General features: G+C 41.9%; 6 protein-coding genes and 2 long non-coding RNA genes across 19 annotated transcripts; 6 read left to right on the top strand and 2 right to left on the bottom strand.

Annotated features, from left to right (window-relative positions):
• Positions 1-30892: 30892 nt before the first annotated feature.
• Positions 30893-43287, top strand: LOC119858656. Its single transcript, XR_005293971.1, has 4 exons — positions 30893-30996; positions 37949-38247; positions 39048-39151; positions 42081-43287. It is a non-coding gene; the product is annotated as an uncharacterized LOC119858656 (long non-coding RNA).
• Positions 43288-88817: 45530 nt separating this feature from the next.
• LOC119859026 (deleted in malignant brain tumors 1 protein-like) lies at positions 88818-111373 on the top strand. Its single transcript, XM_043519374.1, is given in 10 exon segments — positions 88818-88917; positions 102121-102156; positions 103346-103451; positions 103453-103494; positions 103804-104015; positions 105386-105558; positions 106274-106490; positions 106493-106607; positions 109266-109537; positions 111178-111373. Coding segments are annotated over 10 exon segments (1455 nt in total). The 3' UTR covers positions 111360-111373.
• Positions 111374-132921: 21548 nt separating this feature from the next.
• Positions 132922-137037, top strand: LOC119859025 (deleted in malignant brain tumors 1 protein-like). Its single transcript, XM_038410626.2, has 3 exons — positions 132922-132930; positions 136168-136556; positions 136725-137037. The coding sequence occupies exons 1-3, from the start codon at positions 132922-132924 to the stop codon at positions 137035-137037; spliced, it is 711 nt and encodes a 236-aa protein (XP_038266554.2).
• An 11824-nt stretch (positions 137038-148861) lies between these two features.
• LOC119859024 (deleted in malignant brain tumors 1 protein-like) lies at positions 148862-201222 on the top strand. Its single transcript, XM_043519373.1, is given in 24 exon segments — positions 148862-148947; positions 151626-151988; positions 154004-154306; positions 155044-155079; positions 156026-156337; positions 157365-157400; positions 158346-158657; positions 159709-159744; positions 160691-161002; positions 162031-162066; positions 163013-163324; positions 164354-164389; positions 165333-165644; positions 166117-166152; positions 172244-172354; positions 173490-173600; positions 176287-176637; positions 190135-190328; positions 191857-191983; positions 191986-192138; positions 192371-192431; positions 192697-192883; positions 199644-200035; positions 200752-201222. Coding segments are annotated over 24 exon segments (4434 nt in total). The 5' UTR covers positions 148862-148883; the 3' UTR covers positions 200993-201222.
• LOC122460923 lies at positions 172583-175039 on the bottom strand. Of its 2 annotated transcripts, XR_006282545.1 has the most exons (3): positions 174197-175039; positions 172780-173974; positions 172583-172609 (listed from the first exon to the last, which is right to left on the bottom strand). It is a non-coding gene; the product is annotated as an uncharacterized LOC122460923 (long non-coding RNA). The 2 variants fall into 2 exon arrangements; XR_006282544.1 differs by lacking the exon at positions 174197-175039 and having other exon boundaries at positions 172780-173982.
• Positions 201223-201387: 165 nt separating the features above from the next.
• Positions 201388-219128, bottom strand: C7H10orf88 (chromosome 7 C10orf88 homolog). Of its 4 annotated transcripts, XM_043518215.1 has the most exons (7): positions 218744-219030; positions 211767-211970; positions 210785-210854; positions 209967-210173; positions 208239-208714; positions 204721-204993; positions 201623-201680 (listed from the first exon to the last, which is right to left on the bottom strand). In XM_043518215.1, the coding sequence occupies exons 1-6, from the start codon at positions 218944-218946 to the stop codon at positions 204765-204767; spliced, it is 1389 nt and encodes a 462-aa protein (XP_043374150.1). In that variant the 5' UTR covers positions 218947-219030; the 3' UTR covers positions 201623-201680; positions 204721-204764. The 4 variants fall into 4 exon arrangements, with proteins under 4 accessions (XP_043374151.1, XP_043374150.1, XP_038265725.1 ...); XM_043518216.1 differs by lacking the exon at positions 204721-204993 and having other exon boundaries at positions 201388-201680; positions 218744-219035; XM_038409797.2 differs by lacking the exon at positions 201623-201680 and having other exon boundaries at positions 204412-204993; positions 218744-219128.
• Positions 217992-257655, top strand: LOC119859215 (disintegrin and metalloproteinase domain-containing protein 9-like). 8 transcript variants are annotated; one of them, XM_043518208.1, is made up of 22 exons: positions 217992-218041; positions 227997-228094; positions 231620-231693; positions 232613-232691; positions 233762-233838; positions 235324-235540; positions 236110-236175; positions 236259-236330; positions 237929-238101; positions 238538-238622; positions 239426-239547; positions 243406-243577; positions 244207-244296; positions 245021-245216; positions 245373-245478; positions 247223-247397; positions 248762-248842; positions 250117-250222; positions 251515-251647; positions 253415-253481; positions 255419-255471; positions 257532-257655. In XM_043518208.1, exons 1-22 carry the CDS (start codon positions 218005-218007, stop codon positions 257611-257613), a joined length of 2361 nt encoding a protein of 786 aa, XP_043374143.1. In that variant the 5' UTR covers positions 217992-218004; the 3' UTR covers positions 257614-257655. The 8 variants fall into 8 exon arrangements, with proteins under 8 accessions (XP_043374143.1, XP_043374144.1, XP_043374147.1 ...); XM_043518212.1 differs by lacking the exons at positions 217992-218041; positions 232613-232691 and adding exons at positions 219216-219581; positions 219963-220064; XM_043518211.1 differs by lacking the exons at positions 217992-218041; positions 232613-232691 and adding exons at positions 219216-219581; positions 219912-220064.
• Positions 257656-262381: 4726 nt separating this feature from the next.
• PSTK (phosphoseryl-tRNA kinase) lies at positions 262382-272675 on the top strand. Its single transcript, XM_038411721.2, has 6 exons — positions 262382-262800; positions 267457-267748; positions 268059-268257; positions 270709-270784; positions 271352-271445; positions 271704-272675. Exons 1-6 carry the CDS (start codon positions 262585-262587, stop codon positions 271901-271903), a joined length of 1077 nt encoding a protein of 358 aa, XP_038267649.1. The 5' UTR covers positions 262382-262584; the 3' UTR covers positions 271904-272675.
• Positions 272676-278904: the final 6229 nt, after the last annotated feature.

Here is a 278904-nt window from a genome sequence, read left to right as displayed (position 1 = left end):
CACACTGCTCTACACAGCTTTTGTTGGCAGTCCATGTAGATCTGGCTAGTCATATGGTATTGGCTATTTTCCTTGTTTCTAGCTAATAACCTGCATTAAAAGAAGCTACAAATACATGACAGTCCTGATATTACTTTTTCATGTGAGCAATGGCTTTAGTTGCCCGAGGAAGTTATGTATTAATAGATGGGGCAGGAAGGTGGTTCTGCATCATAGCAAATGGGAAAGGAAGTGATTCAGTAGATAAAATCTTCATGATGAAAAGGTTTGAGAACCCAGAGCTAAAGAGAGGAGGATAACAGTACTTCACAGGGTGAGTATTGTACACTGAAGATTGTAACCTGCTCAGGTATTGCACTAATGGGATTCATCTAAGTACCTGTAGCAGGGCAGAATCCATACAGTCTTGTGTGCCTCTTGCTTGTTAACATCTCTGTGTGATTTATTAATATTACCACCACTGTCACAATCCTCTGCAGCAGCTCTGTCTACAATGTTCTTCAGATGTCAGCCCTTTCTCAAAGAAGAGATATCACCTTCCTGAGATCCCTTTCCCCCTCTTCACTATCTTCCTGTGTGATTTTAACTATCCCTCCAGGTGATGGGACAATTAGCTCCTTAGTGTCCCCAGCCCCATTAGGTAAGTAAATATTCCATTCCTCAAGTTTTCTCTGGGGGAAACTAATCAGAACTCAAGTGATCAGAGTGCTGGGACAGATCTTGGCTCTTAGCACTCCGTCACGGTACCTAAAACAGATACATTTAAAATATGGGTTTCAGAGTAGCAGCCGTGTTAGTTTGTATTCGCAAAAAGAAAAGGAGTACTTGTGGCACCTTAGAAACTAACAAATTTATTTCATGAGCTACAGCATAAGCTTTCATGAGCTACAGCATCCGATGAAGTGAGCTGTAGCTCACGAAAGCTTATGCTCAAATAAATTTGTTAGTCTCTAAGGTGCCACAAGTACTCCTTTTCTTTTTATTTAAAATATGCACATACTTACTAGTGGTGCTTCTGTATCTGCTGCCACTTCCCTCCAGGAGAAGGTTGAAGCCTGATTATTGAATTGGAACAATGGAACTCCACCAAACACCTGTGCTGGCACAATCATGCTCTTAATTTTTCTATTTCCTTTTATAGAAAATGTTGGTAATTATTTCATATTTTTTTTGAGATTTGCTTCAAGTCAGGTTCACTTCTTTTCTTTGCATTTTAAATTACTCGTGACTGTCTCCTTGAAAAGGGTTCCCTTTATCTCAGTCTGTTCTTTCTCTGTTCATGCTTTGCTTTCAGATTATCTATAATGTTTCCAGTTCTTCTCCATTCCTAGCCTCAGCAATGCTTGCTTTCCTCATTTGGATTAATTCTTCCACAGCATTGTTCATCCATCTATGTATTTTTGTTTGTGCGATTGATTTGAAGGGGGCACGTGGAAACCTTAGTCATGAACTGAGTTGATTGGAGAACATTTGTCAAATAATTCATTGAACAAATTTCTTGATATTTTAATAGTGAATTTTAGACATACTTTCCCCTATTATTTGTTCTGCTGTAGACTTGAGTGCTTTAAGGGATGTGGGGCACTCTCTCCTGGGTGTTTGCTAATATAAGGTTTTCTAGTGAGATACATCCATAAGTCTGCATTGCTGATTATAATGATTTGTACCAATCAATAGTAGCTGATGTGACCTAATGATCAGGAGCTCTTACTTTAACTACTTAAATTTATTTCAGTTCTGGGTTATATTTTCAGAAATACCTAAGTCCCATTTTTAAAAGTAACTGAGGTCCAGATTTTTAAATGTATTTAGGTGCTTTAGCATGCATATAGATGCCTATGGGGATTTTCAAAAGCACCTTGGTGCTTAACTGCCATTGATTTCAATGTCGTTTTCAGAGGTGTAGCCATGTTGGTCCCAGGATATGAGAGAGAAAAGGTGGAAGAGGTAATATCTATTTATGGACCAATTTCTGTTGATGGAAGGGACACCCACCTTGTCTCATCAATTTCAATAGGAGTTAGTAGTTTTAGAGTAGGTAGTTTTGAAGGTTCCACTAGGTTAGGTGCCTTTATGTATCTTTAGTCTCCTAATTATTTTTGAAAGCATGGACTGTAGGCACTTAGGGTCTCATTGAAAGTCAATTCAATTTATTACTAAATTATTTTTGAAAAATAGGTCTTAGACTCCTTAAGTTACTTAGGCACTTTAAAAAAATTTACCCTAGATGCTTTCAAAATATTTAAGAATATATACATTGACTCAGAGATGTGAAAGACAGTTAAAAGGATCTCCCTCAATAGATTTTCACACCCTAAATAGTACCATCACCCAATGGCCCGAGATGAGGTCAGGACATGACAATGTGTTATACTGAGATGTACTGATAGGTAGCCAGACCTCATATACATTCCTGAAGAGAGAAGAATTACAGCTCAGGAGAGTGTGTGTTGGACAATGAACACAGCTCTGAGATAAGGGCAATGAACTGACCTAGATGTGGCTGATTATTTCCCCCCAAGCTGGTGATTGAATCCTCCAGACTATACTTCTACTCCAGAATCCGTAAAAAAAAATTTGAAAAGAAAGTAGCATAAGAAATTCAGCATCATTTTTAAGTTAGCTGTTTCTGGAGGAACTAACTCAAATAAATTATAAGAAATCAAAGACGCACTGAGGGCACCTATATTGTTATCAGGGTTTACTGGAACAGGCTGTCAACAAAAGCCATTTTAAAGGTGAGCATGGAAATGCTTCCTTTTAACCCAATTTGTTGATAAAGGAAAGCTTAGATTTCAAGGGCTTCCCTCAGGGTATTTTCAAGCAAAGTATATCTTGAAGTTCATTGCTTTTCTTACCCCTTTAAACCCAGACAAAATGGATAAATCTTTGATCTTCATTTGGATGCTGCTTTTATATGTAGGTATTGTATCTAAAATGATTTTCCCCCATTCCTCCACTTACCTACAAAAGTTTTCAGACAGCTATTCAGATAGAAAAGCTGGCAGCTTATATGGCTAACAGAAGTTATTGCCTAAAGTGCTTAAACCTTTTAGGTGAATAGAACTGTTCATTCTACTAATTGTAAGCAGGGGAATGGTCCCGCTATTGTGGGGAACTTCCTTGGCTTCTATATGGATAGCGAAAGGAGCCGAATCCTCGCTCCAATTCTCTTTACCTGCCTGAGCTTGAGGACTCCTATTCTACTCTGTGGCAGAGTCCTCGTAACCCTGAAAAGGCTGGGCCCAGGATTCCTGGGCAGCTTAACCTCCAGTCTTATCATGGTCACTTACAACAGGGGCTAGGGGGTCCCCTGTCCTGAGCACTCTCTCCTCACTGACCCACTGCTCACTATAATAAGTTTAAACCAAATACAACTTATGAAACAGCAACTGTAAGAAAAATAAGGGGAAAATGGAAAAGGTTAAAGGAATAAGGAACCCTGCACTTTGGGATCCTTCTCCCCAGCATCGGCCCTCCTGTCGGGTTCATGTCCCCCCTCCAAGTGCAGCCTTCAAAGCCTCTTGTCTAGTGATGTCTCCCTCCAATGGGCCCTTGCTGCCCAAGGTCCCCACCTTGCTCCCCCCAGCCCCTTGCTGCTCTTGGCTGCTGGGTTACGTGAGTCTCAGTCAGCATTTGCTATTCCAGCTCTGGCTCTGCAGCTCCCCACTGTAACTCAGTTCTGGCTCACCATCTGCATGGCTGGTCTGTGCTGCTCCAGCTCCCCTATGCTGCCTCCAGCCCAACTCGGCCTCCTCTGGCTCGGTGCTGCGGCTGCTCCTCTGCCACCAGCCCAGCTCTGTCTTCTCCATCTCTGGGCAGTTCTCCTCTTAACTCTGCTCTACTCTGCCCCGACAGCCCGAGCTCACATGGAAGATGGACCCCAGGCTTTTGCTTCCCTTACTGGCCTGCCTGCCCTGTCAGTTGGGCTGACTGGGAGAATTGCCTCACCCCTTTGGGGACTGTCAATCACAGGATCCCAATTTTTCTTTGGTCCTTCCCCTTTCTGCTGGTACTGGTGGGTGCTTTTGACTTCAGTGTCTCACTTCCACATCTGTAATACCTTTGATATCACAGTGGCGTTCCAAAGATAAATTAATTGATATTAGTCAAGCACTTAGAGACTACACTGATGAGTGCCCTAGAAAAGCCCACAAGGAAATTAATCTATTCAGAGCAGGATTTGAACAGTGGGCAATAAATAAGGATAAAACAAAATATTTAATACCAACTCATAATGCATATGACCAAGGGGGCCAAAATTCTGGCATTTCCTAACTTTTGAGTGAGTGACTTTGCAACTTTAATATTCTCTAACTGTAGTTTTTTGTTTGCAATATCTATGGATAGTACATCATCCTCTCTCAAATTGTGCCTCAGTTCCCCATCTGTAAAATGGGGGATAAGAACTGGGGTTACTATCAACCCTGCTAAAATTAACAACTCGTCCCTCTGCTTAGTGGCCTGAAGCCAGGAAATCCTTTTCTGGTAGCCTTTGCATTGCCAGAGAAGACATGGAATCCTGAGCTAAATCAGGCTCCTGGATTACATAAATAAATCAAACCCTTTTAGATTAATTAATTATATTTTTGCTCTTAATAATTAATAAAACCTTGTGGCTTGACACTAAGGAAAATAGTGGCTTTCAGCTGCAAAAATCAATCATAAATTGATATAGAAGAGAACAATTTTATTTGACTATTAATCTTAAGCTTTTGTATGAACAGGTTCAACAAAAATTCCAACAGGAGCAGAACACATATTGTAAGCAGGGCTGGATTACCCAATAGGCAGATTAAGCACATGTTTAGGGCACCAGCAAAGCAGGGGGCACACAAAAAATGAGATTTTTTTTTTGAAAAAATGTGATATTTCAAAAAAAGCATCGAAGTAGTCACTATGAGAAAAATCAGAACTTTGTTAGACTTCCTTACACTCCACTATACACTCTTCCCCTGTTTTTCTGTTCTCTTTTTATTACTTATCCCCACCTAAACCAGGGGGGCGTCCTACTAACGTAGATTGAAATAATGCAAGGAAATAAGATCCTCTTATGTATTGCAATAAATTTGTTTTATTATTGATATATTCTTCTGAGTATAGCTGAAGACCAATCACAAAAGGGACAAACTATACATGAGGCAGAAAACATTGCAAACAAGATGCAAGAACTAGTGTTTGTATTCATGTTGACCATGCGGAATGAAATTTTACAACACTTTTACCACACAAGTCAAGCTCTCCAAGAAAAAGAATTGGATTTGAAAACATGTGCAGACCTCTGTCAATCATTAGCCGACCACTTACACACTTTAAGGAATGATTTCGAAAGAGTTGAAGACATATCAAAAGATATCTTGCCTGATACTAACTACAAAGAACCTCAGTCCCGCAAGCGAATCAGGAAAAAACAAGCAAATGATAGCAGTGCAACAGAAACAGCATTGAATCCTAGAGAAAAATTTCATGTATCTACTTACTATGCTATAATTGATATACTTGAAGCTCATATGAAGAGAGGTGAAATGTACAAAAGTATCAAGTAGATTTTCTTTTCTAAACAATATGGACTTATCTGACGAACAATATTCACAAGGTTCCCAAAAGCTAGCTGACTCATACCCTATTGACTTGAACATGAATCTCTGTGGAGAAGGTACGGCAGTTCCACTGTTATATGCGCACAAAGTTTAATGAAACAGGAAAAATGAAATTCAGTCACATTGATCTTCATGACACAATATTGAAAGATGGAATACAATGTGTATTTCCAAATGTAGAGATCGGACTACATATTTTTCTAACATTGATGATTACTAATTGCTCTGCAGAATGCTTTTTTTCTCTCAGCTGAAAAGAATAAAAACCCTCAGAGAACAACTATGGGTCAGGACAGACTTGATTCACTTTCCCTATTGTGTATGGAAGTGGACATGCTTCATCTAGTCAGCTTTGATGAACTTATCCAGAATTTTGCAATCAGAAAATCTAGAAAGAAGCTATTTTAATTTCAGCATACATGTAAGTTTTGTGTCATTTAGAAAAATAAAATTTTATTTTATGCTATAGTATTGTTTTTATTTTGAATTACATGGGGGGGACACCATAATCTTTTCAGTGCTTAGGGCCTCTAAAGGTCTTCATCCAGCCCTGATGGTAAGTCACATGTGGTACATATGGTACGTCACATTATCCTTGGCTTATTATAGAGGGACAAATTTTGAGTGGTCCTGGATGACTGCTGAGTTTCTGCAGTGCCTTTTATCAACTCTGAAAGGGAACTGGCAATACTCAACAATCCTCAGGAAAAGGGTACTAGCTATCTTTTTTCACTCAAACTTCAAATGGTATTCTCTGAGGTGCAAAAAATTTCAATTAACCTATTTGTGTTCCAGTTTTTACATTATGTCTCTGTACTTTTTTGGGTTTGGCTGAGAGTAAAAGATGAAATGTCAAGGTACCAAAAGAGACAGATTTTATTTATTTATTTGCAATGTTTCCAGTTCAGACAAACCAGGAAGAACTAGAACTCTCACAAGAGGAGGGGTCGGCAACCTATGGCACATGTGCCAAACATGGCATGGGAGCCAATTTTTAATGGCAAGCTGCTGTCTGCGGGACCCTGACAGACAGCAGCGTGCCACTAAAAATCCTGCCTGGCCCGGCCTGCTCTTCTCCGCCCCCCACCCACCACTCTCTCCTTGCAGGGCAGGCAAGCTTCCCCCTCCCCCCACCTCTTCCCCCAGAGTGCTGGGTTCCTGCCCCTCCTCTGCTCCCTCCCTCCCTGTGGCTGATCAGCTGCTGGCCCTTGCTATGGAGGGGGAGAAGGAAAAGCGGAGCTACAGTGCACTCTCTGCTCCGAGGACCTTGGGGAAGGGAGTGGATCAGGGCATATCCCTTCCGCCCCCTGCCGTGAGCCACTCAGGGCAGGGGGCTGGGAGCACCCCCATGACCCCAGCCCACATTCCCAGCCCTCTGCCTTGACCCCTGCACCCCCACACGTACCCAGCCCCCCCAGCCCTCTGCCCTGACTCTTGCATCCCCCACATCCCCAATCCCACCCTGAGCACCAAACGGGAGCTCTAGCACACACACCCCCATTCCCACCTGCACCCCTTGCACCAAATGGGAGCTGCTCAGGTAAGTGCTCCACTCCCAAACCTCCTGCCCCAACCCTGAGCCCCCTCCTTCATTCTAGCTCCTGGCCAGACCCTGCATCCCGACCCCCAGCCCTGTTCTCAGCACACTCCCACCCTCATCTCAGTGCAGAGAGAGGAAGAGAATGGCTAGGTAAGTACCCACTCTATGTGGACAGGGCCGAGACTCCAGACTGGCAGCGGGCAGAGCGGGGCCGGCAGCCGGGACCCTGGCTGGCAGGAGCTGGCGGCTGGAACCCCAGACGGACAGTGGGCTGAGAGGCAGCAGGCTGAGCCGCTCTGCCCACTGCCAGTCTGGGGTCCTGGCCACCGGCCCCACTCAGCCTGTTGCCAGTCTGGGGTTCTGGCTGCATGCCCCTTGCCAGCCAACATCCCAGCCGCAGGCCCCGCTCAGCCTGCTGCCGGCCTAGGTGAATAGAACCCCAGACTGGCAATAGGCTGAGTGGGCTGGTGACGTAAGATCAGCATTTTAATTTAATTTTAAATGAAGCTTCTTAAACATTTTGAAAACCTTGTTTACATACGACAATAGTTTAGTCATATAATATATAGATTTATAGCGAGGGACCTTCTAAAAAAGGTTAAAATGTATTATTGGCACCTGAAAACTTAAATTAAAGTGAATAAATGAAGACTCTGCACACCACTTCTAAAAGGTTGCCAACCCCTGCACAAGAGCATGTGACTTGTAGGATTTCTATTTAAATTTTTAGAGGTACATAGATCCAAATTATAATCTGGGCAAACTGTTAAATAAAATTGACTAAATTCAACAGATGGTAAAGTGTTCAGATCTAGAATTTTATTTTGGGCCCACCTGTGGAAAATGCATTAAGAATTTAAAAACAATATTGAAATCAGCTTCGTTTTGCAACCTCTTGTTGTATGATCTCTAGGAAATAATTAGTGTTGTGTTTCCCCCTCAAATCCATCTGGGTTTTTAGTCCATATTACCCTGGAAACAGTCTCATCATATACTAAGAACATAAGACCAGCCATACTGGGTCAGACCAAAGGTTCATCTAGCCCAGTATCCTGTCTTCTGACAGTGGCCAATGCCAGGTGTCCCAGAGGGAATGAACAGAACAGGAAATCAAGTGATCCATTCCCAGCTTCTGGCAAACAGAGGCTAGGGACACCATCCCTGCCCATCCTGGCTAATAGCCATTGATGGACCTATCCTCCATGAACTTATCTAGTTTTGTTTTGAACCCTGTTATAGACTTGGCCTTCACAACATCCTCTGGCAAGGAGTTCCACAGGTTGACTGTGCGTTGTATGAAAAAATACTTCCTTTTGTTTGTTTTAAACCTGCTGCCTATTAATTTCATTTGGTGTCCCCTAGTTCTTGTGTTATTAGAGGAGTAAATAACACTTCCTTATTTACTTTCTCCACATCAGTCATGATTCTATAGACCTCTATCATATCCCCCTTTAGTTGACTCTTTTCCCAGCTGAAAAGTCCCAGTTTTACTAATCTCTCCTGATATGGCAGCCGTTCCATATCCCTAATAATTTTTGTTGCCCTTTTTTACCTTTTCCAATTCCAATATATCTTTTTTGAGATGGGGCAACCACATCTGAACAAAGTATTCAAGATGTGGGCATATCATGGATTTATATAGAGGCAATATGATATTTTCTGTCTTAATGATTCCCAAATTCCGATTGCATTTTTGGCTGCCACTGCACATTGACTGGATATTTTCAGAGAACTATTCACAACGACTCCAAGATCTCTTTCTTGGGTGGAAACAGCCAGTTTAGACCCCATCATTTTGTATGTATAGTTGGGATTATGTTTTCCAATGTGCATTACTTTGCATTGATCAACATTGAATTTTATCTGCCATTTTGTTGTCCAATCACCCAATTTTGAGAAATCCTTTTGTAGCTCTTCACACTCTTCTTGGGACTTCACTATCTTGAGCAATTTTGTATTATCTGCAAATTTTTCCACCTCACTGTTTACCCCCTTTTCCAGATCACTTATGAATATGTTGAATAGGACTGGTCCCAGTACAGATCCCTGGAGGACACCACTATTTACCTCTCTCCATTCTGAAAACTGATCATTTGTTCCTACCCTTTGTTTCCTATCTTTTAACCAGTTACCAATCCATGAGAGGACCTTCTCCCTTATCCCATGGCAGCTTACTTTGCTTAAGAGCCTTTGGTGAGGGACTTTGCCAAAGGCTTTCTGAAAATCTAAGTACTCTATATCCCCTAAATCCCCTTTGTCCACATGCTTGTTGACCCCTCAAAGAATTCTAGTAGATTGGTGAGGCATGATTTTCCTTTACAAAAATCATGTTGACTCTTCCCCAACAAATTATGTTCGTCCATGTGTCTGACAATTTTGTTCTTTACTATAATTTCAACCAGTTTTCCTGGTACTGAAGTTAGGGTCACTGGCCTGTCATTGTCGGGATCACCTCTGTGTCTAGGAAATACAAATAGAATATTATGATCACATAGTGCTAGAGTTCTCTTCTGTTAGCTAAGTATGAGGAATTACCAGCATCCTAGCCTTCTGAGAACACTTATTTTATTCATGTATCTAGAGTCCTGGAGTTGCTAGAAAATTCCAAGACAGCAACTGCCTTGAGTCCATCTTTGTAGCACTCAGAGGAGATTATGGGAGCTGGTAGGTTTGAGTGGGGTGCTATGCCAGGGAGTGGTGCAGAGAGGAATATTCTCTTAGATCTAAAGGAAGAGAATTGTGGGTTCTGGAAGTCTTAGCTAAAAAGTCTTCTCACAATGAGATGGGCAGTCATGGATACCAACACTGAGTATGGCCCTCTGCCCTTTTTTAGGACTTGCTCTCTTATTGTATTCTTCCCCAGGAGCTTGGATTCAACTGGCAGGCTGTGCATACAGCTGGATGAAATATTTGGGACAAATAGCTTATTTGCTGAAAAATGCAGCTTTGTTTGATCCAAAACTATTCATGAATTTGTGTCAAATTCATGAAATAGTTTCAGGAAAAAATAAACTTTTGGGGAACTGGATTCACAAGTGGATTTAGGTGCCAATCACAAAAAAATTGGAGGATTTGAGACATTCTGATCCAAATTCAATTCCAAATTCATTTTTTTCTTCTTTTGTATCCCCAAGAAACTTCCCATCCTCAAGTAAACTGGGTGTGGACTAGTCACACAGCATGAGCTTTTGTATTGGACAGAATTGGAGTCTGCACAACACAGTGCTAATAAAGGAGAAGAAGTTTAACAATGCGCTACATGCCCCTTTCTTATCTGATTCTGGAGCACTTAGCCCATCAGCCTAAAACTTCTGTATTTTAAAGAACATATTTGCAGGTTATGGTTACCTTTAATGGAAGGTAGCATGGCCTAGTGGATAAGATACTAAACTGAGACTTGGGAATTCTGTTTCCAGTCTGCCACTGGGTGACCTTGGGCAAGTCACTTCACCTCCCTGTGCCTCAGTTCCCCTGTCTGTAAAATGGAGTTAATGACGTTTACCTCTTTTTAAAGAGTTTTGAGATCTATGGAAGAAAAGCGCTATATAAGAGCTAGGTATTATAATATAAGCAATAGTTTACAGATCTAATTACATCATCTTTTGGTTAGTACTGTGATTTAGTCTCCATCTAAGAACTAGCTGTGGGGCCCATCCTGCCAGTGGCTGTGTCTCCTCTGTTTCCAAAGTCCAGTGGGAGTTAGGTGAGCTCAACAGCCCTCTGCATTGGCCATATGTCTGCACTACTGTATCGAGCATAGCTATTTATAATGAACTCCTACTGGCCACTAGGGGGTGAACTGAGATCATCCAATGCCATAGCCTAAAATATTCACTCCCAATGTGTAGAAGAGAGGAATGATATTTATTCATCCAGACAGTCTAACAGCTGTATTGTACAGTAGTGTTGGTATAGGGACATATGGATTGTTGACAAAAGAGCTAAAAGGCAACTGTGAGGGTAAACTTGAAAATTAATATAGTAAAGTCAGGGGTTGTTGAGTGGCAAAGTGTCCATATTGTTTCTAATGGCATGGAAACGTAGTTGAGCCTTGGCTTTCTGAGCCAGCATCTATCATGGTCAGAACAGTGTGTGGCTCCTATAGGGTGGGCAAGTGAGAATGGGATTCAGAGATCCACACTCACCACCATCCTTGTATGAGGGAAAACCACTGGCAAACAGCTGGTCAGGAATAAAATCATGTCTACTTGTTTTCCAGTATTTATGCTATTTCCTGCAACTGTATTGTTACACATGTTTATTCTGTCTGGAGGCTATGGGGAAAAGCATTTAAAGCCCAGGATTTATTTTGCTGCTTCCTCAGCAGTTTGTTGTGAATGTATAATGCTTGATATGGCAGTGTGTGTACTTTATACTTGTTTCCTAGCTGTGATTGTTCAGCTAACTCATGTGTTAGTGTATCTGTTCCCTGAGTGAATGACGGTGCAAGCCTGCTCATGAGAATATTCTGAGGTGAGAATTAAAAAATCTGACCCCTGTAAAGTTGTCAGGGCATCTTTGGAATTCACTTTTCATGAATGTTTATACCAGTGAAACTTGCTTACTCAAATGTTCAAGGAAAGCAAACACAAGAGGAGAACAAGGACTTTTTTTTAAAAAAAAATCCAAACAAAGATTCATGCAGGATCCAAGCAGCACTAAGCAATGGTGAAAGATGTTTGTTGAGCACAGGTTGGTCTGGGTTTTAGTTGAGAGGATGTAAGTAAAGGACAGTTGTTGGTTAAACTGGCATGAGCACGGACCCAGTAGGGCTGTGTGACAGTTTTTAAAATCTGCAGAACTGTGCTCTTGAGAAATGAGCCAGAAGTGCTGTGTGACATTATTAAAAAGTCCCAGCTCTGTGGTGCCCCTTTGCAAAACACATCTATAATAAAGAGATGAAGAAAGTGGGTCAGTTCCCTTCATCTGAAACAAATATATTCATATAGACTGAGAGAGAAACAGGGATTAAAGGGTAAAGTACCTGCTGAGAAATATGGGGAAAAAGAACAACCTCCTGGTCTCAGCTGCCATTTGAATTGACAAAGAAGACAATAGGCTTCATGAGTGGATCACAGAGTCTATCTTCATACTGATGAGATGTGGCTAGGGAAAGCAAGCAAAGGAATCTGCTGTAATCTGTGGTTTCAGGGTTTTCTTATGATATTTGTACTGAGAACTAGCATCTTGAAAATTAGCCTCAGAAAAGCTGTATCCTCACTATCTGAAAGCGAAGGGATCTCTTGTCCAGGCAGCAATTTGTGAAAGAATGATAGATTGTAAGAGAAAATGTATCAAATGTGTCAATAAAAATGTCAAAACATTGCTATAAACCTGTAAATATATATGTTGTATAACTGTCTGTTATGTACAATTATATAGTGGGATGGTTAATGAATGACTTACCTGGGCCTATGCCAGTATTATTGCCACCTTTGCGGGAAGTGAATTGTTTTGTTTGGCTTCTTTTTAAGATCGTTTGTTTTACTAATGCAATTATATAGCCCCAGTAGCATTTTGTCTTGGTTTTAAAATACTTTGCAAAAAGTGGAAACAAAGTTGTAGTTGGGGTATAATTGAATCATAGTGATCATTCTGCTACTTCCTCTCCAGCATGGACTATGGCTCATTTATCCTGGCTTCTATCCAGGTGTTTCAGGAAGGGGACTTCAGTTGACATCAGGTGCTCAGTGGCCTGGGCCCTGGCTATCTAGATGTAAGCAGAGTCAGGATGAGCTCTACCCTGACATCTGGTGGCGAGTCATGGTAGGTTGTGGAAAAGAACTTCGGGGGCTGATCTCATTTGCATAGGCACACCCACCCTGCCTAGATGGTCACTTTGGCTGCTGTAGGAGCCCCAGTTTCTCTGTTATTGGGGCAGGAATAAACTGTTATTATCCTGATTATGTGAATCAAGGACAATGGAACTATACTCGGCCTTTTGTTATGATGGAGGGACTCACCGTCAACTTAGCAGCAAGGGTCAGGGGTTCCAAAACCCAGTGAGGAGAGAGAGGCTGGGGACAGGTATTAATACTTGGTGGCATGGGCCCCTTGGTGAGGGCCTTACATGCTAATTGCACTTCCTCCTCTCTCCACTGTGGAATATCAGAGCTAATTTTGATTCCATTAGGAGTCTAGTTACAGGCTGCTGAGCTGAATTCACTTTGGGCTAATGGTGCACCAGCACTGAGGCTCCCTTACTACAAGCTGAAATCACAAAAGATCTAAACTTACTAAGAGCTGAAATCACTGAGTGTTGTGTAGTGGGGGAGCCTGAAGATATATGGTGGAGCAGTTTGCGGGATGGCGAGCAGAGCGGCTGGTGGAGCAGAGCAGTTTGTGGGACCGCTGGCAGAGCAGAGCATTGCAGGTTGCAGGACGGCGAGTAGAGCAGAGTGGCTGGTGGAGCAGAGCAGTTTGTCGGATGCCTGGAGCAGCTCATGTGGGCGGCTGGCAGAGTGGAGCCCCATGGAGAGGTGGGGCAATCAGCTTTGGACCACGTAAGGTGCCTCTTAACCCCTTCCCTCCCATCTCCACCCTGGTTGGGAGGTAAAACTCTGCAGATAAACTTTTGAACTCTGGGGCTGCCCTGATTAGAGACAGAGACCTTTGGGTCATTGGACTTTTGGGACTTTGGGTGATTTTGGGTTGCTGGACTCAAGAACCAAAGGGAAATGGGGCACCCCAATTTGCTTGGGGTGGGTTTTTTGCTCATGGGTTGTGTTATGAATCCTGTTGGTGGCATTTCCCCAACATAATGACATATTGTTTCTCTCTGTTATTAAAAGGCTTTCTGCTACACTCAGACTATGTGCTTGTGAGAGGGGAAGTATTGCCTCTTGGAGGTGCCCAGCAGGGGTGGTGTATATTTGTCCCAGGTCACTGGGTGGGGGCTCAAGCCGGTTTTGCATTGTGTTATTGGAATGGAATCCCTAGATACTGAACCCAGCCCTTGTTGCTGCCAACTCTGACGGGCAGAAAGGTTACATAAAAGATGCTCCAGGTTGGAGTCCGTGGTCACCTGCTCAGTTCCTCAGGCACAATATAAATCTGTGCAGGAGATGGAGCTTTCTCAGACATCAGTCCTAGACCATGGAAAGAACTCCCCCAGAAACTAAAGATCACTTCAAACCTCACCACCTTCTGCTCTAAGTGCAAAATGTGCTGCTTCGACCTGCCTTCTTGAATGCAAATACAGAACATTTTCCACCGAATGCATCCGATGAATTGAGCTGTAGCTCACAAAAGCTTGAAAGCAAAATGTACATACAGTGGCGAATTAGCCACTGGGCCAACCGGGCCGGTCCCCAGGGGCCCCGGCCAATTGGGGGACCCTGAGAAAAATGGGCACTCCTGTGCCCTGACCCGCTCCACCCGCCTGGCACTCCTGCAGGGAAGCGGGTATGCCCCCAGGCTCCGATCCCGATCTCCAACAAGAAGCATGGGGTGGGCAGAATAGGGCAAGCCTATGTGCCCCAACCCCGCTCCCTGGCAGGAGTGCTGGGCAGGCAGGGGAGGTCCCTGCACTCTGACCCAGCTTCCTGGCAGGAGTGTTGGGCTGGGGGGTGGGGTGGGGCAGGGTGGGGCAAGACCCCCTGTTCTGACCCCATTTCCCTAGCAGGAGCGCTGGGGGCAGGAGTGTGGGGGACAGACTGCAGGCACAAGGGGTGGGGAGAGGCCCCCACCTGCTCTGGCCCAGGGGCCCACAAACCCCTATACCACCCCTGGGTACATAGGTTTGTTTTTAACCCTATCAAAACCCTCCACTGCAGATCCATTCCTCCCTGAGGGGAGAATGAACCACAGGCAGCAGATGTTAGTCATGTCACTTAAGGCACAGAGAGGTGCTCAGCTACTGCAGAGATGAGACCAATACAAGAATCTATCTAGAATAGAATCAAATTAGTGGAAGAACCCAGATGGCACATGGAATGGAAATGTACAGAACTGAACCCAGGGCTCCTGAGTCACAGTCTAGTGCCCTGGTCACTGGACTATCAGAGTTTGGGCTGCAATATATTGTTTATGTTACACCAATTGTCATGGGAATGTACGAGCCAAGGCATGAAATCAACTTGCCCACCCATTACAATTATGATGAAAATAGATTTCACTTGCTCACCAAACAAACACTGAAAATTACTCTTCCCACATGAGTTGTATTTTGCGGCACTGCCATATACCTTCCAATACCTATGCATTACTTGAAACTTTGCTACAGTTAAGCTTAACAGTGGTGCAGTTCTTAATTTTTATTATTTGACTAGAAGTGCAATGATAACTTGATAAATTAATCTAGCATTAAAGCACATTCACCCTTCAAGTTAGTGTTATCTGCCTTCTAAGATATTTCTAATCTTTTCTAAGGCCATATCTACAGTACCAAGTTTGGTCAACGTAAATTATGTTGGCATACAGTTACCAACTTCTGTGTATTGCTCAGGCACATGCACACTTGGCTGTTTGCATCGGCACTGTACGTACTCACCACAAGTGGTTGTGTTGATGAAAAATGCAGTGCACCACAGAAAGATGTCCCAGGCATAAAGCCTTATGGGATATTTTTGTAGTGATTTGTCCATGGATTTCTGGGAAGTAGGAGTTGAGGTCCCATAATGCCACTTTCTCCATCCTTCAATGTTTTTTCCATCCCATAATTTCCACACCATTTAAAAAACTCTTCCAGTTCCGTGTGTTGATTTGCAGTCCTCCACCATCTCCCAGGCAGAAGCATGAACCATACAGAGTTCAGTTCAATTTTAATTACCATTGCTAATACAGCATGCATGATTCTCTTGTGTTATTGGTACACCTCAGTCACTCCTATTCTCTGCCCGAGGCAGATAATAGTTCAGTCTCCTGTGGACTGTAATACTTTGTTCTAATTTTGGTTGTTTGGTTTAGTGGGCAGGTGCTGGGTGATGGTATGGCCTGTGATATACAGAAGCTAAGATTAGATGATAGGGTGGTTCCTTCTGGCCTTAATTTCTAGGACTGTGATTTTCATATCTACAACCAGGTGTGCAAGGAGGAAGAAGAGGAGATGTTCAACTATGATGACTGGAAGCTGATGGAGGTAGCAAAAAAAAAATGCCATGTTACTGCTGGCATTCATGGAGCAGATCCACCTAGTAGTTTGCTGCTTCTGGGCCTGAGAAACAAGCACTGATTGCTGGGATCACATTGCAGTGCAGGTTTGGGATGATAAGCAGTTGCTGCAGAACTTTCAGATGTGGAAGGCCACGTTCCTGGAATCGTGTACTGAGCTCCAGCCAGGGACTCCAGCATGAGAGCTGCTTAGACAGAGGAGAAGCCAGCAGTGATCACACTCTGGAAGCTTGCAGTGCCAGATTGCTTTCTTTCACTGGCCAATCTATTTGGAGTTGGAAATTCCACAGTGAGGGCCATCGTCATCCAAGTGTGAAATGCCATTAAATGTATCGTCCTGCACAGGACTGTAACTCTCGGCAATTGGGGTGAGGTGATAGATGGGACACACATCTCTATTCTGACACCAACTCACGTAGCCACTGAGTACATAAAAAGAAAGGAATACTTTTTCATGGTCATATAAGCAAAGGTGGATCACCGGGGATGCATCGCTGATATCAGTAAAAAGAAAAGGAGTACTTGTGGCACCTTAGAGACTAACAAATTTATTTGAGCATAAGCTTTCGTGAGCTATAGCTATAGCTCACGAAAGCTTATGCTCAAATAAATTTGTTAGTCTCTAAGGTGCCACAAGTACTCCCTTTTCTTTTTGCAAATACAGACTAACACGGCTGCTACTCTGAAAACTGATATCAGTGTGGACTGGCCAGGAAAGGTGCATGATGCTCGCATCTTTAAGAACATAGGACTTTTCTAAAAGCTGCAAGCAGGAACATTCTTTCCTGACTGGTGCATTCCCTTTGGTGATGTTGAATGCCTATAGTGATTCTGGGGAACCCAGCCTACCCCTTGCTTTCCTGGCTCATAAAGCCGTACACTGGCCACTTCGACAGCATCAAAGAAAAATTGAACTACCAGCTCAGCAGGAGCAGGATGACAATTGAATGTAATTTTGGTAGATGAAATGGTCACTGATGATGATTACTAACTAGTTTGGATCTCAGGAAGGCAAACATCCCCATTGTTATATTTGTGAGGTGAAGGGGGAAAGGCAGGGTGAGGGGGTGAGGTGGACCAAATATCTGCTGAACTTGTGAACAGCCAGGCTTAAGGGCGATTAGAATAGCCAACTGTGGAACTATACAGCTGAGGGAGACCTTAAAAGCATGTTAACAGTCAGCCAGAATAGTATTGTGTGTTGCTTTTATGGACTGCTAGTGTGCCTTAGTGTATGGACCTTAAATATGGGTAGGTTATTGACCCCCCTGACCATTGTGAATTTTGTATCTCTGCAAGTATGTTTGGCATAAACTAATACTCTGAGTTTCCGAAAACAGAACTTTAGTGTTTGCAAAGAAAAAAGAAACAAACTAAAAGTGCTATAACAAAGGGTAGAAACATTGAAGCAGCAGTGTAAGAGGGTAACATACTTTTATAAACATTTATGATCTGTGTTAAAAACATACACATTACAGTGTTTCATTCTTGTTTCAAACAGGTAGTGCATTGTGCTGATTCTGTTGGTGTCGTTATGGTATTCCTTATTTTCCCCTGACATGGGGTGGTAATGGTAAGGGTTCATACTGTGCTGCCATCTGTTATGTTGGGGAGGTATAGGGAGCAGCAACCATGGATTGGAAAGGCTGCTGTGTCCAAAATCTTTAGCTCAGTAATGCTCTGCAGTATCTAAGTTTGTTGCCTGAGCAAATCCATGAGATCCTGGTGCAGTTCTCAATGTATTTCTTGGTCCCTCTGCCTCTCCTGCAGAAACCACTCTCTCCATTCTTGGTCCTTCTTCTTGGTCTCAGACATTTGGCCCCTTCGTTCCCTGTGTTCAAGATCAGCAGCTGTAAACGGCTCTGGAGGATCTTGTAGGATGTATCCTCCCTGGTCTGCTTCTTTCTTTCCCTGATCAGGGTCAGATGTTCAACAGGAATGGAGGGGGCACCTCTCAAAGCCGGCCCTCCAGAGGCTGTTGATTAAAACAGATGGATATAGCGTTATATTTACAGTCACAATGGAAAGGAAAAGATAGGTTTCCAAACTCCCTTATATTATTCCCATAAATTTCTTTAATAAAAAATGCTAATGGTTACTTCAGCTTTAGAGCACCTCCTTACAGCACCATTCTGCACCTCAAGCTATGGTGAGTATGTGGGATGGTCTGTAGCCTGGAAGCTATAGATATTGGGTGTCGCTGGGCATGAGTACACAGAAATTGTGGTGAGTAGTGCTAATATTTTCCCAGGCAGTGGTGCTTTTGGCTGATATCTCACTCCTGAGGGTGACAAAAGCACAGAGAACCCAGCTGCTACTGCCATCCCAGAGCTGCCTGGGACCACATGCTACAAGCCTATTTACTGCAATGGTACCACAGAACTCATCGCAAAGTGGCATGGGAATGTCTTCTATTGCGGGGAAAGAAACAAGGCTGCCATCCCTAGAAATGTTCAGGAGAGGTCTGTGTAGTCTGTCTGGGAAAGTTTTATTGAGATTGTTCAAGAGGATATAAGGGACATTTCTGCTCAGATAAACAAAGCACGTCTCATGGGGAGAATTGTGATCCCACATGCCAAACTGAATAAGCAACAGAATGGAAAAGCAGATGCCGTCTCTGCCTCTTTCTTCTGCCTGTAATTGAACACAAGGCACTGTTCTGATGTGGGCTGTGTAATTCAAGGTGTTTGTTATCAAGGTGTTGTTATCAAGGAAATGCCAAGAGATAGGAGAAGGGCTACTGGCAAAACATTTCCTGTTTGTAGTTCTAAAATCAAGATGACCTTTCCCTGTTTGCTTTTAGACCCCTTTGCTTCATTCAATCAGATGTCAGGATTTCCTGAGTGTCAGCTTCAGTGCAGCATCTTTAATCAAACACTAAAGTTGTCTTTAAAATCAAGATGGTGGCTCCTATGCCAATGTGAATGTTCACATTGTTGGCTGTGGAAAACACTGTCCAAATGGCACCTGAATATTTCTTGAACAATGTGTTTGCCCCAGTGCAGGTAGGTTTCCTGAAAGAGAGCAGAAACACTTAGGAGTCAGTGTCAAATCAAAGCTGGCTTCAGACCCTTTTTCCAGACCTTGACTACTGCTTTATTTAGCTCTTTCCTCTTCTTGATATTTTCGATTAGAACTCAAAGTATTCAGTAAAAATAATCATGGGAGCATATTGAAGTCACACAAACTATAGAACCTCTCACTGGAGAAAACAGAAAGAGTTTTACATACTCCTATACTGACAACCATGTCTAGTACATGTGCAGGTGAAGGAAATAAAATTGGATTGGGATGGGAGGAGGTGACATAATGGTTTTTGATGCTGATCTTACATTGATATAATGCCTTTCATCCAGAAACATTCTCTAAATTCTTTATAAATGCCTACTTCAAACTAGATATAAAGTTCACCTGTTACTGAAATGCAGCCACCTCTGATGGGAAATGCAGGAGCTGTCAGCATACAGAAACACTATTCAACAGATTAGGACAAGAAGTGGAAACTTCAGGGGGACTCTCGGCAGGAAAAAAAATATTGAGATAAATTAGAATTTGGCCAACATGCAGAGTTCTGTTGCCTTATTCTCTAGGTGGCATGTAGGGTGTGATGGGTGGTGTTCCATGGGTTATTTAGTGGTCACAGATGCACATCACCACCAGTAACCCAGCATGGTAACACTATGCTGGATGAATAGTATGATTCTATTTCAGAAGGAAGAGTGCTAGCTACTGAATCACCAGTATCACTTTCTGTAGCCTTCTGTGGGTTTTCCTTGTAGGTCTCTATCCAAGAACTGATCCAATCTGACATTGCATAGCTTGTGGTGGATCATAGCTCCACAGGTTCTTAGCTTAAGGCAGTATGGCAGTGCAGCTCTTGCACATTGGTGTTTGATTTAGGAACTTCTACGCAGATGAGCTGCTCTAGTTTGTACAGGAAAGGCCATAGATTGGTGCTGTTAACCTCCATGAGTAGGGAGTGTCAGGAATCGGGGCCTGCAGCAGAGCTAGTCTTTGACCAACCTAGGAGCACAGCTGGCCTGTACCTGATTGGTTATACTGCCTAATTAGCTGGAAGGGTCAGCAGACTGCTCTTAAACCCAGCAACAGCAGCACTTCAGCAGCTATTCAAAGCCTTCACCCTCAGCTGTGATGGATCCTGCTTGTTCCCAGCCTTGCTCCTGACTTGCCTCACTCCAGGTTGAGCTTATTTGTACACTACATTCAACAGTTGTCCTTGGCATTCCCTGATATGTCATTCATGACCCGCTCATCTGCTGGTGGCCAGGCCTGGTATACTTTCACTCCCTGTCTTGCCAGAAACCCTGTTTCCAAGAGTGGTCCAGAAACCAACAACCCTTTGCAGTTTATTCTGTCCTCTAAAGAATTCAGAGAGGTAAAGAGAGGATCCAAAGGCAACCCTGGCTACAACCACTACAACTGCCCCAACAGCTCCAGATTTTCCTGTTAAATATCAACACTATGTCAACATGTTTGGCAAAAAGAATCCTGATACTCTTAATCAAGGCTATAACTGCTCCATCGACTTTCCAGAAGCAGAAGTTCCCTTTCAATGCATTTACTCCCTCTACAAAACTAAACTACGGGCACTCTGGAGCTAGCTCAAGGAAAATATGCAGAAGGGGTTCTCTCTGCCCTCCATGTTTCCAGTGGGGTCCTCTTTTCTTAAAGACAGCTCCTTCTAGCCTTGTGTGGACTATCAAGCTCTGAACAAGATTACAATTCAAAAGGCATTGGCACCCTGACAGTAGGATTGTCTGGCTGTGTGGACTCTCTCCTTCAGGCCCTACACTACCAGCATTCCCAGCTATCTTCAAGACACCACTGACTTCCTGAGGAAACTACAATCCATCAGTGATCTTTCAGAAAACACCCTCCTGGCCACTATGGATGTAGAAGCCCTCTACACCAACATTCCACACACAGATGGACTACAAGCTATCGGGAACAGTATCCCCGATAATGTCACGGCAAACCTGGTGGCTGACCTTTGTGACTTTGTCCTCACCCACAACTATTTCACATTTGGGGACACTATATACCTTCAAATCAGCGGCACTGCTATGGGTACCCACATGGCCGCACAGTACGCTAACATTTTTATGGCTGACTTAGAACAATGCTTCCTTATGTCTCGTCCCTAACACCCCTACTCTACTTGCACTACATTGACGACATCTTCATCATCTGGACCCATGGAAAAGAAGCTCTTGAAGAATTCCATCATGATTTCAACAATTTCCATCCCACTATCAACCTCAGCTTAGACCAATCCACACAAGCGGTCCATTTCCTGGACACTACTGTGCTAATAAGCAATTGTCACATAAACGCCACCCTATACCAGAAACCTACTGACCACTATACTTACCTACATTCCTCAGCTTCCATCCAGGACACACCACACAATCCATTGTCTACAGCCAAGCTCTAAGATACAACCACATTTGCTCCAATCCCTCAAACAGAGACAAACACCTACAAGATCTCTATCAAGCATTCTTAAAACTACAATACCCACCTGCTGAAGTGAAGAAACAGATTGACAGAGCCAGAAGAGTACCCAGGAGTCACCTACTACAGGACAGGCCCAACAAAGAAAATAACAGAAAGCCACTAGCTGTCACCTTCAGACCCCAACTAAAACCTCTCCAGCGCATCATCAAAGATTTACAGCTTATCCTGAAAAATGATCCCTCACTCTCACAGATCTTGGGAGACAGACCAGTCCTCGCTTACAGACAGCCCCCCAACCTGAAGCAAACATTCACCAGCAACCACACACCACACAACAAAATCACTAACCCAGGAACCTATCCTTGCAACAAAGCCCGATGCCAACTCTGTCCACACATTTATTCAAGTGACACCATCATAGGACCTAATCATATTAGCCATGCCATTAGGGGCTCGTTCACCTGCACATCTACCAATGTGATATGTGCCAGCAATGCCCCTCTGCCATGTACATTGGCCAAACCAGACAGTCTCTATGCAAAAGAATAAATGGACACAAATCTGACATTAGGAATCATAACATTCAAAACCAGTAGGAGAACACTTCAACCTCTCTGGCCACTCAGTAACAGACTTAAAGGTGGCAATTTTGCAACAGAAAAGCTTCAAAAACAGACTCCAATGAGAAACTGCTGAGCTTGAATTAATATGCAAACTAGATACCATTATCTTGGGTTTGAATAGAGACTGAGAGTGGTTGGGTCATTATACATATTGAATCTATTTCCTTAAGTTAAGTATCCTCACACCTTCTTGTCAACTCTCTAAATGGGACATCTTGATTATCACTACAAAAGTTTTTTTTTCCTCCTGCTGATAAGAGCTCATCTTAACAAATTAGCTTCTCACAGTTTGTATGGTAACTTCCAACTTATCTTACTATATGTTCCATTCTATGCATCCAATGAAATGAGCTGTAGCTCATGAAAGCTTATGCTCTAATAAATTTGTTAGTCTCTAAGGTGCCACAAGAACTCCTGTTCTTAATCCTAAACTTGTACCCAATACCATTTACTAATGAATGGTTCGAAAGATTCCACTTTACCAAGGTTTTCACAACAGGAAGGAGACAAATGAGGACTGTCTTTTGTACCAGGTAAGACCATTTCAAGTATTTAATCATGCCATTTGGATTGTGCAATGCCCTGGCAACTTCCAGCATTTAATAAATGACATCTTTAATGACATTCTGGACCAATTTTTCATCATTTTACATGGGCAATATCCTCATTTTCTTTGAAAGTCAGGAATCCACAGTCTTCATGTGTGCGCTGTCTTGGAGGGCCTCTGTCAAACCCATCTCTATGTGAAGCTTGAGAAATGTGAGTTCAATAAGGACACAGTGGAATTCTTGGGATGTATCATCTTACCTGAGGGGCTCACCATGGACTTGCATAAGGTGGCAGCAATATCTGACTGGGCTGTACCCACAAACATATGCAGGGGTTAGCTAAGGGACAACCTAGGTATTGAAACTATGTCACAAATTGTTACTCTTGGGCCTTTTTGGCCTATTCAAAACCTGGAATTTGGTCTTGAGAATCTTCTGGTGGACAGGCCTATGATCTTACAACAAGGATTATATAAGGTCCTGTGACCTCTGCTCCCAAACCAAGAATCCACAATCAAGATCCTCAAGTCTGACCTCTGCCCAAGGCTCTGCAGCCTTGGTCTGCTGTATCATTGTAGATCTGCTATGTTCCCAGGGACATTAGTTGCTCTAGACCTCCTAACAAAGATGGCAAACTTTGTCCCTTGCCATTCCTACAGCACAGGGGACACTCAGCTGATCCAAGAAAATGTCTTCCATTATCACGAGTTACTAATGGGCATTTTATCGGAATGGGGGCCCCAGTTCATCTCCCAGTTCTGATGGGAATTTCTCAGACTCCTTCGCATTGAGTCTCTCACCTTGTCCACCTATCACCTGCAGACTAGTTGACTCTCACTGTTTGCCTGTCAAATTTTGGAGCAATATCTTTGCTGCTTTCAGAGTTACACCTAGGACAAATGGCTTCCTCTGCTATGCTACACTAAATTCACATATAATAGTGCAATGCAACATAACTGATTCTTTACAAACTGTGGCTTCCACTCCTGCTTCCACTCACACTTGCCCAAGAGTTCCCCAGTAGTGTCCACCATGGATTTAGCCTCCCATCTACACTGGGTGGGCACCAGAACAAGGATCACTTGAAGTCCTCCAAAGAAGCCTATAAACACCAAGCAGACAAGACCATCAGGTTGCCCCCAATCTGGCTGTAGGGGGCAAGTTGTGGCTTTCTGCCCAGAACCTTAAAATGAGCTGACCATCCACCAAACTAGCCAACCAATATCTGAGCCCCTTCAAGATTGGGTTAACCCAGTGGCCTTCAGGTTACATCTCCTTGAGTCCTTCAAGATCCACCCTGTCTTTCACATCTCACTTCTAACGTCCTACACCAAGAACCCATACCCAAACCGCTCCAACACACCACCATCACCCATAACAGTTCATGGACAGGAAGACAATGTTTCCTACTATATTTTAATGGTTTTGAGTTGCATAGTTTCAGTTCCATAATTTTAATATAATTATATTATTTTAAGAATGGTTCAGGAGTCTTGATTTATTAATTACTTAAATGCCGACAGCATGCTTGGTGCTGTATAAGACACATGATGAGTGTTAATTATTTCCCTCTGAAGTTTTTCAAGCTGGGCAATCATGGCTTGATGGGATCCCCAGTTACCTCTTACTAATCTGGTTGTGGGCAGTCAGTTGCCAGGCAGGTATAATTCAGAATGTATAATTAATTAAGGGAAGGCAATCTCAGCCAAATAGTTCCCCACATCTAGCTAGTGAAGCTATGTGTTGGAAACCTTTCTGTGCACTCTTCTGACTGGATAAAGCTGTTTACTGTAAACATTGTCATTGACTAATATATTAGTAGAACTCTCACAAAATAATTTTGATACATAAGGTAAAGATGTAAATCTAAACTCTGGATCCAATCTCTCCCAAACTATGAGGTGGTTGAAATCTAGAACTGAACTTTGCATCTGGATCCTCTCTCTAGGAATTGCCATACTGTATCCAGATCCATGGTCCATCTATGGTTCACCATCCTGTTTCCAGCAATGCCCAGTACCAGTTGCTTCAGAGGAAGGTACAAGAAACCCTGCACATGGGAGTTATGGATGTATAGGATTTTGGAAACTTCCTTGCCCTTAATTGTTGGAGGTTGGCTTATGTTCCACTAGATTGGGCAAGTTGAATTTTTCATTGTTGGCATATGGGAATAATAATTTAGTGTAATAAATGGACCCTTTAAATGACAACACTGTGTATATTAAATGACAAATTGACTGCATTGTTGCTATAGAGCACAGGACTAGTAGAAATTAGTAGGTTAACGTGCAATAAAAAATATCCATGAAGTACGTGCTGCTTTTGTTTGCTGTGTTACAGATAATGTCTAACCTGATTTTGAAATTAGTAAATTGTTAACCCAGTTTCAGAGATGTATTGTATAATGACAACTTCTACAGTGCTACCATGAGAACAACAAGCTCATAGTTTTCATATTCAATTTCTTATGTCAAGTCATCTATGAAAGATTAACTAAAGAAGCTCATGTTTATTTAGTAATGTGACCCTCACTGCCATATGGGAGGTCCATTGTACATGCTGTACATATACGGGTCCTGCAGTTGCCATTGGATTGCTATTTTAAGGGCTTCGCCCAAGGGTGAAGGTGACAGGTAGTGAAGAGATTGGCAGCATCAGAACAAAACTGAAGGGATGTTTTTAATTTTGAGAGTTTAAAAGGGTGTGAAGAATCTTTCTGAACAGTAAGTTTAGGAGGTGTCATTATACTTTAGTCATTACAGGTATAGTTTTATTGAGTGACACCAGGAATGAATTTGGCCTCATCAGCATATATTAAAACATCTCTGTATAAAATTTCTTTTACCACTTATGCATGGTTGCTCTATAGCCACAACAGTTGTCCTTTGCCGCTGAGTTTTTTAGCAGGCAATTTCCTTCAGATGTCCCTTACTGGCCAGAACTATACAAGACTGACTCCCTCCCTCCTGTGAAGTGTCCCTGCTGCAGGATGTTCTACAGGCCCTTCATTAAGACTCTGTTGCTTTATTTTACTCCCTGGCTCCCTCTTCCTCAGAAGTCTCTTAAAGGTGAGGATACCCCTGTCCTTCCTTCTCCCTCATTTGCCACACCTCACTAGGATGTCCAGGTTGTGTATTCTGTTTAAAAAAAAATGGGCCTTTTTCTCAAGCTTGAGAACTGATGGTTCCCTCCCTCTCCTAATTTGTGATCTGAGTTTCCTATGGCATTGATTCTACCAGTACTACCTCCACTCCACCACCTTTTTCCCTTAAGGAGAACTGCATTTTTGTTCACTATATCTATAAATAAAGGCAGCCACCCTGACACTGTATGTGGGACATGAGCTAACCTTTTTACATGGAGTCTATATGCCCGTATCAGGATTAAGTAAAGCTTACAGAGATTCTACCACAGGGTCTTATGCAAAACCCACTAAAGGAAACTGGACGTATAGTCTGTGATATGCTTTAGAGAGCCCACTACAGCCTCATAGATAAATGTAGTGCTACAAAATATTAGGTCAGGTTTGTAATGCTTCAGACTATACTTAAATTAAAATTATATACTATATAATATATTATATAATACTCAAAAAATAATTTTGCACAGGAGTTATCTGAACATTTAATAAGGCTGCAGGCATCCTCTGAAGTGACGATACTATCCTGGGATGATCATGAGTTCAAAGTATTTAATCAACTTATTTCATGCTTTTTCTCCATTTCTGTACTTTTGCAATAAAATCTGCTCTTAAGAGAACTGCAACTATATCTTGTAGCTGGTTAATTTCAGCTGACCACTGAAGGGCTACTTGGATAGAGAGGAACTGATCTCTGACAAATGCTGGTAACAGCCAGTGTGAGTGCAAAGAGCCAAAAGAAATAGATAACCCAGGGACAGTGTCTTGAAGAAATCTTCCAAAATAAGGATCAAGGCTTGAGGAATATGCTGCCACTGGGAGAGGCAAATGACAGCTGGATACTGACATGTTAAGAAGTGTGCTGTATTGATTTGAAGGAAAGCTGGAATGTTTTGGACTATCAAAACAAAAAGATGGTTGGTTATAGCTATTCTTCTGGAGTGAAGGATTTTGTCAGTGAAAAGGTGAGAAAATGTGCCAGTACAAGAGCAAAGATCAATATTAAAGTTGGGCAACACATTATAAGTGTGACAAGAGTGATGCTGGCAGGAAATCCCCATAAAAACTGGTAGATCAGGTAGTTCTTAAATACACAATATCTTGTACCTCTCCCACACTGTTGAAAATGTGTGTTACTTCTCTATGTGAATATTTTCTTCCTACGGATGATACCGCAGGGATGAGAGTTTACTTAAATCTACTGTCAGTAAAATCCTAACCCTATTTTATAAACCTCAGGATGTCATTTTAGCGCTTGCCTATTCTACAAAGCTGTACAGAGATAGTTAAAGCCATACAAACCCCCATGGTGTAAATGCAGTTATAGACCAATAAAGATGCTTTTTATCAATACAATTATTCCCATATGGGAAGGGTAATTACTATCCCTGTATTAAGTCACTTTATAGGTGTAACTGTGTCCACACCAGGGCTCTTACCAGTATAACTATTCTGGTAAAAATCACCCCTGCCACTGAAATAATTGCATCAATAAAACTTATATATGTAGACCAGATCATAGAATGTATAAATGTATTTCTGAGGGGATCTAGGGCCTCCCATGAGGTGCTGAATCATTGAAATTGGTGGGAATCAAAGGCACACAGCTAGGAGATGTTGGCATCTTCCAGAATTATGATTCATATCCTTAAATTTTTGTTTTGTTCTTCCATCTCTGAACACCCAGTTATCTATCTAGATAGGTTGGTGCACATCTTAATTCTGGCATATCCTATCTTTTGAATGCTTGACTATGCAATCTTAACGTTCCTTTTAAGGTAATGTTTTATTGTGATGTAGTAAATACTAGTGCATTTATTATTTAGTAACATTATGCACTAGTTTATTTTACATTTTATTTCACAATATCATGTTTTAGTAGCTAGTGTCTTACACTAGAATGGTTTTAGTAACACTCCTGAAGGGTTCAGAAAGATAATAGAGTTTAAGGTCAGAAGGGACCATCAGATCTAGTCTGACCTCGTGTAGATCACAGGCCACCAATGGCCCCCAGCACCCGCACATTAAACTCAACAGGTCAGGCTGTAGCCTCCTGGATTTCAGAATTAATATCCACAGGTTGCAAAGATGGTTTAGTTCATCCAGACAATACCACTGAGTGTCTAATATATGATGCTGAAAGATCCTCAATACCAGACACTCCCCCACACACAGCTCCTGTGATCAGTATGTACTAACTTTTATTCTCTATTCAGCCTCAAATAATAAATATAATATTACTTAGCTTTTATACAGCACTCTTTATCCATGGATCTCCAAGCTCTATACAAAGGAGAGTTTGATGCTCCCCATTTTACAAAAGGGGAATCTGAGCCACTGAGCAGTGACTGTCCTAAGTTCTTTCACAGCAGGCTAGCTGCAGAGCCAGGAACAGAACCCCAGGATGCTATTTTCAGAGCTGCCTAAGAAATTTAGCCACACTGAAATTTATGGGAGTTGTGTAGCTAAATCTGCTAGTTAACTTTGAAAAGCTCAGCTCAGATCTTTTAACCTCAGACAGTCCCAAATTCTACTCAGTAGACAATGAGGCTATAGTATAAAATGTACCTAATGTGACTTTCAGGTACATATGCAAAGAGAGAAAAAATTAGGCCCTGGGCAAACTCCAGAGCACTAGGCACAATCCCCTGCAATGTTCATAGCCCAAAGTCACAGCATCTTCAATAGGAATGGAACTGGACCCAGTCTCCTGGTTTTAAAATGCAAACTGTAATCATTCTCAAATCTCTCTTAAAATCTCTATACCTCAGTCTTGTGACAGATGTGAATAAGATACAAAATGATGTCTCCCTTACTACTTTATATCCATTGCATTCTTAATATCAGCAACTGTTTTTCCAGAGTACTATTCAATACCCTTTGTCATTTAGGAAGTGTATTGTGCAGGTCAGAACTCACTTCATCATTTCAGTTCCTTTGGTGAGAGGTTTCTGCTAACGTTGGCTGAAAGTCCCAGAGTCTCCATCCTTGAGGTTGGTATGTCTGCAGCATGTGAATTTATCATATTACCTCCCAAGAGGATTATAAAGTTTCCTATTTGCAAAGCACTTTGAGATCCTGGCCTAGCATTTGTGGAATAGGGAGAGAATGGCACTGTCATGGTGGACGAGATTTTATTTCAGTACCGAGAAAAATTTTGTGTCTCAAACAGGATGAAGATCCCAGAAGCCCTGATACATGTGCCAAATAAAACAGAGAATCCTAAATACTAGTGATAGAAGATATCTATTCAACCACTTCCCCTTGATAGTTCAGGATTTTTCTGTATAGTACTTTCCCCCATCTTTTGTCCAAACTAGCGTAAAATGTCTCAAGTGATGAGACTTTCACTTCTTCCTTGGGGAAACTATTCTGAGGCTATTACCCTGGAATTGAGGGGAATGTTCCCCCATAATTTGATCATGCTAACTGCAGCCATATTGTGTGCATTTAGCCACCATGAATTAATAATATAGAACATCACATAGTTAAGAGTTAATTTGGACAAGCAAGGCTTTTGGAGGCAAGGTCAAATACTAGCTGCAGACTTGCAGTTTCTGCTAATCAGAATGAGAGGAGGGGAGAAATGAGTCAAGAAATTATGAGACAAAGAAAATAAGTAGTTGGAGACCTTGAGTTTTGCACCTTTGATATAGACGCTTATTATGGTTAATGTTGTTAGGAATTTTTTTTGATAAGTAGTTAATTGAAGTTGGAAGAAGTGATGACCCTGTAGGGGTCACTATGAGCTATGTGTTTTGTAAAAAAAAAATAGTTATAAAATGACTAGATAATAGTGTGTGAGTACTTTGGAGAAGTTCTCTGAAGCTACCCTGAGAGACCTTTTCCTGACACCATACTCCCTAGCAGGGAAGCAATTGACCATCACTGACCTGCTGCTAATTACTCAATACCATCTCAGATTTTAGGTAATTATTTGGGATGTTCTAAACATATTGCTTATGTCTGTGTGTGCTTAAATCTAGTAAATAGTAGTTTTATATAAGAGCACACTTACTTGTATCAATCTTTCATCAGTTGGAAGCACTGTGTTCCCTTTGATTTATTCCTGACATTGCCTGGAGTGAAAGTTAAATTACCACTGCTTTGGGTTCTGAAAAACCTGGGTAACTGGACTATATGCATCTAATTTTTCCCTTCCTTAATTGCATCTCATTACTGCTAGTGATGTGCTCTGCGGAATAGCGTACTTGATTGGGCAAGCACTGGAATCAGTCCCCCCATTTCTCAGCTAATGAAACAAATCTCTTTCCTTTTCTTCCCTCTCCTACTAATTATACTAAATTGGCCAAGTAATTCTGCCAGTTTGTTGAAAATATGAAAATAAGTCACTTTATCAAAATATAGTAATTTAATTATTTCTTGTCCCATATAAGCACCTGTCTTTAAGGTCCTCACTTAGCAAAACCAGATGGTTTTCCCCAGCAATTGGGTGAGGGTAGGATTTGTGAAGGTCAAAAGTAGATTAACTTCAAATTCAGCTTGCTTATGCCAGTGTGAATTTGATCTACAATATTAGAATCAAATTCTCACTGACACTGTAGAATCTCATCCATTATGTCAGGTTAAGAATCTCCCATTGTCATTCCTCTCAGTGAGGAAACTGTTCATTTGAGAGAGAGTCTACTTGCTTTAGAAATCTATATCTATATCTATCTATCTATCTATTATGTGACAGACTCAGACCAGAAGGATATAAGAGAGTAGAAGCTTCAGAATGAGCAGGTCCCTGGTCCATGGATAGCCAAACAAAGGCTACTCCAGGCTATTCAAGACACCTGATGCCAATTAACCAGTTAAGGCAGTTAGGCTAATGGAGACAGCTGGAACCAATCAAGGTCTCACTCATACTGCTTAAAAGCTCTCCTTTTCAGCCCCCCTGGGGGAAGTCCAGGTGAAAGGAGCTGGAGGAGAGGAAGCATTGCTGAATCCTGAGGTAAGGGTGAAGCTAGGAAAAGGGGACTATGGGGAAGTGGTCCAGGGAATCATCAGTGGTGAAGGGAAAACTGCTAACAGTTGCTACCGTTAGGGTTCCTGCCACTGGGCTAAGAGTTTACTCTCTGCCATGGGTACTAACACTATTACTCTGGGTTGGAGCTGCCGAACCTTTGCTTGGCAGTTGTAGTGAGCTTGTTGGGCATTTTGGGCCTTTTCCTGGTGCTCCCGCACTATGGGGATGACTCGGGTTATACAGTCTCATTTGCAATACTTACTTAACTATATTCTTCCCTGTATTAGGCTCTTCTTCCCAAATCTCCCTCGCTATAGCTAGTATGCCCCGGGGGTGGCGGCCATATAATAGCTCAAAGGGAGAGAATCTAATGGAGGCTTGGGGAACTTCATGGATGGTGAACGTAAGGTAGGGCAACAGTCTTTACCACCTTTTTTATGCTGGCCTTGAGGGTCTGGTTGAATCTCTCTACCAGGCTGTCGGTCTGCGGGTGGTAAACCAAGGTTCGCAGAGTCAGGACATGGAGCATAAAGCAGAGGTCCTTCATCAGCTTAGACATGAAAGGTGTTCCTTGGTCTGTTAGAATCTCTTTTTGTAGCAAAAATTTCCACCAGTGCCTTTGCTATGGACTTGAAGGCCGTATTTCATAGGGGAATGGCCTCTGGATACCTGGTTGCATAGTCCAAGATGACAAGCACATATTGATGACCTCGAGTTGTCTTCTCTAGAGGCCCCACCAGGTTCATGACTATTCACTCAAAAGGGATCTCAATATTGGTAGGGGTATCAAAGGAGCTCTTAGATGTGGACGAGGGCTGTGCAATTGTCACTCGGGGCAGGAGGCACAGTACTGCCAGACGTCCTCATGTACCCCTGGCCAAAAGAATCTATGCAAGATCTGTTCCTTAGTCTTCTCTACCCCCAAGTGTCCCCCAAAGAGGTGACTATGGGCGAGACTTGTATTGCCCTCTGATGGTTTTGGGGTACCAGGAGCTGGTTTATGACTTGTTCCTGCATTTGAACCACCCGGTACAGGAGGCCTTTTTAAATCATGAAATAGGGTGCTGGTCCTTGTGCCTTTCCCTCCACAGGTACTCCATCTATCTTGGCCACCTCTTTTCTGACATTAGCATACCTGGGGTGGTCTTCCTGGTCTCGCCTGAAAGTCTCTTTTGGGACCTATTGACCGGACTCTGAGGGATTGGCCTCCACCTCCTTGGTCAGTTCAGTGACATTGAGGTTGGGACTAGCCTCTGCTTCCTCCTCCCCTTCAGGGGGTCTCTCCCTCAGTTTCACAGGCTCGTCGGCCTACCAGGGCCATGTTCTGGCCCTGAAGCAGAATCTGGGGGCCCAAAGCCTTTGCCTCCCTCCTTTCCCTCTTGGTTTTTCTGCCTTTTTTGGGGACAGGGAACAACTCTTGTGATATTTCAGCAAAGAATGGGGGGTGCCTTTCTGTTAGGGATGACTCCTTAACTTCAGGGTCCTCTCCACTCTCCTGCCCCTCTGGCGGGACCAAATTTCCAAATCCCGGGAAATCCCTTCTAATGAGCACTGGGTATGGGAGATTAGGGACCACCCCCGCTTGTACCTCAGTGATATTACCCTGGATTTTGATCCTCACAGGGATGACAGGATAATAGCTAATGGTCCCATATACACATGTTACTCCTGTACACTTAGCCTGTATTAACTGGCTATGTTTCACTAGTTTCCCCAAAATCAGGGTGACAACACTACCAGAGTCCACAAGTGCCATGGTCTCTACCCCATTTAGTTTCACCAGTTTTGTATATTGATGTGGAGTGACTGTGACCCCCACAAGGTTGATTAGGGTGCATGGGTCTGCCCAGTCCCCCAGGTTACACTGCATGGGCTCCTCAAGATTGGGACATTGTGCCACTAGGTGTCCCAGTTCCCCACATGGTAACACCTGTAAGGGGCTCTAGGCACTCCTTTGTCTCTTGCTTTAGGGGTCTTTGCCCCATGGTTCCCCCTGCTCAGGCTATTCCCCCACTTCTGGGTTCCCGGCTTCTCTGTGGCTACTGCCCTCTTCCACCGGGAGCTCCTCGGGTGCTTGGTTATCTGACCTGCTGGGGTCAGGGCTGGGTACTTGTTTTGGAAGGGGGCTTCTCTGGGTCATGGGACAGCTCTCAGGCTGCTATCCATGTCCCCACGAATGTGATCACACCATCGTAAGTGGAGGGGTCGTTCTGGCCCACCCATGCATGAAGACCCGGTGGCAATCCCCTCCTGTAATGGTCTATGACCAAAGTTTCCAACATTTCCTCTGAGTTGCATGCCTTGGGTCATAACCACTTCTGTGTGAAGTGGATGAGGCTACTCCAGGCTAATCAAGACACCTGATGCCAATTAACCAGTTAAGGCATTTAGGCTAATGGAGACAGCTGGAACCAATCAAGGTCTCACTCATACTACTTAAAAGCTCTCCTTCCCAGCCCCCCCCTCCCCCCCGGGGGAAGGCCAGGTAAAAGGAGCTGGAGGAGAGGAAGCATTGCTGAATCCTGAGGTAAGGGTGAAGCTAGGAAAAGGGGATCATGGGGAAGTGGCCCAGGGAATAAAAGCAGGGTGAGTGGTGAAGGAAAACCCCCAACAGTTGCTACCCTTAGGGTCCCTGACCTGGAGTATAGAGTGGGCCTGGGTTCCCCCCTTCACCCCATGCTTTACAGAGATCCCCTTGAGAGGTGAAGCAGACTTTAGTCCAGGCAGGAGGCCAAACTTCACCTACCGAGCTCTAAGGAGCAACAGAAACTGTGGGTATTCCACCTTCCCACACTGGCCTGTGATGAAAGTAGCTCAATAAGCTGTGACTTTTGCTGCTATACTGAGAAAGGGAGGTCATACTGAGGGCCTTAAGCTATTCCTCCCGACCAGGGTTCTAACATGGATACACCTCTCGCTCAGATGAGAGTAACCTAAGCTCTCTTTCAACATAGATTAGTCAATTTTGGTCTTTATCATAATTTTATTTTTCATGGCATCCCATGTCCAGCTTTAACTGCTATTGATGTCTTTGTGTGTAGCATGTTCTGTGACCAAAGTAACTTTGGGAGCCAAATCTTCAACTGGTGGAAATCTGCAAAGCTCCATTCAGATGAATGGAGCTATGGTAATTAACACCAGCTGGAGGGTTTGGGCCTGGAAATTTTCAGGTGGTAGTGACCAACTTCTTCCAGATTTCTATCTCCCCTGCCCCCCCACGATGCTCCTATCACAGTTCCAGGGGTAGGTTTCCCCTTTGGAGACTTTTTTCCAGACTCCAAAATGCATCCCTCTCAAGTGGCAGGCCTGTGTCCCCACTTCTCTTCTCTTCCCCGGAGAAAAGGGAAAAGCAAGAACACTCACCCTGTTCTAGGAAAGTCTAGGCTCTTCCTGCCTTAAATGGAGTATCTATTATCACCTCCTTGGATTTCAAATGTTAGACCATCACACTGTAAGCCTGCCCCATAATCACATACCACACAATTGTCATAAAACCGAGCCAAGCATTACCAAATACGTAGCTACAGATATAGGATCTTCCCCTCTTGATCACACTAGCAGGACACACATAGGGAGCTTTCATGTGTCCCCACAATCTCATCACCCCAAAATCTCTAAGCTTGTGCCTGGGATTGGGTCCTGTTCTTCCCATTTGTCTTTTGTGAGTGGTGAACCCATGTTTCTCCAGTTGTCTCAACTCAGCCCGGGGTGTCCTTCGCGCTAGGTTGGTGTGGGAAGCAACCCCTTGAACAGCTGGGGAAAGCAAGACAGGACTGGTTCTTTGCAAAGCTGGACTTAACCAGCAGTAAGTCTTGGGATCTGGTTTCCTAGGCTTAGGTGAGGAAGGGAATAAGGGCCATTCCCAGCATTGGCACGAGCTCTGTGGAGCTTTGTCTCTATCCCGGGACTGTCTGGCTTCACAGAATTTATCGGAGCCAGAACGACTCACACCTCATGGGTGAAGGGACTTCGCCTGCCCAACTCACATTCATGTGTCTGCTGACAGACACTTGGAAGGTGTCCTGAGTTTCACAACTTTCCCCTTGTGTTGTAGGGAAGAGGGAAATGACTCCCCTTTCTCACACTCAGCCACTCCATTTGCATTTCACTGATACCATGAGCTGAATTCTTACAGCCAGTTGTCAGCACCTGATCCAACTCCTCTGCTTTTACAGGGAGGATTGGATTTTACCTTAAACTTGGAGTAATTTCCAGAGACGCATCCTCCAGTATCCCATCCCGATCCCTCCTGTGTCAGTACAGAAATGTATGCAGCAGGCAGCACAAATGGTTTCACACTTGGAACTTTCACACAGATGTTGCATACTCTCAGCAACTGATGGGGTTTCACCACAAGAGGTCTGAGAGGAGTTGGGGCAGTCAAGGTGTCCTGCTACCCCATTAATGTATCCCCATTAATATTCTACCTCCTGTTCCCACTGAGCATGCAGGGAGTGCAACACAGTTGTATGGGGGGTAAATTCATCTATCAGCACATTCTGTGCCCCCAGAGGATTTGACTGCATAACTCCTTTCTTCTGGACTCAGTGACTCCATCTACTCCATAAGCTTGAGATACAAGCTGCCTTTCTGGCTGAGCAGACAGTGGGTGAACCCATTAGACCTCACTGCAAGCTTCTTGTATCTAAGCCAAGTCTGACCATGTGTTCCATCATCTGACAGTGATAGCACTGCAGTGAAGATCTCTGGAATCTCTTTTAGAGGGTCAGTTTGAGGCTGTTGCTCCCTCTGTCTTGAGGTTACCCACTTCTGGGGTGCTTCCACTTGTTACCTCCTGGGAACCAAGTTTAGAGCAGTTAACGCTGGTGTTCCCCCTGCCTCCCTCAGAACCAGATAAATTATTTACAAACTCGTCAGTCAGTCTGCCTGCAAGGTGCAGACCTGTGGGCTTCTGATCCTTTAGCCACATGCGGACACGTGTCATAAAACTGTTCCAGCCCAAATATTTCATACAACTGGTCCATGGTAGTGGTTCCAGATCCCTTTCCCATTTGGGGAAGTAATCCCTCATCTGGTTAGCCACTTCTAGGTAAATGACACCATTACACTTCAGCCCCCCTCAAAACCTTTTCCTGTTAACTTCAGGGATCAGTTCAAATCACTAGCTTTCTCAAAGGCAGTGAAATAGGCGTCAGTAGCTCCCCCCTCTTTGAACTGGGCTGATGACCCTTGTGGAACTGGCTTCTAGTGTTCTAACCCTGCTTATCAGATCAGTGTGTTCCTGGTTCCCTAGTCTCACGAGTTCCAGTTCATGTTGGCTCTATCAGTCCCAGTCAGCAAGCTGTTTTTCTTCCAGTGCCACCAGCCATTTCTCCTCAGGAGTAGTTTCCTCCACTCTAGGTCCCTCTGAGTAAACCTTGTCTAGATGTGACCCGGCTGTTGCTCTGACACTACACTAACCCCTTTTGGTCTAGCTGTATTATTCAGGCAGGATAATATCACACAGATACACTGAAGGAGGGCACATGATGTTTAAAAAGACTAATATCAATATTTCCCTGTTCTCCACATTTCCTGCTTTGTCATTTCCCATTTTGTGAAGGTCTCTTTCAATTTCTTCCACTCAGCAATTTGCCAAATAAGACCGTTGGGTCACATAATTTATTTGACAGAAAACAAAGATCATTAGAAGTTATTTTCATTTTGAATATACTATACTGACAGACTCAGACCAGAAGGATATAAAAGAGTAGTAGAAGCTTCAGAATGAGCAGGTCCCTGGGACAAATCTGGGAAAAGTTTGTCACTACCACCTGAAAACTTCCAGGATCAAACCCTCCAACTGTAGCTTCATTCAGCTGTGCAGATTTCCACCAGACTTGGCTCCCAAGGTTATTTCTGTAATGGAACACATTACATACAATATCATCCATAGCAGTTAAAGCTGGACATGGGATGCCATGAAAAGAATACGATAAAGACCAAAATTGACTAATCCGTGGTAAAACAGATCTTATGTTACTGAGAGAGAGGTATATCCATGTTAGAATCCTGTTTGGGGAAGGAGTAGCTTGGTGAAACAGTAGTGGAAACATGCCTTCAGGTGGTGGTGTTCATCAGATGAATTTCGTGATGTGGTTTCGATTCTTTTTAAATACCACCACTCTGTGAGCTGGGGATGGTATTGACTAGCAGTATTTGTATGCATTTCCTAGCCTTTCAGCACTAGGTTCAGTTTCAATTCTGGGTACAGGACTGTGTGCATGGGTGTGTATTCAGTAACTTGCAACCCTTGGCTGACTGCCATGCGGTCTCTTGGAAGCTGTATTGTAATAAGGAAGTATGAAAAAGAACAGTAGGCAAAGAACAGTTTGTACAACTCACTGATTTATTGTAATAGTGATGTGAACATCTGTGGCTTCCTTTTATCTTTTTAATCTTCTCTCATTCAGGAATGGATAGGCTCTCCCTTGCTTTTCTATGGCAGTACATTTGGCTGCTCATCTTGGTATATGCATGTCATTTTTATTTGCCCTCACCATTTTGTTAATAACGAGCCCTATTTGCCTTTGATGGTACTTCTGTGGGGAAAAAAAAACATATCCACTTCCTGTAGTTACCTTTGTGCAGAGGTGTTTATTATAGTCACTAAAACCCTCTGTCAGATGTAAAGAAACGGAGGGGTTTAAAAATAGGGGTGAACAGATGAACTGACCAGAACCATTGCTCAGAACTATGTTAATTGAACCGTTATGAAGTTCAACCCCCCCCAGTTAATTAAAATATATACACTTTTTTCTTTCTAGATGCCACATCTCATCCTGATTCTAGCCAGGAGTGGAACAGGAAATGTCAGAATTCTATGAGAATTCGATGATCAGATGTTTTATTTTGCAGGGATTGAGTTGGGTTTGCAAGACAGTCTCAATATCTCCGACAGTTCTATTGAAAGGGGGGTTTCTTTCAATTTCAACAGAACTCCAGAACATCTGGATCCCCAAAGCATTGTAATGTTGTGAGTGCAGCACTTCAGTGCCTCATATAGCCTCCCTGGCATTGGCACCTTCTTCCAATTGGCTACTTCTCAGCTGGTCAGATAAGAACAGAAGTCATATCCATCCACCAGCAGAGGGCATGAGGCTTGAAGACATGGACAAGGGCATGAGCATGGAGAAAGACATGGAGGACTGCTTCCACTCCTTCTCTTTGGGCAAGGCAGACCCTGACCCTCCTGAGAGAGTGACACTTGTGGCCAACGAGAAGATGTTTGAGGAGGTAAGAGGGAGAGAGATTTTAAAACTGTCTGGTAGGAGGTAAAAGTGAGATGGACAAAATATTGATGCAATGGGGAAAAATGTGAGCAGGGAGGGTTTGTTGGGTGAATGGGTAGGGGTGGATCTGGGGAGAGCTGCGCTTAAATAGATTGCTTTAAAAGTTCAAGCTTAGAAACGCTTAGCTTTCCAAGAATGAATGTAGGTTATATGGATTGAGAATATGTGCATTAATAATATGTAGGTCTATTATTTCCTTCACAGGTGTAAATAATATGAAATATCAGTATTTGTGCAGAAACCATCTAAAATTATGAATGGAGACTGCTAGGAGTGAAGCATGTCAGGATAAGGTGTGTTTTAAAAAGCATTGTAAGCAATATCTCTTTCAGAGACTGATTGCCAAAAAGTTAGGAATGTTTTGAAAGAGTGAGTAGGTAGGGAATTTTCATGCTATCAAATCTATAAAATCCCTTTGCTGGTTTCCCCCAGATTTATGGTAAAAATTGTACTGCTGGATTAGATGTTGTTGTATTTGAAACTTTTTGAAAATTTGGTTTGATGAAGTAAAAACGTGTACTGAAAATAAGGATCTTAATTGTCAATAGCACCCCATATTAGATGCTGTGTGTATGTATCTCATGCATAATATCTTTGAGGATTTCTCAGAAGATGTTCTCCAAGTTGCTTGGTCTGCCAGTCTGGTCCTGCTGATGGGAAGCAGGAAATTACTGCCTTGTCCATTCCTGCTGATCCTTTATCTCTTTCTGTTGAAACTCAGGGGTTCATTTTATTGTTTTACAGCATGTGGAGTATTTGCAGTGTAATGGGAGGTGCAGTGAATCATCTCAGGACTAGATCAAAGCCATTCTAATTTGGAAGCCAGGCCTTGCTTAAATAAACTTCAGGTATCTGATTTTTGTTATCTTTGTGTATTTATTGGTAAAAAGAAAAAGAGTACTTGTGGCACCTTAGAGACTAACAAATTTATTAGAGCACAAGCTTTTGTGAGCTACAGCTCACTTCATCGGATGCAGTGAGCTGTAGCTCACGAAAGCTTATGCTCTAATAAATTTGTTAGTCTCTAAGGTGCCACAAGTACTCCTTTTCTTTTTGCGAATACAGACTAACACGGCTGCTACTCTGAAACCTATTTATTGGTAGTAAACCACGTTAAACACAGATGAGCTTGGATTTCCACACCTAGCAAGAGCCACACAGCTCACATGTGACTGGTCTGCAGACCAGGTGAGTTCTCATGCAGGCATATGGGCTGCTGGCCCATAGCAACTATTAAATTTGTTAGTCTCTAAGGTGCCACAAGTACTCCTTTTCTTTTTATTTCTCTAAAGTGATTCTTCTTACCCACCAGGAGCTGGCATGGCATCAGATCTCCTCTTGTTGCTCTCCCTGTAGGATACAAGCCAGGAAGGCAAGATACCTGATAGGGAAACAAAATAAAGAATCCAATGCTGGGTCAAGGTTTCCCCCTCTTATCTCCTCTTTCCACAGCCTCAGCCCCTTCACCCCATAACTCAGCTACTTGTCCTAAGCTTTCCCTCTCTTTCTCCATCTTCCAACCACTCCCCTGTTCCAGGAGTTCTCTACATCTCTCTCTGTGTCAATAATTAGATACAGTGCTAATAGATGCATTCAGGGATGTGTAGCATAGTTCATGAGTTTTATAGGACCAATAAAACTTCGTCTTGCACTTGTTCCTCTGTGCAGCGCTTTACATTGCTCTTATTACTCACCTGTCCCATCCCCAACCTCCTCAGCTGCCCAGGCAGAAACCTACTGCTGCACATCCAGCAGCCTCTCCACACCCTCATCTGAGCAGGCACTGGCATCGTTCTGCATTTCCCTTTCCTTTGAAAATGGCTATAAAATCTTTTACAATTCAGAATATTGAACCTGACATTTTATCTTCTGTGGGCAACCTGCTACTGCCACCCTCAAGTCTCCCTCAATCTCAGCCCTTTTTCTTGGAGAAAAGGAGCATGGGAGAGAATATCAGACATAGAGAACAGCTCATGGGGACAGTAGGCACATGAGCTAGCAAGGGAGGAAGCAGAGTTGTTTAACAAGGAACGCGTGGGAGTTAAATGACGAGGGAAATTTGTAGTGGTGGATTTCCTCCCTCTGGTCCTGCCCTTAACCATTCAACACCCTTTGAAGTGGATGTCTGGGCCAGGCTTGAGAATGGGTGGATGGACAAAGCAGAGAGAGAGAAGATAAAGGTAAAGACTAGAGTGGTGTAAACAATTCTCCCAAAAAAGAAAAAAATAGTGTGTAAGAGGGTGGTCTGCCCCTTTAAGAGCCCAGGGAAGCAGGAAGTAGATGATTCTGTTATTGAGAAGAGCCCAACAAGCAGGTGCTGGGAATCATTTGACCCGACTGGACACATTTCATGATTAGGTCTGAGGATTCCGAGCTAGGACACACAAAGCAACACTGCAGCTCTGTGAGGCTGCCTGGTGCTTGGGGAGGGCTGAGAGTCCACTCTCTTGTGGCTGCAGAAGAAGGCTATGAGAAGATAGGCAAGCCCTGCAGACATCCATAGGCTGGAATGTCTGAGGGATGGTCCAGCCCATTAGTTATCAGAGGCCAAAGGGTTGCTTTTTGTTGTTGTTACATTTCCCCTTTTTTTGTGATGAAGGATAACCAGACCCTTGAACAAAGGGCTACAAACTGAAGTGGGTGTGGTCAATTGTTTGTCCTAGGCTGGTGAGCAGGTCCACCAGCCTACACAGTGAAATTAGCCCTTTTCTTTTTGTTCATGAATTGTCTACAAACACACTGACTTTTACAGATTACTTTGATAATTGTTGGTTAAGTTTATGAATGGGTTTATGAGATGGAGTTGTCTGTTGAATAAATTAGTTGAGTACAAAAGTCAGATCAATGGCCTGGGGCACTTTTGACATGAGAACTTTTCTTGAATGACTATTGTAATAGAACAATATAATAAATAAATAACTGGTGCTACACATCAGGTGTCAATTTGCTTGATCAACAGATAAATCATCATTATCTTCATTATTTAATAAATCAACGGTTCTATATTAACTAACTGAAATCCAGTATAGACAGACTGAATTAACTGGCACCAGGCTTCTTGGAGCAACTGGTTGTAATTCCAAATGCTGGGAAATGTTGGTATTATGACATCAGATACTGTACAATCTGAGTTTAGGATGGTCCATAAGCAGATGCAGCCCTGGCCCCTTCTGAGCTGTCACTGGTGACTTGCAATCAGGTAGTGAGTCTGAAAACGGGTTTTGATATGCTGTCAGCAATGGTCTCTGATATGTCCACAATCTGTTCACATAGGCTGTTTTCTGTTCTTCTGGTGGCTTTAGCTTCCTGATGTGCTAATCACGATTTCACACACATATAATATAAAAAGATGAGGAAATAAAAGGGGAAATTCCATACTGTGTATGTCTTTGTAACCGCTGTAGGTCAGAGGTTCAGAGTCAGCCTGCTCCTAAAAATATGACATTCTAACTTTGATCCCTCCCCATTGAAGTCCCTGGAAATTTTTTCATCGACTTGATTGGGAGCAACATTGCACTCTCAGTGACATGCACAAGGTCACACAGCAAACTCGGGCAGAACCAGGAAGTAGAACCCAAGAGTGCTGACTTCTAAGACCATACTATATCTGGTGAACCACACTGCCTCATTACTATTTCATAAAGCTGTGCCTCAATCAGCATTGAGGGCCATTCCCTCATTGACAAGGTTTTGAATTACCTCTTCAAACAGGGATATTCTTAAAGCTGTAGCAGTTAATATCTGGTTAATCTTATCTGCCCTTTAAATGGTTTCCAGATGAACTTCACTGAAGACACCATGACTAGAAAAAAGCTACTAACAATAAATTGACCTTAATGTCAGGGAATGCTGACAGAACAGAGATTTCAGCAGAATGGAGTTTGTTTTGCAGTACAGTGAATTGGAAAACACCTCAAGATGAGAAAAAGCCAAAGAGAACAAAGTGCCCATAAAAATCTATCCAGATATGATAAGAGACACTATGGCTAGGAAGGGGAAAGTGTGTTTAGTACAATAAATGTACAAATTAATCTGCCAATATATATATTTTTTATTCATGCTAACTGTGCAGGTCTTGTCTGACAATGTAATTTTTCTAAAACTAACCCATGAGAAAGCAAATGCAAACACTTTGAAGTCTGTACTGAAGAACAGAGTTGGCAGAATTATGGACTGAATAAATTACCTGACCAATTTAGCCCTTTTTTCTGCTTGAACCATTTGTGAATAGATTTTGTATTAATTTATTTGCTATTCATAATAGTTTGAAGAGTTTAAGAGAAGAAATATTGTCCTCTGGGTTGTTTTTGCTTCACTAATCAGTGTGCAATTGGTCAGCCGAGCCACTCAGTATTGGTTCTTTTTCCTGCCTAGGTGTCTGAAACAGGGGAATTGTGAGTAGTGAATAACAAATGATTTTGTTCATGCATGGATTTCTTTATTCACATGCAAATATGGTTATTTGAACACAGGAAAAACAGCATTCTATTTACTTGATGTTTTAAGCATAGCCTTAGCCGCTCCCTATTACAAAGCTTATCAGTTAAGCTTCTTGTGCTTTGTTTTCAAGGCTTCAAACTGTATCTCTGACCTTTTTCTTTTTGCATTTCCCCATTCCATTGCAACATTTATGCTTTTTATGTTCCTTTAAATGACGTTATTCTTTACTGTTCCCCTGCTATGGAACATCTGCCCAAGCTTGTTTGTCAAGCCACCTCCCTTGCCACATTCAAATCCCTCTAAAATATTGACTTATGCCATCTAACCTGCATGAAGTGTGGTAAAGAAGAAAATAGTGTAAGTGTAGAGAACCCACAAGCTGTGTACACGTCTGACTGTGTGCACGTGGTCTTTTCACTGTAACATTTGTACCCCCTTCTCTTCTTTTGCTCCTTTTTATGACTCTTCCTTCTGTACTTTGCTGTATTCTGACTGTGTACGAGTGAGGAGAGCAGTATCTTAGCGTGTTCCAGGAGGCAACTAGTATTTTTCTGAGTGCTTAAGAAGTAATATATTTATTAAACATTAGTGAAACACAAATCCATTTAGGAGCAGCAAATAATATGTGACAGAATCCAAGAGCAATGATTTCACGAGTGTTCACCAATAATTTTTGCCACCTTCACATAGTTAATATAGAATACAGCATTACAAAAAAGAAGTCAAGCACATACTGTAGGTAGTAGTAAAAGGAGTAGAATGTCTGTCTGTCAAACATTGACTCCACCCCTTGCTACATAATGCCCTTCCCACCCATCACCGTATTACTTGAAAATGGGGTTGAGAAGAAAGGGGTGGCGTGTGACTTCTCTAAGAACTCTTCCCTCCACTATCTACCATGGGCTACCCCAAAAACAGATTTGATCCAGGGCAAGTGCTGGGGCAGGATGACATGCCTGGAAGAGTGTCATCCTTCTAAGAATTCTCCCCACCACTCTCTACCAATCGGCGAGGGTTTCATCAATTTAGGCTGTCCCTGAAGGGAAATGTGTACCAATCAGAATAGTTATAGCACAAGGGTCTAATCCAGAACCCCTCATCTCTGGACCTGAGCAGTTGGCTGACTGGCAGCACCACCCTGGAAGTTTCAATGCTGCATCGAAGAGACCATCTCATTTCAAGAACATGTTTTTCAGAAATCGTGGAAATGCTAAGAGGAAACTTGGGCATTCGATCACCTGCTACATCAGCAACAGTTCAGAGGAGGAGAGAGTGACTGAGGGGAGCCCTTTGGCTTAGCCTAGCAGTTGATACACTAGTACCCGAGACCTGAGCTGCCAGAGTTCCCTCCCCACTCTGAACTCTGGGGTACAGATGTGGGGAACCACATGAAAGACCCCCTAAGCTTATTTCTACCAGCTTAGGTTAAAAACTTCCCCAAGGCACAAATCCCTTGTCCTTGGATGGACAGTATGCTGCTACCACCAAGTGATTTAGACAAGATTCAGGGAAAGGACCACTTGGAGTTCCTATTCCCCCAAAATATCCCCCTAAGCTCCTTCACCCCATGTCCTGGGGAGGCTTGAGAATAATATCCTAACCAATTGGTTACAAAGTGAGCACAGACCCCAAACGCCTGGATCCTTAGGACACTGAAAATCACTCAGGTTCTTAAAAAAGAATTTTATTTAAAGAAAAGGTAAAAGAATCGCCTCTTTAAAATCAGGATGGAAGATAACTTTAAGGTTAACAAAAGATTCAAAAACACAGAGGAACCCCCTCTAGACTTAGTTTCAAAGTTACAAAAACAGGAATTAACCTCCCTCTAGCAGAGGGAAAATTCACAAGCTAAAACAAAAGATAATCTAACATGCCATGCCTGGCTTTTACTTACTATTTTTGTAATATTAGAGACTTGTTCAGGATTGTTTGGAGGAGATGGATTTCTGACTGACTCCCTTCAGTCCAGAGAAAAACACACGAAACAAAGAGCACAAACAAAGGCCCCCCCACCCTCATATTTGAAAGTATCTTCTTTCCCCATTGGTCCTTTTGGTCAGGTGCCAACCAGGTTATTTTAGCTTCTTAACCCCTTACAGGTAAGGGGGAATTCTAGGCTACTCTTGGCTGTATGGTTATGACACGAGAGCTCATAAGGCAGATTGACTAATGTGATGGCCTCCCACTGTCTGCCCCCATTGTCCAGTTGCCTTAGCCTTTGGTACCTCAAGATGCTCTTTCTAGGGGGGAGGACTAACGCTATCTGCCTGTATTACAAACCTAACTCCAGTGAAGAAATCCACTATTATGATTTGACCAGCCATAAACAAAGCCAAAAATACCCAATCGGACACCCTGATATCATTCATGACAAATCTGGACCCTTCACGAATTATTTTGGAATTGCAAAAGTTAAGTGTACACCTCATGAGGCCTATTTTCCCCATTGTCACCTATGCCAAACCTGTGCAGAAACTGAGCAGCAGCAGACATGCACCCATACTGACAAGGAGCGGGTGATGCTGGGGACTTGGTGCATGTTGGAATTGAACGTGGCCATAGCGAAAGAGTGTGTGGTGGCAAAAACCTATGAAATCCTGCATTTTGAAGAAAAATCTGACAAACTCTTTTCACAATATATAAAATTACACCTATGTAAGAAACAAGAGGCTTCTGGGTATCCCAGCTGGAGGACAGATAAAGAAAAACAAAATAAGTATGCTAATGATTTCTACCAGAAAGAAGGTATTTGTTTATGCCAACATGAGATCATGTTTAACCCTGCAAAGTGCCAAATTGCTAAACTGTTTTTAAATTCTCTGTGGGGGTATTTAGAACCAAAGAACAAACCCACTCAATATCAGCATTGTGAGAGACCCTGATGAACTCTCTCAATACCTATTTTCCTCCTGCTACGAAGTTTCATCCTGAGAGTTTATTGATGGTGAAACAGCTTGTGTGTCTTGGAAACATGCCCACAGTCTCTGACAATACCAACATCTTTCTAGCTTGTTCCACCACTGCTTACACATGCTTAGAACTATACAATTTGCTAGAAAGGTTGCAAGAGTGGTGCCTGTGGCATGACACAGACTCAGTGATATTTGTGAAAATGGAGGGTGACTGGCGCATGTGTCTCCTTGAATCTTTTCACTGGCACACGGTGACTAGCTTCCATAGCTGTTATGTCAGGTCACATATGTGACATTACGTGACTGCTCACGGCGAGCACATTACTCAGTTTGGACTCAGAAATGGAAGTATAAACACTGTTTGTGCTACTGTGGAAATGTTTATCAAAATTTTTTTACAGCATCTAACAATGGAAGGCAAATGCAAATGGAAAAGAAAATACACAGATGAAGATCGAGGCTCCCAACAGGAATGGGAGAATAAGTGCTCTTTTGTTGAACGTAATGGTAAGACCATCTGTCTTCTTTGCCAGACATGTCTATCTCAGTTCAAATCTTCAAACTTGCAGCGTCATTTCACTTCGAGCCATGCACAGATGGGTCAAAAATTCCCACAAGGTTCTGAACTCCGCACTTTAAAACGGAAAACTTTGAAAAAACAAACAGATGTACAAGCCCAGTTCTTCACCAGATTTGCCAAACGATCGCAGACTGTAACATTAGTCTCCTATTATGTGGCCTGGCACATAGCCCGTGCGAAAAAGCCCTACTCTGAAGGTGAGTTTATAAAAACATGCCTCACTGATGTGATTTCAATACTGTCACCAGAGAATGAGAATGTACAGAAGAAAATTTATGGCCTGCAGCTTTCATGCCACACAATAGAATACAGAATCTCGGACCTGAACAGTGACATTGAATCACAACTGCAATTGCAACTTCAGTAGTGTGAGTATTTGAGCATCACTTTGGATGAGTCATGCCTTGCACAGGATAAACCTCAATTATCAGTATTTGTCCACACTGTGTCTAATGACTATGTTGTTAGGGAAAAACTCCTTGATCTCATATCACTAAAGGATAGAACTTGTGGACAAGATCTAAAAGAGGTGTTGATGTTGGTAGTTGTGAAAAACAATGTGCCTTTACAGAAGCTCAATATCATTGCTATGGACGGGGCTCTGTCCATGTGGGAAACTGCGAATGGATTAGTAGGGCTTTGTAAGTCTGATAAGAGCTTTCCTGAATTTTGGACATTTTATGGTATTCTTCATCGAAAACAACTGGTATCTAAAAATCTCAAATTTGATCACATCGTGAAACCTGTCTTGCACATTGTGAATTTCATCCTCTCAAATGCACTCAGTCACAGACAATTTCAAAATCTAATTGAAGAACTGGATAAAGATGACTCCCCTGCTGATTTGCCATTTCACTGCACAGTTCAATGGCTCTTGAGAGGTAAAGTTATTTTCCCCCCTTTTTTTTTGAGCTCCTGGAACCAGTAAAATTGTTTATGGAGGAGAAGCACAGAATACACCCCGAGCTTACAGATCCTGAATGGGTTCTAGATTTGGCATTTCTTGCAGATATGCTGCTGCATTTGGATAAACTAAATGTGGACTTACAAGGAAAATTCCGATTGCTGTTTGATCTAGTGCAAAGCGTATTTGCATTCATGAACAAACTGCAATTGTTTCACAGACAAAAGCTTGAGGGAGCGGTGACACACCTTCCATCAATGTCACAACTTCAAGCCAGATCAAAAGATGATGCAGCAGAACCCCCAAAATGGAGCACAACTAGGTATGTGAGCATGATTAAAGATCTTAAGGACAATTTTGAGGAAAGAGTCCAAGATTTGCAGCGGAAAAGACCTCAAATCAAATTTCTGATTGACCCTTTTAGTCTGAAGCCCATTTAGTCACTGATGAAGCAACATCCCAGATGGAAATAACAGAACTTTTGGAAGATGACAAATTGAAATCTGTACCAAAGAATAAATACCCAAACATCAGCAGTGCAGTTCTAAAATTAATCTCTGTTTGCCTTGATCTTTGTGAATCTGTTTTCTTGACACTCAAACATGTGAAATCCAAGCACTGATCCGTTTTGACAGACAGCCACTTAAAAGAACTGCTGCGTGTGAGCACAACTGAACATAAACCAAACTTCAAGGGAATTGTTGAAAGCAAGGATTGCCAGAAGTCCCACAAAGTAAAAGGGTAAGTTTTTATTATTATCGTTTACTATACATTATAAACGTATAAAGTATACATGATCAAATTATATACGGTAAATCCTCGCTTAACGTTGTAGTTATGTTCCTGAAAAATGCGACTTTAAGCTAAACGATGTTAAGAGAATCCAGTTTCCCCATAAGAATTAATATAAATAGGGAGGGTTAGGTTCCAGGGAAAATTTTTCACCAGACAAAAGACACACACACACACACACACACACACACACACACACACACACACAGAGTATAAGTTTTACATAAACAAATTAATACTTTACGTAGCGATGATGATTGTGAAGCTTGGTTGAGGTGGTGGAGTCAGAGGGTGGGATATTTCCCAGGGAATGCCTTAATGCTAAATGATGAACTAGCATCATCATTGGCTGAGTCCTCAAGGGTTAACTCATTGCTGTTAATGTAGCCTACACTCTACAAGGCAGCATGAATGAAGAGAGGAGAGACAGCATGGCAGACAGAGACAGACCCTGCGTGTGTGTGTGTGTGTGTGTGTGTGTGTGTGTGTGTGAGAGAGAGAGAGAGAGAGAGAGAGAGAGAGAGAGATGCGCATTGCTCCTTTAAGTACGCTGACCCCACTCTTAAGTACATTGCCTTTTTAAGTTAATCAGCAAGCTGAGATGGCAGCTGCTGCCAGGAAGCTCCCTCCGTCCTGAGCCCTGTCTTGTGTCCCACCCTGCTCTATGGAAGATGGGGTAAGTGAGGTGCAGGAGCAGGGGGGAAGGGGACACCCTGACATTAGCCTCCCTCTTGCACTCTGCACAGCAAGCAGGAGGCTCTGAGAGCAGCTCCAAGGCAGAGGGCAGGAGCAGCCCATGGCAGTGTGGGGAGGGACAGCTGAACTGCTGGCAACTGATAGCCTGCAGCTGCCACCCAAGGAACTTAAGGGAGTGGGGAGCTGATGGGGGGCTGCCGGTCCACCCTGGTTCCAAGCCCCCACCAGGTAGCTGCAACGGACTGCTCTTCCTGCAAGCAGTGGCCAAAGCAGGTGGCTGCCAAACAACATTATAAGGGAGCATTGTGCAACTTTAAACGAGCATGTTCCCTAATTGATCAGCAACGTAACAACAAAACAATGTTAATCAGGACGACTTTAAGTGAGGAATTATTGTAATTATGTGTGTGCATATATATACAACTACATATACATATATAACAATTACATATTACTGTGGCTCTTTGGCAGTGTACATTGGTAAATTCTGGCTCCTTCTCAGGATCAGGTTGCCCCCATCCCCCGGACCATATCAACGCATCACAGAGTTTGTGTCAGCTGGTCCAAAAACTTATGAGTACCAAGCTGTCAGGAAGAAAGGCCTGGTATGAAAGTCAAAGGGATTACCCTGAATGTAGCTAACTGTGAAATGATCAGCTCTGACAGACTGAAAGATCCTCTCCTGGGCTGTAGCATAAACCCAGGAGAGAACACCCCAAAAAAGTTAGAGGTGCAGCAGCCATCTGTTGTAAGGGTCAAAAATCAATTGCAAACAGAGAAAAAGACCCTTAAGAAACCATAGAAAGTTGTTTACAACAAGATGGTCATCAGAGAAGGGTTTAAAACCCTGCCCTATGGTTTTTGAAAATGGATACATGGTGGAAACCCCCCTTTTCTGTAATTCTTGCAGGGCCTAGTAACAACAGGAAAAGCTACTTTATTAAAAATGTGTTGGATAATGTTGAGCGAATATTGTCTGTTGTGCCTGAGAATATTGTGTGGTGTTACAATTGCTAGTAACCTCTGTATGAAGAACTGCTTGGTAAATACCCTTTTATCAATTTTGTGGAGGGGGTTGCCTGATGCTTTTAACCATCACTGGTAAATATGATTATCATAGAAGATTTGATGTATTCTGCTTGTGAAAGAGATGAAATTGAGAGAGTCTTTACCAAGTGTGTGCATCATAGGAACCTGAGCATTAGGTGTATAGTTCAGAACATATTTTGTCAGAGAAACAAATGTTGCACAATTAACCTAAACACAAAGTACATGGTTCTGTTCAAAAACCCTGAGATAAATTGCAATTAACTATGCTTGCTCGGCACATGTACCCCAGCAAGGCACAATTTTTTCTAGAGGCTTTTGAGGATGCTACCTGTGACGCATGGCCAGAAAGGGTTAAACTTCCTGCCAAATAAATGACTCAGATCCAACCCTTAAAGACATGTGGGGAGATAATGTTTGTGTTTTTGTGTATGTACATATGTATGGGTAGTGGTCAATAATATAATCAACAGTCCCTGTCTATGCTGTATTCTGATAATTCAGAGATCAAAAGAACATCCTAGCATTTAAATGAATTGTAAACACGGGATATCTCTATATTAATTTCTCTTTGAAATGTATAGCAAATCATTGGTCAATGGTGGAGGAACAGGCAATTGTCTTATGTTAATTCGTATAGCTAAGTACCGGTGATGGACCCACTTCAAAGGCGCCCTAATTACCTGTTGCTCCCCGAGGGACTCCAACTTGTCAAAGAAGGCCTGAAATAAAAAATCCTTTGATCACAATCCTTCTTATCTCAGATCTGCTTAAGCTTCATCAGAGGAAGTTTGAGTCACCAGATTGAGATCCCAGTTATGCTGGTACTCCCTGAAGGTGATATTGAACATTGGACTATAACCTGTGGACTAAATTCTAAAGGAACTCTTCGCACCATATCTGCTATGTATCTGAACCTCAAGAATTGAACACGTCTGAATGTTTATTGATCTTTTAACCTCACTCTCTTTTTTGTTTTTTTATAAATTTTAGTTTTAATAAGAATTGGCTGTATGCATGTATTTGGGTAAGATCTGGAATATTCATTAACCTGGGAGGTAATATGTCTGATCCTTTGGGATTGGTAGAACCTTTTCTTTTATATGACAAAATAAGATTTTCATAAATTTTCGTCATATTTGACCTGGGTAAATGGATGGAGGCCTGAAGCTGGGTTACTTCAAGGGAACTTTGTTGTTGGCTTCTGGGCAGCCAATGAGGTAATAAAGAAGCTGTTTTATGCTGATTTGGTAAATTTAAGTATTGAAACTGTCCACCAGCTTTGGGGATTATCTGCCCCATTCTTTACAGTTCACCCTAATTGAGTGACCTCTGCTGGCCCACACTGGGACCTCAGTCACACTATCTAAAAACCTTATGGCTACCTGGTGGTGGATTTAAATGCTTCTATACCAGATGCTTATAGATTAAGAACCAGCCTTTTCCCTCCAGACTGGCTGGTGGTTTATACTTTGAAAAGAACAAAAGCCAAGCATAAAAAGAGATGAATTATCAGCATGGCTTTTTTAACTGCTGAAGCTGCAGACCGAAAACGTGTCTAACTGTGGGAAGAGAATCCTGATTCTTTTAAAATTACTTAGCAAATTGTCCCCACAGCAAAAGAAGGCTATAAGGCATTTGGCCTTTGATGATTTAGTAATGGCAGTCTCAGAAATAGCACTCAATACCTTAAAAGGCAACATACCTCTGACACAGAATCAAGAGTGTGCGCTGAAAAAAGATGCAAATTTATAAAAACTCTGTAATAAATGGGCCTCATTCGAAAGAAAAAAGTGTCTAGTGAAGCAGTCCAGTGGGGTTTATCCGACCTCTGATAATGTGGCTTTTGACCAATCAATAACTGAGTGTGCAGAAAAATTGTACCTGGTGCTTAGCCACCAGGTGGAGCAATTAAGGGGTTGTTTAGCATTCATAGAATATTAGGGTTGGAAGAGACCTCAGGGGGTCATCTAGTCCAATCCCCTGCTCAAAGCAGGACCAACACCAACTAAATCATCCCAGACAAGGCTTTGTCAAGCCGGGCCTTAAAAACCTCTAAGGATGGAGATTCCACCATCTCCCTAGGTAACCCATTCCAGTGCTTCACCACCCTCCTAGTGAAATAGTGTTTTCTAATATCCAACCTAGACCTCTCCCACTGCAACTTGAGACCATTGCTCCTTGTTCTGTCATCTGCCACCACTGAGAACAACCTAGCTCCATCCTCTTTGGAACTCCCCCTTCAGGTAATTGAAGGCTGCATCAAATCCCCCCTCACTCTTCTCTTCTGCAGACTAAATAACTCCATTTCCCTCAGCCTCTCCTCGTAAGTCATGTGCCCCATCCTCCTAATCATTTTCGTTGCCCTCTGCTGGACTGTCTCCAATTTGTCCACATCCCTTCTGTAGTGGGGGGACCAAAACTGGATGCTATACTCCAGGTGTGTCCTCAACTGAATAGAGGGGAATAATCACTTCCCTCAATCTGCTGGCAATGCTCCTCCTAATACAGCCTAATATGCCACTGGCCTTCTTGGCAACAAGGACACACTACTGACTCATATCCACCTTCTCATCCATTGTAATCCCCAAGTCCTTTACTGCAGAACTGCTGCTTAGCCTGTCGGTCCCCAGCCTGTAGCAATTCATGGGATTCTTTCTTCCTAAGTGCAGGACTCTGCACTTGTCCTTGTTGAACTTCATCAGACTTCTTTTGGCCCAATCCTTTTGGCTCCAATTTGTCTAGGTCTCTCTGGACCCTATCCCTACCCTCCAGCATATCTACCTCTTCCCCCCAGCTTAGTGTCATCTGCAAACTTGCTGAAGGTGCAATTAATCCCATCATCCAGATCATTAATAAAGATGTTGAACAAAACTGGCCCCAGGGCCTATCCCTGGGGCACTCCACTTGATACCAGCTGCCAACTAGACATCGAGCCATTGATCACTAGCCATTAAGCCTGACAATCTAGCCATCTTTCTATCCACCTTATAGTCCATTCATCCAATCCATACTTTTTAAACTTTCTGGCAAGAATACTGTGGGAGACCATAGCAAAAGCTTTGCTAAAGTCAAGATATATCACATCCACTGCTTTCCCCATATCCACAGTGCCAGTTATCTCAGCAAAGAAGGCAATCAGGTTGGTGAGGCATGGCTTGCCCTTGGTGAATCCATTTTGATTGTTCCTGATCACCTTCCTCTCCTCCAAGTGCTTCAAAATGTATTCCTTGAGGACCTGCTCCATGATTTTGCTGGGGACTGAAGTGAGGCTGACTTGTCTGTAGTTCCCCAGGGTCTCTTTCTTCCCTTTTTAAAATATGGACACTATATTTGCCTTTTTCCAATCATCCATAACCTTCCCTGATTGCCACAAATTTTCAAAGATAATGGCCAATGGCTCTGCAATCACATCAGCCAACTCCCTCAGCACTCTTGGATGCATTAGATTTGGGCCCTTGGACTTGTGCATGTCCAGCTTTTCTAAATAGTCCTTAACCTGTTCTTTCACCACTGAGGGATGCTCACATACTCCCCATGCTGTGTTGTCCAGTGCAGCAGTCTGGGAGCTGACCTTGTTTGTGAAGACCAAGGCAAAAAAATCATTGAGTATTTCAGCTTTTTCCACATCATCTGTCACTATGTTGCCTCCCCCATTCAGTAAGGGTCATTCATTAACTGTAAGCAGGGCCTCCGCATGCCCCAGATGGATGCACAGAGCCACCCATACTTATGTCCACAGTTTAAAGCCTTTGGTGGCATTGCCGATTATGTAGTAGATATCTTTACTGTGTGTCAGTTTAATTTTCACATCCACGCCATTCAACAAAAGTTTTTCTTGAAAAAACAGGTTGCTGTGTAGACAACCCAACAGTCCTGCTCTAGGTCATCAGCTTTGCCCACCTCACAAATCCTAGATTCTCACCATCCAGCTCTGTTGCTTCACGTTCTCTGGGAGTGCCTTTGTAAAACAGGACAATGAAAAATTGTGTGTCAAGGGTGTTGTTGCTGTAACTGAGCACTGATTCTGTAAAGGCCCTGTAAGGGTAACAGTTGTTGCTTTGGTTTATGAGTTGGTCTCCCAATGTGACATCCAACTGACTGAATAGAGATGCCATGGGATAATTCACCAGACCCACCTCGGCTACTCTGGTGAGGGTACTTCCATCTTCTTTTACAATCTTGCAACAGTGATACAGCAGTCTGTTGTTTCAATCCATATAATGTATGCCATTCCCTGCTATAAAAAAAGTTGATGGGGGCAGCCTCCATGAACAAAAGCCATGCTGATTAAAATATATTTCTTTTATCAGGTGCAGAGCATCTCCTCTTTCTCCCAGGCTTCCTCCTGGACTTTCACTTGTGGCTGGCCCTTCTTTAAAGGGGGACCCATGCATCATAGGTATGACACATTTCTCTTTCTTGTCCTCCTTTTAATGTGCATCAGTCCCAATCCCTCCTGTGCAGATGGACTACCCACCTTCTCCAGAACAGCTCAGAAGACGTGGCCTACCACCTCTCTGCTGTTTTTAGATGGGATTTAACAATCCCTAGCCACCTCCTCCAAACCTGTATGGCTTTTCAAAAGAGGCTATGGAATATTCCACCCATGCCACCCCAAACATCACAGGGGCCCCATGATATCGGGGAAGGGCATATCCAGTCTGGGCTTGTAATAGTTTCTGTAAATGGTGGGGTCCCCGTAATTTTTTAGGGTCACCATAATGTTTTGCTTTTTAAAAACTTTGCTCTCTCTGAGAATGCAGGTGCAGCTTGATGACCACTTTGAAAAGTAAAATGAGATGTTTCCGTTCTGGTCTATCTTTATTTCAGTGGTGATGGTGTCGATCTGATGTTTACTGGCAGTGATGAAATGTGGTTTATCATTGATGATGGTCACAAATTTGTTGTTCCTTCCTTAGATGTGGACGCAGCGTAACAGAGGAATGAAAAAGTCCCCCACAAGCTGGTGCTCAACAATGTCCATGTATAGATACAAGGAGCTGAACTCCTCCTGTAATGTCTGCTGAGAAGGGGATTTTTTGGACACTGTGATTGGAGCCCAAACCCAGAATATTAGCTAGCTCCATGCTGGTAGAAAATGTATAAGCACCATCGGGGGATTTAAGTTTAACTTTTCTACCCACAGGGTCATAGTTCATGACCACCGTAAGTGGTCCTGGATGACTAGCCACAGTACTGTTCATGTAGTCCGGTAATTCAGGTATGGACAAGTAACAGCCTTCTTGTAGGGTGAAACTCCGTTTCTTAGCTCCAAAAGTGATTTTGAAAGGGATGTCTTCATTGATACTGTTCCAGGTATGTGGGTATTTTATTTCTGCTAACCCCACCTCTCAGGCCCCCAGGAGATCCAAGGATTTAATTAGCTGTATTGTAAAGTTCAAGTTGGTGTTTTGGGGAAATCCCAGAGCTGGCATTAAAAGGCAAAGAGATGTAAAAGCTGCCATGACTCATTTCTGCCCCTCCCCCCACACCTCTTTGCAGGAGTAATTGTTTTCTTTCATGACTAAATGTCAGAGTTGAGAAGCTTCTACCCACCTGTTAAACATATTGAGCCATCCAAACATTTCACCACAAGCTGTTTTTTTCTCTCTTTTGCTTTCTCTGCTAGAACTTTTTTCAATCCTGTAAATCCTGTCCTCTTTGGGGTTAACTTTTTGTAATTCTTCAGGGTAAAAAGATCCAGTAACTCTCAATTCCATAATCTTTGAATTGGTATACATTGATTAAGGCTTCATCCACTATAAATTACTCATTGCTAAATGTTTGTTCGTAACCTTTTCCAAAGCTCCTTGATTTTAGATTGTCTCACATGGTTGCCTTTACTAAAAGGGGCAACAACTGGCTTTATTTTAAAACTGTCTCTGTAAGCCATTTTCCATACCTTCAGAGAATCTGAGGAATTAACATCAGTGGGTCTGATGCATGTAGTTCTGTGAAAGCTCTGGTTGTAACTCTTTATAAACTCAGGTAACACATCAATGTGGCAAAAGGTATGGTGAGATGTAAAATATCTCCACATCCTAGATTTTAAAGTTCTGTTAAATCACTCCACAACCCCCCCTTTGACTTATTAGTAACAAAATGGTGAACATCATACTGCTTTAACAATCTGCTTAAAGGTTTGTTTAAAAATTCTTTTCACTGATTGGTTTGTAATTTTGAGTCATGCGACCTTTGCTGAAAATAGCTGTAAAGGTGTTGGATGTTTCACTATCTCTGTTGTCTTTTAGGCCTAAGGCCCAGGCATATTTAGATAGAACGTCTATTGCTGTTAAGTTGTACTTAAAACCACTGTTGGTTTTGGAGAACTGGTGCATATCCACCAAATCTGCCTGCCATTGTGCCTCCACATCTGAAACAATGATCTTGTTTCTTACAAAATGTATTCAAGACAGTTTACGTAAAGTGTAAGCATCCTGGTCTGAAAGCCAAGCTGTTACCTGTCATATTCAATGTTTTACTAGGCTTTTTGGCAGCTTGAATTAGACGGTTCACCTTTCCGAAGCTCCCAAATTCCCCAGCAGTATGATGTATTCTCTTTAACGGAGCCTTCTGCATAGACAAGACTGTTAGTTGCAACATCTTTTACTAACACAAGTATGGAAGGGATACATTCACATAGATATTTAAACAAGTTTTATTAATCGCCTGGTTTAACACATCCTTTCACAGCTGCCTTTGGAAAATGGATGCTATGACCCCTACCAATAGAGGGTCTGGGCTGCTTCATTCTTCCATTTTGTTCTTATCCAGATTTTCCTCTCAGGCATGAGCAAAAAGAGCTGATGCATGGATAGATTTACCCCCACCAATGTGGGCTACCAATGTGCAGGTTCTCAAGGGCCTCTAAAAAGGCATTGTCAAGCTGCCAAGAGATTTTCAGAAAAGAAACAGCTGCAAGCCCCCTTGTTTTTAGATTTATGCAATCCTGGGTCAGTTGCTACCCCATTATACCCCATCCTCAACTGTCACTTCTTATAATTCATTTACCTGTGCAACATCTTCTCCATTCATCTTGTCCACCAGCGACTCTCATAAGCCATGGTTGCCTTCCTCCACAGGAGCGGGCAATGGGAGGCCATCATTCTCACGAGTCTGCTGTATGAGTATTCAGGTCTCAGGGTCAAATTTGGGCTTATCCATCAATAGCTAGGCCAAAGGGATCACCTCAGTCACTCCCTCCTCCTCAGAACTTTGGCTGATGTAGTGCTTTCTGCGCAGACAATCAAACCCCTGGAGCTAAAACAAATTCTGTAGTTCTCACTGTGATGGTGAATGCATTCGTGTTTTCTCTAAGCATTTCCATAATTTCTGAAAAACATGTTCTTCAAATGAGCTGGCCTCTTCCACACTGTGTTGGGACTTTCAGAGTGGTGCTGTGGGGGTTTCATCCTAGACCTTCATGCTATACCTATTCTGATTGGTACATGTTTCTCTTCTGGGATGACCTAAGGCGGTGAAACCCTCGCAGATTGGTAGACCGTGGTGGGGGAGTTCTTAGAGGGATCACATGATCCTCTTCCAGACAGATCACCCCACCCCAGCACTTGCCCCAGTTCGTCAAATCTGTTCTCATGGCAGTCCTATGGGGCTGAAACTCATTCCAATTGGTAGATGGCAATGGGAGGAGTTATTAGAGAGGTCATATGCTGTCAAGGTTCCTTCCCCTCTCTGAACTCTGGGGTACAGATGTGGGGACCTGCATGAAAGACCCCCTAAGCTTATTTCTACCAGCTTATGTTAAAAATTTCCCCAAGACACAAAATCTTTGCCCTTGGACTAGGGTATGCTGCCACCACCAAGTGCTTTAACAAAGAACCAGGGAAAAGGACCACTTGGAGTTCCTCTTCCCTCAGCTATGCCCCCCAAGCCCTTACACAACCTTTCCTGGGGAGGCTTGAGAATAAACAAGTTGAGCACAGACCAGCTTGGGTTTCTTAGGACCCTAAAAACCCAATCAGATTCTTAAAAAAACAGAACTTTATTAGAAGAACAAAACAAAGATAAAAGAAACACTCTGTAAGATTAGAATGGAAGCTAATATCACAGACAGTCAGATTCAAAACATAGAGAATCCCTCTAGGCAAAACCTTAAGTTACAAAAAGACACAAAAACAGGAATACACAGTCCTTCCAGTACAGCAAATTTACAAGCCAAAACAAAGAAAACCTAATGCATTTTCTAGCTAGATTACTTAATAACTTTACAGGAGTTGGAGGGCTTGCATCCTTGATTTGTTCTAGCAAAGGTATACACGCACAGACAGACAAAAGCCTTCCCCTCCCCAGATTTGAAAGTATCTTGACCCCTCATTGGTCGTTTTGGGTCAAGTACCAGCGAGGTTACCTTAGCTTCTTAACCCTTTACAGGTAAAAGGATTTTGGCTCTGGCGAGGAGGGATTTTATAGCACTGTTTACAGAAAGGTGGTTACCCTTCCCTTTATATTTATGACACATGCCCACCCTTGCTTCCGGTCATGTGTCAATCTTGACTCTGGAAGTAATACCCCTGGGTGGGTTTTATGGTGACAGGTGGGAGGGGCATTAGGGGACAATGGGTGAGGTCATTTGATTGATGTTGTACCCCATCTACTACTACTGAATAATCAGAGCCAGATCTTCAGATAGTGTACATGCATCTCTATTGACTTAAGTCAAACTGTATTTATTTTACACTCAGATGAGGATCTGGTCCATAATCCCACATGAACTAAAACAGTGCTTCTCAACTTGTGGTCCATGGACCACTACTGATCCTCAAAACCCTCCTGGTGATCTGCACAGTCAATTCTCAGTTTAGATAAACTGTGGGGATTGAGTTGATGAAAGGCAAAAGGTGTGCTATAAACGCCTATTTTAGGAAGAGTTTCAAAAATAAAGTTGGGTAATGATATAAATATCACTTTGGGGAAATGGCTGGGAGAATTTCTTATTTTCTTGGCCCCCAGATTTAAACTCCTTCCCTGTGAAGACCTGCATGTTCCAAAGACCTTGAAAGCTACAGTGACCATATTTCCCTATGCTAAATAAGAGACACTTGGTAAAATTACTTATATTCAAGCAAGTACAACAGCAATGAATCAGAACTATAAAGTACAAACATTCAAATTAACACCGTTAAAAAGAAATCACAGACAGGCATGAGAGAGAGCTCCGGGCAGGGAGGATCAGGTCAGTCCAGACAGTACACAGACAGCTGCAGCGGCACAGGAGCTAGCAAACAGAGCTGTAAATAGGGGAGTTTGAGTGGGAGTTCTGTTGGAGGAGAAGGTAGTTGTACTTGGTTTTGTGTTTTTAGTATGTGTGTGTATGTAGGGGCTTTGTGCTGGGAGAGCAGCTGAGCCCTGCTTAGGGGGTGGGGCTTCTGACTAGAGGTCCTATAAAGGTAGCCAGCCAGTCAGGCAGCGGCACAGGAGCTAGCAAACAGAGCTGTAAACAGGGGAGTTTGAGTGGGAGTTTGAAAGGGGAGTTTGTATTGTGGTGCTTGTTTGGGGTTTGCTTTTGCTGGGGGGAGTGGTCTTTTTGGTGTGACTTCTGTTTCCCAGATGAACAGGATTTAGGTGGGAAGGCGATGACAGATACGTAGGCAGCGGTGGGAGTGACTTCTGTAGTGAAAGACACATTGAGGATGACTGGATGTGGAAGCTGTGGTATGTACATGATCCTGGAGGGGGGACCTGGTAAGAGTTTTTTCTGCATGAAGTGCCGTCTGATAGAGCTGATGGAGGAAAAGATCCGAGGTTTGGAGATGCAGGTGGAAAGTCTCGTTGAGTTTAGGAAGGGGTTTGAGCAGATGATGGAGCAAAGATATGAGGTATCTGAAGGGAAAAGCTCAGACTCACAGATGGAAGCAGGGCTGGGGAATTCTGAGGGGAGACTGGGTGAGGAAAGTGGTCAGTGGAAGCATGTGACTAAAAGGACCAGGAAAAGGAAAAGGAAAAGACGGGCTAGTGAGGGAGAAATAGAGCTTAGGAACAGGTTTGCAGAGTTGGAAAATGAAGAAGGGGCTCAGCAGGTACTTGTTGAAGGTGGAAGGGTAAGGAAGAAGAGAAGAGAGGCTAGTCCTATAGAAAAAGGGGAAGAGTCAAGGGAGACTACACCAAATATGAGCCCCAGGAGGATACAGGATGGGTTGAAGAGGATTATAAGGGAAAATAGGAATGGAAAGAACTTGCAGCCAGAGGGAACAGGGGAGAGACTGGAGAATAGCACCGTCACCAGGAAAAGGCAGTTCTATGTGATAGGGGACTCTTTATTGAGAAGAATAGACAGGCCTGTAACTAGAGCTGATCCAGAGAATAGAAGGGTGTGCTGTCTTCCGGGTGCTAAGATACGGGATGTAGACATAAGGTTGAAAAGGATCCTAAAGGGAGCGGGAAAGAATCCCCTAGTTATCCTTCATGTGGGAACAAATGATATGGCTAGATTCTCGCTGGAAAGTATTAAGGGAGACTATGCTAGGCTGGGGAAGACGCTTAAGGAAATTGAGGCTCAGGTGATCTTTAGCGGGATCCTTCCTGTTCCTAGAGAAGGGCAACAAAGATGTGACAAGACTATGATTGTCAACAGATGGCTTAGGCAGTGGTGCTATAAGGAGGGCTTTGGGATGTATGGCCACTGGGAGGCATTCACGTACAGAGGACAGTTCTCTCGGGATGGACTTCATCTGAGTAGGGAAGGAAATAGACTTCTAGGATCGAGGCTGGCACAACTGATAAAGAGAGCTTTAAACTAGGAATTAGGAGGAGATGGTTGGGAGATGTCCAGGTAATCTCCACACCAGATTTTAGCATTGAGAGGGAAGAAGACGAAGTAAAAAAGGATACAGCCGTGGGTAGGAGAATGTATATAAGGAGTGAGGGTGGTGTGGATACTAGTCTAATAGGTTATACTGGCTGTAGAATGACTGTGCCTAATAGGGTACAAAATGTGAGCGAGGCCAAACAGCAAAAATTAAGATGTTTGTACACCAATGCGAGGAGCCTAGGTAGCAAAATGGAGGAACTAGAGCTACTGGTGCAGGAAGTGAAACCAGATATTATAGGGATAACAGAAACATGGTGGAATAGTAGTCATGACTGGACTACAGGTATTGAAGGGTATGTGCTGTTTAGGAAAGACAGAAACAAAGGTAAAGGTGGTGGAGTAGCATTGTATATCAATGATGAGGTAGAATGTAAAGAAATAAGAAGCGATGCAATGGATAAAACAGAGTCCGTCTGGGCAAAAATTACATTGGGGAAGATAAGTAATAAAGCCTCTCCTACGATAGTGCTTGGGGTGTGCTATAGACCTCCGGGATCTAATTTGGATATGGATAGAGCCCTTTTAAATGTTTTTAATAAAGTAAATACTAATGGAAACTGCGTGATCATGGGAGACTTTAACTTCCGAGATATAGACTGGAGGACCAGTGCTAGTAATAATAATAATAGGGCTCAGATTTTCCTAGATGCGATAGCTGATGGATTCCTTCATCAAGTAGTTGCTGAACCGACTAGAGGGGATGCCATTTTAGATTTAATTTTGGTGAGTAGCAAGGACCTCATAGAAGAAATGGTTGTAGGGGACAATCTTGGCTCAAGTGATCATGAGCTAATTCAGTTCAAACTAAATGGAAGGATTAACAAAAATAAATCTGCAACTAGAGTTTTTGATTTCAAAAGGGCTGACTTTCAAAAATTAAGGAAATTAGTTAGGGAAGTGGATTGGACTGAAGAACTTATGGATCTAAAGGTAGAGGAGGCCTGGGATTACTTTAAATCAAAGCTGCAGAAGCTATCGGAAGCCTGTATCCCAAGAAAGGGGAAAAAATTCATAGGAAGGAGTTGTAGACCAAGCTGGATGAGCAAGCATCTTAGAGAGGTGATTAAGAAGAAGCAGAAAGCATACAGGGAGTGGAAGATGGGAGAGATCAGCAAGGAAAGCTACCTAATTGAGGTCAGAACATGGGATAAAGGGAGACAGGCTAAAAGTCGAGTCGAGTTGGACCTTGCAAAGGGAATTAAAACCAATAGTAAAAGGTTCTATAGCCATATAAATAAGAAGAAAACTAAGAAAGAATTAGTGGGGCCGCTAAACACTGAGGATGGAGTGGAGGTTAAAGATAATCTAGGCATGGCCTAATATCTAAACAAATACTTTGCTTCAGTCTTTAATAAGGCTAAAGAGGATCTTAGGGATAATGGTAGCATGACAAATGGGAATGAGGATATGGAGGTAGATATTACCATATCTGAGGTAGAAGCGAAACTGAAACAGCTTAATGGGACTAAATCGGGGGGCCCAGATAATCTTCATCCAAGAATATTAAAGGAATTGGCACCTGAAATTGCAAACCCATTAGCAAGAATTTTTAATGAATCTGTAAACTCAGGAGTAGTACCGAATGATTGGAGAATTGCTAATATAGTTCCTATTTTTAAGAAAGGAAAAAAAAGTGATCCGGGTAACTACAGGCCAGTTAGTTTGACATCTGTAGTATGCAAGGTCCTGGAAAAATTTTTGAAGGAGAAATTAGTTAAGGACATTGAACTCAATGGTAAATGGGACAAAATACAACATGGTTTTACAAAAGGTAGATCGTGCCAAACCAACCTAATCTCCTTTTTTGAAAAAGTAACAGATTTTTTAGATAAAGGAAATGCAGTGGATTTAATTTACCTAGATTTCAGTAAGGCATTTGATACCATGCCACATGGGGAATTATTAGTTAAATTGGAGAAGATGGGGATCAATATGAACATCAAAAGGTGGATAAGGAATTGGTTAAAGGGGAGACTGCAACGGGTCCTACTGAAAGGCGAACTGTCAGGTTGGAGGGAGGTTACCAGTGGAGTTCCTCAGGGATCGGTTTTGGGACCAATCTTATTTAATCTTTTTATTACTGACCTTGGCACAAAAAGTGGGAGTGTGCTAATAAAGTTTGCAGATGATACAAAGCTGGGAGGTATTGCCAATTCAGAGAAGGATCGGGATATTATACAGGAGGATCTGGATGACCTTGTAAACTGGAGTAATAGTAATAGGATGAAATTTAATAGTGAGAAGTGTAAGGTTATGCATTTAGGGATTAATAACAAGAATTTTAGTTATAAGTTGGGGACGCATCAATTAGAAGTAACGGAAGAGGAGAAGGACCTTGGAGTATTGGTTGATCATAGGATGACTATGAGCTGCCAATGTGATATGGCTGTGAAAAAAGCTAATGCGGTTTTGGGATGCATCAGGAGAGGCATTTCCAGTAGGGATAAGGAGCTTTTAGTACCATTATACAAGGCACTGGTGAGACCTCACCTAGAATACTGTGTGCAGTTCTGGTCTCCCATGTTTAAAAAGGATGAATTCAAACTGGAGCAGGTACAGAGAAGGGCTACTAGGATGATCGGAGGAATGGAAAACTTGTCTTATGAAAGGAGACTTAAGGAGCTTGGCTTGTTTAGCCTAACTAAAAGAAGGTTGAGGGGAGATATGATTGCTCTCTATAAATATATCAGAGGGATAAATACAGGAGAGGGAGAGGAATTATTACAGCTCAGCACCAACGTGGACACAAGAACAAATGGGTATAAACTGGCCACCAGGAAGTTTAGACTTGAAATTAGACAAAGGTTTCTAACCATCAGAGGAATGAAGTTTTGGAATAGCCTTCCAAGGGAAGCAGTGGGGGCAAAAGATCTATCTGGTTTTAAGATTCTACTCGATAAGTTTATGGAGGAGATGGTATGATGGAATAATGGGATTTTGGTAAGTAATTGATCTTTAAATATTCAGGGTAAATAGGACTAATCCCCTGAGATGGGATATTAGATGGATGGGATCTGAGTTACCCAGGAAAGAATTTTCTGTAGTATCTGGCTGGTGAATCTTGCCCATATGCTCAGGGTATAGCTGATTGCCATATTTGGGGTCGGGAAGGAATTTTCCTCCAGGGCAGATTGGAAAAGGCCCTGAAGGTTTTTCGCCTTCCTCTGTAGCATGGGGCATGGGTGACTTGAGGGAGGCTTCTCTGCTTCTTGAAGTCTTTAAACCACAATTTGAGGACTTCATTAGCTCAGACATAGGTGAGAGGTTTTTTGCAGGAGTGGGTGGGTGACATTCTGTGGCCTGCGCTGTGCAGGGGTCGGACTAGATGATCAGAATGGTCCCTTCTGACCTTAGTATTTATGAATCTATAAATCCTGCGTAGTTGGATTTGCCTTCTGATCTTTAAGGTTTTAGGTTTCACATGGGGAGGAGTCTCTCTCACACACGGAGGGAGGGAGGGAGGGTGACTGACCTGATCCTCCCTGCCCGGAGCGCGCTCTCATGCCTGTCTGGGATGGACCCACCTCTCCAGGTACGTGGTGCCATGTCTTTCCAAGGCGACATGTGCAGGGGCACATGTCCGCCTCCCCAGGTTTCTGCAAGGGTTCACACTAGAATGTGGTCAGCAGCAGCCTTTTGGCACTGTTGAGGAGAGGGGGAAGCGATGACCTGGCCTGTGTCTTTGCAGAGCTCATCTCTCCCTCCCCCTGCTCCAAGGCTGGAAGCAGCTTGTCCCTTCCTGCTTGAACAGTGTTGAAAGGCAACTAACACCTCTAGGATGCTGCTGGTCACTGACATAACCCAGCTGCCTCAGCATTGGCAGGAAGGGATTAAGCTCTAAGGATGCATTGTGCACCAGGGCCCAGGGATCCTGATTGCAGAGGCTTCAGTGAACCTGGTCAAAGAAGTGGCTCAGCAGGGGGATGGAGCAGCCTCGCGCTCCTTGAGGGCAGGTCCTGGGGCGGGGGCGGTGAAGAGGGTGCTAAGCCCCTGCCCAGGGGACTGCTGTGGAGCCTGCAGGGCCAGGTGTGAACAGGCTGGAAATTGCTTTCCCCTGCCACTCCAGAGATTAGCTGAGGGGTGTAGAGGCTTCCCTGTGCCAGCATTGTGTGGGGCTTTTTTTTTTTGGGGGGGGGGGAAATGCAGAGCTTGGCTTCTCCTGGCCAGCATCCAGGGCTGGAGGGTTTTGGGCTTTCCCAGGGTGCTGGCCCAGCCAGAGGCAGGGGCAGGGTGGGAGCAAAGAAAGGAGCCTACTGGCCAGGCTGTTGGTGAGCTGAGTGCACCAACCAGGGACTGGTTCTCTGCACAGCCCTGAGAGTAGGATATGCCCTGCTGGGGGGATATGAAGGAGCTGAGAGGAGTGAAGGGGCAAAACAGGGAGAGGACAGCGAGAGGGGAGCATGTAAGGGGTGGATGGATGGGAAGCAGAGGCAATACATAACTGGCTGCCTCCTGGCACCTCCCACACTCACCAGCTGCCGCAGCTCACTGAGTGCAGCCAGCACCGGTCGGAAATGGAATAGGGGGCAGAGCCCTACTGGCATGCAGTGGGGACTGTGCTGACAGACCAGCACGGGGGAGTAGCCAGCCCTGCACATTGAATCTTCGCCCCAACACCAGCCTTGCACACCCTTCCCCATTGTTTGTCACTGGACCTCCCCACTTACCGCTGGTAGGCAGGTGGCTGGTGAACAGGCATCCGACCAGCAGCAGGACCCGCCAGTACTGATGAGGGGAAGACAGAAAATACAGAACAATTTGCCTGTTTTTAAGAAAAAGTCAGGACACCTGCAGGGGGGCTTAAATACAGGAATGGCCCCTTAAAAATGGGGCATCTGGTCACCATGGTGTTGGGGGTTGAGCAATAGGCCAACAACCTATCTTCATAAATAAGGTAAGAAACACAAAACAGACATTCTGGCAAATGATATAATATACAGCGGTGGTCCCCAAACTTTTGAGGGTCATGCTGTCCCCTTACCTCTGTCCATGCTTCCCCAACCACCAGAGCTGGGGCCAGGAGCGGGGCCACGGCTTGGGGGGTGGGGTGGTGCAGACGGGGGTAAGGGAACCAATGCTGGGGATACACTAGGGGTATGGGTTTGGCTCCAGAAATGGGACTGCAGCTAGGGGCCAAGACTGGGGGTGGGTGTGGAGCCACGCCAAGGATGGGGACAGGGCCAGGCTCCGGGCCAGGAGACAAGGATATGGCTGGAGGTGGGACCAGAGCAGAGCTTGTGGGTGGAGAAGGACTGGGTGGCGCTGCCTTCCCACCCCCCATCGGTGCTGTCCTGGGCTTTGCCACACCCCTCCAGATATTCCTCCAAGCCCGCTAGGGGTGAGTGCCCCACAGTTTGATATACAGGGATGTTGTAACATTGTTCATGGCAAAGCAATGTCTGATGGCACAATACATCAGGTTTAAACTGGAAATATAATTGTGATTATAGCTATGCAGAACTCAGTGAGGAATTCATATACAAGTATTTTTTTAATTTCAGTTCAACCTCTACTTTTCCATACTGCATTTCAGGTTCCAATGAACATGGAGTCTTATTGTGAAATTAACTGAAAACCACTGAGTTTCACTTGATTTTGTGTAAAATCTACAGATTTGTTCATGACTTCATACAAAGAAAACAGTCAGCCCTGGTTCTCTGGAAAGGTTCATGTAGTTTAGCAAATCTTTCAGTAAACATGGTCTGAGTTTTTGACTTGCATTTGTGATAAAAAAAACAAAAAAACAAAGAGAGATTGTTCTGGGCCACGGTGCTCGAAGCACCACAGGTCCGGCAGGAGTACTCTGAGAAAAACGAGGCTTACACACGCTGTGAGTTATTGGCTTTATTGAAGGTTAGTGACCCACCCGCAACGGGGACTCCAAGCGTTGCAGTCATGGAGGCGGGGAACCCAGCACACCGGAGCGTTGCCTGGGACGGAGTCCGACGGAGGGGCAGACAGTCAGCATTAATAAGCATTACACAAAAACAGCTCATGAATATAAAATTAGGTGCTTCTTAAAGGGGAGCTTTCTACTATCTGGAGAAGGGCCATGCAAAGCAGCTGTGTCCTTCAAGAACTATCTCCTACAATAACAAAGCAGCTGTGTCCTTCAAAAACTATCTCTATCCCATAATAACGAAGCAGCTATCTATGTCCCACAGTAACCTCTCGGCTCGAGAAAGCGGAAGTTCCCTGGTTAGGCCATAACAAAGTCTTCTGCAGTCCCTTATACTCCTCCCCTCGCTTTCTCGAGCGACGCTAAGGACCATGAGGATGCAGTGCGGAGAAAAAACCGCACACAGCACTGGGAGACTAGGCCACGACCGCAAAGGCAGTAAAAATATAAGCCAATAAGGCAAATAAGACCAATAAGTAGGCCTTGAACAAGATGGGCGGCCCAACCCTGTAACGTGAAGAGCCAGGACCAAAGCCATGTGTCCCCTTGCTGTTGGCGGATCCCTACCGCCAACTGATGGAGTCATTGTAAATTGGCCTCAGTGGAGGGCCTGGAATCCGTCACATTAAAGCAGCACATACCAGCAAACTCCTGGAACGGATGGCCGTGTCGGAGTAACAAATAATCAATAGCTAGCCTATTTTGCAGCATTCCCTGGAGTACCTCGCCCAACTCATGTGAAAGGAGTGCGAGGACTGCAGAGGTCAGGTTGATGGCTTTTGCGAGCACACGCAAGGTGTTCCACTGCATGATAATTATGCACCACCAACCCAGGAATGCCGATCAACGAAAAAGCAAGGGCCGCAGCTTTGGCCTCGGAAAATAATGTCACGTCGGCTTTACAGGTGGAGTCAAGAGGGATGGTGTCTCTCCGGTGGCAGGCAGAGACTTGTGAAGGATGAGGAAAAATAAGGGGAGGGCCACACGGCCATGGGCATGGGGCCCCCTGTAGTATTGGCTGGAATGAAAGAATAAGCGGTCCTGCCACATAAGAGAAACCATCCTGTGGGCATTTCATATGCCCATATGCTAATGAAACCTCAGTGCTTTCATTACAGGTTAACTCCACATTGGTGTGATTTGCCTCAACATACGTGGCATTTACAAAGAACATACAAAAGGAGGCAACAGTTACATTGGCCAGACGAAATGAATACATAGATGCATCTAGATTATATTGGGCGGGACCCAAAGCATACAAATCCATATATGTAATAGTCTTATCAATTGTCTTCAGTAAGGAATAGTGCTGGATGAGGATCGGGTCGGTGCAGACACCGATGAAACAGGTTTCCATCACAGCACCCACGGCATATGTATGCAGTAAGCAAAACAATGTTGCATTAACAGCACTTTGGGCTAACACCAACCAGGCATTCACGGAGGAGGTGGCAGCTCCTTCAGCGGTGAGGCTCATAAGGAGCGCCGCGACAAGCAGGAGAGTGAGACCATGCGAGAATAGTCTTCCCTCTCCGGCAGTATGTATGCCCATCCTTCCCCAATGGTAAGGACTACGGCGGCTTGCAATTCCCGCTGCGGTACCATCCACCACACGTTAGCCAATATGTACCACTCGGTCTCGCTCAGGGCACTGGTTTCTAGGCCTGTGGGAGGTAAAGGAAACAGGTTACGCAGGGCCTCCCCTCGTTCCCATTGCAGTGGCTCTGTTGCAGCGCTGGTGCAAGAGAGGGCGCCCAACGAGCGGTCCGAACTTAACCAATACGGGGGATAAAATTGTAAGCCTGAAATCAATGGTGTGATGAAAAATAAGCATGGTGGCTCACATTGGAGCTGCGACTGGGCGGACCAGCGGTTCACCTCCTGTCCGGGCTGCAGGGCATAAGAGTGTGTGTGTAAAAGGTAATTATGCCTTGCGCGGGGTCGATCACACCCGGCGCCTGTATGAGACTCACCCGTAGGTGGGCATGTACGGCAGGGGGAAAGACCAGATGCTGGAAGGGCATCTGGCCACCCAACGAACGATTGTTGAGTAGCCAGACTGCCTGCTCCAGCACCCCAGACCACCCGCGGAGCGTATGGGTGGGGGTGAGGTGACGGATCTGATCCTTCAAGAGCCCGTTCAGGCGCTCAATAAGGCCGCTCGCTGTAGGCATATATGGAAGATGGTAGTGCCAGTCCACTACCACGTCTGTGGCCCAGGTCCATACGGCCTGGGCCGTAAAGTGGGTTCCCTGGTCGCTCTGTAGAGTGCGTGGAGTTCCATGCACTCCGTGCGTGGAGTGGGAGCACAGTTGCTGTAGCACAGCCAACGTAGTAGCTGCGGCTGCGGTGGCGCTGGGATATACATACAGCAGGCCAGTATATGTATCCACAGCCGTAAAGGCATACCGCCAGCGCCGCTCTTGAGGCAAGGGGCCAATATAGTCCACTTGCCAATCCTGACAGGGACCTGCAGCCCGAGCAATTCTGCCAGTTGGTCCCGGGAGGGCAATGGGCACCAAGCGGGAGCAAACAGGACAACTGGCACGAACAGTCCGACAAGCCACCAAGGGCACGGAGGTACCTTGGTAGAGGGCCGTGATTTGCATTGCTCGGGCTCCTCAGTGGCCTCCTTCCACATGGTACCGTTCTGCCAGCTGCAGGACCTCCCTCTGCACCATGGCATCGGCCGCCGCATTCCAGTGGGCCTCGGAGGTTTTAGCCTTTGTGTGGGCGTCTACATGTCACATGTCCAGAGGGGCACGTCGGGCAGAGTGCAGGAGCTGCTGCCAGAGCACCGCTTCCCACAGGGGTCGGCCTGCAAGTTCCCAACCCTTCACCTCCCACGCAGTTATCCAGGTCCGGAGGCCTTTGTATAATACCCAGCTGTCCGTATAAAGGTAAACCTGTGGTGGGGCGCTCTCAATTGCTAGGGTGGCGGCCCGCAATTCAGCCCACTGGCTGGAGCCGGCCGTCCCCCAAGCCATTGCCATGACATCTGCATAGGGGGCATAGGCTATGGCCCGCCATTGCCTGGCTCCCTGTGCTGTATAGGAAGCTGACCCATCCGTGAACCATGCATGTTTTTGCTCCTCGGTGGACAGTTGGTCCACCAAGGGGACCTCCTCTATTGGAGAGGCGGGCATGGGGTCTTCCACCAGGGGCAGCTCCTCTATGAGGGAGGGCACATGCTCAAACGTGATGGCCCCCAGTAACACGACATGTGGGTAGAAAGGGAGGGCCGGCCCAGCAGCATGCGCTGTTGCAGATAATGCTTCCACTTAAAGTGGGTTGCGCTCTGTGCAACCCCTGTCTGCATTTGGGCCGATTCTGCCTGTACCCAGTGCCCCAGGGGAATGGGTGTGCGCACGATGACCGGGGTGGGGCCCATTACGCGCTCAGTATCCTGAAACGCCCAGACCACCACCAGGATCTGCTTTTCCAGGGGGGGTGTATCCGGGTTCAGCCCCCTTCAACACACGGGACCAGAACCCGATCGGTTCTTTTTGCTGGGCCCCTACCTACTGCCATAGCCCCCAAGAGGCCACGTCTGCCACCATGGTGACCTCGAGCTCGAAGGGGGCCCCAGGCTGTGGAGCGTGGAGCTGAGCATGAGTGAACAGGGCCTCTTTACACAGGTCAAAGGCAGTTTGATGGCTCTGCTGCCATTACCAGGGTGTCACCTTTCATACTAAGGCCTGCAAAGGCCGCATAAGGAAGGCTAGATGAGGAATGAAGGCACACCAGAACCCAAGTAGACCGAGGAAAGCATGCAACTCTTTCTTTGTCTGGGGTGGGGGATAACCCTGCACTGTTTGTTGCACCTTCCGAGGAATTTGCCGATCTGGTCCCATCCACATAATACCTAGATAGACTACCGTCTGAGCAGGGCCTCCAAGCCAGTAACGACTGTGTCTAATGCATCCGCCACCAGTTCATGGAAGGGGCCGGATACCATCACATTGTCAATGTAATGGTAACAACGGGTCATGTCCGGCAGCCGTATTCGGGCAAGGTCAGCACTCACCAACTGGTGGCAAATAGTTGGGGAGTGCTTCCAGCCCTGTGGTAGAACACAGAAAGTATATTGGCGGGCCTTCCACAAAAAGGCAAACTGCTCCTGACTCTCAGGGGCGATGGCAATAGAAAAGAAGGCAAGCGTGAGGTCAATTATGGCGTGCCAGGGCAAGGCAGCTGCCGTGATGTGCTCGATCAGGGTCACCATATCCGGCACGACCGCCGTCAGCGGAGGGGTGACCCTATTCAACTCGCGATAGTCTACCGTCATACACCAAGTCCCATCTGGTTTCTGCACTGGCCAAAGGGGGTTGTACGGGCTTAAGGTGGGCTGAATAATCTTGGCCTCTAACAGCGTGCTGATTGTCTGGGTGATCTCCTCCTCCCCTCCAGGGAGGCGATACTGTCATTTAGATACTACAACGGTTGGGAGAGCCAACACCACGGGCTCCCAACGAGGGGAGCCCCGTAGGATTGTCAATGCCCATACCTCCCGTACCTGAGGCGCACTTACATACCGGGGATGTCCAAACGCGAAGAGGCCATACTGGGTATCCACAGAGCGACCCCGCAGGATATCGATGCCCAGTATGTATTCTTCAGTAGTGGCCACCAAAACAGTGGCCCGGAACGGGGGAGCCTTCCCCAGGGTCAGAGTGACAGTAACCTCATACGCTGGGGTCTCCGCTCCTCCGAGGCCTTTAACGACAGTGGCTCGGCCCTGGGTCTGTGCGGAGTGCAAGATGGTGACCTCAGTGCCCGTATCTATCAACGCCAACACGTGTTGGACTCCTCCCCTTGGCCAGCGAATCGCTAGGGGTACATAGGGGCGTCGGTTCCCCGCCTCCCTCCCGTATGTGGTCTCTGCGACACACGGAACGGAGGACCTGCCACGCCCTCAATATGGGCGTGGTATTTTCCACTCGGCTGGTGGAGCAGAGGGCTTCGCAGGCTTGGTTCGCTCCACACTCTTCTTCCCTTTTCCTCCGGCACTACATTTGGTAGGGGGCAGCTGCATCCACCGCTTGTATAAGTCCGCTGTCGGCTTTCCATTGATTTCCTTGCGAGGGACACCAGCCTGCAAGAGATCTAGCCACAAGGTCTTCCAGGGCACCCGCAATTCCCTTTATCCTGTCCCCCACCTTGCTGTCCCTTTGCAGCCCGTATGGCTCTTGGCCTGGCACCCACCAAGGCGGCTTCCAATTGCATAAGGGTGGCTGCCAAGTCTCCCTCGAACCCATTCTCTGCCATGACGATGGCAAGGAGGGAAGGTTTTAACTCATCAGGGGCCAGGCGTAACACTGTGGTTTGAATCGATTTTGTCAACGGTACATCGTCCGGCCCCATCTCCCCGCCTGTGGAGGCAGCCCAGGCCATTCCCAATTGGCAGAGGGTTTGCACCCCTTCTGGAAAGGTCTTCCAGGGGCGCGCCTGTGCCTCCAACTCCCCCACTAAGGGGTAGGCTCCCTCCACTGCAACCGCCAGCCAGCGGTACAAAGAGGGGCTTTCGATGTCTTGCCCCCCCGGCCTACGGCCATGGCAGGTTTGCCAATTGTGCACATACCTGAGCATCTTGCGATAGGACCCCCAACTGTTGAAATTCATAAGAAAGCAACAAAACCGTGTTACCTGCATTATCCCAGACCCTCATGAGCCACTGCAGGATGCTCTCCCTGGGCTCCTGTTGGAACGTCTTCACAATTTCCTGCAACTCACTCGTTTTAAACGTGCGGACAACTTCTGGTTGTAGGGCGCCTCCTTGCACCCGCAACTCCTGGACCGGGTGCACCAGAGCCACAGCAGGGGACTCCTCCCCGCCCCTCGTCCTAGGATGAGGAGTCCCAAATATTCCCATCCCAAGTCTCGGGGTCCCAGGAGGGGGCAGCGGTCACCGCATGCACCTGGGCGATGGTGACCGGCTGCTGCCCATGCCTGAGGCGCCTTTTATTCGCTACCCGGGCAACCAACACTTCGCAGCGTCGTGTCAGCTCCTGGGCGCGCTCCACCTGGGAGGTGACAACTTCTTGAGCCACGGCCCGGGCCTCCGCCTGCGCCATGCATTCCTGAGTCTTCCCTTCCAGGGCCTGCTGTAAGCGGAGCACCTCCTCGTCCTGGGCCCAGACGGCGGTCAGCAGGAGCCACCCTAGCTCCCCCATCGCCCGCCTCTCCGCCCCAGAGCACCAGTTTGCTCGCAACTGGTGTAATCCCTCAACCAGCTGCAGGGGCTTGACCCCTTCAGCCTGTTGGAACTCTGGCCAATCCGCCGGGGCAGCCCACCCGGCCATAACCCACGCTCCGTCAAGGGCCATCCTGGTATGTGCTGTAGGGACAGCGACGGCTTCCCCACTTCCCCTACCTTTGGCCAAAGCGGCATTGCTTCTCAGAGTACTCTGCTCGCTGCACCAAATGTTCTGGGCCACGGTGCTTGAAGCACCACAGGTCCGGCAGGAATACTCTGAGAAAAACGAGGCTTACACACGCTGTGAGTTATTGGCTTTATTGAAGGTTAGTGACCCACCCGCAACGAGGACTCCAAGCGTTGCAGTCATGGAGGCGGGGAACCCAGCACACCGGAGCGTTGCCTGGGACGGAGTCCGACGGAGGGGCAGACAGTCAGCATTAATAAGCATTACACAAAAACAGCTCATGAATATAAAGTTAGGTGCTTCTTAAAGGGGGGCTTTCTACTATCTGGCGAAGGGCCATGCAAAGCTGCTGTGTCCTTCAAGAACTATCTCCTAAAATAACAAAGCAGCTGTGTCCTTCAAAAACTATCTCTATCCCACAATAACGAAGCAGCTATCTATGTCCCACAGTAACCTCTCAGCTTGAGAAAGCGGAAGTTCCCTGGCTAGGCCATAACAAAGTCTTCCTCAGTCCCTTACAGAGATGAATTTGTGTTGCCTACAGGTTTCACTGCTAACTTTTGCATAGTTCTAACTGTGATAATTTCCACAATCTCACTGGCAGTGCCAATGGAGATTATACTCGGTGGTGAGTAAAACTGCAAGTTTATCACACCACACCCACCTCCCCCAGCAGCAGTAGACATTTGGGTGTGGGAGGGGACTCAGGGCTGGAGCTGGGGCACGGTTGGGGGTGAGGGCTCTGGGCAGCGCTTACCTCAGGGGGCTCTCCAGAAGCTGTGACATGTCCCTCTCTCAGCTGCTAGGTGGAGCCATGGCCAGATGGCTCCATGAGCTGCCTCCATTCACAGGCACGAACCCTGGAGCTCCCATTGGCCACAGTTCTTGGCCAATGGGAACTATGGAGCCGGTGCTCAGGGTGGAGGCAGTGTACAGTACCTCCTGGCCGTGCTTCCACCTAGGAGCTGAGGTAGGGACATGTCACTGCTTCCGGCGAGTCGTGAGGAGCCAGGTAGGGAGCCTGCAAACCCCGTCAACACCCCACACGTTCCTTCCTGGGTTGCCCACCGAGCACCCACGGTGCCCCCCGGGCCGCTCCCCTGAGCATCTGTGGTGCCCCTGGGCTGCCCCCTCAAGCATCCACGATGCCCCTGGGATGTTCCCCCTCCCCAGAGAACCCACGGTGCCCCTGGGCCACTCCCCCAAGCACCCGCAGCACCTCTGAGCCACCACTCCCAGAACACCTAAGATTTAGTCAGGGATATATAGTACAAGTCATGGACAGGTCATGGACTGTGAATTTTTATTTACTGCCTGTGACCTGTCCATGACTTTTACTAAAAATACCTGTGACTAAAACGTAGCCTTACTGATGAGCCATTGTCTTTTGAGGGATGAATAGTGAAGACTGAATTTGTTGTCTACTTTGTACTGAATTTGTGTGTGACATTGATCGGGGCAAAAATGTTCTCAGGAGCAGTTGTGGAAATGCGGGGGGAACCCAGCATCCAAGTTCCGAAGTCTGTTTTCCTCCTAAAATCTCATCAGTAATATGCTCCTAAGAGCCCTTGATGCTCACTGGCATAGGATACTCTGTCTCTCGTCAGACCCATCCAACTCACTACACCCAACATTCTGTTGTCATGATATTTATCTAAAAAGCATTATGTAGGGTATCATATAAAAGCTAATAGCATGCTGGGTATTAATATCATTGCCTAGGTAAAGGTGCTAAACAGGTCTGTCTAGGCAAAGGAATGTGGGTTTACCTAAATTTACATATTTGCAGTATACAAAGCCAGGGAGCTAAACTAGCAGTGGTTATCCTGATCCTGAACTCAAGAGACAGAAAATTAACATGGCTCCTGCACTCCAGAGAGACACAGGAGACTGAATCCTCAGGAGGCCTTCCTGACTTGTAAGACACAAACCTGGTCTACACTACACAGTTATGTTGATGTAAGGCAAGTAACTTTGACCTAGCTGTGCACGTGTCTACGCTTATGTTAGTCTCCCACTGATGTAAGTGCCCCGTTATGCTGACATAGTAACATCATCTGCCAGAGTGGCCTAGCGCCATGGTCGATGTACTTAGGTTAACTCAGCATGACTGTAATTCTGTGTTTCCTATGTTGACCCTAGCAGTCCTCCATCAGCTGTCCCACAATACCTGACACTGACTGCTCTGGTCTACTGTCCAATGGTCACATGAACTGAATGCCTCCCCCAACTTTAAAGCCTCATGAATTTTTGAATGGTCTTTTCCTGATTGCCCAGTTTGGTGAGAGTACTTAGCAAGTCTTCACTGTTGTGTGCAACTGCCCAGATGACCATGCTGGCTACATGCTCCAGACACACTGCAGTTTGAAGTAGCACGGCTACAGACCAGCTGTAGAAAGGTGGACTTCTACAAGCAGATTGCATGGAGGATGCAGGAGGAGGTGTATGACAGGGACCATCAACTGTGCCACATGACAGTGAATGATCTGCGATAGGTATACCAGAAGGCAAGGGAGGTCAACATTCAATCCAGTGCTGAGCTGCAGACCTGCCGCTTTTACAACGAGCTGTATGCCATAGTTGGTGGAGACCCCATCACCACTGATACCTCCTTGGGAGCCAAGTCACAAGCCCCTGGAGTGAACAGCGAGAACAAGGAGGAGGTGGAGGAGGAAGAAGGGGGACATGCAACCAGGGGGTCCAGCTATGCTGCAAGCCAGGACCTGTTTCAGACTCCACCACAATCCAGTCAGTCCTGGCAGTTGAGCACAGACGAGCCTGATGATGGGGAAGGATCCTCGGTTAAGTGTGTAAATGTATTTCCCATTAGAGTGATGGCACCCCCAACTTAACAGGCCACAGCTGTCAACTTTTCATTTACTTACTTGTACTAGAAGAGGTTCAGGTACAACAAAGAGAGGTAGTGTTGTTATCTGCTTTCCATTGCCTTGTAGAGTTAGGAAAGGAGAGGGGCATGCAGAGTAGTTTATCTACACAGGGATGCCCCTTAAATTCTCCTATGAGATCTTGATGACACTTAAGAATATAAGAACGGCCATACTGGGTCAGACCAATAGTCCATCTAGCCCAGTACCTGTCGTCCAACAAAGAGTCCTGTGGCATCTTATAGACTAACAGACTTATTGGAGCATAAGCTTTCGTGGGTGAATACCCACTTTGTCGGATGTATGTAGTGGAAATTTCCAGAGGCAGGTATAAATATGCAAGCAAGAGCCTGGCCAATGCCAGGTGCTTCAGAGGGAATTAACACAACAGGTAATCATCAAGTGATTCATCGCTCCTTGTATGGAGATACTCTGCAATCCTCTCCTGAAGGTTTCTAGGAATAGCAACCTTATTTCTTCCTAGGCAGTTGCCCACTTTTCCATGCCAGTTACTGATAACTTTGGCAGGCACCATTGCAGTAAACACGCTAGCAGCATATGGGCCTGGGTGGCTTAGGGACACCAGCAGCTGCTGTGCTCTTTGCCTTTGTTACCCTTGGGCATGAGATTTCAACTAAAATCACCATCATCTGTGAAAAATGGTCAGTATTCAGTGCCATTGCCCTATATTCATAGTTTCATGCAACTGAACAATTCCCTCTGCATTTCCCTCACCCCAGCAAGTCATACTCACTATTGCTCGAGCTGAGAGTGGAACTAGGGATCAAGAACTCCAAAGCAGAAATGTCAGTACGCTTGTCTTGTTTAACTCTTTAGGGGAGCAAGGGGGAAGGCAGGAGTTCTGAATCTTAAATTTCACTTTCCATTCTTAATATCCTGGCAATGGAACTCTTTGTATATTTTGTCTGCAGCTTCAGCCATTGTGACCTTGAGCATCAGCAGAATGACTGAGTCAGTTAAGGCAGAGAAAGTAGAGGAATCAGAATGACTTGTTCAATGAGATCCTGCAAGCCAAAGCTGCATTAGACCATGAGCCCAGGGCCTGGAGGGTCAACACTGCACATAGTAGGGAGGAGGAAAGAGTGGAGAGGAGAAAGGCCCAGAAGTCCCAGCAGGAAAAGGAGAGGGAGATGCACCAGGACATAATAGGGCTTCTCCAGCAGCAAACACAGGTGCGGCAGGCTCTGGTGGACCTAGAAGTTCAAAAATCCCGAGCTTGCCTCCTTCTGCAGCTCATTGAGAACTCCATTGCAAGACCTCCCTATACTCCCCTAACATTTCACATGGCATCAAGGACCACCTCACTACCCCTACCATTCCACCTCAGGAGACATTAAGGACAATCATAGCTTCACATACACTGACCTGTGAAAAGCCATGGTTGGTGTTTCTATAGCTGAAATGGACATTCGTGTTCTTTCACCTTCATAAGTTCTGTTCTATTAATTTATTAAGTTTTTAATGTATTTGTTTTATAAATGCATGAGTTTTTTGCACTATTTTTGTTATGGAATACAATTCTATTATTTAGAACATAATTCACCCCATATGTTGCTGAGTGCTCAGCACTTCTGAAGGCAACTAATTACCTGTTACTGGAGTGCACTGACAGTGTTAAATTCATACAAGTAAACCAACCACCACACAATACCTAACAGGCCTCAAAACAGGATAACCATGTAGAGCACAGTACATAGAAACAAATTACTGTGGCTCACTATTAAAGTGCTCTTTCAAAGTATCCCTCAGCCACAGATCTCCACACTGAGCTCTTCTAATAGTCCTTGTATCTGGCTGTTCAAACTCAGCAGACAGGTGCTCCACCTCGGTGGAAACTTTGCTTCGCAGATATTACACAGGACACAGCAGGCAGCTCTAACCATTGGAATATTTTTCTCACTGAGATCCAATCTTGTAAGTAAACAATGCCAGCATCCCTTCAATTTACCAAAAGAACATTCAGCTGTCTTTCTGTACCTGCTGAGTCAGTAGTTGAATTTTTCCTTTGTGCTGTAGAGGGGGTTGATATAGGGCTTCATCAGTCCAGGGTGCAAGGGATAGGCTGGGTCCCGCAGGATCACTATTGGCATTTCAACATTCACAATGGTAATCTGCCACTCCCTGCTTGTAGCTTTCTGAACAGTCCTGTGGTCTTAAAGATGTGAGCATCATGCACCTTCCATGACCAGCCCACATTGATGTTGGTGAAGCATCCCTGGTGATCCACCACTGCTTGCATAATGATAGAAAAGTAGCCCTTTCTGTTGATATACTCTGTGGAAAGGTTGTTTGGTGCCAAAATAGGGATATATGTGCCATCTGTTGCTCCACCACAGTTCAGGAACCCCTTTGCTGCAAATCCGTCTACTATGTCCCGCACGTTGCTGAGAGTCACAATCCTACATAGCAGGATGCAATTAATGGCCCTGCACACTTGCCTGACAATGGCCTCACAGTGTATTTTCCAATGCCAAATTGATTTCCCACTGACCAGTAACAATCTGACATTGCAAGTTTCTACAGTGCAATCAAAACTTGCTTTTCCATTGCCAGTGCAGCTCTCATTTTGGTTTCTCTGCACTGGAGGGCTGGCACAAGCTCGGCACACAGTCCCAGGAATGTGGCCTTGAGCAGCTAAACATCCTTAAACCATGTCTTGGCATCCCCAGCCTGCATTACAATGCATACCACCAGTCAGTGGTCGTTTCTCAGGCCCATCTGCAGCTGCTTCATGAATGCCACCAACAACCTTGAAATGGTTCTCGCTGTGTCCCACAGCAATCTGTCCTCCAAGAAATCATATTCTCTGGAGACTCGGTTCTTCTTATGGCTCTGCAGATACCATAGGCTCTTGAGTTCTGTGCTTGCCATACACCTGACAATAGTGCAGAGCTATGTAGGATCCATGCTTCTGTCAGAGTTGGTGGACAGGAGGGTTGTGTGGGTTTGTCTGATTTTGAAGAAAAGGTGTGACAATTATGGGATACAGATGACATTATGGGATGGAGTTAATTGACTCCTTGCTTCCTGGTGCTCCTGCGTGAATTAACACTTTAAAATGTTACCCCACTATGTACCCCACCATGATTTGCCAAAACTTCCCAAAAGTCAGTGTGCTGAATGGTGGCAGGTTGCAGTGTTGAATACCTATCCATGGAGCACTCCATTGAGCATCTGTACAAGCACTCCTGCTGAGTACATGCACTGCTGACACAGCAGTCAGTATACATGTGCACAAGTGATATACCAACTGTGGTGTCTGTACACTGATGTAACTTGCACTGGCAAAACTTTGTAGTGTAGGCATGACCACAGACAATCCCTTTGGGGATATAAGGAACAGAAAGGGAGACTCTGTCTTTATTCTTTACCTTAGGAGACAAAAAACCAAGTGATTTGATCTCTGTGATGGGTCCTGGTAACGCTGGCCAGAAAAAGCCCTGGAAAGGAGACTGTGGGTGAGAGAACCCACCTTGAATAAAGACTGTATCTTGCTGGGTTAATTTTTAGTCTTTTAGAAACATATTTTCACTCTTATTTCCTTGTAACCATTTCCAATTTTATCCCTTTAACTTGGTACCATGTTCATCTGTTAATAAGCTTGTTTTGTTTTTATTATAAACCATCAGTGCTGTGTAAGATCAGTAAAGTGTATGCTTCTAGAAATGTAACAGGTTGGAGTGTTTTATTGTCTGTGTAGGCACAGTGAACTTAATACTTTCTCTGTGAGGCTTCAGTGAGAAAGACTGGCCCCTGAAGTAGGATGATTTGGGGGCAAATTCGGGACTAGAAGGCTACAAGGAGTAGCCTGCAAAGAGTAACCAAGTTGAGCAAAGCCAGCTTGTGGGCTGCTGGCAGGTTGTAGGGTCAGAGCTATAAACCAAAACAGCACAGCCACAAGACACCCAGCATTACAAGGTGGATGGTGACCGAATCCGTTACTGGTCTGAGTGAACCCCAAAATATAAAAAAGACATTAATAAATATTCTACAACTACTTGGCAGTAGTTTATTTGTGATGCTGTGACTCAGTCTCATTTCTTAATTATGTACTGCAGACAAGTGACTGACCTTTCAAACACCATTCCTTCTTGAAGGAAGGTAAGTCGGATGGCCCTGTAGAAGCACCTCACTGCCATCTACAGCCTCAACCCTTTCATGCCATTAGCAGTAGCCAGGAAGAATAAAGCCCCTGGATCCACCCTAGAGATGTGAAAGTTAACTTTTGATTCATACATGGGTAAAAGGCACATGGGGTAATTTATGCCAAAGATGTTCTCCAGGAAATGAGAAGCACTACTGTTCAAATATCTTCCAGCAGAGACCAGGAAGTTATAAAATAAAACCAGGAACACCTTCATCGGAGACTGAAATGAAATCACTTTGTATTGATTTACTGTAAATGCAGAACAGAATATTGAGCCTCGCCCCTCCACAGTCAGAGCCTATAAATTCTGATGCTGCTTTTGTCAGGCACCCTGACAAGATGGGTACCACAATGTTCTTCACGTGGATGCTACTGTTAATTTCCAAAACCCTGCAGACTGCTACAGGTAAAATGCCTACAATTCTTGCAAAGTCATTCTTTCAAAAACGTAAAGAGAAAATTTGCTCATTTTCACTGGGTCCACATTTAGAACTTACAATCATGGCAATGGGAGTTTTGTGCAAAAATTAAAGGTGGTGTAGGGCCACATTGGGTAGCACAGCTTTGTTCTAGTGAAAAATGTGAGCCAAGGAAGCTAGTTAATTATTACTATTATTTGAACCATGTAGTAAATTGCTCAGTATGATGAAATTAACCTTGCTCCCACTACCTAAGATTTTGTGTTAGGGGCTTGTACCACAATTAAAACCGAGTCAATCAATATACTGTAAGTTACTGATTTAATGTGTCCAAATCTTTGTGTTCAGGGTGAGAATTAAGGAGGGATGTGGTTTCCCTTGCTAAAAAGCATATTTATTTTAAAGTGCGTCAAATGTAATTCTTCCAAGTCCACAATGAATCACCTAGTTTATATTTCATTAAATATATTTTAATGACATGTAATCAGATATGCTTGTAAAATTATCATAGTGTACTTGGGGCAAATGAAATATTATACATACTCCAGTATGCAGGCATCTTCCCTTTGTCAGTGATTTTTTTTTCTTGCTATCTTATAAGATTAGTTTGGGTAACCGGTTCAAAATGTTAAAACAAGCTATTCTAAACAATCCTGTAAAGCTCATAATATATAGCTTTGACTTTGTACCTGAAAACACTGTGGATGATTTTCATAACTAGTATTTAAGTAGCATTATAGTTATTTTTATTCACATCAGGCCCTTGATTAAATGAAAGTGTTAAAAGGCAAATGTGCTATAGAGTGTGTCTATCCTTTCAGTGTATTGATGAATGGTTATGTTATAACAGGGGTATAAGGATATATGTATGAACCCTACCTGTAACTTTGCAGCTGGGGAACTTCTTCAAAACAACTTAAAAATCTGACTCCTTCCCTACTCTAAAATATCCTTCCTAACCTACCAATCATGGGATCTGAGTTACCCGTGTGCTCCCTGCTGAACAGATGGCTGGACTCCTAACTATCTGACCTTGTCATCTTTCTTCCTCTAATCTCTTTGTGTGTCTGTTTCTTTCTCCCCATCCCCTATTTCCTCCTCAGACTCTCTACATCTTTCCTCCCTCAGGATGGTCCTTACTCCTGCTTCCTCCAGCTTCTCCCACATTTTTCTACTAACTCTCACCATTACTGCCCAGTCCCTTGAGCACTGCTTCCCAGTGGGAGAGATTATTTCCAGTGTTCTCTATGCATTATGCCATTGGCTGTTTCAGGCACCTCTGTATTTTTGGCACCTTTCACCTGTGTTGCAGTGAGCAGACCTATAGACTTACTTCCCTAATGGACAGCTTAAGCAAATAGAAAGATGAGAAAGAGGTAGGCAACAGTGGCTGCCTTATAACCTTTAGCACAAGGCCCTCAGCTGGGATGTGGTTGACCTAGGTTCAATTTCTCTCTCTACCTGATGCAGAGCAGAGAATTGTAATTGGGTCTCCCATGTCACAGCAGAGAGCCCTAGCCAGTGGACTATGGGATATTTGGTGTGGGCTTTCTGAAGCTTTTCTTTTGAAGGTGGTCTCCTTTATATAAATAATTAAATAGTCAATGGAGAAGGGACTTGCATTTGTGTCTCCCACATCCTAGGCAAATGCCCCAACCGCTGAGTTAAAGAGTTTAAGGAAGCTTCCTCCTACTGTTTTTTTAATCTAACCCTTTATTTCCTGTGCTTCTATTTTAAAATGCTCCAAAATAATTTCATTTGACCTAAAATAATGTTTTTGTCATTCTGATGAATTTTTTTTTGGCACTTTCAGTTTCAGATCAAACCAAATGGATTTTTTTAAAATTTTTTTTGAAACTGCCAGAGAACTGAAAAATCCTTTATTCACCCAGTCCCAGTGTTCCGTCCTGCTATTGATGATAGATATAGACCAACTTCAAGAAAAAATAACTACAGGTTACCTGTAACTGACCAATGTGCATTGCTTCCAAATTTACAGTTTCAATTCTATGCAAATTGCAAAATGTTTTGGTATTGCCGAATGTACCTTTTTTTTCTGGAAAAAGTTTTGGCCTAAAAATTTTGCCCAGTTCTAGTTATAAGACACTGTTAACTGATGCTAAAATTTCTCATGTTTCACCCTAACAGTTTCTGGATATATATCATCTTCAGAAACAGGTAACTTATCACTTACATATTATCCATCTTGACATAAATTTTAATATGCTGAAATGCACATGTACAGGATCACTACTGAAATTTATTACAGGCAGAGCTGCTAGTGCCACTTTTACTTAAGGTTGCCTAACACTGTCCACGATAAGGTCCAATTTTCAGTTGCTTATAACTTTGCCAAACTTCAACCATTTAGTCTCAAATCCATGATGAATGTTTGCCACACACTGTTGTATTTTGGGAAGTTTCAGCTACAAAATTTCTTCTGTTTTCCAAAATAAGATTAGGGGAAACATGTTGTTTTGCCCAGGTTAAAAACATTCTTTAAACTGTTTCATTAAGGAGGTCTTGAGCCTCCATGATTGGGTGTAGGGAGCTGGAATTTGGCAAAGGGGCTATACCGGTACTTTTGGCTAACCTGTGAAAATTCAGTATAGGTCTCTAGTTTTGCCTGTTATCTTCCTGCAGGAACACCGGGATACACTCCACCATGGCCCTGGTACACAACTGGTAAGTGCTAACTCATGCTGGTTGCTCTGGGAGATTTCTCTTTTATGGAATTCTGTGCTTGAAATGTTTTGCAACTGCAATGTATGATTTCAGGGTGCAGTTGCCACGTGACTGCCATGAGAGGAAGGACAGGTTGAATAGCAATACAAAGGGCCAACGTTCAAACCTAGTTCAGGCAATAAAAGTTTCTCACTACATTTATTGAACTGTACAGGTGCATGTCACAGCCATAGTCTAACATATTGAACCCTCAGAGAATTGAGGTGTGGAGAATAAATATAGTTCTCCTCAGCCCATCCCACACACTCTCACTTCTGTTCCCTGTCCTTCCCCAGGAGATAAGGCACATTTTCAACTGTTACAATTTTCCTCTGAGGACCAGATTTTCAAAAGCGTTCCTCCTCCCTGCACATATGATTCTTTTAGGATCCTTTGAGCTTGTTAGTTGAAGAGCAACTTTGTGGAAGGAGGCAAATCTTCCTGTATCAAAAACAAAGAAACATTCACATGAAATTCTGAGAAGTTAACCACTGATTTCTAAACAGTTTTTAAAATGTTTGGGATGAATTCTGTCCTTACTCACATCAATATAACTCCATTGACTTCAGTGGAAGAGGCTGGAATAACAGATCTATGGAGATTTGTACACAAAACCTTGCTATTCTGTGCTTGAAGAATGCAAATATCGTAGTCATGTCGTTATTTCCCAATAGCTGGGGATTGTCACAATCCAATATGACCCCTTAGACTCCCAAATAAATCTTTCTGCAACTATAATTGTTCTTATAGAAATAGTGACCTTTGCTTTTATCTATGTTTTTAGGCTATTATCACTGTGGTGGCCACCTTTCAGGTTCTTTTGGGGAATTCTCTAATCCAAACTATCCTGGTTACTATCCAAACAATGCACGATGCATCTGGAAATACAAGTGGAATATAATCATTATGTAAACCTCCAGTTTGACCAGGTTGAGTAAGTAAAGCTTTTATAAGTAATTTAGCCTATTGTGATCTTTAGTTAATGTGCTATCCAGTTGGTCATTTATTTTAACTGATCTTTATTAGAAGGCCCTTTAAAATTTGAATACATTATGGATGTATGAGTAGCACCATTAAGCGCGTATGTTCATCCCATTTAATGAATTTTCCTGACTCATGTGTGTACTAATTACATTTCTATGTGCACACTTGACTTCAAAATCAGCAGACTGGGTGCATAACACGGGTTGGTTACATTGCAAAAACTCTGGGCTGGCTCCCACTCACCACCCACACAGTGCACGCTGTCTGGGTGCCCCTGCATGCAAAGCCCAGGGAGGGCAGAAGGGGTCAGAAAGCACAGTGAGGACCAAGCGGCTGCCCTCCAGGGAGGGGGAACAGCCAGAGTGTTGTGGGGTCACCCCTTCCCTGGCCATGCTGAGCCAGGAGCTATACTACTCCCCCTCCCTGTAGCCACTTGATCCCCACTTTGCTCTCTGCCCTCCCTGCCCCCGTTGGGCTGTGTGTGCAGGGACACCCACACACTGTGCACCAACATCTGGCTGCGCTCTTGTGACCAGGAAGCAGCTCTCTGCAAAAAGCTTCTTCTGATTGGTGTCCATTGAAATCCCTGCAGGCTCTCTGATAGTTAGGGCCCTACCAATTACACGGCCATGAAAAACATGTCACCGACCATGAAGTAAGCTCTTTCCCATGAGACCCGACTGGGCTGGGGAGGGACAGGACTTGTCTTTCCCCTGCACAGCCACTGGCGGTAGTGGGGGAGATCAGACCCACTTCCGTTTATCTCTTGGATTGGGACCCCCATGGTTACAACACTGTGAAATTTCAGATGCAAACATCTGAAAACGTCAAATTGACTAATTAAAAACCCTCTGGCTGTGAAATTGATCAAAATGGACCATGAATTTGGTAGGACCCTACTGATAGTTTACTTGCAGACCCATGTTCAGCACACAATCGGTTAATGTTGATCTGAGCTGCTGCAGTATGCAAAGGGAGATGTGGCTTTTGTTTGCAATAGAGTGCAATAGACTGTACCACAGATTGTTGCATTGAAGGACTAAGAAAGTTGCCCCAAGGAACTCTGGGATACATCTGGAAGATTTCTGGGACCTGAGTCAAACAAGGGCTGAAGGCAGACAGAAAAGTAATAGAGCCCAGACTCTAGGTTCCAGCTTAACATTGGCTCGGACCCCCCAGCCCTGCAGGATCATGGGTCTCTATATTAGAGCCCTCGGTTAATACAATTAATGTGTGGACACAAAAAGAATTAGGTTGAGTCTGGGCTTGAGCCCAGGCTTATATTGTTGTGTAGATGTAGCACTGACAGACCCCAGTCATCGGCGGGCAGGGTCAAACCTGAGGCCTCTGGAGCTTAGTGCATGAGTCTCTACTGCATGAGCAAAAAGCCATTTGCCTGTTATCTAAGGCTGTAGAGCAGACTCATTAATCTCTCTGTCTGTCTCTCTAAATGGTCTTGATGCCACTAGATGGGACAGAACACCACACCCAGGAGGTATGTGGGTTACAAAGACATACCCATAATTTCCAATAAAGGCCACATTTTTGAAACATGGGCTCTAATTGTGTGTGTGTGTGTGTGTGTGACCTGTCACTTCTAGATGAACGAACCTTCCAGTGTGCCAAAAATGTAGTATCTGTGGTAGGCAAGCATTTACCTGCATGCCTGCAAAAATGCTAGCAATTGTCACATGTGTAATGAGAGGTCAGGCTACTATAGACTGCAGGCCAACAGTGTCTGAGGCACTTTTAACAAAGTGTTTTGACTGACAGCCAAAAGGATACTTTACGAGTACAGTCTAACTTTCCCTCCACAGACTGGAGCCGCACAGTAACTGTGCTTACGATTTTATTGAAATCTACGCAAAACAGCCATATACATCAACTTTGCTGGGAAGAATATGTACTGGTGGCTATCAAGCATTTACATCCTCTTCAAACAGAATGACCGTTGTGTTTTCGAGTGATGGCAGTTACCAAAATAAAGGATTTCATGCTACTTATTATTCTGTCTTTGGAGGTAAGAACAATTACTTTGTCTTAGATATGCTGCTTAGCATGGAGCATATATTTTTGTGAACCTGGCCGAATGCACTTATTATTTAGCATTCTCATTCTTTCTGTTATATTATCCATTTTTATTTCTTCTTTGACAGTAGATAGTTTTAGCAATTTCAGCGGAAGGGGAGAGTTTTACAACAATACATGTAAGTTTAAGAATGTAAACAGAGAAAGTTCCAACTGTAAAGAGAGTATGAAGATTTCCAGAAAAATATGCATTCTCCACAAAAATGGCCCTCCTCCACAATCAAAGGGGGAGGAACATTGAGTGGCCACAGGGGAAGGACGCAGTGCCCACATGGCGGGCGGGAGTTGGCTGATATGAGAGAGCATGTGTGACTAGGAAAGGGGGGACTATCCTTCATGGTCCACCACCTTCCCATTGGCAGTAGGGGAGGGAATGAGCTAGCCAGTTGGCACTTGTGCTCCCCCCACCTAGCCTATTTAAGCTTATCCAGTCGTTTCAAAAAGTGTCTTGCTACAGCCAGTTACCCAGCCTTCTCTCCCCTTAGTATAGCATCCATGCTGTGTTATTTATGATGCTGAGGTTCTGACTGATCATGTGGTATGGGGCCTCTGGAAAGAATGTTTGGACCAAATGGGCAAGAATTCTGGGGGGAGGATAGTCAGCTTCTTCTCAGGATCATGGAGGCATAGTTAGCTTATAGCATTAAGACATACAAAAGGTTAACATTAGGAAAAGTTATACTGTTTTAGCACTGCAAATGGAGCTACGATGATACACAGTTGAGCATCTGGCCCAAGATGTATTAAGCAATACTTATCTGACAGGTCAGTCTTTATTAATCATGTATAATATTGTGGGTCTAAAAAGGACTAGACTGCCTTGTAAATGTTGTTTTTGTTAATTTGTTGTTACCTTTTCTAGGTTAGTGAACTCACTTAGAGCCTAATACAATTCAACTATATTTAGAGTTGAGGAAACTTCAGTTGTTTAATATTGTCTTATAGCCAAATCCATGTCCCATTGGTGAAAAAAAAAAAAGCCTAATTGCATTGGAACCACAGCACAAGTGAGCGGCCACAGAAAGGTCATGCAGGGAAACTCTAAGACCTCTAATTTCTGCATATCAGCACTGTGAAAGTTTGAAGAGGCCTGGGGTTTGCTCACAACTAGCTGACCTGATGTTCAATATGACCCATTCCTGTCTACACTGACTGCAGAGCTATGGCCAACATCATATTAGTTCACATGAGTCAAGGTTATTTCTAACTTGAGGTAATGGTCTAATGAACACAAGTCCCCCTCTCCTCCGACTTAGCAAAGACAGCCATAGAACCTGAGTTGCCAAAAGCTTTCAGTGCCACAATCTGCTAGATAAATTGCAATACAATGTCAAGAAGGTTTCAGAGTAGCAGCCGTGTTAGTCTGTATTCGCAAAAAGAAAAGCAGTACTTGTGGCACCTTAGAGACTAACAAATTTATTAGAGCATAAGCTTTCGTGAGCTACAAATTTATTAGATTTATTACTCTGATCCTTGGAGCTGCCTTAGTTTCAGTTGCGGCAAATGTTTACAATACGTCAACAGTTTGAGACACTATTTGTGTTTTAAGCTGAAAATAGTTTGTATATTTTCAAGTTGAAAATCCAAGACATTTGTTCCAGGGAAGGGATGGTGCTAATGGGTGTCGCGGGTGCACAGGAGGGTTTGGTAGCTGGGAAGCTGCCAAAAAGGAAAAGGCTTGCCTATGCCACCCTGATATATTTTCTATGATATTTATCTTCCTTTTTTTCCCTTATCCTAGTGTTTACTTTCTCCTTTTTCTTTACAATCCTGTCTCCTCCCTGGTTCTCATATTTGTCTTCCGCACTTATTCATTCCTTCTGTCACATCTCCTCTGTCTGTCCTTGTTCCCTTTTGTTCTGCCACCCTCTTACCCAATATCCTGCCACAATCCAGTGCTCACCCCATGGTTCGGGGAGGAGAGGAAGAGTGACAATATCAGCCAACTGTCAGCATGTGCTGGGATTATATTGCCGATTTATACTAATGCAGAGAGGGGTGTGAGCAGAGTACGCCAGGGACTCTTTTTTTTTGAGGGATGGGAAAAGAGTTAGTGATTTAGGGGTACACAGACGAGGAGGAGCTGAGGATGTTGGTGACAGAACATTTTATCGGCCTTGAAAAAATAAATGCTGAGGTAATCCATTGTCAAGTCCTGTTCAGTGCGTACTGAAAATACAAATGTACTGGCTGTTCCTTTTCCATCCACCAACTCTCACTGACACATGTCAAGAGTGCAGTGGGAATAGCTTTGCTGGAGGTCCACAACCTACAAGGAAGATTCAGTTTTTCTCAGCAGAGAATTTGACGCTTAACAATTAATACAAATCTTAATTAATAATAAACCTTAAAATGTCAGAGTATGGGTTTTGTTCAATAACCATTCAAACATTTGGAACCAAATACTATTGTTCTATTTTGCTTCTCTGGCAGATCGCGTTCATAAGCCTGACTATGCAGTCTTCATTAGCTGGCAGGATGACAGAAGATTAAAAAATCTTGGCATTTTAGGAAATTGGCAAAAATGGGAAGAAGCTCTGACCCTGATGTGTAGGAATCCCCGGGAAAAGTGGAAAAGAAAAAACATTATTTATTATGAAGAGAATTTGCAAAATATAAAATTAACTCAAATTTATTATAATAATAACACTTTGCATTTATACACAGGAGTTAATTTATGGATCTCAAAACAGCTTATCTAGAAGTTTTTGCTCTTAATGAAAAAGCACAAGAGTTTTAGCACAAGCCCTCCCCACAATAGCATGGTAGTTAAGGCATTCATTATGATGCAGAAAACCCAAATTCAATGCTCTGCTCTACCTATTTGGGAGCAGATACTTGAACCTGGGCCTCTCACAGCAGGTGAGTGTCCCCCCAAAAAACCAATTTCCCTCCTGGACCTGAGACATCTTCCCAATGAAAGGCTGTTGAAACAGATGTTTCCATAAAAAGTTTTGGTTTTGATGAATCAGAATATTCCAATGAAAGAAATCTTTGTCAAAAAATTCCCAACCAGCTCTAGTATAGCATCCAGCGCATTCACATAAGCATAGGCTATAACCAGATGCGTGATTTAAACTCCTTAGTATTTTTCACGATTTCTAAGGGGGGGAAATTATACAAAAAATAAAATGGAAAAATAAATGCTGAGTTAAGCCATTGTTGGAAAAAGATTACTGCCCATTTTTCCACAAATCATTTCCCATGTCTTTTAAAGACTGGTGAATGGATGGAACAGACGTGAGGGTCACGTTGAACTTTATTACAAAGGAAATTGAGCCAGGGTGTGTGATGATTGCTGGAACACACAAAGTAGAGGTTGTTTGCAGGCAGGTTGGATGTGCATGGGCCATTTCAGCGACAAGAAATGCCTATTTTGGTCAAGGGTCAAAAATTTTTCTCCTTGATTATCTGCATTGTGGAGGTAATGAATCCTACCTTTGGGACTGCCTTAGTCTAAGATGGGAATCATGTGACTGCGGTCCCAATGAAGATGCTGGTGTGATCTCTACAGGCATTTTCTGATTTTCTTTTTGGAATACTTAAGCCATATACCACACGAGAGTGTTTAAGATATGTACATGCTTCATCTGATATGGCATGGGACAGGGTATCAGGATACCTGTGTTCTGTTCACTTGTACACTATTGTGGACTCGATTGAGTTACTTCATTTCTTTGAACCTTGACATAAAACACTTTGATATTTAAAAAAGGAAAAGCACTAAACAAATGTGAAGACTAGTCACTAAAACGTATTTCATTTGCTTCCTGTTTACAAAGTGTAAAATTCTTCAGACATATTTGTTTAGTAAGGTTTTAATTAGAACTAATGCAAATAGTGAAGATTCAAATGGATTTTTCTCTCCCATTCCTCTCCCTTGTTTTCCCATTGCTCATAATTGCCTCAAAGAAATTCCTTTTTCAGCTGAAATAATTCATGCTTGTTCTGAAGCCTTAAGGTGATAAGGTGTGTTGTGTGGAAAGTTTTGAGTAAAGTCTGTGCAGCCATTTTTGAGTTATAGGAGGAGGGAGGGTTAAAAATTGTCTGTGTTCCTATTGACGTCTTGCTGGGGGTAGAAATTTCAATCATGGTTTGGTTTGCAGGTCTTATTTCCTGTGTCTTCACAACTTTTTTCTTGTGTTCTTAACTTGTGTTAGCTATCCCAAGGTAAAATCCTGCTTTGATGTTTTCACAGGAGTTAGCAGGTTGAGATAAGTCCTATGCTGTCCATGGTCTATAACTCAACCTGCTAACTCATGTGAAAACTACCAACGCCTTGTCTTCATTTGTATTGTATCTCAAATTAATTAACGTGAATTAAGAACATACATACCTTTTTTTGTAATGTGCTTCGAGATCTATTCTTTAAAAGTGCTATATAACACCTAGGTGCAATTCATGGAAGTTATGGAACTGATAGTAAATATCCTTAGGCATTTCTGATTATTAGGGATCTCTCACAAGACTAACAGCACCTAAGCATGTGCTTCACTTTAATCTTATTTAATCCATTGGTTTCAAGTCAATGGAATCACTTCCTAGCTTGTGTTTATGCATATGTGTTGATAAGATTGAGGCCTAAAACTGCATTCCTCTCAATTACCTAGATGTTAGTGATTTCAGGGTTCTGTGTAGTTTTGAGATATCCCCTGTGTCTTTGTTGCCCTATTTGTTCCTCTTTGGCACTAAGTTAATTACAGCTACAACGTTTTCTATTTATTTTTGGAAAAAACATTGCCATGCCCTCCCCCCCCCCCCATGCCAAAATCAAAATCACTAACCTCTGTCCTTCTCTTTTATCATTCAGACTTGACGACACCTGGTAATTATCTCTTTTTAACATTTTTGTTTTGCTTTATTTCTCTTTCCCAATGCTTCCCAATCCAATAAACAACAGCATTACTGCTCCCAAACAGGGATACCAGATGCAGGAGTTATTTGCAGAAAAAAGCTGGTGAAAGGCAGAGAGAAGGCGGAGCCTGTTGTGCTATGCAACAGAGGAGGGCCAGAGGAGAGTGGCTGTCATAGATATCAGCTAAAGAGCCAGGGACAAAATAAATTGGCACAGCAAGCTCCATAAGAAACATAACATGAGACTTCAAAACAGAATAGTTCTTGCAGCTGTTAGTGTCTCTGATCCTTCAGAGTGCAGGGTCAAATGACTATGATTGTTTAGTAGTATATTACCGCAGCGCTTATAGCACTGGGCCCCATTGTGCGGTACTGTACAAACACACATAAAGAAGCATTTTACCCCCTGTAAACATTTTTCTTAGTGTAGGTTTTTGACTATTACAAATAGAACTGGGCCCAGATTCAATTTTCCTTCTGTCTGATACGGAAAAGGGATTTGAACTTGGGTCTTCAATATTTCAGGAGTATTCCTGGGTTACCGAGCTATGGGATGTCCTAATACGGAATTTTCTCAGTCTCTCCTGCTCCAGCTCATCTACTTTGAATAAATAATTAAATAGTCATTGGAGTAGGGATGTTGAATTTGGGTCTGTGGTTCTAAACCAGGAGTAGAAGTACCCCTCGGGGTATGCAGAGGTCTTCTGGGAGTACATCAACTCATCTAGATATTCGCCTAGTTTTACAACAGACAACATAAAAAGCACTAGCAAAGTTAGTGCAAACTAAACTTTTATATAGACAATGACTGTTTATACTGCTTTATAGTACTATACACTGAAATGTAAGTGCAATATTTATATTCCAATTGATTTATTTTATAATTACATGAGAAAGTAAGCAGTTTTTCAGTACTAGCATGCTGTGACACTTTTCTGTTTTGATGTCTCATTATTTGTAGGAAAGTAGTTTTTAAGGGAGGTGTAACTTGGCGGTATGCAAGACAAATCAGACTCCGGAAAGGGCTACAGTCATCTGGAAAGGTTGAGAGCCACTGCTGTTGGTGATGGCTTATCTTAAGTGATCACTCTCCTTACAGTGTGTATGATAAACCCATTGTTTCATGTTCTCTGTGTGTGTGTATATAAATCTCTCCTCTGTTTTTTCCACCAAATGCATCCGATGAAGTGAGCTGTAGCTCACGAAAGCTTATGCTCTAATAAATTTGTTAGTCTCTAAGGTGCCACAAGTACTCCTTTTCTTTTTGCCCTAAGTGAACGTCCTAACTGCCATCCTATAGAGTCATTCTTACACTTTGCCCCTCTCCCAATGAAATCATTGTCATTCATAGTGGCAATTCAGAGAGTCATTCATAATGATAATAATCTATTTGCCAAAAATCTTTTGGCCAGCTCTAATTGTAAATATTCCTCTTCCTAACAAAATTCCTATGATGAATTTCTTTCCAGAGCAACATGACACATGCAAGAAAATCAAACATTTTAGCAAATATGTTCTCGTGATACTGAGAGATGGAATCTGGTCTATGACTGGGGCTCCTAGGTGCTACAGCAATACAAATAAGAACAATAATAATTAATCCAAATGAATATTCATTTGAATAGTGATATTGACTTTTATAGGACTAGTTAGCAGAGGAGACTTATTCTTGGAAATGTAGAGCTGAAAGGAACCTCGAGATTCCATCTCATTTTCCCCCTCAGTGCTAAGGCCAGAATTATATCAAGAACATCCCTGATAGATGTTCATGTAATCTGTTCATAAAAACCTCCAGTGGTGGTGATTCACATGCATGCATGTTTACAGGACTGGATCCCAAATGGTTAATATTCGTCTTTCTTAATTCTGTTTTCGCCTTCCTCTTCTTTTAAGTAAGTGTCTTCATTACAGTACAGTAATCAGAGGAAATGCAGACAGCTAGCTTTTTATCAGCTTTGTGAATTATACAATTGGCTAGAAATATAGTTGTGTTTTTTGCAAGATGGGTGCCTGCTTTGTATTCTCTAGTGTCATGATTATCTAGCCAGCCATCTCTCTCCATACACCCATCTACCTACCACATTCTATTTTTCATCCTTTCTCTCTCTCTCTCCATCCATCTTCTCCCCCCATTCAGTTATGCTGTTAATTTGGTTATGATTTTCTTGGCGTTATCTTGCATTTGGCACATTACTCTAAAAGTCTCTCTCTCTCACTATTAAAGATGTTGCTGATTTATGTATTGTTCTCCTTTTGTATTAATAGCTCCTCCTGCTACTCCAACATGGTGGCCTTCAGGTAATTCATAATTCTTTTACTTCTTTATTTCTATGTTGTAGTCTTCTCAATTATCTCATTATAATACACAAATAATTCCCATATAAATCACAACAGATTCCTTGGATAGGAAAATAAGTACGGCACAGTGATAAACCTTTATATTTTTTGCACGCTGTCTTCAGGCTGACGGCCAGACATTTTTTTTGAATATCAACTTTTTCTTTCTTTTGGCAGCTAGCAATTATAAATAGGGATACAGTAGTACTGCAATACTTTTTTTAGGTATTTATACTTTAAAGTAAGCACTTGGGCCCCAATCCTGCAAACACATATGTATGTGCTTTACTTGGCAGACGTGACTAATCCCAATGGCCTCAGTGAAACTATTCCTGTCAGCAGAATTAAACATGTGTATATATGTTTGCAGAAACAGGGCTCTACAGCCTGGAGGTACTGGAGTACATTTGATATGGGAATTGATGAGACAATAAACATGGAACAGGGTGGAATCACTTTTCAGAGCAGAACTTCTTAGAAAAGAAATAAGCTGTGAGGCCAGTGAGCTTACTAACTGAACTCCATCCAGCCTTTTCTCTTGAACACCAATTTTTTTTTAAAACAAAATACTACTTTTCCTCTCTGTCGCTCATTTTCCCCATCTATACACTGAGGATAATAATACTTACCTTTTTGGTAACTTGCTTTGAACGCTATTGATGAAAAAGGCTATAGAAGAGCTTTGTGATGTTATTATTATAATTTTCATGACAGATGTAACTTGATCTGCACCTTCAAATGCTTGTGATCAAAAGATGCATCAATTGCAGTGAAAACTTTCTGTGAATCATATTGGTCAAAATGTGCATGGATAGGAGTGAGGTCAAAGGTTCCACCACTCTTCTTCACCCAGAAGCTATTGATTTGAGGGGGCTGTGCTGCTTTCAGGAACCCACTGTGTCTGTAGCTACCCTACTCATTACCCTTGGCACCAAGTTAACTACAATTACACTGGTTTCCATGTATTTTTTGGTAAAATGTTACAATGCCAAAAACAAATAACTGGCACAGAACATGCTTTTGACCATGTCTAAGATGATTGTGAAAGTCACATTGCAGAGGTTTCAAAATATGAAACACAGTTTTTGGAACTGGATCCAACACTAAAAGGGCAACATTCCTACTTCCTCAAACATTAGTTCCATGCTTCAGCCAGCCAGTTAGTTCCCTGGTGAATGTGATTGTGCTAGCATAGAATAAAGAGATTTAAAAACATGAAACAAACAAACAAAAAAACAAAAACAAAATCAAACGAATGAAAGATGGTCAAGTAGTTAAGTTAGCTGTCTGAAGTTCCAAAGGGCACTTGCTATCTTCATGGGTTAGTTTTCAGTTTTGTTAACTTCACTTCCTTTGAGTGTAGAATTGTTCCGTTGGGATAGGGCAGGGAAATTGGGGGTAGGAGATGTAGAGTTTATTCCTGATTCTGCCATACCACTTAGCTTCTCAATGCCTCAGTCATCCAACAAGAAAAGTAGGGATAATGAGACTTAACTTCATGAAGCACTTAGAGACCCAGAGATGAAAAGACCTATTTAAGTTTAAGTACTAATCTTTTTGTCATTATGAAAGTTAAATTCATTTGGAATTTCTTCATTGATATCAGTGAGGGTCAAGCACATTTTACTATATTTTATGATGACCCTTAAGATTTTACAAACATGGTGTTTTCAAAGTTTTGCTCCTCTTGTTTTGAAACATAACATCTTCCAGGAAAGTCATGCAGCTTCTGATGTCATTTGAATTTGAAATTTTATAAGTACATCCAGGCAAATAACAGATATTTTGATTCATTAGCTATTTCAGAAAGTTGGGAAAAAATCATGTAGGGTCAGACCAAAAGCCAAAATATTTGAAACTTTCAATGAGCCCCAACGTGGTATGGCACAGGGAGTTAAAATATCTGATTTTTGTTTGCAGCTTTTTGACTTTCTTGCTGTGTGTCCCAAGTCACACTATGCCTTGGTTTTCCCATCTGTAAAAATGGGCATAAAGATACTTTCCTTCGATGTAAACTAGTTTGAGATCCGTACATGAACAGCACTATATAAATGTAAAGTATTATTGTTATAAATCTGAGTTAATTTTATATTTTGCAGATTCACTGAATAAAAATAATTATTTTTATTTTCCATTCTTCCCTGGGGATTCTTATACATCAGGGTCAGAGCTTCTTCCCATTTTTGCCAGTTTCCTAAAATTCCAATTTTTTAAAAATTTTCTATCATCCTGCCAGCTAATGAAGACTGCACAGTTAGGCTCACGAAAGCGAAGCTCCGTCTGACAGAAATATCCTTGAGGAGTCATGTGAAGTAACATGAAGTTGACCACAGCTTTGCAGTCAGTGTGATCAGTAGGGTTGCCAACTTTCTAATCACACAAAATTGAACACCCTTGGTCTGCACCCTGTTCCACCCCTTCCATGAGGCTCCGCGCCTTCTCAGAGGCCCCGCCCTGGCTCACTCCATCCCCCCCTCCCTCCATTGCTTGCTCACCCTCACTCACTCATTTTCACTGGGCTGGGGCAGGGGGTTGGGGTGTGGGAAGGGGTGAGGGCTCTGGCTGGAGGTTTAGGCTCTGGGATGGAGCCAGAAATGAGAGGTTCAGGGTGTGGGAGGGGGCTCTGGGCTGGGAGATTGTGCTGAGAGATTCAGAATGTGGGAGGCGGTTGGGGTGCAGGGGGTGAGGGTTCCAGCTGGAGGTGCAGGCTCTGGGGTGGGGGCGGGGATGAGGGATTTGGGTGCAAGAGGGAGTTCCAGGCTGGGGGGTGTGGCTGAGGTGTTTGGAGTGTGTGAGGGGGCTCCTGGCTGACCCGGGGGGTTGGTGTGTGGGAGGGAGTACAGGCTCTGGGCTGGGGGTGTGGGCTCTGGGGTAGGGCCAGAAATGAGGGTTTCAGGGTGCGGAAGGGGACTTCGGGCTGGGGCAAGGGGTTGGGTGCAGGGGGGGTGAGGGCTCCCACTGGTGGTGCAGACTCTGGGGTGGGGCTGGGGGTGAGGGGTTTGGAGTGTAGAGAGGGGGTCCAGGCTGGGGCAGTGGGTTGGGGCATGGGAGCGTGTTTGGGGTAGCCCTTACCTCAGGCAGCTCCCGAGAAGCAGTCGGCATGTTCCTCCAGTTCCTAGGCATAGGGAAGGCCACAGGGGTTTGGCATGCTGCCACCCCCTGCAGTTGCTGCCCCCACAGCTTCCATTGCCCACAGTTCCCGGCCAATGGGAGCTGCAGAGCCAGCACTTGGGGTGGAGGCAGCACACGGAGCCCCCATGGCTTCCCCTATGCCTAGGAACTGGACGGACATGCCGGCCACTTCTCGGGAGCCTCATGGAGCTGGGTAGGGAGCCTGCCAGCCCACTCCAACCAGATTTTTAATGAGCCGCCAGGGTCCTTTTTTGACTGGGTGTTCTGGTGGAAAACCGGACACCTGGCAACCCACTGATCAGGAAAGGGTCATGTTGAACATCAGGACAGCTCGTTGTGAGCAAGGGATATGCTTAGGCTTCTCCACACTTCCACAGCATTGCTCTGTAGAAAGTAGAGATCTTACAGTTCCCCTGCATGGTCTTTCCCCCCTTGTGCTGTGGTTCCACTGCACTTAGGGCTTTTTGCATTCATGAGTCATGGATTTGATACGAGACAATATTAGACACATGAAGTTTCCTTATCCCTAAATGTGGTTGACTTGAACATGGTTCTAAGTGAGTTCAATAACTTAGAAAAGGAAACAAATAATTAACAAAAACAATATTTAACAGGCAGTCTAGTCCTTTTTAGATGCACAGTTTCATACATGTTTAACAAATAAAGATCTGTCAGATAAGAATTACTTAATACATCATAGACCTGATGCTCTGAGCTAAATCAGCATAGTTCCACCTGCTGTGCTAAAACAATATTGCTTTTCCTAATAGTAAGCATTTTTAAGTCTTAATGCGATAAGGAGACTGTGCATGGAAGGTGCAAGGAAGGCAAAAAAATCCCGCTGGACCTTTTGCCAGATTGGTCCAACAAACAAAAATTCTTTCCTGATCCCATAATGGGTGATCAGTCAGACCCACAGCATCATAAATAACACAACACATACTAAGGAGAGGCTAGGCTGGAGCAAGAGGCTTTTGGAAAAGACTGGGTAAGCTTAATAGGTAATGAGGGGAGGAGGAGAACACGAGAGCCAACCAGCTAGCCCATTCCCTCACCTCCCTCCAATGGGGATGGTGGCAGACCTCAGGGGATAGCCCCCTTTCCCAGCTGTCTCAAGCCATCCTTCTACCCCCACCTCGTGGGTGCTGCCTCCTTCCCCTCTGGTCACTCAGTGTTATTTTCCCCATTGATTGAGGAGAGTGGGCATTCATATTATCGTAGAATCATAGAATATCAGGGTTGGAAGGGACCTCAAGAGGTCATCTAGTCCAACCCCCTGCTCAAAGCAGGACCAATCCCCAATTTTTGCCTCAGATCCCTGAATGGCCCCCTCAAGGAATGAACTCACAACCCTGGGTTTAGCAGGCCAATACTCTAACCACTGAGCTATTCCTCCCCCCATTATCTGAGGGTCTGGCCCCATATTTTTATGTGTAATTTCATACTCTGTTTACATTTGGAACATACAAATCCCCTCATTATTCGTTAACCATTTATGCATTACTATAAAACTTGCCCATTTAATTGAAATTCCTTATGCTGTCTACTGGCAAAGAAGAAATAAAAATGGACAACAGAAAGAATGACAACCCTAAATAATTGGTTCATCCCACCAACTTCATAAAATATATATTCTCTATGTTAACCAGAGTATCTTAGACAAATTTACCAGTAATTGTTCTTACCGCATTGGAAAGAGTAACAAGAAGCATGGCATCCTGTATTTTGGTTATTGCCATTGCTTGAAAACAGAACAGTCATTCTGTTCGAACAGGTTATAAATATGTGATAGCCACCAGCACAAATTCTTCCCAGTAAAGTAGATACATATGGCTGTTGTGCATAGATTTTAATAAAAACGTAAAGGCAGCTGCTGTGCTCCGCCAGTCTGTAGAGGGAAAGTTAGACTGTATTAGTAATATATCCTTTTGGCTATCAGTCAAAACACTGTGTTGGAAGTGCCTTGGACACTGTTGGCCTTCAGACTACACTAGCCTGACCTCTTATTGCATACTTGCCAGTTGCTAGTATTTTTGCATGCATGTAGGTAAATGCTTGCTTATCACATTTGCTACATTCTTGGCACACTGGACTGTTTGTGCAGGCAGAAGTGACAGCTTACACACGGATAAGTAGAACCTATGTTTTGGAAATGGGGCCCTTAGTGATGACTATGCTACCTTGCAGAGAAGGGCAACAATAATGATTAGGGGCATCGATCAGCAGGAGTATACAATTTTTATAGTGGGGTCTAAGAGCCATTGAACCAAACTATAAACCCCGTATATCATGGAAATCATTTCAAGCCAGGGAGTGCGGCAGCCCTCCTCGTTCCAGCACCTATGTCAATCAGCTTCCATATGAGGAGAGATTAAAAAGACTGGGACAGTTCAGCTTAGAAAGGAGGTGACCAAGGGAGGATAAGATCGGTGTCTATGCAGTCATGAACGATATGGAGGAAGTGAATAGGGAAGTGTTAGTTACCCCTTCACATAATACAAGAACCAGGGGTCACCCAATGAAATTAATAGGCAGCAGGTTTAAAACTAAGAGAAGGAAGTACTTCTTCATACAATGCACGGTCAACCTATGGAACTCATTGCCAGAGAATGTTGTGAAGGCAAGAACTATAACTGGGTTAAAAAAATTGGATAAATTAATGAAGGATAGGTTCATTAATAGCTATTAGCCATTGATCAAGGAACAACCCCATGCTCCAGTTGCTCCTAAACCTTCAACTGCCAGAAGCTGGGACTGGAGGACAGGGATGGAGCATTTGAAATTGCCCTGTTCTGTTCATTTCCTCTGAAGCATCTGACAATGGCCACTCTTAGAAGACAGGATACTGGGCTAAATGGACCATTGGTCTGACCCCATATGGCTGTTCTTATGAGATCCAGGCTCAAGTCCCTGCTCTGCCTTGGAGCAGAGACTTGGACCTGGGTTTCCCATACCAGGTGAGTGCCCCAACCACTAAGAGTCTCTTTCTTCCTAGTTACAGAACTGGATGGAATCACTTTTCAGAGCAGAGCTGTACTATAAGAGACATAAGTTCCTGCCAGTGAACTTATTAACTGAGCTCAATCCAGCCTTTTCACTTGCTCAACAGAAATTTTTTTTAAAAAGTACTTTACCTTTCTCTTCCATCTGTAAAATGGGGATAAGAATACTTACATTTTTTGTAAAGTGCTTTGAGATCTAATGATGAAAAGTGCTACATAAGCACTTGGTGGTAATGTCATTATTATTACTTTCATGACAGACTTAACTTGACCTGTACCTTCAAATGTTTGCAATAAAGAGGTGCATCAATTGCAGTGAAATCTTTCTATGAATCACTTACTGGTCAAAATGCTACCTTATTTATGTGAATTTGATCATGGTGGCTTGTCCTTAATTCATTAGAATATAGCATAAATTGCAAGTGAAAATGAGCTTTGTGGTGTAATCCCCTTTATGTACACATCAGAAAAGCACCATACAATGTTCTGTCATGGCAATCTTTCTTTAAACAGAACTTAGTTGCAGTGCAGGGAGTTCCTGCCCACAATGAACTTTGCTCAAGTCTCTTTTTAAGAGTCCCTTACTTCAGTGGGCATCAGATAAATAATAGATATAAAATTATTAGATATATGAAAAAGCCCACATGTATTTTTATGGTTTGCATAGTCTAAAAATGAACAGCCCACTCTACTCCTTGGGAATAATCTCAGCATCATTTAGATGGCCTGACTTGAAATTCATTGGAGAATGGAACTGAGAGTTGATATCCTTAGAACATTTCTAAATATTAAGGATTTCCTCACAAGATTGAATATATTGATGGCACCAATCCAGCCAAGCACCTCTGAACATGCTTAACTTTAATCACATGTTGGTTACAAGTCAGTGGAATTACTTCCTTGCTTATATTTAAGCACTGTTTTCTATATATTTTTGGTAAAACATTGCTATGTTAAGAAAAATCAAATCACTAACCTCTGTCTTTCTCTTTTATCTTTCAGATGCAATAACACATGGGAATTGTCTCTTTTTAAACATTTTTTGTTTAGATATCTTTCTCTTTTCCAGTGTTTGCCAATCCAATAAACAGCAGCATTACTGCTCCCAAACAGGGGTACCAGGGAGTAGTGCTGGAACAATGTGTATAGTGGGGGTGCTCAGAGCCATTGAACCAAACTATAAACCCTGTCTATGATGGAAACCATTTCAAGCCAGGGGCTGCGGCCGCACCCTGACCACCTCTATAGCACCTATAGCTCCAGGTTCAGGAGTCACTGGCAGAACTAAGTTGTACCACACAGTTGGTGTAAAGAGAGATGATGGAGCCTCTTGCGTTAGGCATTCTACCCCGCTGGCCATAGGGGACTGGCTGTGAGCAATAAAAGCAAAAGTGTCAGGGACAACTGAAAGAGAGAAATGACTGAATTGATGGGCTTTATATATGTTGAGGAGTTTGACCACCCCCTACTGATTAAAAATAGATTACAAGATTTTAAAGTACTCTCACAGTTTCTACAAACCTGCACTACTCTTGTATCAGATTTTTGAAGGCCAATCATTATTCTAGCAAAAAAAAAATTATAAAAAACTATTTGCCAGAAATCTTTTGCCCACCTCTAATTATAAATATCCCTCTTCTTTACAAAAATAAAATACATTCCTAGGATGAATTTCTTTCAGGAGCCAAGGGACCCACAAAAGAAAATAAAACATTTTAGCCAACATCTTCTCATGGTACTGAGAGATGTCATTTAAAATGTGAAACAGGGCCTAGCAGAAGGGAGTCCTGGTCTATGACTGGGGGAGTCCTACGTGCTACAGCAGTACAAAACCCCCAATAATAATTAATCCACATGCATATTCATTTGAGTACTCATATTGCTTTAAATGGGACTATTGAGGATAGGAGAATTATTTTTGGAAATGTAGGGCTGGAAGGGACTTCTAGAGGCCCTCTAGTCTATACCCTCTGCACTAAGGCAAGATTAAGTATACCTAGACCGTTCCTGAGAGAGATCCATCTAATCCATTCTTCAAAGCCTCCAATGGTAGGGATTCACATGCATGCATGTTTACATGATTGGGTCCTAAACTGTATTTCTTGTATTTCATTGTATTTCTTAACACTATTAGAATCATAGAATCATAGACTATCAGGTTGGAAGGGACCTCAGGAGATCATCTAATCCAATCCCCTGCTCAAAGCAGGACCAATCCCCAACTAAATCATCCCAGCCAGGGCTTTGTCAAGCCTGACCTTAAAAACCCCAAAGGAAGAGATTCCACCACCTCCCTAGATAACGCATTCCAGTGCTTCACCACCCTTCTAGTGAAAAAGTTTTTCCTAATATCCAGGTTTTGTTTCCTTCCTCTTCTTCATTGCAGTTATTATATGCAGACAGCTAGCTTTTTATAAGCTTTGTGAATTAGACAATTGGATAGAAATATAGTTATGTGTTATTTGCACAATGGGTGCCTGCTTTGTATTCTTTAATATCATGATTTGCCAGGCAGCCCGCCTGCCATCTCTTTTCCCATCTCTCCATCTACTGACTTACTTATCCCTTTCTAATTTTCATCCATTCTTTCTCTCTCTTCCGTCTGCGTTCAATTATACTATCAATTTAGTTTTCTGGTTTTATTGGCATTTTCTTGGATATGGCACATTATTCAAAAACTATATATGTCTCTATTAAAGATGTTGCCCATTTAAATATTGTTCTTCTTTTGTTTTAATAGTTTCTACTACTATTCCAACATGGCCGCCTTCAACAGGTAATTTCATAATTATTTTACTTCTTTATTTGTATGTTGTAGTCTTCTCTACTCACTTATTATAATACACAAGTTATCTACGTATTAATGGCATCAGATTCCTTGCACAGGAAAATAAGTACGGCATGGTGATAAATCTTAGTACTTTTTGCAAGCTGTCTTCAGGCTGAAGTCAATACATTTTTTGAATATCAACTTTTTCTTTCTTTTGGCAACTAGCATTTCTAAATAGGGATAGAGTAGTACAGTAAGATACTATATTTAGGTATTTTTACTTTAAAGGAAACACTTAGGCCCCAATAATGCAAACACATATGTATGTGCTTAACTTGGCTAATGTGACTGATCCCAGTGGCTTCAATAGAACTCTTTGTCAGTAGAAATAAGCATGTACATGAATGTTTGCAGGATTGGGGCAATAGGTGGATCAAATAAAACAGTCAACAAATACATACACTTAAAGTCAGTTTCTGTGTGCTTCACAGGAGGAAAAATAAAAATCCAATATTTTTTCTATGAGTTGCTCAAGAAGATAATGACTGTCCTTGTTGTTTTCCCCCTTTTTGTATAAGCAGGGCAGGGGTGGTGCCCATAGCCTTTGTTTTCCAGAAGCTGGGAATGGGCGACAAGGAATGGATCACTTGGTGATTACCTGTTCCGTTCATTCCCTCTGGGGGCACCTGGCATTGGCCACTGTCGGTAGACAGGATACTGGGCTAGATGGACCTTTGCTCTGACCCAGTATGGCCATTCTTATGTTCCTAAGCCTTATGTCAATTAAAGATCTGCATTAAGTAAAAATTGTTACATTCCAAAGTTGGCTATTTTCATTCAGACTGTAATTTTTGTTGCCAGTGCACCAAATGCTTCTTCAGAAAGTTACTTCCAACCTGAATTAAGAACTTAACATTATCAGAGAAAAAAAGCATAATCTTTCTTCCCTGAACATTTTTTTTGGTCCATATTTTCTGTTTTCAATTATATACATTTAGGGCTTAATCTTGAGAGGTGCTGAGCATTAAATGAGACTGTGAGTGGGCTGATCATAGAGCACCTCATTGAAGTTATAGGAGGCTTTCCTTTAACTTCAGCAGGTTTGGGCTTCAACTGATAAATCATATACAAATATATGCAAAAATATATATAAATGAATTGTATGTATTTTCTTTTCTTACATTTTATTTTGCAGCAAAATATACTTGTGGTGGTGTCCTTCAGTACTCATCTGGGACATTTCATAGCCCATTCTATCCTGAAAATTATCCAAACAACGCAGACTGTGTGTGGGAAATAGAAGCAGTGCAATTACTGTGTAACGCTTTCATTTAGAGATATAGTGTAAGTAAGGCACTAATTGCCCAGTCAATTTATGGGTTCAAAATCATGGAATTTTGAAATTGGTACCCTCTCCATTTCAAGGACATTTCTCACTTGTAAATGACCAGTAAACCTAAAATGAAAATTGTATGACTATAATATTATTTGTGGTTATTTGTTCAGTCCTGGTTGGTACCATATTAGAAGCAAAATGAAGACAATCTGTCACAAAAACCTTGAAGCCGGAAGGGTTTAATGTGAGATTTAGTGGTGACTAGTTAAACAGGAGTTCACAAAATAGTTTACAAAATGTTCATGTTTATTCCCCAGGACAGAAGGTGGTAGATGCCAGTATGATTATATTGAGATATATGATGGGCCACTCTATACCTCTCCTTTACTGGGGAAAATTTGTTCTTGTTCCTATCTCACATATACGTCGTCCTCAAACTTGATGACAGTTCGATTTCACAGTGACTCAAGTATCACAAAGAAAGGGTTCCGTGCTGACTACTACACCATTCCAGCAGATCAGAATACTAGTAAGTTCATGTTTAATACAGAACTTCACTTTTCAGCCTACAAGCCTATTTACTGACTTTATTTGCTAAATAACTATTAATGTTGTCAAACCACTTCAGTATAGCAAGCACTCACTGTCATCTTTTATACTTTGAGATTATTGACCTATTACTTTCAGTTTTATGTTTAAACAAAATCAATGTTTGTTATTATAAAATTAATTATTTTTAGACATTTTCTCTGATATTCAGGGTCAATTTACTTTTTCTTTATATCATCTCATTACTCTTACTTGTGGCCCTTTGTACTACCTAAGTGCTCGTTCTTTATGGGTTTGATCCTAATCCTGATGTAGGCAAAACTCTCATTGCAAGCATGAGTGAATTTCATGTCCTCTCCACAACTCATTAGTTATTATTTATTTGAGCTCAATGCCTGTTTAGCACCTTGCTGGTACATGTTTAAAATTAGAATTATTTATATTTAGAATCATTCCCTCCACTTCCTTTTTCATTTTTGATGCTCTTCCTTGAATTCCCTGCAATTTGTCCATGTCTTCAGGTACAGAGGTGCCCACAAGTGAACTAGAACACCTTCCACAGCCATACAAAGCCTGATCCTTAAGAACTCATTCAGGCAAGACTCCTATTCCTTTCAATGTTCATTTTGCCCGAGTAAAGACCACAGGATCCAGTCCCCAATGAATGACTATCACTTTGATGTTATTCAGCCTCTGCACATGTATCTCCAAACCCCATATGGCTCATGTAAGGCCATACATGCAAACTGTTGATTTGGCAACCCTTGATTGTAGTGAATAGAACATAACTGGTTAGCACTGGCTGATCAGTATAATTCAAGATAGCAAAATCTGTTCCATAAATTGCTGTCAACAAACACCAATTTCTCTTTACTTTACTGTTCCCTTTGTCTTTACCTCCCATTGCATTTTAGATCATTCTCTCCCAGAAGTACTGAAAAAGCCAAAATGCTTCATTTTATTTGCTTAATAATGGCCCTGGTAATATTGTTCTTAATTTTACTCAAGCAAAATTCCAATCAACTGTAATAGGGGACTTTTACATCACTCCAGAATTTTTTCTACTATGGTAACTGAGATTCATTGATGAGACTCTCTCTGATCACAGGAAGAGAAGTTATAATTTGCAGATTTTCATAGTAATAGTAATCCACAGCTGAAACCCACAGGCTGCTGGTGCATCATTCAATCTTTAAGACGTAATATAGTAAAATCATGTGGTTTGGCTTATGAACCCCTTCCCCTCTCCCATTCTATACTCAGAGTAGATAACAGCATCTGTATAGGTTGCAACATTTAATGATTGTATGCCTGTATGCACTAATAATGTATGTTTTATCCACCCACTAGCTCTTCTGTGCCTGCCAGAATACATGCATGCAGTTGTTAACAGAACCTATCTCCACTCACATGGCTACACTGCATGGGATGTCAGCTTGAATGACCCTTATTGTAAACCAATTGTTACACCAAACTATGTTATATTCAACATACCATACAATGGCTGTGGCACAAGACGAGAGGTATGAAGTTGAATATTTAGCAACCTATGTAAGTAGATCTGTGCAAACGGCAGAATGTATTTATTGAAAAGGGTCATGAACAGAAACCTGCTGTGATTCACAGGAGTTACAAGTGAACCAATCACTGCAGGTTCAGATTCATCGAACACTCCCACCTGTCCTTCCCCTGCCTGCAGGGAACACATCAGTTATTGTAGATTGACTTTATGGGAAATACTGGGGGAGAGGGAAGATATGTGAACAACCTCAACCCATGTTCATAGACTTTTTTCTAGCATGAGCTGATGTTCATGAAGACCAATAATACTTGGCACTTACATAAGCCACAGTTCAGCAAGGTACCAATTTAAAGCATTCCCTTCTATAGTACTTTAGATTAAACACAACTCTAAGTACCTTGCTGAATCAGGACCTTTGTGCATTACATGTTCAAAGCTTTGCATGAATGTAAACTAACTGGGCTCTGTTTGGGTTAAAAGAAAATATTTTTCACATCTCAATGTAATCACCACATCATTCAGCCCACAAAGTTTTTTAAAATGTGTTGTGAATAGAAATAACCAAAGTCACACTTCTTTTCAAAATACTGAAACAACACTTTTTAAGTGTGTGTTATTCTATGGACACATCAAAAGTTTAGTAAGAATAATAGTAATTGTGACCTCAGGCAAAAGCGGACTACATTAGATAATTTTGTATTTAATGTGTGAAACAGGGAAACAACAACACGATCATCTATTCCAACTTGATCAAAGCAATCTCTTCTGGTTACATAATCAAAAGACAAAAAGATCTTCATTTGCATATCAACTGCAAAATGCTCCAAAATAGATGGATAGAAATAATGTATGTTGCTGAGGATGTTACTGAGGTCAATGAAACTCAGTATGGCAGATACGAAGTGAACATTTCATTTTATGAATCACCATCCTTCTCATGGCTTCAATTCACAGCTCTGACCCAAATCTGGTGTTGTTTTTGGACATGTGTGTTGCATCACCTGATCCCAATGATTTTACAACAGTAACCTATGACATTATCAAGAGTGGGTAAGGACTTTCCCAGTGATAGTTTAGAATGAAACTGTGCATGGAATACTATATCTGTGTTGTTTATGCAATAATTCGAATGGGGACAGTGTGAAGTAATTTCAGTTTTACTTGCCAACAAATTATTTAAAAAATCTTTTTTGGCAAATCCTGGCAAAAAATGAGAAATCAATAGAAACAATAGAAATGACATTTAGATGATGCAATTCTGCATTAGTGATTCCATTCAAGAATGTAACATAGTAACTAAAGAGGTAAATTCAGTTCCGATGTAAACAGGTGTAACCCCAACCTCCGCTGATGTCAGAGGATTTTCACCTGCCCACATCAAGACTGAGTTCAGCCCCAGAATTCAACTGTATTTTTAAAATATTCTGCTCCATTTTTTAAAAGAAAAAAATTCATTCTTTTCCAGTCCTAGTTTTTTTTTTGTAGCATACTGTAAATGTTATTTCAAATTATTGTAATTCAATGTTTGGTTCAAATGACTGAAGTTTAATGTTTGATTTTTCCTGCTTTTCTGTATTTTTCCTGCTTTTTAACATCTTTTCAGTTTCTTTTCATGAGTGTTAGGTGTTTTGCAAGTGACACGTAAGAATTTTAATGTCACTCGGATGACCCAGAATTATTCATCTATCTTGGCTTACACCATTTCTTGTGGAAAAGTCAGATTAAAGAATTATAGAAAACAAATTAGATATAGATCTGGTATGAAAATAAAAATCACTGGTCTCATCCAAATAGCAATTCCTATGGTTCTAAACCCTACCTGCCAGAATTTCAGTAGACTTCTCCATTATTAGACTCTACACCTTTCTGCATATGAAAGCACAACTCTTTCATGAGCAGGTCCCATTGTCAATGAATATGACTATTTATTGGTGCAATCATAATTATATATAAATAATGGGGAATAAGAGTGAAATTGCAAAATAATTCAGCCAGAGTAGCATTAGAGCTGCAGAACATACAAAAATTAAGTTTTAAAGAAGCCACCTGCATGATAGTTTAAAACCCCCTATCTATTGCAGGAGATGAAAATTAGATATTCAAAACAGTCCTTTTAAGAAATGAACTGATAACATCATACAATGAAGAGACAGCCAAATCTTTTAAACCTCATATTTATTTAAATTAAAACCCAAAAGGAAATACATTTTCCATATCTACATTCAAACATATCTTAACCATCTATAGGTGACAGAAGTGTTGGCATGAATATAAAACAACTTAGTAACATATGCAGTCTTATAATAATTTCAGTTTATACAAGTTTAATACCTTGTGAACTTTCTTATGCAAATGAGTTTATTAAAATGTGTATAAAATACATTGATGATATGACAACTCTGCAGCTTATTCTGAGATAATAGCTGTGTGTTAACAGATAAACTGAGGTTTTTTTCATGGTTAAATTGAACCAGAATGCACTGACATGGAATTTTGGCACTTACTAAGGTGAGTCAAGGCTGACAGGAAAGTGAAACGTACTAGAATCTTGTTCTGTGAAGTTCCTCTGCAGCTGACTTAGTAGAGATTAGAGTAATTGGAAATGGTGACTTTCTTGCTTCTTGCATCCAAAGCAGAAATCAGAAGAGTAGGAGTGAGTTGGATAAGATGGCACAGAATGGAAGAAGGAATTTATCATCCTTATTATTCATATCCAGTAGCACCTAGAGAACCCAATCAGACATCGGGGCCCCACTGTGCTAGGTGCTGTATAACCATTTAGTATAGAGATGGAGCCTACCCTTCAGAGTAGAGCTGGTAGAAAAAATGTTGACTGAAATTATTCCTGTCAAAAAAAATAGCTATTCAGAGCTGAAGAGTTTCATGGCAATGTATCAATTCTGATAGAACTGTCACTGGGAAGGGTTTCTCAGGTGAGACAAAGAGAGACCTAGGCCAAGTGATTAGGGTGTTTGCTTGGGCTGTGGGAGACCCAGGTCCAAGTCCCTGTTCTGAATTATGCAGAGCAGGGACTTGACCCTGGGTCTCCCATCTCCTGTGTAACAGCCCTTGCTATTCTGCATTGAGACTCTCTCATATATGGTTTTTTCATGAAAAAAATTGAAATCTCATTTTTCATCTGCATTGGAACAAAAACAAATTTCAAAATTGTGTCTGAAATAGAATTGTTTTTTTTCTGGCCAGCCTCACTTAAGAGCTTAAATCTTGGTTTCATTTTTCCCTTAATAAAAATAAACCCCCTTTGCTTCAGCTGTTCTATAGGGGTCATACACATTGCAGCCTGGAGATCTAAATAAGCAGCCTTGGGCTCATTTCACCTCCAGGGGACCTCTTTGCAACTTGTCCGTCCTGGGCCCTGATCCTACAAAGACTTATGCACAAGTCTAACTTTAAGTATGCAAGTTCACTAAAACTACTCACACTCTTAGAGTTAGGCATGTACGTAAATACCTTGTTGATTTAGAGACATCAGTATTTATACTTTGCTTTCAGACAAGTCACTACTACTATTTTAACCTCTTTCATTTTCTATTCTTACTATAATTGTATATTTTTCTTTCCCTTTCTGTTGTCAATGAATTTTAAATTTTTTAATTTTTATCTGTGCACATAGGGCATGCTTGATGCCAGTGATTTATTTTTGTGTGGATGCATGAAGACTAATTGTATTTTATTTATTTATTTTAGATGTTCTAAAGACCCTACCTACAGGACATACTATTCACCTTACAGCTCCACAATACGGTTCAAATTTAATGCCTTCAAGTTTATTAAACAATATTCATCAGTTTACCTGCAGTGCAAAATGGTGGTGTGCAGAGTATATGATTATTCTTCCCGATGCTACCAGGGCTGCATAACCAGGTCCAAGAGAGATACAAGCTCTTACCAAGAAGAGGTGGATGTTGTTGTTGGGCCGATCCAGCTTTGGAAAGACGGCACTAAGAGCAGGAATGCTGGTAAATTTAAATACACTAAACACAAGAGAAGGTTAAGTGTGACTATGAGCATTCTCAGTGTGGTCCCCTCCAATGATCAGTCTGGGCAAACTGCAAAGAATAGGACAGACAATCCCCCAAACTGATGGTTTATTCCTTTAATTAGATTCACCAAGCCAGTAACAAAACAGCTTCTGTATCAAGAAGCTAAAATACAGTTTCTTTTAAGCAATCCAGCATTTGGCTCCCACCCTGAGAACCAAGTCTATACAGTGAGAGTTACTTTAAACCTTATTCACCATAAAGTTCTACTGCAAAGTTCTACCAATCCCAAGAGATCTGACACTGTTACCTACCATGTCAAGGAATATTTCAGATCTGACCCAAATAAATGCTTACAGCCAATTCTTATTAACTAAACTAAGATTAATTAAAAAAGAAAAGAAAGTTACTGTGGTTAAAGACGTTTATACATACAGATATGAGTAAAGTTCTTAGGTCAATTTCATAATAGAGATGGTGAGGCTGCTGGTTTGTGAAAATACTTCTAGAATCAGTTCAATAGGTTTTAGTCCAATAGGCAGTCCATGTACAGAGTGTGTTCAAATTCTTCTGAGAATTTGCAGGGATAGTCAAGGGTACACCTGGAGACCTCAGTCCGGTGACTTGAACTTCCCCTGACAAAGCTTAAGCATATCTGAGATAAAACAAGATCAGGCCCAAAGCTTCTTTTATGTTCTCTAGCAAGTTGACAGCATCTTGACAGCAGACATCACAGCAGGGGCCATCCCAGATGAAGAATGGGCAGTGTATATTGTTGCTTTGAAGCTAAACTTTTATTTCTTATGTATAGACAGATAAACTAGTTGCATTGATTAGCATAAGGCAATTGCCCATTCAAACAGTTCATAGGTAGTTTACTACAAACATCAAAGAGAAATAAAGACAATATTATTATACCACAAGTTTCATTTAAATGTTAATATCCCCTTTTGATCTCTGAATCAATTGACAATATAATGAAACATTACAGATAGGATCCAAAGTTTAACAATTACAAGTTAATTAGATCACATTGTTAAACTGCTAATAAGATATAGGTAAACACAGACAAATACAATTAGTATCTGCTTCTAATTCTCTAACAATACAGGTTTACATTTTAAGAAGTCTGGCCTATTTAACACGGCTTTGTTAACTGTCTACAAGGATACATACAAGGAATGGTTCTGTTTACCATTTCAATACTTTTCTAATATGACCTTAAAGGTTGATTTTGGGTCACAATAAGGTTCCATAAATCACTTTTCATTTCGTTTTACAAAATCTTATTTCTGATTTCTAACAGCGCAGCATGCTTTTACTGGTATAGCAAAAACTCCCTTATAAATATCAGGGACTTGTTTATTGACTAAGAGCATCTACAAATTTGTTCCTTACTTAGCACATTTCAAACCCATCATTTTAATCTGCCCAGCTGAGAAATGCTAATTGAATCAATTCTTCAGGAAGAAAGATGAGATGCAGTCCATCTCCTTATTATAGCTTCATTGATTTAATTATCCTCAAATGCTCTTCAAGCATTGTGGTTGTCATGGCTCACCTTGACTATCTCCAGTAACGTGAAACCTGAAACCAAAACTCTCTCTCTCAATTCACAGAGCTGGACTATTCTGAACATCAGGAAGACGTGGATTCCCGTGATTCACTTACTGCTACTGCTGGTCATTCCCAGGCTCCATTTATTGTTACGGGTGTTGTGCTTGCAGCTGTTATTTTCACTCTTGTTGGGTTTCTTTTGAAAAGTAAACTGAGGAGACCGATTCCGTACCAGATAATGTGAGACACTAAAGACACCAGCATCAGAGCATTTATGTAATGATTCAGTTTCTAGCACTTGCACTAAATAACTTTTATACGACAAATCAAGCTTTAAAGAAAAAGTATGAAAATTTTACTGTAATGAGGCTACACTATGAGATCTGGTAAATTCAAGCTAGAGGTGGGCCTGAGGTTAAAACCCCACCTCCAAATAACATGAGAAGCTAGGAGAAGTTTGAATCCAGATCCCAACTCTCTAACTTGCTGCCAGTTCCAGGGACTTGAATCCCAGCCCCACATCCAGCCCACCAGCTCCCTCCCCCACAATCTAGAACCAGACTTTGCAGCTCAGGATTATCTCTAGTCTAGATAGACCAAAAACTGGGTTCAATTCCTGTTTCACCAGAAACATTGTGTGTGATCATGGGTGTGAGACACAGTCTCTCTGGGCTTCAGTTACCCATCTGTAAAATGGAGATAAGAGCACTTTCCTGCCTCACAGGGTTGTTGTATAGAGAAATGCATATAAGATTGTGAGATAGGCAGATACTACAGGAAATGGGGCTATACAGGTACTTACGATAGACAGAGAGTACTTTGTTTTGATAACTTTATACATAATAAAGGGCAGTTTGACATTATTTTTATGTTTACCTTTTACACCTGCCTAGCACATTTCAGTCACTTCTGATCAAGATATTTAGATTCTAATGAAAGTTTTCTCCCTCATAATCCTCCTCTCACTTCCTTTCAAGACCAGTGTTTCTAACATCTCAAATAGTCTGACATGGAAATTATGGTGAGGAGTCAAATGTAATAGATTGTGAAAATTTGTAGGTTGGGATGATTTCCCATCTAAAAAAATCTCATATGTAAACACAGCAATTTAAAATCAGAAAAGTGTTTACAAAGCAATATTTCTGTTTGTGTACTTGCAAATATAATGTCTCTACATCTCCAAATGACTGCTTTGCAATATGAATAATGTGGTTTGTGATAAAGAAATTTTGGCAAGAACCAATTTGTGTTGTTTTTTTCCATTTCTAAATCAATAAGTGTATTTATTTAGGCTTTTTATAAGAAAATGAGATTTGTTTCTGTCTTTAAACAGTACATAATATTATAGAGAAACTGGTTTTAAGAAGTCAGATATTTCAATGGGATCGGTCACTGATATTTGACTCAAATTTTTCTAATATCTTAGTGTGTTTTTTTTTAAACCTCGGAAATGTCAAGATTGCAGTGGGGAACAGAGTGGACTGCAAAGGGAGCCAGTTGCAGCTCCCTGGGTCCTGGGGCTCACCCTAAATATGGCAGATGATTATGGTCCCCAAAGAGCCATCCACCAGCTAAGGATTATGGGACCATATTGGTGCTCTGGCCATGCCGACCCCCAACCCCTCTATGTCACCAAATACAAGGGTCACAGGGCTCTACGCAGTTGGGGACTAGACCCACACCAAGACAATCATCAGCTAGGGAGATCCAGCAGCTTTCCAGCTCCATGACATGCCCAGAGCTGAAGAGATTTTCTGACCCAATATTTGATTAAAGTTATTTCTGTATAGAATAGTTGGCCTGAGAACACATACCATGCAGATGGATTCTAGATGCACTTTAAATGTCCACTGCATTTTTGCAATTTTTTCTTGTAGGCCCAAGCACATGTTCTTTTCCTTACTTTCATTGACTCTGATGAGTCATATGTATATTTTATTAGAGAAAGTGCAGTACATGTCAGAATGTAACCACTAAGCCCTTCAGCTAGTATATTTTTCTAAGTGATTTTCTGTATATGGGCAAAGAAATTATTGTAAAAAGGACCTGAATGGAATCTGTTCCTGAATATCTGGTCAATTGTTATATTTTCAAACATTTCAGATGACTTTTTTCTATAAACCCAAGGTTCCTGCTGATGTCAGTTTTTCAAATTCCCTCCCCTCCCCCTAAATTAACTGGTTTGAACTTCCTTTATCAGGAATGATACTTCATAGTGATCGGGGGGCGAGGGGGGAAGGGAGTTGTTCTGAGAAAACTGTGTGTGTGAAATGGACCGTGTGTTATTGGTGGGAGAAAAGATCTCTTAATCTTGGTGGACTAGATAAGATAAATAGGAATAGAATGGAATAAGACTGAGGAATGGTCAATGAGTCTCACACTGCTCTATATAGCTTTTGTTGGCTGTCATGCAGATCTGGCTAGTCATATGGTGCTGACTATTCTGAAAATACATTACTGTCCTAATATTACTTTTTCAGATGAGCAATTGCTTTAGTTGTCACAGGGAAGTTATGTATTAATAGATGGGGCAGTGATCTGGTCTGCATCATAGCAAATGGGAAAGGAAGTGGCCCTGTAGATAGTCTTCATGATGATAAGTTTTGAGAATCCCAGGACTGAAGAAAGAAGATAATAGTACTTCACAGGTTGAGTATTAGTACTTGGAAGACTGTGAGGTGCTCAGGTACTGCAGTAATAGGATTCATCTACATACCTGTAACTGGGGAAGCTCCACTCCTGTCCCGTGATCCTTGCAATCTTGTATGCCTCTAACCTATTTACACCTCAATGTGATTTGTTAACATTACCCGTTGTATCAATCCTGTGCAGCAGCTCTGTCTACAGCATTTTTCAGATGTCAGTCATTTCTCCAGGGAGATCTCACCCTCCTGAAATCCCTTTTCTCTTGGCTCTGCTAGCACTTACACCCGGTACTATTTAACTGCTCCTCCCAACTGATGGGACAATTATCTCCTGACCATCCCCGGCCCCATTAGGGAATGAAGTACTGTATTCCTCCATCGAGTCTTCTCTGGGGGGAACTAATCAGAGCTTAAGTGACCAGAGTGCTGGGACAGATGTTGGCTCTCAGCACTTGGTTATTGTACCTTAGATACATTTAAAATACACATATACTTACTAGTGATGCTTCTCTATCTGCTGCCAATTCCCTCCCAGAGAAGATCTAAGGATGAAGCCTTATTAATGAATTGGAACAACTGAACTGCACCAAACACCTGTGCTGGCACAATCATGCTCTTAATTTTTCTATTTCCTTTTCCAGAAAATGTTGGTAATTATTTCATATTTTTTCTTTTGAGATTTGTTTCAGCTTGGGTTCACTTCTTTCTCCTGCATTTTAAATTACTCATGCCTCACAGTCTCCTTGAGAAGGACTCTATCTCAGTCTGTCTTTTCTCCATTCATGCTTTGCCTTTGGCTTAGCTTTCATTTTGTTAAGATTATCTGTGTTCTATAACTTTTCTAGTTCTCCTACGTTCCTGGCTCCTCCAATGCTTGCCTCTTGCTTTCCTTTTTTGGATTAATTATTCCACAGCATTGTTCATCCACATACGTATTTTGTTTGCGTTATTGATTGAAGGGAGAAATGTAGAAACCTTAGTCATGAACTGAGCTGATGGGAGAACATTTGTCATTGTACAAATTTCTTGTTATTTTAATAGTGAATTATTAGACATACTTTCCCCCATTCTTTGTTCTGCTGTGGTCATGAGTGCTTCAAGAGATGTGGGTCACTCTCTGCTGGGTGTCTGCTAATATGTTTTTCTAGTGAGATACACACAAGACTACATTGATGATTATAATGATTTGTATAATCAGTAGCTGCCGTGACCTAATGAACAGGAGTTGTGAACAGTTCTTACTTAGAATTATTTTCAGAGTAGCAGCCATGTTAGTCTGTATTCACAAAAAGAAAAGGAGTACTTGTGGCACCTTAGAGACTAACAAATTTATTTGAACATAAGCTTTCGTGAGCTACAGCTCACTTCATCGGAATGCATTGAATGAATGAAATAAGCACTTACCCTCAACTTACAAACAACAATGAATGCATTCCGATGAAGTGAGCTGTAGCTCATGAAAGCTTATTTAAAAATAACTTAATTTCAGATTTGTAAAGGTTATTGGGTACTTTAAAATGCAGATTGATGTCTACTTGGATTTACAAAGCACCGAACTTCCAACAGTACCTAACTTCCATTGATTTCAATATTGTTTGCAATGCTGTTGCAGCTGTATTGGTCCCAGAATATGAGAGTCACAAGGTGGTGAGGTAATTATCTTTTAATAGACCAACTTTTGTTGATGGAAAGACCAAACCTTCCCTTCCATCAACAGAGGATATCATTTCACCCATACTGGCTTGTTGATTTCAATGGGAGTTAAGGAGTTGTTCTGAAGGTCTCAGTGGTTGCCTTGATGCATCTTTAGTCGCCTAAATATTTTTTCATGAGCTACAGCTCACGAAAGCTTATGCTCAAATAAATTTGTTAGTCTCTAAGGTGCCACAAGTACTCCTTTTCTTTTTTCGAATATAGACTAACACGGCTGCTACTCTGAAACCTAAGTATTTTTGAAAACCTGGCCTGAAGGCACTTTGGGGTTTCATTGAGAATCAACGGTCTTAGGCCCCTTAAGTAATTTAGACACTTTTCAAAAAATACTCTGGGTCTTACAGAATAGTTAAGACTATATACATCTTGCACTTCCCAGTTCTCTCTGGACAATGCAAGCTCATATAAAGACTGTCATTTTATCAATGGAAAATGATAGGCACAAGCCCTGTTATCTCGAGTGGAGGTTCCCAAACACTTTAATCCAAACACACTGGTCCAATAAAACAAGTTTATTAACTACCGAAAGAAAGATTTTAAGTGCATAAAAGTCAGGACTGGTTACAAAGAAAATAAAAAGTAAAACACAAACTAACATCTAACTTATCAAGCTAAAAGAATTCAAAGCAAAGGTCTTTCTCACCACATGCTTTTTGCAGTCTACTGGCTAGATCCCCTCTAGCCTGATCCACTTCCTCAGTTCTTCTTCCTTCTGCAGTCTACTGGCTAGATGCCATCTGGCCAGATCCACTCCCTCAGTTCTTCTTCCTTCTGCTCAAGCCAACAGAAAAACCTGAAAGAACAGGTGTTTTTGTTGGCTTGAGCAGAAGGAAGAAGAAGAGGAAGGTATGTGTGGTAGTTGTTTTCTATTCCTATACCTTTCTCCCTTCCTTGAGAATTATTTCCAGCTGGGGTTCAAGTGACTGCAGGTTTGTGGGATGGGAAACCCACTCTGTGTCTTTGCCAATATGTAAATGTCTTGTTCACACCTGCCAAAGAATTCTTCCTGCCAAAGAATGGACACTTAACTAGGTGATAGCTCATCTGATTATGTTCTCTCTGACTGAGGCATCAATTTGCCTATTGTTTCTGAGGAACTGGTCTGTGCCTGCTTTTCTAAACTTAGTAATGCTATACAGTAGAATCTTATAACTTTACATACAGTGTTATTACACTTATTTTACAGTAGAACCTCAGAGTTATGAACACCTCGGGAATGGAGGTTGTTCATAACTCTGAAATGTTTGTAACTCTGTACAAAACTATATTGTTGTTCTTGCAGAAGTTTACAACTGAACATTGACTTAATACAGCTTTGAAACTTTACTATGTAGAAGAAAAATGCTGCTTGCCCTTTTATTTAGTAGTTTAACATACTACTATACTTTGCTTTTTTTTTTTTTTGTCTCTGCTACTGCCTGTTTGCATACTTCCAGTTCCAAACAAGGTATGTGGTTGACTGGTCAGTTCGTAACTCTGTGTTCATAATTCTGAGGTTCTACTGTACCAGGACAGTAATGTTCAGCAGTCTGAGTTTTCAAATGATACCTCACAAGACACACTTCATACAAAATGTATCATAGTCTTGTAAAAGGGTGAACATGAGAGTATAGACTTTCACAATGGAAAAACCCTGTTTTGGCTCCTTTTTCAGTCTCCAAGACATAATATCAGAAAGTATCTATAATTGCACCTACAGTGTTGTTACAAACATTTCACAGTAATATTAATGAGAAGTGTGTTGTTAGATTTCAAACCATATAGTGCATGTCACCTTTTAAATAAATATCATCACACCAGTGTGGAGGCGGAGTGAGTATGCCAGGCCTGACAAAAGTTGCTGACACAGTGCAGTGATCCCTTTGCAGTGTCACAGAGGACTCCTATGAAAGTGGTGCAGAGGCCGCCTGAACCAGCCGAGTTGGCACATTGGCAGAGCCAGTGCTAGCCATTGGGGACCCTAAGCAGGAACATGTTTGGCCTCCCAAAACTAAAGTAGGCAAGTTCTTATAATAAAAAGCAAATGGGGTGGACCCCTGAGCTGCTCAGGGCCCAGAGCAATTGCTTAGTCTGCTTATGCCTAGCACCAGCTCTGCACATTGGGGCCAATGGGTATTTATGAATCTGACTCAGAATACAGTGATGAAGGAGGAAATACAGCTGTATGCTGGTATAATGGAGCAAACTATTCCTGCTGAGAACTGATGAAGAAATGGATTGTGATAGGCAGTGTTGTCAGGGGTTTCTGTCATAATGTTCACAGAGAGTGGGGTTCAAGCAGTGTGTGTAGATCACTTCTTCCTCCTCTTCAAATCAAATCTGAGTGCATCTTAGATCTGTGCCAGGTTCATAATGATGACTCTTCTCATTAAAACTGTTAAAATGCATGTCAAGGTGATACAGAGGGTACATCAAGAGCGGAGAGGTGATCTGAAGTATTTGCCATTTGAGAGCTGGAAAAGGGGGAGAAAACAAACACCTTCTTTGTTTCCGAAGCTAAACATATTCTTGGCACTGTTGATAACAAATAAGCAAAATATTATGCCAGCAATTAACAGGCAGGTTTTCATGCCCACTGATTTCCAGTTTGTTTGATTTGTAGTTTAACATTTTGTTCAACTACTGTAAGTTCCATTTCAAAGATATCCAAACACATATATTTGCAGAGCTATAGAGCACAGTACCCAATAAATTTATGATAAGTTGGTTGGTCAAATGGATTCCATGCCTAAAAGGAAAGATACTACCAGGGGAAAGTGAATGTATCCCCCTCCACTCTACCATGTGGGGCCAGATTGTGAGCCTTTCACTTGCACTGATGAGTTGTTCAGAAAACTAGGCCCCACTAAAATCATCTGTTTATTTACAAAGGCCAAAGCATTGTCAAGATAACCACATCAGAAAACAGCCCAGCAATGCAATCAAAACATATGAGAATGACAACCAAAAATTATTTGTATTACCATAGTGCCTAAGAGCACTAGTCCTGGACTAGGGCCTAATTGTTCTAGATGCTGTAGAAACACAGAACAAAAAAGACATTTCCTGTCCCAAAAACGTTTAGTCTGAGCTCTCAATCAATAATTACAATCAAAACAATGGTTAAAGAATGGTCTGTCACTCCTGTACGGATTTCAGTGTTTTACTCTAATCTTCCCCAAACCTAAATTATATAGTAATGAGCACTTATGCAACAGAAAGAAGTAAAGAATGTTGGGAAGGTCATTTTTAAAGGTTGTTTGTCATGCTCTGGAGTAATTTGTTCACAGGGGACAAAAACCTATCCATCTCTATCCAGCACCCTCTGGATAATCTAGCAAATGTCTAGGCTGGCAGTTATCCACATGTGCAACTCACATTTGAGGCAATAGGAGTACTGAGTATGGAAAGCCTGCAAGACAGAGTTTGGAAATCCAAGGCTCCTTTAGCTATAGGCAAGCGAGGCAGCTGACTTGGTGACAGCTTTCCAGGCAGCTAACTAGAGCAGCAGGTTTTAACTTGGTGAGAGGGGAGGCTGGACCAAACCCGAGCAGCATTGTGAACCCACGTGCCAGGTTGCAACAACACATACTCAGATTTGGCCTGGCCATCCGCTGTCATGACGGAAGGGTGACAAGGCCAAATTTGAGTGAGGTGGGGTGATATCACATTGAAGTGTTGCCTACCACAGCCAAATTTCTTGAGCAACCTTTGTTGGTAATATGAGGCACGGTGAAAACAATTTTACCATGGATTCTTTCCACAAACATTTTGTTTGCAATTTTCAGCAATCTCTGCTGTATGTTTAAACTCTAATTTTGCAACTAAACCTTCAGTACTTATGTAACTCCCTTGCCCAGTTATGTTACAGCATAACAGAACTGGTTTCAGAGTAGCAGCCATGTTAGTCTGTATTCGCAAAAAGAAAAAGAGTACTTGTGGCACCTTAGAGACTAACAAATTTATTTGAGCATAAGCTTTCGTGAGCTACAGTTCACTTCATTGGATGCATTCAGTGTATGTGTCAGATTCAGTTAAGAGAATGCACTGTTAATTACAAACAAACTTATCAGCAGAGTTCTGCAAATGGTAACTACTTAAATCTTTAAGAAGTAGAATATTCAAGGGTATATCAAGTGCTTGGGTTTGGTGAGCAGAAGAACTAAAATACGGTCAGGACACTACAGTGATGGATATTATAAATGTATATTTAATAATCAAAATAAAGTTGTGGGAATAGTTTTGAGACAGAAAGATAAAATCTGATATTTTAAAATTAAATAAGCTTGCATTAAAAGAACCTTATTAAGGTTGTCAAGTCAAGCATTCAAAAATTAGGAAATACCATAAGTGAGCTTGCCTGGGGAACACAAATTCAGCCTTTTCTGCATGTGCATTATGATGCAGTCTTTAATTAGATGACCATATGCTATTTCCCCTCATTCCGTTAATGAACAGTTATTCAATATTTTTTGTATCATTCTCATTCAATATGTGGCCTCCATTCCTTTTTAATGCATGCCATACAAAGCTATTCATTTACTTGGGTGTTTCTATTGTGCGCTCTCTAGCAGGTGAGTACTTCAGAAATAAAAATGAAGCTGTATGATTAAATGGCATAATTAATCCTACATTATAGCTGGGCAACTGAGGCACAGCGAGATTAAGGCCAAAATTGTCAAGTTTCCACTAATTTCCAGTGCTCTACTTGATGTACCTAGAGCTTGATCTTTCCAGAGTATGTATCAATTTTATATTTTCCAAGCACAGCTTCAATTGAGTATGCTGCAGTATCTGCATACTAACAGGTACTCTGAACAGCCAGTGCATCCTGGTGGTTCATGAAACATGTTGGTATGCAGGTACTGTCTGGTCTCTGTGAAAGGGGGGTTCTTGTAATAGGGTGGTCTGCCTCTTTAAGGGGCTGGGGAGCAGCCAATCATGTTCAGAAGAGAAGCCTCACAGGCATGTGCTGGGAATCATCCAACCCAGCTGAGCAGTGTCAGGTGATGGTGTGATATTACTAGCTTGGGAGATATAGATTCCAAGGCCATCAGGAACCATGGTGGTCATCAAGTCTGGACTGCAAAAATACTTTTCTATAACAGCAGCAGAAGACTGCAAGAGGCCCTGACTGCTCAGCTGCTAGGGCAGAGACACCACAATTTGTGTTGGGAATAGGACTATTACTTTGTTTCCTTTTGTGTGGGTGGGTGTTGGACAACCACCAAAGCCCTGAGACAAAAGTTATAAACTGATCTGAGAGTAGCTGATTATTTTTCTTCAGGCTGGTGACTGAGTCCTGCAACCTACACTTCTTCTCCGAAATCTACCTACCCCTAAAAAAATTTTAAAAAAGAGAGTAGCATAAAAATGATGTGGAATTTCTTAAAGCTAGCTTTTTCTGGAGGAAGTAACTGAAATAAATGATAAGAAATCAAAGCAGCATTAAGGACACCTATATTGTTATCATGGTTTACCAGAACAGCTTGGCAGCAAAAGCTTTTATTAAAGGTGACCCATGTAACACTTCCTTTTAACTAATTTGATAGAGGAAAGATCAGATTTCAAGGGCTGCCTCTATATATTTTCAAGCAATGCGTATCTTAAAGTTCATTGCTTTTCTTGCACCGCTAAACCCAGTCAAAATGTATGACTCTGTGACTTTCGTTTGGCTGTTGCTTTTATATGCAGGTATTGTGTCTAAAATGTTCTGATTTCTCCCATTTTTTCTCCTTACCCATAAAAGGATGAAGACAAGTTTTCAGAGAGCTATTCAGGTAGAAAAGTTGGCAGCCTATACTGCTGAGAAAAACTATTACCTAAATTCCTGGAACTCTTTAGTTCAGTTAAACTATGGGCCTGATTCTAACTTCACACCATTGTCACTACATTAACTTCAGGGCAATTATTTCTGATTAACGTTGATGTCCTTGTGAGGAGAATCAGGTCCTGTGGTTTTGGTCTTTGCAACTAATGACATGGTTGTTGTTTAGTGCTTGTATAATGCTTTTCTTTTTCAATGTGCTTTATGAACAGATGTTTCATTATGTGTAGTGGTAATTGTGTCAGCCCCAGGATATTAGAGAAACAAGGTGGGTGAGGTAATATCTTTTATTGGACTAACATAAGAAGACCTCTGTGTGGCTTGAAAACTTCTCTCTCACCAACAGAAGTTGGTCCAATAAAAGATATTATCTCACCCGCCTCGTGTCTCAGATGTTACTTAAATGTTTTGGACCCAGTTCATTTGCTGTGTAAAGGGTGGTTAATGATTTTGGTGAAACGGAAGTGTAATTTGTACAATGCTGGTATTCATTGCTAGTATAACTGTTGTGTAATCCCCTTAGTCAAAGTTGAGGATAGAGCAGGCAGGGAAAGGGAGAGGTGAATGCAGAATAAAGGAGATGTTTCCACCCCTTCTGGCCATTGCAGTTATGCAGTGGTAATGAAAGATACCTTACTTTACTACTGTCTACCTTAACCTAGACCTCTTTCTCTCCTCCAAAATATGATAGAGAATTTGACATAAATCATGCTACAAACTAAATATGTATAATAGATGTTGCTTACTGTCCTGCATTTTATAGTCTTCTGTGTCTGATCTTTAACATCACAACTACTTGTTTTTGATACTGACTACCATACAACTTGTATCAATTTCCATTTTATACTGTATTGCTTTCCTTGGTAACAGATTGACAGTATCTAATGTGCTGCATGTTGCTGCATGAATACACTACACATAAATTGTAGGTGCTGTGAATTTCCCAACAAAATGATCTAACCAATTTTCTGAAGTGAACAGCAGCTTGAGGAAGAAAGGGTGTAACTCACTTACTACACTTTGGGCTTTATCAAATAACAGGTTGCTTAAATTTGTCCAGCTTCAGCTAAGGGCCCTAATGGCTACATTGTCCATTTGAATTGCTAAATGAAACCATGGTCTAAATCTTGCAGTCAAATGATAGCAGTGTAACACTGATACTAGTCAAAAGGCTGATTGATTTAAGCTTTTTGCGCACATCTATTCAGAAGTGATTAGAGTTATCACGTCATGAAATTGTACTTTTACTTGCTTATCTATTTATTCTGATTAGACCAAATCATTATGTCCTTCCTTACTCATTTATATATTCAGTGGAAGTTTTGACATCAATTCCAGAGTAAGGTCTGAGTAAAACTCAAGTAAAACATTAAGATTTGGACTCTTGTTTGATCTAATTTACAGTATTAAATCTATCTGAGATACCCTTCCAATCTAGTTAACCTATTCATCTATCCATTATATCTATGAGAATTTACAAAATTCCATTTTGCCTCTATCTTGCATAGAAAATGGTATTCAACCTTTTAATCTAATACCTTCCAAACCGAGTTACCTCCTTCCCGATGAGAAGTTCCCATTATTTGATTTTTCTTTTACTTTTTCTTATTAGAAGATGTTAATTTTCTCTACTGACTTTACTTCTGTTTGGTTTCTTGCAGAACGATAATGTATTTATGTTGCTGTGGCACATGGACATATGCTGTAAACTTTTAGAAAATGAGTAATGTTTTTAACAGTACTTAAATTTTCATGTAAATGTACTTACCTCACTAACGTTTTTCTTTAACAAGTGTATTAATCATTTATGTCTATGTACACATAATCTCCTTAGATTTTTATATTACTGTTCTACTACTTTCTCCCCACACTATCTATAATAAACTTGTAAGATATTATTTGGCTTTATGTTTCTATAATACTATATTATTCTAATGACTAAAGTTTAATGTTACTTTATTTAAAATACTGTGGGCCAGATTCACCAGCAAGCTCTGAATCACCAGAATGGCTTAAGGCAGCTGGGACATAGCAACATTTATGGTCTTTTGTATGTTGACTGCGTATGAACTGAAACTTAGATTTATATGTATGTATGTAACAGTTGTAATATGGCCCTCTTTCTGTGCAGCATATTCTGATGCACTCTTCTGTCTGTCTCTCTCTGTGTTTATCAAAGCAACTGGATCTCTTCTATATTTTTGAGCTTTTATTTGTTTAAAAATATCTTTGATAAATTTTATTTAATATGGCAATTGTCAAAAAGAGTGAGGTCCTTTCTAGTTTTGGATCTGACATGGAACCAAAACTGTATGGGCAGCTAACTCTCCTACCACAAAATACATGTAACTGCCATATGCCACCCTCTGACATCAATGGATGGGGGAAATTGATGGGGCTGATGGTAAAAGGGGTTCAATCCCGGTAGCAAGGGAGGGAGACACTGGCTGTCATAAATATAAAGGGAAGGGTAACCACCTTTCTGAAAACAGTGCTATAAAATCCCTCCTGGCCAGAAGCAAAACCCTTTCACCTGTAAAGGGTTAAAAAGCTAAGATAACCTCGCTGGTACCTGACCAAAATAACCAATGAGGAGACAAGATAGTTTCAAAGCTGTAGGGGGGCGGGGAACAAAGGGTCTGTCTGTCTGTGTGATGCTTTTGCCAGGACAGGGTCAGGAATGCTCTTCAAGTTAGTAAGTTAGTAAGTAATCTAGTTAGAAATGTGTTAGATTTCCTTTTGTTAAATGGCTGGTAAAATAGGTTGTGCTGAATTGAATGTATATTTCTGTTTTTGTCTTTTTGTAACTGTCTTTTTGTAACTTAAGGTTTTGCCTAGAGGGATTCTCTATGTTTTGAATCTGATTACCCTGTAAGGTATTTACCATCCTGATTTTACAGAGGTGATTCTTTTACTTTTTCTTTAATTAAAAATCTTCTTTTAAGATCCTGATTGCTTTTTCATTGTTCTTAAGATCCAAGGGTTTGGATCTGTGTTCACTTATGCAAATTGGTGAGGATTATTATCAAGCCTTCCCCAGGACAGGGGGTGTAGGGCTTGGGGGGATATTTTGGGGGGATGACATCTCCAAGTGGGCTCTTTCCCTGTTCTTTGTTTAAAACGATTGGTGGTGGCAGCATACGGTTCAAGGACAAGGCAAAGTTTGTACCTTGAGGAAGTTTTTAACCTAAGCTGGTAAGAATAAGCTTAGGGGGTCTTTCATGCAGGTCCCCACATCTGTACCCTAGAGTTCAGGGTAAAAGAGGGACAATCCCGGTAGCAAGGGAGGGAGACACTGGCCAAGGGACAATAGAGAATAAAATGAACAGTTCCCAGAGGTAAAAGACCTGGGATTTTGGTGGTGGGCATTGGGCTCATGCAATAGGGTCAGACCTTGTAGCCTTCGTGGGTTGAGGTCATCACCCTGCTGCACTCTCTCTCCTCTTCATGATGGGGAGAGTCCTAGAACTCTCAGAGAGCTGAGTCCTGCAGAGTAGGCTGAAGACAGCCACCCCATGTTATGGGTTATATGGTAAGGATCCCCATTGCCCTGCTGCTAGTTACGGATTCTATTGTAAGGAGCCCTGTAACCTCCACATTAGAACCAATTAAATGCCTGGTAGAGGAATAGGGTGATGGCCGGGTAGCACTCCAACTCTGCGTCAAAGTTTATAAAAGCTGTTGTCTGCCGCTTAATTCCATGCATGTGTCTGTTCTCATTTTGCCTCTTTGTGTCCTCATCAATGAACTCAGTGGGAAAGAATCAAAGTGAAGAGATTTGAAGTCAACTCCCTCCCACCTCCAATTCATTTTGAGATGCTGGGTTTGGTCTCTTTCTAATAAAAAACCCTTGTGAAATTACATTGCTCACAGATTTTGGTAATGCTACACTTCATAGGAATCAACACACTCAAATTGCACTTCCATTTAACAAAGGAGTTCTAAGTTTGCTTTTATCTTTTGTATTAACATCCTTTCTTTACTTGCTATTGTTGTGTGTGTTCTTCATGCTACTTATGTAATTCTACAGAGTGTATGTCAGACTGTGGAGGATACAGACTCAAAGCTCAATAGTATCTTGATTTAGTGGGGATTCTATTTAATTTTAACACCACTCTTGTTGTCTTTTTGCATGTATCAGCCTCTGAAGAAACCACTATGGAGTACACTATAAGTCGTCAGTCATGTCTATTTTACTTCATAACAGAGGGACTAATTCTGGGTGGTTCTGACAGTGTGGGAAACAGGTTCCCCATCATGGAAAAACGTTTGAGATATCAAAAAAAGTTCCTATCCTGGCTGACATGATGAAAAGTCAAAATGTCAAAAATGTTAGCAACAAAAAGTCCAAAATTGCTGTGTAGATGTTCGGGCTCAGGTTAGAGCCTGAGCTCTGACACCCTACCCCTATCCTGGAGCCCTGGCTCCAGCCCAAATCTGAGCTATACCACAATTTTACATCTCTGCAGCCTGACTCAGTTGACAAAGGCCAGCTGTGGGTGCTGAATTACAGTGTAGCCATACACTTCACACACATCACATTAGCTATGGTCACTTAGAGTAAGAGATGTGATTAAGGCAAAGCTAAAAGGTATTCCTTACATTGGTTTTTCTTGCTTTTTAAGCATTTATGTTGGCTACTTGTGGTCCTTAAATGCCACAATGTGTGTTTAATAAAGTTCTTATACAAAATATATATTCCCACCAAAAAAGTCCCCAAAACTTGGTAATTGTGGACATAGTTATTCTTATTTGTTACCGCCTTTGCCCTCCTCTAATTATCTCTGCTTTTTTTTACATCCGCTTGTTGCTGCTTATCTTAAATTAGACTCTCAGCAAGTTGCAGCACTGTAGTGTGTGTATGTATAATGGCTAGCCCTACAGGGCCCTCATCCTGCTCTGGGGGATTCTGTATGCTACAGTAATTCTAACACTATAACTAATCATTAGGTTTAAACTAGGGTTTGAGTTTGAGGCTGAAACAGGATTCAGATCTGAAACCCCACCTCTCAGTTAGAAGGACAGCAAATATAAGGCTTTGGCCAATCAGCATTCTAGAACTTCATAAAGGTTCATGAGTTCCTGTTTTCAAAAGTAGAAATTTTTAAAGAAATGAATAAAATCAAATGGTATTTTTATTTCATAAAACCTGCTCCATTTCCCTTTTCCTACCTATTCATATAGTTCCTCCAGGTATTCCTCCAGTAAATCTCGGGTCAGATTTAGTTGTACTAACGGCTAATTTCAGTGCCAGTCTGGCTCCATTGTACTGTAGGTAGCATTCATCCTTCTAGAAGGACCGTGGGTGGTACCACCATTGTCCATTGGAGGACAGCTCCAAAAACTCCTCTGTTGAAGTGCCATTTGTCAAGATTGCCAAAGTGATGTGCTGAATCCAGAGCATTCTATGGGCACTTCAGTCACTCCTATGCCACATAGAGCACAACCATGTGTGGTGTTTACTGCTCTCCAAGATGATCCCCAAAGGCCTGGTTGTGTATGTGTTTCCTCACAGATACATGTGTACAGGACATGGTACTGCTGATATCTTTGCGCTTTTGTTCCAGTGGAATTTGTGCAGATCTTGAAAAGAATCAGATCACAGATCACTGCAGTTCTTAGATCACACCACTTTATCTTGCTTCCTTTTTTAATAAGTGAAATAATTTTGTGCCTGTCACACTGCAGCTGAAGCCCCCATTTTGCTAAAAATCAATGAGGAATTATTATAGAAGGGAACAGTTTTACTTGACTATTAATATTAACCTTTTTATGTGAACAGCTCTACCAGAAAATACAACACGGGTAGAACGTATTACATATGGTAAATTGCATATCCTTGGCTTTTTAATAGAGAGATAAATCTTGAGCGCCCTGGGCAGCTACTGAGCTTCTGCAGTGCCCACCATAAACACTGAAAAGGAGCAGGAAATGCTCAGGATTTGGCCGGCAATATCTTTCTTCAATACTTTGAAAAATGGTCAAGCCAGCTCAAAACAAAAGGGAATTGACTCTCTTTTGTCTCTCAAACGGCAAATGGAACTCTGAGTACAAAAAAGTTCAGTTAATGTAAGAACAGGAATACAAATAGATTATGTCTCTGTACTTTTTTGGTTTGGGTGAGTGTCAAAGATAAAATACCAAAGTACCAAATGAGAAGGATGTTATTTATTTGCAGTATTTCCACCCCAAACAAACCAGGAAAAACTGGATTTTTGTCCCAGTGTTCAGAAATACATAGATCCAAATTGTAATCTGGGCAAATTGTTAAATGAAATTGGCTCATTGAATTCAACAGATGGTAGGGTGTTCGGGTCTGTGATTTTCTTTTGGGTTCACCTGTGGAAAATAGATTCAGAATTTTAAAACAAAATTGAAATCAGCTTTGTTTTACGTTCTCTCATTTTATGTTCTCCAATAGCAGATCAGTGTGGTGGCTTCCTCTCAAATCCATCTGGGTCACTTTCTAGCCCGTATTACCCTGGAAACGGTCTCATCATACAGTGTGTCTGGTAAATACAAATAGAATATAATCGCATAGTACTAGTCTTCTCTTATGTTAGGTAAGTATGAGGAATTACCAGCATCTTAGCCTTCTGAGAACACTTATTTTATTCATGTATCTAGGATTTTGGAATTGCTGGAAATTTCTAAGACAGCAACTGCTTCGAGTCCATTTTTGTTGCACTCAGAGGAGATGGTATGGGCTGGTAGGCTTGTGTGGGGTGCTGCGGGTGGTGAAGAGAGAAATATTCTCACACTCCTAGAGGCAGAAAGTTTTTTGGGTTGGAAAAGCTGGTCCCATGCTAAAAAGTCCTTTCACAATGAGATGGGCAGTGATGGATAGCAACATTAGAGTGCTGCCCTCTGCCCCTTCTTTGGACTTGGTCTCTTACTGTAGTCATCCTCAAGGAGCTTGGAGTCCGTTGGCAGGCTGTGTGTAGAGCTGAGTGAGCTATTTTGGAAAAGTAGCTTATTGGCTGAGAAATGCAATTTAATTTATTTTTACCTGAAACTATTTGTGAATTTGACACACATTCAAGTAATATTTTCAGGGGAAAAAAAACCTTTTTGGGCCTAGGTTCACAAGTGGATTTAGGTGCCATTCACAAAACAGTTGGAGGTGGTGGTGGCCCCAAGGTAACTTTTACCCCAGTAATTAGGGCACTCACCTGGGATGTGGGAGACTCAGGTTCAGTTCCCTCCTCTGCCTGATGTGCCCCAGGAATTTGAACTTAGGTCTTCCACCTTCAAGAAGAGTTTTCTAACCATGTAGCTAATCTTTGAGTACAAAGGGGCAGGGGGCATCATCTGTTCCTCTTTTCTGAATGTATCTCTTCATTTCCTCCATTTGTATTTTAAAAGAAAGTGTAGATAAATAAGGGGTGTTCATGCCCATCAAAGGATGTGGTGACTTATATGTAGGCCCAAAGTTGAGGAGTAAATCCACTAAACAGGGACACCATTATTTTCCTATTCAATTCTAGCTCCACTTTCTAGCTGTGTCAGAACTTATCTTCCTCCAGTGTGATCTTGTTAGTTTGATTTCCATAAAGTTAGGATTGTTGTCCATTTTTCTCAGTAAGGTTTTTTCCCCCCTCATTGGCTTGACTTCAAAGCCATACTTTTTGTATAATGCTGTAGTGCAGAAATTTCATAAAATGTTCTTAAGGACTGTATAGATTATTGCTAATACTGAAGTTTGTATCAAATTTTACTGTTTACTTTTTACATTTAAGAGTCTTCTACAGCTGCACTGATGACGCCAGGTGAAACATTTTCATTTCACAATGTAAAACTATGTACTATTGTAACTATGCAATGCTGTTGGTACTTCTGGGATTTCATGGTTATATCTTTGTTCAGACTCTTTTTCCTTTTTAAATTTAGGGCAGCATTTAATTTTGCCCAAGGGATTTATCTCCTCCCTATCATTTATTTCCCTTTGAATTTGTATGCATGAAAAGGAGGCTATAGTCCCGTAAATCCTAACCATATTTCCTTTTCCCTATGAGTGCAAGAGAGAATCTTAAATCAATTAATTGTTTCAAACTTCCTGCCATTTCTCTTGGATCATCAAGCACTGTCTCTATAGAGGAAATGATTGTTCACCCAGCCTTTCACTTGGCCTCAGGAGCAGTCTTGGGAACAAAGATGAAATTTTTGGATGAGAGAGAGGTGGAGAGGAAATGCTATGTTGTTATACTTCCATGCACCTCGCATTCTGAGAGTGGGGTTCCTTTATATGTGATTGGAATCTGGCTTGGAACCACATCTGTATTTGGTTTGCAATCATAGTAAGACCCGCAAGGGTTGTCTTCTGAAAGCATGGTTGTTCATGATTTGTTTTGGTGAGATTTTATTTCATTTTTGAAATCACAGATGGAAATTCTCACATTTTCACTCAGACTCAAGGAAAGAGCCTATATTACACCAAAATATTAGTGTGTATTAACTAAAGAGAGAGGCCAAGGAAGGGGGGGTGTTTTGTATCTGGATTCCAATTAGCTTTGGTTTGGTGATCGTGCTCATGAACTATGCTAAGAGAGTAGTTTACAGTTTTATTTAACAAAGATGGTTGCTAATTTTGCTTCTTTTTGTTTTGTGGATACAGCTCTTCCAAGTACTTCACCAACCACTATAAATTGTAAGTCAGGTGTTATATTGGCTTTACTGTTTTTTTCCTGAAGTCTGTGTTAAGTGTCCAAACTTTAACTGTGTCTCAAACTCTTTTGAGCAGCCACTGGTTGTATATCGCATCTCTCCAACACACTTAGCTCTGCTAGGGAGACTCCTAGATGAGATCTTCCTTTTCTTTACATGACTACTCTACTTGCATTTTTACATCTACTGTGGCATTCCAATCCCATTGTATTAGGCTCCAGGTTGCCTACACTGTGTTAATTATCACAAGCTCTGGAGGCTGATATGCCTCAGACTGAGCTGTGAGCCCAAGCCCATCAAATGCAAAATGGAATCATCTGGGGCCCAGCTGAGAGACAAGGGACTCTACGAGAGGTGTATAAAGGTGTAAGGGAAACCAGTAGAGGAAATGACAGCAGTGTAGAGTGGATTTCTGTATGTGAAGGTTTAAGGAGGGAGCTAGAGGTCTGTGAGGAGGGAGCCATGAACACATTTGGTGTCATCTTAGTAAAGAGTAGCACAGCCTGATTAGGTAGATTCTCTTAAACCAAACTTTCCTGATCCTTCTTGTGTATTTACCTCTTATTGACCTTGTGTATATACCTTTTTGCAGTATAAGCATGCAACCCTTAGTTGAAATGTGCTCTGAGAGATTTAAATTATTGATGGGCAAACTTGCTTGTACAAAGTGCATTTTCATTTATGTGGAGGTGCTGTGCAAAATCAGATTTATTTTATGCATTCCTGTGATCATGCAGAAACTGATGTTGAGGAGCGCAGAATTAATGTCTGGTCTAGAACCTTAACCCTCATTTGGGGGATGTGGTGCATCTTGCGCAGGGCCAAGCTGCAAGCAAATTGCCCTGAAGGGGGCAGCTAGGGATTTCCCTGGCCCAGTAACACCTGGCTAGCACAAAACCACCATAATGCTCTACTCCACTCATTCATGGTTCTGGTGTAGAAGGTGTGATGGGAGAGACTAGAAGAGGCAAGGCCAGAATGCACTGTGCTCTGGCAATCCTCACCCACATAATGGCTCCTATGGGTTATTACAAGCCGGTGGAAGTTTAAGTGGCCCTTAGGCTTCTGCAACTTGTGCCAAGGCATGTATGGCTACCTCTTCTCTTCCCCCAGCAGCTGCATTGAGACATCTTCTGGATAAACAGATTAAATATCTTCACCAGAAATAAAAACCAAAAGGAATTCTAAAATATACTGGCTTTTGTTCCTCTTAGCAATAAATGGCTCATGTGGTGGCTACCTTTCCACAGCTTCTGGATCATTCTCTAGTCCATTCTTTCCTGGAAACTATCCAGTGAACGTACAATGTGTCTGGAGAATAGAAGTCAAGAACAATTATTATATCAGACTCATCTTTAAGCATCTTGAGTAAGTAAAATATTAGGTATTGAACTGCAGTTTAGCCTTCAGAGGATTTGATATAAAGTGATGACTTCCACTTTCCATATTTGTTTGGCCTTTTTTTTTTAAGATTTTGATCTTGCATAGAAGAGCCTCATAATCTTACTGACCTCTTTAAACTATTTGATTTTAAGTTTTGAAAGATGTTCCATTGCTTATGTTTCTTATGAAGTTTATTTTATTTCATAATTAAAGTCTCCGATCAACCAAATACAGTAGAAGGTCTGATCTGGCAATCTAGTAGCTGACCAACTTACTACCACGCAACAGTCTCATTTGGTCCTTTTGTTTCTTCGATAGCTAGCACTGGAAATGCTCCTGAGACAGCCTACCTCTCTCTGGATCTTATCAAGCAAAGCATTTAAGCGCGTCGTATTCTATGGGACTACTCTGGTGTTTAAAATTAAACACATGCTTAAGTACCTTGACAGTTCTGGGCCTCTGTAGGCAAGCCATATGTCTCATTTCTGGAGCACCACTGAACTGGAACTGTTAGCCAACTTTCCTTGACTGGAAGAACCTTTGTTTGGCATGAACACTTGATGGTGAAGGGAGTCAGGCTAAAGCAAGTGGGGAGATCTTTGGAGTCATCAAAAGGTTGGAATAGCTCACAAGGCAGGGGGAACCATAGTTTTGTTTTTCTTTAAAAAAAGAACTAGAAAAATCTGTTTTAATGTTAGCCAAGCACAGATTCAATGTTTTTACTATCTTTAACTCAGCTAATATGCTGTGTTCATTGTACAGTCCTACAAGTTGTACGGGTATTTTTGGAAGAATAAATAAATGTTAGCTACTGTAGCATTGAAGTGACATGGTTTTGTGGTTGAATCCAAACTTGATCTATGTGAGAGAAAGAGTTTTCGTTCAGAAAATGCCAGCCCTATAAAACAAGACAATAGTTTGTGAATAAGCTTCATTGTCTACTGCTTGATCTTTATAGTCCCTGTTCTGTAAGTGAGTCTTCAGACTCTGTAGCTGTCAGTCCAACACCTTCCACAAACAATGCAATCACATTTAAAAACACATTTTTAAAAGGAAAAAGAATATATACACACACCTTTGACTTATGTCAAACGTTCCTCTCCAGATCTCAGTTTGTCTCCATTGCATAGCACTCTGTGAGGAATATACAACAGAGATCTAAATGGCAGTTCTGAGAGGAGAATTTTGCCATAGATTTGCATTAGTTCACCAAATCATTTGCTAGCCCAATAGTGTTAACGCTATTATATATTAGTTTAGTACTAGGTTCCCTCTGAAGTCAACAGGAATCAGTTTGTTCCAACCGCATTTCACTCATTTTGAAAACTGTTATTTTCTAACTCTAATATTACTTTAGAGTAACACATAATAACTTTATCTCCACAGGCTAGAAGTTTCATATAATTGTGCTTATGACTTTGTTGAAGTCTATGATGGTCCTCTGAATACATCTCCTCTACTTGGGAGGATTTCTGATGGTTCAAATTACACATTTACATCATCTTCAAATACAATGACTGTTCTGTTTTCAAGTGACTTTAGTTATACAAGAAGTGGATTCAGTGCTTACTATGATTCATTTCCAGAAAAGAGCAATGATACAGGTAAGCTTGCCTTAAATATAGCAATGTGCCCATTGGTAAGGTAACAATAAGGGCCTAATCAAGCCAGGGAAGTCAATGGAAAGACTCCCATTCATTTAGTGGATATTAGATCAGGCTAAATTTGATATCTTGCAGTGTTGTAGCTATGTTGGTTCCAGGATATTAGAGAGACAAGGTAGGTAAAGTAATATCTTTTATTGGACCGATTTCTGCTGGTGGAAGACAAGGTTTTGAGCTTACCCAGAGGTTTTAAGTCAGGAACTAGTCAATTTTTAATTATAGTAATGTTTGGATACATATATAAAATTAATATTAACCTTTCCTTCTGTCTCATCATTTAGCACTGTCATGTTCTGGACAATATATGCGTGCAGTCATTAACAGAACCTATCTGCAATCATTGGGCTACAATGCTTGGGATGTTTATCTGAACGACTCGTCCTGTGGGCCATAACAGATCATGGAAAACTATGTTATATTCAACATACCTTTTACTGGATGTGATACAATAAGACAGGTGAGAAATTTACTTTTTATTCATGTGTCACTTTTGCATGTGAACACACCTTTAGTTGAACAAAGCAATTTAAATTATTTTTGGGAAAAAATGATCAGTCAAACCATTTGCTTTAAAAGATACAGAAATATTTGTTTAAAAGTGCCCATCCTATGTTTGAAGTGATTAGTTTGTTTGTTGTGCATGAGTTTGTCTAACCACCTTACTGACAATTAGGAGCCCTGACTTTAAAAAAGAAAATCCTGAGGGGAAATTACAATAAACACAGAACCCTGTCACTTCATATTTATCAGGATGACTCAAGGTGTTGGTAGCATGGATGGCTGAAGAGCCTTTAACCTCTTGGTCACATTTGTGAATGTTGCCCAGGTCAGTGGTGACTGGAAAAACTCCATGTGGTAGTGTCATAGGGTGTGCCCTCAGCTACCCGATGCATTGCCCGGCCTGTTTGCATGGTCTTTTATTCATGCTATACATACAATGTGTATCTTTAGATTCACAGCACAGCAGAACATAATATAAGCATGTGTCAGGAAGAGTCTTCCATCCAACTTTCTCTACCTCACCGCTAACTCTTTGAGCTCCCCACTTCCTGTTCCTGCCAATTATGTATCATCCTTTACTGAGCTAATTACCCAGATAGCCCAGTCATTGCCCCCAAGTGTCAATCTCCACCATAATATGTAAATTGCCTCCAATTAAGCCTATCATCTTCTTTGTTAGGCAATTAGCTACAAGATCATCGTGCTACAGCTAAGGCTATGTCTATACTACGCACCTTTTAGTAACACATCTGTGCCGCTACAGCCATGCCACTAAAAGGTGTTCAGTGTAGCCGCTCTTTATTGGCAGGAAAGAGAGCTCTCCTGCCAACAAAATAAATCCACCCCCAACAAGAGGTAGTAACTTTGTTGGCAGGAGAGCTCTCCTGCCAACAAAGCACTGTCCACACTGGCACTTTTCGTCCGTAAAACTTTTGTCATTTGGGGGTGGGGGTGGATTCTCATATCCCTGAATGACAAAAGTTTTACCAAAGAAAGTGCAGTGTAGACAAAGCCTAGCACTCTGTCACAGGTAGACGGTGGACAAAATCCCCTTGAATTTTAGGGGAGAGGGTAATATTTGAATCCCTAAACCCTACCTCTTTCTTTTACAAGCCCTGGAGAAGATGTACAACCAGAAGGGACTGATTCTTTGGTTCTGTTTCAGATGTGGCCAAAATCTGTCAAGAGCAGCCGAAGGGGAAGAAATCTACCTCTTATCCCTAAAAGTGGCCCTTCTTGTGTCAGGGTTGAGACCTCACTGTAGAGATTGGGGGAAATCAGCTATTATTCTATGGATAAACAGAATAGCTTAAACTCCAGGACTTTCAGTTGGTATCTCTCACGAGCAACAAATTCATTCTAAAATCAAAAAATGTAAAGAACACTTTGATTAAATATGTACATCCTGGCCATGGACCACTAAGGTGTGCAAATGTAATTCATCATGTACGTAGTTTACAAACAATTGCAGAAGAGGCATTCATTGAGCAGCAGGTGCTAATACAGAAATTGAGCAAAACGAACAATGTTTCTTTTCTTATGTCATTTTGATAAAGCACCTACATTAATTAACCATCGGAAGTATACACTGAATAGTTAGAATACTATTATATAAAAACAGATAGTGGCCTGAACAAAAATCCCTGTAATTTGGGTGCTGAAGATAAACCCAAACTTTGTCAATAGGCTCTGTCTTTATAATGGACTGAACAAAACCCCTATATCTGAACTATCATAGACTTTGGGATGTCTGAAAGTCTGATCCAGAACTGACTTTCACAGCATGAACTGATCTCTAATAAAATAAATAGATAGAGAAACAAAGTCCAATGAATTTATAAAAGTGCCTCCAGAGAACAGGTTTTATGCTAGCTCTAGGAGTCCTGCTACATCTTGTCTTAAAAGTGAATTTATGGCTCTTGCTCTTCAGGTTAGTGACAAACTAGATGTGTTCCAGAGCACTTGTATCGCCTTGAAAGGTAGTCACTTGTTAAACCCTGCTGGTGAGGTTTAGGGTGATCACCAATAGTGTTATGCCAAACCACAAAATACATATTAATCAAAAATGTGCAAACTCCCCATTCTCCTGGAATATAGGAGGAATTGGGCAAGAAAGAAGCAGTGCTGTTTTGACAAGAGATTCCAATCAGTGGACTAAATTGTGCATTTTACTAGGGACTAATTTTTGCAGTGGGCTGTTTATGTCAGAACCAAATTAAAAGTGCAACATCAATTTGAAAATCCTGTTGGAAAATTTTATACCTAATATGTTACAAGTGATACCTGAGATTATGCAAATGGGGTGGGCGGGAATACATCTATTTTTTCAGCTTCTTTGCTTTCTGCATTGGGCAGAATTTTGTGAATAATCAATGTTCCGTACATAGTTGGTCAGTTTCACCTTTTCTGAAAAGACCATAAACATCAACAGAAAAGCAGAAAAACTCTTCTAATATTTTTAAGTAGTTAGAACCAAAACTAAAAACTAATATTCCCCCCCCCCCCCGAACATACTATTTAAACAGTGTTCTTTGGGAAATTAGATTTTTTTTTAAATTAGCTAGTTTTTTAAAGCCTCAAGTTGACAGTGTCTTTTTACATAGTCAACTATTTCAACTTCAATATTTTGATAAAATATATTCGTGAACCACATTTTATTCTCTCATATTTTCACAGGTGAAAAATAACACTATCACGTATTCCAATGTAATCGGAACATCTCCTTCTGGTTATATTATCACAAGGAAAAACAACTTTCAGTTTCACGTTACCTGCAAAATGAATCAGGACACAATGGTAGAAATAATGTATGTTGCCAAAGGTGATATTGACATAAGTGAAACCCAGCATGGCAGATATGACGTGAATATTTCATTTTATGAATCATCAAATTTCTCAAATCCAGTTTACAATTCCCCATACTATGTTGACCTAAACCAGGATTTATTCCTTCAAGCCACTCTCTACAGTTCCGATTCAAACCTGGTGATGTTTACAGACATGTGCATGGCATCTCCATATTCTGATGACTTCACAAACCTGACTTATGTTTTAATCAAGAATGAGTAAGGACTTTTAGTTATAAAGAAGTTATACCTAAAGTTATACGTGTATCATTCTTTCTGCTTTTATTGCTTGCATTGCAGCAGTAAAGCAGACACATTTACTCTGATTCCTCAGTGTTTGTTAGTAGAGCAATTCTGATTTATTTTGTTTTTGTTTTTTCATTACAGATGTATAAGAGATTCCACCTACAGCTCATACTATTCATCAATGGGATACATTGTTCGTTTCAAATTCAATGCCTTCAAGTTTCTCAACAGACATGCTTCCATTTACTTGCAGTGCAAGATAGTTGTATGCAGAGCATATGATTATTATTCTCGGTGCTGTCAGGGATGTTTAGCGAGGCGCAAGAGGGATACAAGTCCTTACCAGGAAAAAATGGATGTTGTTGTGGGTCCAGTCCAGCATAAAAAAGAAACCAATGAGCACAGAAAATCTGGTAATTTATTTTATGGCCTTTTCTCTTGCTGTATCTGTTAAGTATAATTTTACAATATCCTTTAAGTATCACATTTATGTATGTCATATTCTTTGCCTACTTCCTTATCATGAATTCTAAACAGGAGTGTGCTAAGGGACAAAAATGAATGCAATTTAATGGCAACAAGGAGTTAATTATAAAAGTATCCAGAAATTTTTCAAGCCTCAGTTATTCCCCCCAAAAAATCTCCACCCTATTGTCAATTTATGTCATAAAATGATTACACAAGATAATCTGCTTTCCTTTATAATGCCTTCTCTAAACAAATCTGTAATGTTTACTTTTTCCTTCTTCAAATCTCTCTTCAAGACCCACTTCTGCTTTGACGGTTAAAAAACCCCAGCCAACTAGTGTTCTCTGGCCTTGCTAATATTTATTGATAAACTTAAATTCAAATTATTTAGAAACATCATCTTAGCTCACCTACTTAACTGCAGTTTGTATTGCTTTCACCCTGGTCTCTCACTCTCTCCTTTTCTTCTGTTTGTTACTCACTTGTTACATTTTGTTTCACATTAGATTATTAGCTTTTTGGGTCAGAGGCCTTATCTTCCTAGTGTTTGCATAGTGCATAGCATAATGAGAACCCAGTCCTAAATGGAGCTGTAATGCAACTAATAATGGAAATCATCATCATTATAAACGTTAATGGACTTGTTTACAGACATACTCATGATTACAGAAAATAATGGTGTACTGATCTTTTACTAAAAAAGAAAAGGAGTACTTGTGGCACCTTAGAGACTAACAAATTTATTAGAGCATAAGCTTTCGTGAGCTACAGCTCACTTCATCGGATGCATTTGGTGGAGCTGTAGCTCACGAAAGCTTATGCTCTAATAAATTTGTTAGTCTCTAAGGTGCCACAAGTACTCCTTTTCTTTTTGCGAATACAGACTAACACGGCTGCTACTCTGAAACCTGTGATCTTTTACTGTAGAATAAGAGCGAATGCTTGACTTACGGGGAAACAAATGTCTCAGAGTTACAAGGTTACAAGGCATTTCATTTCACTTTCACAGATGCTAGTTCAAATTTACTCTGAACCTCTAGCTCCTGAAAGCTGTTACCGTTTGATTGCTGGTCAATGGGCTGTGTAAAATAAATTGGTGGTCTCAGGTCTGGGTAATTACATTACAAACACCATCAACAATTGGAACTTTTGTGATAGTCATCAGAGACCTCATGATGCTAATGAGCATAGACTTAGCTATCCTCCTACCCCTGCAGCTGGTTGATGGTCTTCCACATCATGGTTGAGACACACTGACAAAGCAGTGTGAGATATTGGCATTGCTGCTGTTTTGTGTTGCACCTAAGCAAAAGATGTTAAACTCCAGACTTCTCTATTCTCTATTTTTAACATATGCTGCATTTGATTGTGCTATTTTACTTTAACAAACATTAAACAATTTGCACTTGTTTTCAAAATTAAATTTATCAGTATGGCACTTTTGGTCAGACTATTATGATTCTAAATGGCAATGAACTTTTTACCTTTAAATCTCTATGGTGTCCTTTATGCTCTATCGCTCTGGCAACGCCTATTTATTTACTGGAAAAAACTGTAAGATTAAGTCAGATAAACTCTCTCTTATTTACAGATCCATACAAGAGAGAGTTTCTGGAAAAAGATGACATACACAGCCCATTTGTTGTTGCCACTTTGCTCTTGGCAGGAGTTGTTTTGGTTCTCACTGGTGCCCTTTTGTGAAGTAAACTGAGAAGGAGAACTGAGTATCAGATACTGTGAGAGAATACCACAAAGCATCACTTGAGGTGACTCAGCCTCATTCTTTCATGAATGTATTCAATGTTGAACATTTGCACAATGATTTAATAGGTAACATAGTAAATTAAAAAAGGAAAGTACTTGGCTTTCAAAGGTCAACAATAAATGTACAGAACATACTCTAATATACAGAGATGTGTTCCACTAAACCTGATTTGGATGCACTTTAAATGAAGAGTCTCAAATAGGGCTTGAGGAAAATAAATCTTTTGTTTTGTGTGTGCAAACGTGCACATGCACCAATTTTACCTGCAATATCTTGCCTTCATACACACAAATGGACATTGATATGTTCAAAGTGGGTAACTGTGCAGGCAGTAGATGGATACACAATTATTTGATTCTCGCAACATTTGGTGATTTCCTACCAGGTTTACTGCATTGTATTTTGGCTACAGTAATCAGTCGGGATATATTTGGGAAGGTTTTGATTAGGTCAGTTGTAGAGAAAAGATAGGTGTGAAACTCCGATCGGGACATTGGGGTGCTGAGTTCCGTGGATTCAGGTTGGGTCCATCTTTGCATTTAACTAGGACAAATAAGTGTATTTCTCTGTAAGTAACATGAAAATTCTTGCTCTTGTTAATTTAGTAAACAGTTAATTATTAAAGTGATACATCTTGAAATCCAACACTTGTTTAGCATAGGGAGTATATTAAGTTTTTATTATACCTAATTAAATTTATTATACCGAAATAATCAATCAGTATAAATAGTTTAAAATATAATAAATGTACTTAGGAAGTAATTACAAATAAAAGTTTATATGAGTGTATTTTGTTTCTGATTAAGATGCAAAACTGACATCAAATAAAATGCTAAAACTCTGTCAATGAACTGCGTGTTTATTTTTTACCCTAGATAGGGAAAGCATGGCATTAGACATGATTGCATCTCATTTCTTTTTAGGCTAAATCTGCACTCCACACCTAAGCCATCCACAAATCAGTCTGACTCAGTCCGCGAGCAATCAAGCCCTGGATCCTAGGACACTGCTAGGGGGTTGGGAGAGGGCCCGAGTCCCATTTTGACTCTAGTCCAAGCCCTGTCATTTTGCAGAGTGGATTCATGTCAAAAGGTCTGCGTAGTCCAGTATGGATGCATTGGCACTGCTGTGAGACCTGAGTCCATCAGTTGTAAACCTAGGTTTATGATGCAGTATGGATGCTCAAGCTCTGGCTTAGTTTACAGACATGTATATACATTTTATTAATGTGAATTTATAGCTACTTTTCTACCACTAATCCCCACCTAGGTGCAATAATCTAGTATCTAATAAATGTAAAAAAAAATAGGTAAAACATTCAAGTTATAGATCTGCTTTGAATAGAGGAAAACCACTCCCACAAGGGCACTGTTCTCTCTTGCCTCTACATCCAGCTATGGTCTGACATTTTTATTTCTCATGGTCTCATTTAGGCCCTGATTTCTATAGGGTTACTCTTGTATGTAAACGTTTGCAAAAGGAGCCTAAAACTGTAGGATCCTCTGATCTGGGGCCTTGTTAGTTTATATGCCTGTAAAGCACAATCCACAATAACAAATGACTAATTCCTTCAGCCTTTACTTGAAAGCTCTTCAGATCAGTTTTTCATGCAGAATGACCCAACATTTTAAATAAAGAGTTCATTGATGCTTATTATGAAAAATCCTATGCTCCAACTTCCCACACTATGAACTTTCAGATGGGCCGAATATATTGGCTAGGCAGCATGAGCACCCTAGGGACAAATCATCTTGAATTCCAGTTACTGTATAAGATAGGCAACCTCTCCAATTTAAGAAAGAAAGAACTGTGACATAGCAAAGAAAGCACTTCAGGATATCGGCTTATTGTGATTAAAATCCATGTTAAAGTCTACTCTAGATTTGACACAAGTGAAGCAAGTTCAGAAATCTAACTTCTGATACATGTGCCAGGCTCCTGCAGATGTTAATTTGAGCTATGTGTGCACACTGAAGAAAGAATGCCCCCCTACGTGTAGGCGGATCAGGAAATTACATGGTACAATAAACATGTTAAGATAACTAAAAAATGAAGTTACTTTACAACATACCTTTTGTCAAGAAGGTTTCTCACTGTAAAAATAATAATAGGTCTACTGAAACAGTTCCTCTGTATTGATTTCTTGCAGGCAATGAAAGATCAAATTCCATAGCACACCCCTAAGTAATTATAAACCTGTAAACTCTGCAGAACATTTAATCAGGTTGAGTAGACATCCAGTCAAATTGGGTACCAACCTGATCTTGGTACTAATTTCGGATCTGACCGTTCAGTCCTTAAAGTCATTGGAAGTTTTGCTGGTTAGGAAAGCAAGAGCAAGCCCTTCAATTATTAAACTCTTTCATACAGTGAAACTAGTTTGTCATACTGGTGTTATGTTTACAATCCAAGAAATAGATTCTCTGAGTTTTAGATATCTTTCCTTCTGTTTTTGTTTATTCCTATGTTGTGAACAGTAGAAATAACTTGCCTGTGGGTTTGAGTTTAAATATCAACAATCAAATAGACTGAATTAACAATATTGTGTCAAGCTACAGTAACTATTAATTTTAAGTTTTAGATTCTGGTGCGAGGGAATAATTATAACATCCCGGAGACATTGTTCATTTTTTAGAGTTTTTATTTATATTTTTGATAGCTTAATTCCAATCTTGTATAAGGGCTTCACTAATGTATTCTTGAGATTGACTATATATAGCAGAGGTGGAGGTAATTACATACAACCCCACTGGCTTCATTCAATGTATGGTTATGGCTTAATGCTTTCAGGTATGGGAGTGTTTACACTAGGCTACTGTACTCCTTTTACATTTATTCTTGGGTCTAAGAATTTTTTTATCAGCCAGTTATAAACCACATTAACATTAAAAAATTAACAAAGGTGCCAACCCATAATATTTTTCCTTCATTTTTTCAAAGAAATGAAACTGTCACTGATTAAAGGAATGAACTGATGGGAATGTCATGTTAGCCGGGCTTAATTTGTGCTGGGGCTTGCCAGAGCTGACCCCAGCACCTTTAGGCTTAGCAGTTCATAGCCCCAGCACCTCGTGGCTGGCTGGGTCAGTGATGAAGGTAAAAAAAATTGCTTGAGCCCCAGCACCCCTTTTATCACAAATTAAGTGCTGCGTGACAGTGTTTATTCCAAAGATACCTGGGGATCAGTTTGTCATAATTCCTATGACATGAATAATGCTGAAGTTGTGTGCAGACAGCTAGGATGTCAACAGACCATTTCAGCACCAGGAAATGCTTATTTTGATCAAGATACTAGAAGTAGTCTCCTGGATAAAGTGCAGTGCAGAGGGAGTGCTCTCACAGGGAGTGATACAGACATAACTTGTGGTCACCACAAAGATGCTGGTGTCATCTGTTCAGGTACCTTCTGATTTCTTTTATGCATGTTAAGTATTTACTGTTGCAAATCAATTACTTGTTGAGTGATATGTTAACGTTATGGGCAAACATATTAGCTGCATGAAGCTAGTTTAAGTAATCTTCTTTGAGCTGTGGAAATTGAGATGCATTTCTCAATCATCAGAATCTTTGTTAATAGCATCCTTAATTCCTGTGTTTGGACTTGTGCAGGCTACTCATGTTGGACTTCCAGTTTATCTGAGTTCCCTGATGACTTTTATCCACTCTTATGCTCTCTCATCACGGTCAACTCCCTCAATTTAATTCTCTACTCCACACTGGACTTTTGTCCCACGCTTTTACCACACTGTCCTTCCCACCAGTCCCAGGCCTGGCTCACTCCTCACTTACTGCCTCAGCTGCTGCTCCCATGCTGCTGAATGCCTGGGGATAGGAAATCCTGGGACAGCAAGTTTCTACAGTTGCAAATTCATAGCCTTATCTTTCAACTCTGCCATATTCTTCATAAATCAACTTCTTCTCCTTCCTCTCTGAGTTCAATGCTCACAAAACCCACCACCTATTTGCTGCCTTCCTCTCTCAAACCCTTCTTCCGTATTCCCTCTCTGCGTAGAGGAATCTCAGCAAAGTGAAGTGTGTCAAGCTCCAGTGTGACCTTCCTGGATTTCCCTCTCCCATCACCCTCCCAACATTTTCTCTTCCCTGTCTCCAGTCTATCCTCCATTTCTAACCCCTCAGCATGTTACTTCCATCCTTTAACCTCCAGCCTACTGCCTTTCCTTCCACACTACCGCTTTCACTCCCTCATACCAAGCCTTTCCTACTCCTCTGGCTCACTTCCCTCTCTATACAAACATGTCCTGGTATCGTCCATCCTTAACTGACCCTGCCTGTCTCTCTTGCATTCATTCCTATCCAAGCCCTTGCTCCAGGCCTGCTCAGTCGTCTGTTGTAGCCAGGAAGCTCTGGTTCTAATTGCTCTCTCAACCACTTGGGCTTAAGAGCTTATATCTCCTGAGTGGAAGAGCTGAGGAAACACTGAAGTCTGCATCTGTATGGTAAGGGATGACCTACACGGTAGACCCAGCCCAGAGTACTCTAACCACAAGAGATGTAGCCTGGAGCATAATCCCCTGCCCATATCTGAAGTGATAGTGGGCAGTGCTGTACTCATCTGATTGCAAGGGCCTGTCAGCAGTAACCAGGGAACAGAGCAAGAGCCAGGATTAAAGCCCCTTGCCCAGTCATGGAGCAAATGGCAAGAGTGTCCAGAGCTAGCCACCCAATAAGGGGCCAGCAGCTCACCCAGCTGATGGCAGGAATCAACCTGATCATCCTTCCAGGCCAAGCCAAGCAGCAGCCAGCACCAAGAGCGAACAGCATGACCCCAGCCCTACTCCCAGTCTAGGAAAATGAGCAATTGGGGTGGAGCTTCCAGGAGATATGACTGCTCCCTATAAATACATCAGAGGGATAAATACCAGGTAGGGAGAGGAGTGAAGTGCCAATGTGGATGCAAGAACAAATGGCTATAAACTGGCCATCAACAAGTTTGGGCTTGAAATTAAACTAAGGTTTCTAACCGTCAGAGGAGTGAAGTTCTGGAACAGCCTTCCAAGGTAGCAGTGGGGGGCAAAAAAATTGGCTTCAAGACTAAGATTGATAAGTGTATGGAGGGGATGGTATGACAAAACTGCCTACACTAGCATGTAACCAATCTGCAACTGCTAATAGAAAACTTGTCTCTCTGCTTACTGGCATTCATTTTTTCCAGTGTGTTGAAGATACGTTCCTGAGGCTGGTGAATGGAGAGAACAGGTGTGCAGGCTGTGCTGAAATTTATTACAGCAGACACTGGGGAACAGTATGTGAAGATGGCTGGGACAGGAGAGAAGCACAGGAGATGTGCAGACAGCTCAGTTGTGGAAAGGCCATTTCGGCACCTCTAAGTGCCCATTTTGGCCAAGGCTCAGTCTGAGTTTTCCTGGATGATTTGCAGTGTAGAAGAGATAAACCCTTTGTGTGGATTGTTATCACAGAGGGTGGTTCTTGTATAACTTCGACTTATTAAATTCCAGAACAGGTGACACTGGCATCCTCCTGATGGTCACTGTTTGCCTTACGGCTTGTTGTCAAAATAAGTGTCTTGACTTTCAAAGGTGCAGAGCATATGGAAGCTCCCACTGATTTCCACTTAGGTGCCTAGTGCCTGTTATGAATATATGTTCCTCATTGCAGGTATCTATGTTTGAAATTTTTGGCTTAATTGTAGAACTGTGGCTATTGCAAATTAATTTCAGTTTGGAAATCATTGCATAGGATAAAATACTAAATAAATCATTCTCATTTTTTTGTTCAGGGTTAGATTTTTTTACTTCATTTGTTTTCATTTTAGCCTTTAATTCATCATTTTTCAGCATAAATGGGCAACGTTTGATTTTCCAAGTTGAATAAATGCAGAATGTATGTCTCATTCTAACACGGTTTAAGCACAATTCTTAAATGCTTTTTAGGTTTTCTGAGTGGTTCCTATGCTGTTTACTGAATTGATCTGTCACATATCTGATTTTTTTCTATACTATATTGATTGCTTATTACCAAATTGTAGTTCCTGTCTGGCCTAATGTATACATTTTGCTGTTTGGAAAACTGAATGAAATACAAATAAAAAGCTGTACATTTCCTGTGCATTTTTGGACACAGATTTCCTCTGCTTGCTGCCTGTCAGCTCCTTGTATGGTAAAGTACTAGTCAACATTATTAAGCATGATAGGTCTGGGCTCTAAGGCCCTAATCTAGCAACCTGATCCACATGATCAGGCTCAGCAATCTGTCCAATTGCAAGAGCATTGCCAAAAAAATTGTTTTCTTTTTAAATGAATAAAAAACTTGGACAGTGCAGTGGAAATTAAGTGTGCATCATTGTATGTGTTAACCAAAGCACTTGATTAGTGCCCCCTATATGTCAAACTTCAAATAGACTTTCTTTGTTTCATAAGTGTTTGGTGTATTTGTCTAAGAGGTCTGAGTTATTATAGGAGACAAGGAAGCTGTTATATGCCAATGCTGCGAAGATCAGTAGAAATGTCTTTCTCTGCAGTTTTCCTCTGCAGGAAATCAAAACTTATCTGTTAAACTGAAACTTAACCTTTTAGCTTATTATTATATTAAACTGTAGATACATTTTTGGCAATAAACTAGCTCCTTAAAATATTATCTGCCAGAAAATAAAGATTGATTGATCTTCCCCTAATCCTTTTCCTTTACAACTGATATGGAAAGTACTTGCTCTCCAAGAGCCTGACTGTGTGAAGTCCTGAGGGCCCCCTGCAAGGTGCCGATAGTCCTCAGTTCCCCCATTGAAATCAGTGGGACTTGAAGATGCTCCAGCGGCTCATCTGGCACCACCCATTGCAGGACTCTAAATGCTACTTCCAGAAATGTACACACTGAATAAGAAATATAAAAGGGTGGTCTTTAACATCATCGCTGGAACCATCTCCTACAAGACACCACTGGCGGGCATCATCCCATAGCAGTTCGACTTAAAGGGCTGGAGTCTTAGCCACTGTAAACCAGTGTCACTTCATTGAAGTCAGTAGAGTTACATTGACTTACACCAGCTGAGGGTCTGACCAGTGGGGTCATTTCAAAAAAATTTGGAGTGTGGGTGGAATGGGTGTTGCTTTCCAAATGACCGCAACCAAAGTTAGCAGGGTAGTGTAAGACATAATGGAGCATATAGACCTATGAAAAGTCAGGGGGAACAAACCAAAGTTAGGGTTGGCAACAGCCCCTTGGACACATAACAAATGATGCCCCCCAGCCTTGTAATCCTTGGTATGCGCTTGGTTTTTTGTACCTGCCAATAGTGGATCTCTAGATTCTGGTCCATTTCTGCTCTGTAGAAATAGAACTATAGGAAAATGGAAAGGTGGAAATTTCCTATCTTTAAAATATCCCTTTTCTCTCTGAGTGCATGTATCAAGCTCCCATTGATGTAAGTGGCTGTTATCTGGGAACACTGAGGAGAGAATCTAACTCTGTATGTGGAAGAAGAAATTATTTTTAAAAAATTAAGATGAACTAAAACCAGAGTTATTATAAACAAACCTTTGAAAAAAAACATGTTTTAAATGTTCCCATAACACATTTGTTTTGTAAGAATCCATTAAGTTAGAGAACAAAGATCTAATTGCACAGCACACCCTTCAGATCGGTAAGTATATAAATTCTGAAACATGTTTCATTAGAGTCACAGGAAAACCCAGTCACACTTTGATGGTTTAACTCCTTCTTCATGAACTTTTCTCAGCCCACAGAAATGTTGCATTAATTTACTGAAAAACAGTGTCAGTTATGTTTTTTTTCTTTCCAAGAAACGTCACTGAGACTGAAGGAGACTGAAGGAGCAAATGTGAGAGTCGTATTGAAATATATTGTAAAGGAAATTGGGGAACAGTCTGTGATGACTGGGACTTAAATGATGCACAAGATGTGAGCAAGCCATTTCAGCATCAGGAAATGTTTGTTTTGGTTGAGGTTCAAGAAATATTCTCCTTGGTGACATGCAGTGCAAAGAGAATTAATTCTATCTTAGGCAGTGTTTGCACAAGGGCTGGCCCTCATAAAGCTATCGGCATAACGCCAACGTCATTTGTTCTGTTATAGTCTGATTTCACTTATAAAGGGAATAGTCTGGTTTTTGCAAACTGATTTTAATCTGAATTCCTATTCTTAGAGGAAGCAATGCTAAACTGCTTGTTCAATTAGTCATTTCATTGAGAATATTCAGGCTTTTAACATTTTAGACTAAATCCTGAGGTCTTTATTCAGGAAAGACTCTTATTGATTACAAGGGAGACTTGCCTTGGTAAAGACTTCAGGTTTTGTCCAGAATCATTTGTGATTTTTCCCTAAATTCCTTATTTTACTATAGTGAGAGCAGTGTTTGTTTTTCTAAGCTGAATAATAGGGCCTCATTCCCCATTCATTGATATGAGTGTATATCAGGAATAACTCCTGTGAAGTCAATGGAGAATCAGGCCCATAGAATTAATGTCCTTTTTTCAATGGGACTGGGACTGATGACTCTTTAGTTTTTCACTCATTTTACTTTTACAAAGTTGGAACACCTTCAACAGGAGAGATTGAGAGACATCCACTCCAGAATACCTAATATCCTGGTGATTAGAGAGCTCACCTCACATGTGAGAGGCTTGTGTTGCAGTCTCTGCTCCTGAGTGGAGTTTTAAATCTGGGTCTGCCATATCCCAGTGAGTACCCTAACCACTGGGCTAAAGATTCTAAGGTGGGGGGGAGGGAGGGAGTACCGCCATCACCTTATCCTCCTCCTTGGTTTTTGTGAACCTAACCCTTCATTTCTTCTGCTTTTATTAAAAATACCCAAGACATTTTGTTCAGCCTGCACCTCAGAATTGATCCAAATGGTAAGAAACAAGGTTCATGAAGTTGTACTATAGGACTATGAGGTAGACAATATGGGTGACCTTTAAGTGGTGTCTTGACCTTGTGATACATCCACAATATGATGATCATACTTTTGAGTGAACACCTAACGTGTAACTAATTCCTTTTAGAGTAGCAGCCGTGTTAGTCTGAATTCACAAAAAGAAAAGGAGTACTTGTGGCACCTTGGAGACTAACAAATTTATTTGTGCATAAGCTTTCATGAGCTACAGCTCACTTCATCAGATGCATTCAGTGGAAATGAATGCATCCGATGAAGTGAGCTGTAGCTCACGAAAGTTTATGCTCAAATAAATTTGTTAGTCTCTAAGGTGCCACAAGTCCTCCTTTTCTTAATTCCTTTTAATAGTTCCAGGGTTAAAAGGGACCAGGAAGCCACGGAATCTCCACTGCTGTTTTCCAGCATTAAACAATGACACACATGGCAGGTTGAAGATTATGACAAATAAGCATAGATTGGAAGAGCCCCAAAACTGCTCTGATCTACCCTGGACATGGCATAGAATCAGCTCCAGTGCCCACAGGATCAGGGAACAGCCACTTCCTCCTATGTGGGCCGTCATCATTTATGAGAAACTGTTTCATTGCTACACCAGGCCTCAGATCAAAAAGAATTAATTGAAAGGCAGGACAATGTTCATGAATAAACATATTCGCTCCAGGCTAAACAGGAGCCAAAGCCACTTGGAGAAAATTCAGGTACCATTGAGCAGCGGAGTATTTTGTTTCACTGGAGCGTTCTGAGACAAGGTGGGAATTTGTTAATTGAGACCTTTCCACAATCTTTTGATGCAATTCCTGCAATAATAGACTCGCTTCCTCCAATGTGACACTTTGGCACCTGGAAAGCTTATTAGTTGATGTTATGCCATCCTTACTTGATGTCATTACATCTGAAAGCCACCACTTCTTGGAACAATCACATCAGAGTGGCCACAAAGGTATTTAGTGGCTGTTTGGAATCAGTCCAATGTCTTCTCTGGAGCAATAGCCATCTGTAGATATCTAGATCTATAGATGTACATTGTGAAATAACCTCCTGGGAAACTTCCCTGGCATTGACTTGGAAGTGCAAGAAGCAAGATCAAATTACATGGCACGCCCTCTCCTGTATAGACTAGAATTCATATAAATTCTGAGACTACATCTATTTAGATAAGCAGAAAACCCTGTGAAAAATGGGACCTCAAATGATTTTCACCTGGATGCTGCTAATAAGTGCCACTATCTTGCATGACCCAGGTATTATGTCTAAAATTTATCAGATGTTTTTCTCATTCTTGTATAAAAATATTAAAGGCTGGATTTTATTATAGATGTAGATAGACATGACTTGTTGGGAACTGATGGCAACTGAACCTAATAGAAGTAAAAATACTACTGAAAATTGCTAAATGGCTTAGTACAATGAAACTTCTATTTCAGTTTATCTCTTGGTGCCATGATTGAGGTCAATTTCTCAGAGATCATATTCTAAATTGGAAATGGAAAGCAGTAATGTTGGTGATTCTTTTTCTGTATTACAACCATTGTGGGGGAGTGCTGCATTTCAGAAACATCAGTTAGGTTGCCCAGTAGATTTGAGGTTCTAAAATGTATATAGAGATGACAAGAAGCAGAGTGTTAGAGACAAGGAGACAAAACAGCAGCATATAGGTTAAAAACACTGAGCCTTTGTGAAGAAAACAATGGAGTGTATAAAGATTAGCAACTGCTCTGAGTTTCTTCAAACTTTACATCAAAAACTTCAGGTAATCTTGTTAGCTTGAATAAGAGGTTCTGATCTCAGAGGACAAGCATGGATATTACTGATAAGGGCTTGTCTATCAATTAGAAGAAGAAATAGATGAATATACTTAGTTTAGGATGAAAAAGATGGTTACATTTAATTATGTCTAAAACAAGACAGAAGCCACCCTTAGCTGTGTTCATCATCAAAGAGGATTAAAATGGACTACAAGGAGATAGTCAAATCCAAGCACAGCAGAAATCTAATAATCTTTATTTTTATTCAATGGATTCCCATTGTGACTTGACCTGACTTCACTAGATCTGATGTGATTTAATCAGATTAGGTCTTTAAAGCCTCTATTTGTATTTCAAGTGATCTCGGAGTGGAAAAATTGTGAAAAATTCATGTGGGACCTAAAATCCTGCAAACTCATGACTTCAATATCATTGAGACTACTCACCTGAGCAAAGGCTTGCAGGACTGAGTCTCTGATAAGCAATGTAGCTTTTATAAACAGTACAATAGAACCTCGGAGTTAAAATCCCCTCAGGAATGGAGGTTGTAGCAGTGTACAATGCAAGTGCTGTAACTCAGTACTTTAGGAGATAAAGATGATGGGACCCGAAGGGTATGTCTTCACTGAAGTTAGCTTGGGATGATCGGCACCAGGGTCTGAGCATGTGGGTTAGCCTAGCCCAAGTATGAGCAGCCAGGCTGCAAAGCCATACCCGAATTACTGTTTTCAGAGTAGCAGCCGTGTTAGTCTGTATGTTTCTGCACTCCACCATGTATGTCACTAGGACTTCTGCGGACATAACCCATAGTCCTTTGTGCTGCAGTAAGCTGAGCCACTTATCATTCTTTCCCTGTGAATTGTAAGAGAACTTGTCTGTCCTTCCGGGCACAGGAAAAGACATTGGAGGATTATCAGCACTCAGATGATTTAGCCTATGTCCTCACTGCCAAGGAGGCAGGTTACCAACCCAACTAAAAGCAGAACCAGTCTCTAGCCCATACCTCCAGCCATGCATACTAGCCCAAGTTAAAAGAACCATTAAACTTGGATCAGAGAGGCAACACTCAGTAAAGATCCTGGGCAAATTCTGCAATGAAGACCTCAAGGGGTGGTAGAGCACCAGATAGTCTTCTATCTCAGTTATCAGTAGCATCCTTTCTTTCTTCATCCATTATACTGTCTCAGAAGATTTTACCCCATCTTCTCAGTTCCTTCATCATTTATGACTTCAGAATGCCACTACCAGATATTATTCACTATAGCTGACATACTAGCTATGGGTGAAAAAATTATCACATTAATTATCACTATGTTATGATGATCATTTTAAAGATAAGGACAAAGATTATATATTAGGAATCAAGATCAACTTTACAGGCACTCTCTTTATGATCACACATAAAGATATGCATATTGTTAAGTTACTAGTTTTCTCCCACCAGATATTTATATCTGCACTCCCTATTTCACCCTTAAACATCAATATGTTTCTAAAAATCGCTTAACATTTATATAGCCAGCAGTCAAATGGTGGTTTAAATAATTTTTTGAGTGCAGAGGAAATTCCTCATTTGTTTTTTTAACTTGTTTATAAAGTGCTATGCACATATAGAGCATGAGATAAATATCAAACAAAGAAACTAATTATTTTCAACTGAGATTAATAATTCAAAGTTTTAGAGTGAATGCAGATCACCAGATACATACAGGTGGATGTATTTGATTCTTCACAAACCCTGTCTGGGTATTTGTATGGTCTAAGAGAGACCCCAAAAGGTATCAAGTACTTGGAGTCAACTCCTATATGCCACTCTCCCCAGAGAACCGAGTGCTGATGGTGTGTCTGGTGTGAAGTGGAAGGACTGTAGCCAGAGAGAATTGCATTCCAGGAATCCCCAGCTAGTGGCTAGTACCTTGGAGACCATTAACAGGACAGGCCCAGACCAATGGGTATAGGGCCAGGAAAAGAATCCAGGAACCATTGCTGAATTACTGGTGATTCTTTCCTCAACTACATTCAGCAGAAAATGTTCCTAATACAAGATCTAGCCATCAATGTGCTTTCTGTGATTAAAACAAAAAACAAACAAAAAAACCAACCTTCATCCAGTTAACAGATCCTAGTGGCTTTTACAGAACTAGGACCTTATTTTCCCTCATGTCTCTTGTCAGTCTATTCGGTTTACACAACCTCAGCTCAACTGCATATTTCCACATCACTGAGACTGGTGAATGGACAGGACGGGTGTTCTGGTCGTGTTGAAGTCCGTTACAATGGAAGCTGGGGAACAGTCTGTGATGATGCCTGGGACATAAAAGATGCAGAGGTTGTGTGCAGACAGCTTGGATGTGGGCAGGCCATTGAGGCCCCCAGGAATGCCCGGTTTGGTGAGGGCTCCGGAAGTGTTCTCCTGGATGACGTGCAGTGCAGAGGGAATGAATCCTCTCTCCGGCAGTGCTCGCACCAAGGGTGGGGCACACATAACTGTGCTCACCATGAGGACGCCAGTGTCATCTGCTCAGGTACTCATATTTGTATTATTTTTACATGAATTGTATTTTTGAGGAATAACATCCAAACCTCCAAGAAGGAAACTCACCATCAAAAATTGGTCCTAAGCCATCTGTGGGCAAGAGCGCGCGTGTGTGTGTGTGTGTGTGTGTGTGTGTGTGTGTGTGTGTGTGTGTTTGTGGCTTCACTGAAGTCATCTTGCCAAGTAGGCAGATGGAGCTCAGTTCCCAGTGAGCTCCATACAAAGACCTGGGAAGATGGTGTGTACTCCGATAAGATCCCTTGAGATCAACAGTGTTCGGAACTTTCTGAAAGTGGGAGTGGTGAAATCCTACACCCTCATCAAAAACTCGAACTCTATGATGTAAAGAGATGCATGGAAAGGTTTCTTCCCACCTGGAAACTAATCCAATGGGTTTTCCCAGAGCAGAGAGCTATAAGACACATGGTACAAGCTCATCACACACATATTCAATTTCCTTTTCCCAATGGCCTGGCCCAGACTTACCTAACGTTGGCATGAACATGACCCTTTGGTCAGTGTCCGCCGATCCACTAAGGATATGAGTGTTTTCCAACCCCTGCTAGAGAGTCCTGAGTCTTAAAATCAAGCTGCAGAATTCATGCTCTTAGCTCTGGAGGTCATGTTTCAATCAGTGGTATATTGGCCAGGAGGATGCTGTCACATAAGAGTAGTCACATCCAGCATTTGAATTGCTGTGGCTTCAGATGCTTGGAATGAGCTTGCTTTGATGAGAAGAAGTATGTAACCCACTGGTGAGGTCTCCCTATGTGCAAAATCCACAGAGGATATGAATCTGTCCGCTACATGAGCACTGACACATTCTCCATTTAGGTTTGTAGTTTTGAATATATTTTGTTCTTCATTCACACTCCTTCAGTGATTATCTTCTAGTTTGTGAATGTCTCTTATCTTACATTCTTTGAAATGTATGTCATAAAAAGTATTCAAATGTCCACTTAATAAAGATGGCTTTTAATCATCTTGAATCATTTTTAAGATGTGTCCTTATGTTTTTTAATTGCCAGCTCCACGACCTACAACAAATGAGCCCCCTCCATGTGGTGAGTCTTTTCTCAGCCGTGCTTTAAATAATGCTCTTCTTATTATGTTCTCCCTGCTGAGTTCAAGAGGTGCCCGTAATTTCTCAGTGCAGTTACTGGGCTCCTCTCTCCAATATACACATCCCAATTGCCATGAAATGGCAGAAACCTGCAGAGGTAAATGTAAACTGTCCGAAAAGGATTTCACTTCCTTGTCTGACCTTGGTAGATAATTAGCCTGCTGGTGGTGGTCCCCTATCACATTTTTCTACTTCTCTTTCTAGTGTCCTAGCCTCATTGATGGTGTTAAGAGACATGTGCCTGACACTGCTTTCGATATCAAAGTCATAGCCAATCTAGGAGTACTTACTCAACTGTGGCTTTTATTTCCTCTCATGACTTTTCTCAGCCTCTGTACAAAGCAAAGCATCAGGAGAAATTGGGATATAGTCACACATTTTCAATTTAATAATGTGGTTGTTGAAATGTTTCAATTCATATCTGAGAATGGGGGCTGATTCTAGAACCATTAACCATGCAGAGTGGAAGTTCCATATTGGAGTACCCCAATGAGGACGGTGGGACACCATAGTCACACTGCGATCAACCAATTTAGGCCTGGCTTAACGGTATGACGTTACACTCATGATTAATGTGCACCTCAGCATGAGTACAGTTGGAGAGTCAGGCCAGGAGTGATCATATGCTAAAGAACAGATACCGCATAGCTTGTGATTAAGAAGTTAATTGCATATGCCTGTCACTTGGGATTTCCATGTTTTTGTATGTAGTAAATGTTGTTGCAAAAACTATATTACTTATGTGCAAATAATATACAATTTTAGGAAAAGGAAAATATCCACTTTGCACCTTTCATAAAACCACAGGAGGCAACTTCATAACTAGAAAAAAACCCCAGATTTCAACAGCTGGGTGAAAATGAATTTCCCTCTGTTTTTCCAAGAAACATTAGTGAGACTGGTGAATGGACAGAACGGGTGTTCCGGTCGCATTGAAGTCCGTTACAAAGGAAGCTGGGGAACAGTCTGTGATGATGCCTGGGACATAAATGATGCAGAGGTTGTGTGCAGACAGCTTGGGTGTGGGCAGGCCATTGAGGCCCCCAGGAATGCCCGGTTTGGTGAAGGCTCCGGAAGTGTTCTCCTGGATGATGTGCAGTGCAGAGGGAACGAATCCTCTCTGTTGCAGTGCTCGCACCAGGGGTGGGGCACACATAACTGTGCTCACCATGAGGACGCCAGTGTCATCTGCTCAGGTACTCATATTTGTATTATTTTTACATGAATTGTATTTTTGAGGAATAACATCCAAACCTCCAAGTGGGAAACTCACCATTTAAAATTGATCCTGAGCCCTTTGAGGGCAAGAGAGTGTGTCTCTGTATGTGTATGTGTGTTTGTGGCTTTGCTGAAGTCATGTTGCCAAGTAGGCAGATGGAGCTCAGTTCCAGTGAGCTCCATACAAAGACCTGGGAGGATGCTTGGAATAAGCTTGCTTTGACGAGAAGAAGTATGTAACCCACTGGTGAGGGTTTCAGAGTAGCAGCCGTGTTAGTCTGTATTCACAAAAAGAAAAGGAGTACCCGTGGCACCTTAGAGACTAACAAATTTATTAGAGCATAAGCTTTCGTGAGCTGTAGATCACGAAAGCTTATGCTCTAATAAATTTGTTAGTCTCTAAGGTGCCACGGGTACTCCTTTTCTTTTTGGTGAGGGTTTGTTACAGGTCTCCCTCTGTGCCCAATCCACAGACAATACGAATCTATCCCCTACATTAGCACTCACACGTTCTCCATTTGGGCTTGTAGTTTTGAATATATTTTGATCTTCATTCACGCTCCTTCAGTGATTAACTTCTAGTTTGGGAATGCCTCTTATCTTTCATTCTTGAAATGTACGTCATAAAAAGTTTTCAAATGTCCATTTAATAAAGATGGCTTTTAATCATCTTGAATCATTTTTAAGATGTGTCCTTATCTTTTTGCATTGCCAGCTCCACCACCGACAACAAACGAGCCCCCTCCAAGTGGTGAGTCTTTTCTCAGCCGTGCTTTAAATAATGCTCTTCTTATTATGTTCTCCCTGCTGAGTTCAAGAGGTGCCCATAATTTCTCAGTGCAGTTACTGGGCTCCTCTCTCCAGTATACACACCCCAATTGCCGTGAAATGGCAGAAACCTGCAGAGGTAAATGTAAACTGTCCGAAAAGGATTTCACTTCCTTGTCTGACCTTGGTAGATAATTAGCCTGCTGGTGGTGGTCCCCTATCACATTTTTCTACTTCACTTTCTAGTGTCCTAGCCTCATTGATGGTGTTAAGAGACATGTGCCTGATACTGCTTCAGATATCAAAGTTATAGCCAATCTAGGACTACTTACTCAACTGTGACTTTTATTTTCTCTCATGACTTTTCTCAGACCCTGTACATGCCAAAGCATCAGGAGAAACAGGGATTTAGTCGCATATTTTTTATTATAATAATGGGGTGATTGAAATGTTTCAAATCGTATCTGAGGCTAGGGGCTGATTCTAGAACCATTAACCATCCAGAGTGGAACTTCCATATAGGGGTGCCCCAGTGAGGACGTTGGGATGCCATAGTCACAAACGTAGCCCCATTGAGATGAACCTACTTAGACCCGGCTCATCACTATGACGTTACCCTCATGAGTACGTCCTACTCAATAGGAGTAAGGTTGGAGAGCTATGATCAAATGCTGATGAATTGATACCACATAGCTTGTGATCAATAAGTTAATTGCATGTGCCGGTGACCTGGGATTTCCATGTTATTGCGTGTAGTAAATGTTGTTGCAAAAACTATATTACTTATGTGCAAATAATATACAATTTTAGAAAAAGGAAAATATCTGCTTTGCAACTTTCATATAACCACAGGAGGCAACTTCATAAGGAGAAAAGTTCCCCAGGTTTCAACAGCTGGGTGAAAATGAATTTCCCTCTATTTTTCCAAGGAACATTAGTGAGACTGGTGAATGGACAGAACGGGTGTTCCGGTCGCGTTGAAGTCCGTTACAATGGAAGCTGGGGAACAGTCTGTGACGATGCCTGGGACATAATTGATGCAGAGGTTGTGTGCAGACAGCTTGGGTGTGGACAGGCCATTGAGGCCCCCAGGAATGCCCGGTTTGGTGAAGGCTCCGGAAGTGTTCTCCTGGATGACGTGCAGTGCAGAGGGAACGAATCCTCTCTGTCGCAGTGCTCGCACCGAGGGTGGGGCACACATAACTGTGCTCACCATGAGGACGCCAGTGTCATCTGCTCAGGTACTCATATTTGTATTATTTTTACATGAATTGTATTTTTGAGGAATAACATCCAAACCTCCAAGTGGGAAACTCACCATCTAAAATTGGTCCTGAGCCCTTTGAGGGCAAGAGAGTGTGTGTCTGTATGTGTATGTGTGTTTGTGGCTTTGCTGAAGTCATGTTGCCAAGTAGGCAGATGGAGCTCAGTTCCCAGTGAGCTCCATACAAAGACCTGGGAGGATGGTGTGTACTCCGATAAGATCCCTTGAGATCAACAGTGTTCGGAACTTTCTGAAAGTGGGAGTGGTGAAATCCTACACCCTCATCAAAAACTCGAACTCTATGATGTAAAGAGAAGCATGGAAAGGTTCCCTCCCACCTGGAAACTGATCCAATGGCTTTTCCCAGAGCAAAGAGCTATAAGACACATGGTACAAGCTCATCACACACATATTCAATTTCCTTTTCCCAATGGCCTGGCCCAGACTTACCTAACGTTGGCATGAACATGACCCTTTGGTCAGTGTCTGCCGATCCACAAAGGATATGAATGTTTTCCAACCCCTGCTAGAGAGTCCTGAGTCTTAAAATCAAGCTGCAGAATTCATGCTCTTAGCTCTGGAGGTCGTGTTTCAATCCGTGGTATATTGGCCAGGAAGATGCTGTCACATAAGAGTAGTCACATCCAGCATTTGAATTGCTGTGGCTTCAGATGCTTGGAATGAGCTTGCTTTGACGAGAAGAAGTATGTAACCCACTGGTGAGGGTTTGTTACAGGTCTCCCTCTGTGCCCAATCCACAGACGATACAAATCTATCCTCTACATTAGCACTCACACGTTCTCCATTTGGGCTTGTAGTTTTGAATATATTTTGATCTTCATTCACGCTCCTTCAGTGATTAGCTTCTAGTTTGGGAATGCCTCTTATCTTTCATTCTTTGAAATGTACGTCATAAAAAGTTTTCAAATGTCCATTTAATAAAGATGGCTTTTAATCATCTTGAATCATTTTTAAGACGTGTCCTTATCTTTTTGCATTGCCAGCTCCACCACCTACAACAAACGAGCCCCCTCCAAGTGGTGAGTCTTTTCTCAGCCGTGCTTTAAATAATGCTCTTCTTATTATGTTCTCCCTGCTGAGTTCAAGAGGTGCCCATAATTTCTCAGTGCAGTTACTGGGCTCCTCTCTCCAGTATACACACCCCAATTGCCGTGAAATGGCAGAAACCTGCAGAGGTAAATGTAAACTGTCCGAAAAGGATTTCACTTCCTTGTCTGACCTTGGTAGATAATTAGCCTGCTGGTGGTGGTCCCCTATCACATTTTTCTACTTCACTTTCTAGTGTCCTAGCCTCATTGCTGGTTTTAAGAGACATGTGCCTGATACTGCTTCAGATATCAAAGTTATAGCCAATCTAGGACTACTTACTCAACTGTGACTTTTATTTTCTCTCATGACTTTTCTCAGACCCTGTACATGCCAAAGCATCAGGAGAAACAGGGATTTAGTCGCATATTTTTTATTATAATAATGGGGTGATTGAAATGTTTCAAATCGTATCTGAGGCTAGGGGCTGATTCTAGAACCATTAACCATCCAGAGTGGAACTTCCATATGGGGTGCCCCAGTGAGGACGTTGGGATGCCATAGTCACAAACGTAGCCCCATTGAGAAGAACCTACTTAGGCCCGACTCATTACTATGACGTTACCCTCATGAGTACGTCCTACTCAATAGGAGTAAGGTTGGAGAGCTATGATCAAATGCTGATGAATTGATACCACATAGCTTGTGATCAATAAGTTAATTGCATGTGCCGGTGACTTGGGATTTCCATGTTATTGCGTGTAGTAAATGTTGTTGCAAAAACTATATTACTTATGTGCAAATAATATACAATTTTAGAAAAAGGAAAATATCTGCTTTGCAACTTTCATATAACCACAGGAGGCAACTTCATAAGGAGAAAAGAACCCCAGGTTTCAACAGCTGGGTGAAAATGAATTTCCCTCTATTTTTCCAAGGAACATTAGTGAGACTGGTGAATGGACAGAACGGGTGTTCCGGTCGCGTTGAAGTCCGTTACAATGGAAGCTGGGGAACAGTCTGTGACGATGCCTGGGACATAATTGATGCAGAGGTTGTGTGCAGACAGCTTGGGTGTGGACTGGCCATTGAGGCCCCCAGGAATGCCCGGTTTGGTGAAGGCTCCGGAAGTGTTCTCCTGGATGACGTGCAGTGCAGAGGGAACGAATCCTCTCTGTCGCAGTGCTCGCACCAGGGGTGGGGCACACATAACTGTGCTCACCATGAGGACGCCAGTGTCATCTGCTCAGGTACTCATATTTGTATTATTTTTACATGAATTGTATTTTTGAGGAATAACATCCAAACCTCCAAGTGGGAAACTCACCATCTAAAATTGATCCTGAGCCCTTTGAGGGCAAGAGAGTGTGTGTCTGTATGTGTGTGTGTGTGTGTGTGTGTGTGTGTGTGTGTTTTTGTGGCTTTGCTGAAGTCATGTTGCCAAGTAGGCAGATGGAGCTCAGTTCCCAGTGAGCTCCATTCAAAGACCTGGGAGGATGGTGTGTACTCCGATAAGATCCCTTGAGATCAACAGTGTTCTGAACTTTCTGAAAGTGGGAGTGGTGAAATCCTACACCCTCATCAAAAACTCGAACTCTATGATGTAAAGAAAAGCATGGAAAGGTTTCCTCCCACCTGGAAACTGATCCAATGGGTTTTCCCAGAGCAAAGAGCTATTAAGACACATGGTACAAGCTCATCACACACATATTCAATTTCCTTTTCCCAATGGCCTGGCACAGACTTAACTAAAGTTGGCATGAACATGACCCTGTGGTCAGTGTCCGCCGATCCACTAAGGATATGAGTGTTTTCCATGCCCTGCTAGAGAGTCCTGAGTCTTAAAATCAAGCTGCAGAATTCATGCTCTTAGCTCTGGAGGTCGTGTTTCAATCCATGGTATATTGGCCAGGAGGATGCTGTCACATAAGAGTAGTCACATCCAGCATTTGAATTGCTGTGGCTTCAGATGCTTGGAATGAGCTTGCTTTGACGAGAAGAAGTATGTAACCCACTGGTGAGGGTTTGTTACAGGTCTCCCTCTGTGCCCAATCCACAGACGATACAAATCTATCCTCTACATTAGCACTCACACGTTCTCCATTTGGGCTTGTAGTTTTGAATATATTTTGATCTTCATTCACGCTCCTTCAGTGATTAGCTTCTAGTTTGGGAATGCCTCTTATCTTTCATTCTTTGAAATGTACGTCATAAAAGTTTTCAAATGTCCATTTAATAAAGATGGCTTTTAATCATCTTGAATCATTTTTAAGACGTGTCCTTATCTTTTTGCATTGCCAGCTCCACCACCTACAACAAACGAGCCCCCTCCAAGTGGTGAGTCTTTTCTCAGCCGTGCTTTAAATAATGCTCTTCTTATTATGTTCTCCCTGCTGAGTTCAAGAGGTGCCCATAATTTCTCAGTGCAGTTACTGGGCTCCTCTCTCCAGTATACACACCCCAATTGCCGTGAAATGGCAGAAACCTGCAGAGGTAAATGTAAACTGTCCGAAAAGGATTTCACTTCCTTGTCTGACCTTGGTAGATAATTAGCTTGCTGGTGGTGGTCCCCTATCACATTTTTCTACTTCTCTTTCTAGTGTCCTAGCCTCATTGATGGTGTTAAGAGACATGTGCCTGATACCGCTTCAGATATCAAAGTTATAGCCAATCTAGGACTACTTACTCAACTGTGACTTTTATTTTCTCTCATGACTTTTCTCAGACCCTGTACATGCCAAAGCATCAGGAGAAACAGGGATTTAGTCGCATATTTTTTATTATAATAATGGGGTGATTGAAATGTTTCAAATCGTATCTGAGGCTAGGGGCTGATTCTAGAACCATTAACCATCCAGAGTGGAACTTCCATATAGGGGTGCCCCAGTGAGGACGTTGGGATGCCATAGTCACAAACGTAGCCCCATTGAGAAGAACCTACTTAGGCCCGACTCATTACTATGACGTTACCCTCATGAGTACGTCCTACTCAATAGGAGTAAGGTTGGAGAGCTATGATCAAATGCTGATGAATTGATACCACATAGCTTGTGATCAATAAGTTAATTGCATGTGCCGGTGACTTGGGATTTCCATGTTATTGCGTGTAGTAAATGTTGTTGCAAAAACTATATTACTTATGTGCAAATAATATACAATTTAGGAAAAAGAAAAATATCTGCTTTGCAACTTTCATATAACCACAGGAGGCAACTTCATAAGGAGAAAAGAACCCCAGGTTTCAACAGCTGGGTGAAAATGAATTTCCCTCTATTTTTCCAAGGAACATTAGTGAGACTGGTGAATGGACAGAACGGGTGTTCCGGTCGTGTTGAAGTCCGTTACAATGGAAGCTGGGGAACAGTCTGTGATGATGCCTGGGACATAATTGATGCAGAGGTTGTGTGCAGACAGCTTGGGTGTGGACAGGCCATTGAGGCCCCCAGAAATGCCCGGTTTGGTGAAGGCTCCGGAAGTGTTCTCCTGGATGACGTGCAGTGCAGAGGGAACGAATCCTCTCTGTCGCAGTGCTCGCACCAGGGGTGGGGCACACATAACTGTGCTCACCATGAGGACGCCAGTGTCATCTGCTCAGGTACTCATATTAGTATTATTTTTACATGAATTGTATTTTTGAGGAATAACATCCAAACCTCCAAGTGGGAAACTCACCATCTAAAATTGGTCCTGAGCCCTTTGAGGGCAAGAGAGTGTGCGTCTGTATGTGTGTGTGTGTTTGTGGCTTTGCTGAAGTCATGTTGCCAAGTAGGCAGATGGAGCTCAGTTCCCAGTGAGCTCCATTCAAAGACCTGGGAGGATGGTGTGTACTCCGATAAGATCCCTTGAGATCAACCGTGTTCGGAACTTTCTGAAAGTGGGAGTGGTGAAATCCTACACCCTCATCAAAAACTCGAACTCTATGATTTAAAGAAAAGCATTGAAAGGTTTCCTCCCACCTGGAAACTGATCCAATGGATTTTCCCAGAGCAAAGAGCTATTAAGACACATGGTACAAGCTCATCACACACATATTCAATTTCCTTTTCCCAATGGCCTGGCACAGACTTAACTAAAGTTGGCATGAACATGACCCTGTGGTCAGTGTCCGCCGATCCACTAAGGATATGAGTGTTTTCCATCCCCTGCTAGAGAGTCCTGAGTCTTAAAATCAAGCTGCAGAATTCATGCTCTTAGCTCTGGAGGTCGTGTTTCAATCCATGGTATATTGGCCAGGAGGATGCTGTCACATAAGAGTAATCACATCCAGCATTTGAATTGCTGTGGTTTCAGATGCTTGGAATGAGCTTGCTTTGACGAGAAGAAGTATGTAACCCACTGGTGAGGGTTTGTTACAGGTCTCCCTCTGTGCCCAATCCACAGACGATACAAATCTATCCTCTACATTAGCACTCACACGTTCTCCATTTGGGCTTGTAGTTTTGAATATATTTTGATCTTCATTCACGCTCCTTCAGTGATTAGCTTCTAGTTTGGGAATGCCTCTTATCTTTCATTCTTTGAAATGTACGTCATAAAAAGTTTTCAAATGTCCATTTAATAAAGATGGCTTTTAATCATCTTGAATCATTTTTAAGACGTGTCCTTATCTTTTTGCATTGCCAGCTCCACCACCTACAACAAACGAGCCCCCTCCAAGTGGTGAGTCTTTTCTCAGCCGTGCTTTAAATAATGCTCTTCTTATTATGTTCTCCCTGCTGAGTTCAAGAGGTGCCCATAATTTCTCAGTGCAGTTACTGGGCTCCTCTCTCCAGTATACACACCCCAATTGCCGTGAAATGGCAGAAACCTGCAGAGGTAAATGTAAACTGTCCGAAAAGGATTTCACTTCCTTGTCTGACCTTGGTAGATAATTAGCCTGCTGGTGGTGGTCCCCTATCACATTTTTCTACTTCTCTTTCTAGTGTCCTAGCCTCATTGATGGTGTTAAGAGACATGTGCCTGATACTGCTTCAGATATCAAAGTTATAGCCAATCTAGGACTACTTACTCAACTGTGACTTTTATTTTCTCTCATGACTTTTCTCAGACCCTGTACATGCCAAAGCATCAGGAGAAACAGGGATTTAGTCGCATATTTTTTATTATAATAATGGGGTGATTGAAATGTTTCAAATCGTATCTGAGGCTAGGGGCTGATTCTAGAACCATTAACCATCCAGAGTGGAACTTCCATATAGGGGTGCCCCAGTGAGGACGTTGGGATGCCATAGTCACAAACGTAGCCCCATTGAGAAGAACCTACTTAGGCCCGGCTCATTACTATGAAGTTACCCTCATGAGTACGTCCTACTCAATAGGAGTAAGGTTGGAGAGCTACGATCAAATGCTGATGAATTGATACCACATAGCTTGTGATCAATAAGTTAATTGCATGTGCCAGTGACTTGGGATTTCCATGTTATTGCGTGTATTAAATGTTGTTGCAAAAACTATATTACTTATGTGCAAATAATATACAATTTTAGAAAAAGGAAAATATCTGCTTTGCAACTTTCATATAACCACAGGAGGCAACTTCATAAGGAGAAAAGAACCCCAGGTTTCAACAGCTGGGTGAAAATGAATTTCCCTCTATTTTTCCAAGGAACATTAGTGAGACTGGTGAATGGACAGAACGGGTGTTCCGGTCGCGTTGAAGTCCGTTACAATGGAAGCTGGGGAACAGTCTGTGACGATGCCTGGGACATAATTGATGCAGAGGTTGTGTGCAGACAGCTTGGGTGTGGACAGGCCATTGAGGCCCCCAGGAATGCCCGGTTTGGTGAAGGCTCCGGAAGTGTTCTCCTGGATGACGTGCAGTGCAGAGGGAACGAATCCTCTCTGTCGCAGTGCTCGCACCAGGGGTGGGGCACACATAACTGTGCTCACCATGAGGACGCCAGTGTCATCTGCTCAGGTACTCATATTTGTATTATTTTTACATGAATTGTATTTTTGAGGAATAACATCCAAACCTCCAAGTGGGAAACTCACCATCTAAAATTGGTCCTGAGCCCTTTGAGGGCAAGAGAGTGTGTGTCTGTATGTGTGTGTGTGTGTTTGTGGCTTTGCTGAAGTCATGTTGCCAAGTAGGCAGATGGAGCTCAGTTCCCAGTGAGCTCCATACAAAGACCTGGGAGGATGGTGTGTACTCCGATAAGATCCCTTGAGATCAACAGTGTTCGGAACTCTCTGAAAGTGGGAGTGGTGAAATCCTACACCCTCATCAAAAACTCGAACTCTATGATGTAAAGAGAAGCATGGAAAGGTTTCCTCCCACCTGGAAACTGATCCAATGGGTTTTCCCAGAGCAAAGAGCTATAAGACACATGGTACAAGCTCATCACACACATATTCAATTTCCTTTTCCCAATGGCCTGGCCCAGACTTACCTTAAGTTGGCATGAACATGACCCTTTGGTCAGTGTCCGCCGATCCACTAAGGATATGAGTGTTTTCCATCCCCTGCTAGAGAGTCCTGAGTCTTAAAATCAAGCTGCAGAATTCATGCTCTTAGCTCTGGAGGTCGTGTTTCAATCCGTGGTATATTGGCCAGGAGGATGCTGTCACATAAGAGTAGTCACATCCAGCATTTGAATTGCTGTGGCTTCAGATGCTTGGAATGAGCTTGCTTTGACGAGAAGAAGTATGTAACCCACTGTTGAGGGTTTGTTACAGGTCTCCCTCTGTGCCCAATCCACAGACGATACAAATCTATCCTCTACATTAGCACTCACACGTTCTCCATTTGGGCTTGTAGTTTTGAATATATTTTGATCTTTATTCATGCTCCTTCAGTGATTAACTTCTAGTTTGGGAATGCCTCTTATCTTTCATTCTTTGAAATGTACGTCATAAAAAGTTTTCAAATGTCCATTTAATAAAGATGGCTTTTAATCATCTTGAATCATTTTTAAGACGTGTCCTTATCTTTTTGCATTGCCAGCTCCACCACCTACAACAAACGAGCCCCCTCCAAGTGGTGAGTCTTTTCTCAGCCGTGCTTTAAATAATGCTCTTCTTATTATGTTCTCCCTGCTGAGTTCAAGAGGTGCCCATAATTTCTCAGTGCAGTTACTGGGCTCCTCTCTCCAGTATACACACCCCAACTGCCGTGAAATGGCAGAAACCTGCAGAGGTAAATGTAAACTGTCCTAAAATGATTTCACTTCCTTGTCTGACCTTGGTAGATAATTAGCCTGCTGGTGGTGGTTCCCTATCACATTTTTCTACTTCTCTTTCTAGTGTCCTAGCCTCATTGATGGTGTTAAGAGACATGTGCCTGATACTGCTTCAGATATCAAAGTTATAGCCAATCTTGGACAACTTACTCAACTGTGGCTTTTATTTTCTCTCATGACTTTTCTCAGCCTCTGTACAAAGCAAAGCATCAAGAGAAATTGGGATTTGGTCACACATTTTAATTTTATTAATGTGGTTGTGGAAATGTTTCAATTCATATCTGAGAATGGGGGCTGATTCTAGAACCATTAACCATTCATAGTGGAAGTTCCATCTTGGAGTACCCCAATGAGGATGGTGGGACACCATAGTCACACTGAGATCAACCAATTTAGGCCAGGCTTTTTGGTATGACGTTACACTCGTGATTAATGTGCATTTTAGCATGAGTACATTTGGAGAGTCAGGCCAGGAGTGATCATATGCTGAAGAACTGATACCGCATAGCTGGTGATTAAGAAGTTAATTGCATATGCCTGTCACTTGGGATTTCCATGTTTTTGCGTGTAGTAAATGTTGTTGCAAAAACTATATTACTTATGTGCAAATAATATACAATTTTAGGAAAAGGAAAATATCTGCTTTGCAACTTTCATAAAACCACAGGAGGCAACTTCATAATGAGAAAATAACCCCAGGTTTCAACAGCTGGGTGAAAATGAATTTCCCTCTATTTTTCCAAGGAACATTAGTGAGACTGGTGAATGGACAGAACGGGTGTTCCGGTCGCGTTGAAGTCCGTTACAGTGGACGCTGGGGAACAGTCTGTGACGATGCCTGGGACATAAATGATGCAGAGGTTGTGTGCAGACAGCTTGGGTGTGGACAGGCCATTGAGGCCCCGAGGAATGCCCAGTTTGGTGAAGGCTCCGGAAGTGTTTTCCTGGATGATGTACAGTGCAGAGGGAACGAATCCTCTCTGTGGCAGTGCTCACACCAGGGGTGGGGCATACATAACTGTGCTCACCGTGAGGATGCCAGTGTCATCTGCTCAGGTACTCACATTTCTATTATTTTCATATGAATTGTATTTTAGCGGAATTACATTCAATCCTCCAGGTGGGAAACTCCTCCTTATAGGCAACTACAGGGAAGGAAGTCCTTGGCAACGTGACTGCAATGTGCTCTCGATTCCCTGTTGCCCAATAATCCATACAGAGGCCTGTGAGCTCCAGTAATCTCTGCTTCCATAAAATACTATGTGCTCTGAAGGGTTTGGAGTTGAACCCTTGGTTCTTCTGGAAGTGGGAATTAAACTGCAAGAAACAAAAGGAACCTTATGTTTCTTTTCTCCTTCTAGGCCCCCATCACATTTTTCTCCCCACAGCAGCAAGTGATTTAGCTCATTGTAATAGAATATCTCAGATGTAATTTTGCTTTATTTTTTCCAGTAGCTCAATGTTTATTGAAATGTCTCTTTTGTAAAGTATTTAATTTTGGCTTTTGTTTTCTTTCTTTGTTTACCAGCTTCTTCACCTACCACAAAGGAACCCATTACTACATGTAAGTTTGTATTCCAATTTATAGAGTTACCTATTATTTCACAGGGCACGTACTGGATTCCTGTCTCTACTACTTTACAGAAACATACTTGCATTTCAATGGAAAGAGCAGATATCTGCAGAAGTAAAGCCATTTGCTTCTTCTCTGGCTTCCGTACTATTTTGACAAGTGGAGAATTATTCCATAGTTGAATCCTTTTTTCATCCTCCTTAGCCCTTTTCTACAACTAGAGGGTGTTTTGAACTGACGTGCCACTACATAAACAACTGCTGGCGAAAATTCCTAGTTTAGATGAGCTGCACCAATGCTACATGTGCTTTGTACGAAATGGTCTCACCCCAGGTTTGAAACTAGGGCTAAATCATGTTCTAGTGTCCTTTTCCCACCATAATGTGAACAGGCAGTGGTGGATTTAGAGTTAGTGGGGCCCCCGCAACGCAACCCAGCCAAGAAAAAGAACATTCTCTCTTATCTTCCCTGCCCCTCTGTTTTTCATTCTTTTTTTCTTCCTCCTCCTTCTATATTATAAGTAATAGGAAGTAAATGAAAATAAATTGAGGTACCTTGATTGTTTTCGTTGTCTAACTTTTTTTTCACAGAGCACTTGAAAAGTGCTGAGGGTCTCAGCGAACCACTTAATGATCTTTCCAAATATTGTTTGTACCATTATTTACTATTGTAAAGTGCTTTGGATAAGAGCACTTTATAAAAAAAACATAATAACCTTTCCTCAGTCCACCTGAATGGAGTTCTCGGACCATAGTTTGAGAACTTCTGGTCTAGATGAAATTTGTATTATCCTAACATGAAAAATGTGTAAAGATAAAAAGTATAGAAGATGCATTAATGGAAAAATAAAAGTTAACTTCCTCTGAAGAAACTTATTCAATTTGAAAAAAAAATATTTATTCAGATAGCTTTTTTCCACACTTTTTCTTTACAAAATCATCAATTAAGTGATCATAAGTAATATTTTGTAAAGAGGTACTTTCAATTGTCAATATTGCTGAACTTGTCAAATGTTCCCGACTTATCGTATTTCACAAATAATTTTTAACTCAGTTCAGAAAAAGAATATTCACCGGAAGCATTTGTGATAGTTATTGTTTTAAATATTTTCAGAATGGTTTCTACATTTGGAAAGGTTGCCTGCAAACCGTCAAGTACAAGTCTGTACAAATCAACTGGTGATCTCGAAGCATAAACCTCATCATTTTCGATAAAATGAAGAAAATGTTTCACTTCATCTTCAAAAAGATTAATGTCAATGTCCTCCTGGTAGAATTCACTTAATTTCTTACTGTAGTGGCTTTTAGCATTTTTGTCCATACTTCTGTCAAAAAACACGTAAAATAAATCAACAGTTTTCTTTAGAGATTCACTTCTACTCTGCAATTGCTCTATTATTGTGTCACAAATAACATTGACTGTCTCCACGATTATCTTCTCTTTCCCTTTTAAATTGATTTCATTGTCTCTAAGTTCATCAGAAAATAACTTCCTGGTTTTTTTACATTTCTCATCAGATATATCAGAGAAAGCTATATTTTCTGTTAATGTTAGTGTCTCTGTTTCCACCGAGCTATAGTCATTTCGAACTTCTATGACAAAACTTGTAACTGAGGCTAACAATTGTGAAGCATTCAATAAATTTGTATCAACCTTTTGCAGCAATTTACTGACGTCATAGAGTCTTTGAAGTAAGCAGTTCCACAAAAGAGTGAAAACAGCAATATCATACTTTTCAAACTTTTCTGCAAAGGATTTTGCTTCAGTTTTCGCAGATGTTTTTTCAGAATTTGATGTGGCCCCCTGCTGGCTGGCCTGGAGAAGCGGGCAGAGACCCGCGTGGGCTGAACACCCACCTGAAGGTGTGTGTGTGCGGGGGGGGGGGACACAGTTCCATCGGCAGCCACCTGAGTGCCCTGCTGCCTCCACGCACTCATCTCTACTCGCCTCCCCCGGCCGGCCCCCGCCCGCGGGCGCTGCACCGGCTCCTGCGGCCAGCTCCCTCCCTGCTCCCCCCCAGCCATGCCAGGGCATTGTTTGTTTTGTGGTAAATCCACCCCTGTCAACAGGCATGTGCATGTCGCTGCGAATTGTCATGTTAAGTAATGGCTGAGGCAGAACCAGTGAGGAAAGGGCAGAGACACAGAGCACAGACCTTGCATGAAACCCATCAGACACAGGCTAGGGTTGTGTTTTATTAACTCCTGCCAAGCAAATTGTGGGTTAGGAAAAGATCTTCCCTGTTCCTTCCCTGCCAGACTGAAATCAGTCATTTGGGTGTGTATATTGGTGACAGGACTGAAATGCTGGACCAGCCTCTTTTATTTATCTGTGACTGTTATGTGCATCTAAGGCTAGATACACTCATATGGGCACAGTAGCATCTGTATGCACCTTTCTGGGTACGTGGAGGGAGGCTGCCACAGAGAGTAAATCAGCGCATCACACGTCTAGCTTGGTTCAGCCCTCACTTGGGCTGTCACTTCTAATTTTGAGGCTGCATCAGCTGGCTCCAGATTCCTTGCAGAGAGGGGTTTGCATGACTTTGCCCACACACCAGACAAATTGACCATGACCCCAGAGAGTGAAAAGAGCATAATTTATGTTGTACAAAATGTAAAATAATGGGATTTCCCAAACTATTCTGATTTATTAATTAATAATAATGTAAATAAAGCATGATTTGGATGCAGATGCAAAGTTCTGACAAGCTAGTGTAACCCACAGACCTCCTTGGTGTGGTGCTCTGTTCTCTCTAGTAGCACCAAGACCACTTGGAGATGATTGAGTTTGCTCTACAGCCTTAGCTAAGGGCTGTGTGGCTTTTAGCCCATGCAGTAGAGGTTCATGCTCTAGAGGTCCCAGGTTCAATCCCGCCCACCAATGACCGGGGTCTGTTGGAGTTGCAAGTAGGGGCTTGTCCAGGATTTCAACTGGAAAGATTCCAAAGCTCAGGATGCACTTCCTCAGCTAGGGGAAGTATGTAACCCACACACCACCTGGGTGTGGTTCTCTGTCCCCTCTAGTGGCATAGAGTCCACTTAGAGATTTATGAGTCTGTTCTACAGCCTTAGCTAAGCCATGTGGCTTTTAGCTCATGGCACTTAGCTCTAGAGGTCCCAGGTTCTATCCCACCCGCCGACAACAAGGGTCTCTTGGTCTTACACTAGCACTTCAACCTAATGTGATGTCTTTCTTCAGATGTGAAAAACCTTTACCTATTTTGCACAATATTGTGACAGTTACTAAAGTGGAGCTTTTATTATCTTTCATGTATCTGGCCAGTTCCTGCATCCAAAACAACAGATATTTCTTAGTTGGGTTCAGTATAATTATAAGAATCTTTCAACTCTCATTTGACTGTGAGGGGCTGCTTCTTCAGCCCTTAACCAAGCTGAAAAGGATTTGTCCTTTATTGGTCCCATTAAAGACAATCCCTTCCTCATACAAATACTCCTGCCTGAGAGAATCGACTTAAGTCTACTCATCTAAGTGAGTGCTGCTCACCATGAGTAAGGGTTTCAGAGGCAGATAACTGTTAAATTGGCATAACACTGCTTGTGTTTATCAAATCAGTGGCAAATCCCCATTGCTTTCAATATCTGTGTGTGGGTTAGTAGTAATGTTGAAGCTCTGTGTTAGTATATTTTAGTAGAAAATAATTCAATTAAATAAAAAAAATCAGCCTTGCAATCGTAATAATATCACAATATCCACCTACAATCAATGGAGTCATGCTTTTAAAGAGGCTCAACCATGACCAATAATGCAAAATTTAAGAAATAATATTATTTTTAAGATTATCCAAATAGAACATTACTGCCCACACAAATTACATGCAACAGTTATACTTTGAAGAGTCTATTCATACCAGCTTGCAAATCATTTCAGGCATCAATTCTCCAGGAAAAAGGAGTCACTCACCTACATTTTCCTGGCATTTCAAATCATCCAGGGCCTTTTTTAAAAGTGTGCAGATAATTTTGCACCTAATTGGGCATCCTGTTACCAAAATTGTATGTGTGTACTGTGTTGTTTTGATTACAATTGTCCTCCTCGTGAACTTCTGGCTGGATGTGATGTGTAAGTGTGGTCATTTTTCCTGGTACAGAAGTGAGTACACAAATTAGACCGCACACAAAGTAGTTCCACATTTTTATGGAGCTACTGACTTCAGATGTTTTCAGATGCAACCTCAGTTTGTCCTCCTTTAGTGAGAAGAACAGAACAAGGAAGTAAAAGAAGTCTCTAAACCTACATACTCAAGAATACTATAATTCAAATCAATGAAAGAAGAAAGATTCCTTGGGTCCGATGTATCAAAACTAATGGATTTTGAATCCTCACAACAAAACTATTTCTGAAAAACCTAGTGATCAACATTTATTTTCAGAAGTTATTCACTGAAATATTTCATTAAATTTCATTTTGAACACGAGACACTCCCTAGCCCTCATTCTAGCCCTCCCACCCTCATATCCATGATGGAGGTTAACCAGCTACACATGCAACAGTGAGATAGCAGGGCTCACTCAGCACCTCCTACTATTTTAGGACCAACACATGTTAAGTGTGCTGGTCCACAGAGCAAGCGCACCACCCTGTTACAAGGGGTTCTTAGTTGGAGGTGGAGAACTGGTAGTGGAATGAATATAACTTAGTGAAGAGTGAAGCCTTGGGGGAAAACAAAAACAGAGTAAACTCTACTCAGAATGGAAACATGAAATCTAAATTTTTTAACCAAACCCCCCAGTCTATTCATTCTTTTCCTCAGCTTTCTGACAGCCGCTGCAGATTACATAACACCAGAAACAGATAGCTCCTCTTCATCCAGTTTTGCGCCAGAGATCACTGGGGCAATATCTACCCCACAAACCACTGACTACAGCTAATGAAAGTAAGGGAAATTGGAGTGTGAACATAATCTAAGAAAAATGCTAGAATAAATTATACTGTTAAATAAATAGGCAGGACCAGATGCCATTCAGTCAAGCTTTCTAAAATAGCTCAGCTGTGACCAAAAATGCAAAATTTTAGAAATTATTTTCTCCATGTATAATTTTTACTTTTCTTTAATTGCTCTTTAATTAGTGATTGTTTATAGCACTGAGAATTCATTTTTTTTTATTGTTCCGCATTAATACATTCTGGCTACAGAATCCCTGGACAATCTGGTAAAACATTTAAATAATTTCTGGTATGCACTTTACAATATCCAGAAATGTCTTTCTGCTAGATTTTTTTTTTTTTGCAGCCTTCTTTCTTAACTTCTGCAGTCTTTTGGGTTTCTGCCACTTCCCAAATGACTACTGTGTCACCAGTCCTCCAGAAATGGAGCCAAGTGTCTTCCCATTCTATCTCTTTTCTATCACTCCCTACATAAATTTTGAATGCTCCTCTTTGAACTCACTAAATCAAGTGATATTACCAGAGGACTAAACAAAGGAAGATACACAACTGATCTTCAAAAGGTTTATAGATATAATGTGAGAAACAACATTCTAGCCTCAGTGTAAGGTGCATTTTTTTTATATTTTTATTTTTTGGTAAATTAAACATGAGACAATCATCCACCAAGGGGACAATGCATGAGTAGGACAGAAATATTAAACATAAATGGGAGTTTTCCCAATATTTCTAGCAGTAAGAGACTCAGCCAAATAAAATGCAGATAGTTATTGTTTATGCTTTTACATTTTCTAATTGAGCCACATCACTTCCTATTGTTTAAGTTACAGGGCCCTTTTGAAAAGAGAATAAAATGTTTGCAGAGTTTTGCAGTATTTTGAAATGTTAGGTGGTAAGGAAGATGAGCATAAACTTACAATATTAACTTCTAGGTTTGCCCCTTAAAAATCCAGTCCTGAACTAATGCTGTCAATGACAAAAGTCTCCCAATTGCAAATCAAATAATAATTTTGAATTAACATTAAAATACAACTTTGACCCACATCTCCGCAAGCAAAAGGTTTTTTTCCCCACAAAACATGAAATCTAAATCTTTTAAACAACACCCCAATTCTAGGTGCTCTTACTAGATGCTAGTTCTATCTATTAATTTCTTTCCTCGTCTTTCTGATAGCTGCTGTGGATTACACAACACTGGAAACAGATAATTCCTTTTCATCCACCTCCGCACCAGAGAGCACTGGGGCAATATCTACCCCAGAATCACTGACTACAGCTAATGAAGGTAAGGGACAATCAGAGTGTGAACATAATGTAAGAAAAATGCTGGAATAAGTTATACAGTTAAATAAATAAGTAGGGCCAGATGCCATTCAGTCATGCTTTCTAAACTGGCTCAGCCATGACCAAAAATATAAAATTTAAGAAAAGATATTAATAATAATATTTGCATGAAAAATAAAAGACATAGAATCAGGCCATTACTGCCCACAAAAATTACATGCAACAATTATACTTTGAAGAGTTTATTAATATATCCCTCAGTGGTTTGAGCATTGGCCTGCTAAACCCAGGGTTGTGAGCTCAATCCTTGAGGGGGCCATTTAGGGATCTGGGCCAAATTTGGGGATTCATCCTGCTTTGAGCAGGGGGTTGGACTAGATGACCTCCTGAGGTCCCTTCCAACCCTGATATTCTATGATATAATACCTGCAAACCAGATTATCAAATTGTTTCAGGCATTTGGTAAGTACATATGGTGCCACATAGAGATCTCAGGCAAGACCGCTTTAATATGTAGAAGAAAGGAGATAATTTGGCATTATGATATCACAATTCAGAAAGGGAAGTTTTCCGCTGGATGTGGAAATGGGCATCTTGTCTCTTTTCCTCAATTTTCTGACAGCCGCTGCAGATTACACGACACCAGAAACAGATAGCTCCTCTTCATCCACTTTTGCGCCAGAGACCACTTGTCTCTGAAACTTACAGAAAATTAACTATTGTTGCTCTCACTATCACAAATGCTTAGGCAAAGTTGAATATTGACATGGCTAGGCATGCTGTGTAATGCCTACATGGGTTTCTCTGCTGGTGGAGGTATGATTGTCCATGCTTCCTTCCATGCAGAATTTTTACTTGCTTTAATTGCTTTCTTTTAACTCACTTCCACTTTTGCTCCTTAAGAACCCAGTCCTCAACCAACAATGTCAATGACAAAAGCTCCCTAATTTCAATTCTATAGGACTTTATTATTAACTTTACAATACAATTTTGACCCACATCTGCACAAATGGAAGGCTACAGCATTAATTCGTTTTTCCACAAAACATTAGATTTAAATCTTTTAACCAATACCCCCAGTTCTCAGAGCCATGACTAGTTCTTTCTCTTAATTTCTTTCCTCATCTTTCTGACAGCTGCTGTGGATTACACAACACCGGAAAGAGATAACTACTTTTCATCCACTTTCACACCAGAGAACATTGGAGTAATATCAACCCCGGAATCACTGACTACACCTAATGAAGGTAGGGGACAATCAGAGTGTGAACATAATGTAAGAAAAATGCTGTAATAAATTATACAGTTAAATAAAAAGGGAGGACCACATGCCATTCATTCATGCTTCCTAAAGTAGCTCAGCCATAACCAAAAATGCAAAATTTTAGAAATGATTCTTTCCATGTAGATGGATAATTTTTACTTTTCTTTTAATCACTTCTCTAATGCAGTAAGTAAGTGGTAGCACTATTAGGTTTAATCTTCTATGTGGAACTGCCTCTAGAGGAAATGAGGACACACACTTTGTCAGCGTGTTTCACAGCTATTTGCTAGACAACAGAAGAATGCTGAGAATGTTCAGGAATAATGGGTTCCATTCCACATTCTAGAGGGGAACTTGCTGTAGTGCTTTCAAAAAGAAAAGGAGTACTTGTGGCATCTTAGAGACTAACAAATTTATTAGAGCATAAGCTTTCGTGAGCTACAGCTCACTAATGCATCCGATGAAGTGAGCTGTAGCTCACGAAAGCTTATGCTCTAATAAATTTGTTAGTCTCTAAGGTGCCACAAGTACTCCTTTTCTTTTTGCGAATACAGACTAACACGGCTGCTTCTCTGAAACCTGTAGTGCTTTCAGACACTTCTGCCCCTTTCCCTCCCCCAGTCTCTCCCTGTTCCTTCAGTATTTATCCCCTCCACTACTGTCCACGTCCCTTTTCCTGCAACTATCGTGCCTGGCTCCCTGCCCACTCTTATCTTCCCCCTGGCTCCTGCCCTTCTCCCATCACCTATTCATTTGTTTCTGTTCTCTTTTTGTGTAACCAGCTCCTCCATTTACCACAGAGAAGCCCATTACAACTTGCAAGTATTTCCTTAGCTTTGCCTGGCTAAACTTTTACACCTGACCCATTTTAAATGTTAGTTTAAAGAGTAGCCTATAATTTCATAATGAACTTCATAGACTTGGGTAAAATTTTCAAAAGTATCTAAGTGACTTGGGAGAATAATTCCAATTTTCAGTACCCTCGGCTTCACAGTCCAAGCTCCAGCTTGAGCCCAAATGTCTGCACAGGTATTTTTAGTGCTCTGGCACGAGCCCCACAAGCCTGAGTCTATACACGGGCCTCTGAGGGCTTGTTTACACTTACCAGGGGATCCATGAATGGCGATCGATCCATGGGCAATCCATTTAGCGGGTCTAGTGAAGACCCGCTAAATCGACCGCAGATTGCTTTGCTGTCGACTCCTGTACTCCACCAGATCAAGAAGAGTTGGGGCAGTTGACAGGAGAGCGTCTCCCATCGACATCATGTAGTGTGGACCCGTGGTAAGTTGGTCTAAGCTACGGCAATTTGAGTTACGCTATTCACGCAACTCAAATTGTTTTGCTTAGATCGAATTTCCCCTGTAGTGTAGACAAGGCCGACTCACTGCCACAGGATCCTGCTTGCCCTGTAGATGTACCCATGGATTCCTAAAAAAGAAAAGGAGTACTTGTGGCACCTTAGAAACTAACAAATTTATTTGAGCATAAGCTTTTGTGAGCATCCGATGAAGTGAGCTGTAGCTCACAAAAGCTTATGCTCAAATAAATTTGTTAGTTTCTAAGGTGCCACAAGTACTCCTTTTCTTTTTGCGAATTCAGACTAACATGGCTGCTACTCTGAAACCATGGATTCCTAGGTGCCTAAGTCCCTTTTGCAATGGAACTTAAGCTCCTCAGTCACTTAGGTGCTTTTGAAAATGTCTCCCCTTGTCTCCAGTTCTTTACATACATATAACCCAAAAGATCAGAAACCTACAGACATTAATACAAAGTCTGTCCCAGTCCAGCCATCTTTTAGATATTTTCAGTAGGATATTATCCTATAGTTGGCTCCATTTCAAATTCTTCCATTTTATTTTCTGGTATCTTTTCACCATAGATGATCTGTACTGGAGTATCTAGATCACTGGGAATTGTTATATAAGTTAAATGCAGAACAAACAGGAAAAGAGCAATTTTTAATTTAGTCTTAATTTATTATGAGACACCCACACCACCAAATATACAATCTATTGTTTGTATCATTAGTTTCACAGCAGTCAAATGGTGTTTAAAATAATTCTTTTGAGTCCAGAGGAAATTCCTCACTTATCTTTTTTAACTTGTTTATAAAGTGCGGTGCACATCTTTAGCACTATATAAATATCAAAGAAACTGATTATTTTCAGCTGAAATTAATAATTCAAAGTCTTGGAGTCAATGCAGATCACCAGATATGTACAGGTGAATGTATCTGATTGCTCACAAACCCTGTCTGGGTATTTTTGTGGTCAAGGGATGACACCAACAGGTATCAAGTACTTAGAGACAACTCCTATTTACCACTCTCCCCAGAGAACCGAGTGCTGATGGTGTGTTTGATGGGAAGAGGAAGGTATGTAGCCAGAGTGCACTGCACTCCAGTAATCCCCAACTAGGGGCTAGTACCTTGAGGATCATTGACAGGACAGGCCCAGCCCAGTGGCTTTGGGGCCAGGGAAAGAATCCAGGAACCATTACTGACTTACTAGTGACTCTTTTTTCAACTACACTCAGCAGAATCTGTTCATAATACAAAATCTGGCCATCAATTTCCTTTCTCTGATGATAAAAAATAAAACCTTGACCCAGCTAACAGATTCTAGTGGCTACTACAGAACCTTATTTTCTCTTATGTCTCTTGTCAGCCTTTTCAGATTACACAGCCTCAGCCACACGGGGTATTTCCTTATCACTGAGACTGGTGAATGGACAGGACGGATGTTCCGGTCGTGTTGAAGTCCATTACAATGGAAGCTGGGGAACAATCTGTGACGATGCCTGGGACATAAATGATGCAGAGGTTGTGTGCAGACAGCTTGGATGTGGGCAGGCCATTGAGGCCCCCATGAATGCCCAGTTTGGTGGAGGCTCCGGAAGTGTTCTCCTGGATGACGTGCAGTGCAGAGGGAACGAATCCTCTCTGTTGCAGTGCTTGCATTGGGGGTGGGGCATACATAACTGCAGCCACCATGAGGATGCCAGTCTCATCTGCTCAGGTATTCACATTTCTATTATTTTCATATGAATTGTATTTTAGCAGAATTACATTCAATCCTCCAGATGGGAAACTCATCCTTATAGGCGATCCCAGGGGCAACTACAGGGAAGGAAGCGCATGGCAATGTAATTCCAATGTGCCCTGGGTACCATGTTGCCCAATAGTCCATACAGAGGCATGTGAGCTCCAGTAATCTCTGCTTCCATAAAATCCTGTGTGCTCTGAAGGGTTTGGAGTTAAATCCTTGGTTCTTCTGCAAGGGGAAATTAAATGGCAAGAAATGAAGAGGTACTTTCCCCCTTCCAGGCCCTCATAACATTGTTTTCCCCACAGCAGCAAGTGATCTAGCTTATTGCAATAGCATATGTCAGATGTAATTTCACTTTATTTTCGCCAGTAACTGAAAGTTATTCAAACATCTCTTTTGTTTTGGCTTTTAATTCTTTATTTATTTACCAGCTTCTTTGCCTACCACACAGGAGCCAATTACTACATGTAAGTTTGTATTCCAATTTAAAGAGTGGCCTGTGATTTCACAGGTTTCAGAGTAGCAGCCGTGTTAGTCTGTATTCGCTAAAAGAAAAGGAGTACTTGTGGCACCTTAGAGACTAACAAATTTATTAGAGCATAAGCTTTCGTGAGCTACAGCTCACTTCATCGGATGCATTTGGTGGAAAAAACAGAGGAGAGATTTATATACACACACACAGAGAACATGAAACAATGGGTTTATCATACACACTGTAGGGAGAGTGATCACTTAAGATAAGCCATCACCAGCAGCACGGGGGGGGGGGGGGAAAGGAGGAAAACCTTTCATGGTGACAAGCAAGGTAGGCTAATTCCAGCAGTTAACAAGAATATCAGAGGAACAGTGGGGGGTGGGGTGGGGGGGAGAAATACCATGGGGAAATAGTTTTACTTTGTGTAATGACTCATCCATTCCCAGTCTCTATTCAAGCCTAAGTTAATTGTATCCAGTTTGCAAATTAATTCCAATTCAGCAGTCTCTCCTTGGAGTCTGTTTTTGAAGCTTTTTTGTTGAAGTATAGCCACTCTTAGGTCTGTGATCGAGTGACCAGAGAGATTGAAGTGTTCTCCAACTGGTTTTTGAATGTTATAATTCTTGACGTCTGATTTGTGTCCATTCATTCTTTTACGTAGAGACTGTCCAGTTTGGCCAATGTACATGGCAGAGGGGCATTGCTGGCACATGATGGCATATATGTACCCGCATGGCCCCACAGTATGCCAACATTTTTATGGCTGACTTAGAACAACGCTTCCTCAGCTCTCGTCCCCTAATGCCCCTACTCTACTTGCGCTACATTGATGACATCTTCATCATCTGGACCCATGGAAAAGAAGCTCTTGAGGAATTCCACCATGATTTCAACAATTTCCATCCCACCATCAACCTCAGCCTGGACCAGTCCACACAAGAGATCCACTTCCTGGACACTACAGTGCTAATAAGCGATGGTCACATAAACACCACCCTATATCGGAAACCTACTGACCGCTATTCCTACCTACATGCCTCTAGCTTTCATCCAGATCATACCACTCGATCCATTGTCTACAGCCAAGCGCTACGATATAACCGCATTTGCTCCAACCCCTCAGACAGAGACAAACACCTACAAGATCTCTATCATGCATTCCTACAACTACAATACCCACCTGTTGAAGTGAAGAAACAGATTGACAGAGCCAGAAGAGTACCCAGAAGTCACCCACCTTGGACAGGCCCAACAAAGAAAACAACAGAACGCCACTAGCCATCACCTTCAGCCCCCAACTAAAACCTCTCCAATGCATCATCAAGGATCTACAACCTATCCTGAAGGACGAGCCATCGCTCTCTCAGATCTTGGGAGACAGACCAGTCCTTGCTTACAGACAGCCCCCCAATCTGAAGCAAATACTCACCAGCAAGCACACACCACACAACAGAACCACTAACCCAGGAACCTATCCTTGCAACAAAGCCCGTTGCCAACTCTGTCCACATATCTATTCAGGGGATACCATCATAGGGCCTAATCACATCAGCCACACTATCAGAGGCTCGTTCACCTGCGCATCTACCAATGTGATATATGCCATCATGTGCCAGCAATGCCCCTCTGCCATGTACATTGGCCAAACTGGACAGTCTCTACGTAAAAGAATGAATGGATACAAATCAGACGTCAAGAATTATAACATTCAAAAACCAGTTGGAGAACACTTCAATCTCTCTGGTCACTCGATCACAGACCTAAGAGTGGCTATACTTCAACAAAAAAGCTTCAAAAACAGACTCCAAGGAGAGACTGCTGAATTGGAATTAATTTGCAAACTGGATACAATTAACTTAGGCTTGAATAGAGACTGGGAATGGATGAGTCATTACACAAAGTAAAACTATTTCCCCATGGTATTTCTCCCTCCCACCCCACCCCCCACTGTTCCTCTGATATTCTTGTTAACTGCTGGAATTAGCCTACCTGCTTGTCACCATGAAAGGTTTTCCTCCTTCCCCCCCCCCTGCTGTTGGTGATGGCTTATCTTAAGTGATCACTCTCCTTACAGTGTATATGATAAACCCATTGTTTCATGTTCTCTGTGTGTGTGTATATAAATCTCTCCTGTTTTTTCCACCAAATGCATCCGATGAAGTGAGCTGTAGCTCACAAAAGCTTATGCTCTAATAAATTTGTTAGTCTCTAAGGTGCCACAAGTACTCCTTTTCTTTTTGCGAATACAGACTAACACGGCTGCTACTCTGAAACCTCTGATATTCTTGTTAACTGCTGGAATTAGCCTACCTTGCTTGTCACCATGAAAGGTTTTCCTCCTTTCCCCCCCTGCTGCTGGTGATGGCTTATATTAAGTGATCACTCTCCCTACAGTGTGTATGATAAACCCATTGTTTCATGTTCTCTGTGTGTGTGTATATAAATCTCTCCTCTGTTTTTTCCACCAAATGCATCCGATGAAGTGAGCTGTAGCTCACGAAAGCTTATGCTCTAATAAATTTGTTAGTCTCTAAGGTGCCACAAGTACTCCTTTTCTTTCTGTGATTTCACAGGGCATGTACTGGATTCCTGTCTCCACTGCTTTACAGAAACATACCTGCATTCCAATGGAAAGAGCAGATATCTGCAGAAGTAAAGCCATTTTCTTCTTCTCTGGCTTTCATACTATTTTAACAGTAGAGAATTATTCCATAGGTGGCTCCTTTTTCCATCATCCGAAGCCCTTGTCTACACTAGAGTGGGGTTTGCACTGATGTGCCACTACGTAAGCAACTACTGGCAAAAATTCCTAGTTTAGATGAGCTGCACCAATGAAACGTGCTTTATACTAAACGGTCTCACGCCAGGTTTGAAAGTAGGCCTAAATCATTTTCAAGTGTCCTATTCCCACCATAATGTGAACAGTCATGTGCATGTCGCCAGGAATGGTCATGTTAGGTAATGCTGAGGCAGCACCATTAAGGAAAGGGCAGACACAAAGCACAGACATTGCATGGAACCCATCAGATATAGGCTAGGGTTGTGCTGTGCTGACTAGCAAATTGTGAGTTAATAAACAGCTTTCCTGTTCCTACCCTGTCAGGCTGAACTGCTGACCAGATACACTCCTATGGTCACAGTAGCATCTCTATGCACCTTTCTGGGCACATGGAGGGGAGATCACCACAGAAGGTAAATCAGCACATAACACAGTTAGCCTTGTTCAGTCCTCATTGGGCTGTCACTTCAGCTGCCACTTCCTAAATTTGAGGCTACATTAGCTGGCTCCGGGTTCCTCGCACAAAGGGGTTTGTATTTTTTTGCCCACATTCCAGACAGATTGACCACGACCCCAGAGAGTGAAAAGAGCATAATTCATCTTGTACAAAATGTCAAATAATAAGATTTCCCAAGCTATTATGATTGATTAATTAATAATAATGTAAATTATTGTAATGTATTGTAATCATTTGGATGTGGATGCAAAGTTCTGACTGGCTAGCACTCCAACTTCATGTGCTGCCTTTCTTCAGATGTGAAAACCTTTATCCGGTTTGCAGAATATTGTGAAAATTACTAAAGCGGGGCTTTTATTTTCTTTCATGTACCTGGCCAGTTCCTGAAGAGCACACTGCATCCAAAACAACAGCTATTTATTAGTTGGGTTCAGTATAATTATCAGAATCTATCCACTCACATTTGACAGTGAGGGGCTGCTTCTCTAGCCCTTAACCATGCTGAAAAGGATTAATCCTTTCGTGGTTCCACTGAGGACAATTAGATGCCTTCCTCATACAAATACTCCATCCTGAGAGAATCCCACTCAAGTCTAATCACCTAAGGGTATGTCTACACTACGAAATTAGGTCGAATTTATAGAAGTCGGTTTTATAGAAAGCGTTTTATACAGTCGAGTGTGTGTGTCCCCACACAAATGCTCTAAGTGCATGTAGTCGGCGGACTGTGTCCACAGTACCGAGGCAACAGTCGACTTCCGGAGCTTTGCACTGTGGGTAGCTATCCCACAGTTCCCGCAGTCTCCACCGCCCATTTGAATTCTGGTTAGAAATCCCAGTGTCTGATGGCACTAAAAGTTTGTCACGAGTGGTTCTGGGTACATATCGTCAGGCCCCCGTTCCCTCCCTGCCTCCGTAAAAGCAAGGGCAGACAATCATTTTGCACCTTTTTTCTTGAGTTACCTGTGCAGACGCCATACCACGGCAAGCATGGAGCCCGCTCAGCTAACCGTCACCGTATGTCTCCTGGGTGCTGGCGGACATGGTACTGCATTGCTACACAGCAGCAGTTTATTGCCTTTGGCAGCAGACAGTGCAATATGACTGGTAGCCGTTGTCGACGTAGTCCTGGGTGCTCTTTTAACTGGGTGCCTGGGCAAACATGGGAGTGACTCAGCCAGGTCATTTCCCTTGTTTCGTCTCATGGTGATTGAGTCCTACCGGCAGTGCACTGTCTTTTAATTTGCAGCCAGCAGAAGACGATGGCCAGTAGTCATACTGCACCGTCTTATGCCGAGCACCCAGGAGGTGACGATGGCTAGCGGTCGTACTGCACAGTCTGCTGCCAGCATGATGTATAAAGATAGATGAACAGGTTTCAGAGTAGCAGCCGTGTTAGTCTGTATTCGCAAAAAGAAAAGGAGTACTTGTGGCACCTTAGAGACTAACAAATTTATTAGAGCATAAGCTTTCGTGAGCTACAGCTCACTTCATCGGATGCATTTGGTGGAAAAAGCAGAGGAGAGATTTATATACACACACACAGAGAACATGAAACAATGGGTTTATCATACACACTGTAAGGAGAGTGATCACTTAAGATGAGCCATCACCAGCAGCAGGGGGGGGAAGGAGGAAAACCTTTCATGGTGACAAGCAGGTAGGCTAATTCCAGCAGTTAACAAGAATATCAGAGGAACAGTGGGGGGTGGGGTGGGAGGGAGAAATACCATGGGGAAATAGTTTTACTTTGTGTAATGACTCATCCATTCCCAGTCTCTATTCAAGCCTAAGTTAATTGTATCCAGTTTGCAAATTAATTCCAATTCAGAGACTGCTGAATTGGAATTAATTTGCAAACTGGATACAATTAACTTAGGCTTGAATAGAGACTGGGAATGGATGAGTCATTACACAAAGTAAAACTATTTCCCCATGGTATTTCTCCCTCCCACCCCACCCCCCACTGTTCCTCTGATATTCTTGTTAACTGCTGGAATTAGCCTACCTGCTTGTCACCATGAAAGGTTTTCCTCCTTCCCCCCCCTGCTGCTGGTGATGGCTCATCTTAAGTGATCACTCTCCTTACAGTGTGTATGATAAACCCATTGTTTCATGTTCTCTGTGTGTGTGTATATAAATCTCTCCTCTGCTTTTTCCACCAAATGCATCCGATGAAGTGAGCTGTAGCTCACGAAAGCTTATGCTCTAATAAATTTGTTAGTCTCTAAGGTGCCACAAGTACTCCTTTTCCTTTTAAAGATAGATGAAGTGGCTCAAAACAAGAAATAGTCCAGATTTGTTTTGTATTCATTTTCTCCTCCCTCCCTCTGTGAAATCGATGGCCTGCTAAACCCAGTTTTGAATTCTATCCTTGAGGTTTTGAGTTCTATCCTTGAGGCGGCCATTCAATTTCTCGCAAAGCCACCCCCTTTGTTGATTTTAATTCTCTGTAAGCCAACCCTGTAAGCCATGTTGTCAGTTGCCCCTCCCTCCGTCAGGGCAACAGCAGACAATTGTTCCACGCCTTTTTTCTGTGCAGACGCCATACCACGGCAAGCATGGAGCCCACTCAGATCACTTTGGCAATTAGGAGCACATTAAACACCACATGCATTATCCAGCAGTATATGCAGCACCAGAACCTGGCAAAGCGAAACCGGGTGAGTAGGCGACATCAGCGCGGTGACAAGAGTGATGAGGACATGGACACAGACTTCTCTCAAAGCACTGGCCCTGCCAATGTGGGCATCATGGTGCTAATGGACAAGTTCATGCGGTGGAACACTGATTCTGGGCTCGGGAAACAAGCACAGACTGGTGGGACCGCATAGTGTTGCAGGTCTGGGACAATTCCCAGTGGCTGCGAAACTTTTGCATGCATAAGGGCACTTTCATGGAACTTTGTGACTTGCTTTCCCCTGCCCTGAGGCACAAGAATACCAAGATGAGAGCAGCCCTCACAGTTGAGAAGCGAGTGGCAATAGCCCTGTGGAAGCTTACAATGCCAGACAGCTACCGGTCAGTCAGGAATCAATTTGGACTGGGCAAATCTACTGTGGAGGCTGCTGTGATGCAAGTAGCCAACGCAATCAAAGATCTGCTGATATCAAGGGTAGTGACCCTGGGAAATGTGCAGGTCATAGTGGATGGCTTTGCTGCAATGAGATTCCCTAACTGTGGGGGGGCCATAGATGGAACCCATATCCCTATCTTGGCACCGGAGCACCAAGCCAGTGAGTACATAAACCGCAAGGAGTACTTTTCAATAGTGCTGCAAGCACTGGTGGATCACAAGGGATGTTTCACCAACATCAACGTGGGATGGCCGGGAAAGGTACATGACGCTCGCATCTTCAGGAACTCTGGTCTGTTTCAAAAGCTGCAGGAAGGGACTTTCTTCCCAGACCAGAAAATAACTGTTGGTGATGTTGAAGTGCCTATAGTTATCCTTGGGGACCCAGCCTACCCCTTAATGCCATGGCTCATGAAGCCATACATAGGCAGCCTGGAGAGTAGCCAGGAGCTGTTCAACTACAGGCTGAGAAAGTGCAGAATGGTGGTAGAATGTGCATTTGGACATTTAAAAGCGCAATGGTGCAGTTTACTGACTCGGTTAGACCTCAGCGAAACCAATATTCCCACTGTTATTACTGCTTGCTGTGCGCTCCACAATATCTGTGAGAGTAAGGGGGAGACGTTTATGGCGGGGTGGGAGGTTGAGGCAAATCGCCTGGCTGCTGGTTACACACAGCCAGACACCAGGGTGGTTAGAAGAGCACAGGAGGGTGCGGTGCGCATCAGAGAAGCTTTGAAAACCAGTTTCATGACTGGCCAGGCTACGGTGTGAAAGTTCTGTTTGTTTCTCCTTGATGAAATCCCCCGCCCTTTGGTTCACTCTACTTCCCTGTAAACTAACCACCCTCCTCACCTCCCTTCGATCACCGCTTGCAGAGGCAATAAAGTCTTGTTGCTTTACATTCATGAATTCTTTATTAATTCATCACACAAATAGGGGGATAATTACCAAGGTAGCCCAGGAGGGGTGGTGGCGGAGGGAAGGACAAGGCCACACAGCACTTTAAAAGTTTAAAACTTATTGAATGCCAGCCTTCTGTTACTTGGGCAGTCCTCTGGGGTGTAGTGGCTGGGTGGCCAGAGGCCCCCCCAGTGTGTTCTTGGGCATCTGGGTGAGGAGGCTATGGAACTTGGGGAGGAGGACGGTTGGTTACACAGGGGCTGTAGCGGCGGTCTGTGCACCTGATGCCTTTCCTGCAGCTCAACCATATGCTGGAGCATATTAGTTTGATCCTCCAGCAGCCTCAGCATTGAATCCTGCCTCCTCTCATCACGTTGCCACCACCTTTCAGCTTCAGCTCTCTCTTCAGCCCGCCACTTACTCTCTTCAGCCCACCACCTATCCTCCTGGTCATTTTGTGCTTTTCTGCACTCTAACATTGTCTGCCTCCATGCATTCGTCTGTGCTCTGTCAGTATGGGAGGACAGCATGAGCTCAGAGAACATTTCATCGTGAGTGCATTTTTTTCGCCTTCTAATTTTCACTAGCCTCTGGGAAGGAGAAGATCCTGTGATCCTTGAAACACATACAGCTGGTGGAGAAAAAAAAAGGGACAGTGGTATTTGAAAAGACACATTGTATAGAATAATGGGTACACTCTTTCACGGTAAACCTTGCTGTTAACATTACATACATAGCACATGTGCTTTCGTTACAAGGACGCATTTTGCCTCCCCCTTCCCCTCCGCCTGGCTAACAGCGGGGAACATTTCTGTTCAGCCATAGGCAAACAGCCCAGCAGGAACGGGCCCCTCTGAATGTCCCCTTAAGAAAAGCACCCTATTTTAATCAGGTGACCATGAATGATATCACTCTCCTGAGAATAACACAGAGAGATAAAGAACAGATGTTGTTTGAACACCAGCAAACATACACTGCAATGCTTTGTTCTACAATGATTCCCGAGTACGTGCTACTGGCCTGGAGTGGTAAAGTGTCCTACCATGGTGGATGGAATAAGGTTGCCCTCCCCAGAAACCTTTTGCAAAGGCTTTGGGAGTATATCCAGGAGAGCCACGAATGCCAGGGCAAATTAATCATTAAACATGCTGGCTTTTAAACCTTGTATAGTATTTTAAAAGGTACACTCACCAGAGGTCCCTTTTCCACCTGATGGGTCCAGGAGGCAGCCTTGGGTGGGTTCGGGGGGTACTGGCTCCAGGTCCAGGGTGAGAAACAATTCCTGGCTGTCGGGAAAACCGGTTTCTCCGCTTGTTTGCTGTGAGCTATCTACAGCCTCCTCATCATCGTCTTCCTCATCCCCAAAACCTGCTTCCATGTTGCCTCCATCTCCATTGAAGGAGTCAAACAACACGGCTGAGGTAGTGGTGGCTGAACCCCCTAAAATGGCATGCAGCTCATCATAGAAGCGGCATGTTTGGGGCTCTGACCCGGAGTGGCTGTTGGCCTCTCTGGTTTTCTGGTAGGCTTGCCTCAGCTCCTTAAGTTTCACGTGGCACTGCTTCGGGTCCCTGTTATGGCATCTGTCCTTCATGCCCTGGGAGATTTTCACAAATGTTTTGGCATTTTGAAAACTGGAACGTAGTTCTGATAGCACGGATTCCTCTCCCCATACAGCGATCAGATCCCGTACCTCCCGTTCGCTCCATGCTGGAGCTCTTTTGCGATTCTGGGACTCCATCATGGTCACCTCTGCTGATGAGCTCTGCATGGTCACCTCTGCTGATGAGCTCTTCATGGTCACCTGCAGCTTGCCATACTGGCCAAACAGGAAATTGAAATTCAAAAGTTCGCGGGCCTTTTCCTGTCTACCTGGTCAGTGCATCTGAGTTGAGAGTGCTGTCCAGAGCGGTCACAATGGAGCACTCTGGGATATCTCCCGGACGCCAATACCATCTAATTGCATCCACAGTACCCCAAATTTGACCCAGCAAAACCAATTTCAGCGCTAATCCCCTTGTCGGGGGTGGAGTAAGGAAATCAATTTTAAGAGCCCTTTAAGTAGAAAAAAAGGGCTTTGTCATGTGGACGGATGCAGGGTTACATCAATTTAACGCTGCTAAATTCGACCTCAACACCTAGTGTAGACCAGGGCTAAGTGAGTGCTGCTCAACATGAGTAAGGGTTTCAGAGGCGGGTCTTGAGTGAGCATGTACCAATGCGGGTAACTGATGAATTGGCATAACGCTGCTTGTGTTTATCAAATCAGTTGCACATTCCCATCACTTTCAATATCTGTGTGTGGGTTAGTAGTAATGTTGAAGCACTGTGTTAGTATATTTTAGTAGAAAATAATTTAATAATTAAATCGGAAATAATCAGCCATGCAGTCTTAATAATATCGCAATATCCACCTACAATCAAGGAAGTGAATGGCAGCATAAATACAATGTATCCATGGTGCCACATAGCCAATGCTCCAATTAGTCCACTGTAGTAGGCCATATCTCTCTAGTGGCCCTCTGGAAAGAAGGTGGGTGCTGCTCCTGTCTCAGCGTTTGGGGCGCAGCCCTCCATCTCTGCGTATCAGGGCCCCCTTTTGAGGGGGCGTTAAAGCAATCCATACAAAAAATCAATAGGCTTCTGAAGACCACAAAAACAAAGTCCTAGGCCCTCAGGAAGCCAAAGAAGACAGGTCCTTCTCTTTTCTGAGAGGGCCTGGGTGGCCAAGGCTCTCAAGCAGTTTTCCAGTCAGGAACCCCTTCTTCCAAGGGACAAGGAGCTCTGACTTGCAGTCCTGCTGGCCTGAGTAGGGATCCTCCTTTTTCAGGGTCTACCCATCTCGAGGCCTGACAAGCCTTACAGGTGTGTTGCATTGAGGGTGATTATGCCCAGAAGAGATCTTTAATTCTTTCCCAATGGGAGGTAGGGATCTGCCCCACATACAGACGTTTGTGAGCTCCAGTGATATCTGCTTCCATAAGACCAGATGCAAACTGCAAGGTTTGGAACTAAGCCTTCAATTTTTCTGCATGGAGGAATGGGCAAATCCTGCTCCTAATGGAAAAATGTGAAATGAACTGCATAAGAGGACGGGGATACCGGTGGTAATTTCCTCCCTCCAGCTCCTCATCCCATTGGTTTCCCCACAGCAGCAATGAGCTCTCTCATTGTAATAGCTCATCCCACATATAATTGTACTTTATTTTTTCCAGCAACTCATAACATTTGTGTGTGTGTTACATAAACTATTTAAACTGGTACAAATCCCTACTCTGAATGTGCTGCAAAAGTTCATGTACCACTGAAGACTTTGAGGTGCCTTTCTCACATAGATATAGCCAGACTTTGCCTTTCGGATGTCTTGCTTATTTTAGGACAGCCTTGCTGTTAGCACTGACTGAGTCTCACTTAAATTTGTAGTTTGGTATGTATTTTCTCTGTCTCTCTCTCTTTCAGGGATGATGTTCTAGATTATGTCTTTCCTTTCTCCAGTAACTCATAAAGTTCATTTCAATGTCTCTTTAATAAACATGCTACTTTAGTTTTGTCATCTTCTTTTTGTATTGCCAACTGTACTCCCTACCACACAGCAGACCAGTACAACTAGTAAGTCTTTTGTCATTCTTGAATTACAGAATGTTGTTTTCAATGTGTGATCCATGTTTACATGCCTATTTGAAGGGTAGCCCTTAAATTCACAGTGGATTTCCTGAATTTTCATTTCCACTTGTATACATACACAAATGTATTCAATGGATATAGCAGATATCTGGAGAAGCAAATAAAATATTTTAATCTGGCTTTCTTTTCTGTTTGTTCAGTAGAAAATTACTCTGGGGACAGCTCCCTTTCAGATTTTTCTAACTCATTTTCTAGTCCCACTGCAAATAATGGTGTGAAAACAGTGTGTTTACTTGATTCCTATCTCCAGTGGTTTACATAAACATGCCTACACTTCATAGAAAACCCATAGTGCTCTACTCTGATTTCCTTACTATTTGGAAAGTGGGAAATTATTCTGGAGTTGTCTCCTTTTCAAATTCCTCTAAACCCTAATCTACACTGGAGAGGTTTTGTAGCTATTCATTTAGCAGCACTGGTACAAATCCCTACTCTGGATGTGCTGCACAAGTTCAAGAACCACTGAAGACTCTGGAATGCCTTACTCACATAGATATATCCAGACTTTGCTTTTCAAATGTCTGATTTACCTTAGAATAGCCTTGGTGTTAGCACTAACTGTGTCTCAGCCCTGCTCTACTCTATGGGTTAGGTCGAATTTAGCCGCATTAGGTTGATTTAAAAATGATTGCCTCCACACAATCAACCCCGTTCTGTCGACCTAAAGGGCTCTTAAAATCGACTTCTGTACTCCTTCCCGACGAGGGGAGTAGCGCTAAAATCGACCTTACTGGATTGAATTTGGGGTAGTGCAGACACAAATCGATGATATTGACCTCTAGGAGCTATCCCAGAGTGCTCCATTGTGAGTGCTCTGGACAGCACTTTGAACTCTGATGCACTAGCCAGCTACACAGGAAAAGCCCCAGGAACTTTTGAATTTCATTTCCTGTTTGGTCAGTGTGGCGAACTCAACAGCACAGGTGAACATGCAGTCCCCCCAGAATCATAGAGCGTAGAATGTTTCTATGCTCCCCCTATCATCTCCGTCTCTGAGGTTATCGCAGGCAATAGAAGGTGAAAAAAAGGCACTTGCGATGACATGTTTTCCGAGCTCATGCAGTCCTTCCACACTGATAGGGCACAGCTTAATGCATGAAGGCATTCAGTGGCAGAGGCCAGGAAAGAATTAAGTGAGCGCGAAGAGTGGAGGCAGGACGCGATGCTGAGGCTAATGGGATAGCAAACGGACATGATGAAGAGTCTGTTGGAGCTGCAGGAAAGCCAACAAGAGCACAGACCCCAGCTGCATCCACTGTATAACCGCCTATCCTCCTCCCCATGTTCCATAGCTTCCTCACCCAGACACCCAAGAATGTGGGGTGGGGGAGGCTCCGGGCACCCAGGCACTCCACACCAGAGGATGGCCCAAGCAACAGAAGGCTGTTATTCAAACAGTTTGATTTTTAGTGTGGCTACAATAAGCAATGTGGCCTTGTCCTTCCCTCCTCCCCTTCCCCACCCGGGCTACCTTGTCCGTTATCTCTCTTTTTTTTTTAAATTAATAAAGAAAGAATGCATGGTTCAAAACAATAGTTACTTTATTTTGTAGCGGGGAGGGTGGTTGGCTTACAGGGAATTAAAATCAGCAAAGGGGGCAGATTTGCATCAAGGAGAAACACACAACTGTCACACTGAAGCCTGGCCAGTCATGAAACTGGTTTTCAAAGCCCCTCTGATGCGCAGCATGCCTTGCTGTGCTCTTCTGATCGCTCTGGTGTCTGGTTGATCAAAATTGGATGCCAGGAGATTTGCCTCAACCTCCCACTCCACCATCAACATCTTTCCCCTTACTCTCACAGATATTATGGAGCACACAGCAAGCAGCAATAACAATGGGAATGTTGGTTGCGCTGAGGTCTGACCTAGTCAGCAAACTGCACCAGCGAACTTTTAAATATCCAAAGGCACATTCTACACTTGCTCAGCCTATAGTTGAACTGTTCCTTACTACAGTCCAGGCTTCATGAGCCATGGGAGCAAGGGGTAGGCTGGGGTAGGTGCGACCATATGGTGCTGCCGGCTGGGAGAACAGCCGGAGGCAGAAGCCTCTAGCTCTCATGATATTACAGGCGGGACTGAATCTTCATGAGATGAACTTAAAGAAGAGAATGACCTGGAGTCTCTGGCTCCCATTCGGTGCACTAAGAGGAGGATGGCCTTGTCTGTCCAGGCACCCCTGATTGACCTCACTGAGGAGGATTCCAATGAGTCCTTCCAGAGCAGCAGTACCATGTCTTCCAGCAGCACCCAGGCATCCAGAACGGATCCCCCGAGCTCATCTCTGGTGGGCAGGAGAGCAGAGTTGCAGGGGAAGTGGTGGAATACCAGGATGGGAAAGCTCATGTTGGGGGAAGATCAAGGGCTTCTCCTGGTGGCCTGCAATCATCGTCTCCTACAGAGTTATGTCCAAATGTGAGGCAATCTCTGGAATGAGCTAGGTGTAATGGTTTGGGGATGGGAAGTTCTCCGAGGTTTCAGCAGACAAGTTGGTGGGTCTGATGGCTTTTAGGCAGCATTTCAACCACTCCACATTTAATAAGCTGGTCTCCTATTGACGATCTGTACACCATGCCCTGAGGTTTTTAGGAGCCAGGCAGGGAAGATGTTCCCAGAACCCCTGGCCAACCAGCTAAAAACTAACTTCTGCAACAACAGCAAGGAGCCGGTGGAGGAGGACCAAAGCAGAGAGCAAATGGTTTCCAAAGTCACAAACAACAACAGGGGCCTTGAAGGGTTGTTTATTGTGTGGGATAAAAAAACCCAGCCCCATTCCACCCGCTGTTTGAGGGGGGGCCTTTGCCAGATTTGCAGAGATCAATTCCTGGAGCTCTTCTACATGTACGATGAGGACGGGTACCAGTCCTAGTGCACCGTCTGCTGCGAAGGCAAGGAGCTGCTGTTGTGTAGCAATGCCAGCTGCTGCAGGTGCTTCTGTGTCGAGTGCTTGGAGGTCCTGGTAGGGCAAGGTACCTCGGCCAAGGCAAAAGAGCAAGAGCCCTGGAGCTGCTATATGTGTCAACCACAGAAGTGCTATGGGGTGTTACAGCGCCGACCGGAGTGGAATGTACGGCTGCAAGACTTCTTCACCAGCAACAAAGGACAGGAATATGATGCACCTAAAATCTAAAAGGCTCACACATTTCCCAGAGTCACTACCCTTGATAACAGAACATCAATGATTGCATTGGCTACTTGGATCACAGCAGCCCCCACAGTAGACTTGCCCACAACAGCAGCAGTGATGGTGAGCTGGTGAGCTGGTGAGCTGCCATACCATAGCATCTGCATGGGTAACCCAGGAAAAAAGGTGCAAAATGATTGTCTGCCGTTACCTTCACGGAAGGAGGGGTGACTGATGACATGTACCCAAAACCCACCCGCAACAATGTTTTTGCCCGATCAGGCATTGGGAGCTTAACCCAGAATTCCAATGGGCAGCAGAGACTGTGGGAACTGTGGGATAGCTATCCACAGTGCACCCTCTGTAAGTCGATGCTAGCCACGGTAGTGAGGATGCACTCTGCCGACTTAATGCGCTTAGTGGGTACATGACACCCCAAAGGGGTGGCACAGGGAAAGTTAGGACCATGGCTCTGCGTCCACACACATTGGACAGCAGAGGGGGCTGGCTGTACAGAGGAGAAAATGCTGCACCCACCCATGAGGGAATGTAGCAGGGTGCACAATCCCACCTGGACACTGGAGGGTCCCCTGGAATGCATGAAATTGAAAATAAGGGAATTGTGTTAACATTAAAAATATTGTTTCCTGTGCTTTTTCAAGAAACATCACTGAGACTGGTGAATGGATAGAATGGGTGTTCCAGTCGTGTTGAAGTCCATTACAGTGGAAGCTGGGGAACAGTCTGTGATGATGCCTGGGACATACATGATGCAGAGGTTGTGTGTAGACAGCTTGGGTGTGGGCAGGCCATTAGTCCCCCAGGAATGCCTGGTTTGGTGAAGACTCCGGAAGTGTTCTCCTGGATGACATGCAGTGCAGAGGGAATGAATCCTCTCTGTGGCAGTGCTCACACCTGGCATGGAGCACACATAACTGCGCCAACCATGAGGATGCCAGTGTCATCTGCTCAGGTACTTGATTTCTATTATTTTTTTAACATGAATTGTATTTTAGGAGCATTAAATTCAAACTTTCCAAATGGGAAACTCATTGTTATAGGGGATCCCAGGGATAACTACAGGCAAGGAAACTCATGGCAACGAGACTCCATTGTGCCCTCGGTACCATGTTACCAAATCTTCCATACAGAGGCTTGCGAGCTCCACTAATCTCTGCTTCCATAAAATCCTATTTGTTCTGCAGGGTTTGCAGCTGAACCTTTGGTTCTTCTGCAAGAGGAAATTAAATGGCAAGAAATGAAGAGGTACTTTCCCCCTTCCAGGACCTCATCACATTGTTTTCCCCACAGCAGCAAGTGATCTAGCTTATTGCAATAGCACACGTCAGATGTAGTTTTACTTTATTTTCGCCAGTAACTCAAAGTTTATTCAAACATCTCTTTTGTAAAGTATTGAATTTTGGCTTTTCTTTTCTTTATTTATTTACCAGCTTCTTCCCCTACAACACAAGTGCCCATTACTACACGTAAGTTTGTATTCCTATTTAAAAAGTGGCCTATTATTGCACAGGCTGTCCTCAATTCCTGTCTCCACTGTTTTACAGAAATTTACCTGTATTCCCATGGAAAGAGAAGTTGTCTGCAGAAGTAAAGCCATTTTCCTCTTCTCTGACTTCCTTACTATTTTTACAGTAGACAATTATTCTGTAGTTGGCTACTTTTCCCATCCTTCTGAATCCTTGTCTATAGTGGAGGGGGTATGTCACTGCCGCAACTAAAGTGAAAATTCTTAGTTAGATGAGCTGCACCAGTGCAAGCTGTGCTTTGTACCAAATGGTCTCACCCCCAGGTCCTTCTCTTTTCTGAGGGGGTTGGGAGGCCAAGGCTCTCAAGCAGTTTTTCATTCAGGAACCCCTTCTTCCAGGGGACAGGGAGCTCTGACTTGCACTCCTGCTGGCCTGAGCAAGAATCCTCCTTTTTAAGGGTCCACCCATCTTGAGGCCTGACAAGCCTTACAGGTGTGTTGTATTGAGGGAGATTGTGCCCAGAAGAGATCTTTAATTCTTTCCCGATGGGAGGTAGGGATCTGCCCCACTACATCCATACAGATGTTTGTGAGCTCCAGTGATGTCTGCTTCCATAAGACCAGATGCAAACTGCAAGGTTTGGAACTAAGCCTTCAATTTTTCTGCATGGAGGAATGGGCAAATCCTGCTCCTAATGGAAAATGTGAATTGAACTGTATAAGAGGAAGGGGATACTGCTGGTAATTTCCTCCCTCCAGCTCCCCATCCCATTGGTTTCCCCACAGCAGCAATGAGCTGTCTCATTGTAATAGCTCATCCCACATATAATTGTACTGTATCTTGTCCAGCAACTCATAACATTTGTGTGTGTGTTGCATAAACTATTTAATGTTGTCTTTCATTTTCTTTCTGTAGTACTAACTCCTCCACCTGTCACACAAGAGCCCAGTACCACAAGTGAGAGAATAGTATTCCTGTTTCCTTGCCTATTTGAAGACAGACTAGTAATTTCACAGTGTGTGTACTTGATTCCTATCTACAGTGGTTTATGTAAACTTGTCTACACTCCATAGTAAATCCATAGCACTCTATTCTGGTTTCCTTACTAATCTGACAATGGGAAATTATTCTGGTGTTGTCTCCTTTTGAAATTCCTCTAAACCCTAATCTACACTGGAGAGATTTTTTTTTAGCTATTCATTTAGCAGCACTGGTACAAATCCCTACTCCAGATGTGCTCCACAAGTTCAAGTACCACTGAAGACTCTGGAATGCCTTTCTCACATAGATATATCCAGACTTTGCCTTTCGAATGTCTTGCTTATTTTAGGACAGCCTTGGTGTTAGCACTAGCTGAGTCTCACTTAAATTTGTAGTATGTTATATATTTTCCCTCTCTCTCTCTTTCAGGGATGATGTTCTAGATTAAGTCTTTCCTTTCTCCAGTAACTCATAAAGTTCATTTCAATGTCTCTTTAATAAACATGCTACTTTAATGTTGTCATCTTCTTTTTGCATTGCCACTCCCTACCACACAACAGATGAGTACAACTAGTAAGTCTTTTGTCATTCTTGCCTTATAGAATGTTTTTTTCAATGTGTGATCCATGTTTACATGCCTATTTGAAGGGTAGCCCTTAAGTTCACAGTGGATTTGCTGAATTTTCATTTCCACTTGAATACCTGTATTCAATGGATATAGCAGATATCTGCAGAAGCAAATAAAATATTTTAATCTGGCTTTCTTTTCTGTTTGTTCAGCAGAAAATTACTCTGGGGGCAGCTCCCTTTGTCTAACTCATTTGTCTAACTCATTTTCTGGTCCCACCACAAATAATGGTGTGAACATACCTGTGTATGTCCCTGTATATTGTATCCATGGTACCTTCTCTATCAAATTTAATCATTTTATCTTAAACTGAATTTCTGTACCTATCTTTTTTTAATTTATCAGTGAACTGCTGTGCCTACTGAGTGCCAGATTCACGGCCACCAACATGGGCCTTTCAGTTTATACCCATTTCAGTGGGGGAGGAGGGGTGATTGGCACAGAGAGGGGATACCTTCAGAATCAGTGCATCTCCCAGTTGATCTGTTGGTGTCCTGTTCCCCTGAGCAGGCTCCTGGTGGATCGGTGTTGTGGGGAGTTTGCATTATGGCACACATATTGCTGATCAGTTTACCACCACCAGGGAATAACTATGGCCCCAAATGTTATTAGGGAACCATAATCATATTGTATAAATATAATGAGACCACCTAAGCCATTGTAATTAATTAATTAATCTAGGACATTATTTGGACTAGCATTGTAGCCCACTGTGCTTCCTTGCTTCAGCTAAGAAAAATGTATCTAGTTTACAGATTCCTTGACTATTACTAAACTGTGTCTTCATTTTCTCTCATCTTTGTCAGTCTCTGACCGTTACATGGAATCAGGAGCAATGGTTATTTATTAATTCATTTTATTGTAGTTATTTGTTTGCTCCAATGTATTTCCTTTTAAATACTACTAATGTCCTCAAAGATGGCTCCACTGACCTACTGTTTGAATGTCTCAGCTGACAAAAATAGATAATAAAGGAAAAAGGCTTTTGTCTGACATTCCCAGAAATCTGCTAAGCTTTATCTTGGAGTACAGTTTTGGAGGAGGTGATATGTGTTTTGGCCAAATTATATTAATCACAACAACCTGAGAAGAAAATAAATCATTACATATTTGGAGCCATATGCCATCCTAGAGCCAGATGGAATAAAATAAAAACTCCATCCCCAAACTTTTGTCCATTTTCTGTGCCACACAATACATATTAGAAACAAGAGGTTTCTGACACTGCTGATGTCAATGAAAGATTTGCCATAGACATCCATGGGGTCAGAATTTCACTGTAAATCTTTAAACTTCAATGTATTCCATACTATGGTATTGGTCATGTTTTCTTGTAGTATTTGCATAATAAAAGTCTCATATACCCTGTATCTGCCCCCAAGAGAGCCAGAGACCTCGGTGGATGTATTATGTGTGGATCAATGATGAGATAGAAGCCTAAATCAGAAACATAGTGATGGTTTCCTCTAGTTTTGAAAATTCATTTCCCTGCTTTTCTAAACCACATTGCTGACACTGGTGAGCTAAGAGGGTGGGTGTTCAGGTTGCATTGAAGTCCCTTACAATGAAAGCTGGAGAACAGTCTGTGATGATGGCTGGGACACAAAAGACACAGATATTGTGTGCAGGCAGCTTGGGTGTGGATTGGTTATTTCAGCCCCAGTTAGTGCCCATTATGGTGAAGGCTCAGGAAGCATCCTCCTGGATGATGTGCAATGCAAGGGAGATGAATCTGTGGTCGTGCATAGACATAACTGTGGCCATCAAGAAAATGCCAGTGTAATATGTTCAGGTACTTCAGCAGGCTTTGTCTCAGACTCTGGGTTAGGTTTCCCTAAGATGTATATCACTGCAGTGTTTTCTCATTTTTTGAACTAATATGTATTTCCAGGTTCAGTGCACCATTCAGATTACACAACCCACCAAATGCTTAGATAATGTGCTGGGGTCTCCTTGCCCAATGGGCCACATGTTTTAAAAAGGCATCTTGGTTGTAACTACAAAGTATGAGCAAACTCTTCTCTAGGTGCAAAATGGGTATTTGAGCATGCAATTACCTGTCCATGCAAATATACACAAAGAGCTTAATCTTCTTCCCATTTAAACTCATAGTAATTCCCCTTTTCAATTTCAAGCAGGCATTTTTTTCATTAGATTAGTCTTTGAAAACTGATGGTAAATGGCAGCTCTATTCATCAGAACATTTTCTATTAATATTTTCAAAATCCTTTTTAATTTAATTGCTTACTCTGTATGTTAATTGATTATGCTATAATCATAATAATAAATAATGCATGAAGCTTCATGAACTATCCTTAATTTTTGCTTTTTGTTATCTTCTTGCATAGCTCCTCCTGGTAGTACAGAAGCACCCAAGACTCCTGGTAATATTTTCTTATCCTTTTTTTACTACTGTTCTGCAAGCTTGGTTAAGAGAAACTAGTTGGGAAAGCCTGATTAGGCCATTTTATTTGGTGTCTATTGCACCTGTTAGGCATATTTGGACCATCGTGGCTTTTCCTGATGGTCACTCACTGCCTTGGAGGCTGTTGGAGCCCTAAGCGATGGGTGACTTTCCAGTGTGACTCAATTACACAGTTTTAAAATTCCAAATATTCTGTGGTCCCAGTATTCACTGTGGTACACAGGCCCAGACAATACAGACTTTAAATATCGCAGTGTCAGAGACCAACAGTAAGGTGGCAGATATGCTGATCTCCAACAGAAAAGAATCTTCATTGTTTGGGAACTTCAGAGAATCGTTGTCATGGAGGATGGCCAAGGAGTGGAACGGGGGTCACAAAGTCTCCAGGAACCAATCAAGAAAGGGAGGAAAGTAGGAGAAAAGAGGAAAAAGTTTTGAGATCCATCAGAGAAGGAAATGTGATAGACATCTGCAGACAATGGTGAAGCCAAAGAGGGATGCAGATTGTCCCATTAAACTGAGTCACTACATGTTTTAAGCAATGGCTCAAGCTCTACATATTTTGGTAACAGCATGTTGCTCTAGTAGAAGAGCTGTGTTTTGGCAGCATGCATGGAGAGAAGGAGGCAGTCTGCACTTGTATATTTTATCATTAAGCTAAGTCTGCATTTTTAGAGTGGTCTTCATATGGATTAGTAGGCCAGTTAATTGAACCCCTGTTCACTGCACCTCGCTGGAGCGGGTGTCTGGGCCAAAAATCACAAATGCAGATCACTGGGTTATTGCTATGGCCTATGCTTATTACTATGGCTAATGCTCTCCCTGTTAGGCAGCATAAATAACTATGGAATCAAACTAATTTATGTAACCTCAATATTAATTCCATAAGGGAGATAGGCAGGGGAAGTGAACTTTCAGTGGTGTCAATCTTAGCAATAAAGAAAGGGCAAATTCATTTTCTCTCCACCCAGCTGTTATTTCCAGGCTAGTTAATATTCTGTGAGGCTAATTGCTTGCCAGTGATATGAACATAATATACAGCAGCATTTTAATAACTACTGGATTTTTATACATGCTTCAATATTGTTTACTGATATTCAAATTTCTCATCTAGTGGCACTTACATGTCTGCCAGATTACGTGTGCAGTAATTAGAAGAGCCTATATCTGGTCAAAAGGCTATTTTTCATGGAATGTTCACTTGAATGACCCAACTTGTAGACCTTTTGTATGGTTACAAAATCCCATGTTATATTCCATATACCTTATGATGGCTGTGGTACAAAAAGTGAGGTAAGAGTTTACATCTGAAAATACTGTATATCAAAATAACTTGTTAAAATTACTTACTAATGAAAAGTTGTCAGAATAACTCTGTGCTTTTAAGATCCCTAAAAGATTCCCAATGGGAAGAAAACACTGTAATATTTATATCACCATGTAGTTTTGTGAGAGCCAACACTTGGGGGATTGATTAGGGGATCTCTAGAGCTGAAAAAACGAGCAGCTACAACTGGAGCTAAAGAGCCAAAGTTCCTTAGCCAGCCTTGCGATAGACATATCCTCTATAAATTGGGCACAGGGGCACCTCTAACACACCTACACAGAAATAAGTTTATTGTAAACATAACTCAAAGGAAAAGTTCAAGGATCCACTCCTAGTCCAGATGATATTTGTGGCTAAACTACTGACTTTGGGGGAAGCACAATCAGACTTTCTTTTCCCACATTTTTGCTTCAGGATTTGTTGGGTTCTGGATTGGGTAGGGTGCTGGCTGCTTATTTTGGACAATTAAAGAGATAAGATGGGTGAGATAATATCTTTTATCGGACCAACTTCTGTTGGTGAGAGAGAAAAGCTTTCGAGCCACACAGAGCTTTTCACTGAAGTTGGTCCAATAAAAGATATTACCTCACCCACCTTGTCTCTCTAATATTCTGGGACCAACACGAGTATAACTACACTGCATATTTTTGACAATGTCTTTTCCTTTGTTCTGTGGAAGCAGTATGTGTCGTGTTCAATAATGCACTTGGGCCTTGAGACTTTAGAAATCCTGTTTTCTTGAGTTAAAAGAGAAAGAGGCGCCTAGCCTTGTGCTGGATCTCTGCACAGGGCTGAATTTCTCTCACTGCAGCACCTAGCAAAGAAAATCATGAGGTTCACCAAAGATCCCAAAGTTCCAGAACACAGAGTATCGTCTTATGTGCAGCATCATACAACTGCTGGAAGAGTACAATAGGACATATAAGAATTCTAGGCACAATGGCTGCCACAGTTCATCAAGAAAATTGTGATCCCATTACAACATACGAATAGACATGGCTGGCCTATCTTTTGTTAGGTTGTCTGTGAGCTCACACCACTGAGGATCCATATAGCTACTTCCCTATCTACCTCCATATGCTGACACCAGATTCAAACCTGCAGACATTAATCATGCAAGATTCCTATTGAGATCATTTGGAGTCCTGTATGTGTAAGATCTGTTGCATTAGGCATCCCACCTCCATGTCCAATTAACACAATAGTGGCTTCACACAATGTTGAAGAAACCAAAGCCTGAGCCCCACCATCTTGTGGGGGAGTCCAAGCCCCACTGCCCCGGGCTGGGGGGGGGGCAAAGCCCAAGGGCTTCACTCCCAGACAGCAGGGCCTGTAACCTGAGCGCTACCACCCAGCAAGTCTAACAAACACCAACCCTGGCAACCCTGTCAAAATGTGGTCATAACCCACTTTGGGGGCCTGACCCACAGTTTGAGACCTGCTGATCTAGCATAAAAGGGAATCTAAAAATATTCAAGCTGAAACCACTTTTTCACCCGTACTCAAACAATTCACTGCTGGCTCATCTGACTTTCGGATAACTTGTAGTGCATTACTGCTATCTAGGTTATAATATTTCAACAAGACTTTTCAAGCACTGTACTCTGTATTTTTTTTAATGTTTTAACAGGTAAATAATGGGACTATCAACTATTCCAACATAGTCAGAGCATCCACTTCTAGTAATTTGATCACCAGGGCAAAGAGTCCTCAGTTACATTTCACCTGCAGAATGGACCAGAGCATGATAGAGGACATCATGCACATCGTTAACAAGTCTGACTCTTTAGAAACTGATGAAACTCAGTATGGACGATTCAATGTGAAACTTTTCTTTTATGAATCACCATTTTTTTCAAGTCCCGTGAATGATTTCCCATACTTTGTTGACCTAAACCAGGACTTATACATTCAAGCCACTCTCTACAGCCCTGATCCAAATCTGATGTTTATAGACACATGTGCAGCATCTCCTGATTCCCATGACTTTACAACTGTGAAATACGATTTAATCAAGAGAGGGTAAGGAAAATATTGAACTCACAGTTTAAAATGATTTTTTTTATGTAACTGACCTCGCAGGGGACACAGCAGGGTTTGAACCTCGGCCTCACAGACCCAAAAGCCTCTACCACTTTGAGGTAAAGGAACGTATATATTAGCTAGCTGCAGTAGCCTTTTATATGAACCAACCATTAAAAGGAACAAAGAATCACACTTTTCATAGCGTGGATTACATATAATTCCATGTATATATTCTGCATATGGACGGATTTGGAAAGAGAAACTAGTTTAAAATCTCTATAGAAATTTCCCATCTCAGTAAAATAAATGGCAGGAATTGTGAAACAAAGATTTGGGTTTCTCTTCTTTTGTTTTTTCTTTTTAGAAAATCCAAATGGGAAATAAAAAAACATTGGAAAGATAGCAAGGCTCTTTATCCATATTTTTGAAAGATGCTTTCCAAAAGTATTCTTATAAAATTTCATTGTGTGTTTTCAAAATGTTTTTTGCATTTATTTCATTATTTACACTCCATCTCTGTGTATTCAGGAATTTCATATTGTGAATGTTTATTAACCTTGTTGTTTCAAATGCATGAAGGAAAGTTCCAGTCAACTTATAATGCAACAAATGTTTATTTTTATGCAGCACAAAGTCATATGGCATAATGCAATCTCCATATTTCATTACTGTGTGAGAACAGACTAATTTTATGTATTTTTTCTTTTTCTCAGGAGTGTAAAAGACAATACCTACACTACTTACACTTCATCAAACAAAAAAATTGTTCAGTTCCAATTTAAAGCCTTTCAGTTTTTTAATGGATACTCTACAGTTTACCTCCAGTGCAAAATGGTGGTGTGCAAGGTGTATGATTATTCTTCCCGATGCTACCAGGGCTGTGTAACTAGGAACGAGAGAGACAAGGTCTGCCAGGAAAATGTGACCGGTGTTGGGCCACTTAAGCTAAAGTAAAAGAATTCCAGTAACTCAGATGGGCGTATTGTCAATTTAACATGAAGTTATTTCAATCGCTTTTACCATCAAAAGGATTGGTTCATTGCATGATTTCCTGCTGATGAGCTCTAGAAGCATTTTTACCAGTGTAGCAAATTCCTAACAAACATCAGAGTACTGGCTTAGTGATGGTATACATCTGAATATGTTCCTTATCTGTCTTTACCATTTCCTAATTTCAAATCTGTTGCATTTACTTCCTAGACAAATAAAAGCCTATATTTCTCTTCAATAAATAATCTTGGTTATAAAAATATAGGTGAACCAGAGGATTCATTTTCTGATCTAGACTTAGTGACAACAGAATCTTCTTATGGCATTTTAAATTACACTGCCCCTGTTTTTTTATATATATCATACTACCACTGAATAGCATGAGTGTTTAGAGTTTAAGAACAATTAGCATATATTGTAATTATATAACTATATATTTATCTCAACTCACAATGGTTCACAATGAAGTTGGGGAAAGGGTTGAGGTACAGGACCAATCTATTATCACTTTGCTCTCAATAGTAATCATTTTGGTCCTTGCCGGACTTCTTTTGAAAACCAAAGTGAGCAGAGATACATACCGAATGAGATCAGACACAGAGGACCACAAGGCATCCATATATGGCACCAACATGCAATATGATTCAAGCATCTAAATTTAAATAAAAATAAAATAAATAAATAACTTAAAAGTTGGAGGAAAATAATGCCACAAATGTATTACGATATGTTTCTGTAGTCAGTTTCCCTTGTTGCTGCTGATTAGAAAGACAGCTATTTTTAAATATAAATTCTCTGTTATAACCAGCTGCTTTATCCTTTTTCTGCTTTAGTAACTTCCATGACGTTAGAATCCAGTATTTATAGTCTCACCATTCAGTACTATAGAGGTGATTTTGAAGCTAAGCATACAGAATTGTCTTCTTTCAAAAGACTTGGTGCATCAAACAGGAAAAGCCCGATTATAAAGGAGAAATATTTTGTATAAACACAGTATCTTGATAGTCAATTGCCATGTGCCTAAACAGTAAAATGGTTATACAAGAAGGGAGACTGGCTAAAATTATGATGGATTTACATAAGTGTGGAGAGCCTCTTAATGGTCAAGTTTCTAATTTAACTATATTCTAATTAATCAAATTAGTTACTTATTTTCTTTGGAATGAGAATGGTATTCACAACTCTGTATTTGATTTAAATCTGAATAGATTATATTTAGTCACCATGTTTAACATGCAAAAATGATCTCCCCTTCAAATTCAAAATTGACACATGTGATGCAATAAAGCTTTTTCTTGCAACTTTTTGTCTGGAGCTTCATACTTGAAAAGATGAAAATAAAAGCATGTGTTTATACTTAAAGATAGAATAAATGCATTATGATGCTTAAATTATGGAGATGGACACATTAAAATTGCTTAAGGAGAGAGATATTATATGGCATATCACTTTATTGAGAACATAGTTCTAAGACTGCCTCTAATGTAAGAAATTTGTTCAGATCTGTTACTTATTTTAAAGGAAGTAAATAAAACTTGCTGTCCTGAAACAATGCTGTAGGCTTGAAATATTTCAATTGTAATATTTAAATAAATTGTGCAGGGGGCTGTCTATTAAAAGCACTTAGAAATTCAAATTTAATACAGCTGCCCATTTAAAAAGAATTCTTAAACCTGTGCTTTGCAACTGCCGCCTTCTGCATACAGTGAAGTACACCAGACCCCTCGCTAGAACGCACATCTATATAGCACAAATTCACCTATAATGCGGTTGCGGCCATGGATCCCAAATGTAATTACTTTAATTTAAATTCATTTTAACGTGGTACTGCGCATGGATCCCAAATCCCGCGTTCTAGCGAGGGTCTGCTGTATTTAGATCTGACCTACATAGCCTAAAATCATTTGGGTCCTTTGTCCCGCAAAGGCCTCCTCTGTCCTTGTGATACTCTAGGACAAGGATCGGCAAACTGTGGCACGCAGCCCATCAGAGAAATCGGCTGACGGGCGGGGACAGTTTGTTTATGATTTGCCAGCACGGGCTGAGGGCTGTGCTGGCCGCCACTTCCCACACCCCCATTGGCCTGGAACAACGAACCGCAGCCAGTGGGAGCTGCGATCGGCTGAACCTCCTGATGATAGAGGTAAACAAACTGTCCTGGCCCGCCAGTGGATTTCCCTGATGGGCCATGGGCCAAAGACTGCTGATCCCTGCTCTAGGAACTGCAATATCCTAAGCCACTTGAGCTGGTGGTTCCCTGGTTTAAATAGGAAGAGGGGCTGCTGGCAGGGTCTTCTCAGTGAAGTAACCTCAACTCTGGAGCTGATCTCTACAGTATCTGGGTCTGATGACCTTAAAAGGCATACTGCAAGGCTCATCAGTTTTTCTTTGCGTGAGGAAGCAGGGGAGGAGAAGGAGGAAGACGTAGTGGTGGGGAGAAGAGAATGTAGGATAGGGTGGATCCAGAACAGTCAATGGGGGCAGCTACTTAATAGCCACTGCCCACACTGAATTTTTTTTGTATTTATTTTAGAATTTGTACATTTTGGTTTAAAACATTTTATATATTTGAATAGAATACATTAAGCTATTTGAAAATCAGTTTTGTTCTACATGCTCTCAGATGGATGGGAATGAAGATTAACAAGTTAGAGTAAAAATTAATATAAAGTATAAGCAGAAACTTCAGATGTGTAGCTCTCTCTATCCTTTTGAAATATAGCTTCTCATAGTTCATGAATCAAATTCTATTTTAAGTAAAAATGCCCATAATTAAAAAATACATATCTCTATTTCTTCACAGAAAGAGGACTGTCTGCTTCTCAAAAGAAAGATATTGCCTTTATCTCTGTTAAGCCAGATGCATGTAGAACATCTGTAGTCTCTGCCGATGCAGTAAACACTGGTGAAGGAGGATTCTAAGCCACCTTTCTAGCTCCCTGATCCTGGAGCAACCATAATACTGTAGGGTCATTCCTCTGGTTCAGGATTGCCATAATGCAGCAGATCCTGTCCCATTAGACTCCCTATATAAAAGGGGACCCCCCCTTACCTGCCTCTTTAGGGCAGTTTCTGCTACTACTGAGGTTCTGACCAATACTCTACACTAAATCCATCCAAGCAGTTGTGTGCTTGTTTTGAAATGAGCATCAAAGAGAGAAGGTCTGTCATTTAGCCCATCGATAATAGTCAATCCATTTTCTGTACTGTGCTACAGTTCAGCTTAAGATGCATCAGATAATGATTCTGAACTGGTGCGTTAGAAGTAAAAGGTGACCTCTCATTATCTTTTAACCAAAGAACTAAAATAAACTAAAACTAAACAGAAACTGAATTCTGTTTTTTAAATCTTTTAGTAATGGGTTGCCAATAAAACAAAACAATTAAGCTAATAAATAGAAAAGTTACAACTCACTTTATTTATAGCACATATGTCATAGTTCAAGTAGAAGTTGACAAAATGTATTCCAAGTGGCTTTTTAGAAATATTTTTAACTAAATAAGCCACAAAAATACATACAAAATTCTTACACCTATGAAAAATGATATTACAGACGTTTTACAACACTAACATTTAGTGTACAATACTGGGCAGAATTACAGTAACAAATGTAACAACCAACTTGGGGGTTATAATATTAATTAGTTTAATAAATATTAGGCTTTGTAAAGACATCAAAATAAATACTTGCCCCTGGAAAGTATTTATATTGGGGTCCCCTCTTTCAAATATTGTCTATCTCTCTCCATTTGAGAGTCCTTCTCCAGAGTCATAGTGTTCTTGTGACATTTTGTTCGATTTGGAGTTTTGAACCATGTCCATTAACAGAACAACTTTAGTATCTATATGTTCCTGAAGTTTCTGCATACTTAGATCAATATAGTCCATTAGTTTTTTCTCCATCAGTTCCATATTTTTGGATATGACCTTTTCCAAGTAGGAGCAAATAGGCTGCTGTTTCATTCTGCAAGAAATGTACATATAAATAATTAGTCATTCCTATTTTTAATATGGAGTCAGTGATCATGCTGGCTAACTGGCATAAATAGAGATCCCAGTGCCTCAAGGAAGGGCACTGAAGTTTTGAAGTATTATTGGGTTTCTTAGAACATACCCTCAGTAGAGGAGGCACTCTTGATATTAAAGTCTAAATAATAAATACTTACACCTTTACTACACAGAAGGACTAATTTTGTCCAAACACACACACACACACAGCGCAACATACATTAGTCAGATGTATATCATAAGTGCAAGATTTGCCCTATTTTACATTAGAATGTGTACATTTACCTGTACAACTAACCAAACAAAATACTTTCTGGTGTGTAAAAAGAAAAGGAGTACTTGTGGCACCTTAGAGACTAAAATTTATTAGAGCATAAGCTTTCGTGAGCTACAGCTCACTTCATCGGATGAAACTGTAGAAGCTTATGCTCTAATAAATTTGTTAGTCTCCAAGGTGCCACAAGTACTCCTTTTCTTTTTGCGAATACAGACTAACATGGCTGCTACTCTGAAACCTGTCATTTCTGGTGTGTGTGTAAGAGTTAAGGTACTATGCTAATCTGTGTTTAATGTAATCTTACCCTGTCATAAATATAAAGGGAAGGGTAAACACCTTTATAATCCCTCCTGGCCAGAGGAAAAATCCTTTCACGTAAAGGGTTAAGAAGCTAGGATAACCTTGCTGGCACCTGACCACAATGACCAATGAGGAGACAAGATGCTTTCAAAGCTGGAGGGAGGGAGAAACAAAGGGTCTGTCTGTGTGATGCTTTTGCCGGGGAAAGAACAGGAATGGAGCTTAGAATTTAGTAAGTAATCTAGCTAGATATGCGTTAGATTATGATTTCTTTAAATGGCTGAAAAATTAGACTGTGCTGAATAGAATGAATATTCTTGTCTTTGTGTCTTTCTTGTAACTTAACATTTTCCCTAGAGGAATTCTCTATGTTTTGAATCTAATTACCCTGTAAGGTATTTACCATCCTGATTTTACAGAGATGATTCTTTTTACCCTTTCTTATATTCAAATTCTTCTTGTAAGAAATTGAATGCTTTTTTCATTGTTCTTAAGATTCAAGGGCTTGGGTCTGTGGTCACCTATGCAAATTGGTGAGGATTTTTATCAAGCCTTCCCCAGGCAGGGAGGTGCAAGGTTTTGGTGAGGATTGGGGGGCGGGGGGGAAAGACGTTTCCAAACAACTCCTTTCTCAAAAAATAAACCCGGACGTTTGGTGGTGGCAGTGGAAGTCCAAGGGCAAAGGGTAAAATAGTTTGTACCTTGGGGAAGCTTTAACCTAAGCTGATAGAAGCAAGTTTAGGAGGTTTTCATGCAGGTCCCCACATCTGGTGAATCTTGCCCATATGCTCAGGGTTTAGCTGATCGCCATATTTGGGGTCGGGAAGGAATTTTCCTCCAGGGCAGATTGGAGAGGCCCTGGAGGTTTTTCGCCTTCCTCTGTAGCATGGGGCACGAGTCACTTGAGGGAGGCTTCTCTGTTCCTTGAAGCCTTTAAACCACGATTTGAGGACTTCAATAGCTCAGACATAGGTGAGGTTTTTCGTAGGAGTGGGTGGGTGAGATTCTGTGGCCTGCGTAGTGCAGGAGGTCGGACTAGATGATCAGAATGGTCCCTTCTGACCTTAGTATCTATGAATCTATACCCTAGAGTTCAGAGTGGGGAAGGAACCTTGACATACCCCAATATTTAAAATGGTAATTTTTTTGTATTTTTTGTTTAAGATTAGCACACTAATCTGTACAAATTTCACTTTATGCTTCCATACCTGCATAGTGAGAAACAAAACTAGGGAATTCTCAGAAGAATAGCAGAACAAAAGCCACACATCATATCCATATGATAAACTTGCATTACTTTATCATAGTATTTATGAGAGTATGAAATAGAGAAAAAAATGTTTGCAAAAAAAAAAATTGGCTTCCACTTGCAAAGTGACAAGAGTATTTATCAATTTGGACCAGCCAGTTACAAAGTTTCAACTTTCTGCCATTTAGGGATTTTCCCCCCCTTAAACACAATCTTTTTGTACATATTTAAATGCAAGAGCTATATTCCCCCCCCCCCCCCGGCCCTTTTAAATATCTCAAAAGTTAACAATTTGTACTAAAACTTTCCAAGATATTCACCATACCCAAACCAGGGGATTGGAGGGAGGGGAGGAAAAAACAAAACAAAAAACCACCTTGCTAATCACTTCCCACACGTAACTAATGCAATGAGGTGTTTCTGTCAAGCTGCAACAGAGGGAAAGTTAACTAGAGTCCTGTCATTTTTCATTACTGCTATTCAAAACCTAGTGGGTAGTAGTATCAATAAACAGATCATCTTCAGTCTGCTGATACTTGGGAAAGATATGTGCTTTAGCACAGGCAGACACTGGACCTTTTCACTAGGTGAGAGGACCCGAAAAATGGAGACACCCCACTCATACAAGTTCTTGGAGAAACAGAATGGAATGCACCTTTTGCCACTTAGCAGCCATAGAAGGTTCTGGAGTAAAGGCTTCACATTTATCACATCTACTAAGCAGAGGCTCATAAATCAAAAATGGAGCCATCAAGCACAGTTCAAGTAGAATGCCCAGGTAAGGAACACCAGCACTTTCCCCTTTCCTGGCAGCTGGAGAGGTCTGAATTCTCAAAAGAGTGCTGCCACCTATAAAGCACTCCTTTTACTTTCCACCAGTCTTTCATAGCTTTAGACTATTATGCATCTGGTAACATGGGAGAGAAAAAGTTAAAGATAAGTATGCTATAGAGACTTTGGCAATAGAAGTGGAAGGAGAAAGAGAAAAATATGCAGGGGAGGAGGTAGAGTACATAATGTAGATAAAGCAAGAATGTGATAAAGGGGAAGAAAAGAGACACCTAGAATAACATAGAAAAAGGTACACCATGATCTGCCACTGAAACCAAGAAACCAGGAATAGTATGAAGGTAATAATGAAAAATATTCTATTCAATATATTTCAAAATGCTGATTGACATTGTTAGTTAAATAGGAATTCACAGTGGTTTTATTCCTTTAAATTGCAACTGTGGGGCTTTGTGGAATGTGGCCTTGGAGTATCATCATGGCAGATTTTTTTTTTTCCCCTTCCTCTCTCCAAAAACCACTACTGCCAACAAGGCACGGTCCACAGGCTAGGACAAGTTGGATACATGTATCAAGCCTAACTTACCCAACAGTTTGAATGCCTTCCTCTTCATCTATTGTACTCTTCTCAAAATGCTTATTCCCATCATCTATCTGAAGATGATTTACTTGACCACATAAAGTTTGAAGAAAAGGAAGCAGCAGCCCAGAACTGGGCGTATTTGGGTTTGCACTTGCTTGCTCTTGCATTAACGATGACAACATAACTTTAAAATCATTTCCAGGAAGAGGAGTGCTTTGTTGCATAGTTTTAAGTGTTTCAAGATCAGGAATATTCCCTCTACCAGGTATCCATGTGTTCATGCCAGTATGCGTTTTTAAATCTTCAAAAACAGTTTCAGTTGTCAAACAACTTTTAAAAGGAAAGGGTGCATTGGATGATTGGTCTAATCCTTTAAAAGCAGCTGCACTGTGCAATCCATCGATTGTATGCTTGTCTCCAAAGACAGATTCTTTTTTTCCAAAGATACATTGAAGTTTGTCTCCAAGAGGAAAACTGTTCTAATGGAAATAAGAAAATGTACATATTTAATGTGTTATATTTTTAATATAAACCTACAAAGTAATAGATGTGCCTCTTCCTCTCCCCCCAAAATATGTAAGCATTCTGTAGCATTAGATAACTATAGAATTCCATTCCATTCTCACCAGTGTAAAGTTTACTCAGAATGAATGCGATATGAAAGCTTTACTAGAATGAAAGTTATGTACTGATAATTCTACAGAATAAAGAAATCATGTGAACGTGATTAACATTTGCAAGATGAAGGTTTATAGTAGTTACAAATTTCGTTAGATTGAACTTCAATTATTGAAGCAGGAGTTGACTAAATTAGGGCTCCAATACCAAAGGTTACTCCATGTGGGTGCGTGCAGGGGGTCTGTACATAATTCTTCTCTTTGCAGGATTGAGGCCTAAATCCAATAGTTATTAGTACAAGTACTTCCACTTTTATTTGGCGGAAACACGTTTTTTTTTAAAAAACCCACTACACACACTCACACACACACGTCTCAATACAAAAGTAGTGACAGCTCAGTTGTACCAACTATTAAAATTTATAATAAGTCTACCATCTCAAGTTCCAAGATCACTTTTTATCATTTTATTTTAGCAAGAAAGTTGTGATGTTTTCCATTTGGATGCAAATCTCAGGAGTTATCCATGTTTGGTTAGTTTAAGGCTGGATTTCTGCTACAAGTGGCTGAACCTTAAAATCATTGATATTTCAGTTGGCATAGAATGGGGCTGCACAGATACTAAATGTTATTTCCTGCAGGAATACACCTCACATACTCAGTGATCTGCACTGACTAGCACCTAATTTTTAGTTGAATGGTGCAAGTTTTGTCCTACAAAACCTGAAATGGGCAGACTGTTACTATGACACTACAGTTTTAAAAGGAACTGCCCGTAGCTGCAGATCTCAACCTAACTGCCCCCCTGTTTTAAATGGAGAGGGGAGGAAGGTTTGGTGGCATAGTGTTTTTAATGGGGAGTCTTCAACTCTAGAATTCAGTCAGCTTGGCTTTAGTGACCTTCAGAGCATATTGCAAGGCTCACCTACGTTCCCAGTCTGGTTACAGTGGTGGTGGCTGAACGAGGTTTGAAATAGTAAGAAGTTTGTTTGGAGAGGTCTTTTTGATCGAATGAGTTTGGAATGTGTGTGTGTGTAACAGAGACACAAAACGCAAAGTTCTGTATTATACCTTTTTATAAATTTAAATAAATGAAAAAAGTGTGGTAACTTGCCTTCTGCTGAAGTCGAACCATATTCATGAGTTGCTGAGCACCTGGAGATAACTTTGACCCAATGGATTCCACCATAGTTTGAACTCTGTCTAGATCTACGCTTGATCCTAATGAAAGAAGATCTGAGGCAGATTTTGCAGAAACTGATCTTACTTGTACCACAATTTTAGTTAGGAGTACTCTTTGTCTTTCACCAATGGAGAGCAGCTATGGAAAAACAAAGAAAAATAATAAGATTTTAGAACAAAGTACTATTCTGGAAATCAAAAGGTCCTTTTAATGGAAAACTGAGACCTGTTTAATAGGCTTCAGACTGCTATTATTCTGAGTAGTACTCATATTGAAATAGAATAATCAGTCTTATCTTGCCAACACTTAAATATGTTTAAACTTCATGTATGTGAATAGTCCCATTCACTACAATGAGACTACTCACATATGTAAAGTTACAAATGTGCATGTTTGTAGGATCAATGCCTAAAATTCTCATTGTACACAAACAATTAAACATCTAAAACATGCCTATTTTACAAAATTATGTGTTTCTTTAAGAGCATTCCTCTCTCACACACACACACACACACACACACACACACACTTACTTTTTAATAATGACATTTTTGATGTGGATTTGACCCGAGAACCCTGGTATCAAAATCAACCTACATTTTTAAAGAGAATACCCAAACCACATCTTAGGTTGATATAAACCTAACTATCATCATCATCTATCAGATAGTAATGAAAAAAAAAAAAAAAAAAATCAAATAAGTAATTAAAAAAAGAATTTAAAAAGTAAATTTTGTGGAACTTCCTACCTTAATTCTACAAGAGGTTGTGGCACACTCCAATTTAAGATACTTTTTGTATAAGGTAACCTTGTCATTTCTGTTAGAAAAATAAAATAAATGAGAACTGAGAAGTCTCTATATGGTAAATGGTACATAAATGCATTCTATAGGAGCACAAAAATATCAGCTATTATATTCAGATAATGAGAAAAGAGCTGAGTGGGTCATCTTTTAACAGAATATTTTGGTTTGAACACTGAAATTCAGTTTGGATTTAATCATATGACGCGCGTGCACACGCACACACACACAAGTTCCTAGTTTTTTCACGCATGGTATCCATAGGATTTTTTTCTAGTTTTGGCTTGACTGATCGGCTGTTTCTTAAATTAGCAAGTCAAACAACATATCTGGCAAAATGTTGATGTACTGTAAAATCTACCTCCTTTTAATTCCCCTCACCCCCAAAGGCAAAATCTTGCAGAGTATACAAGGAGAATCAATACTGACTTATTTATTTTCATTCCTCTCTTTGGAGCCATATATGAAGAGAATTTAAAGTGATTCTAAATGGCTTTTACGGATTACTACTGAGTTAAATACTTTATCTCACCGAAAACGGTAGCCGACAGCCTTAACCATCTGTTTGACACAGACAACACAATGGCCGTGTAAATGTGCCTCAACAATGACATGGAGGGCCCATCTTGAAGGGTGAGAAGTGCAGTTTCTATGCCCATTCATTCCTTGGTCTCTGCTGAGACTGTCAAGGCTGCACAAATTGTGTTGGTTTTTGTGATGTGGATATCTGACCACTAAAAACTCAATTGAGATGAAACACCCAATGAATAGCAACACATTTTGTTCACTAAGACAGCTGGGCTACATTTAAGCCAACAGTCTAAAAGCAATATAATCCATCCCCAGCCCCCCCAAAACAGCCAATTTCCTTTTCAAATGGATTTAATAAGCAAATATTAAACAAAGCCTACATAATGAAGACATTTACCTATCATTCTGGATGGTGCAGACATTCTGTCCCCTACCAGTTCCAAAATACTCTTCTCCTATATATACTTCCATGTTTCTTGCCTCACTTAAAATTCCAACACAGACTATTTCCTCAGATCCATGAGGATCACACTGCAGGTACAGTAAGCAGGGAGTTTCCTTTTCATCATTTAAACGTCTCTCCAAAACCACAGAGTTCTCACTAGAAATATAAGAAACAACTACATTTTATTTAACTTATGCTTTCCAGGTAACACTATAGTTTATAAAAACAAACAAGAACTCCTCATTTAAAGTGATTCAGTTTTTAAGAGAACAGTTACATAATCTACTTTTGTAGATTTGTAACTGAAATATTTACCACATTACTTTCAAAGCAGTATCCTTTAGGAAGAACAAACACTACAATTACAGGTTGTGTGTGGTGGGGGGGTATATTTAGGTCACATGTTTTACAAATTTCAAAGCTTGCTGTGGATTCAGTCTGCAATGAAAAGTAATGGCTGTGCCACATCTGAAGGAAGTTTTGCTCCCAAATATGGTTTTAAATGTTGGCGAGGTGCAGGAACATGTGTGCTATCAATATTTTTAGCTACACCTACCCTGAAATACACTAATCAGTCCCCCTGATGTACTAGTTCTCACAGGGCATGCTCCGAAAAGCATGGACACAAATCAGATGTCAAGAATTATAACATTCAAAAACCAGTCAGAGAACACTTCAATCACTCTGGTCACTTGATTACAGACCTAAAAGTCGCAATATTACAACAACAAAAAAAAAGTCAAAAACAGACTCCAACGAAAGACTGCTGAATTGGAATTAATTTGCAAACTGGACACCATTAAATTAGGCTTGAATAAAGACTGGGAGTGGATGTGTCATTACACAAAGTAAAACTATTGCTCCATGTTTATTTTCCTCCTCACTACTATTCCTCACACGTTCTTGTCAACTGCTGGAAATGGCCCATCTTGATTATCACTACAAAAGGTTTTTCGCTCTCCTCCTGGTAATAGCTCACCTTAACTGATCACTCTCGTTATAGTGTGTATGGTAACACCCATTGTTTCATGCTCTCTGTGTATATAAAATCAGCCCACTGTATTTTCCACTACATGCATCCGATGAAGTGGGCTGTAGCCCACAAAAGCTTCTGCTCAAATAAATTTGTTAGTCTCTAAGGTGCCACAGGTATTCCTGTTCTTTTTTGAGGATACAGACTAACACTGCTGCTCCTCTGAAACTAATCAGGTCTTGTCACTTCTCTTTCCATTAAAAGAGACAGCAGCAGAGCAGTGCACCTATTGCAGAGGGGAGAGTTGTAATCTCCCGGGGGCGGGGGAAGCGGCGGAGGAGAAATACACCTGCCCGGACACGGTGAACCTGTATGAAGTCTCACTGTGAGCACAGGCATCTATTACAGCCTCAGTACAGAGCCTTGCACTAGGGAGAACAGCCCTGTAGCCAGGGCCCCACAGCCATGGGGCAGGCAACAGAAACCGCATTCAGGGCCCCAGCTTGAGCCCATCGAACCCTGTCAAATATAAAGGGAAAGGTAAACACCTTTAAATCCCTCTAGGCTAAACCTTAAGTTACCAAAAGATACAAAAACAGAAATATACATTCCATCCAGCACAACTTATTTTATCAGCCATTTAAACAAAACAGAATCTAACGCATATCTAACTAGATTGCTTATTAACTCTTTACAGGAGTTCTGACCTGCATTCCTGCTCTGGTCCCAGCAAAAGCAACACACAGACAGAGAGAACCCTTTGTCCCCCCCCCGCAAGTTTGAAAGTATCTTGTCTCCTCATTGGTCATTTTGGTCAGGTGCCAGTGAGGTTATCTTACCTTCTTAATCCTAGGAACCTTGACATGATGGCTGGAGTTAACTTGAAATCATTTTGAGATTTTTTGAACCAGAAGCATAGATTTTAAAAGGAAATATTTTTTTATTCCTTTGGGCTGCTGGAAAGCAGGTTTTAAGCTGAAAGTAGTTAGAGTTTTTTTGTCTCTGCTTGGGGGCCAGAGCAGAGACAAAAGGGAATTGTCTTTTGTGAGATGGAGTTTTCTCTACCTAAAGACAGGGTAGTTAATCTCCTGCAGGTTAACTATACCTTAAAAATACCAAAAACTGACAATCACTATCAGAGAACATAGGTATCCGGTTACAACACAACATTTTTTTTTTTTTGGGGACAAGCCAAGTTTTTTGTTTGTTTGACAGAAACCAAGGAAAAAAGCCGAAGAGGCTGCCCACAGGAGAGCTATGGAGGCAAAGGAAAAAGAATGGAAGCATGCTCAGGAGGAAAGGGAGGCTGACCACAGGAGAGCTATGGAGGCAAGGGAAAAAGAAATGGAGGAAAAGGAAAAAGAGAGGAAGCATGCTGAGGCAGAGAAGGAAAAAGAGGAAGCATGCACTGGAGATGGAGAAGGCAAAGGCTGAGCAGAATCTACTGGATAACACTAATCATCCTTCCCCAACAATCCACAAATAGGAGCGACCATGTCCACAGTATGATAAATCCAGTGATATTGCTGAATATTTTCTCACCTTTGAGAGACTGTGCACTCTCCATAAAATTCCTGAAGCTCACAAGATGACCATATTAGTCGCAAAATTAACTGGAAGCGCTCTGGACATATTCAATAATATGCCTATAGATGAGGCTTCTGACTAAACTAAGTTCAAGGATTTAGTTTTAAAGCAATTTTCAAATTACATCTGAAACATACAGAGTAAAATTTCGAACCCTTAAGAGAAGGCCTGGACTAAGTAATGTGGCTTATCTAAACAAGATGAAGGATCTGTTAGATAAATGGGTCCAAAGAGGGTGTCACTAGCTTTGACAGAATGTGTGATTTGATAGCTCAGGAGCAATTCCTGAATATGTCCATCGAGGAAATAAAACAGTGTTTATGGGATAAGAAAATGCACTCAGCAGAAAGTCTTGCTTCTTATACTAATTGATACGAGCAGTCCCAGACCGCCAGAGAGGCGGGGCAAACCGGAACAAAACGGGTGGAGGGAGGAGAGAGGAACAACCCTGGTTGCAGTTGGAGAGGATACCAGAAGGGACCACCCTCAGACCACACCCTACTACCAGGAGCAGCCCAAGGCCCCAACTACACTTATCATCCCGCCACACCGTTCTCCAGCAACCCATCTTGCCCCAGTGACCTGTCAGCTGGATGATGTTTTAAATGTAACGAGCTGGGACAAGTAAAGGCCAACTTTCCCAAGAACCCCAACCGAATAGAGTTCATTGTATCGGAATCACACCAGAGATCATCAGGCCCAGATACCTCCCAGATACCCTCGGAGCGGAGGGAAACTGTGAGTGTGGGCAGGAAGAAGGTCACCGCATGGAGGGACACCGGAACACAAGTGTCGGCTATCCATGCTTCCTTAGTGGACCCCAATTTAATCGACCCAGAGATCCAAGTGACAATTCAACCCTTCAAGTTCAACTCTTTCAATTTGCCTACAGCCAAGTTGCCTGTCCAGTACAAGGGCTGGTCAGGAACGTGGACTTTGCAGTACATCATGGTTATCCCATCCCCATGCTGTTGGGGGAAGACTTGGCCAATCACATGAAGCTAGCCAAGGGGGTGGGAATGGTCACCCGCAGCCAGGCTAACAAGTCGTCATGCAAAAAGAAAAGGAGTACTTGTGGCACCTTAGAGACTAACAAATTTATTAGAGCATAAGCTTTCGTGAGCTACAGCTCACTTCATTGGATGCATCCGATGAAGTGAGCTGTAGCTCACGAAAGCTTATGCTCTAATAAATTTGTTAGTCTCTAAGGTGCCACAAGTACTCCTTTTCTTTTTGCGAATACAGACTAACACGGCTGCTACTCTGAAACCTGTCATTAAGCCGTCATGCCTAGCTCTGTTCTGGAAACTTCTACCAGGACCCAGTGAGAGGTGATGGACCTGGACCCCATGCCTATGTCTGCAACAGCAGTAGTGGATCCAGTCCCAGAGACCCAGACAGAGCCAGCCCCAGAACCGGAACAACCAGCACCAGACCCATTGCCAGCACTGAATCCAGTACTTGCAACCCCAACACCAGAGGGCCCCACCGAACCTGAACCAGCTGCAGCCGATAACCGTACACGAGACTCAGCCGGAGCCTGAACCCCAACATAGTGCACCAGCGGAGAGCGGTTCACAGTCAACGGAAACAGTCCCATCCCCTACATCACTTCCAGAGTGACCAAGCCTAGGTCCACAATCCAATGAGGAACTGATGTCTCCAGCATCAAGGGAACAGTTCCAGACCGAACAGGAAGCAGATGAACACCTCCAGAGAGCTTGGATGGCAGCACGGAGCAACCCACCGCCTCTCAGCTCTTCTAATCGATCCAAAGAATTAAAGGTTTGTCAGTTTACAGCCCAGGGAGGAGATGACTCTGAGTGGCCTAAAGGTGTCTACTACGAAGGGAAAAGCGCTGGTGGCGTAGAAGAGGTAAACTTCTCCATGACCCTTGGGCGTATGCAGTGACAGCAGATCAAAGAGCTGTGCATTAGATATGCGCCGATGTTCTCAGCCACCCCAGGACTGACTGAACGGGCATACCACTCCCTGGACACAGGTAATGCTCACCCAATTAAAGTCCAACCTTACCAGGTGTCTCCTCAAGCTAAAAACTGATATAGAACGGGAGATCCAGGATACGCTACAGATGCGTGTAATTCGCCCCTCTGGCAGTGCATGGGCATCTCCAGTGGTTCTAGTTCCCAAACCAGATGGGGAGATACGTTTTTGCGTGAACTACCGTAAGCTAAATGCTGTAACTCGCCCAGACAACTATTCAATGCCATGCACAGATGAACTATTAGAGAAACTGGGACAGGCCCAGTTCATCTCCATCTTGGACTTAACCAAGGGGTACTGGCAGGTACCGCTAGACGAATCTGCCAAGGAAAGGTCAGCCTTCACCACGTATGTCAGACTGTATGAATTTAATGTACTCCCTTTTGGGCTGCAGAATGCACCCGCCACCTTCCAAAGACTTATAGATGGTCTCCTAGAGGAATTAGGAGAATATGCAGTCACCTACCTTAACGACATGGCCATATTTTCGGATTCCTGGGCAGAACACCTGGAACATCTACAAAAAGTCTTCGAGTGCATAAGGGAGGCAGGACTAACTGTTAAGGCTAAGAAGTGTCAAACAGGCCTAAACAGAGTGACTTACCTTGGACATCAGGTGGGTCAAGGAACTATCAACCCCCTACAGGCCAAAGTAGATGCTATCCAAAAGTGGCCTGTCCCAAAGTCAAAAAAACAGGTCCAATCCTTCTTAGGCTTGACCGGATATTACAGGCGATTTGTACCGCAATACAGCCAAATCGGGCGCCCCACTGACAGACCTAACCAAAAAGAAACAGCCAAATGCTGTTCAGTGGACTGAAGAGTATCAGAAGGCCTTTAACCAGCTTAAAGCGACACTCATGTCTGACCCTGTGCTAAGGGCCCCAGACTTTGACAAACCGTTCCTAATAACCACAGATGCGTCCGAGCGTGGTGTGGGAGCAGTTTTAAGGCAGAAAGGAACAGATCAAGAATTCCACCCTGTAGTGTTTCTCAGCAAGAAGCTGTCTGAAAGGGAAAGCAACTGGTCAGTCAGTGAAAAAGAATGTTATGTCATTGTCTACGTTCTGAAAAAGCTACGCCTATACATTTGGGGATGGCGTTTCCACCTGCAAACCGACCATGCTGCGCTACAGTGGCTTCATACCGCCACAGGAAATTAAAAAAAAATGTATTCGGTGGAGTTTAGCTCTCCAAGATTTTAATTTCAACATCCAACATCTCTCAGGAGCTTCTAACAAAGTGGCTGATGTACTCGCCCGTGAAAGTTTCCCAGAATCAACTGGTTAAAATTGTCCTTAAGATGTGAAAAATATTGTTAGTCTTTATATACTTGGTAGTATATTTAAAGGTGCATGTGTCTTATTAACTCTGTTTTCTCCTAGAGCTCCAGAAAGAAATCACAGCCAGCGTTTCACCCTATCTGTGATTTTGGGCGGGGGGACGTGTCATAAATATAAAGGGAAGGGTAAATATCTTTAAATCCCTCCTGGTCAGAGGAAAAACCCTTTCACCTGTAAAGGGTTAAGAAGCTAGGATAACCTCGCTGGCACCTGACCAAAATGATGAGACAAGATACTTTCAAAGCTAGAGGGGTGTATGCGGAATAAAGGGTTCTCTCTGTCTATGTGTCGCTTTTGCCGGGACCAGAGCAGGAATGCAGGTCAGAACTCTTGTAAAGAGTTAATAAGCAATCTAGTTAGATATGCGTTAGATTCAGTTTTGTTTAAATGGCTGAGAAAATAAGCTCTGCTGAATAGAATGTAGATTCCTGTTTTTGTGTCTTTTTGTAACTTAAGGTTTTGCCTCGAGGGATTCTCCATGTTTTGAATCTAATTACCCTGTAAGGTATTTACCATCCTGATTTTACAGAAGTGATTCTTTTACTTTTTCCTTCAATTAAAATTCTTCTTTTAAGAACCTGATTGCTTTTTCATTGTTCTTAAGATCCACGGGTTTGGGTCTGTGTTCACGTACGTAAATTGGTGAGAATTTTTATCAAGCCTTCCCCAGGAAAGGGGATGTAGCGCTTAGGGGGATTTTGGGGGAAAAGACGTTTCCAAGTGGGCTCTTTCCCTCTTATATTTGTTAGACGCTTGGTGGTGGCAGCAATAAGGTCCAGGGACAAAATGTAAAACAGTTTGTCCCTTGGGGAAGTTTTAACCTAAGCTGGTAAAAATAAGCTTAGGGTTTTTTTCATGCAGGTCCCCGCATCTGTACCCTAGAGTTCAGAGTGAGGAAGGAACCTTGACATGCCTCAAGGGGAGGAGTCCTCAGGACTCCATGGGAGAGAAGAGGTTCAGATCCACACACTCCCCCGCCGGGATCCGGATCAGGCGTGTCCGTGCTCCTGGGCGTTCCTTACCCGTGCTCGGGCGGCGCCAGCGCCTCGCCGTCACTGGCTCCCTCGGGAAGGAGACGCAGGGTGTCCGCCAGGCCCCCGGGAGACGAGGGGGAAGCGCAGTCCCAGGAGCAGCCGGCAGCGATGCGGGGACGGCGGAGGGGGCCATTGGCGCTGCGGGTGCCATCCTCGGTTGCCGCAACGCCCGCCAGGCTACCGCTCGCCATCGCAACCGCCCCGCTCGCTGCCAACCGTCCCCTGCCGCGCCGGCTAGAAATAACCAGAACGTGCTCCCCGCCGGAGCCCGTTCCGGGTGGAACGTCCGCCTTTCAACGGTCACGGGGCATTCCGACCGAGCCGCTGATTGGCTCGCATCCTTCCCGTTCTGCCCCATCCCCCACAGCGTCTCAGCTGTTGGGTGGCGCGCGTGCGCAGAGTGGCAGGGGCGCTCGCTTCCGCGCTTTGCTTCTGAGCAAGCGCGCACTCGGGGCCAGGGCGGGCGGCGGTTGCGTGCGACGCGGCCTGAGGGAAGGTCGCTGCCGGTCCAGACATGGCGCGTGGCTTGCAGCTGCGTCCGGCCCTGGGTCCGTTACTAGTCCGAAGAGCGGTTGGGTGGACCCTGTACAGCGTTCCGAGCCCCATTCTGTGAAAGGCCCCATAGTACGAACAGCGGCGGCCTCAGCCCCCACCTTCCCCTTCAGGAGGCTGCGCTCCTTCCCTGGGCATGGGCCCGGCCCAGCTGGGACGTGACCATGCGTGATGCTCCTGCCTTGCCCCTTGAAGGCTTCCTGCACACAGCGTGAATACCGTCTGCTGTTCTGGTCGCCTTAGCTCCAAAAAAGATCTATTGGCATTGGAAAGGGTACAGAGAAGGGCAACAAATAATTAAGGCTATGGAACAGCTTTCATAGGAGGAGAGATTAAAAAGATTGTGATGGCTCATCTTGGAAAAGAGCTGGCAAAGGGGTGGAGTGGGGTGGTCATAGAGGTCTATAAATCATGCCTGGTGTGGACAAAGTGACTAAGGAAGCATTATTTAACCTCTTCATATAACACAAGAACTAGAATGTTAACTACATGTGTCAGTCTTTGCAGGATTGGGACCTAACTTTTTTCTTCCCATCAAACAAAGTTTACAGAAATTAGACACTTTTCAGAGTGGAATCAGTGCTGTCTTTACCTTGGGTGTCAGGAATTTTATTACACAGCAAGTTAAAGAGCTCTCAATCTCCCATCCCTCTAGCCGACCAGGAAAACAAAAGTCCAGATCTAGACATCCAACTTGAGCCTTCTGCCTGATCAGGGAGAAGACTAATAATCGGTCATTGACCAACCCTATCACTTTGTATGTATTTAAAACAGTATATAATATTTGAAAAAATGCCCAATAGCAGCTCTTTTTTTACTACCAAAGTTATTGTAAAAAATGTTTCAATGAGATGAAAAAGACCACTGAACATGTGATAGCAACAAGGACCTTTTTTTGTACTTATTACACAGGCATGTGCTGTTGGGTTAAGGCATACAGTCATAGAACCCAAATCTGCAAACATTACATGTATGGTACTCCAAAATGAATTTGTTGAACGCTGATGAGACACCACAGAAATTAGAGATGGAAAATATCTATAAAGTTATGCATCTGTTTCTGGTGATTTCTGGATTATATGGTTAATGTGTGATTTCTGTGTGTTCATAGGGACAATATTTTCAAACATTTTTGTGAAATAAAAACTCCTAAAGTGCAAAACAGAGAACAATTACAAATTGAACCTGAGTAATTCTGGTGCATTTTAAGCTGCATTTTTGTTGAGGTAGTTCATATGAATTCAATAACCTAGCTTATATGATGCTTTGTTTTCCTGTCTAGTATTTGAGAGTATATTCGCTCAAATAAATTTGTTAGTCTCTAAGGTGCCACAAGTACTCCTTTTCTTTTTGAGAGTATATTGTTGCTGGTCTCAGAATTCTGGTCTTTGATCTCAAAGGGTTTTAGAATAAATCAGTTTAGTTTTGTAATCCTTAGGATGGGGTCAGTCAGCATTTACAATCATAGGTTTCAGAGTAGCAGCCATGTTAGTCTGTGTTCGCAAAAAGAAAAGGAGTACTTGTGGCACCTTAGAGACTAACAAATTTATTTGAGCATAAGCTTTTGTGAGCTCTCTGTAGCTCACAAAAGCTTATGCTCAAATAAATTTGTTAGTCTCTAAGGTGCCACAGGTACTCCTTTTCTATTTACAATCATGTTATATTGGGTTTGTTGTAAGTTGTCTAACCAGTTTTGGAAAAGCACAATGTGAGAAATTTTACTTCCCTCTTCTTTGGGAGTGTTTGCTAACATGCCTGAAATATTTGTTCAATGCTATCTATTGTTTGTCTTGACAACAAAAGGTTCTAGTTTTTCCAGTTATTTCATTTAGGGAAACTGCTGGTAAGAGCACCATCCTCAGTAAAACAGTGTTTCTGAACAGCTTAGTAGATGAAATATTTGCGCAGAGAAAAATAACCATGTTAAAATACAGCTTACTTTTGTTTGGTTTTGGACTAATATTTATTGGAAAGCCAATTCATACCGCAGGTGAGCTTCAGTTTTAATATTCAGTGAGAAAGTTGCTGCAAATTATGTTCATGCACATAAGTCATGATCCAGAACTCTTTATTCAAGCAAAATTCTTGTACGAGTCCCAGAGAAATGTATTGACTGCAGGATGAGGTTTGTAGATGTATCTTTTTTTCTGTGTGACAAGTGTGTAAGTATGGTATGTTCTTTTTGTGCTTCATTGGCCAGCGTGTATAACAAGCAGTCTTGCTTATTTTACCACCTGAACAGACTGGAATTCTGAGTGTAATGATCCTAGTCAGTTTAATAATGCACATTTATACCAATAGACAGGCTTATGTTCCTTGATTTCACTTAGTAGTAGTATGGTAGTGTATTATGGTAGTGGTTAGAAGCCACGCACCATCATGCTAGGCTCTGTAGAAAGTATTGGTTGTGACAGAATAGCTAGCCATCATCTGTGATGAACAATGGATAAAACATTTCAGGTCTTCTGTGATGTGAGGGAATTCTCCCTTAAAATAATTGTGTATTTTTGTTGGACTTCTCATTTTTTAATTTCTTATTCATTTTCATTTAGGATTCAACAAAATAATAGAGTGTGTGGACCAGTACTTATACAGCTGTATATTTGTGACTCGATTACAGTAATTTTTTTGTACGTCTCTCCCCTTCTAGTATCAAAGTATAAATTAGTAGAACTTGTTTTAAAAATTAATTTGGTGATGTATTATATCTCTGATCATACAGGATTATGAAGATAATTGGATAAATGAGATATGCTTCCACTCCAATGCCATACTTTAACATAAAACAGACTGTGAGAAAATTCAATTTTATTGACACTTAATGGGGATGCTCGTGGGTTAGATGAGGGCAGGATCAATATGTAGAAAATTAGCTTTGTTGCTGGATATTTCAGTATTTAATATTTGTACAGGTGTGGTATTAGAATAAAATTATGACCCTGGATCTCTGGAGTTTTAAACCCTATTCTGACCCTGACTCAATGTCCTCTGTGGGTTCTGGAAAGATACTTAGTTCATCTGTGCCTCAGTTCTCTCATCTATTAAAAGTGGATAAAAATACATACCTCATGGAGAAGAAGGGGGTTGTGCAGATTAGTTAATATTTATCAGTATTTTGAAGTTGAAAAGCAACGTACACAGTAAGTGCTAAGTACTAATATTTTAGAAGGCTATTTTTGTAAGTGAGTTACAAAATCTAACTATTGAAACTATAAATCCTACCAGTGTTACAGACCCCAAACTTGTTTCTTTGTGGAAGGAAACCATATTATTTTAATTGGAGAGTCCTCCTTAATAATGTTGTACTGCACTCAACCCTTACAAAGCCTTCAAGATTTTAGTAGGAAAGAAACCATCTACAGAAATTGTGCTGAAGAACCCTCCTCCTACTCTGTGAAAAGAACATTGTGGATTTTTTTGTGCCACTTTGGATTGCTTTCATGGAATTTTCTGTGTTATGCGTGATTTTGCCTTATATTTGAGATGAAATCCTTTTGGGTTGTTATCTGAGAGCACAGTTCAAGTGCGGAAAAACAGTTTGCTTTGTTAAAATTAATTTATAATTTACTCTCCATTAGCCCCACTGAAGTCAGCAGGAGACTTTGTGTTGAGTTCTGCAGAGATTAAACCAAATGCAGTGAGTAGACAACAAAAGGGAAGGAAAGGTCATCAAGTATAGTTCACCATTTGAACCTGGTGTTTACATCAATGTAAAGCTGCATTGCTGAGATCAGATTCTAATCAGACTTTTGATCTCCAGCTTCCAGGTTAACAGCTGTACTACTGAAGTACTGGAATTCTGAAATAATGCAGAAGGTGTGTTGGAATAGGGTATAGTGATGACTAACAGAAACAAACAAAATGGGACATGAAAGTTGTCATTGTTGGATTCGCTGGGCTGCTGGGTGTGGGACAACATGAAGAAACAAGGTTGTAAAAGTAGTGAGAGGGAGAGTTATGCATGACCTTGAAGACAAAGACAAGAAGTTAAAATTTAATTCAGTGCAGAAAGAGAAACCTGTGGAGAGATTTCAAAGGGAAAGTGGGGTTGATGTGGTTAGATTAGTTGGGTAGAATGATGTTTTTTAAGTCCAAAATAAAAACACTGAGATGATGATACATTTTTTTCATTTTTATTTCTAAAATTGTCACCACATATTTATTATATTAAAGAGATTATGATATAGGCTTTTCTGAGTATATGGCATGTTGAAGTCTGCAGTTAATGAGTGTTTGAAAAAATAAAAGGGTGCACATGCAAAGCTCTTATCTTCTCCAGTTACTGTATTCTTCTTGCTCTCTGGATGGTGTGAGACTGCTTAAATTTAACTGTCTGTGAAAACAGATAAATCCCCAATCCTGCAAAGATTTGCTTATGTGCTTAGCTTTATGCATGTGAGTAGTCTCTTTAAATTCAAGGCAATGTACATGCATAATAAAATTAAAATACCAGAAGTTTTCCAGATTGTGGCCTAAATTGAAAGCTACCTGATGCTCCTTATTTTGCTTTTTTTCCCAATGGATGTTTAATAGCTAGGAAGCCACTGAAATAAAGGACAACTTTATTAATTTACACTTTGCTAATTCATACCCATAATTTGCAAACCAAATTTTCTTAGTGAAGGTTTAGTAGCAAAGAGCTGTAGTCTGATATCATCATAATGTTTATGAAATATACTATAGAATAAATAATAAAATAATAATTCTTCTTAGCATTTATATAATGCTCTTCATCTGCATATTTCCACGTGATTCTATGAAATATACAAAAATATTAAAACTGAACTACATGTGTCAAATAAACAATATATATTTTGTGATATGTTAAACTTTTACTGTGTTTTGTGTACTAATACTCCAAATTTGTTAATTCACAATGGTTCTCCCAGTTAGAGTTGAGTGAGTTTCTATTCTAGTTCCATGTTACAATTAGACTCTGGATACTAAAATGGTGGGGGTCAGAAGGAATCATTATTTAAAAATAATTGTTTACTGCTTTCCCACATTTTTCTCCTATCTTTCCACTATCAAATTATTTTCAGTAGTAATATTTTACACCTATGTGGTGCCATTCTTGCCAGATTTTACCAAGCAACTTTAGATATTGTATGTACTCAATAACACTGCATTGCTACTACTTCTTGGGTGGAGTGTGGCAGCCATGTGTGGTAGCATGATTTGTACCCCAGAGGCATAAGGAGAGTACTATAAAATATGGATTTTATCTATGGATTTAATTCTATGTAGGTCTATGTTCAGGCATAATTTTCTGCCTAGATCTGAGAAATAAAATAATCTCTGGTAGAGTTAACACAGATTGTTTGTTTATATGTAAGCAGAAGTTCATGATAGATGTATTAAAAAGATTCTCAAGTTAAAAATCACTAGCTCGTTAGCCACTGATACCAGATAGTGAAAAAGAAGTCACTTTAATGCTATGTATATTTTAAATACTCTTTGAAATAATAAAGTTTAAAAAAAGGCTTTAAGTGAGTGAAAACCAAATGTACTTTTAGATGAAATGAGAAAAATGATTAATAAAATGGTCGGTCTGTTAAGAAAAAGCATATCACCAGCATTCATATTCAGATGGTGCAACCTGATATATGATTGAGATGTTGAAACCTCAAATGAAAGTGTTAAGGCATACTCAACCAAGAAGTGTCATAAGGATTAGCTGCATGATCAGAATTGCTAGCCAATTGAGTAACCACGGGGACCTGTTAATAGCTTAAAAAGCAATACACAAATTCAGCTTAGAAACAGGAAAAAGTCAACAGAGTTGCAAAAAATAAAGATACATCCGGCATTCATGTCCTGCTATTGGAATTCTCAAACGGGGGTCATGAGGTTATTACATGCGAGTTGTGAGCTGGCAGACTCCTCCCCCAAATCCTGCTTTGCCTCCAGCATTTATTATAATGTTAAATATATTTTAAAAGTGTTTTTAATTTCCAAGTGTGGTCACACTCGGGGGCTTGCTTTAAGGAAGGGATCACCAATACAAAAGTTTGAGAACCACTGACTGAGCTATTTCATAAACTGTCTTGTGTTTTGATACTGTACCAAATGAAAAGAAAAAAGCAAAGTCATTTATTATAGGTGGCACAAGTAGTGATTTCTATAGTTGTTTGTTTCTATTGTAAGACCCTGTTTTCGCTTGCATGTAACTTTGCCAAACTTAAACCGTTTGGACTGACATTTTCCATGCCATTTCTGCGAAGGAGGCTAGGGTGAAATGGATTGTGTTTCCAACGTTAAAAAATTCTTCCATTTCTCTGAGAAGCTCTAGAGCCTCCATGCATTGGAGCAGGGACTTGAAATATGGCAGAGAGTTCTGTTCGTATCAGGGATGTGCCCTTGCCATTCTTGTGAAACTCTGCCCAAATTTGGCCAAATTATAAGTCTCTGAAAAATCTGATCTCACATGCTAGAGTTGGGCAGATAAATTCTGTGAAGATTCAGTCTACTCTGAGCATGTTCTATCCCTTCACAGCTCCTATGTGTTGACTAGACTACCCAGGCACCATCCCCTGAAATTGCCCCTCCTGGCTACAGTGGCTGCTGTGGCACCATGCCCAGGAACTGAGCAGGGGCACTGTATTGTGTGCTCTCAGTGTCGCCTTATTGCCATGCCCAGGCAGCAAGGTGAAGGAAGAGCCATGTGTGTGATGCAGATAGGTAAGGAACAGGGTGAGGGAAGAGATGTATATTAGTGGGAATGTGGCAGGTCTTTGGGTAGGGAGGGAGAATAGAAGCAGGAGCAAAGGGGAGCCAAAAACCAGGAAGGGATATAGAAAGAGGGGCAGGTTTCAGAGTAGCAGCCGTGTTACTCTGTATTCGCAAAAAGAAAAGGAGTACTTGTGGCACCTTAGAGACTAACAAATTTATTTGAGCGTAAGCTTTCGTGAGCTACAGCTCACTTCATCGGATGCATTTGATGAAGTGAGCTGTAGCTCACGAAAGCTTATGCTCAGATACATTTGTTAGTCTCTAAGGTGCCACAAGTACTCCTTTTCTTTTTGAGAAAGAGGGGCAGACACTAAGTATGGGGGAGGATGGGAAGGAACTATGGATAGAGACGGGCAGGAGTCAGACAGGAGGGATGGAAAGAAGCCAAGGGGATATCAGCAAGGGAGAGGACAGGACAGGAGCTGGGGAGTTGGGGATAGGAGAAAAAAGGGACAGGGAGGAGTGGTGAGCTGAGGAGATGGGGCAGAGGGATCTGTAACTACCCAACACGCTTCCCTATAGAACTTCAAATTGAATCCATTATTGCTGAGTCTCAGCATTTCTTTGCTGTCTAGCAAATCACTGTGAAATAGACTGGCAAAGTGTGTGTCTCCAGCCACCTTAGTGGTTGGTCCACATAGACGATAACTGCCTTCTACTTCTACTGATTACTCTGTTAGCTTAAGTTGTAGATAACTTTGCTGTGGATCTAAAGACACCAACCCTGCAGATGTCCCTGTTGGGGTGAGTGCAGTTCTACATGATGAAATTTCTATTTTTATTTAGTTTTTAAGTTTCCTGCAAACATAGGAAGTTACAGAAGAGAAAACAAAAAAATCACACCACCCTATATTAAAAGAACATTATTAAGGTTGAAAAAGCACTCAAAAGTTAGAAAATGCCAAAATTAATCACCTGTACAACCTTAATTTGTTCCCTTTTTTGTAGGTGTTATGATCCAGTTTTTAAGTACATGATCACATATTTTTTCCACAAGATTCCAGCCTTATTCAGCGAATGGGTGGTTATCTAGGTTTTTTTTTTAATCCTGGTCATTTAATGTGTGGCACCATACATTATTTACTGCACACCATCCAAACCCTGTACTGAACACAGAATTATGAATTTCCTCATGGGCTCTTCTGTGGTGTTGTTATTGTAGTATTTTAAATCTTTTCAGACATTAATGAATTTATTTTTCTATCACCCCTGTGAACTGAGGTGGTATTTTACACACAGGGGAACTGTGGGAGAGAGATTAAAGCCAAAATTGTCTAAAATGTCAACAAATGTTGGGTGCCTAATTTGAGGTCTTAATTTTTCAGAGTATTTAGCATGTTATAGCACTTTATTGTGTTCAGAGCAGAGCTCTTATGTTATGTCTGCACTACAATTAAAAAACCATGGGTGGCCTGTGTCAGCTGACTCGGGCTTTCAGGGGTCTGGCTAAGGGGTTTTTTAATTACAATGTAGACGTTCGGGTTTGGGCTGGAGTGTGGGCTCTGGGACCTGAGCCTGAATGTCTAAACCACAGTTAAACAGCCCCTTATCCTGAGCCCACAAGCCCAAGTCTGCTAAGATGGGCCAGCTGGGTGGTTTTAATTGTAGTGTAGACATACCTGTATTGACTCCAGATGCAGTTGTGGGCATTCAGCACTTCTGCAAATCAGACCCTAAGAGCCTCAAAGTGGATACCCAGAAAATGAGGAACACGTTGGCCACCTGTGAAAATTTTGATTTACGTGACTTGCCTAGCATAACATAGGAATTCTGGCCGAGACAGGGATAGAATCCAGTTTACAATGGCATTCAACTGCCTTAACTATGAGACCATCCTTTCTCTTCCTGCACTTAGTTGCCGCTGATTAAACTGATTTTCAGTGATGAGCATTGTGAACATACAGAATTTGTGTATTATTTACTCTATTTCTTTAGAGATTTTAAATTTTATTTTTAGGTGCATCCTCTCATCAGACATCTAGACTTTCAACATTTGAAATAATTATCCCTCGAAGTTTGACAGGCAGGGAGAGACGCCACACATATTTACATGAGGTTTGTTTCTCTATCCAAACTTTTTTTCTGAATTATTTGTTATTGTTAATATTGCACTACAGTATATATAAAAGAATACACCCTACTGTGTAGAATAGTTAGTAATCTCTTCTGTACCTTTCAGCAGGCTACACGTTTGTGAGTGAATTATTGTGCTCTCAGAATTGGCTTCAAAACAGGCAAGAGATGGTCTTCTCAGGCCACATCACACAAACCTCTAATTCAGTTCATACTGATTGCAATCTTTTGGCAATCTTAGCAGAGACAAAAATCAGTGAACATGGAAAACTGTCTGGTGTTTCCTCTAGGTCCAGTTAGACAGTGTAGGGAAATTTGAACTGACATTGTCCATGCTGTGCTTGTTCTTTGGCTAAATAGAGGACTTCAGTCATCCTAGTACCTTTCACCATAAATAAGGGCGCAATCATACTTGCATTGCACAAATCGTCCCATTTAATTCTGTAGAGTGAGTAAGGAGTGATGAATTTAACACTAAATTCCCTAGGAGAGAAAAAATATTAATGGATGTTTGAGATAATTTTTGCCTCCAAGTTAGTGTGTGGTTGCCAGGGAAATACTGTATAATGGGTCAGATTTAGTTATCTTTCTGTGAACTGACCTGTGAAATTTGAATATTGTTCATTGGGCTATGATGATTTGCATAAGGAATGCCACAAGGCATTATATTATGATTGAGCCTCAAATTCTTTGTTTTTACTGTATACAATGAATCATTTTCTCCCTTCTTTTGTAATAAAAGTTTTAAATGAAACATCTAAGGTAGGAAGACAAATTACAACATCGATACACATGGACTGTATTGACACTACAAGCAATAACCCAGTGTTAAACATTAATGAATTATTTTTAAAGATAAGAAGAATAGATAGTCATCTGAGAAGAATACAGATGCTGATTTTACAAAAGAAGAGATAATCTTCCACATTTGCCTCCCCTTGGTGCTTTCCTTACTTTTTACAGCATAACTATTAAAATACAGCTCTTTTGGATGGGGATTTTCAAAAGTGCTGGGTGATAGCCTAAATTTGCTCCCATTGAAGTCAGCAGTAACACTCCAGTTGTCTTCTATGACAGTAGAGGTAGGCCAATGCTGAGCACTTTTGAAAAGCCCACCGTTAATGACTAAGAATTGAAATTTCTATTTGGTAATCACAAAAATAATCACTCTGTATTCAGCTCATTATGATAAGCTACTCCATTCTTTTAAGCACTGCTCATTCTCCATTTATTATCCCATAAAAATCATTTTCAAAAATCTTATTGTCAGTTTTATGCCAAAAGCTTAAGTAGTATGCTTAGTGTCCCATGTTTTAAATTTGAAATAAGATGAAAGTTACTCTCTTTCTAAGTGTGTGAGAGGAGATGTTATAATGAAAGATGCAACAGTACATCCCCATCACCAGCCTGGCATCATAATTTCATTACGGAGGCCCTTATTCATGGGTCCAGACAAGCTGTGTACAGCATAAAGTGTAGGCTTTAAGCTATCTTAGCATTCCTTGGATTCTGGGATCAGTCAGGAGTTAGTTTCGTTTTTGATACAGGTTAGAGCAGCCTCTGGCAGCTCTAAATATGCTTGGCTGCCCAAGAATAGCTGGAGTGCAGCTCCATAGTTGCACTAATGTTACATCCCACGGGAGGTGGCAGACAACAGTTATGCTGGCACTTCACTGTTCAGAAAACAGAATTTGGCTAGTTTTTGGCCCAGCTTTAATTTTTCCATTATTTCACCCTGATAAATTAGTAAGGGGCATCTGTTCTTGAGAGTACAGAACCCTAGATTGCTAGTCTGGATTTACCATTGCTAATGGTTATTTTCTGCTCTCCTATTAACATACGTTTATATTGTTACATTTCCATAAAAGTCTCTATTTGCAGATTTCAGCATGGTAGCCGTGTTAGTCTGTTTCAGCAAAAACAACGAGGAGTCCTTGTGGCACCTTAGAGACTAACAAATTTATTTGGACATAAGCTTTTGTGGGCTAAAACCCACTTCATCAGATGCATGGAGTGGAAAAAAAAACAGTAGGCAGGTATATATACACAGTACATGAAAAGATGGGAGTTGCGTTACCAAGTGCGGGGGGTCAGTGCTAATGGGACAATTAAATTAAAGTGGAAGTGGGCTATTGTCAACAGTAGAATACCAAGGGAGGAAAAATCACTTTTGTAGTGGTAATGAGGCCAATGTAAATAGGGTGGCCTATTTCAAACAATTGACAAGAAGGTGTGAGTAACAGTAGGGAGAAATTAGTTTTTGTAGTGACCCATCCACTCCCAGTCTTCGTTCAGGCCTAATTTGATAGTGTCCAGTTTGCAAAATAATTCCAGTTCTGCAGTTTCTCATTGGAGTCTGTTTTTGAAGGTTTTTTGTTTAAGAATTGCCACTTTTAAGTCTGTTATTGAGTGTCTAGGGAGATTGAAGTGTTCTCCGACTGGTTTTTGAATGTTATAATTCTTGACGTCTGATTTGTGTCCATTTATTCTTTTGCGTAGAGACTGTCTGGTTTGGCCAATGTAAATGGCAGAGGGGCATTGCTGGCACATGATGCCATATATCACATGGGTAGATGTGCAGGTGAACGAGCCCCTGATGGTGTGGCTAATGTGGTTAGGTCCTATGATGGTGTCCCTTGAATAGATATGTGGACAGAGTTGGCAACAGGGTTTGTTGCAGGGATAGGTTTCCCCATACTGTTACTCACACCTTCTTGTCAGTTGTTTGAAATGGGCATCCTTATTTACATTGGCCTTATTACCACTACAAAAGTGATTTTTCCTCGCTTGGTATTCTACTGATGAGAATAACCCACTTCCACTTTAACTGAATTGTCTCGTTAGCACTGATCCACCACTTAGTAAGGCAACTCCCATATTCTCATGTACTGTATATATACCTGTGTATATATACCTGCCTACTGTTTTTTCCACTCCATGCATCTGATGAAGTGGGTTTTAACTCACAAAAGCTTATGCCTAAATAAATTGTTAGTCTCTAAGATGCTACAAGTACTCCTCATTTCTATTAGCAGAGTATTTGAATCCTTCTGCTGGTTGTTTGTTTTCCGTTGTGTCTTCTCCATGACATTTTCCTAGCTGCATGGAATGTAAAATTTCAATAAAAAAATAAAGAGTGTAATATCTTTTACCAACTTAGAGTGTCCTTTTACATTTCCCATACCCGAAGAACAGTTCTTTGTAAGCTCATCTCTCTCACCAACAGAAGTTGATCCAATAAAAGATATTACTTCATCCACTCTATATCTTGGAACCAACATGATTACAACACCTCTGCATGTAATAAAAAATAATGCAGGGAATGCCGCCATCACTGTGGAATATACAAAGCATGAGGTTTTAAGAATATCTCTTTTTGTAAATTTGTTGTATACCTAAAATGTTGAACAAAAGTAGTAGTAGTGCCTTTTTTGGTTAGAGAAAATATGAATTTATGATCAGGTAGGGAACTGCGTAACCAAGGGATATTTTTTGTTTTGTTTTCAGGACCATTCAGATGATCACTCTTATTCGATTCAAACTGCAAATGGAACATACATCCTAAAATTAAAGAAAAATACGTAGGTTATACAGTATTCTAAGATGCATTTCAATTTTGGATTTTACTTAATAGAGACCACTATTTTTGTATTGAAGATTGTTTAGAATAAGTAGTCTAAAATGTTAGTATGTTATGAAAGTGAGATGGTAATAAATAGTGTATAAAGGAGCTGGCTTGAAAACAGATAAAATAAAATGTGAAAATGTTATTGTAGTAATTTTTTTAAAAATTCTGATGAAATTTTCACTTAGCATCACTGTATATAAGAAACAATGTGCCAAAAAGCATACTATTAATAGAGATTTATTACAGAAGAAAAAGTTCTCACTGAAAAATAAATCAGTGCAAAATTAGATTTCTGCTACCTATTTTTGTTAATTATTGTGGAGGAATTTTGTCTAATTTTGTTGTTATCAATCCCCAAAAATGTATAGGCCAGCCACTTTTCCAATAACTGAAAGAATGAATCAAGTTAAAAAAACAATACAGTTATGGATTTTTTTGGTAAAAAAAATTTAAAAGTAAATTATTCTCAAAATGATGCAGCTGATTTTTTTACAGGTTTCAGAGTAGCAGCCGTGTTAGTCTGTATTCGCAAAAAGAAAAGGAGTACTTGTGGCACCTTAGAGACTAACAAATTTATTAGAGCATAAGCTTTCGTGAGCTACAGCTCACTTCATCGGATGCATCCGATGAAGTGAGCTGTAGCTCACGAAAGCTTATGCTCTAATAAATTTGTTAGTCTCTAAGGTGCCACAAGTACTCCTTTTCTGATTTTTTTAAAAAACCATCCTATTTTACACTGTATGTCCTTCTACTGTATTTAATAGTAAATTTATCATTGAAGTGCTACCCTTAAAATGTATTGCTGAATATGATATTTGATGTATATTTTGTCATAGATGCTTAAAACAGCAGCAGTTTATTTTTGTTTTCAGAAATCTTGTTAGTGAAGATTTTGTACTATATACATACAGCAAAAATGGGAAATTGGAGGCTACCCATTCAAATATCAAGGTACTGCTCTTATTAAAGTTCAGTTTTTGTGTCAGACTGTTTCTTTAGCACAGGGGAGCTAAGCTTTGTGACATCAAAGGCTGTCCACAAGGTTGTATATACATTTAAATACTTTTTTAAACAAAAATACTTATACACAACCATTAATTCTGGTTGTGTTTATATCTTCCCTGATATAGGAGTGACAATTGCTTGAGTTCTCAACAATGAATAAGGCACTCAAAGATCAACTAGAAAATAATAGAAGGTTGTGTTGGATCACGTTTTAGGCCTTCTTGAGCACTCCTGCTTTAACGTGTGGTATTTTTATGTCATTGTTAGCAATGGGCATAAAATGTAAGGTTGCGGTGCTATAATCTTAACTCTAAGTATGTTTAACCTGTTGCTATTTATGGTGACATGGTGTCTGCACTAACTCCTGTTTTCAGAAATATGTGAATGTATAAGGATGCTCTGGAAGCTTACATAAAGACTGAAATTAGGTTAGTTGATTATATAGCCATTGTATAACATACATTTTTGGATCAAGATGCAAAGTTGCCCAGTTTTGAGGCCCCGATTCAGGAAAGTGCTTAATCACATGCCAATGTTTATTCCTGTTCAGGAAGGCATCTAAATATGTACTCAACTTTAATCATGAGACTTCAGTAGAATTTAAGTATGTGCTTAAACGTGCTTCCTGAACAATTCAGGCTTTAAAAGCAGGATTTACCTGCCAAAGAACAGGATGGACAAAATAGACCCATGTGGTTTGTCAGACATTGGGAATGGGTTAAATTGGGAATTTTCCCCCACTTATCAAGGAGGGGACATTTTTTTTTACCAGTTATTTTACCAATTTTTTTACCACTGAAGGGCCAAAATCTGCTGTGCTTACTCACAGTGAGTAGTGTTTTACTCCAAGAGTAATCCTGTGGAAGAAAATTGAGACAACTTGTAGAGTTCTGAGTAAAGCTGGCAAAATCTGACCGTAATAAATAAAGTATTGTGCAAATGAGTAGTCTGGGTCTTTCACTTGAATGAAAAAAATACTGTTATGTAATTAATTACGTGGTTTCATTGTGTTTCAGACACACTGTTACTATGGAGGAGTTGTTGAAGGAGTTGCTGATTCTGTGCTTGCTCTTAGTACATGTGATGGTCTTAGGTATTACTTTTTGTTTTTCACTTTTCAATGTATCATTGACTGATATACCAAGAAAATGTATTGTTGTTCAGAATCTCTATTTTGTATTACATAAGAATGAATGAATCCGGGAGTGGCAAAGTGCAACCTATACAATTTTGTAATGCTGCTTTTCAAGGACAAGGGTATGGATTTTCAAAATGCTGAGCATGAATGTAATTTCTCTCCCGTTGAATTAGTGGTGAATGGTAGTAGAGTTTGGTTAACACTGAGTGCTTTTGAAAATTCCACCTAGATGTCCCAATATGCAATACTGCATCTTGCGTTAAGCAGCCTGGCGGATGTAGATGGAGCACAGCATGTGATGTTGGAACATGTAACCCCTATAGGGCCACATCTCCCTATTGACCTCAACCTACTCCATCATGCACACAAAAGATATACAAATTCCGAGTGCAGCCCTCACCAGGGCAAAGTTTGAGTAACCTGAAGTTAATCTGTTACTAAAGGTAAAATTTTCACAAAACAAAAGCATAGTTTACTCAGATTGTAAATTTTTTGGGGGGGTGGGGACTGTTTTTCATATATATAGGGTCTGGGGCCAAGCACAGAGGTGCCCTGGTTGGAGTCCTGTGCACTACCACAGTGTAAACAATAAATAAATAACAGCTCTGCATCATTATCTAATGTTTCCGTATAGCATAAGAGTGTAGCACACTATAATCATTCTACAAATAATAGCAGTGATGTTGATAAATTTGCATTTAGAAGCAGGCTTCCAAAACCCGCACAGTAACTCTGTTACATTAAATTACAATAATGTTTTTGTTAGACAGACAGGTCAGCTTGGGGAATAAAAGGTGGTGAATTGACAAAATGAGACACCACTTGCCATAGTGTGTGCAGATATTCAAAATATGGTCATGAGTGTTCCCTGGGTTCCACAACTTCCTTGAGCTTAGCTCCCTGTTGATGTGGCTTGAATATGCCTATAGGCTCTAGTAGGGTCCTTGGGCTTGGCTTCTTTTGTGGTGGGAAATAAGTGATGGAGCTCACACAACATCACAGCAGAGCTAGAGTAGTTCAGCTCCATAGGAGTGGGGAGGGAAGAGGTTGGGCATGACGCATTGTACATTGAGTATATGCTGCACAGAACCTTTACTCTGTGCATGACCCCACCATGGCAACTTTCAGGAATTAGGGCATAAGTGGGTAGAAGAGGAATGAAGGACTTGTCTAACAGAGATCCAGAATACTTTCTTTAGAGCAACTCCATAGCCATCCTGCAGCTTTATTAATCGAATAATTCTCAGCCATTCCTGACACTTAATTTTAGGGGCAACTTCCCCTTTGCCTGTTATGAAAGTTGTTTATATTAAAAAAATAAGGTAACAGTGTAAATCTTTTAGTAGTGAAATATTCAACTGTAGTTTATTCATCTAAGTTGTATCTTTACAAGTGCCGGGAAATTCTACTAGATAATTTCTCATACCTTTATTATTGTAGGGGAATCCTTCACATTGGTGACAAACAGTATGGTATGGAGCCAGTTGACACATCAGCTACATTTGAGCACCTATTTTATCCATTAGAACATGTTCAGCAAGATCCTTTTCTGTGTGGTGTGCTGAATGATAACCTTCACCAAGAAAAGAGCGTGAAGAATTCTCTTAGATATACAAATGTTTCACACAGTTCTTTCAGCAGGGAAAAGCTTTTTAGGGTAAATATATTTGTGTTTTTCTCTTGAGAAATGTTTAGATCCTTGGATCCAATATAACTCTTTTGGGGCTGCTTCAGTGACCAGAAGAGGCTATAAAACCATCTTAACTGACTTCCTGGGGTTTACCCTGTTGTAGGAGCATTCCAGGTTGTGTATCTAGCTAGCTCTTTGTTTACCCCATTTCAGGGCCCCAAGCATGGCTGGAACACTGCTGGGCTTCGGAAATCCTCACATATCGGAATGGCAACATGGAGACTGTTGCAGTCAAGTGCAACTTAAAGCAGCCCAGAAGCTGTTCTAAGCTGTCTTAGAGGGCAAAGTAATAGGATTGGAGGGGTAGTGGATATAAAGATGCCATAAGGCCCCCACCTCTGAGAGCATGTCTGCCACTGAAGTATTGAGCTGTAGATCTTTAAGCTGCCAATTGAGCTCAAAAAGCGAACAAACTTGAGGCCAAACCAAGATAGCATGCCTTGTAAATGTATGCAATAACATGGTAACAAATAGTAATACAAAACTTGACTTATTGATAATTAAAATATTAACTTATTGCATTTTCTAACTTGCAGAAAAAACGAGCTGTGCTGCCACAGAGACGCTACGTGGAACTATTTATGGTTGTGGATAACAACAGGGTAATGTGTTTCTCTAGTATTAAACACATTTTATCAAATTATTTATTTATTTTTCTCTGACATCCTAATATTGAATTTTACAGTATTTGCTGAAGAATTCTGATCCTGTAGCTGTGCAAAAGGAAACAATTGAGCTGACTAATTATGTTGATGTGGTAGGTCATTTCAGTCATATGGATATTCAGTAGTCTCTTCTTTATCTTATTTCACAGAAGAAATACAAATAGCAATGTACAACTAGTGTATTCTGTGTTTGTATTCTAACTGCAAAATACAATTAATATACAGACATATAATTAATATCTAGACAAGACTGTTAGAAGCACACCATAGAACTCTCAGCCCAGGGGAGTGAGGATAAGGTGGTTTTGAGCCATGTTTGCACACACTCAACCTTAGGCTGCTCCCGGGGCAGAACTTGGACAGCCCTCCCAGTGCTGCCCGATGGGCTGCAGGGATACCTAGAATCTCTGGCAACTCTGACAGATCTCTCCCCACCTCTCACAAACCTCCTGTGCCAGGATGTATGCCGGCAGCCTTAGGGAAATTTTTCCTCAGCTGGATATAAGGCTTTTATAGCCACATTATGCTGCTCTGGACCTTTCCCCTGGCATAAAGGGGATGAAACAGGTGAGGATCACACCCATAATGCAGCAAATTTTCAAAATCTACCTCTAAAATTGTACTCTGCATTTTTGTATGAGTTTTTAATGTGCAGTTTTACACATCCAAGCTTTGTTTGCACAAAAGCATAAGCCCAAGAATGTGTTTGCAAAAGTATACGTATAATTTTGGACATCGAGTTGAGGTACCTTTGAAAATTTAGCAAAATAACATAGGGTTTCTGAATACGTATGAATCATTGTGACTAGACTCATGCAATAACTGATGAAAAACAAGGCTAAAAACATGGATAAGAGCACCGAAGACTGTTGCTAGAGATTTTTTTAAAACTTTACCTCAAAATATTTGTACATTATTTCTGAAAGATTGAACATTCCTATTTGTGTTCGTAAGAAAAAAAATCAAATATTTCATCAGCATTAGGGGGCTAATCCTCCCCTCCAATATGGTACATGGTATGCTACATGAGGTACATAGTGCAGCTCTATTCTACACAGGAATAATCAATGTAGGCAAGAAGTGTTGATATCTAACTAAAGGCTTGATCCAGTTCCCACTGAAGTCAATGGGAATCTTTCCATTGCATATAGTCCATCCTCTACTGGCCAAAGTTTACCCTCAAAATCAGTTGCTGTCAGAAGATCTAGCCTCTTTGCTGCCTGTGGAGTTTTCCATTCCACAGCCGTAAGCAATTTCCATAAGTCCCTGACAATCCACTAGAGAGATGAAATCATTCCTAGGCTCTCCTCAAGATAACCAGCCAAGATAATGAATGAAACAGTTCCCTTCCCCCAAGTGTTGGCCCTCTGATTCCTTACTCATAGGGCTCTTGCATCTGAAGGATATGGCTAAGAATCCTAATAGACATAGAAGACCTTCAGTCTTGTAATCTTTATTCAGTAACATCTCACCCCCCATAAATGATAGTGTAGGTTTTGACTGAATAAAGAACAGGAGGATCTGGCCCAGTTTGTACTGTGAACTAATTATTTAAATGAACTAAACTTTCCTACACTTCCATTGTTCCAGTCAACATAATATTGAACTGGTAATAATGATGTAATTTTTTCAGAATTCAATTGAATTTGGTTCACATATATGTAAAGTAATCACCATTGTGTATTTTCAGATGTATGATGCATTGAACATCCAGATTGTTTTGATTGGGCTAGAAATCTGGTCAGATAAAAATCACATAAATGTAATGGATGGTTCAGCTGGAGATGTACTAAATAGGTTTGTTTCTTGGAGAGAAAAAAATCTTCTTAAGCGTTCAAGAAATGATGTTAGCCACCTCATAATGTAAGTTTTGGTTCATTAGAAAAACTTGCCTCATACTATAAATCAGAATTGTAATATTGCTTATGTTTGCAAACGAGAATAAATAATAGAAACTGGACTTCTGCTAATTTAACGCTTTGGCTTTAATTGTAGCACATCAAGAAATTATTTGTGTAATTAAATCTTTATTCTTAATCTGATTCTTCGCTCAAAAACAATAACTCAGCATATATATATTTTTCAAGTGTTATGTCATATAATTGATGTAGGCACATTGATCAGAGGGCCATATCCTGGTCCTTTGGAAAAGTGGGAAATTTCCCACTGACGTCAGTGAGACCAAGATTTGACTCATCATAATATTTGGATCAGACCCATAAATATTTTTTCACTAGAAAGCAATGAACTTTCAGCCCCATTCTCAAAACAGTGCACATGTTCTGTCGTTACGTTGCAGAGGGAGAAGTGCCTATAATGGGGCAGTTGGAATGGCTTTTGTAAGTACAGTCTGTTCTCAAGTCCATGGAGGGTCCATCAGCACTGTAAGTACAGTACTTCATCTCAATGATTAATGTACAGATCTAGTCAATAAAAAACATACACACCTCCCTGACCTATTCCACCAAGTCATCAAAGGCTAAGAGGTTTGGTTGGTGTGGGTTGTTCTGTTAGCTTTCCTATGGAAAAACAAAAAGTTTTTGAGGATGATATAATTCCTCTTGCCACATCCCTCTCCTTCATGCACCAGTCCACCTCATTCGGATAAGTCTCAAGCTATATTTTGGCCATATTTTTAAATTTATTTAGCTCAAAGTTGGCTAGAAAAGCACATCCCCATAACTGTAAGTCCATAAAGTCCATAGATTCTTAGGTGCACGAGAATACCACTCAGTGCACTTTGGGGAGAGTGGGGTAAAATTTGCTTTAAGCTGCCTTTGCCTTCCCTTAATCCTATGGGAGGGCTAATATCACCTTACTTAGGATGTGGAGGTTTGTCCTTTAATATTAGATACCACAGCAACAGACACAGAATAAGGGCCAGATTCTGCCTACCATACTTATATTTAATAGTACTTTACTCTATGAGGAACCCTATTGAAATCAGTGGAACTACTGATGGAGTAAAAGCATGAGGAAGAATGGCAATATCTGATTCTAAACCGATATATAGATAAAGAATTATACTGATTTGCTATTAGGGCTCTCTCCTTATAATAACATCGCACATTTAGAGACACATAGCTTAAATAAATCAGTTGGTAGCATCATTGCCTTGTTTTCTCATGATTTCTTTATTTTCATGTTTTATTTTCATATTCATTTCAACATCGCTTCTCTTTACTAGCTTAAAGGTAACAATGTGCAACGTCATGCCACAGTAGTAGCACATGAGCTGGGGCATAATCTTGGTATGAAACATGATGATGGAAGGTGCTCCACATCCTACATTATGTACAGTACGGATAAGTAAGAGCTCCAAATATTATTACCTTATTTTTAATATTACATATTTGTATTAAATTTATTCAGCAGTGTAAAATTCCTATTAAACTCAGAGAACCTTAGAAAATGGGCTTTGTATGGAGAACTTAAGCCGAGAGGGTTAAAAAGTTAATGGGACTTAGTTAATTGAGGTTAGTGTGCTGTTTCCACCCAGCTCCTAACATAGTATTCACACACTGGATCTGGTCCAAACTTCCCTTTCCTAAGGCTTACATTTACAGTTATTTAAATAAAATGTATATCTCTACCTACATTGTATTATCAAGTTGGCAGTTCTGAGGATTAGGTTTGGGGCTAATAGGACTCACCTGATCTGATGTCAGAGTGACTCAGCAAAAATAAATGCATGTTTATGCAGGGTTCAATCTGTGACATCATAGTATCTCTGCAGAAAACCTCTATGTAGGATCAAGGAACCCATCACTGTTATAGTAGAAATTATTTATATATAGTTCCACAGTTAAACTTTGAATGCAGAGTTTCAGCCTGGAATAAATACTGTGATCCAGCAATAAAACCTCAAAAACCCCCACCAGAATTAGAAATTAAAGATGGAAACAATAAACTTTACGTGGAAAAGAACTTCCTCTAAACTAAACATCATTTATATTTAGGACTGTCACGCGATTAAACAAATTAATCGCAATTAATTGCGCGATTACAAAAATTAATTGTGATTAATCATGCAATTAATTGCACTGTTAAACAATAATAGAATAGCATTTATTTAAATATTTTTGGATGTTTTCTACATTTTCAAATATATTGATTTCAATTACAACACAGAATACAAAGTATACAGTGCTCACTTTATATTTATTTTTATTACAAATATTTGCACTGTAAAAAACAAAATAAATAGTATTTTTCAATTCACCTAATACAAGTACTGTAGTGCAATCTCTTTATCATGAAAGTTGAACTTACAAATGTAGAATTATGTACAAAAAATCCCTGCATTCAAAAATAAAACAATGTAAAACTTTAGAACCTACAAGTCCTATCAGTCCTACTTCTTGTTCAGCCAATCGCTCAGACAAACAAGTTTGTTTACATTCGCAGAAGATAATGCTGCCTATTTCTTGTTTATAATGTCACCTGAAAATGAGAACAGGCGTTTGCATGGCACTGTTGTAGCCTGCGTCACAAGATATTTACATGCCAGATGCACTAAAGATTCATATGTCCCTGGATGCTTCAACCACGATTCTAGAGGACAGGCGTCCATGCTGATGATGGGTGCTGCTCGATAACGATCTAAAGCACTGCAGACTAACACATGTTCATTTTCATCATCTAAGTCAGCTGCCATCAGCAGAAGGTTGATTTTCTTTTTTGGTGATTTGGGTTCTGTAGTTTCCGTATCAGAGTTTTGCTCTTTTAAGACTTCTGAAAGCATGCTCCACACCTCATCCCTCTCAGATTTTGGAATGCACTTCAGATTCTTAAATCTTGGGTCGAGTGCAGTAGGTATCTTTAGATATCTCACATTGGTACCTTCTTTGCATTTTGTCAAATTTGCAGTGAAAGTGTTCTTAAAATGAACGACGTGATGGGTCATCATCCAAGACTGCTATAATGTGGAATATATGGCAGAAGGCAGGTAAAACAGAGCATGAGACATAAAATTCTCCCCCCCAATTAGTTCAGTCACAAATTTAATTAACACATTTTTTTTGAACAAGTGTCATCAGCATGGAAGCATGTCCTCTGGAACGATGGCTGAAGCATGAAGAGGCATATGAATCTTTGGCACATCTGGCACGTAAATATCTTGCAACACCAGCTACAACAGTGCCATGGGAATGCCTGTTCTCACTTTCAAGTGACATTGTAATTAAGAAGTGGGCAGCATTATGTCCCTTAAATGTAAACAAACTTGTTTCTCTTAGCGATTGGCTGAACAAGAAATAGGACTGAGTGGGCTTGTAGGATCCGAAGTTTTACATTCTTTTGTTTTTGAGTGCAATTATGTAACAAAAAAAATCTACATTTGTAAGTTGCACTTTCATGGTCAAGAGATTGCACTACAGTACTTGTATGAGGTAAATTGAAAAATACTTTCTTTTCTTTACCATTTTTACAGTGAAAATATTTGTAATCAAAAATAATATAAGGTGAGCAATGTACACTTTGTATTCTATGTTGTAATTGAAATGGATATATTTGAAAATGTAGAAAACCTCCAAAAATATCACTTTTCAACTGGTATTCTATTGTTTAACCATGCGATTAATCATGATTCATTATTTTGAGTTAACTGTGATTAATCAACAGCCCTATTTATAATCTAATTTTGGTTATCCATCCTCAAAAATATCGGGTTTAAACAAATAAGACTTCAAACTATAGTATGGCTAGTAGATGTCACTATACTTTGTAAATTCAAGACTTTGGTTAAATTTTTTAGGTAAGTAATAATTTTTACTGTGCACAGTTGCCTTCTGTCTTAAGGGGTGTTGTGCAAAATCCACAAAAATTATTCAAGAGCTGGAAAAAATGTCTTAAAGTGAAAGACTTAAAGAACTCATTTGTTTAGCTTATCAAAAAGAAGATCACAATCCTTATTTTAGCAAAGAGAGGCATAATGGGAAACAGTAGTTGAAAGTTAAAGCTTAAACATTCAGGTTAGAAATAAGGCAAAGAAAATTAACAGTGAGGATGCTTAACAACTGAAACAAATTACAAAGGGAAGTGGTGGATTCTCCATCCTTGATGGCTTCAAATTAAGACTGTATGCCTTTCTGGAAGACATGCTGTAGTCCAGGTGTGGACAAACTACAGCCTGCGGGCCACATCTGGCCCAGCAGCCAATTTAATCTGGCCCTTGAGCTTCTGCTGAGGAGCAGGGTCTGGGGCTTGCCCCACTCCCGTGCTCCAGCTGAGGAGTGGGGTCCGGGGCCGCTCCACGCAACTCCCAGAAGCAGTGTCATGTCCTCCCTCTAGCTCCTACATTTAGGGGCAGCAAGGAGGCTACACGTGCTGCCCCCACCCCACTCCTGCTCCCATTGGCCAGGAACTGTGGCCAATGAGAGCTGCAGGGGTGGCGCCTGCGGATGGGGTGTCGCACACAGCCGCCTGGCCGCGCCTCTGGATAGGAGCCTTAGGAGGGACATGCCATTGCCTCCGGGAGTTGCTTGGGGTAAGTGCCGCCCAGAGCCTGCACCCCTGAGCCCCTACTATGACCCAACCCCCTGCCCCAGCACTGATTCCCCTCTTGCCCTCTGAACCCCTCAATCCCAGCCTGGAGCATCTTCTTGCACCCCAAACCCTCATCCCCAGACCAGAGCCTGCACCCCCAGCTGGAGCCCCCAACCCCCCCGCACCCCAAAGCCCCCTCCCATACCCTGAACTCCTCATTTCTGGCCCCACCTCATAGCCCACACCCTCAGCCAGAGCCCTCACTCCCTCCTGCACCCCAACCCCAATTTCATGAGCGTTCATGGCCCATCATACAATTTCCATACCTCGGGCCAAAAGGTTTGCCCACCCCTGCTGTAGTCAAACACTTTGGGTTAAATACAGGGGTAACTGGGTGAAATTCAATGGCTTGTGTTATACAGGAGGTCAGATTACATAATCTAATAGTCCCTTCTGGTCTTAAAATCCATGAATATATGAAAGACTAAAATTCTGGCAGTATCTTTTAACTCCTAGAAATATATTTCCTTAAATGCAATATGTAGATCTAAAAATGAGTGATCCCAATGATCTACTATTACACAAGCAATGTATAGAACCTTGTTATTAAATGGCTTGAAATAAATAGATCTTTACTCGAAAAATGTATATGCCAAACAAATGCAATATTATGCTTTCTAGTGCATCCAAGAATTTCAGCACTTGTAGTGCCAATGATTTTGAGAATCTCATTTTGAATGGTGGAGGAAACTGTCTTAAAAATGCTCCAAAACCAAGTGATATTTTCACAGAACCTTTCTGTGGCAATAACATGGTGGATAAGAATGAAGAATGCGATTGTGGCAAACCCCAGGTACAGTACTTCAGTTCATTTGGGCACCCAGGCTTCAATCTCAACCTGTTTTGTACAAAGAAGTTCCTTGGGGGAAGGGGTGGAGTGGGGGCAGGGCCCAAGGCAGAGCAGGGGTCGAGCACCACCAGGGAAATGGGGAAGCCAGTGTCAGTGATTAGTACTACTTAGAATATATGCTAGCAAATACCAGCGGTGAGGAAAAACCCATGTTCAGTTGAAGGTTTTTTCTGGCACCAAACCCTCCCCGCCTAAAAACAAGTAATTTCTATAGTGTACTCTTAACTTGGAAAATAAAATATATTGAGTGCTACAAACTGTTAATAGAACCTATGGAGTTCTGCTTCCTTAGGACCCTGTTCTATTTAGAAAAGCAGTTGTTGCTTTACCTGTTGTTGCTCTTATCCCTATGCAAATAGCCAATCAAAAAGAAAGTTTCTCTGTAGTTTCTGACAGATAGCCAAACTGCATGTTGCCTTCCAATAGGACAGAGAACTCTAAACTTCAGACACTGAAAGAGACTCAGTACATTTGGCTTCTGGTCAGAACTTAGTCCGACTGTGTACTTCAGAAACCCCTGACTATAGAGAAAAGTAAAAACACTGTGTGCCTAATTCATGCCTTTGCTATAGGAGTGTACTAATCCTTGCTGTGATGCTGTAACCTGCAAATTTAAGTCTGGGTCACAGTGTGCTGAAGGGCTGTGCTGTGAAAATTGCAAGGTAGGCTGGAGGAACCCTTTTTTGTTAATTTATATTCTTAACTTAAACAATTGGTACTAATTAGTAGTGAATATTTTTTTAATTTTTAGAAATGGATCTATCACAGTGTCTTTAGACACCTGTACATACATTATCAAAACCGTACTCAGGAATGTAAATAAAAGTAGGCACGGTGGGTGAACAGATTTCAGAGTAGCAGCCGTGTTAGTCTGTATTCGCAAAAAGAAAAGGAGTACTTGTGGCACCTTAGAGACTAACAAATTTATTAGAGCATAAGCTTTCGTGAGCTACAGCTCACTATCTTGGTCTGAGGATTCATGGCTTTATGTGTGATCTTCAGCTTACAAATGAAATGTTGTCTCTGGCCTGACTTCTGCTATTAGGCAGAAGTAATTAGATGTCATGTAACAGTGCTCTCGTTACTGCAGGATCAAGTTTCCGTGCATCCCCTGTCTACTCATCACTTTTTATCTGGTGTTTATAAATGCCACACTCTGAACCAGTGCTGTGCAGGATCAAGCTCATCAACTGTATTCAACATGCCACAAAAAACTCACAGGAGTGGCATACGTGCTCTGTATATCGATATGAAGAACTATGTTCATCTTCCTAAATTTACAAGCATATTTTCTTTCCGAACCTACTACATAATCAGTGTATACCTTTGTGTTAGAATTTCTCCTATTGCAAAATAAAACAGAGTAACTTTCTGTTCCATTTATAGTTTAAAGTGGCAGGAGTGGAATGTAGACCAAAAATGAATTTCTGTGATCTACCTGAATACTGCAATGGGACATACCCATACTGCCCAGATGATGTATATATCATGAATGGCTACCCATGTAACAACATGAAAGAATATTGCTATAGTGGGGTTTGCCAGAATTTTGATTCACAGTGTGAATCTATCTACGGACAAGGTATTTTTAAACTGTTTGTCTGTGTAACAGAATTCATATTAATAGGAAAAATTCACTCATATGCTCTGTCTTGTACTTAGGATTTAAATAGCCATTGTGGATTATTCATTTTTATTCAATATATTAGTTGTTAAAAATTTGATATTGTTCTTTTAGGGGCAAGAAAAGCACCTGATATTTGTTTTGAAGTAGCCAACTTGAAGGGAGATAGATTTGGAAACTGTGGAATGTCAAGTGGAATGTACAATAAATGTCCCATTGAGTAAGTGACCAGCAGGTATAAATTGAATCTAATCTTTCCTCCTGTCATTTATTCATATAAACAGTACCATAATGTAGAGTATATATTTATACAGATAATGCTTACATGCTCCAGTACTTTGACCTACCTGAGTTATCAAATTTACCTACATTCATCTTCATTTTTTATTATTCTGTTTTAAATTGATTAAAATAATTTCTTAAAACCAATTTAAACAATATGTATAAAACTCAACTTTACTTAAATGTTCTTTTGAAGAAACTGAACCAGATTCTCGCCTCTGAACCAGCCCTTTTGTGCTGCTTAGGCCGTGGAAAGGAGCTATAATCTGTCAGTATTTGGCCAGCTGACAGATCCCTTGATGGATAGGAACTCTCAAATGGCAGAAAGCTGACCCACTTAGTTACTGCATCAACCACGCTCCCAGCACAGCACAGAGGGAGGGAGGGGATGTATCAGGCTGTGCTTCACTAATTCTCAGATGGCATATGGTCCCTAGTTCAGCCTGTGGTCCCCTAACTTAGATGGAAGATGGGGCAGATCAGGCCACAGAATCAGGTAGGCATAAACAGCCGATCTTGGCACAGGAGAGAGTCTGGCCCATCATCGCATGTATTTTTAAAACAGATGACCTACATCAGACCTTTCCTTGTAAAAAATAAAAAACCTCATAGAAAGGCCAAAGTTATGCACTACACTGCATTATATAATTTTATAACCTGGGGTGTGACCTTGCTCTGAAGACAAACATATTAATCTCCCCAAGGGCTTTTCTGTGGTTCTCATCACTATAGAACTGAGCATATGGGAATTGTAATTTGTTTTTCAAAGGTTTATAACTTGACCAAATTTGGGCAGATTTTCACAGGGAAGGCAAAAAGCATAACCCTGTCAGAAAGGCCTGACACCCCTGCCAAATTTCAAGTTCCTGCTACAAAGCATGGGGCTGCTAAAACTGTTCAAATAAAAGCTTGCAGAAATTTTTTAACGCTGACAAAACAATATATTTTCCCCTAGCCTCATTCTTGGAAATGGCTTAATCCTTTTGTAAGAATTTTGCCAAAAGTTTCAACTTGAGGCAACACCCAACATGCAAAATTTCAGCCCAAATGGTTAAAGTCTGGCAAAGTTATAAGCACCCGAAAACAGGTTCTTATAAAGAGAAGTGTCAGGCAACCTTAATAGGCCATGCTACCGGCCTCGCTTATAGCAGGGGCATGTGTGTTTATATACCCATAGACAAACACATATATTATGGTGATATCCATCTGATAAATTGCAGAGCCATATGCTAAAATACATTTATCAGTCGTCATTAATCTTCTTCATCAACAGGACTCCCTCCACTAATGCATCTCCAAAGGGATTACTTCTCATATCCCAGGCTTTTGAGCAGCTTCTGTCAGATGCCATTTCTTTTTAAATAACCTGCAAGAGAAATGTTTCCTCTTTTCCCTCAAATGTGGAAATATCTTGTATACACACACACACACACACAAAATTACATTGTGCCAAAGGCTCAGAATAGGCAGTCTTCAATATATATAAAATATGATACACACACACACACACACACATACACAGAAAAAGAGAAGGGAAAACTTCCTTAGAATATGAGATTTCCAGCAAGAGAAAATTATTGGCTCATAGTGTAAATTGTGTGAATGTATTAATAAATAATATTTTTTATTGAGTCTGTTTTCTCCCTGTTACCTTCTATTTGTATTTTATTCATTTATTACAGACATAGTCTATGTGGCAAACTTCAGTGTACATCTGTCAGTCTTGAAAATCTTCCTGCTTCTAGTGTTGTCAGCAATCAAGATGGTGTTTCATGTGTGACTTCTGACTTTGACCTAGGATCAGATATCCCTGATCCTGCTCAAGTGCAAAAGGGAACTGCTTGTGGAAAAGGAAAGGTAAGGTAGATCACAGCAGTTATTGCAGAATGCATGATACTTACTGAAAAGTTCTCTTTTTAATACATCTTACTATAAGACCCTTAGCTTTCAAAAGCATTAAGCCACATTTTAATTTTTCTCATAACCACGTTGGCTCATGACACTCAAAATACGTGTCTCATAAAGAGTGTCTGTGTGTACTATAACCTTTGATATTTAGCACGGAGAATCCCCTCAGACTTACAGGAATTGCCTTTTCTTTGTCCCATGAAATTCCATTCAGATTTAACTGACATATGAATTGTTAAAAATTGCCATTTCCCTTCTCTCCCTTGCACTCCGCAGGAAAATTTTGGCAGCATGACAAAATCAATAAAGAGGCAGGGCTCAGGCCACCACCGAAGCAGCAGCACCAGCAGCACACATTGCATTGGGAACACAGGGTTGCAGTTGGAGCAGCTTTTTCCACTTCCTATTAGAGAGCCAGCTCACTTCCCCATCACCCCTAGATGCAGCAACCCATGTCCTCCCCAGTCAAACAGCTGTCTGCTGTTGCCCTCGTATGCTGTTGGTACAAGTTGTAGCACTCTGCTGCAATGCTGAACATTCAAGATTCACTGTGCTGATGGGAGTTTGCTACCGTTGAACTATGTAGAATTTATTTGATCTTGTTCTAAAAAAAATGAAAATTACATACAAAATTAGATACAAAATCTGCATTAAAAGAACATTGGTAAGATTGCCAAGTCAAACACTCAAAAGTTAGGAGACTCCAGATCTATGGTTCTCCACACGACCTTAATTCAGTCCCCTTGTGCATATATGCATTATGATACAAGCTTTAATGATGTGATCACATACTATTTTTTCACAGCACCGTGGTCTCAGTCAGTGCACTGGAGGGACACGGAGCAGAAATAGGGCTGTGTGAGCAACTGTAAATCTGGCATTTCCTAATTTTTGAGTACTTAACTTTGCAGCTGAAGTAATGTTCTACATAGATTTTTTTGTGTTTTATATGTATGTGTGTGTCTATATTTTGGTATAATAAATAATACTTAATCTTCATTTATATATACATACACACAGAGAAGTAGTATTTATTAGCTCTGTACCATAAAGCCTGCTGTTTGGTTTAACAAAGCTTTAAAATAAATAGTGCTACATATTCTGATTTCATTTCCATCAAAGTATGTCTTAGTGCATGAAAATGTGTGATAAATTAAATCAGAGTTCTAAAGAATCAAGTGTTTTTAGACAGTCTTGTTTCTCACCACTTACATTTTGCAGTATTACTGTTTTTATATATATTATTTTATGTTTATAAAAATATTAGGGTAGTTGAAGTGCTCTTTTTAAAATAGATATTTAATATTTTTCAGGCCTGTGTAGATTTTAAATGTGTTAATGCAAGTGAGCTTGGTTACAACTGCGATGTAATGCAGAAGTGTAATAATCGTGCTGTAAGTATATTGTTTTTGTTACATTAGGCTTCTAGAGATTATTGATAGGTGCAGTAGATCTAAATAAATACAATAAATAATGAAACATATGCTTAGTTTTTTTCTAATCTGTACTAAAAATCAAATTCATTATTTGTATCTATAGTTCATGTTACCAATGCACTGTAAACCATTCATCACTAATGTGGATAGTACATTTAATATGAAATAGGCAAAGTAGATCCAATTACATTACTAGATGAGCTGTCCAATTTTGAAAGCAATGTAATTCTCTGCAGAGAAAATATAATGAATTATGTAATATTCCCGTGTGAAAAATCAGAACAGGATCCAGATATAGTAAAACCCAGAAGCTCTCCTTTGAAACAATGTTCTATGCAAGACAAATGAGAAAAGGGGCTAATTGCTATAGAGGCTTTGCTGTCACAGGAGCCAGCATAATCACTCACAATGTATGGGAATGCCAATGGAGAAGAAAAAATGGTTGTGCCAAGATCCCTCCTTCAGCTATCCACCACTCTCTGTTTTCACACACAGTTCTTCATGTACAATTCTAAATATGATTTGTTCATTTGGCAGTTCTGATTTGTTCTAAATGAATGTACATGCTTAGGCTGCAATTCTACAAAGGGATCCATTAGCACAGCCCTTTGCAATCACATGAGTCTCATTAACTTCAATTGGATTATCTGTGAGAGTCATTGTACTCTCAGGGGAGTAACCCTGAGGAGGTTCAGCTTCTTATACTACAACCAACCCTCACTCTGGGGTTGACCATAAATGTTGTAATGTTCCAAACTTTTCTAGGTACATGGTAGTAATACTTACATACCACTAGCTCAGAAAGGTCTGAAGGCTGTAGCCTGAGGTGGCTTCCAAATAAAACACTTCATATGGCTGATAAAAAAAAGAGTCTTTAGAAAAGAGTACAGCTACCACAGACACAAGATCTTATTCAATTTTATAAGTCTTTCATCTAACTAATCTATGGTGTTATGAGTGACAATTGTAAAGAAATTCATTTTGAATTGGAACCTAATGCCCCTTCAAGCATGGGATTTGGGCCCTGTTTCAAAACCAGTTGAAGTCAATGGAAGTCCTTTTATTGACTGCAGTGCACTTTGGGTCAGGCTCTTGGTTAATAATCCTGAATGGAACCCTTCTTTTTTCCCATCTCTCAGATGGAATATGGAGAATTAAATAATATAAATGCAAAAATGACTTTTCATTGCTATGAAACATTTATTTAATTGTGGTATCTTGTGTGGTCACAGGTGTGTAACAACAATGGGAATTGTCACTGCAATCCTGGATGGGCTCCTCCTTTCTGTGATAAATCAGGTTATGGTGGCAGTATTGACAGTGGTCCAACTCATATAGGTAGGATGCTGAAGCTCTTTCAGTTTGACTGTAATGTCTGATAAAATAAACTACTACTTACTTTTGTCTCCTTTTTATTTATATTATGGTAGCACATAGGAGCCCCAGCCATGGACCAGGACCCCAGAGGATGGACAAAATCCTCTGCTGGCTTAACACCACTGACTTAAAGGGAGTTATCTGCAGTGTACTTATAGCTGTGCCAGTGCCAGGATATTAGAGAGATAAGGTGGGATTTAGTCCTGCTCACAATCTGGCCCCCACATTTTTATTGTGTAAGGTTGTACTACAAATATGATATTTGTATATCTGATATTTATATCAGAATATCAATATTATATTTTTATATATAATATATATATATAAATATATTTATATATATAAATATATATTGTATATATATTTATATATATTTCATATACAAATATATTTTATATCTGATATTTATATCAGAATATCAATATTCTGATATTTTTTTTCTTAAAAAATATTCTAATTGTTTAGAAATCATTATTTTTATAAAAGCACAAAAATAAATATATTATTACAAAAACAGATACAAGTCTGTTTACATCACAAAAGTTCAAGTTGATTACAGCTGTGGGCTAAACCCTGTGCTCCTTATTCACTTAAAGAATTGGTAGGATCATGCATGTGAATAAAGTGTTCAGGATTTGATCCACCCATCTAAGTAAATTTAGGAAATCCTGATAAGCAGAATGGGCCAAATCCTGCTTGCTTTTTATATATACCATAGAGCATGTTACACACTTTTTTATTTTTTATATAAAAAACTAATTGATCCATAACTTTATAAAAAAACCTTTTATCTGTTACTGAATTCTTATTTTGAAAAGAAAAAAAAACCTACTTTTGATTTGTCAGTGTGCTGAAGAAAATATGTTAAATCACAGAAATAATGAAAATTGGGATGTGCAAGCAAATAATTTTTTTTTAAAGGTGAAATTGTGTTTTTCCGTTTCAGGGATCTTGAAAAAATAAACATTATGGAAAAAGATAGAAAAGTTAGCACATTACTTTCATCTCTTTAAAAAAAAAAAAAAAGCAAGCAACCTCTGATCTTGGGGCCAGATCCTGCTTGTCTGATTTATACTATTAGTTACATTGACTTAACTGGAGCTACTAATGTGTGTATGCTGATCAGAATTTTACCTATGATTACTTAAAGGTTTTAGCATTCTCAACAAGAAGGTTCATAGAGCAGCAAAATGTTTGCATAATGAAGTTAAACAAGATGATTAGCTCACGCTGTTTGCATTGCTTTTTTCTAGATACATCACTTAGAGATGGCTTGCTTGTATTTTTCCTGCTTGTGCTTCCAGTGTTGATTGCAGTCGTAATAGCATTTATCAAGAGAGATGCAATAAAGAGAAGGTTTTGCCGGAAAAGTAGAAGACGATACAGGTGTCAAAAATTTATTTTCATCACAACCAATGTCATTCTTGTCACAATAGGGTATTTCATCACTTGATATATCATGTTCTAATGCTACTCAGAACAGGTCGTAATGTCACCAAGTATTATAAAGCCAGACCCCTGTGATGACTTTGTCTGTACTAGGGCTCCCACCACTTCTACCACCAGTGGAATTGTCCTGGTGTTATCAACAGTAGGAAATAGTTGTCACAATACCCAGTCTAACCACACCTAAAGGGAGAATCTGCCTAGGTATTTATTGATTTTCTCTAGATTTGGTGCTCATGATTGGACGATGCAAGATTCACAGGGTAATAAAATATCATCTCTGTAAATTAAATTAGAAAGAGAGATCTGTAGCTTTTATGTTTTGTCATGTAAGGATGGTATCATGTCTTTCTTTAAGTGCAGCTAGTCACAAATGTACCTCACTATAGCTGTCTGTGTTATAAAATCTTCCAGTTGGGGAAACTGGATCTCCCATTGCTTTTTACTTCTTTAGAATATTAATAAACTAATTCTGGATTTTGACAGATAAAAAGTACAGATACAGTCCATTTCTTTTCTGGAATAGGTTGGAAAAATTACTACATTTTGAAAAAAGTAAGTATAGGACTGGTGGTAGGATGCACTAAATTAGTTCCAGTGAAGAAGTAAAGGGAGATTATATCAACATTTGAAGGTCTAATTTGAGGGTCTGTAAAGTTTGGAAAAAGGGGGAGTGGATTCAGTGTTATTGTAAATAAGGTGATATTTCATTCTCTGGTTTTTAGGGGAACTTAAAAGTTAATACTGTATTCAATTGTGTTATTGATTAGATCATAAGCATTGCTTCAGATTTGCATTCTCTGAAACTGAAACTGCTGTTTGGCTGGAGGCAGTTTTCTGTAAGGCTGGGTTACAGTGCAGTGGTTCAGAAAGCCAATGTCAGTTTCGGAAGATGATCTGTACAATGGAAAAAGCTAGAAATTTAGGCTCTGATCCTGTAATTGATTGTGTGTGAGTGGACTGTGCATGTGCAGGGCACCATTTAAATCAGTGTGCAGGCAGATGCATTATCAGGTGCAGAATTGGAACTTTCTTTTTTTTAATTAATCCTTTTCTGTGAGAAACAAATTATGCAGAAAACCCTAAAACTGTGGGGAAAAATATATATATATATATATATATATATATATATATATATATATATATATATATATATATATAAATCCACACTTGTAAATTCTGTATCTCCAAATAAAGATTAAAAAGAAAAGAAACACTGGGCCAGAAGTTGCCCTAAATTATGTTTATGTAGTTCTACACATTTGGCCTCCCGATGCATTTGTGTTTTTCTCAGGCAGCAAAGTTTGTGGCTATTTAGGAACCTTTTTGTTTTAATTAAACTATCCAGGCTCTCTCCTCTACTCACGTCTCAAGTATTCTTTTCTAATATATATTGTATTCATTTATTGTCATATTTGTATTAAGTAGCACCTGGAGCCACCCGTGGTACTAAGCTTTGTATAAACATACAGTAGGAAATAGTCCCTGCCCTGAAGATCTTACAGTCAAAATAGACAATTCAGATAAAGGGTGGTAGGGGAAATAGAGACACAGAGAAGTAAATGACTTGTTCGAGGTCATACAGTGACAGAGCCAGACAAAGAACCCTGGTCTCCAAACCCCTGATCCGTGCCCTAGCCACTGGTGCTTAAATGTAATTAATCTAGATTTATATTAATTTTTCTGATTATGTGAATTTTATTCTAGGGATAACAATACACAGCAACCAAAGCAAAATAATGGACCAAACCAGAATAACGCTATAAATAATCGGGTAAGACAATGTTTGATCGTACTCTCTCCTTTGAATAAATTTCACTGATGACTAATTTCAGAGTAGCAGCCGTGTTAGTCTGTATTCGCAAAAAGAAAAGGAGTACTTGTGGATGAATCCGATGAAGTGAGCTGTAGCTCACGAAAACTTATGCTCAAATAAATTTGTTAGTCTCTAAGGTGCCACAAGTACTCCTTTTCTTTTTACTGATGACTAAGTTACAGTACTTTAGAAATCATGGTGCATTTTTGGACTTCTGTGTGGTCTGACTTTGTGATATAATAGATTAGAGCCATGCGAATATCACAGGGCATTTGAAGGGATTTACACCATTTTACTCAGGATTTAGACCTATTTTATTATTGTTTGGGTTAGGGTGAGAGAGTCTACCACCCACTGGCCTCATGATCCTCCTTTCAGCAAAGGGAAGCTGGGCAACACTCAATAGTGCTCTTAGTACTGACCAGAGGTGCTTCCTTTCCACAGGAACTGAACATAAGTCTGCAGAGATCTTTGCTAGCCCAAATAATGTTGGACCTACACTGTGATCCACACAGAGCAATTGCCAAGCCAACCTAAGGTCCATTTCTGGCAAAAATAAATAAGAAATGCTAAGTGAATATGAAGAATTTGCAGAGAAAATGAAAAAAAACCTCTGAAACTTTCATGGATTTTAAAATTAGGGAATAAAGCAAAGTAGTAGAAGTGTGACCTTGCTAAAGAAATCTCTTTAAAAATAAACTAAATTAATAGGAAAGTATATTTGGAACAGCTTTGTTTTCTCCTTCCCATCTCCCTGGCACACTATCCATTTAAAAAAAAAAAAGCTGGTGTCATTTTGAAATGTTTGTGTTGTTTTATAGTCGTGATGTTGAGGACTTGTCCCTAATGCCTTTAAGTTTTGTGTCTGCCGTCTTCAGTGTTTTCCCCACATCCCTTTCTATTCTTTTCTTTTCTTTATTCCTGTTTTTTGTCTTTTCTCTCCGGTGCAGTATTTAAGTAAGTGTAATCCCATTTTACAAACAGAGAAACTGAGCCATGGAGAAGGTTTCAGAGTAGCAGCCGTGTTAGTCTGTATTCGCAAAAAAGAAAAGAAAAGGAGTACTAAGGTGCCACAAGTACCTTCTTTTTTATGGAGAGGTTAAGTAACTTGCCCAGCATCACTCAGGAAATCTGGGGTAGATGTCAGAATAGAACCCAGATTTTCTGGCTCCCAATCCTGTGGTCACGCCACAGGCTCATACTTCTCACACAAAGGCTTTTAATCTCTTCCATATCATGCTTTTCATTTCCCAGACATCCTTCCGCAGCCCTTTCTGATATTATAATTTTTTCAAAGTGCCTTGGGGATGAGCAGATAACCTAGCCCTGACATACATGCCTATTTTCCCTGTAGATCAGCATGAAAATGGCAGACTGCCACTTTCTAATGGCAATTGCTACACACTCAGTCATAAAGTAATAGTCTGTAGAGGAGAAAAAGTTCTGGAGCTGAAGCACAGTAGATCTGGCTCCTATTCCCAGCAGTGCCACAATCTTTGGGCGAGACCCTGGGCCTCAGTTTTCTCATCTATATAATAGCGATGATAATGCTTTCCTACCTCACAGGAAATTGAGAGGTTTGATAAATTATTTGCAAAGTGCTTTGAGATCCTTAGATACTTCTATATAAATTCAAAGTATTACTAAATGCTAAACTCTTAAAACGGAAAAGGATTTGTCGTAATTTTTGAGGTATTTTGTCAAAAAATGGTATTAAGTATTCTGCTATTTTTGACAAATGTGTATAGTGTTCTCAGTTAAAAATTTACAATAGTATATTTATAATTTTATTTATTAATAATTTATAATTAGCCAAATGTTTTTTCAAAGATATGTCTAGTGTTAATGGGTTTTTTGTAACTTTTTTATTTCATACTTGTTGCTCTCTTTTTCAGCCTGCAACAACAAATTCTGAGATTTTTACAATATCACATTTTCCTGCTCCAAGGTTTGTAATTTTAAATTTTTTTACTGTATTTTTTAAAAATGTGTTCATTGCATTATCATCGCAAACAAAGGGCGTAAAGCAGCTAGTAAATCCGGCACACTCCTAGCTCTCTTCTGTAGTGTCTTTTGTACAATGTTTTGTACATTGTAAAATAGGCAATATTTAGTGTTTATATATTTGCAGAGAAGTTTTCAAAAATCTTTTCTTGTCGTCATTCTGAAGTCACACAATACTATCAAGATGGTCCTGGTACTAGAGAGACATTTTTCTTCATTAAGAAGCAAATCCAGCCTGCTACCAAGGATGCATAGATAACAGCACCAATGTTTCTGTTATGCAAGGTGGGGAGCTGATGACATGGGCCCATGTAGGGAATGTGCATCTCCTGGACTGTGCCACGTGCAGCTCCCTGTGAACTTCTTGTAATAGAACACTAAACTGTATTATACTGTTCCACTGCTAGGTGGCATTGTTTGTAAAATATCTTATTTAAATAAACCTCAGCCATACTTGTCAGAGCATTAAAGGATCTTGTGATGAACATATCAGGTATGTATTAGCAAGCTCTGTAGTCAGTCCATATCTAGTACAGGAACATGACACTTTCTGCATAGCAAAATAGAGACTAGAATGTTCAGAAGATCCCCTGACCCAAGGATCCTCACAGGGGAAAGGGGACACGCTGCAGAGGTTATTCAAGCCATTGGAGTGGCTGCTGAACTTTTCTGTGGCCTGGAGGGAAAGTGGGAAGGATTCCTGCCCACTGTGCATCTGGTATGTGCCCAGTCCAGCTACCTGGGCCATTCTACTCGTATTTCCATCAGCCTAATTCTCTGAGTGGTCTTAAATGACTGACTCATCACATCAGTGCATTCTTCCGCAGTTTGGGTAGCTACAGAACACTTGTGTTACTACTCTTATTCCTTAATACCTTACTGTGTTATAGCAGTCCTTGAGGATACATCATCAAAGAACTGTCATCCAGAGTTTTCTGTAATTGTGGGAATTGTTTGCTTGACACTAAATGCATGTGGATGTTCAAATTCCCTTGCAAGCTGTAATTTGTTTAAATGCCTTACAAACCAAACTAGAGGCTGCAGACTGATTATTGTGGTAGGTGTCTGATATTAGCCTTATGAAAGATGAAATCATATGCAGCCACCTCTGCATTCAAAAGAAGTGCAAAAATAAACAGCATTCTTGGGAAGAAAAAAAAAAGCAACTGTTTTTAAAAAGCATTTGAGATAATATTGTAGGGGGTGGGAATGCTGAAGCAGTACTGTTTAAAAACCTCTCAAAACAGTTCCTCTTCCATCTTTACGTATCAGTATATTAATATCTTCATTGGTGCTAAATGCTTTTTATTGGTTTCTACAGTAGAGAATTATGAAATATTGTTGCATCTTCAGCCTTATATCAGTCACAAATGCTGCCACTGACAACCTCTTCGGAATTAGAATGTACATGGCTGCATCATTGTGGAGAAAAATGTACCATCAAATTTTCTGAAATTTCCAGTAGAAAGTTGATCCTGAAATAACACACAATTCCAGAAAAAAAAACATTAATAACCAGAACGTGGGGCCTGCTTCCACTGAAGTTAATAAAAGGATTGGTTCCATATCTAAGCTCAAGATACTCCAGCTTTTTGGATTGATTATTATCACTTATAGCAAAGTGTACTTAGTACTTCAGAAACCAGGATGCAATCAAAGACCTTAAGTCTGAGTATTTCTCTGTGCCTGTCACCACTCTTATCTTTTGTTGGTCTTTTCTATGTAGATGGTAAGCTTTTCAGGGCAGAGACTGTCTCTTATTATGTGTATGTGCAGTGTCTAGCACAATGGGGCTGCGATCTCACAAAGCCTGTTAAGTGCTACCAAAATATTAATAGTAAATAATTACTAAAATTAAAAATATTTTAAAATGGGAGATTCAACACCTTTGTGACAGGCACTTGAGAAATAACGTGGATAGTTAGATTTCCTGATACTAATGATCTTTCTCAGCTCCTGAAATATGGTATCAAACATGCACTAAAAGTATTTTTCACTCTTTAGGCAGCCAATACAAAATCAGTTTCCTGCAGCTCCTTCAAGATCTCATCAGCGACCACCTGTCCCGCCCAGACCTGTTGTCTGAAAGCCATTTTTAGGAGCCCTCACAAATGCCTTGAGTAAACTGGAAAAAAATGTGGCAAAGGTAAATTAATGAAGTATTTTAGAATTGTTATTTTTTTCTTTCATATAACAAAGTCTCAATCTTGCAGTCCTAGAAGTCAGAACTACCTTTGAAACATAGACTGTTTCATCAGAAAAGGCATGATGCTGAGGGGAGATGAACACCTACCATTCAACTTCAGTGGAAGTTACAGGTGCTTACCTGCTCCCAGGCCTTTTTTATCAGAAGGCATAAGAGCCCAACTCTTACCTACACTATGTACAAATAATCATCTCTTCCACAACCTAGACTTCGATGCACAGCACAAAACTAGCAGCCAGGGAGAGGGGAGTTTAAGATGGATTTAACTCACCTTCCTAATCCTAGGCTTCTCTGAGACTCTTGTGTAACTCAGGCAGCTCTGTAGGCCTAAGTTATAACAACCTCACTGGACTGTCTGGTGGGAAGCGGCACTGCCTGGCATCTCTGCAGGACCACTGTGCTGGAGCCCTACCTCACCACTCTCTTATGCTAGGGTGTGTGAAGAGATCCTTGGGAGGCAGCATTACAGACGTCTTCTGAGTGCCTCCAGAAGCAAGGCTTTTAGGGCTTTTTTAGAACACTTCAGCCCTTTTACACAATGTACTGGGGCTGAAGCAGTGTGATACTTATTAGCAATATTACATTTAAACTCAACTATTACAAATAAACAAAAGAATTCTGAAGAAAATATGGGTATAAATAATGAATGTAGCCTCAGCAATATATTATATATATCCTTGTGTACTACCTTATTTACCATACATATCAGGAAAAAGACTAGCTGCTTAACTATATATTAAATGTTTACTGGTAATTACAATCTGAGATTTCTAGGAATACATCAGCTCTGAAGTGAACAGATTATAATCTTGTAGTTCTAAATGTGACACTATCAGTGAGGAGTTTTCATTTAAAAGAAAATAACTAAAATTGCACAGAGTTTGGCAAAATGGACAGCTAATGGAATGAGGGCATGGCGAATCTATTACATATATCCAGGGTGAAACACAGTGGAAAAAGAGAAAATGTTAAAGATGATTCAAAGTGATAGGAATGATCAAATAAAATTAACCAAAGGACACTTCAGGCTGAATATCAGGAAGATTCCTCAGTTGTGGGCCATATCCCTCCCTCCTGAGTCTGTGTGAGACACCTAAGGTGAAGGAAAGCTCGGTAAGAACTGAGTTTGTTCTGTTCTTCTCAGAAGAATTTCCAATAAGGCTGGTGGAGAAACAATGTACATTTCTCTGATCCCTTTCCCCTCCCAACCTGGGTCTCACTGTTACCTGAGCTGCTTTCTGTGCTTACTCACCTCTCCCTAGGAAAGGGAGCACTACAGAAAAGACACTCTTTCACATAGAATGGTGAGATCTATGATTGGTGGGCCAGCTTCATGTGTGAATCTTGAGGGCATAAACTAACATCCTAAAATCTATTAGCTTATGGATTACTCTCCCAAAGGAACAGTGAAAACCCCTTTATTGTCATTTTACAATTGAACCAGACAATGAAACAGAAAATATACTGTAGAAAAACAAAACTCAGCACTGACAAGGAGATGGATTAGATGACCTAATAAGTCTCTTCCATTTGTAATTTCTCAGTTTGTGGAAGGCAACCATTATTCTTAGTTATATTAAATATGTGCCCATTCTTAACCTGTTGCTTATTGTTTTAATAATAATAGTATTACATGCTGGCAGCATCTGAGCACAAGTTGTTAATGTTAGCATATTTAATAGTACCTTTATTTTTTGAATATAAGAAATGTAAAAGTTGACGTCAATTTTGTACTCTAGTAGTGTATACATCAGGAATCAGTAAATCATTTGCACTGGTACTTGTGATATGGAAAAAAATGTTTACTGAAAACTAGCATTCTAATTTATTGCAAACTAAGTCTGGATAAAAATTGATGGTTTATACCTATATTGGTTGTAATAGCATTCACACATCTAATTTACTATGGAAATACTATCCAGTGTTTCAAGGAGCATTTTGTTATATCCACCTTGTTAAGGGAATTGACTCAAGCAATTCCCTATGCATAGAGTCAGAGTGCATCTCTTAGAATTTCAGTAACCTCCATATTAAACATAAATAAAAATGCATCCTGTTATCCATGTACATTAATAAATTACTGTATGAAATAAAATAGAATTATACTTTTAAAATCACAGAAGTGTTTGTTCCTGGTTTTGTTTTAAAAGTATTAAAGTTCTGTGAAAGTGTAGTTTTTCTGTCAAAATACCTAGGGATGCACATTCTGCATGGATAAAATCACTATATATGGGCTCCAACCAAAATCCTTCACCCAAAGACTACAAATGTATTGTTCAAGATACACTGTGGTACTGACAGAAGAATTTTTCTCTACAACATCTTATTTTAAGTGCTTGCGTACTGTAAATCAATACTTGTGAAATATGTAACATTAAAAAGTAAAAATATTTACATATCATTTTCTGAGTATATGTAGGTATGGTTTTTTACAATGGGCAAATATATTCTGATTGCAACAACTTCTGGAAAATGAATTAATGGAAAAATAATTTATTTAAGATATATAATAATGTTTCACAGAATTTTTTTTTTTTTTTACACTGAAGTGGTTAAGAAAAAGGTGCAGTAGGGGGACCACTACTGCCATCTACCTGTGGTAATTCACAAATGAAATAAATGACTTTGGTATTAACCCAAGAAGAAAAGGAGTACTTGTGGCACCTTAGAGACTAACAAATTTATTAGAGCATAAGCTTTCGTGAGCTACAGCTCACTTAACTTGGGAGATTTTCTATGTCCTAATAAGGAGAGGATGGAAACTACCCAAAGTAGTTAAATCCCAAGCAGACTGCGAAGAGCTACAAAAGGGTCTCTCAAAACTGGGTGACTGGGAAACAAAATGGCAGATGAAATTCAGTGCTGATAAATGCAAAGTAATGCACATTGGAAAAAATATAAAATGGTGTCTAAATTAGCTGTTACCACTCAAGAAAGAGATCTTGGAGTCATTTTGGATAGTTCTCTGAAAACATCCACTCAATGTGCTGCAGCAGTCAAAAAGGCAAACAGAATGTTGGGAATCATTAGGAAAGGGATAGGCAATAAGACAGAAAATATCATATTGCTTCTATATAAACCCATGTTATGCTCACATCTTGAATACTGCGTGCAGATGTGGTCGCCCCATTTCAAAAAAGATGTATTGGAATTGGAAAAGGTTCAGAAAAGGGGAACAAAAATTATTAGCAAAAAGAAGAGGAGGACTTGTGGCACCTTAGAGACTAACAAATCATGACTGGTGTTGAGAAAGTAAATAAGGAAGTGTTATTTACTCCTCATAACACAAGAACTAAAGGTCACCAAATGAAATTAATCGGCAGCAGGTTTAAAACAAACAAAAGGAAGTATTTTTTCACACAATACACAGTCAACTGTGGAACTCCTTGTCAGAGGATCTTGTGAAGGCCAAGACTATAACAGGGCTAAAAAAGGAACTAGATAAATTCATGGAGGATAGGTCCATCAATGGCATCCCTAGCCTTTCTTTGCCAGACGCTGGGAATCAGCGACAGAGGATGCATCACTTGATGATTACCGTTCTGTTCATTCCCTCTGGGGCACCTGGCACTGGCCACTGTCAGAAGACAGGATACTGGGCTAGATGGACCTTTGGGCTGACCCAATATGGCCATTCTTATGTTAACTTCAGTCAAGTTCTAATGTAAACTAGAAAACATCTAACTCATTTTTTTGGAGACTGACTAGAGCTCAGGTTTTAAAAACATGTGGACAATACTTTCACCACTTACAAAAATACTATCAGTGAAAATACTGTACTTGGTATTTTGTAGACATAGTAACATTATATGCCTCTATTCATTGTAGAGGCCACATAGTGAGTCAATCCGACTAAGCAGAGGAGGGCAGTTAGGTCTGGTCAGTTCTAATTTTGGCTCTGCAGACATTTTGGGATCTTAACCAAGCGCCCAGGTCCTGCAAGCTGACCTGACTAACGCAGCCCCCTATCCCCACACAGTTGCACCCACACGAGTGGAGCACCATGCCGGTGCAGGGGCTTCATCAACACAGCTAAGTTTGCGGGCTCGGGATCCATGTCAGGTAAGGCAAAAACCTGCTCTCAGTCCGATAAGTAGCCTCGTTCACTTCAGGAAGGCTACAAAGCTCAATCCGCAAGGTGGCTCTCTCTGTACTTGGTTTCTACCCCCTTTGGCTTACCACAGCGGTTTCACCAGGGTGTTCTGAGAATCAGTATTTCTAAAGCAGTGAGAGAGGTGAAGTCCTGGGGAAGCACTGAAAGATTTGCCAAGAAGCTCCCATTGCACGGCAAGGACTATTTTCGCCTCCAAGTGCACAAACCAAGGAGACCGATCGATGGAAAGGAGAACGTCATACAGCCGAAAAATCCAACCGCGGCCGGGGCCGGGAATGGGGCAGCCCCCGAGGCGAGGCTGGGCCACCCCTCCACCACCTGCCGGCAGGGCAGCCGCTCCCCCGCTGGGCCGGTGCTGGGCGGCAGGGATCGTCAGCGCCGCCCCAAGCCCCCTGCAGCCCCGGGGCTCCCCCCAAGCGCCGCCCTGGGCGGGGGCGTTTCACCGCCCTTCTTCCCCACGGCTCTGAAGGGGGAGCAGAGGGACGAGAACCCCGCACAGGCGCAGCGGCCTCCCGAACGTCTGCACGGGGATGACGATGAGCCCGGCCCCGGCACATGGGACGGGAAACCGGCGACACTGCGCGTGCGCATCTAGGCAACACAGGTGCACGCGCGCATGCGTGTTTTTGAAAGAGCGGCGTGCCAGGCGCTGACAACTGCACGCGCAAGGGGCCGCGCGCTCCTTCGAGTCTTCGCCTCCCGACACGGAGCCGCTCGTTGTCAGTGGCCCCGCCCCGATGGAGGCTGCCGGGAGCCGGCGGCTAGGCGTGTGCGTCTTGTGCGGGCTGCCGGCAGCGGGCAAGTCCGCTCTGGCGCGGGCGCTGTGCCACAGCCTGCGGCGGCGCGGGGGTCCAGACTGCGGCTGCGCCCTCCTGACCTACGATGACCTCATTCCGCAGGAGGCCTTCAGCCAACCAGAGACAGAAGCGGGGCTCGTAGAACAACACCCATTGGTCAGTACAGATTTTGCCCTTCCTATTGGTTAGCATAGATTGATCTCCGCCCCTTTATTGGCGGCGCTACTCTGCGCCGCCGTGGAACCTTTCTGTTGCTCTCTGCGAGGGCAGCGGGCAATGGAGCGCCCCGCCCCGCCCCTCCTCGGGCTTGAGCGACTGGGGGCATGTGCGCTGCCCTTGCTCCACTCAGGGCGGGCTGTATCCCGGGCACTGCCCCTCCCCAGTGCTGAGGGCAGAGCCGACCCCACCCCCACCCCGTGGCCGCGCACTGCCCCTCCCCAGTGCTGAGGGCAGAGCCGACCCCACCCCCACCCCGTGGCCGCGCACTGCCCCTCCCCAGTGCTGAGGGCAGAGCCGACCCCACCCCCACCCCGTGGCCGCGCACTGCCCCTCCCCAGTGCTGAGGGCAGAGCCGACCCCACCCCCACCCCGTGGCCGCGCACTGCCCCTCCCCAGTGCTGAGGGCAGAGCCGACCCCACCCCCACCCCGTGGCCGCGCACTGCCCCTCCCCAGTGCTGAGGGCAGAGCCGACCCCACCCCCACCCCGTGGCCGCGCACTGCCCCTCCCCAGTGCTGAGGGCAGAGCCGACCCCACCCCCACCCCGTGGCCGCGCACTGCCCCTCCCCAGTGCTGAGGGCAGAGCCGACCCCACCCCCACCCCGTGGCCGCGCACTGCCCCTCCCCAGTGCTGAGGGCAGAGCCGACCCCACCCCCACCCCGTGGCCGCGCACTGCCCCTCCCCAGTGCTGAGGGCAGAGCCGACCCCACCCCCACCCCGTGGCCGCGCACTGCCCCTCCCCAGTGCTGAGGACAGAGCTCACCCCACCCCCACCCCGTGGCCGCGCACTGCCCCTCCCCAGTGCTGAGGGCAGAGCTGACCCCACCCCCACCCCGTGGCCGCGCACTGCCCCTCCCCAGTGCTGAGGGCAGAGCTGACCCCACCCCCACCCCGTGGCCGCGCACTGCCCCTCCCCAGTGCTGAGGGCAGAGCTGACCCCACCCCCACCCCGTGGCCGCGCACTGCCCCTCCCCAGTGCTGAGGGCAGAGCCGACCCCACCCCCACCCCCACCCCGTGGCCGCGCACTGCCCCTCCCCAGTGCTGAGGGCAGAGCTGACCCCACCCCCACCCCGTGGCCGCGCACTGCCCCTCCCCAGTGCTGAGGGCAGAGCTGACCCCACCCCCACCCCGTGGCCGCGCACTGCCCCTCCCCAGTGCTGAGGGCAGAGCTGACCCCACCCCCACCCCGTGGCCGCGCACTGCCCCTCCCCAGTGCTGAGGGCAGAGCTGACCCCACCCCCCCCCCGTGGCCGCGCACTGCCCCTCCCCAGTGCTGAGGGCAGAGCCGACCCCACCCCCACCCCGTGGCCGCGCACTGCCCCTCCCCAGTGCTGAGGGCAGAGCCGACCCCACCCCCACCCCGTGGCCGCGCACTGCCCCTCCCCAGTGCTGAGGGCAGAGCCGACCCCCCCCCCCCCCCCGGGCCGCGCACTGCCCCTCCCCAGTGCTGAGGACAGAGCTCACCCCACCCCCACCCCGTGGCCGCGCACTGCCCCTCCCCAGTGCTGAGGGCAGAGCTGACCCCACCCCCACCCCGTGGCCGCGCACTGCCCCTCCCCAGTGCTGAGGGCAGAGCTGACCCCACCCCCACCCCGTGGCCGCGCACTGCCCCTCCCCAGTGCTGAGGGCAGAGCCGACCCCACCCCCCCCCCCACCCCGGGGCCGCGCACTGCCCCTCCCCAGTGCTGAGGGCAGAGCCGACCCCACCCCCACCCCGTGGCCGCGCACTGCCCCTCCCCAGTGCTGAGGGCAGAGCCGACCCCACCCCCACCCCGTGGCCGCGCACTGCCCTCCCCAGTGCTGAGGGCAGAGCCGACCCCACCCCCACCCCGTGGCCGCGCACTGCCCCTCCCCAGTGCTGAGGGCAGAGCCGACCCCACCCCCACCCCGTGGCCGCGCACTGCCCCTCCCCAGTGCTGAGGGCAGAGCCGACCCCACCCCCACCCCGTGGCCGCGCACTGCCCCTCCCCAGTGCTGAGGGCAGAGCCGACCCCCCCCCCACCCCGTGGCCGCGCACTGCCCCTCCCCAGTGCTGAGGGCAGAGCCGACCCCACCCCCACCCCGTGGCCGCGCACTGCCCCTCCCCAGTGCTGAGGGCAGAGCTCACCCCACCCCACCCCGTGGCCGCGCACTGCCCCTCCCCAGTGCTGAGGGCAGAGCCGACCCCACCCCCACCCCGTGGCCGCGCACTGCCCCTCCCCAGTGCTGAGGACAGAGCTCACCCCACCCCCACCCCGTGGCCGCGCACTGCCCCTCCCCAGTGCTGAGGGCAGAGCTGACCCCACCCCCACCCCGTGGCCGCGCACTGCCCCTCCCCAGTGCTGAGGGCAGAGCCGACCCCACCCCCACCCCGTGGCCGCGCACTGCCCCTCCCCAGTGCTGAGGGCAGAGCCGACCCCACCCCCACCCCGTGGCCGCGCACTGCCCCTCCCCAGTGCTGAGGGCAGAGCTGACCCCACCCCCACCCCGTGGCCGCGCACTGCCCCTCCCCAGTGCTGAGGGCAGAGCTGACCCCACCCCCACCCCGTGGCCGCGCACTGCCCCTCCCCAGTGCTGAGGGCAGAGCTGACCCCACCCCCACCCCGTGGCCGCGCACTGCCCCTCCCCAGTGCTGAGGGCAGAGCTGACCCCCCCCCCACCCCGTGGCCGCGCACTGCCCCTCCCCAGTGCTGAGGGCAGAGCCGACCCCACCCCCACCCCGTGGCCGCGCACTGCCCCTCCCCAGTGCTGAGGGCAGAGCCGACCCCACCCCCACCCCGTGGCCGCGCACTGCCCCTCCCCAGTGCTGAGGGCAGAGCCGACCCCACCCCCACCCCGTGGCCGCGCACTGCCCCTCCCCAGTGCTGAGGACAGAGCTCACCCCACCCCCACCCCGGGGCCGCGCACTGCCCCTCCCCAGTGCTGAGGGCAGAGCTGACCCCACCCCCACCCCGTGGCCGCGCACTGCCCCTCCCCAGTGCTGAGGGCAGAGCTGACCCCACCCCCACCCCGTGGCCGCGCACTGCCCCTCCCCAGTGCTGAGGGCAGAGCCGACCCCACCCCCCCCCCCACCCCGTGGCCGCGCACTGCCCCTCCCCAGCGCTGAGGGCAGAGCTGACCCCCCCCCCACCCCGTGGCCGCGCACTGCCCCTCCCCAGTGCTGAGGGCAGAGCTGACCCCACCCCCACCCCGTCGCCGCGCACTGCCCCTCCCCAGTGCTGAGGGCAGAGCTGACCCCACCCCCACCCCGTGGCCGCGCACTGCCCCTCCCCAGTGCTGAGGGCAGAGCTGACCCCACCCCCACCCCGTGGCCGCGCACTGCCCCTCCCCAGTGCTGAGGGCAGGGCTGCCTCCCTGTATTGTCCCTCATCATCCCCCAAATGCAGACGCTATCCCAGGCCCTGCTCCTTCTGTACTGTCTAAGGCAGTGTTATTTTCAACCCACAAGTGCCACTTGGTGGGCACTCCCCCTCTTCTTCCTCAGAGGGCCACTTGCTCTTCCTGATACATCTGAGCTCAACGTGGGTGACACACGCAGCAGGCCATTGTTTCTGTTCCCATCCTGTGCTGACCGCAGAGCAGTCTCACAACAGAGCCTGGGAATTTCTGCCCCAACTGCGGGGGTTTCTTCTGGGGAGAGCTAGTGGGGAAGGTGACCCAAGGGCAGAGGTTTAAAAGTGGTTCTACCAAGCATATCATGAGAGAGGCTGAGCATATGCAATTTATATTGAAATCAAAGGATATTGTGAGCACTCGGCACAGGCCCTGCAGCCCGTTACCATCTCTTCCTTCAGCTCTTCACTTCTGACCCATTTCTTGTATTTCCACTCTGTTTTGCCTCTCTTTCTGCCTTTCCCTGCAGAGTACACCCAGACCCCAACTGCTATGAGAGGGGATGATAATCAAATACTTTAGACACAGAGGGACCACAATTGTCCCTGCCCAGCAGCTCTCATTTTAGCTAAGTGTTTATTTCCTAAACACAAGAGCAAAGAGATTCAGCAGTAATGTCAAAATTCTACCCTAACCTCACTCCAGAGTGTAACTATTGAGGTATGAGCCAGTGTTAAATCTGTTGCCATACGTTAAGTACGAGTGAATTAAAGACAGCAACAAGAGGCCTCCTTCCTTTGAAGTACATGAAAATGTTGCCGTGTAGATATGGTCCCAAGTTCTCTGGCTGAAGAGCTTGTATCCAAACTGAAATAGACATAATACCTGACAACTGCACACCGTTCAAGCACAAAGACATGAAAATGTGTGAGGTGATCAACCTTTGGGCACTGATTCAGCAAAGCAGTTAAGCACATGCTTAAATCATTATTAAGAATACGCATGTTAGCATATGCCTGATGTTAAACATGTGCTGAATAAGGGCTTTTGCCACAAAGGTGGCCATGGGGGAGGAAAAGTCGTAGGCTTATATGGAATTAGAAGGCTATGGTATGGGGAGTAGGCAGCATGAAAGAAAGTGGAAGGCTGAAGAAGAAAGGAGTCACAAGAACAGCCATAAGGGAGAACTGGAAGGAACATGAAAAGGGTAGGGGGCGGGAGTTAGTATTTGTTAAATTAAACATTAATATTAAATGTGAAATACTTTGTTTTTTTCATAGCTGTCTCGCTGGAAATTGTACCGACATGAACTGTTAGAGTACCTTGAACACTTCTTACATGCTCTTATTAATGGAGATCATTTGTGTGCTCCAACAAACAGAACTGAAGCAACATGGAAAAGTTTTGTTTCCTGTTTCAAAGAACAAGGATTAATATCTTCAGAAATACATGATGCCAAATCTTGTCATTACTTAATAAATACAACCACTTCCAGACCATTGTATTTTGTTTTGGATGACAACTTTTATTATCAAAGCATGAGATATGAAGTATACCAGCTAGCTCGCAAATGTAATTTTTTTTGTCCTTTACATGCATTAATTTCAAGTTTTATAGCAAAGTAATTATTCTGCAGATTCAGTGAACTGTAACTGCTTAGTTTATTTTGGAAGTTATTTAATGGTACAATATATTTTAAATGGCTAAAATATTTAAAAAATAAAGCATAAGCTCGGACTAGTTTCTCTGACTGCATTATAGGCAACTTCTAGTTTATGTAAAATATTTCTATTTCTCACACACATAGTTTTCAGAAAGCATTAGTTGAGCAGTTTAAAATTACTATTTTCTTCAAAGCAAACATTTTGTGAAATTCTTTTAGATTCACTGGGCTTCTGCCAGTTATTTTTAGACTGTCCACTTGAGTCCTGTTTACAGAGGAATTGTCTGAGAAGTCAGCCGTTACCTGATGAGACCATATGTCTAATGGCAAGAAAAATAGAAGTACCAAATCCTGAGAAAAACACGTGGGAACAAAATAGCCTAATTCTGAAAAGTGTCGAATGCACTTCAGAAGATAAGTATGTTGTGATATTAAAGTTCTCCTTTATATACTTTGCTTTCATAGAAAGGCAAATAGAAATTTTCATGCACTACATATGTGCAGTATGTTGTACACACTCTGTAGAGCTATTTCTGGAAGCCAGGGAATTGATATAAATGCATATTGTACATAGAAAATATTTTAAAACTTGAGAGCCTGAGCCAATAGTGGTTCTACAGCAGGCTTGAAAGGATGCTTGTGCCTATTTTTAACAAGGTTCTACACATGCATGCAAAAAATGCTTCAGCGCAGTCTTCTTAAGGTTTGTTTTTGTTTATATTCTTGGGAAAACAGCTTTCTAACAAAGATGCTAAAACACCTTTATTAAGAGCACAGCTAGATTTTAATATTTTTAAAAGAATTGTAATTCTCTGCAGATTTCTACAGTGGGGATAGTGTTACAAACAAAAGTGAAAGGAATAAGAAGGTGTCCTTTTCCTTACAAAATTATTCATGTTAATTGATTCTTATTAATTTTCCGAAATCACAATCCTTTAAGATATTTTTTTCTCCACAAAGATCTGGACAGACATTGATGATGCCATAGTAGAGGTCATGTTGAGATTTTCAGTTGAAACAGGGTTTCAATCTCTTTTTTTGGGGATGAAAAGCAATGATCATCATAACCACAATTACATAACTTCTTATTATGGTTAGGGCCCTAACTTCATAGTCCATTTTGGTCAATTTCATGGTCATGGGATTTTAAAAATTATAAATGTCATGATTTCAGTTATTTAAATTTGAAATTTCACGGTGTTGTACTTGTAGGGATCCTGACCCAAAAAGGAGTTTTGATGAGGTTGCAATGTTAAGTAGGGGGGTTGCGGTACTGTTACCCTTACTTCTGCACTGCTGCTGCTGGAGGTGCTGCCTTCAGAGAAGGTCAGCTGGAGAGTGACAGCTGCTGGCTGGGAGCCCAGCTCTGAAGGCAGAGCCACTGCCAGCACAGAAGTAAGGGTGGCATGGTATGGTGTTGCCACCCACGTGTGCGGCGGGTATCGTATGCAGGGGGAGGCTGTGCCTCCCAAAACAGCCCATGCTCTGCTCCCAGATCCCCTCCCCACACTCTGCCCTGACCCTGGTTGGCTGGGGCTGGCCGGCCTATTTCCCGCAGGGACTCAGGACGGCCGGTGCTGGGGCCATGCTACCTACCTGGCCCAGGGCTGGGGGCGCTTCGGCTGCGCTGCCTGGCCACTCAGGGCTGGGAGCGGCCACCTGGGGCACCAGGGCTGAGGGCCCTGCCACCTGGCACTCCAGGGCTGAGGGCACTGTGGCTGCACCACCTGGGGCCCGGGTCCATGGTGGAGGTGCTCTGGGCTCCTGCGCGGGAGGGGGCATACAGGGAGAAGGAGAAGAGGGGGCTCAGGCACAAGGCGAGGGGCGGAGGGCTAGCCTCCCCCAGTGGCCGGATCATTGGCTGCCCATGGCCTCCCTTACTTCTGTGCTGCTGCTGGCGAGGCGCTGCCTTCAGAGCTGGGCACCTGGCCAACAGTCGCTGCTCTCCAGCTCCCCAGCTCTGAAGGCAGCGCAGACGGAAGGGTGGCAGTACCACAACTCTCCTAAAATGACCCTGTGGCCTCCCTGCAACTCCCTGTTGGGTCAGGACCCCCAATTTGAGAAACGCTGGTCTCCCCTGTGAAATCTGTATAGTGTAGGATAAAAGCACACAAAAGACCAGATTTCACGGGAGGAGACCAGATTTCATGGTCCATGACACGTTTTTCATGGCTGTGAATTTGGTAGGGCCCTAATTATGGTACGAATTTGTGGCTGACCGTGCCAACACTTATGCATGTGAATAAATGTATCCATGTGAGAAGTTTCACTGAAGTCAAATAAAGTTAAACACTTGAAACTTTAGATAGATACAGGTTTAAACAATATCTCTTGTATAGGTTTATTTACATAGATATAAAGATCAAAGATATTATCGCAACTAATCATAAATTATTTATTCCATAAAATTTATAAAATGAAATGTCAAAAACTGACGTACAACTTTAAGCATCAAAACCTGATTTAGACAATTTAATATGTCAAAACCTCTTTACCCTGGCAAATTATACAATTCATTGTGTGTTTTTTGAAAAAGTTTGTAAGTCAGTATTTTGGGCTAAAGTTAAGACTGTTGTTAGGAATAAGTATGGTGAGTTTTCAAATGTCAGTACTGTCATTAACTGAATTTTGGAACTGTAATAGTAATATATTTATGTAATTTACTTTAAGTGATAGTTGTGATAGTTTCCATAATTTGTAATGTGTATTTTTTGCTGTTGTAATGTTCTTCTTGTCCTCTTGTCTTGTCTAAGGTTTATATTATTTACTTTGCAACCTTAACTGAGAATCAGCTGTTTGGGGTTTTTTGTGCCATTATATATTGATTTTACAAAATGAGAGAAAGGGTTTCAATAACATTGTTTTTTAGTTTGCAGGTGATTAATTTGTTGGTTACTGCTTTGGAAAATCCAGTGAAACAAATTGAGGAAAATACTGAGCAAAAGGTAGTACTAATTGTCTTTAAAGAAATACCCTTCTGCAGATTATATTGAAAGACTTAATTGTGCATTTTTAGTTGTGCTGTTCACCTTGGTGTCTAAAAATGAGAAATTCCTTCCACAGTTCTTGCTTGCAAAAGCACAGAGAAAAAAGACTATGTACATAATGAGTTTTTTCTATGAAAAATAGTGACTGTGCTACAAATTCTTAATTAAGTCATCTGGACTGTATTTTGGCAAGCTTTGAATATGTTCTACAGTAGTTAAGATAATGCCTCCCACAATTGACTGACCGCATTGGGAGGGAAATAGTATGCTGCCCCCCTTAAAGGGGTGGTACAGATAGTTGTACCGGGGAAAAGCAGAGACTCCATAAGGTAATGCCATGGTGCAGTTCCATGCTACTCCCAACACAAAGCTGTGGCTAACTGCTATAATCTGCCCCTGAATCATGAATATTTACTTACATACAGTAGGAGAGGGACACGCAGAAGCAGGTGATATTCTAAAGAAACTAAACATTTTGGGATGCATTTCTACTCTTAAATATAACTTTCTCTTGATCTTGGATAGGAAACAGCCAGAGCCATTTGTGCAGCTAGTATTCTCCATCAAGCTGATCAGGCTTTCAGACGAATTGTCTCTCAAACAATGAAGGATGTGAAAGGTATGCATGGCATATTCTAACTGTCATTCTCCACGGGTATATAGCTCAACTGGTAACTAACATAAGGCTGAAACTGTGAAATACCCGTACACTGAAATAGTATAAGATTAGATCCTAGGGTCCTGCAAGTAAAACTTGTGTGAAACTTTATTCTCATGAGAAGTCCCACTAAAATTAAGTGTTTACAGGACCTGGGCCTAGTTCTTTGAAACTTAGCAGGCATGTGAAGATAAAACTATAGTTTTATTTTTCTTTTAGATAAAAATATACTTCCAAGTGAGATGAAGATTCTGGCAGAAGAACTTAATAAGCTTAAAGCAGAGTTTTTGGAAGATTTACGACAAGGAAATCATCAAAAAAATCAATTTTGTCTGCCAAGCAGTGAATTTGTTACAAATGTTATTACTTCATTCCAACAAGCGACTGACAATGTAGCGATGAAGGTTTTATTTAAATGAGCATACTGTGTTTTCAATGTAAGGAATACCAGAAACGTGATAGTGTTAGCCGTCTGCTGAATAAGTTATCTGAGGAAGCCACTACTGCCATGTGTGGAGGTTGATGTTAATTTATAAATTCATTTCTGTCACAATCTTATGAAACCAAAAAAACATTAACAACTCAGGTGTTTCGTTTTTAAGACCAAGCCAACAATAGGAAGAAATGAGTTTTGAAGATGAAAGAGATTTTGGAGCTGTAGTCCCCTGAATTCTAATCTGTGTCTCTTAAAACATCTTTGGTGCAAATCTTTGAACTCCTTCCCTGGCTCCTCCATCCATAATATTCTTCGTCCTTGCTTCTGTATATCCTAGATTTTCCATGTATCCATCTCTCTGTTCCTTTCCCATCTCATATTAGCCCAGTTTTTCTTTTTTTCAATGTCACTTACCCTTTTTCCATTGAACAAATAATAGAAGCTCAAATCTTCCTCCCAATCCTTTGTTCTTCCAAAGTATTTATAGCTAGGCAACAATGATGTACATAGGTAGAAAAGATCTGGTCTCAAATGTTGTTTGCGCTCAGTAATTAACATCATCCTATATTATTAAAGTCATCATTCCTATTGGGACAGTCATCATTCTGCATAACAATAGCGTGAATCATAGCATCTGTAAGAAATTATAAAAAATTATAAATTGTCTTATTTAATAGTCAGTACACACAGTATTACATTAACTGGTTAATGTCTGTATGATGCTAGGTAATATTAATAAAGAGATTGTATTAGGATATCTTTGTTGTACCCTTTGACTTTTCTCTTCCACGGCTATTGTTTGTTATAGTAATGTGGATAACTGATTGCACCTGCTGGGCTTTTCTTTGTAAGCAACACATGGTCAATGTGGATCTCATTTGCATGCTCTCTACTCTGCAATATTTGGCAACAGAGATCAAATCAAACCTTTAGCAATGCAACTTCTAGATTTGACACTTGCACTGTGTGGAGAGAAAAATGGTATTCTCTTGCTCCCTGAAAAACAGACAGTGTCTGGCTACTTTAGGTAATTAATAGTAGAGTAATAAAGTGTTTAATACTAAGCCAGGCAAGATTCAGGCCCTGTAACTAAAAGTTTTCCTGCTGCTTATGCTAGTATAGCTTTCTCTAGCACTATGCTGCTTATCCACTTGAATCTGAACAGTAATAGAAAAAAACGTTATGCCGCAGTTAGAGCACATAGCTGGCAGCTGGGAGATTTTTTGTTCTAATCCTTATGCTCTGCTGATTTGGAGCAAGGACTTGAACATGACTTTCCCATATCCCAGGTGAATGCCCTAACTACAAGGCTTCAGATTCAGTGTCTTTTCCTGGCTCCCCAAATTATTATTCTTTATACACAGTGGAAGAGCTTCAACAGGGGAGACTGATCCACCCTGGAATAGTCTTGGGGTTAGAGCATTCTCCTGGGAGGTGCAACATGTGGATTCAAGTCTCTGCTCCAAGTGTAGCAGAGCAGGGAGTTGACTCTAGGTCTCTTACATCCCAGGTTAGTGCATTAATCAACGGGCAATGCGTTGTTCAGAGGTATGCTGGGGAAGACAAGTGTGCTCATCCTCAGCTGTGTTGTGTTTTTTTTTTTTTTTGTCCAACTTGGTAGACGTGCTCTGGGGAGATGGGAGGGGCAACGCCTAGTTTTGAGAATCCTGCTGGGGTTAGGTATGAGCAAGGGCTCTGAGCAGTTTGTTAGCTCTGGGGCATTATCAGGACAGAAGGCGTTGTATATGCCTATCCTGTGACAGGGTGAATCTCTGGTACGAGGTCAGTAAAACTAGACTTCAGCAAAAGCACGAGGAATGACCACCCATACCGGCAAATAGCTAAAAAGCTGGCAGCTTTACAGATTTTCTAGACAGGTGATCAGTGCAGGGAACATATTAAGAAGCTGAAGAGAAAGTACCAAAAGACCAGCGATAAGAACCACACCTTGGGCAACTCGCCAGCGGCCCAATGGCATGCTCGTTTTATGACGACTTTGACTGGATTCTGGGCACTGCGCCCAGCACGGAGCCAATTGTGCTTCATGACGGCTTGGTCAGCTGGGATGGTGCCCTGTTGACATGGGGACTGATAAGAACCAGCAGCAGGATCCCAGTGAAGAGCATGAAGTGACTTCTATTGAAACCAGTTAGAGCAGGCTGTGGATCACAATCATTAGCAAATTCTTCGTCCCTATTCAGAAGAGCTGTTTGATTTCTCCGCCCCATGGAACAGCCTGCTGCCAAATCTTCAGCAAACCCTGTGTAGACAGAAGCTGTCCCAGAGCCCAGTATGTGTCTGACTCAAATTTACAGTTTATTATTAAAGTAATGGGAGGGATTTCTGCTCTGAGTAGCAGTGCAAAAATTATGAGCCCCAGCTACCAGCATGTGACCTCTAATGGCAGATTGTATCTCAGTGCCTGGGCGTTCCCCCTGTCCCCCACAACGCTGATTTGGAATTTCAGACATTCATAAGCAGCTGTAAAGATTATTTTAACTGTAAAGTCGCAGATGTTTGCTTGGGTCATTCTTGTTTTCCTTTCAATAATAAGTAATTTGCCATTCTGTAATCACTCCTCCTGGGTCTATGGAGCTGCTTGTAAACAGTGAACTGAGAGTGTGTGTGTGTGTGTGTGTGTGTGTGTGTGTGTTTAGGAAACAGTATTCTATCTCCAAATCTAGTCCATTTCAGTTAGAGGTACTCCATGCAGTCTGCATGTCACAAAATTATGTCTCCAACATACGAGTGGGGTGTCAGTTTTCTCCTCGGAACTATGCTGACTATGGGGTGGAGGAAAGCCATAGACGTTAGTGTGTTTGCATGCAGCAAAACAAGGTAAGCCAATGCAGCATCATGTTAATTCCCTCGGATTCTGACCCAATCCTGCTAGCTGACAGCTGCAAACTTTTCCTGAAGCAGGAGCTCCAGACAGTTACCTTGCAGGGTAGGGCATATTTTCCAGGCCCCTCTGTGTAGCTGACTAGTCCATTCCATTCACAAATGTGCTGTTCGGTTACTATACATTCGAATGCTTCAGCTATATACACTGCAGACTTCCCTCCAGCAGCCTGGAATAAAATCTTCCTCTGCCAATAGGGCACCACAAGAACAGTAATGTCTTCCAAAATGTGAAAGGCCTGAAATGACAGAAAAAGCCTTTTGCAGCAAGGGCACTAAACACACCCATTCCCCACCTCCCCCTGAATCGCAATTACTTATGAGATTATTGTGAAACAGAAAAAGGGTTATAATTTTAAACTTACCATTGTCTCTGCACTTATGTAACTGCGATTAACAAGGCTGTGTCCATAGGCCTGAAGCATTTCCTTCACAATATGTGTTGGTTCACTTTAGAAATGTTACTTTTTGTCCTTGAGATTTCACAATAAATAATTCTGTGCTCCTCCACTAAGCTAGTTTAGACAATAACCCCCCCCATTGCTCCTCCTGTTTCAACCTCCTCAACCTGTACTGCCTGCTGTTCTTCAGGAACTTAATCCCTGGCCCAACGTACCTTCAAGGACTGTTCCAAAATGAAACATTTCCATGATGAAGTTATGGTCGATGTTCTTGAGAGGGCAGACCGGAAGGTCCTTTACCAAAAGAAGGACAAAAGATTGGAACGACGGCCTCCTGACAGGCAGGAGGAAAGACTGAGGCTCACCGCCCAGGTAGAGGACAAAGTGTCAGCGAGGGAGCAGGCACTTGCAAAGCAGTTTCTGGAACAGGAATGATAGCTAAGGGAAGAGGACAGCGCTCAATAGAGAGAACTGTTTCAGCAACTCCTGTCCATAATGGTTGCAGGAGTACCATCTCCTGCCACCTCCCCAACACCATATCATGATCACCTGCCACATACCCTCAGTCCAGCAGTAGTTTTGACAACTCCATGTCAGGGTTGCCCATGCATTCAGGACTCATAAGCAGCTAGGCAGGGCAACTAAAGCCCATTCAGCCTTTCTTCTTCAACTCCTCTCTAGTAAAACCTCCTCTGCTCCCAAGTGAGGTGGGAAAGGTATAAAAAAGGGAAAAGAGAATGTGGAGCCAGGGGACATGTAACAGTCAGGGGATTGTGTCTGGTATTCACTGTTTCCTGCCTTTGTGTGTGTAGTTTTGTAATGGCAGCTGGCCTGCGCACCAGGGCGTGAGTGTTGTACTATTTTAAGACGTTTATACATAAGGCATGCTGTGTTTTCAAGAAAGCTTATTGCTGTCACTGCATCACATCAAATAATCATAATTTGAAAAAACATAGCTGAAAACATCTTCAGGAGCAATTAAGCATTAGTAAGCAAACTTTATTCCTCTATTTAAGTAGGTACAGCAATTCAATAAATTCCATCTGTAAACCCATGCTGGGCCCCTAATGCCAACCCACATTCAGTTGTCATCATGGTGTTCAGACTTACATTGCATGGCAATCAAGCCCACACCCCTCTGAAGCACTCCCCCCACCACAAAAAAATTAGTGAGCCACTTTTCCCCCAAATACTATCCCGTCTCTACCATTGGGCTCTGGTAGTCTCTAATGTGAGCACACAAAACATCCCTGACTTTGGCTGCCCAGGTACAACCAGCTTCCTTAGAGGTAGCTACACTTTCTGGCTGAGGGTCCCAATTGAGTGTCCCCTTGCTGTCATTCAGGGGGAAATGACTCACCTCTGGCTTCACAAGCATTGTGAAGAGTGCAGCAAGCCACAGTAATGCAGAGAGCATGGATGACACTGGCATCCAAATGGGTCTGTAGACACATCCAACATGATTTTATCTGCCAAAAGCACATTCAACAACATTCTACACCTGTTGAGTGTAGTTAAACCTTTCTTTGCAAAAGCAAAAGAAGGTATGCAGGGTCCCCCAGAATAACAGTGAGGACAATAACACCATTTATGTCAATGTTATTTGGTGGGAATAGTGTCCCAGCCTATCAATGCTGAATGTAGATTCCCAAGCAGCAAAAAACTCAGGCATTATGAACTTTTCCAGTACAGCCCACATAGACATTCATATTGTGGTCCACAAATGCCTGCATAACAGTGAAGTAGTACCCTTAGTGGTTTATGTACTCATACTCTTGAGAAGGGCAAACTACATGAGTCCCATCAGTGGGCCTGGCCCAATTAGGAAACCTGATTCTCTCAAAGCCAGCATTTACCTCTGGAATATCTCTAATATCTGCCACCTTGGGGTTAACCACATGCCTGATTGCCACCACCAATTTACGCACAGTCAACTGTCTAACCCCAAAGTGGTTGGCAACAGACCTGTAGCAGTCTGGGGGAAACCAGCTTCCAGACAGTTTGAGCAACCCTCTTCTGGACCTGCAAGGGTGTTGCTTTATGCTAGAGGGTGGGGCAAGCGGCTCACAAAGCTCCAGAAATGTGGCTTGCTTTATGCAAAAGTTCTGGACCCACTGCTGGTCATCCCAGGTCTGCATGACACTGTGGTCCCACCAGTCTGCTTGTGGCCCTGCGCCAGAAGTGGCAGTCTACGTAGGGGGCATCAGTGGCTTTGCCAATTATATTGAGCAGCATCTGCCATTGCGAGTCTGCAATAGCAGGGTACTCCTCCTCTTCTGCTTCCTCCTCCTCCTGCAGCTCCATTAGGAAATCCAGCAGGTACTTTTGGTGGGACAGAAATCGCTGTCAAAATGTCCACCAGCGCCTCGTGGATGCTTTGCCAGTTTCCTGTCACAGGAGTGGAAGCACAAGCAAGAGTAGTTCATCAGAAGATGCTTCTTCCCAGTTGCTGGGAGCGCACAGACCAAAATGACTGCTTGGCAGGCTGCTTCGGTGGGCTGTTCAAACTTCCTGTCAAATGCAAGGTGGGCAGTAAAGTTTTCTCACAGTGCACCATGGTCCTAGGGCTGGAATGGCCACATTTTGGGGGGGGGGTGGCATGGTGCTAAGGATTCTGGGATATGGTTAGTCTGCCTTGGGTCTGTGTGCTGCAGTGTGGACGACTGAACCCCAGGTTCAAGCATGGGTCAGAAAAGTCTTCATGTAGGGTTAAAAAACAATATAGATGCTCAAGCCCAGGGTTCCCTAACATAGGTAAGCTGACTTAGGTCCCACTAACCCTGGGCTTGCATTGCAGTGTAGACACACAGTGCTGCCAAGTGTCTGATTTCAGCCTATGTTCATCTGGCTCCATTCTGTTCAATTTCGGTTTGTTTGTTACAAAAATTTGGTCAAATCTTTATTACAAAACTCCATTGATCTCACTGAGGCCTGAATTTCACCCTCCAGATCAACTGGCAACAGACAAATTGAAATTGAACAGTTTGTCGTAATCATAAACTGAAATCAGATCTTTGACTCCAGCTGTAGCATTGGATTGAGGCCCTGATTTGGCCAAAAAGGCTGGGGCCAGTCTGCCCCTCTGTGATTGGCTGGTCATTGCTGAACTCTCCTGAGGCTTTCCCAGCATGCTCTTCTGGTAGCTGATCCTTTAAATCTAGGAAAGACAAACAGCTGTAGCCCTAAGGGAACCATTTTGACTTCAACTACTGAAGGCATAACTGAAATTACAGGAGGTAGCTTCCTAGGGAATGCATGCTATTCTGACCTATATGACACCATACACAGGTGTTGCCCTTGATAGGTTCTTACTAATCTGGTTGAACAATATGCAAGCCAGAAATGCTCCAGTTTCTAGTTTGTATTTAGCATTCCTATTGATAGGCGACAGCACGTCAAGCCAATAATCAAACACACAAATGCAGACTGGACCTCACGAGCATTTCAGAGCAGGAATCTGGTGAGTTTGACATAATTGTTTCTTTCTTGTATAGTATGCTTCTGTAATAAATATCTAGCTAATTTTTGAGGAACAGCTATTTCCTCTCCTTAAAGTTTACTACCCTTGCATTTTTGTTTTTAAGAAGGTTCCACTAGTCCTGAAGTATGACGGTAGTGTGGTCTCGAGGAATCAGCACCAGATTGGGAGTTGAGTCCTCTTGAGTGTTAATCCACTGTTACC

This window comes from Dermochelys coriacea, chromosome 7, assembly GCF_009764565.3.
Source record: "Dermochelys coriacea isolate rDerCor1 chromosome 7, rDerCor1.pri.v4, whole genome shotgun sequence".
Lineage (NCBI taxonomy): Eukaryota > Metazoa > Chordata > Testudines > Dermochelyidae > Dermochelys > Dermochelys coriacea.
Note: the sequence above shows the minus strand (reverse complement) of the source record. Positions and strands in the feature narration are given on the sequence as shown.

What these genes read in the sequence shown, in the direction of transcription:
- LOC119859025 (XM_038410626.2), top strand. An exon ending in TATGTTTTAATCAAGAATGA is followed by an intron (nt 136,557 to 136,724) that starts GTAAGGACTTTT and finishes TTTTCATTACAG; the next exon opens with ATGTATAAGAGATTCCACCT.
- C7H10orf88 (XM_038409797.2), bottom strand. Translation starts at nt 218,946, where the DNA reads ATGGCGAGCGGTAGCCTGGCGGGCGTTGCGGCAACCGAGGATGGCACC. An exon ending in CTGGCGCCGCCCGAGCACGG is followed by an intron (nt 211,971 to 218,743) that starts GTAAGGAACGCC and finishes TTATATTTCTAG; the next exon opens with TGAGAACTCTGTGGTTTTGG. An exon ending in CAACCTCTTGTAGAATTAAG is followed by an intron (nt 210,174 to 210,784) that starts GTAGGAAGTTCC and finishes GTTTTTCCATAG; the next exon opens with CTGCTCTCCATTGGTGAAAG.
- LOC119859215 (XM_038411043.2), top strand. Translation starts at nt 221,228, where the DNA reads ATGTTAAAATACAGCTTACTTTTGTTTGGTTTTGGACTAATATTTATT. An exon ending in CTACCCATTCAAATATCAAG is followed by an intron (nt 232,692 to 233,761) that starts GTACTGCTCTTA and finishes ATTGTGTTTCAG; the next exon opens with ACACACTGTTACTATGGAGG. An exon ending in TCACATTTTCCTGCTCCAAG is followed by an intron (nt 255,472 to 257,531) that starts GTTTGTAATTTT and finishes TTCACTCTTTAG; the next exon opens with GCAGCCAATACAAAATCAGT.
- PSTK (XM_038411721.2), top strand. Translation starts at nt 262,585, where the DNA reads ATGGAGGCTGCCGGGAGCCGGCGGCTAGGCGTGTGCGTCTTGTGCGGG. An exon ending in TCGTAGAACAACACCCATTG is followed by an intron (nt 262,801 to 267,456) that starts GTCAGTACAGAT and finishes TTTTTTTCATAG; the next exon opens with CTGTCTCGCTGGAAATTGTA. An exon ending in AACAATGAAGGATGTGAAAG is followed by an intron (nt 271,446 to 271,703) that starts GTATGCATGGCA and finishes TTTTTCTTTTAG; the next exon opens with ATAAAAATATACTTCCAAGT.